A 288,358-nucleotide genomic window follows, 5' to 3' on the forward strand; every position below is an offset into this window, starting at 1 on the left:
AAGGGCGCTGTCAAGTTCACAAAAAGCAATTAGGTACCTTGTATTTGGAATTTGTGACAATCAGATGCTACAGCTGCCATTTGTACATAAATCTCTTCCTATCTACACCTGTATCTAGACTTGGGGAGAAAGAAAGAATTAATTTTAGTCCATATCAGCTTGAAATCAGAGAAAAGGAAGAAAAGCCCAGTTGAGTTAAAATTGATTTAGTAATATTTTTTAAAATGAACAAATCATGTTAGGAGCTACGTAAAGAAAAATAGATGTGCATATATCTAATCACTGTTTTAATTTGAATACTATGTTCAGTGTCTCTCTTCATACTGAGTATCTGTTGTAGACTGAAAATTGAATCCTTAACAGTTGTTCCTGCTTTCTAAGCTCCAGCTCCCAGAGTTACTTTTATTATTTTAAAAGCTGCTGTTTCCTGGTGATGTCACATCACTCAGATGTATGATCATAGAGTAAAGACAGAAAGATCTGTCAATTTTGGTTCTCTGTTTTTTCCAATCTGAAATTCAGTTCTCCACATTCTGCATTCACTTGCTTTTTTCTAAAAAAGAAAAATCCTCATGAAAATTCTATAGCATTTTAGTGCAAACTTCTCCTAATAAACACATTTTTGCATGCAGTTGTACACTAATGTACACAGTTTTGCAAGCAATTTCTCTTAATTTAATGCATTTTATATGTTATTTTCACCAATACATTTTATGCACACTTTTTGTATTATATGCATTTTTGTAGACATCATTCGGTTGGCGAATTCAGATAAGTGTTGAGTTTGAAGGACAGCTGTATTTTGCTACTCATATTTATTTATTTATTTATTTATTTTATATCCCACCATTCCTCCCAGTAGGAGCCCAGGGCAGCAAACAAAACACTAAAAGCACTCTTGAACATCTTAAAACAAAATACTTTAAAACATAATAAAACAAAACGTCTTTAAAAACATATTAAAACAAAACATCTTAAAAACATCATAAAAAGCAATTCCAGCACAGACACAGACTGGGATAAGATTTCTACTTAAAAGGCTTGTTGAAAGAGGAAGGTCTTCAACAGGCCCTGAAAAGATAACAGAGATAATTCCTGTCGAATATTTAAGGGGAGGGAACTCCAAAATGTAGGTGCCACTACACTAAAGGTCCATTTCCTATGTTGTACAGAATGGACCTTCTGATAAGATGGTATCTGCAGCAGGCCTTCACCTGCAGAATGCAGTGATCAACTGGGTTTATAAGGGATAAGGCAATCCTTCAGGTATCCTGGTCCCAAGCTGCACAGGGCTTTGTACACCAAAAGCAGAACCTTGAACTTCTCCTGGTAGCTAATGGGCAGCCAATGCCATTTTTTTTCCAGCAGTGGAGTACCATCTTGGCAATACCCTGCCCTAATGAGTAGCCACGTTGCCAGATTTTTCACCAGCTGCAGCTTCTGGACCAACCTCAGGGTCAGTCCACAGAGAGCGCATTACAGCAATCAAGCCTGGAGGTTACCAGTGCATGGACAATAGTGGTCAGGTTATCCCAGTTCAGAAATGGCCACAGCTGTCTTATCAGTTGAAGCTGGTAAAGGTATTCCTAGCCTCTGAGGACACCTGGGCCTCTAGCGACAAAGATGGATCCAGGAGACTATGAACTTGCTCTTTCAGAGGGTGTATCACCCCATCCAGAAGCAGGAAATAGACCAATTATCTGAACTCAGGAACCTCCAACCCACAGAGCCTCCATCTTGCTAGAATTCAGATTCAGTTTATTGGCACACATCCAGCCTATCACCGAGTCCAGGCACTAGACCAGGGCTGGCAAAGCCTCTCTGTCAGATGTTACACAGAAATAGAGCTGGGTATCATCAGCGTACAGCTGACACCTTGCCCCAAATCTCCTGATGACCACTCCCAAGGCCTTCCAAAGGCTTCATATAGATGTTAAACAGCCTTGGGGACAATATGGTACCCTGTGCCACCTCACAGAACAACTGCCGGGGGGCCAAAACACAATCACCCAATACTATTCTCTGAAAATGCTCCTGGAGATAGGATCGGAACCACTGTAAAACAGTGCCTCCAATACCCATCTCATCAAATCGGCTCAGAAGGATACCATTGTCAATGGTATCAAAAGCCACTGAGAGATCAAGTAAGAATAACAGGGTCATCCATCCAGACAACCAAGGCTGATTCAGTCCCATAACTGAACCCAGATTGGAAGGCGTCAAGATAATCTGTTTCATCCAAGAGTATTTGCAATTGCTGCCTCACAACCCTCTTAATCAGCTTCCCTAAAAAGAGGGAATTTGCAACTGGGTGGTAGTTGTCATAAACCAATGGGTCCAAGGTGGGGGTTTTCAGGAATGGCCGAATCACCACCTCTTTCAGGGTGGCTGGAACCACTCCCTCCCACAAAGATGTGTTGACCACACCCTGGATCCACTTGGTCATACCCCCTTGGCAAGCTTTAATAAGCCAAGAAGGGCAAGGGCCAAGACGACATGTTGCTGTCTGTATTGTTGCAAGCACCTTGTCCTCATCATCAGGCTGCATCAACTGAAACTGATCCCAAGAAGTTGCAGCAGATGTTGCACTGGACACCTCACTGGGGACTACAGTAGATGTGGCTTGAACATCAAGATTGCTACAGACGAGCAACCTTACCCTCAAAGTACCTTGCAAACAGTTCACAGTGGGCTTCCGAAAGGTCTAAAACTCCATTTCTTGGAGTCAATAACCCTGACAATATGAAAAAGCTCGACTGGACAGCTACTTGAGGATGCGATGGTGGCAGAGAAGTGGGCCTTTTTCACTGCCCTCACCATCACACAGTAGGTATGGCTATGATATTTTACTCATGCCCGATCAGCCTCACACATCTTTTATCTTTTGTACTTTAGCTGCCATCCAGCCTGTTTCATTGCCCTTAGTCTCTGATGTACCAAAGTACAAACCGAGCTCCACAATGCCAGTGAGGGCACTCAGGTGCAACCATCTTAAGAGCCCAACACGTCTTGCTTTCTACAGCATGACAAGGACTTCAACAGGGTTGCCTGCTCTGTCTACTTCCCCAGGGCATTCAGGAATCCAGAGGATTCTATTAATCTCCAGGGGCAGACCATCTTAATCTGTCCACCACCCCTGCAGGAAAGGATTGGAGCCGTATGTCTAAATTTCACCAGGAAGTGGTCTGAGCATGACAATGGGATGACACCACCTTTCATCTCCAAACCACCCCTTCTTCCATCTGGAGCAAAAACCAGGTTAAGGGTGTGCCCTGTCCTTTGAGTCAAACAGGTAACAACTTGAGATAGCCCCATGGTTATCATGGAGGCCATGAAGCCCTGAGCCGGAACACTAGAGGTAGCCTCAGCATGGACATTAAAACCATCGAGGACTATTGTTCTGGGCTCCTGCAGTACCATAGATGAGACAGCCTCTGCTACCTTAGTCAGAGAAGCTGCTGGGCAGCAGAGTGAACAGTACACCAGCAGCAACCCTAGTTTACTGTCTCCTTGGCCTGACATCAGGTGCAGGTCCTCACAGCCAGCTCCAAGACAGAGTGGTTTCCTGGTGACAGAGATGAAAATTTTGTGTGTCATGAACCAGCTCCGGTTCAGTCCCAGGACTCAGTTCCCAAACCCAGGGCAATTGACCCTGGCAAGGCACAAACCTGTAAACCAACAACAACCCTGTTAGATAGGTAGACTGCCACAAACCCTTAACCTGGTCACCCATTGTGGGTGACCTGCCAAGGATTCCAACAGACTAAAGCCAAAGGTACACATAGGCAAAATATCCAATTATATGGTGGTCTATGGTTAAGTAGCCAAGGTATTGGATTCAGAGCTACACTACTCCTGCAATGAACACACACTGGTAAATAAGAAGTAGCTTTATTAAACAGAATATGAAAATGGAAATGGACTGCCTTCAAGTCGATCCTGACTCATGGCGACCTATGAATAGGGTTTTCATGGTAAGCAGTATTCAGAGGGGGTTTACCGTTGCCTCCCTCTGAGGTTAGTCCTCCCCAGCTGACTAGGGCAGCTGCACAAGCCGGCCCCTTCCTTGTCCACAACTGCCAGCTGGGGAGCAACTGGGCTCCTGCACAGGTGGCAGGGCAAGTAACCCCTGAGCCACTCACTGTGGGGGTGATCTTTAGCTGGCCCTTGACACCCAAGAGGCATGAGCGGAGATTTGAACTCACAGACTCTGGACTCCCAGCCAGGCTCTCCTCCCCACTGTGCTATACCAGCTGTTAGTGTACAATTATAGCAGCAAATTGGTTCCTTAAAACCAATCCGAGGGCCAGGTAAAATACAGAGAATTGCTACAGACGAGCAACCTTACCCTCAAAGACAAAAATAACAAAACTGTGTAGCCCAGTGGTTCCCAACCTTTATGAGCATGGGACCCCCTTTATAAGCTGAAAATGTTTTGTGACCCCCTCCCCCCAGGGAGGCAGGCTGGCTGCCAGGAAGGAAGGGGGAAAGCAGCCTTTCTTTGCAGCCTTGCTTCCTTTTGCTTCACAAGAAGCCCTCTCCTCTCATTCTAAGTAAGGGCGTTGCCAGTACCGGCAGTGCAACGAGACAGGAATCAGTGCTAGTAATCCCCTCTTCTTCCTGGTAGCTCCACCCTCAGCCTCCTTTGGTATCTCAAAAAAAAAGAGGGGATGTCCCCAGAATGTCAAGGAGGGAAGTTCCAAACTGTGTAGATTTATTTATTTTCTTTAAAAGAGAAAAAAATTCCTCTTGTAATACCCAACGCGTTTCAGCCTTATAACTAGGCTTTCATCAGGGGCTACAAATCAAATAAAAAGAACATCATTTTAACAGACATATACAGGTATAAATGTTCGTTAAAATATCTTGAAAAAACATTCTTCATTTGATACACTTATAAATGTTATATATGTACAAATAATTTTTTTGTTATAAACAGCTCCTTAAAAATATCATTTTGTATACCTATAGACTTTATGTATATCTAGGTGCACAAATCCATATAAGATACCTTATCTTTCTATACAGTACCTGAAAGATTTTATATTGTCAGAAACACTTACATTTATGTTGTTGAAAAGCTTTATTCAATAGAGTACTTCTTCTCACTTTTACTATGGATGGTATCAATGTCTTTATGACTATTTCAAATCAATGAAAACCCTTGTTTAAATCTTTCTTTCATTGAACTACCATATGACCAGAAGGATAATTTTCTTAACCTTTTAGAAGTGTAATAGAAAACACCTGTAGAATACTTGTGAGTAAAAAAAAATTTTTGGACTTGAGAAAACCTTTACAACAGGGGAAGAAATGAACATGTTGTAAAGGTTTTCTCAAGTCCAAAAGGGACTTGAGGGGCATTGGGGAACAAAGACCTAAACTCTGAATCCTATTTTTATGGGAAAATCCCCAGCAACAGCCAGGAATTAATTAGCCAATCAGGGGGCTTTCAGATGATGAAATGCTTTTGGAGTTTTTGTGCCTAACGGTCATGTATTCCCCAAACCTTCCCAGGCCTGTGGCCTTGATGTACCAGTCTCCACTGATAAGCAGGTGTTCTTGTGTGGGCCTAATTAACTAGCTTCAGCTGTGAAAACTGCCAAGTCATAGCCATTTCAAGCAAGATGGTTTTCCCACAATTCTTTGCCTCTGAGCCATTTTAGAACTCAGGCATCCTTGACACCGTGGACCACAGCAAATTCTTTGAACCACTCTCCCCCATCCATCCCTACAGCCTGTGCTGGTGTTGCACCAAATATCCAGGTGGGCAAAGCTGGGTCAGGTCAACTCCTCCCAGCTCACCCACCCAGGTCTCGAGAATACACACCAAATCAGAAAGTCCGAATTTGATAGATACAGCTTTAAATGTGAACTGAATCAAATTTCTCCCCCATCTCTGTCACAGAATGAATAAAATTAAGCAGAATATATTCTGTGGAAAAGGGACTGTTCTGATAAAGCTTTTATAGTGTGGGGAACAGAGAATAACAATCAAACAATCATAAATCTAACTGTATGCTGGCAATGCCTCCCCTGCCCCTGGAACAGAAAAACTATCACCTTCTTGGAGTGCTTGAAACATCCAATCAAAATTTAAATTACACAGTGCCTTTCAACATACAGTTTAGACAAAGATAGCTTTCTGTTGACTGCATGAAATGGTGATACAAATGATACCAAAAATCCCTGCAATCTATAATAAATTCTTTCCAATTTTGTGGGCAAAAAGATTTTTATCTAGAGCAGCTATATAAAAAACCATATGAAGTCATAAAATAGGAATGAAAATAATCCTGGAACGAGAATGGAAAGCTGGAAAATATATTTCTTCCCTGCCGCCGCCACCCCAAGTGCTATGCAGATTAGTGATACCTATTGTTTCAAAGAAAGCTTCTGCTTGGGGCATTAAAAGGTTTTAAAGTCAATAGGGAACAGAATCACGGCTGATAATCTGTAGGGGTGTGCAGTGACTACATGATTTGCTTTGTTTCTGTATCTGTAGTGTTTGGAAGCAGCCTGATCTGTTTCAGGTCCCCTCTGTGTTGTTCTGATTCAATTAGTTATTCAGGTCCACATCTGATCAGTTAAATCAGAGACTTTGTTTCACCCTCACTGATTATAATGGGGAAACTAAACACAGTTGTATCTTTTTGCTTTTCCGCATAAGTGGATGAAATGTGTAGGCAAAGCATCAGTAGATGAAGCTTGCCAAATTTCAGAGTGGATTAAGCCTGCTTACACCCTGCTTTCACAACCAAAACTCTGAGAATGAAGAACAATTCTGTTTACTTCAAAATTCTTCTCCCAAATCACTGTGGCTGGAGTGCCCTGTTATTAAAAACTAGACCTGCTGTCAAAATGAATGATACTCCCCACCTCTCCACCCCCTCCTCACTCGAGCTCTAGGCCTTTCTCCCATCGGCTTAGTTTTGTTTCCCAGAAAATAAAAGGGCGGTGGGCAAGATCATCCATTTAACCTTTGGAGGGGGGGGAATGAGGCAACAGAGCTACTCAGAACAGAACTAGTCAGGGAGTCCCCAGCTGTCTTAAAGTGCCTTGTTCATGGCACTGTCCAGCTCGGGAATGTGAAGGTCTACCCCCAAATCATTCTGATTCACCTCATTACTTGGGGTACACACAGAGCTGATGCACAGCCCTAGTAAGCTGTAGCTGGAAGAGGCAGTGGACAATTCAAGCCCAGCTGGGATTAAGGAGCATAGAGAGAGGCCCAAAGACGATGGGACACTTGGCTCCAGCATCTTAAAGGCAGACTGTGCCTGTGACACATCTTGCCAAACTTCTGTTCACTAAGGCTCTATAGTTCTTTTGGAGCACTGAAGGTATGCACAACTGCCTCAGAGAACTTTCTAAAGGTACAGAATGGACCCTCCAGTGACAGACAAAGAAGCTGGTTGTAGTGCTAGACTATAGTGTCAGCCCAAACTATTTTGCTACTTTAAGCAGAGACCACAGGGCCTCTGTCCCGACAGGAGCAACACTAACATGTCTATTTATTTATTTATTATTTGATTTATATCCCACCCTTCCTCCCAGTAGGAACCCAGTGCGGCAAACAAAAGCACTAAAAACACTTTTGTTGTTGTTATGTGCCTTCAAGTCAATTACAACGTATGGATCAGCAACCTCCGATAGCATCTGTTATAAACCACCCTGTTCAGATCTTGTAAGTTCTTGTCTGTAGCTTCCTTTATGGAATCAATCCATCTCTTGTTTGGTCTTCCTCTTATTCTACTCCCTTTTGTTTTTCCCAGCATTAGTGTCTTTTCTAATGCTTTCTCATTATGTGTCCAAAGTATGATGTCAGTTTCATCATTTTAGCTTCTAATGATAGTTCTGGTTTAATTTTATAAAACATCATAAAAACAGACTTTGTTTTAATATATTTTAAACATCTTTAAAATATTTTTTAAAAATCTTTAAAAACAACTTTACAAAAGGTTTAAAAACATCTTCTTTTTTAAAAAAAAGGTTGAAAAACATATTAAAACGCAATTCCAACACAGATGCAGACTGGGATAAGATCTTTACTTAAAAGGCTTGTTGAAAGAGAAAGGTCTTCAGTAGGCACCAAAAAGATAACAGAGATGGCACCTGTCTAATATTTAAGGGGAGGGAATTCCAAAAGGTCGGTGCCACTACATTAAAGGTCCGTTTCCTATGTTGTGCAGAATGGACCTCCTGATAAGATGGTATCTGCAGGAGGCTCTCACCTCCAGAGAGCAGTGATCAACTGGGTATATAAGGAATAAGACAGTCTTTCAGGTATCCTGGTGCCAAGCTGTATAGGGCTTTGTACACCAAAACTAGAAGAACTTGTAGGGCAGTCCAATATCTCAGAGAGGAGGTCAGGTCTCCTGCTCCCCTGGTGCATTCACTATAGCTGCCCAATTTCCCTGCTTTTTAAAGTTTGATAGAAATATCTGTGGGCTATAGGTACGTTCTTAAACCGCAAGGATTTTGCCTATTAGTGAATACTAAGTATTGTAATGCTATGATTCCTGTCTCAGTGGGATCATGCGAATAATCCAGAAAGAAGAAAGAATTCAGGTGTGGGTAATTGCATGGTAAAACCAATAAAATTATTGTGCCAAACAGGATTTAAAAGTGAATATTCACACTATTTGAGTTTCAGGGAGGGTTTTTCCCCTACACAACTGAAATTTCTAGTCTATCTGAATCTAAAGTGGTGAATATTTGGTGCAGGCATATCTAATTTTGATCTATTTCTGGGTAGCAAAAACCTCTAGAATAAAATCACATGAACTAGAAAGACACAGAAGACTTCTTAAATACAGAGCACCTTTTGCTTTTATGAAATGTCCAATTAATTAACAGCAGTAGAGACAACAGTGGGTGTCCATCTCAGTCATATTAGTTTAAGCCAGCCTTTGCCAACCTGGTGCCCTCCAGATGTTTTGAACTACAATTCTCATCATCCCTGACAGATGCCCATGCTGGCTGTGGCTGATGAGACTTGTCCAAAACATGTGGGGGCACCAGGCTGGGGAAGGCAAGGCTGGTTTAAACCAACTAATGTCTAAATCAAATGTTGTTGGATTTCAACTCTCATTAGTCCTGGCTAGCATGGTCAACAGTCAGGGTTGATGGGAATTGTAATCCAGCAACATTGAGGGGATCACAGGTTCTCCATCCTCTATCTAAAGGACCCATATGAAGAACCTTCCCACTCCTTGAAGTTATCATTGGAAGCCCTGCACTACGTATAGTCTTTTCAGCAGTGGCACCATGGTTTTAGGATAAACTTCTTTGGGCACCATCTGAAATGAGGTTTTTTTTAAATTAAGAGATTTATATAATCCCCTTCAGTGGAGCGTCCAGAACAGTTGACAAAAACAAGTTGACACATTTTTTAAAAAAATTAAAATTTACCCAGCCTTTTAAAGAACAGTAAATTATAATAATAATAATAATAAAATTTTATTTCTAGGCCGCCTATCTGGCCGAATTAACGGCCACTCTAGGCGGCGTACATAGACTAAAATATAACATAGAGTAAAATATAACATATAATACAAAACAACAATAAGTATACTCAATCCAAACCTACCCCCATCATACAAAAATTTAAACTAAATTAGACAGAGGTCTCGAATGCCTGCCTAAAAAACCATGGGAGTTTTTAATTGCTTTCCGTTTTAGATCTTTGGGCTTTGTTGTGCTTCCGCTTTCTTGGTTGTATTTCACTGTTTTAATGAATCTTTTATTTTCTTTTAAGCTCCCTTGGACATTTTTAATTAAAAGGCAGATCTTAAGTGCTTAAAACAAATACCAATATGTTTTGTTTGATTATTTTATATGTAGCTACAGCTGCAAAAGAACTGATATTCATCTGGAGAACAAAGGTTCATCTAGCTGCTCTTTGTTCCTTCACCCACATATGATTTAAGTCATTGCATATTTCTTTTCTGTTGAATCCAAAGCAACAGAAGAGGTGATGTGAAATTTACATCCATAAGAATTCACAAGCTTTTGATTAGTTAAAAAAATGTTTTCCAAGGGTCTACAGCTGTTTTCAATATCTTATTATGCTGGGGCAAAGGGCTGGCTGGAACATAAACTGCATGTTGCAGATTATATCATGACTTTTATTTTGGCCTCTAGCAATGCAGCATAAAAGAAAAAGTTAGAATCACTGAAGTGGAAAGAAGGCAAGAAATGTAAGCCACCATAATGTCAAAGCATAGTACATTTAATTGATGAAAGTTCTTAGTCGTTAACCAAAGTTTAATGGAACTTCTATTGTTCTTTGAGCCCATAACTCACAAACTCAGATCTGTACCTATGAAGAAGTTATATAAATATCTTCCTTGCAGAGCTGAAGACAAAGATAAGGTGATAGCAAACACACACACACACACACACACCCATTTAAAGCAAAGAGCACCACAGTGGTTTATACTATCTGATGGCCTAGAGCTGGTATGTTACTATTCTAAAAACTCCCCAGAATTTTAATTTCATGATATAGCAGTGCCTTAAAGACAGGAGATATGTTGCAGGTTATGCTGATAATTTATGCTGAAGCATTCAAGTGTGCTGTCTCTCATGCCATTTGTAATAAACACAGCTCCAAAATTCTAAAGAAATTAATCAAACTTGCCTGTTGATACTAATTCCATAATGCATTAGTATTCCATAATACTAATAGGATAATGCAAATATGGCGTCAGTGGATCTATGTAGCATTCAACATGCACTGAAAAAGTCCCTGTCATTGTCTCAATGTGTAAGTAACTAATATGCAGCTCAATGCACATTTGCCACTCTATCATCTATTTCTAGCAGCTTTGAAATTGGTAGATATAGGTCAATCTGTGAATTGGGCATATTCTGAAGCAAGCTTAGGATCATGTCCATGGAAGCTGAACATGGTATGGCTCCACTCAACTCACAGCATTTTTGTTCAGGTATAGCAACTTTGACTTTCTTCCATGAAGAAATGCAACAGCAGGACACATTAAATGTTTTCCAGCTAGCTGCATCATTGTGAACATATTAAAGGAGTAGTGCATAAACCAGAATAACAGTGCAAGCCTATATGTGTCTACTCAGAACTAAGCCCTATTAAGTTCAATGTGATGTATTTCTAGGTACACTGGGAGAAGATAACAGCCTAACACAGGACGTGAAAATACTAGGCCTGCAATGCAATTAATATATTACATTAATCAGTGTTATATCAGTGTTTAATATATTAAACTTTTACATTGATCAAATGTTCGACTTAAAAAGTGCCCCTGATTAATCAAGGGTATGTTTAGATAGACAGAGAGGGAGACATTGCTGTTAAAAGGGGGCATTCTCCTTTTCCCCACGCACGGGGCAGGGGATTTGCATACATCATGAAAAAACAAAGAAAGTTCACTTCAAAGCTATTGTTTTTACCCATATGACAATTTAATTCATTGATTAACTGGTCACACATCAAGAATGGCTTCTTTCACCATCTGACAAGCATAGAAAATAACCAATTGCTACAGAGTCAAACCAAGCCAGAACCTAAAATGTGTGTTGAACCCTTTGGCTTTATCCCACTGGTTGTCCCTCTGCTAACCCAAGGCTCTGTGAATCCAACGGAGCCTTCCATTAATGGAACAGGGATAGAAGCCATCTTCAGGGATTGAGTCGATCACAACATTCTCTGGGTGGCTTATAACATCAATAAAATATTAAAATACAAAAATCAACCATTTTTACTGTGATTGTAGTGATGCTGCTGTTTTTAAACCACTACGAATGTTACTTATGCTTTTATTCTTTTAAATTGTAAGCTGCTCTGAAAATCTCTGGACTGAATGGTACAAATATTTGTAATAAATATAAGCAAGCATCTGGAAATATTTTAATAGCACTTTTTGATTTAATATTGTGCTGTCTTCAAAGGGTAGGGATGTACGCCTGCTGCTTTAACACTGCATTCTATTACTAACTACACTGTGAGGACTAGCTTCAGCATGGAGATATATACACAGATTTACACAAATAGGTTTAGGCCTGAGGCAGGGAACTGGATCCAGCCTGTGGGCCTGATCCAGACAGAAATCCCCCACCCCATAGGCTATTTTGCAATCACATGACCTCAGGTAAATCAACTTCAAAGGAAATATCAGTGAACACCTTGTTCTTCCTTTGCGGCTTGGCTTGAATTTAAGCTGTGGCTACAAAGGAAAACTCAAGTGTACTCCTGATTCTTTCATTGAACCTGAATCACTTGACATCATGTGATGTCAAGGGATTGACAGGTGGGCAACCCCATTTACCTTCAAAGTGGCCCGTGGGGGTGGTTTTTTTCGGATCTGGCCGGGTCCAGTTGCTCACCCTAGCCAAAATCTATTTCTCTCAGTGTGCATATATTGACAGAATCCATGCCAAACTTTAATGTCATGTTCAGGTCTGATACCAGAACCCACAGAGCAAAGCAGTTCAGAGGATGTAGGACCATGGATAGCTCCAGGTGAGCAACTTGGGCCAACAATTTTGAGAGCAGACTGAGCTTTTTTAAGCCTCTCCCCAGACTGCCTCTCCTAGGTTCCACTCACTGTGGCTAACTGTGGATTCTTAGAGGACCAACCCTTTGGCCCAAAGATAGGCACTCCTCCTCCATTCCATAGCCTCCAACAGGGTGTAATTCCTGTGCCACTGGACCAGTGAGATCCAGTGAAGTCATTTGATAGATATTTGGCTCCTCAGGCTTGGGGAAGGTGCGCATGAGGGTTGGGATCCAGCTCAGCAGGTACAGCAGACTCTTCTGGGGGCTTATGTTCATTAGCCTCAGGATCTTCTGATCTCCAGCAGCAGGTTTAGAGCCCTCCGCCTAGTCTAGCTCCTTAGCTGGTGACTCTGCAGCTTCTGACTGAGAGGCTTGATTGGTGCTGGATTCTAGGGTCATGACATTTAGGCCTATCTTCTTGGCTGTGTCCCTTCTGTGTCACAATTATCAGTCCTCAATCCAGAACTTCTCCAAGGAGCTCAAAATGGTATATATGATTATGCATTTTATCCTTACAACAACTCTGTGAAGTAGGTTAGGCTGAGAGAGGGAGACTGGCCCAAGGTCACCCAGTGAGCTTCATGGATGAGTAGGGAGTCAAACTCTGGTCTCCCAGCTCATAGTCTAACACTAACCATTACACCACACTGGCTCTCTTGTGGTGCTTATATTAAATTCCCAGAAAGACATCTCAATGAAGGATAGTTAATAAACAACTTCAAAGTTAAGTGCTATGCAGGGCTGGATCAAACATTACACTAAGTATTCTAGAGAACAGGACACTAGAAGCCACACCATGCTTAACTTTAATTCCCTGGAGTTTCCCAATGTGCAATGCACGAGTTATATCTTTGCATAAAAATACAATAATACCATTCATAACATAGAAATAATATGTTCCTCTTTTCTGTTTGATTTGATACTATTAATGCAATTAATGTAAAGTTTATGAGGTGGGAGGAGAGATTATAGGTATGCCAGTAGCTCCCTTGGGGCACAGCAGGGTGGGGTAGTGGTGCTCACTTGGCTTCCCAACATGGAAGTTGCTACTGCTGACTGAGAGGGGGAGGTGGCGGGGTAATTCTAACAACATTACCAAAGAAAAGAAGAGGTAATACTGTATAGCATATAATATTGTTATGGGATTGGGGGTTGAGATAGATGATTTCTTTGGGTCCCCTTCAAGCCTATGATCTTGTATCTTGAAGTTGGGATATGCAAAAAAGAAACCTGCTCCACTGGTCAGACTAGTTTCCTTTGTTAATCTAACAGAGTGGCCAAGTCAGCCAAGTGAGCTAATGGGTCTGTCAAGTGCCCATTAGTAGGTGAATAGAGTTTAGGCCAGAAAGATCCTGTTGTGATTGACACTCTTTTAAGCAGAGAGGCTCTTCCCCCCTCCTATCCTGGAACCAAGAAGGGGCTTGTATTTTTTAGTCTAGTCTGAGGAAAAGCTGAGAACTGGAGACACACAGGGAAGCCTGCTCTCTGCAACATGGCTTTGGGGTGCCTTCGTACGAGCCTGATGGAAAAGCAAGAACTTTTGGACTGTTAATGCTGAGAACCACTCCATCTCCAGCTCAGGTTGTGAATATCTGTAAATAAAAACCATATATCCTAAAAAACACCATTGTCTCTGCTGACCTTCTTTCAAGGAAACCAAACCCTGGGTAAGTGCAGGAACCCCAGGAAGTCTTGTACTGTTTGGAGGTAGGGGTGGTGTGCAACAATATTGTTTACAGTGTAATCCCATACATGACTACTCAGAAACAAGTTCCTTGTTGCGTTCAGTTGGGCTTCCTCCCAAGTAAGTCTGTATAGTATTGCACCTCTTATTTCTTTCTTTAACTCATTTGTAAGGCTTCTATGTATACAGATTTAGTTATATTGCCAGCAGATGTCTGAACACCAGCAATACTTCTTTTCCTGTCCAAACAACAACAACAACAACAACACACCTGTGGATATGAGAATTTGAAGAAGTTTTCCTTCTGGGTGGAATTTATGTATGTTAGATCTTTGAAACACATAACCATTCTCTGCTAGAATATGTTGGTAATTCCTTGAGTTAAATCTCACCCTCCCTTGCTTTAATATTTGTAATTGCATTGAGTGAGATTACTTTTTTAAGAAAATGCTAGACATATTTGGTAATGATACTTAGATCTCAGTTATATGCAAAAGAACATGCCCAAATAACAATAGCTGCTTTGCCCTGTTGTTTTTCCTACAGTCATGAATAGTCATTGTGGTCATGTAGCTTAAAGTGAGGTTGAAGTAATCATAATATCACATTGCTATTTACCTGGAATTTTGGAGTGGACTGGGAGATTATACAAAGGAATAGAAGCGTAGAATGTTATAGCTGGAAGGGACCTTAGAGGTCATCTAGTCAGTATGGAATCTGTCAACTACAACTTTCCTGGCAAATGTCCATCCTGCCTCTGCTTAAACACCTCCAGCAAAAAGTGTCTGTGACCTTCCAAGGCCGTCTGTTCCACTGCTGAAAAACGTGTACTGTTAGGATGTTTCTCCACCTGTTTAGCTGAAATCTGCTTCCCTGCAAAGTCCACCTGTTGATGCTAGTTCTGCCTTCTGGTGCAACAGAGAATAAGTCTGCTCCAAGTCTTCAACAGGACAGCCCTTTGGGTGTTTGAAGACAGCTATCATGTCTCCAGGCTAAACACAACCAGCTCTTTCAACCAATCTCTCAGAAGCAGCTCACTAGTTGAGGTAGGGCTTTTATGCTGGGTTCCCAGCAGGTGTCTCACTTTTGCTTCCTGGGAGGAACGAGGTAGTAGAGATATTGGCATTGTGCAAATGCAGCGGAAGCGCCATCCTGGCACTCCTGCAAGTGCATTTTCACCCCACTGATCTCCCCACCACCTTGCCCCTCTCCATCCTGGTAAGTAACAACGACACCCCTGCCAGAAACCTAGGGTAGAGGCTCTGCCCCACCTGGCAAGCCACTTCTGCTGTTGAATTTTGTTCATGAGAGACTTGTAGGAATATAGCTGGACACAAATTCTGGATTTAGGTCTGGCCATGGATTTCTATTCTGAATGAATGAATGAATTTATTTCGGTCATGGACCAGCCAAGATTTCTATTCTGCATAGAGATTTCTAAATATGAATTGGTTTAGAAATGGTTTTAAATAAATCAATTCAAAATATTGTCTCCATAAGAACCTTCAGTGAGGCTGATCATGTCACAAGTAAGTAGCTTGAATTTTAAAGTTTTATAGTTCTTCCTCTATAGATAGGAAGTTGCTAACAAAGATTTAATTTGACATGCTTTCTTCTTTTAACTACAGGATACCTTTTAATGATACAAATGCAGCCTGGCTCATTGTCTGAGCTGGCCAATAAATCCAGTTCTAGTGAATCAAGCTTGTTACAGTCCATGTCTGATAGCTGTCATTAATTAATGGGGCCAGTGTTCAAAATCAAGAGTCGTCATGCTTCACTTGAAATTTTTGATCTGCTCTATACATTATCTCTCTTTATATTAGAAATATGACTAAGAAAATCAGACGAGGCAGCATGACACAGAGAAATTGTATTTAAATAGAAAGGTTTTGACTTGGTCCTGCACCTTCTCTTTGTAAAAAATATAATGCCACCTACTTTTCAGCTTCAGATTTATATAGTTTTCTATACCCAGGGTTTAGGTTGTCAGATCAGAGTTCCCATTTATCATCAAAGCAATATGCTTTTAAATGCCTTTATAATTTATCACTCTTATTGCCCCCAGAAGATAAGTCACTAACAACTCAGAAGCTTCCATCAGTATTTAGGCATGTACTTTTACATCTAATCCTGGCTGCCGTTTCCAAAGGCTTCTAGAACAAAATTGTTGATATGCTCCTTGGTGCAGCATGTGATCATTGGTGCATGAGAGGATCCCACAATCCTACCCTGGTTGTTTTTCTTCAGTATTTCAGCAGATTTTCTCTACTTGATGCTATGAATCTTTTTGCCAACACACTGATCCCTAATATGGAATGATGACACTGTAATAATAATAATAATAAATAAATTTTATTTCTAGGCCGCCTATCTGGCCGCACAAGCGGCCACTCTAGGCAGCGTACAAGATAAAGTAAAATACAACATACAAACTACATAAAAACCCAAGAACTACAATATAAAACGAAACCGAACCCACCCATAGCTAAAACCAATGGCACCCAAAAAAAAAAAAAAGCAGCAAAACAAAAACAAAACAAAAGACAAAAACCCAGGCCACCTCAGCCAGCCAGCTTATGTATCCCTCCCAAGACAGATAGGTGATGGAAATTAGTCACAGCTGGCTGGGTACCTGGGACCTGGTCCTGCAGGAGGCACATCTGCCAGGCAGCAGTCCCACTGGGAAGGGTGGTGGAGGTGGTGTTCCAACAGCAGCAGCAACAGCAGGCTCTCCTTCCCTGGGTGGCAATGTTCTCCTTCTTCCTGCAGGCACTGGGTCTCCCAGGCCACCTCAGCCAGCCGGCTTATGTATCCCTCCCAAGAGGAACAGGTGATGGAAATTAGTCACAGCTGGCTGGGTACCTGGGACCTGGTCCTGCAGGAGGCACATCTGCCAGACAGCAGTCCCACTGGGAAGGGTTGTGGAGGTGGTGTTCCAACAGCAGTAGCAACAGCAGGCTCTCCTTCCCTGGGTGGCGATGTTCTCCTTCTTCCTGCAGGCACTGTGCCCTTGTCTCAGTAACCAGTAGGCCTTGTCTCTCAGACGTGAAGGCCTTTGTATATTGGACAGATCTTCATACAGAGGACTGTAAAGTAGGATACATAGTCACCCTAACAAGGACTTTTTTTTGCGACAGTACTCATCTATATAGAGTAGTGGCACCCCTTTTTTTGCTGCCCATGGCAGCCATTTTGTGCTGACACCCATGGCACTTTTGTCATTTTTTATGAAAAAGCATGGACCCTAACTACTGAGCTAAGAATATGTTCAACACAAAAATATTCATTCCAGAGTTTCAGCAGAGTAGAATGAATGAATTTTCAGTTCCATCATAACATTTCGCCCAATTTCTTTTCATAGTTTTTGTGGTCATGGCCACAGATGTCACTGTGCCAAACTATAAACAAAAAGCTTCTGCTGGGCCATGTCTTTCCCCCTTGCAGAGAAGCCCATGCCAGCCAGGTCCCTGAGTCCTGCAGAGACCTAGGCCTTCACTACTGTCTTTCTTCCTCACATACAAATGTTAAAGGAGGCACTGTAGAAGAGTGGAGATTGAGAGTAAATGTATTTTAGCCAATTTTGAAAAGAAATATAATAAATACATTCAGCATTACCAAAAAGAAGAAGAAGACTTTGGGTGTATTGTGAGGAATGGCTTGTGACAATTTTTGTAATGAGCAATTCTGGTTTTTATAGCTCTTGGCATGAAGCTTGGAGCCTCTTGTACAGTGGTGAATATTCTGAGTTATCATCACTCAGTGGCTGTTATATGTTCAGCAGAATCTATAATAAGAAAGTTGAGATTTAGCTTACTGGAGAAGGTCGTGTAAAAGAGGGCAGCATTGACAAAGGCCTTGCTACTAGAGATTTGTGCATATTTGCAGAATGGAAAAGGAGACAGGAAGTTTTCAGCTGTTTTGCAAATCTATTATTTATCAAACTGTAAAGTGTGTGTTCTTTGTTTGGTGCTTCTGCCTGCAGGAATTTTGATTTGATTTGACAATTGTTGTAGAACTATGAACACAGCTGGCTGAAACCCCTTTTGACTGGATTTCATCTGAGCTGCTGCTTCCATGTTATTCCTTTTATTTAAGAACTGCAGGGTTTCTGAGTCTCCAAGGAGTCTCTGTGTTCAGCTGAATACTTTAGGGATTTGGGGAGAGTGAATTGGCACTTGTTTATAATACTGCCAAGTCACGATGGTGGTGATCTTATTTCTATAGGTCAAGCCTGCACAATGCATGTCCCAACAAATCAAATGCAACCAACCATCCATGTACTTTTGCATATTACGTGCTTGACAACTGTGTTATTTTTGCAGCAATACCAGAATGTTTATTGAACCCCTGCTGGACTGATGAACTGGTTTAATACACTGGGTTAGTCATGCTACTATGCAGAATATGGTGTTATTCTGCTCTCAGTTTTATGGGAGGTTGCAAGAGAAGCTAAATGTATCATCTGCATCTACCTGTATCTAATGAGCCAATAAAGGGTCCACACAATTTTGCAGAATCAGTTGAAGCCAACCAAAGTCATACTGTGCTTCCTAGTGAAGCGTTAAACTGAGTAATTCACTATGGTTGCAGGGCTCTGTTGAAGAAATATTTGTAGTGACAAAGGTTCTACACCCCTGAATTAGCCTAAAAGGGTATGGTCACCAATATGGGATTTAGACCACTTGGTGTTTTTCTGTGTCTGGCTTCTGTGCCCTTCTCTTGCATAGCATTTCACTGCAGAACTGCTGGAAAATCATGACATGGATACCTTTAGAATTCTACTTGCTGGAGATTTGAGACTTTTTAGAAGAGACTCTTTTGTTGATTAATGCTCAGAATGTATTATATCACAGGGTTTGCGAAAGATGGCAGATTGTGGACCCAGGCCTGTAGTTAATATCTAAATTGCACTTAATATCTAAATTGGCAAGTAGCACTTACCACTACTGCGCTAAATAAAACCCACCATACCCTCTCCTTCAGAAGATTCTGGGATCTTGCAGATCCTAATGTTTTATAATAAGCCCTATTTTCAATATCCTCCAGCTTAAGTTGTAGGACCCTATTGGAAGCCACCAGCTTTTCATTTTTTCCCCACCATGCTGCAGATCCACTTCCAGAACTTGCTTAGCAGTACCTTCTATTATCTTTGTTTTATAAGTCAGCATAGTTATGCTTTCTAAAGGCTTGAGTTCTACAGACCATTCTACTGTAAGATATCTTTTTAGTTGTGAAAACTGTTGTTGCATCTCTTTAAGCAAGAGCAGAGTCACTCCAGAGTCATTTCCACACCAACTACTGTTGTTGCTGCATCCCCCATATTTGTTTCCCAAGGCCAAACCTCCACCCTAGACTCCTCTGTGGCTGTTTGGTCCTTGGAAGCCTGACAACATCCTCTGATCTACATGGTTCTTGACCTGTGGAGTGTCTGGTTCGTCCTCTGAGGACTTTGTGTCTGGCACCAGGAGAAGGCTAGGCTGCTGCTTACTGCCACTGGTGATCCCATTTGCTACTTGCCACTGTCACTCTCCATCCACCCCAGTAAGCTTGGGGGGTATTATTATTATTATTATTATTATTATTAATCTCCTTGCCCTTCCTCGTAGCAGGAGCCCAGGGCGGCAAACAAAAGCACTAAAAACACTTTAAAACATCATAAAAACAGACTTTAAAATACATTAAAATAAAACATCTTTAAAAACATTTTTTTAAAAGCTTTGAAGACATCTTAAAAAAAGGTTAAAAACATTGGTTTTTTTAAAAAAAGCTTTACAAACATATTAAAAGCAATTCCAACACACGGACTAGGATAACGTCTCAACTTAAAAGGCTCGTTGAAAGAGGAAGGTCTTCAATAGGAGCTGAAAAGATAACAGAGATGGCGCCTGTCTAATATTTAAGGGAATTCCACAGGGTAGGTGCCACCACACTAAAGGTCCGTTTCCTATGTTGTGCAGAACGGACCTCCTGATAAGATGGTATCTGCAGGAGACCCTCACCTGCAGAGGGCAGTGATCTACCGGGTATATAGGGGATAAGACAGTCTTTCAGGTATCCTGGTCCCAAGCTGTATAGGGCTTTGTACGCCAAAAGTAGAACCTTGAACTTGGTCCAGTAGCAAATGGGCAGCCAGTGCAGTTCTTTCAGCAGCGGGGTGACATGTAGGCAATACCCTGCCCCAGTGAGCAGTCTCACTGCTGCGTTTTGCATCAGGTGCAGCTTCCGGACCAACTTCAAGAGCAACCCCACATTACTGTATTTAATGTGAATTACAGCGCATAGGGAGGTGTTGGGGGGCAAACCCAGATAAGGCCCCATCAAATCTGGTGCCAGCCTTGGTGATAGTAATGCAAATCCCTCTCTATCAAGAGAGTATTGGACCAGAACACACATTTTTAAAATGCCTTAGAAATTAAGTTACCGTGCTGGTGTGTTAAAAGCAAGCAGCCATGCCTGACACATTGACAAAGAAAATGTGAGTGGACACCATCTTCAACAAAAATAATGAGTTGCTGAGGCTCATCTAACATCGACATGAAATTGAGTATTTATTTCATATCAACTGGATTATCAGCCCAGTTCTGTGGAATGCTCTGCCAACAGAGATTCAACAGGCACCTTCTGTTTTGACCTTTAAATGCTTAAATGCCTGCTGAAAACCTTTCCCTTCTGCCAAGTTTATGCAGGCAGTCAAGAAGATGTTCTCTTTGCAATAGCTGATCTTGTTTTTACTGTATTTTTACTGGTTTTTATTATACGGTTTTTATTTGTTCTAAACCACTTTGTTGTTTTTTGAAATGAAATAGTGTTATACAAATATGTTTATAAATAAATAAATTACCTTAAAGGTCATTTTCAAGGTTACATCTTTGCATGGCATGGATTAAGCTACTGTCGGGGAACTAATATGAACATACTAGGCAGCAAAATGAAGATAAGGATCCATGCTGCCTAACATATAATAGCGGTGGAATTCCATCTTTGTCATGTGGACTGCTTCCATTCGGCAACGAAAGCACCAGAAATTATAGCAAAAATATTATGGCTTTGGACTGCAGTACTGTTTTAATGATCCTACAAAACTATTTCAAGCATGATTGCTAGCCAGCAAATTTACTATAATTTGAGGCATGGTATGTTGAAATCAAATTGATCTTTACAATGTTCTGATTGTAAATTGGAGACAGCCATACCTCTTAAAGCAGCTATAATAAAAGAATCATAGGCTATAGATAGCATAAATAGCATTTAGATACAAATGGACGAATAGAAATATGACTTGTGTGCAAACAATTATGTTCAATTATGTGAAGGTTACAGAACACATCACCATCTGGTTACACTCGCTTGAAAGAGTGGAAAGAGATTGTTAACTTAAAAAAATGATATTGTAGCTGGCCTAGTCTTCCTGCTGTCTCTTCAAGTGTAGGTTTATGCATCAACTTCCTTCTGTGAAATGCATGCCTTCAGTTTATTCCAAGCTCCATGTGGAGGAGAATCAGTTTTGTGAGTGGGTCCCACATAGGCTTGGATTTTGCATTACCACCCACACTTGGCAAGCATCCATAATCAGTGGTGCTCTGAGGGTGAGGAACAGGAAGAGGATGGGTGCCTCATGGCAAAGATATTTCTGACTCTCCAAAGCTTGCAACTTACTGCACCAATGAAGTTGTTTAGCTAATTGCAAATGCAACCATGAGCCAAAGCTTCCGTCCTGAAATACACTGGTCTGCATTGCCTCAATAGGGAATGTCTATTAATTGGCCCTGGAACAGCATTTCTGTGTGTTTTGTAAAACAGCTATACAGGGCATTATCCACTATATTACTCAGTGTCTTCTATATAAAGTTCTTTATGAGAAATATCTGTCTGTGTTTAGCTACAGGAAGAATTTTGTTCCATGAAGTGAGCTTGTGTGCTTTTTTGTTACTAGACGAGGAAAATTATGTTTCATTGTGTGCTTCTTTATCTGTGCTGGCAGCCAAGAAATTAAGAGCTAAATTTGTGGCTCAATTCTGAATGTCTTTTTATATTTGCTATGGCTTATAGCTAAACAAATAAAATTACCCCAACTACTGTTAATTGGTCAGTGCCCAATGCTTGTCAAAATTCAACTTGTTCTGAAATCTGAACATGCATTTTCCACACAAGGAAATCAAACAGAATTCCCATTTATGATGCTATCTTTAAAAATAAATCAATAAAATAAATGGCAGGGTCCTTAAAATTATTATTATTGTTTATATATATTAGTCACTTTTCTTGCAAAGCAGCCCAAAGCAACTTACAATAAACATGAAAACCAATTATAAAAAAAAAATCCATTAAAAACAACAGCACAGCACAACATGAAAACAGAGGCCACCAATCCATGAAGCCCTTCAAATTAAGGGATAATCGGGGGGGGGGGACTTGATACCAGCATAAACAATGTTGCTAAGTCTCATGCAAATGTTAAGCCCATCATTTATCTGCACATTACAAATGGAAACTTTCAGGAGAAATCTTTCATTTTACAGCCAGCTTGTTGTTAAATTAACAAAAATGAGCTATCACTATTGTCCTGCTGTCATTTTTCTAGCAATAATGAAGCTTTTCCTTTTGTCCCTTTGTCCTGCATTCAGAAAATACAAAATCAATTATGTTCTCTCTTGAGCTAAACAATTCCTCCAAGCAAGGTGCTGACAAATACAAAGACTGTGTTTAAATTTTGTGCCACTGGGAGAATCATTGGATGAGATCCAACATAGCACAATCAGGCATCCACTTGCACAACAGGGCTTCTTCTTCCCCTCCTTCTCCCTGAAGCCCCCTTCCCACCCCCAAAATCTGTTTTTGAGGTTTGGAGAAGCCCCCAGAGCAGATTTTGGGGAAGTATTGAAGGCTGGAAGGGTGAGAAGAGAAACTGGAAGATCTGTAATGTAAGTGAGTTTCCACTGAGCAAGCAGGTGGACATCATGGAATGTCACCCAGTAGCAAGAATTGATGGAGTCCTAGAAAACATCGAGTCAATTTCCTTCACTTCAGCTGTCCCCAGTAAAGAGAAACCCCTCTGAACCTGAGACAAGATCTGTGATTTTATTTCTTGTGTGCCTCATGCCTGATAATAACCATGTTATCACTGTTAAAGTAGAATCAGGTCAATTTTAAGTGTTATTTCATGTAACCAGTTTTGGTCATCTTTCTTAATGGAAAGTCTGTCAAAAGGAAACCCTGCAGTGCAGTCTGCTTTGTCATAAATTTGCCTGCTTTGTGTACAAAAGTCCACACTAATTAATTTTACCAAATGGAGAACCAATGGTATGCTTCAGTGTTGATATCACAGACCTTTGGGAAACTTTTCTAAAAGCCTGAGAAAGAAAGAAAGAAAGAAAGAAAGAAAGAAAGAAAGAAAGAAAGAAAGAAAGAAAGAAAGAAAGAAAGAAAGAAAGAAAGAAAACTTGAGGGTACTGATTTCTGCATCAGGAAAAACAAGGGCACAAGAGCAAAAATATCCACTTAACAAAAGTAAACCATGCAAGGTATCAACAGTGCTGGCATTCCCGATAGTGCCTGTTCTTTCGTCTTATGGAGAAGACCTATTCTGAAAGCAATAAAGTAAATGTATCCAGTGCTGAACCTCTTTAGGCAGATTAATGCTGCTGGATTCTCATCGTTCAATGGAGAAACAAAAGTTGTTTCCTACAATAATCTGAACTGAACCAGATTTGGATTAATATATTTAATATGCAAAGGGACAAAGGCTGTAGAATTCCTGAGAGCATTAGATCATTCACTCACCCTACCTGGCATATACATTTCAAAAATTAAACTTCAACTGCACTCTGGCCTCATCTTTTGTGTTCTCGCTAAAAAGGGTCCCTTAAGAAGCTTGCCTTATTTCAACATGGAGCACTTTCAAAAGTAAGTTGGGTCGCTTGCATAGAGTATTCATCCTGATTTGCACAAACTTTGCATGGAGGTTACACAACTTCAGCTATTTAATGAGCAATTGTTCTGATTTGTTTGTGAGAGGATAGATGATGTTGTGCTGAGCAAGTGTTGTCCTACACTTTCCAGTGCATTTTCCCATCACTTTCCATACCACAAAAAAACCCTAATTTTTGGGGAAGTGGGTTTGTTGTGTAAAACCTCCTCAACTTCCATTGTGTTTACCTGAATGTGTCAGCATGTGACTGAATCCCCCCCCCAATAGCAACAGTCTGGAATTGCCCTTGATTATATTGCATCAATAAAATATTGTCCCACTTTGTACAGTGCATTGCTGCCACACCAAAGAAGACTCATGACACAAATGTGGAATAATGTTATATTTATTATAATATAACAAATATTAAACCTTAGCCAATTCCAACCAATTAACCGGATTGAACTGCTTCGGGCAGGTGAGGATCAACCTAACTGTGAGGGAGTATTCCCTCCATTCCTTTGGGCATGTCAGTCAGCGCGGACTATAACCCACCAATCAAGGATGTGGGAAAACTTGTCCCTCCTTGCTAGTAGAGCCAAGTATGTGTTTCCAACCTCTGCAGCCTAGCCCCACTGTACAGGCGTTCACCATGATGCGCAAGCTGGTCCCACAAGGACACTCCCCAGATCACCATCAGACATGCAGCACTGATGGTTCCCTGGCGAGTGCCCTTTACCAAAATGCCTCAGTCTTCTAATTTTACTGCCTGCTTCCTCACCTGCCCGAATTCCATGCCAGTCAAAGCTAGACAACCACAACCCTCCCAGAAGCTGATTGAATCAACCCATACAGTATGGAGTAGGCGAAACCAAAGGGATTCCTGAAATCAGGATTAGAGAAATGAAAGGGAAATTTAAACCAAGAGTAGAGATGTTGAATAATCAACAGAGGAATACACTGACTGACCGAGATGAAATAAAAGGAAGATGAAAGCAATACACTGAAGAACTAGATAAAAGAGATGCAAGGATGACAGATTCATTCACAGAGGAACTGTATGATGAAGAACCAGAAATGTTAGAATGTGAGGTGAAAGGTTCACTTAAAATACTTGGAAGAAACAAATCACCAGGAACAGATGGCATACCACTAGAGTTGCTACAAGCTACTGAGACTGAATCTGTCTAAATTTTGACAAAAATTTGTCAACAAATATGGAAAATAAAGCAATGGCCCACAGACTGGAAGCGTTCCATATACATCCCAATTCTAAAGAAAGGGGATCCCAGGGAATGCAGTAATTATCAAACTATTGCCTTCATATCTCATGAAACTAAAGTAATGCTCAAGATTCTACAACAAAGGTTCTTAACATATGGAGCTAGAAATGCCAAATGTCCCAGATGGATTTAGAAAGGGAAGAGGCACCAGAGATCATATTGCAAACATACATTGGATAATGAAACGGAGGGGCAAGAGAAGGGATAGGTGGGAGGAGAAGAGGAGGGCAGGTTTGATCATTTGCATGTTTTTTGAGTTCAGTGAGATTTACTCCTGTGCAATCAGGAGGCACATGTAGTCTCCCACCCAAATATAAACCAAGCTTTCACTGGCCGCATGCACACCAGACCTTTATTTCACTTTAGACAGCCATGGCTTCCCCCAAAGAATCCTGGGAAGTGTAGTTAGTGAAGGGTGCTGAGAGTTGCTAAGAGAGGCCCTGTTCCCCTCACAGAGCTTCAATCAGAGCAGCTGACTGTTAAACCGCTCTGGCCACTGGAGCTCTGTCAGTGGAATAGGAGTCTCCTCTCAGCACCCTTCACAAACTACACTTCCCAGGATTCTTTGGGGGAAGCCATGGTTGTCTAAAGTGAAATCAAAGTCTGGTATGGGTGTGACCCCCTGATTAGCTAAGCCCAGCAGCTGTGAGTCTGGCTGTTAGAACACTGACAGTTGGTTCTTACTGAGCATGCCCAGCCTTATGATTGAGTTCAATGCTAAATATATTAAATTAATTAAAAATCAGCTAGGCATTTTTTTAACTTTTAAACTGCAGAAGATGAAGATCAGAGTATGGGGCAAGGTCAGTAATAGATTTACAGGTACTCTGTGAACATGGTTGATTTTTAATTAATTTCAACAGATTATGAGAACTCTGACAGAAAAAAAGTCCAAAAGAGGTCAGGTTTTCTCTCTCTTTTTACACTTTGAAGTCTCGATTCTTTCTGATTGTTTCTATATCACCATGAAAATTTAGAGGGTTGTTAAACAAGTGTTTCTGAGTTGAGAACTATATGTATTGTAAGGTTTTGTTTTAAAATGAGCTTATGGGAAGCATCAGAATGGCATGAAAATGGTATTTTCAATTTAACATTGCATAATGTGAAAAATCGATTCCGGCAATAGTATACAGCCACTCTCGTGGCTATGTAATACAGCTCCCAGGATTATTTAAAATGTGTTTTCAATATATGTTGGGTACACAGACAATGAGGAACCAAGCACAGTTTATTGTTAAAGTTATACATTTGAGTCTAAGGACACAAACTACATGTTACAAAGTCCCCAACATGTTATTATTTCTCATCATATCTATTATGAAAAACTCATCAAATTTTTTTAAAGACCCTTTTTTCCTGTTGATGAGCCTGGTAGAATTTTTCTACAAACAGCCAGAATAAGGAGGTTTTTGTTTCAGTCTTGTCATAGACTAATGTGACATTTGAGAAGGTTGGAGATGAAAAGTACTTTTATTAAAGCATTTCACACCTGCTTATCTTGCATTTTAGTTCTCAATCAATTGCAACCTACTTAGTTAAAGTGAGGCATACCTAAGAGCAGTTATTAGAGAGCAACAGAGCTGTGCTCTGTAAACATAGTCCTGACAAAAAAAAACAATTTGCCTAGTAAGCTACTCATTAAGGTAACTTACTAGGAAAAAAGAACAGTCATATTGCAGAAGTTTATTTTCTTCTTGCATATAACAAAATGATTGGGAAGATCATTAAAATCTGCCTTTGCTGTGCCAAAATTTTGGATGGGGAAGATGCTGCAGAGAAATCCAGTGTGGAGTGCAATGTCTACATACGCTCTTTGTCTATCTTCAGGTCCGTCTCTAGACCATGTGGGTGCTCAAGCAGGGAGCATCCTTGGGGCTCCCTCCAATTATTGATCTAAGGAATAACTGGTCTTGTCTAGCATTTGTAAATCATTTAACAGCATTGATGCACAATTTGCATGCATGATTTATCCTTGTCATATAACAATACATGTGCACATTTCAATACGTAAATTTGCATCCATCCATATAGGGTGGGCATGTGTCCGGCTTTACAGAGGACAATCCTCTCTTTAAAGGATTGTCCAGTCCATGTCCAGTTTAAAGATAAAGAAAGGAAGGGACAGCAGGGGCCTTGAAATTCCCCATCAACAGCATTTAGATAGCATACTAAGCAGACACACAGGTAACCTGGTCACAGTCTTCCCCACTGTGGGAAGATATTGTTGGAAGTGGGGCAAGAGCAACTCCTGTTTTGTTCTTTTGTTTATGTTCCAGAAGGGAGATAGAGTTAGGGTCCTCCAGATGGATAGGCTTGATTACCTTTACCTGTGATGCTCTGACTGACTTCCTTCTGTCGCTAGACTGATACATCTTAAGGGAAGCTTATCTGCCCCTCCTCCTTCATCCCTTTCCACTCTTCTCTTCTCCAGCTGTCCAGGAGAGAGGAAACACCTTTGTCTCTGCTCTCTCTCTCCTAGCCATGAGGGTAACTCTCAAGCCTGGGCGTTGAGCCTCCAACTTAGGTAGTTAGTTGGAACTAGGTATGCCTTTCTATCTACAATGTACTTCTATAAATAAAGACGCTTTTCTTATTTTACTAAGTCTTAAGTCTCAGTGATCCTAATGCAGGGTAAAAACCTGCTTTATTAGGTAAACGCGCGCACACTGGCACACACGCATTTCAGACCACTGTTATTCTCTGCTTAACAAATATACAAATTTACACGACAACAGATATACTGTATTTCTATTTCAATTAAAGTAACCTTTTCTAAATCTGCATCTATACATATGCAAACCTGTGTCTCTCTTGTCTTCTTTTGATAATGCACTACCTCTTTTTTTGCAGTGCACAAGTGGCCACCCTGCATCCATGCCCTATGAACTATTTGTACTATTTGTTTCAGCTATTGAGTTGAGAAAGGTACATACAGGTGCAGGCAGTCCTTGAAATAACCTGGTCCCAAGCTGTTTAGAGCTTTAAAACTAATCACTAGCACTTTAATTTAGGCCTGGAAATCCACTAGTAGCCAAAGCAGCATGAATGTTATATGTTCTGATTGCCTGTTCACTGAGTGGCTGCATTCTACACTGAGTGAAGCTTCCAAATGATCTTTAAAGGCAGCCCCACATAAAACACATTACAGTAGCCTAGTCTGGATGAAGCCAGGGCGTTAATGGTGGTACCAAGGTCTACTTTCCTCAGATAGACATACCACTAGCAAATCAGTTGACGCTGATAAAAGGCACCCCTGGTAACCTTTATCTCCTCCCATATATTGCCTTCATTTATTTTTATTCTCTAAAGATGTTTCTGCAAATGATACTAAAAGCACTAAAGGCAAAAGATACTAAAGCCAGCCTGCTATTATAGGGATATGTGAGTGTTATTTTGATGGGATAAACCATGGTAGAGAGAGATGTGTGTGTGTATATATATATATGTATGTATGTATGTATGTATATGTATATATAGTTGTTAGGTCATTTTAGATTCAGTACTTAATGGCCTCCTTCTCCCCTCTTTAAATGGAAATATGTATTATGTAACTTACTTCAAAATGTGGTAAGCTGGCACTGCCGCGTTTGATGGCCCTCCTGCTCATTCTGTTGAGTGGGACCCTGGGCTTCTGCCCCAAAGTCCCGCCCTGATGGCACCACTGCTTTTAAATCAAATATATGCTTTGGCCAGCATAGATATTACATTTGAGCAGGCACCCACAAATCCATTTGCTAGCTTGCCAGGAGCGTGTGTCCTCTGTGAGGACACCAGCACAGAATACAGATTCCCATCCTGAAGGTCTCATTTCGACTGAATTTTGCAAGCAGGTAAGAAACGGGAAGCTTTGTTATCTTCTCCATATCCTGCACAAATACGAGAATGCCCTGCTTCTTTCCCAAACCTTCTGTGCATGCCAGAGGATGTGGGAGAGGGGGGTTGGGGGCTACCACAAGTAAGGGCTGGCCGAGCAAGGCAAAGCAACATGAGTTGATCCCTGCATTTCAGCTAAATGTGAGAAATGGGGAAATAATTTATTGTGGAAACTGCCCTCATATTTAGAGACTGCTTGCAGTTTATTTCGCTTCCTCACTACCTTCTTTCCTTCAATAAGCTCCTGCTCTCTTGTGTCATATTCTGCAAATGGGACTCCAAGAAACCTGAACAGACTTTCAAAAGGAGATTTTGTAGCATGAATGCTGGTGATTAGCACAAGTTGGATGAGCTTGACATAAATCTCAATTGAAACACATGGTCTGAAATATTCATTTAGGCAGGAAGCTGCCTAATGCTCCTAACTGGATTGCATGAAACCTGAATGAATCCAATATTAATCTCTTTTTATGCAGATGTTGATCCATGTTCAGCATCCAAAATCATGAACAACTGCAAGCAACTTCAGGGTTTTTTTTCCACCCAAGGTGGTATTTGAGAATGTAACCCTTTAGGTGAAAAGGAGTAGAAAGGTTGGTGCACACACTTTACTCAATTAGGTACTGAGTGAAAAGAGCAAACATTCATGTGTGTGTTTACTATTCTGTGATGTTCTGCATATAAAGCAGATAGTCTATCACTGAGCTGTGGGGGGAAAAGTGTTTCCTGGAAACAATTGCAAGTTAACTTTGATTCCCTGATGCTGGAGAAACAGGATGGAGAAGAAAAACATGTATGAATGCAGACCTTAAAACTATTGCTAGACATTACGCAGTAAGCAGTGACGGTACCTCTCTGTTTTCTAGAGCTTTTTTCACATTCATTTCTATGTAGTGTACTTAATAAAAATAATTTTAACAAAAACTTTGATTCTCCCTATAAATTAGTACTCATGCTGTGCTCCAGGGAACCCTGTATTTCCTTCAAAGCTTATCAAGCTTTTCAGAGATGTGTCAGTGGGAAGATCAGTAGTGGTAGGCAGGCTTCCCTGAGAGGACATCTTTGCTCCACCACTGACCTGCAGAGTGCAGTCACACAACAGTTATGTTTTCAGATGTATTCTCCTCTAGTGATGACAGTAAAAAGGCCCAGCAGACCTGGCCAGCACTCCATATGAACTAAAGGTGAGCCAAAACGTTTAAGGTTTTTCTTATTCTCACCCTTCCTTGAAAAAGAAGGCCATTTTGCAACATTTTCTCTGATTTTCTCCACTATTTTTATTTTGTGGCAGCTGCCATTCCACTCCACCACTGCATCAGAATAACCCTAGGTCTAAGGCATTAAGCAGCATGCAAAATGGTGGCCAGGCTGCCAACGCAGTTTCTGCTGCTGCCATTTGCAATACACACACACACACACATTGGGAAAAAAGAAAGAAGTGATGGTTATTCCTAATAGTGAGCTTCAGCCCAACAAAACTGTTGGAGTTTGTGCACAACCCTAACATGAACCAAATGTGTCCTATAAGATTCATCAGGATCTTCTGCAGTGCATAAGAACATAAGAAGGGCCTGCTAGATCAGGCCAGATGTCTGTGGGAAGCCCACAAGGAGGACCTGAGCACACGAGCGTTCTCCCCTCCTGCACTTTCCAGCAACTGGTATTCAGAAGCCTATGGCCTCCCACCATGGAGGCAGAGCATAGCCATCACGGTTAGTAGGCTTGATAGCACAGGGGTTCCATGCTAGACCAGTCAAGGTGGAGAGGACTTCTTGAAGGTGCAAAGCTGAAACCAACTGAATGTCCACATTCCACACCACGTTACCTGACCAAAACATCTGTCCTAGAACATAGGACAATATCTGTCCTAGAACATAGGAGTATGGACAGATGGTTGGTTTTCAAGAAAATGCTGTTGCACTTCTGAAAAAGCAGAGAAGAAGAGGCATCCATGGTTTACAAACGATTGTCTGTTTCATATGTGAGGTCATTCTAGAATCCATGGGAAGCTGTCTTTAGGCAAAGTCAAACTATGTATCCCTCTTTCTCAGTAGTATTTTGTTCTGACTGGCAACAGCTTTCCAGGCACACTGGCAAAGGTCTTTTTCATCACCTCCAACTTGATACTTTCCACTGCAGCTGCCACAGATTCAACCTGGGGAATTCTGCCTGCAAAGTTACGGGCTCTGCCACTGAGTTATGGTTTCCTCAAAAACGGCATATATTTTAACCTGTAAAAAAAATCATCTGAAGTCCCTTGCCCAGTATTTGTTTGATTAATTGTTAATGGGAATCGGTTTGGCTGCTAACTTCCAAGTGTCCAAACCGAGTCATTATCTCTCCCACATTGAGCATCCAATTAAAAGTGAAATGGAAATTGAAGGCTTTTGGCATTTTGCCCCCAGATTAACATCCAAATCAAAAACAGACCCTTCAAGCATGAGAGTCAAGCTGTAAATTAGCTCAGACGGTGTCTCGCACATTGGGGAGGAGGGGAAAATTTGATATAGTAAAAGAACTGTGTTCTCTTTTGATAACAGGTGGGGGGGGGAAGTATTTGAAATTTGAATCAATAAGCTCCTGACTGGGTCATGTTTCACTGCTCTGTTTCTTTCAACTAAGGTCCTAATGTGTAAGGAAGGAACAAAGCACTACTACAACACAATTTTACAAATACGGTAACAAAATTTTGGGACAGAGCTACAATTCTAGCCATCTCTGGGGACTAGCAATACTGATGTATATGAGGCCCAACTCCTTTGTGATAACCTCATGGCCACAGGTTCTTTGGAAGTGGGCCAGACCTCACTTCATCCTGAGGTGGCAGTGGTTAAACCATTCAGGCTTCAATCCTATACTCAGGAACTCAGCAGAATGGACTTCTGAATACACATGAATAGGATTGTACAGTCTCCTGATTGGTTCCCTATTTCTCATATCTATGAAGACTTCAGTGAATAGCATCTTCTTTTGCCCTTAGCAACTGAAGAGATATCTGAACTGCTGCACTTCTTGATCTCATGCCTTATTTCTATGCTTTCTAGTCGTACTCTTCAATCTTCTAATCGTATTACTTTTGGGTCTGGCCATCTGCCTCCTAGGCCCTTGCTTCCAGCTTCCAGAATAGACTTTGATTCTTAGACTCTATAACAGATTCAAGTATGGACAACAAGCAGAGTACCATAGGGCTCGGTCCTTGGCCCAGTGCTCTTCAACATTTTTATTAGTGAATTGGATGAGGAGGTGCAGGGAATGCTTATCAAATTTGCAGATGATACAACATTGGGAGGGATAGCTAATACCCTGGAAGACAGAAACAAAATTCAAAGGGATCTTGATAGGTTGGAGCATTGGGCTGAAAACAACAGAATAAAATTTAACAGGGATAAGTGCAAAATTCTACACACAGGAAAAAGAAACAAAATGCACAGATAAGATGGGGGATACTTGGTTCAGCAATACTATATGCGAGAAGTATCTTGGGATTGTTGTTGATCACAAGCTGAATATTAGCCAACAACGTGATGTGACTGCAAAAAAGGGAAATGATATTTTAGGCTGCATTAACAGAAGTATAAATTCCAAATCATGTGAAGAATTGGTTTCCTTCTATTCAGCACTGGTTAGGCCTCATCTTGAATACTGTGTCCAGTTCTGGGCACTGCACTTCAATAAGGATGCAGACAAACTGGAACGAATTTAGAGGAGGGCAACGAGGATGATCGGGGGACTAGAAACAAAGCCGTATGAGGATGAAATAAATGGGTATGTTTAGCCTTGAGAAGACAAGACTGAGCAAAGATATGATAGCACTTCTCAAATACTTGAAAGGGTGCCACACACCGGAGGGCCAGGATCTCTTTTGGATTGTCCCAGAGTGCAGGGCACGGAATAGTGGGCTCAAGTTGCAGGAAGCCAGATTTTGACTGAACATCAGGAAAAACTTCCTAATTGTTTCAGCGGTACAACAATGGAATCTATTACCTAGGCAAGTGGTGGGCTTTCCACACTAAAGGCATTTAAGAGGCAGCTGGACAGCCACCTTTCGGGTATGCTTTAATTTGGATTCCTGCATTGAGCAGGGGGTTGGACTCAATGGCTTTATAGGCCCCTTCCAACTTTATGATTCTAAGAGTGCCAGGCTTTGAGGTTGGCAAAAATCATTGCTTAGTCCTGGGTACCTCACATGTATGTATCAGGAAATCAAATTCTGGCTCAGCTGCCATACTAGCTCCTTCTGCCATGTTCCAGGTGGAGTGTTTACCTTTTTACTTTTCAAGGGCTGCATAACCATTTATGTATTTATTCATTCACTCACCCCCATATTAATTTCTTAAACTGTTTTTAAAGTGCAAAACTGCACTAGGGATCATGGGAAGGTGACCACTCAGCCAGCCAATTAATATGGTTTGTAACTTGCAGATCCAAGTGTTGGGGTTTTTTTAGAGATCAATACTGGAAAACAGGAAGGTTTGAACTAAAAGTGGTGAAGGTCTTCCTGCTCTAAATATGTTAGATGTACCTTCAGTGATTAAAAAACCTTGTGTATTTAAACATTTGCATTCCACTTGAAGGTCTTATTATTTATATTTTTGCGACCTTTGATGGAATATTTGATTTAACTATATCCATGAAATGATTTCATTCTTTTTGTGTGTCTTAGAAATGCTTTGCTCCTTGTCCACAAACAGTCAATTTGCCCTTTGCATATCAAGCCAGTAATACTCCTATAATTTTCACCAAGCTGGAATTCTTGTATTTGGATAATGGTTGCTTTTGAAATAAATAGAGCACATTCACTATGACTCAACCAAGGCATGTGCTGTTTTCTAGACGAATACCATGCCTTCATACCACAATGGCAAATGAAAAATAAATAGATAAATTTGGCTGGCTAAAAATGAATGATGTATGTTTACTTCTGTTCAGCAAAGTCAAGATTATATTCTACCACATTACAACCAAGAGGAATCATGTGACTTTACTTGGCCTGCTTCAGGCATATACTTCAACTGTGTTTGAAAACATATTGAGCAATCTGCTAGAGAAGAAGGAACCAAAAGCACACATGCTGTACCCTACTCTCTCAAATAGTTTATCTATGTGATAAAAATAAGTAAAATGAGCTGACTGCATAGAAAAGTATTGTTATTATATCATTAGTATTATTATTAAGCTTTGAAATTTGTCATGTTTTTAAATTATGTGTGTGTTAATTTAGCCATATTTCAGGTGTACATGGCTTGTTACAAGCAAGCAAATGATAAGAGTTGTTTTTTAGATTGCTTAGATCAAACTTTGCCAACCTAATGCCTTCAAGATGTTTTGGACTATAACTCCCATTAATGAACACTTGCTGGCTGGGGTTGATGGGAGTTATAGTCTAGATTCTAAAACATCTGAAGGGCACCAGGTTGGTAAAGGCTGGCTCAGATTCTACAGCTTTATCAGGCAGACACTCTCTATCCTACGTCTCCACAACAGATAGGCATAGCTACCCTATGCTAATTTGCCAGTAAAATAAGATGGGAATATCTAGTCCCCAGAATCCTCCATCTCTTGTGTTATATATATATAAAAAAATTAATCAATAATGGTTTTCGCTACATCTGTATGCATTATATCCTATATCATATATGCACTTGGGAGTTGGAGTCATCTTTTAGCATGAGCTACGCAGCTTAGTGTGAGCTTATCTAAAACAGTTTCAAGTAGTTAGTAAGAACAGGAAATATAGCTTATGGTTAGAGTTGAATGAGAATGGAAAAGAGGAACAAACAGAACAAAGGTTAGAGGCACTCTGTGCATACCTGTGTCCTAAAGAAATATGAACTAAACACCTAGAAACTTGTTGGGACATTTGTTTCATGGACAGAACATGTGCTTGACTTTGAAGTGTAGGTCAAAGTCACATGTGGAGAAAGAGGGATGGTCAGAGAGCCAATGGGGTACTGCATTTGAAGGACACCACCTTGTATGGAATCCAGGGTTTAAGAACTGGGTAAAAAGGGCTAAGTACATCAGCTTGGGGGTGCATGTGTGAATGCGATTCGTTTAGACTTGGACCACCAACCCTGTGGGCTATGAGCTGAGGACTATGGGATCCTTGGCTGACAGGTCACTACTGCTGCCTTTAATCTCTACTACACTGGGCATGTAAGAAATGTGTCCTTTGATTCTGCTTTATATGCTTGTGTGAAGCTGTGTGCATGTATCTTTAAAATAAAGCTGGGTAAACCATAACCTCATATATTCTGGTTGCACTGGTCAGTGAGTGACCAGTTCCAAGGACGAGGGTGAAAGGTAATAGAGACATTTTGTAGAAGCTTCCAGATCAAATTTCTGGTTAAAAATATTCTAAAATTACTTGTCCCAACCATTTGACCTACATTAAAATGACTCCTACTGGGAGGAAGGGTGGGATATAAATCTAATAAATTAATTAATTAATAAAAGGAAAACAAGGTTAGATATTGGAGTATGCCCATGCTTCCCTGAACATGAGATGTTCCAGGGTTTAGTTTGATGATGGGGATATGCTAGTGACTTTCAGCAGACTAGAAGCAACAAACAGATGCCAGATCCTGAAGAGCAAATTGTGCATCACCTTCCCAAGCAGGTCTACACAGCCAGGAGTCCATTTGCTTTCACCAGCAAAAAAAAGTGCTGTTCTAATAGCATTTATATAGTACTGTGTCTAAAATGGTTCACAAGTTTATGTCGCCCAGTTAACATCGGCAGCAAGTGGCAGAATTCTGACTTGACAAAACGGACTGTACCACTTCAGGCTGCAAGTGGGGAAATCACATTTTTTAATGTAATCTGAAGTGAAAAACGAAATGCAGGGAAGTATTCAAAAACTGCACCCCCAACCTAAGCCTGAAGCAGCACAATCCAGCCTTGCCTTTTCATTCTGTAGCACGTGTAGGCCAGGCCTTCAACAACTCTGTAATAAGGTAGGTATTCTTGTTATTCCGATATTGCAGGTAGGGAGCTGTGGATGACAAAGAACGGCTTGCCAAAGGGCACAAAGTGAGTACATGTCTTGAGGTGAATTTTGAATTGGGGAGGTACCAGCTCCTAGTCAAACATAGTGCCCTGGAGCAGAGAGCAGGAAGGGATTGCCACACCTTCCCTCTTCGCTCGAGCTAAGCTTATTTCAAGAAGTTTCAAAAACCTTCAGGATTCTCAAGAGGAATCTATTTCTCCCCAGAATTAAGTGTATGTCTTCCTCTCATGCAGTTCACTCCGGTAGCTGTTTATCTCACATGTAAATAAGTTGCATTCATTGATCCTAAATGAAAAGGCAGTGTTTTTCAATGAACTGTGATTAAGGATGCTTCACCTGCTGAATATATTTTATGCAGCTGTGAAAGGCAGCTAGAAGAAAAGGTGGTGCTGATCCCAAATCCTTTTTAGCATCCCTTATTGTCTGTTTCAATTTCTTTTGTCAGAGTTTGTGTTCCTTTTTGTTGTCCTCATTTGGACAAGACTTCCATTTTTTAAGGAAGCCTTCTTGCCTCTCATTGCATTTTTGTCTCTGCTTGTTGACCATGCTGGCATCCTCCTGGCCCTGGTGATACCTTTTCCTGATCTGTGGTATACACTCCGGTTAGGGTTGCCAGGTTCAAGGCCTGAGACTGATCCTGTATCTTTAGGAGAAGAGAAAGTCAGCCAAGTGCAGGTGTGATGCTAATAGGCATAGTTTGGGAATTATAGTATATAGTGTTAATTTGACACAGCATAGAATGGGTTAACCTGATCTAACATAGACCTAGAGAAAAACACAATTATTAAGGTGCCTGTGAAGGCCGAATGTTCTGCTAAGCTTGTTCACCACATGTAACAAGATACTGTTCAAGTAGATAGTGGCTCACTGGAATGCACAGCGTTGGGGGAGGTAGGAACAGCACGAATGAAGCGCTCAAGGCCAGGACGTTAGCTTAATGCAAGACAATGAAGAAGCCTGAGAAAAGTTACTAACAAGAGGGAGGGGCTGTTTTAGGAGGGCTCAAAAGCATATATCACTGGCACTGTGTAATAATGCTTAGACTGGTTTTCTGGCACAAGCCGAATATACCTTGTCTCTCTTTTGCAAAAGATAATCAATAAAGGTGTTGTTTTTTATTTTCTGGTTTCCCATCTGGTGTTATTGGAGCTTCCTCCAGATGTAAAGAGCCTTTTTGGTGTAACAATTCTGGCGCAGCCAGCCAGGAGGTCTGGCTAACCTGCTGGCCATCTGGGTCGCCCCTGCCGGACCAAGGAGAGCGCTCCAGGTTGTTTGAACCTGCCTTGGGGGCCAAGGGTGCGGAGAGCAGAGGGCACAGCAGTTTCAACCGGAACTCCAAAAAGTGAAACCAGAGAGGCAATACCTCAGGGGAGTAACGGAAAGCTGTCAGTGACTGAGCGGTGGAGTCAGAAGGCCTACTGAAGCCCGGTAAGATCTTCTGGCAGAATCGGGGGTAGGGGTGACTCCACGAGGGGCCCATGGGACGAGAGCCTGTTGAAAAGCCCAGGGAACTGACCTATAGCAGGCAGTTGAAAAACCCAGAATGGGAACAGGGGCGTCGCGGGAAGAAAAGCTGCAGAATCTGTTGGGATGTTTTTTGAGAAATTTTAAAGATTTTAAAAATGCATATGGTAAAGGTGTTATGACTAAATGGAGTTTGATTAAGTTTTGTGATGAATGGGTTAAGTGGGATCTGGGGTGGCCTCAGGGGGGTACTTGGGATAAACGAATCATAGGAGCTGTGCGTGCAAAAGTCACAAAAGAGGAGAGATGGGATCAATTTCCCTACATTGATGTGTGGCAGGATTTGGTAAATACAAATCCACATTGGATAAAAAAATGCAAGGGGCTTATTGTAAAGTTATGATTGCCTCAGCTGTGACGGTTAAAAAGCCCAAGCCCAACCCCCCCTTGCAGTTTTAAGTCAACCAGAAGAGGATCCAGACAGCCCTGATAACCTTCATCTCCTTAACATTATGTATATTGCGCAGTCAGCCCCAGATATTAGAAGGAAGCTACAGAAGCTTGAGGGAGCTCCGGCAATGCCCATAGCCCAACTGGTGGAAATCGCCTTTAAGGTGTATGTGAATAGAGACCAAGTAGAGAAAAAGGAGGGGGAGAAACGTTGGAAAAAAGAATGCGTTATTCTGGCAGCGGCGATGGCCACTGAACGGAGAGATGATACTCAAAGAGGGAATACCCAAAAAGGGAATACCCCAAGAGGGCCTAGACGCAGGTTGCAGAGAGATGAATGTGCAAGATGTCATGAAAAGGGCCACTGGGCAAAGGACTGTCCTCAAAATAGAGAAAGGCACCAAGAGCAAACACCAGGCCCCCGTCAGCCTAAAAAGCAGGAGCCTGGAGCTCACCAACTTGAAAGGGAAATTCACCAGCTTGAAAGGGAAATGATGGGGCGTGAGGAAGATTCAGAATGAAGGTGGTCAGGCCTATCCCCTAAGAGGCTAGAAGAGCCAATAGTGCCTCTTAGAGTTAGAGGACAAAAGTACAATGCCCTTATTGACACCGGGGCAACTTATTCTATTTTGCCAGGGGCACAGCCTGACCAAATAAGCCCCCACGTTAAGAAGGTGGAAGGCATTGATGGAATAAAGCAAAATCTTCACTTCACATGGCCTCAGTTGGTCAAAATTGGAGATGGACATATACAACATGATTTTCTGGTATCCCCAAATTGCCCTGTTGCCTTACTGGGCAGAGACATTTTAACAAAACAAAGCTTCCATTTCCTTTGAAGGGAACCAGATGAGAGTTACTATTCCTAAATGTTGTAGCTCTTCATACCAGATGGCCCTAAGGGGGGTGATGCAACATAAACCTGCCCCAGCCTTGGAATGGGAGGCAGAGGCAGAAGGCATTCCAGATATAGTATGGGCACACAAGAATAACCCAGCCAGGGCTTTAGAAGCAGAACATGTGAAAGTCACCTTAAAACCTGGAGCAAAGACCCAACCAGTGAAACAATACCCCCTCAGGCATGAGGTTTGAGAAGGTCTCCAACCTCTTATTCAACAGTTCCTAAAAGATTGGAAATGGACTAAATTAATGGAAAAAGCATTTAGGGAGTTGAAACAAGCCCTAAGTAAACTTCCTGTGCTAGCCCTCCCAGATGGACAGAAGCCATACCGATTGTATGTGAGAGAAAACAAGGGAGTAGCTTCAGGAGTCCTGACGCAGAAGTGGGGAGATAAGTGGCGACCCATAGGATACTATTCTAAAGTACTAGATCCTGTTGCCAAAGGGTGGCCCACCTGCTTGAGAGCAGTAGCGGCAGCAGCGTGCTTATTGCAAAAGGCTGAGAAAATTGTCATGGGGGCACAGCTAGAAATAACAGGCCCACATGACATAGCCAGAATATTGGGAACAAAGGCGGATAAAGTTCTCAATCCTTCAAGACAGTCTTCCTATGAGAATTTGCTAACTGGATGTAATAATCTGACCCTGTCAATTTGCAATACCTTGAACCCAGCTACCTTAATCCCTGAACCAGGGGAGTTGTTACATGATTGCCTGGAAGTTCTAGATCAAGACACCTCCATAAGGCCAGGACTGAAAGACATACTGATAGAGGGGGCAGATAATGTCTTCGTGGATGGATCTAGCCGAGTAGTGCAAGGCAAGCATTGTACAGGAGCTGCAGTTGTTAAAGGCAAAGAGATCTTATGGAAACAAGCTCTCTCTCCTAGCTGGTCAGCACAGCAGGCAGAACTGTGCGCTGCAACCAAGGCTTTGGATTTATATGTAGACAAAGAGATCAATTTATATACTGACTCTAAATATGTTTTTGGCACAACGCATGCTTTTGGGGCATTGTGGAAGGAAAGAGGATTCTTAGGAAGTAATGGACAACCCATCCAGAATGGCAGTGAAATTAAAGCATTCCTGTCTGCATTATTAAAGCCCAGGAAAGTGGCTGTCATACATGTCCTAGCACATGGCAGGTGCAAAGATCCCATCCTGCGCGCAGGCAACCGTTTGGCAGATCAAGCCTCAAAGGAAGCAGTGTTAGAGATAGGAGAGCAAGAGAGAGAAGGAGCGTTGGATTCCATCACTTCACTTATCCAGCTACCAGGCAATATATTAGCCAGAGGAAATTCAGAGAGCCCAAGAGGCAAATGCTAAATTTCTCCCAGGACGATGGTGGCAAGTACCAGGAGGGCAGATCATTATTCCTCGTCCTCTGTTAAGAAATGTAGTGCTCAATGTGCACAAAGCCACGCATTTGGGAGGAAGAGCCTTGGGAGATTTGATGATTCGTTATGTTATTGCACCAGGACTGTATGTGGAGACACAAAGGGCAGCCAGCCAATGTCCTACTTGCGCAGCCATTAATACAGCAGGGCCAAAGCCCCCAGCACCAATGGGAGGCCGCCCTTGGGCTTTCTATCCCTTCCAGCGTATTCAAATAGACTTTGCTGAACTTCCAAGGACCATGGGGTGGCGCTATTTGTTAATTATTGTGGATCAACTCACTGGATGGGTGGAAGCTTTTCCTTGTCGTCATGCTACAGCGCAAACTGTGGCAAAGACTTTATTAAAGGAGATCATACCATGCTTCTTGTTGCCAGAATGTATTGAATCAGATCAAGGGCCACATTTTGTTTCCAAGGTTGTTCAACAAGTAAGTGACTTTTTAGGAATCCAGTGGAAACTACACACTCCATGGAGGCCACAATCATTTGGACAGGTCGAACGCTCGGTTAGAACGACAAAACAGACTTTGACCAAGATCTGCAGAGAAACTAAATTGAAGTGGCCAGATGCACTACCAATTGCATTAACCAGAATTCGTTGTAGTCCCCGGGGAGAGACTAAATTGACACCATATGAGGTTTTATATGGCAGACCACCACGGCTGGGGCAGGGACAAGGTAGTTCTGTAAATACATTGTTAGGTGAAAACTCTGTTGTTGAATATGTAACTGCCCTGCAGTCTGTGTTACATGATCTCCACAGGTACACAAGAGAGTTCCAGAGGTTGCCGTTGGAGGGACCAATCCATTCCTATAAGCCTGGAGACTGAGTTCGAGTTGGGAAGTGGCAGCAGGAACCTCTTAAAGACAAGTGGAGTGAGCCAAAACAGGTCCTGTTGACAACCCATGCAGCGGTCAAGATCCAAGGAACATCCAAGTGGATCCACGTCAGCAGACTTAAGGCGGCGTCACCACCAGTGAAACCAGTGGAGGTAGCCAAGGACCTCCCGCCAGGTGAGGGACAGGAGAAGAGTCCTGAAGACAAGTGGCTGTCAGAGATTGTGCCAGGTCTCAGCCTGAAGATGAGATTCAAGAAGACAAAAGAGTAAAATGGATTTTCCTTCCTTAATTCCAGAGGCTTGGGAAATCAATTGGGAAGGAATAATAAGTGGACTTGTGGTAGCTGTGATTGTGTTCATATTCTTGTATTGCTTTTGTTGTAAACGATTGCCTTAAACAAAAAGGGGGAAGATGTGGCTGTTGTGGATATGTGGACTTCTTCTATTTACAGGAGCAGAAGAACCAGAAAATCCAGAAGAAGAACCAGCAAATTCAGTTTTCCATTTGATGCAGAAGGTGGTGAAGGAATTTAATTTTTCCAGTTGCTGGGGGTGTGTGCATGCAGAAGGGAATAGCATAGATCCCCTCCCCTTTAGGCCTCTTGCCCTGACTGCATATGGACATGTGTATAATGAATCTGTCCTACATGTGCAGTATGAAAATGTAAATGACACATGGAAAACATATAATTTTACCACCAGAAGAGATTGGTATTGGGTAGTCCCTACGTTGGAACTTGGTGTTTCCAAAGAACCTCACGTCAAGGTGAGACAAGTGTTTCTTTTGGGACTTCTAAATGTTCTATTACTCTCAAATGGCATCCAACTCCATATTGGGATAAAGGCCTCAATTGTACTCAGTACAAAGGATTATGGAATGAGACCCATATAAATGGTACCAGGATTTCTAAGAACTCCAAGGGGGACAACTGTTGGAGTTATGACACGTATGGAATGACTTGCATATGTGTGTGTAGACATTTCAAGTCCACTACCATGTATTTTGATAATTCCCAAACCCTTCATTGGGTATGGTCAAATGGTACAGGGGTGGATGGGTTCAAATAATACTTCTTGTGTTCTTTTTTCTTGTACACTGCTTAGAGATATTTTTATATATTAAGCAGTATAGAAATAGTCTAAATAAATAAATAAAAAATAAATAGTCATGGCTCGAGGTGGGAGCAGCATATCGATCCCAACCACGAGAAGGAGTGTCATGTCAGGGAGACAAAGATCACCCAGCACTTTGTGTGAAGAATAATAACATGGTAGGATATGGTAGCCCTTTTTATGGTGGATGGTATGATCCAAAAAGACACAGAGGATCTCCCATTTCACACCTTAATGGTTCTCGACCTTGGGATAAGGGACCTTTTCCCCATGGCATTATAGCCAGGTTGGGACATCATTTTGTCTGTGGCTCACGAGCATATAAAGCGCTCCCAGCCAATTGGACTGGAACATGTTATGTGGCCCTATTGCTGCCCCCAATTTCAATTCATAATGGGACCAATGTAAAAATATATGGTCCAGTACACCAAAGAATAGCCAGAGGAGCTGAGGACGTCATCTCTAAAGCAGCACGTGGGGGCCAACAAAAGTGGGGAAAAGAAATATGGACCGCTCAAAGGATAATAAGTTGGGTTGGCCCTGCAACTTGGGAGTCCAATGTTGCTGGCAGAACTGCCCACTATTTGACCAATCGTGTTATTCGCCTACAAGCCGTAGTGGAAATAGTTGCTAATGAAACTGTGGCAGCTTTCAGACTGCTAGCTGAGGACATTAAAGCCCTGAAACAAAGTATTCTCCAAATTAAACTTGGAATGGATTTTTTATTAGCATCGCAGGGTGGCCTTTGCGGATTTTTGAATGTCTCAGATTGTTGTGTATTTGTAGATGACAATGGGGAATTATTGGAGAAACATCTTAGGAGGATTGAGGAAGTGGCATATGTGGAACCCCAAAAGTGGGATGGTTGGAATTTGAACTGGCTAACGAATTGGCTTCCTAATTTCAGATGGCTAAGAAGTGGATTTATGATATTGTGTGTAATCTTGCTGATTTTATTAATTTTGCCTTGCTTTATTCCATGTATTCGCTTGATCATACAGCGCATGGTTGAGAGCATAACACATAAACAAATGCTTATGATCTATCATAGCCTCCCAAAAGAGGAAAATGATTACGTTTCAACCCCCAAAATGCTTTTGAGAGGGGACTGTGATGCTAACAGGCATAGTTTGGAAATTATAGTATATAGTGTTAATTTGACACAGCATAGAATGGGTTAACCTGATCTAACATAGACCTAGAGAAAAACACAATTCTTAAGGTGCCTGTGAAGGCTGAATGTTCTGCTAAGCTTGTTCACCACATGTAACAAGATACTGTTCAAGTACATAGCGGCTCACTGGAATGCACAGCATTGGGGGAGGTAGGAACAGCACGAATGAAGCGCTCAAGGCCAGGACGTTAGCTTAATGCAAGACAATGAAGAAGCCTGAGAAAAGTTACTAACAAGAGGGAGGGGCTGTTTTAGGAGGGCTCAAAAGCATATATCACTGGCACTGTGTAATAATGCTTAGACTGGTTTTCTGGCACAAGCCAAATATACCTTGTCTCTCTTTTGCAAAAGATAATCAATAAAGGTGTTGTTTTATATTTTCTGGTTTCCCATCTGGTGTTATTGGAGCTTCCTCCAGATGTAAAGAGCCTTTTTGGTGTAACACAGGTGTTCTTGCAACACTGTGAGAAAACCCACAAGGTGGAATTCTCCCTTCCCCCTGCACAACTTTTAAAGATACAGAAGACCTCTTGGTTGCCAGGCCCAGCCTCCAAGAGGTCTTCTGTATCTTTAAAAGTTGTGCAGGGGGAAAAGAGAATTCCATCTTGTAGTTCTTCCCATTACAGGGTTGCAAGAACACCTGCAGTTGGCTGACTTTCTCTTCTCCTAAAGATACAGGATCAGTCTCAGGCCTTGAACCTGGCAACCCTAACTTTGGTTGAGTTTCTAATATTGTGTTTTTAATGAAGTCCCAAGCATTTTGGAGTGATTTGACCCTCTAGAGACTTTACCTTCAATTTATTTGTTACCAGTTCCCTCATTTTGGGGACGTGTCCTCTTCTGAAGTCGAATATGACCTTGTTGGCTTTTCTTGGCAATTGGCCATTTACATGTATGTTTATTAGCATTATGGTTATTGCTTCTAGTTGGTTTGACAACCTCTTCGTCATGACTCAAACGCATATGTAGCCACTCTATGTGAGGGTAGCTGAAAGTCACCTGTTACTACAGCATTTCCTCATTTGCATGCTTCCTTGATTTCATTCTTCATTCCAAGATCTCCCTGAGCATTTTGATTGGGGGGATGATAGCATGCCCCAGTACTAAATTACTCTTGGGGCCTGGTATCACCACGCACAATGATTCTGTGAAGGAGTCTCCCCTTTTGCAATTTCTAGCTTGCTGGACTCAATTCCCTGTTTGACTTACAGAGTGACACCATCTGTGGCATTACGCTGAAGAATGCTGATGAAATAAGCTTAACATTCTGACAGACAGTATAACCTTAAGTAGAGAGGAAAGTGGCAGAACTACTATACATTGGAATATATTCCGAGATAGTATAGATCCTCTTGAATTTCAAAAACAAATTTGGCAGAAATGTAACATATCAAAGTGCAGATTACAGTGCATTCCTTGCATGATCAATAGGACTTACTCCTAGGAAAGTCTGCATAGGATTGCAGCCTTAATGTTTCTTTATATACAATGAGTTTGATTCTTGGTTTTGATTCACTAATAGGCAAAAAACCTTGCAGTTTAAGAATGTACCTATAGCCCACAGATATTTCTATCAAACTTTAAAAAGCAGGGAAATTGCGCAGCTATAGTGAATGCACCAGGGGAGCAGGAGACCTGACCTCCTCTCTAAGATATTGTACTGCCCTACAAATTTGTCAAAATGCAAACACAATTTGGGTTGGTCTTTCACAGTCCAATCCACTTGCTGTGTAGCTTGGGAGGGGAGGACTAGGATGGGAGCAGGCAGGAGGGGGAGGGGAGGAGAAGGACAGGTTTGATGATTTGCATGTTTATTGAATTCAGTGGGATTTACTCCTGTGCAATCATGCTTAGGATAGGTAAAACAGACTGGGGGGGAGGGGGGAGGGCTGGAGTGGGCAGGGGAGGAGGAAGAAGGAAGAAGGGGAGGAGGAAGGAGGAGGAGAGGGGAAGGAGGGGAAAACCAGGTATGATCATTTGCATGCTTATTGAGTACAATGGGATCTACTCCTATGCAATCATGATTAGGATAGGAAAAACTGACCATGGGGAAGGAGGAGGGGAGGGGAAAGGGGAAGGAGCATATTGCAGGGGGGCAAAGGAAGGGGGAGGGAAGGGGCAAGAGGGAGGGGATAGGAGGGAGAAGGGATGGTGGGTTTGATCTAGGGTTGCCAGGCTGAGGGCCTGAGAATGATTCTGTATCTTTAAGAGAAGAGAAAATTCAGCCAAGTACAGGTTTTCTTGCAACACTGTAATGGGAAAAACCACAAGGTGAAATTCTCCCTTCCCCCTGCACAACTTTTAAAGATACAGAAGACCTTTTAGAGGCTGGGCCTGGCAACCCTAGTTTAATCATTTGCATACTTTTTGAGTTCAATGGGATTTATTTCTGTGCAATCATGTTTGAAAATGGAAATGGACTGCCTTCAAGTCGACCGAACTTATGGTGACCCTTTGAATAGGGTTTTCATGGTAAGCGGTATTTAGAGGTGGTTTACCATTGCCTTCCTCTGAGGCTGAGAGGCAGTGACTGGCCCAAGGTCATCCAGTGAACTTCATGGCTGTGTGGGGATTCGAACCCTGGTCTCCCCGGTTGTAGTCCAACACTGACCTGGGGGGAGGGGAAGGGAGGGGAAAGGAGGGGGAGGGGGTGGGGAGGGGGAGGGGAGGAGATTGGGGGGGTGGGCACTGGGCAGAGGGGAATCCCTTTTCCTTTCCAAAAGGAAAACATTGTGAACAGTATCATTGCTTTTCAACATTTCCCTCACCTTTTTATTCTAGGCACATGTAGCCTCCCACCCAAATTTAAACCAAAGCTGTCCCTGGCCACATCCACACCAGGCCTTTATTTCACTTTGGACAGTCATGGCTTCTCTCAAAGAATCCTGGGAAGTGTAGTTAGCGAAGGGTGCTGAGAGTTGCTAGGAGACACCGTGTTTCCCCTCACAGACTTCAATCAGAGTGCCTGACTGTTAAACTAGTCTGGCCACTGGAGCTCTCTCAGTGGAATTGGAGTCTCCTCTCAGCACTCTTCACAAACCACACTTCCCAGAATTCTCTGAGGGAAGCCATGACTGTCTCAAGTGAAATCAAAGTCTGGTGTGGGTGTGCCCCCTGATTAGCCAAGCCCCACAGCTGTGAGGCTTTTAGAGCTCTGACAGTTGGTTCTTACTGAGCATGCCCTGCGTTATCATAGGCTTCCAGCCAAACTTTCTTAAATTAATTAAAAATCAGCCAACCATTTTTTAAACTTTTAAACTGCAGAAGATGAAGGTCAGCGTATGGAGCAAGGTCAGTATTAGGATTACAGGTCCTCTGTGAACATGGCTGATTTTTAATGAATTTCAACAGATTATGAGAACTCTGAGAGAAAAAGTCCAAAAGGGCTCTGAGGTTTTTTCCCTCTCTTTTTAGACTTTGAACTCTCTCTTCTCTCTGACTGTTTTGTGTATCACCATGAAAATTGAGAGGGTTGTTAAGCAAGCGTTTCTGAGTTCAGGACTATAAGTTTTGTAATGTTTCATTTTGAAATGAGCTTATGGGAAGCATCAGAATGGCACGTGGGGGTATTTTCAATTTAACATTGCGGAATGTGAAAAATCCATGCTGGCTATAGTATACAGCCACTTTTGTGGCTGTATAATAAGAACAAAGACATTCAAGCTAATCTTTATGTCATGGCAGCAGGACCATTACTAACTCAAATGTTTGGGCAAGTCAATATGGAAAAACTATACAAAGCTTCCCCTTTTCAATGACTTACATCAGGGGCAGCTAATGTGGTATCCTCCAGATGTTTTCAACTACATCTCCCATAATTCCTGGCCATGCTAGATGGGGCTGATAAAAATTGTAGGCCACGACATCTGGAGGGCACTACATTCACTCATTCCTAAACCTTCCAAATGTATTTATTTTAAAAGGCACTTTGCCATTGTTAACAAAATTGTATGATGGTGTCTCATGAAAATAAATAGAATGAGAAATACTTCCAGAACACAGACATATTTGATCAGAGTCAATATTCATTTCTACTGGTATGCGACATCTAAAGAACCACTAATTGAGCTACACATCAATAGTTCTCCAAACCAGCAAGGGTGATCCATATGCAGGATTTGGTTTCTGCAATTGGATAGCTTTTCTGAATCTCTTGCCTCAAGTGCAGACGATGCTAAAGTGAAAACCCTGCATCCAGAACTCAGGATTGTATTTTATTGTTTATTTGTTTATTTAGACAATTTATATACCGCTTATATTTCAATGAAACTCTAAACAGTGTACAACACAAGTTAACCATCTTAAACAGCAAATATGACGACAACAAAACCCTACAAAATACAACTGATAACTGAACATAACATCCTGTATGTAGATTGAATGTGTAGTGCTACTATATTGTGTTTACAATCGAACAGATTATCCACATTGTCACCTCTGACAGGTGTGATGAGGTGGGGTAGAGGCAGGGCCAGTTCTAAAGGGCAGCCAGGTTGGGCACTGGCCCAAGGGCCCTGGAGCTACAGGAGCCCCTGAGGGGCCCTCTGCTCCCCTTCCATGATCCGCGCCCCCCCACGACCACCACTTACCTCTCAGCCGGCTTTTTAGCATTGCCCTTAATGAAGATGGCAGCCGCAGCTTCCCTAAGGTACTGAGGCCACTGCCACCATCTTTGTTGATGACAGAGATGTGTGTGCATAGCATGCACGTGTGCCATCAACAAAGATGGCGGTGGAGGCTTCATTTCCCTTAGGGAAACTGCGGCCGCCATCTTCATTAAGGTCAATGGTAAAAACTAGACAGGTGGGGGGCCTTGGGGGGGCACATGCACGCGCGTACGTGCACGTGTGCACACCCACCCACCAGGGGGCCAGGGCAAGCTGATGCCCAAGGGCCCCCACATGCCTGGAGCTGGCCCTGGGCAGAGGGACTGGATCCAAGCACACACAAACACACTCACATACACACTCCTCCAATGTGTAATCAACATGCCAGGTTTTACATGTTGTTGATCAAATGTTCACCAGAAGTTCAGCTGAAGGACTGCTGCTGTGTATGAGGATCTGTGAATTAGGACCAATAAGATAACAAGCAAAACAAAGATGCAGGCTATTACGAACATATGAATTTGCCTTATACTGCATATAAGTATTGTTTGCACTGACTGGCAGGGGATCTCTTCCAGCCCTACCTAGAAATGCTGGGGATTGAACTTGGGACTTTCTGCATGCTAACCAGATGCTCTACCACTGAGCTATGGCCCTTCCCCATTAAAAAGAAACTTTGCATAATACATACCTCTTTTCAGACCTAGGATCAATCTTTAACCCAGTATTCAACATGAATATTATTAATGTATATTTAACTGAATATGCCTATTTTTCTCATTCTCTATTTCTCTGGTCACTCTCTCCTCCCTTTTTTATCATTCTAGCTTGCTCTATCTTTTCCATTTAAACGAGTTCCCAAAAAAAGAACAATGAGTGTGGTGCCACTGGTACAATCCATCTTAGGTTGAAGTCCCAACTCAGTTGTAGACCACTATGACTCATTGAAAACCATGGTGTAAACTCTCAGATTGTATGGAAACATCTGACAAGGTATTGCACGAAAATCTGGTGATGTATTTATCATACATTTAAAGCACATGACTTTCCCCGAAAGAATCCTGGGACCTCCAGTTTGTTAAAGGTGCTGTGAATTGTAGCTCTGTGCAGGGATAAACTACAGTTCCCAGGATTCTTTAGGAGAAGCAATATGCTTTAAATGTATAGTGTGTATGCAGCCTCTGTTGAAGTTAACATTTGTGGATCATCTATTAAGAACTACAATTTTAGCATTTATTCTATTTGACTGGTTTCAATAAATCTTGCAAGCATCATGTCAAACTGGCATTTTCCTCAGCACTTGGGGCTTTTTAGTGCATTTTAAGAACATATTTGACTAATTTTTCAGTTAATTTCACTCAGCTCATGGATAGATAATTGCACAATGTTATCAACAAAAATAATGTTCTGAAGTCAAGTATTTTTGCAGGCAAATCCTCTCCATATTTACTCAGAAGCAAGCCTACTGATTTCCATAGGACTTACTTCCATATAAGCATGTAGAGGATTACAGCCTTTGTTTTAAGAACATCCCCACCCCATTTTTAAATTCCTTCCATCAGTGTTGTTGATAAATAATGTATTTTGCACCTATTATTTTCTGGCTTGGGTTTCCTCAGTTTCTATGTACAGAGTTGTATCCAATGGTATCACTCAGCTGACAGTAAGAATGAGGGAGAAACCAGTTTGCATTTAAAAGAACCAAAGCATAGCCATCCTCCTTTATTTGCACATATCCAAATTTTGCAATGCAATTCTCCAGCCAAACAGTATTTACAAAAATGCATATATTAGGGGGGAAATTGCATTAAAATGAATATGTTAGTGAAAATAACATACAAAACTGCATTATATTAGGAGAAATTGCTTGCAAAAAGGTGTACATCAGTGAAACACACTGCAGCTCTCTTCTGGGATCCAAATTGGGCAAAAAATATGAAAGTTATAGCCTAAAATTTGTTATCAACTGAGTGCAGTATTTGGTTTTTGGGCTGTTCATTTAGATGCGTCCTAACAAAATCTGCAGGAAATTTTGCAGAGATCTTTTAAACCAAGGACTTAAGGTCCTTTTTTAAACTGCCTATAAAAAAAAAGGTAAAAAAATAAAAGAGTACGTATCTTATTCATGACACAATTTTTGTGGATTGCCACAAAAATGACATAATAATGGACATTGCCTCATGGCTTGGTATCTCCCCATTCACTTCACTGGCAAAGGAACGTCTGTAGATGATCACTTTCCTTGGGGAAGTCTGTGCAAGTAGATGAGCTCTGTGTATGGATACCAGAATCCCTTTACTAAGGCTGAGTACACACTATAGATTTAAATCACGTTATTTCCTTCCAATGAATCCTGGGAGCTGTAGTTTGTTAAGGGTGCTGAGCTCTGTGATGGGTAAACTACAGGTCCCAGGATTCTTTGAAGGAAATAATAGGTTGTACTCAACTAAGTCCTATTCAGAGTAGAGCCATTGAAATGAATGAACCTGTTATGTCTATTAACTTTAATCGGTTTACTCTGAGTAGGACTAACATTTCATTTCACCCAATGTGCCTTAAATGTATAGTATGTATACAGCCCTAGATGGGTTTGCTGTTATCAGGGCTTCACTATGGGCAGAAATACCAAAAACAAATAAAACCAGTTACAAAGTTCAGGAACACCCTGCAAACCACAAAGCAATCAATGAACATTGCAGGTCAGAAAAAAAAATACTGATGGATGTTGCTCTTGAAGCTGAGCTTGATGTTGAGATCAACAAACATGAATTCACCTTCTATGTTTACATGCACTCACATCTTTTATTATGAGGCATTTCATTTGTAAGGGAGCAATCAGGTTTCATTCACCCCATACAGACTACTGGTAATGTCTTTTGGAAATATCTTGTTTCTAGACTATTTACTGAAATAGTTTATGTGTATTTCCTTCCTGAATACTTTAATGTATTAGTTTACAGTACATCTGACAGTTCCCTTCCCTCAGTGCTGCAGTCACTAAGACTACAGTACAAGAAAGTTAATATTTTAGTATTATCTTGCAACAATGTGTTGATGATACAGTGGGAAGTAGGAAAATATGTCAAGTTATTTATTTGGCAAACTTAAGTTTATTTCTGATCACAGATCTGTCTAGGAGCAGGTTGTGTCCTCCTCCCTTTTAATTCATTAAGTTCAGTTGCATCAAGGCTGCAGACGAGAGGTGAAGAAGGGCAATGGGGCTCTTCCATCACCTCTGCTGAGGGCCTATGGCACCTAGCACCAGCCACTCCATCAGGCCACCATCAGCTGCTTCCATCCCAGTTGCTCAATCTGTGAACTGTATCTTTAAGAACTGGTGCCTGAGTTTACTGTTTTCCTCTTCACTCCCCATCCCTTTTTTTCTCCTTGAGTTGGGTCTTTTAGATTGAAAGCCTAGGGGCAGGGACTCTCTTTTTGTGACTGATCTTTCACTGATTTTTCAAATGTTTGCATTGCTCTGTGAGCCACTCTGAGAGTCTTGTGCTTTAAATAAATAACAATTGTTTTCTATGTTTTAGTTCTACACAGGGTGACGGTGTTTCAAATATTTCCTTTGGGTTCAGGCCGAGTCAATCTACTTTTGATTTTTGTTTAGATTTAGATTTTGTTTAGAGTGACAGTCACAGACATATCTGTGCCTCTGGTGCTGCAAAACGTAAATTTCTCTGGTGGCAGACCTATCTTCTTAATTAGATGTATACATTCCACAGACATGGGTGCTGCTCAAACCTGGGGAAAGAAATACAACATTCTCATTTCTTTAAATTACATATCCAATATGTCTTTGGATTAGTTTGCTGGTCATGCAGCTGTACATAGACAGCCAAGTGATCCTGTAGAAAAGCTGGGCAGGGCAGTTTCAAAACTGATTAATGACCAATAAATTACAGCAAGGCTGCAATCCTTCTAGGTCTGGAGAACCTAGTGCACTAGAAGAGAGCAGCCGGAGGGGGGCTTGCGTAAGTGAAAGGATTTGGTGAAGACATTGGCTCCTGCTTTAGCAATATAATACCTAATGAATAATGGGGGGGGGATAGTTGGAAAGACGCGCTGTGCACACTGAACACTTTCAGTTGGATGCTTCCAAAAGTTCCAAAGTGATGTAATGACCGTTCAGATGTTTCCGATCACCTCAAATGGGGATCATGTTTCTCATGGAGTTTCTCACTAAGTCAAGAAGTTGGAGATCCAGTAATGGATGACATCTTCCCTTTTATGCCTATGGCCAGTTCTCGTGCCCTGAATAAAGGCCAGGGGAAAGGTGTCTGGAACTCTGGTATGTCTTCACATTTAGCAGTGCTGTGCAGCAGTTAGGAGGAAGGGGGTTTCTTCTATTTATCTAAACAATTGGTACCCTTCAGGCACATTTTAGATCTTTAGTTGCATGTGATTTAGGTTCCCTCTACCCCTGTGGCAGCTTTGTCTGCCTTTTATCTTTGTTTTAAAGAAATCCTGACCTCACCTGGACCAACCCCTGCTTCTAATTTAGCAGGCAGCAGCTGTGCTTTCTGCCTGTTTGCGTGAAGAATCTGTGACACAGAAGACAGATGCTCTCTGGGGAGTGCAATTTTCACTTGTCACTGAAGAGAACGCTTTGGACCTGTTGTTGTTATGTGCCTTTGAGTCGATTACGACTTATGGCGACCCTATGAATCAGTGACCTCCAAGAGCACCTGTCATGAACCACCCTGTTCAGTTCTTGTAAGTTCAGGTCTGTAGTTTCTGTTATGGAATCAATACATCTCTTGTTTGGCCTTCCTTTTTTTCTACTCCCTTCTGTTTTTCCCAGCATTATTGTCTTTTCTAGTGAATCAGGTCTTCTCATGATGTGTCCAAAGTATGATAACCTCAGTTTCATCATTTTAGCTTCTAGTGATAGTTCTGGTTTATTTTGTTCTAACACCCAATTATTTGTCTTTTTTGCAGTCCATGGTATGCTCAAAGCTCTCCTCCAACATCACATTTCAGTTGAATTGATCCTTCTCTTATCTGCTTTTTTCACTGTCCAACTTTCACATCCATACATAGAGTTCGGGAATACCATGGTCTGAATGATCCTGTCTTTAGTGTTTAGTGATACATCTTTGCATTTGAGGACCTTTTCTAGTTCTCTCATAGCTGCCCTCCCCAGTCCTAGCCTTCTTCTGATTTCTTGACTATGTCTCCATTTTGGTTAACAACTGTACTGAGGTATTGATAACCCTTGATAAGTTCAATGTCCTCATTGTCAACTTTAAAGTTACATATATCTTCTGTTGTCATTACTTTAGTCTTTTTGACGTTCAACTGTAGTCCTGCTTTTGTGCTTTCCTCTTTAACTTTCATCAGCATTCATTTCAAATCATTACTGGTTTCTGCTATTAGTATGGTATCATCTGCATATCTTAAATTATTGATATTTCTCCCTCCAATCTTCACACCTCCTTCATCTTGGTCCAATCCTGCTTTCCGTATGATATGTTCTGCATATAGATTAAATAAATAGGGTGATAAAATACACCCATCTCACACCCTTTCCGATGGGGAACCAATCAGTTTCTCCATATTCTGTCCTTACAGTAGCCTCTTGTCCAGAGTATAGGTTGCGCATCAGGACAATCAGATGCTGTGGCACCCCCATTTCTTTTAAAGCATTCCATAGTTTTTCATGATCTACACAGTCAAAGGCTTTGCTGTAATCTCTAAAGCACAGGGTGATTTTCTTCTGAAATTCCTTGGTCCATTCCATTATCCAATGTATGTTTGTGATATGATCTCTGGTGCCTCTTCCCTTTCTACTGGCTGAGTTGGGAGTGGGATGCAGTGGTGTACCTAGCATATGTGACACCCGGAGTGGATCATTTTTTAACACCCCCCTCTTCTATACAACAAAATTATTTTGAGTAATAATCATGAAATGAAATGAATAATAATAATGGCCAGAAAAGAAACCTAGATAGTGAAAATTTTCTTTTATTGAACCTCATATATATAATCATGCCAGTAAAAAAAATAAAAAATATTATAGTACAAAAAAGGAAAAAAGTAATGGATTAATACTTTTTAATTACATTAATGTACTTTTTGAAAAAAGGGGGGAAAACTTATACCTACATATTGGTCTGTTGCAGTAATGAAGAATAACATTACAGTTTCTGTTTTTGAGCCTTAACTTCTGCAAATTTGTCAATGACTTCATCAAAATTGATCTTCTTCACATGTTCATGTTCAATAGACAGTATAGCCAGATTAGTCAATCTATCTTCGTTCATAGTTGATCGAAGAACACTTTTTATTAATTTTAATTTTGAAAAGTTTCTTTCACATGAAACAACAGATATACAAATAGTTAGGAAAAGTCTTAAACATAAGGATAAGTTTGGCAGAGATACGTAAAAATCCCATTTCACAATAAATTCCAGAAATTGCAATGCTGTCCATGTCTTTGTTTCTTCCGGATTGATTCGTCTTTATAATCACTGAGCTATCATTGTTCCGAATCTACTGTTTAAATGCAGCCTGTGAAAACGTCCAAAGTTTTTCTTCTTCTGCAAATACCCTAGGTATGCCACTGGTTGACCCACCTCGCTAATGAGCTGATGAAACGCAGCAGCCCTGCCATGCACCATAGTCACCATGGCCATTCCTCCGGGTGTGAGGGGGTGCATTTTGATCCTGAGGGCAGATCTGGAAGTGGCAAGTAACCCGGGCTGGCCAGGGGAAGTCTGCGCCTGTGGCAGTGGAGCATGCATGCACCCTCCTTTCAGCGGGGAGGGGCTGTTTTCTGGGCCTGGGCAGTGCCTCCAGGGAAGCCAGACCCCCCTCAGTGGCACCACTCGGGTTGGGCGGGGAGAGGGGGAGGGGAACCCCCCAGTGCACCTGCGACTGCCTTAAAGTGGGGAAGAAATGGGGTCTATCATATGTGTGTGTATTTTCATTTTCCCAAACTGTGCAGTTTCATAATGAGATGCTCAAAGTGGCAAAAGGTTGAATTACCTATGTAATACATTCATGCTCGTACTACAAGCAGCCTAGTAACAGAGTGCAACATGTTATACTTTTCAATCAGGATTGGATGAGAAGTGACCATGTGGTGAAAGATCCAAGTCAGGATCATCTGAGGAAGCCTTAATTTTCCGAATCCCCACTTTCTTTCTCAGATCTCAGGGAAATTGACCTGGGCTCCTGCTGTGTATGAGATCCTCTCCTCCATCCTTGCCGCTCTTTCTCCTCCTCCCCTCCCCTCCCCTTTCCTTCATTTTCCTTCATTCCTGAAACGCTAAACTTGTGAACCCAACGCCCATTTGTTGAAGGCAAGGGAGTGACCACTGAAATGATCGCATTTCTTCCACCATACGTGGCAAGGACCAGGAATGGCATATTACAGAATGCCAGCTGCCTGCCGCCGCCGCCCCACCTGCCATCTCCCACAGAGTTTGCTTGCAGTCCCCGTCTGGCCCTTGCAGCTGCCCTAAGTCCACCCTCCTCAGCGACACTGTCAGCATCCCTCTAGTGTCACAACACAGACTACTATGGGGTTTACACAAGTGCTCAGTCTTCTCTGCGACAGGGAACCCTCCGCCCTGCCAACCGCAGGTCTAAGCGCCTTAACTTGGAAGCAGGTTCCATTGATTTTGATAGAACATACTTCTGAGTAAGCGCTCTCTTTACGCCAGAGCCTCATGGTTAGTCAGATATCAAAGAAATCAGCACCCCTTTATTGCCTTCACCTGTGGCGGACCACTCCCACTGCCCCGCCCTTGGAACGCCACTGGTGGGAGGGACTGCATGGCAGTGGTTCCGCTCCTACTTGGCGGGTCGGCTCCAGAAGGTGGTGCTTGGGGAACATTGCTCGGCACCCTGGACTCTCCAGTATGGGGTTCCACAGGGGTCAGTTCTGTCCCCCATGCTGTTCAACATCTACATGAAACTGTTGGGTGCTGTCATCCGGAGCTTTGGAGTGCGTCACCATCAGTATGCTGATGACACACAGCTCTATTTCTCCTTTTCATCTTCTTCAGGTGAGGCTGTCAATGTGCTGAACTGGTGCCTGGCTGTGACAATGGACTGGATGAGGGCTAATAAACTGAGGCTCAATCTAGACAAGACTGAGATGCTGCTAGTGGGTGGTTCTTCTGACCAGATGGTGGATGTCCAACCTGTCCTGGATGGGGTTGCACTCCCCCTGAAGGAGCAGGTTCGTAGCTTGGGGGTTCTCCTAGAACCATCTCTGTCACTTGAGGCTCAGGCAGTCTCAGTGGCATGGAGTGCCTTCTATCAACTTTGGTTGGTGGCCCAGCTACGCCCCTATCTGGACAGGGATAACCTGGCTTCAGTTGTCCATGCTCTGGTAACTTCCAAGTTAGATTACTGCAATGCGCTGTATGTGGGGCTGCCTTTGAAGATGGTTCGGAAGCTGCAGCTTGTGCAAAATGCAGCGGCCAGATTGGTAACAGGGACCAGACAGTTCAAACATATAAAACCGATTCTGGCCCGCTTGCATTGGCTGCCTGTATGTTTCCAAGCTCGATTCAAGGTGCTGGTTTTAACCTATAAAGCCTTACATGACTTAGGACCACAATACCTGATGGAACGCCTCTCCCGACATGAATCCACCCATACACTACGCTCAACATCTCCTCCAGGTGCCTCCTCCGAGGGAAGCTGGGACTCTGGCAACAAGGGAGAGGGCCTTTTCAGTGGTGACCCCCAAATTATGGAATGATCTCCGTGATGAGGTGTGCCTGGTGCCAACACTGTTATCTTTCCTGTTCTCCCAGGCATTTTAGCATGTGTTTTTAAATTGTTTTTTAAAAAAATTAAAATTGTGTTTTAAATTGTTTTTTGTGTTTTAAAATTTGTATATTTGTTTTTATTGTTTTTAATTGCTGTAAACCACCCAGAGAGCTTCGGCTATGGGGTGTTATATAAATGTAATAAATAAATAAATAAAAGGCTACTCTGAGCTTCTTGATATAAAGTCATGGGGCAAATATAATAAACTTACTTCTGATTTAAGTTTTTCTATTCCATCCAATAAACTTACTTGATCTGTTTACCTTAGACTGAACATGAAGAGGTATAGAGTTGGATTTGCAAGATTTACTTTCAAAACTTGCCTTCACAAAACATTCAATGGGATAATCACCATATCTCATGGCTCTTTTTAATTTTTTTTTTAAAAAAAATATGGACAAATTTGAGAAGGCTTTGGAGGACCACAAAAATAAAACCTTTTGGTATCGCATCAGGAGACCTATGGGAACAGTCAAGTGGAAAATGGGGGAAAAAATAAATACATATATTTAAAAATTCAAATGGAAAAAGGTTTTGGGGGGCTTAGAGCCTATAGAAACCTTTTGGAATCATGGCATGAGACTGATAGAAGAAGTTGGTAAAAAATAGAATAAATAAAACTAATTAAATGGGAAAATTGGGGGGCAGCACAGAAAACCTTTTGGCATTATAGCAGGGGAGCTAAAAAAAAGTAGAGAAAAAATATTTTTTAAAAGTGGCAAATGGGAGGGGGCACAAAAAGCCTCTTGGGGTTCTGGATGGGTGCCATGAGCCATGGATCACCTCCCCCTGCTCTGGTATTTCCTTATTCATTCACCCACACTAAGATTTAGTCTGTCTTCTCACACCTTATGATGCCTACATCACTCTTGACTTTCTAAATTTCTTTAAAGCAGTATCATCTGCTAGTCTCCTTGCAGAAGAGATGTTTAAAATGAATATTTAAGCAGCTTTATTGATTTAATTATTTAATTCTGTATAATTTCTTCTTTGTTTTGCTCTTCTCTCATAAAAACAATACGTAATTGTGACTCCTTTCTTTTTACACACAAGACCTTAAGGCTTTAATATTCATATTCAACTCTAATTGTCTCATTTCATTCACGTCCAGTGCTGGAGCTCACTAATTCCTCTGCCATTCCCCCTTCCTTTTGGGAGCTTTCTGAAAGATAAGCCATGTGCTTTAAGTACATCTTGACCTAGTTTTTTTTGTGTAGCAGCCATTATTCCTCGACGAGTATTGCTCCTGAGACAGCAGAGTTCATATCTGTGTTTGGCAGTTGTGAAGTTAGGTGATTTTAGACTCTTGACTAACTGAGGGGGCTGGGCTCTTTATATATATTAATCTGGATTGTTTCACATAAGCCACCCTGCTGCTGCTGCGATCCCTCCTCCTCATTCTGCTGAGTTGGGACTCTTGACATCCACCCCAAAGTCCTGACTGAATGGCCCCACTGATGCTTGGCCAAGTATTCAATAGCTAATCCTGAGAAATCAGCTACCTTTTGGCTTTAGTTACTCACTGTCACAGGGCCAGGGGTGTCATGGGCCCCATGGAGACTCCTTGGCAGGATTGGGAGAATAAAGATATTGGGAAGGGGGCTGAAGTAACCCTGGGAAGGATGCTTCCAGAAACCTCTGGACATTTCTAGTAGTTCTATTGGTGTTTCTGCTAAGGAAACCCCTCAAACGCCACCATCACATATAATTGACAGGGAAGATACAGCACTGGCATCCAGCCCAGACCTTATTTCTGAACTAGTAAACTCTAATTAACTGTCTGGAATCTTCCAGAGAGCTGAAAGTCGAAGAAGTTTATCAGAATCTAAGATAACATTTTGTCTAAGGCTGGGCTAGCTGAAAGAGATGCTCAGAAGTAATAAGAATTCTTTCTACTCATAGAATAACCTCTCACATTAAAGCAGAGGTGAGAAGGTGCTCAAATTAACCCATAGAGTACAGTATCCACCCCTCTCTGTTACAAAAACTGTAGCAATGGTTGTGATTGTCTGTTGTGACAATAGTCTTTGCTGCCTCCACCATGCCTAGTGTGTATCCTGAGATAACCCCAGTGTGTTCCTGTATCCTGATGTACACCTAGAGCATGATGCTGTGTTTCCTGTACTGATTTCTTGAATAAAGCTTCATGCAGAAAAATCCAGTTTCCTGCTTCTTGGTTGGGAGCCAGGACAAGAGATGGCTTATGGTGGGCCACACCACAAATTGTCCAAACCACAAATGCTCAGAACTGCTGCGGGCTGCTTTGAACACCTGTGGATGAGAATAGATTAGCTTTTCTATTTGGACATCCATCTTGGACCTGCAGCTGCCAATCATCCTTTCTTTTTAACCAGCTGGGGAAAGGTCAGAAATGTGAAGCTTCCTAAATGTGGGGAACCTGTGGCCCTAGAGATGTTGTTGGATTACAAATCCATCAACGCTAGCTAGCATGGCCAATTGTTTTGGATGACAGGAATTGTCCAGCAACTTTTTTAAATTTTAGCAAACATTTTAGGTCCCCCCCCTCATTTTGTGGTTAATTTCAGTTGAGGTTATGCTGTATCCCTATTGTGTCTGCCTACACACCAGGCATTTAAAGCACATTTAAAACACCTCCAAAGAATCCTGGGAACTGTCATTTAACCTCTCACAGAGTTGCAGTTTGCAGCACCTTTATAGACTACAATTTCCAGCATTCTTTGAGGGGGACGGTGCTTTAAATGTATGGTGTGTATGCAGCCCTAATTACTATTGTACACTGTGGAAATGATGGTGTTCAGTGGTTTATAAATTATTAAAATAAATAAGAGCAATATTATTTTATGCTCAGTGCTCCCCTCCCCTCTGGGGGCTTCCCAACTCCTGAGCTACTGTTTTGCTCTCTCTTCTATTATATTGAGTAGCATGGTCCAAACAGCTGAAATACAGACCTTTGGATCTAGAGCATGGGTGATACAGTCACAACCCAGAGAATTTATTTATTTATTTACTTGATTTATATCCTGCCCTTTCTCCCAGGAGGAGCCAAGGGCGGCAAACAAAAGCACTAAAAACACTTGAAAACATCATAAAAACAGACTTCAAAATATATTAAAACACAACCATTAAAAACATATTAAAACAAACTATCTTTAAAAGCATTTTTAAAAAGTTTTAAAAACATTTTTAAAAAGAACATTTAAAAATATATTAAAAAGCAATTCAAACACAGATGCAGACTGGGATAAGGTCTCTACTTAAAAGGCTTGTTGAAAGAGGAAGGTCTCCAGTAGGCGCCAAAAAGATAACAGACATGGTGCCTGTCTAATATTTAAGGGGAGGGAATTCCAAAGGGTAGGTGCCACTACATTAAAAGTTCATTTCCTATGTTGTGCAGAATGGACCTCTTGATAAGATCTATCTGCAGGAGGCTCTCACCTACAGAGCACAGTGATCGACTGGGGATATAAGGGATGAGACGGTCTTTTAGACATCCTGGTCCCGAGCTGTATCGGGCTTTATACACCAAAACTAGAACCTTGAACTTAGCCCGGTAGCTGATATGTAGCCACTGCAATTCTTTCAGTCACAGAGTGTCATGTTGGCAATAACCTGCTCCAGTGAGCAGTCTCGCTGCTGCATTTTGCACCAGCTGCAGTTTCCGGACCAACCTCAAGGGTAGCCCCACATAGAGCACATTACAGTAATCCAGTCTGGAGGTGTCCAGTGCACAGACAACAGTGGTCAGGCTATCCCTGTCCAGAAACAGCCATAGCTGTCTTACCAGCTGAAGCTGGTAAAAGGCACTTGTAGCCATGGAGGTCACCTGGAGCTCTAGTGACAAAGATGGATCCAGGAGCACCCCCAGACTATGGACCTGCTCTTTCAGAGGGAGTACAACCCCATCCAAAGCAGGCAACTGACCAATTATCCAAACTCAGGAACCACCAACCCACAGTGCCTCCATCTTGCTAGGATTGAGAGTCAGTTTACTGGCCCTCAACCAGCCCACCACCAAGTCCAGGCAGCGGTCCAGGACTTGCATGGCCTCTCCTGATTCAGATGTTACAGAGAAACAGAGCTGGGTATCATCAGCTTACTGCCCCACCTTGACAAAGACACCTTGCCCTAAATCTCCTGATGACAGTTCCCAAGGGCTTCATGTAGGTGTTAAACAGCATGGGGAAAAAGATGGTACCCTGCGGCACCCCACAGCACAACTGGCAGGGGGTCTAAAGACAATCACCCAATGCTATTATCTGAAAATGACCTTGGAAATAGAATTGGAACCACTGTAAAACAGTGTCTCCAATACCCATCTCACCAACTCAACCCAGAAGGATACCATGGTCAATGGTATCAAAAGTCACTGAGAGATCAAGTAAGAATAACAGGGTTGCACTGGCCCGTCCTTCTCCCAATAAAGGTAATCCATCAGGGTGACCAAGGTTGATTCAGTCCCATAACCAGGCCTGAACCCAGACTGGAATGGGTCAAGATAATCTGTTTCATTCAAGAGTACTTGCAATTGCTGTGCCACAACCCTCTCAATCACCTTCCCTAAGAAGGAGGTATTTGCGACTGGGCAGTAGTTGTTGCAAACCAATGGGTCCAGGGTGGGCTTCTTCAGGAGCAGTCAAATCACTGCCTCTTTAGAGTGGCTGGAACCACTCCTTCCTGCAATGATGCATTGACCACACCCTGGATCCATTCAGTCAAACCCCCTCGGCAAGCTTTAATAAGTCAAGAAGGGCAACGGTCAAGAGGACATGTTTATTTGTTTATTTATTTATTTTATTCGATTTCTATACCGCCCACAGCCAAAAGGCTCTCAGGGCGGTGCACAACAGGGTTAAATTACAATAGAATCACAAGAAACAGTAAAAGCAAACATATTAAACAATTAAACAACCTGGTACACAATAAGAGCTAAAAATAGATTAAAATAATAGATTAAAATGCCTGGGAGAATAAAAAGGTTTTAACCTGGCGCCGAAAGGATAGAAGTGTAGGCGCCAGGCACACCTCATTGGGAAAACTGTTCCATAATTCGGGGGCAGCCACTGAAAAGGCCCTAGATCTTGTAACGACCCTCCGAGCTTCTCTGTGGGTCAGAACTCGGAGGAGGGCCTTTGATGTTGAACGTAGTGACTGGGTAGGTTCATAGCGGGAGAGGCGTTCCGCTAGGTATTGTGGTCCCGCGCCGTGTAAGGCTTTATAAGTCAAAACTAGCACTTTGAATTTAGCCCGGAAACAAATAGGTAGCCAGTGCAAACGAGCCAGAACAGGTGTTATATGTGCGGACCACCTGGTCCTTGTCAACAGTCTAGCTGCTGCGTTTTGCACTAGCTGTAGTTTCCGAACTGTCTTCAAAGGCAGCCCCACGTAGAGCGCATTGCAGTAATCCAATCTAGAGGTTACCAGAGCATGCACAACTGAAGCGAGGTCGTCGCTTTCCAGATAGGGACGTAGCTGGGCTACCAACCGAAGGTGATAGAACGCATTCCGTGCCACCGAGGCCACCTGAGCCTCGAGAGACAGGAATGGATTGAAAAGAACCCCCAAGCTACGAACCTGTTCCTTCAGGGGCAGTGTAACCCCATCTAGAACAGGTTGAACATCCACCATCTGGGCAGAGAAGGCACTCACCAACAGCGTCTCAGTCTTGTCAGGATTGAGCCTCAGTTTATTAGCTCTCACCAGTCCATTATCGCGGCCAGGCAATGGTTCAGCACATCAACAGCCTCACCTGAGGAAGATGAGAAGGAGAAATAGAGTTGCGTGTCATCAGCATACTGGTAACAACGCACTCCAAAGCTCCTGATGACCGCACCCAGTGGCTTCATGTAGATGTTAAAAAGCATAGGGGACAGAACCGATCCCTGCGGGACTCCACAATGGAGAGTCCAGGGTATCGAACAATGTTCCCCAAGCCCTACCTTCTGGAGACGGTCCACCAAGTAGGAGCGGAGCCACTGCCAAGCAGTACCACCAACTCCCAACTCCATGAGTCTCCCCAGAAGGATACCATGGTCGATAGTATCAAAAGCAGCTGAGAGATCAAGGAGAACCAACAGAGTAACACTCCCTCTGTCCCTCTTCCGACATAGGTCATCATACAGGGCGACCAAGGCTGTTTCTGTGCCAAAACCGGGCCTAATACTGGATTGAAACGGATCTAGATAATCAGTTTCATCCAAGAGCACCTGGAGCTGGCTGGCAACCACCCGTTCTAAGACCTTGCCCAGGAATGGGACATTCGCTACCGGTCTATAGTTGTTCAAATTATCTGGGTCCAGGGAAGGTTTCTTCAGGAGTGGTCTCACTACCGACTCTTTTAAGCGACTAGGGACCACTCCCTCTCTCAAGGAGGCATTTATCACTTCCCTGGCCCAGCCGACTGTTCCAACCCTGCCAGCTTTCACTAGCCAAGAGGGGCAAGGATGCAGTACAGAAGTGGTTGCACGCACCAGTCCAAGCACCTTGTCAACGTCCTTGAGCTGTACCAACTGAAACTCATCCAATAAATGAGGACAAGACCGTGCTCCGGATACCTCATTAGGTTCAGCTGCCATAATACTGGAGTCTAAGTCCCGGCGGATGCATGATATTTTATCTTGGAAGTGCCCAGCGAACTCGTTACAGCGGGTTTCTGACGGTTCTATAATGTCCTGAGGACTACAGTGTAAAAGCCCTCGGACAATTTTAAAGAGCTTCGCTGGACGGTTGAGAGATGTTTTAATAGTGGCAGCGAAGTATCGCTTTTTCGCTGCCCTCACCGCTTCTATATACAACTTAGTAGAGGCACTTACCAAGGCATAATTGCTGGCTGTATTGTTGCAAGCACCTTGTCCACATCATCAGGCTGCATCAACTGAAACCATTCCCAAGAAGTTGCAGCAGATGTTGCACTGGACACCTCATGGGGACTACAGCAGATGTGGATGGGGCATCAAAGTTGCTATGGAGGTTTACCCTCAAAGTGCCTTGCAAACAATTTAGAGTAGGCCTCTGAAGGGTCTAAAACTCTATTTCCTGGAGTTGATGTCAGCAGACCGCTGACAATCCGGAAAAGCTCCACTGGCTGGCTGGTTGAGGATGTGATGGTGGCAGAGAAGAGGGCCTTCTTTGCCGCCCTCACCACTGCACAGTAGGCACGGCTATGATGTTTTACTCATGCGCAATCAGTCTCACAGCATGTGTTTTGCCACTTGCTCTCTAGCCATCATCTAGCCTATTTCATTGCCCTTAGCTCACTGGTGTACCAGGGTGCAAACCAGGCTCCACAATGCTGAAGAGGGAGCTCGGGGGCAACTGTGTTAAGAGCCTGATGCGCTTCACTGTTCCACAGCATGACAAGGCCTCCAACTGGGTCACCTGCTCTATTTACTGGGAGCTTCCCCAGGACATTCAGGAATCCAGTGCATTCCATTTGTCTCCGGGATGGACATTTTAATCTGCCCATCATTCCTGCAGGGGAGGATCAGAGCCATAAGTCTAAACTTCACCAGAAAGTGGTCTGTCCATGACAATAGGGTGACATCCACCTCCCCTATCTCCAGACCACCCCTTCCTCTATCTGGAGCAAAAACCAAGTCGAGGGTGTGCCCTGTCCTATGTATTGGGCCGGTGACAGCTTGAGACAACCCCACAGTTGTCATGGAGGCCATGAAGTCCTGAGCCAGAACACTACAGGCAGCCTCAGCAAGGACATTGAAATCACCCAGGACTGTTGTTGGCTCCTCCAATACCACAGCCCAGACAGCATCTGCCAGCTCAGTCAGAGAAGCTGCCGGGAGAGCAGGGTGGATGGTAAACCAGCAGCAACCCTAGTTTACTGTGTCCTTGGCCCAACACCAGGTGCAGGCCCTCACAGCCAGCTCCAAGACTGAGTGGTTTCCTGGTGACAGAAATGGAGGTTCTGTAGACCACAGCAACTCCTCTCCCCCTGCCGTCCCTGCAGCCTGTGCTGGTGTTGCACTGAGTATCCAGGTGGGCAAAGCTGGGTCAGATCAACTCCTCAAGCTCACCCACCCAGGTCTCGGTAATGCACACCAAATCAGCACTTTCATCCATGATGAAATCATGGATGAGTGTGGTCTTATTGTATATCGATCTGGCGTTAAACAACAGCACACACAGGCCAGTGGGCACAGCAGCTAAGCAACGAGGAACCAGTCCATGAGAGGAATTGGAGCGAGGAGCAAGGCATAGGTAGCCTTGCCCTTGTCTTCTATGGTAATTCACCACCTCTCCATGGCTATACCTCCCTCTACCCATAATCACTGAAACTGGGGTGGCATCACCCATGTTCCTCCTTACTAAGACTCCTCCTAAATACCTGGTATGAACCCAACAAGAGCCCACCAACAAAACCTACTTGAACCAATTATCCCAGTAAACCCCTGAGAGAATTGGGAACAGTGATACCCACTCAATATTTTTCACACAGGGCACATTTACTCCCCCCCCACACACTCAGGGAGGGCCAGCCTTCTGCCAGTTACAGTTACTTTCTGTAACTCTCTCCGTTATAGTTACTCTCAGAAGTTACCTTCTGCCAGTTACTCTCACTCTGAAGACATCTGGTGACTTTCTCCTATCATTCAGTTCACTGCACAAGCTCTCACCCTGCATGGGAACTACACATGCACCATACACCCTGTCCACTACTAATCTCCTCCAGATTGATTTTTTTAAAAATAGAAGGAGGTAGCACCCTCGACCTCGGGACTCCCTAATGGGCTTCCCACAGGGCAACTCCCTTTGGTGTCACCCCTTCAGTGGCAACCCTGCCAGCAGCAGATCCGCTGCCCAAGGGCAGCCAGCCTCTTATGCCCCCTGACCCAGCCAGGAGCTGATGCAAGAGGCTGCAAGATTGACTGCAGCCTCCCTCTGGAGTCAGTGTCAGGCAGGGGGTCCCAGTCATTGCAGTACTTACTAGGGACTTCAGCTGTCTCGAGAGACAGCGACCCAGCGAAGCGAGCAAGCAAACACCCAGATGCTCAGGAGGTACTCACTCCCAGGGCAGGTCTTCTCCAGTCCCCGAGTGCTGAAGCTGGTCAATCTTCATTGTGCTTCCTCATGGCAATGCCTTCCAAAGACAAAACCAAAAGTGGAATCAAGGAGAGGATGAAGAAAACTCCAAGTGTCTTGCTGGATGCAGTGACACTGCAGTGATTATTAGGAGCCAACATGGATTTTTGAAGAACAAATCCTGCCAAACTAATCTTATCTCATTTTTTGACCTGGTAACCTCCCTTGTAGACTGTGGGAATACTGTGGACATAATATATCTCGACTTCAGCAAAGCTTTTGACAAAATGCCCCATGATATTCTGATTAGCAAGCTAGCTAAATGTGGGCTGGATGGAACAACTATCAGGTGGATCCACAGTTGGCTCCAGAATTGTACTCAAAGAGTGCTTATCCATGGTTCCTTCTCAAACTGGGCAGAAGTAACGAGTGGGGTACCACAGTGGTTGGTCCTGGGCCCAGTGCTCTTCAACATTTTTATTAACAACTTGGATGAGGAGGTACAGAACATGCTTATCAAATTTGCAGATGATACAAAATTGGGGGGCATAGCTAATACTGTGGAAGACAGAAACAAAATTCAAAGGGACCTTGATAGGCTGGAGCATTGTGCTGAAAACAACAGGGATAAATGCAAAGTTCTACACTTAGGAAAAAGAAACCAAATGCAGTTATAAGATGGGGGATACTTGGCTCAGCAATACGACATGTGAGAAGGATCTTGGAATTGTCATTGATCACAAGCTGAATATGAGCCAACAGTGTGATGTGGCTGCAAAAAAGGCAAATGCTATATTAGGCTGCATTAACAGACACATAGTTTCCAAATCATGTGAAGTATTATTTCCCCTCTATTCAGCACTGGTTAGGCCTCATCTTGAGTCTGGACACCACACTTTCATGATGACTGGCTCATAGAATGGTGGAGACATAGGGACCCTGCTGGGATCCTGCTCCCAAAAAAGTAAGGTGTCTAACCCACCCACCCCCAGTCTCTGGATGACTACACCCCTGGTTGTAATATAAGAACCACAGCTGGTCAAATTAATCTGCTCTGGAGAGCTGGATGCAGATGGTATGTGTGGGGACTGCAGTGGGAAAAAGAGAATGAGGAATCTCTAACATCCACTGGTACCACACTTCGGATCATCCATAAAACCTCTAAAGAGGCTTGCTAGAACGCTCTAGCTCAGCTATGCATCCCGGGCAACTGCAATCAGCATCAGTCTGAGGGGGGCTTAAGATTGTACATGTGAAGTTGATTGTGTATTGTCCAAATAGCATGGGTAATGCATATATCCTCATTCAGGAAACTAGCTGGCACATTCTAGTGAGCCGCTTCATGCCTTTGTTATCCATGAGCACTGAATGGATGAACAGGGCTATGTTCTCTGTGCAAAAGAGCTGATCTCAACTAGAGCTTGGAAATGTTACTTTTTTGAACTTCAACTCCCATCAGCCCAATCCAGTGGGCATGCTGGCTGGGGCTGATGGGACTTGTAGTTCAAAAAAGTAACATTTCCAAGCTCTGATCTCAACACATGGAGCTTGGGAACTGGAGCCTAGGAAGCTGCTGTTTCCTGACTCCTAACTGAGCAGAGTAGAAGGAGCTATCACAGCTGGTCCCGAGGATATAAAAGTGAGCCAGCTCTCAGAGTGAGCAAACAAGGAGTCCTAACGAGTTTGGCAGTAAAGGTGCAGGGAGGAAGAGACAAAAGGCAAAGAGAAGAGTGACCTGGAATAACCCCAGGAAACCATGTGCTCTTACTGTGTGCTCTGCCCATGTGCTTAGCTGGGTAAGTGCACAGTTATAAGATGGGGAATACTTGGCTCAGCAATACGACATGTGAGAAGGATCTTGGAATTGTTGTTGATCGCAAGTTCAATATGGACCAACAGCGTGATGTGGCTGCAAAAAAGGCAAATGCTATATTAGGCTGCATTAACAGAAGTATAGTTTCCAAATCGCATGTAGTATTAGTTCCCTTCTATGCAGCACTGGTTAGGCCTCATCTTGAGTACTGCATCCAGTTCTGGTCTCCACACTTCAAGAAGGATGCAGACAAACTGGAACAGGTTCAGAGGAGGGCAACAAGGATGCTCAGGGGACTAGAAACCAAGCCCTATGAAGAGAGACTGAAAGAACTGGACATGTTTAGCCTGAAGAAGAGAAGACTGAGGGGAGATATGATAGCATTCTTCAAGTACATGAAAGGTTGTCACACAGAGGAGGGCCAGGATCTCTTCTCAATTGTCCCAGAGTGTAGGACACGGAATAATGGGCTCAAGTTACAGGAAGCCAGATTTAAACTGGACATCAGGAAAAACCTCTTAACTGTTAGAGCCATAAGACAATGGAATCAATTACCTAGAGAGGTATTTGACTCTCAGACACTGGAGGCATTCAAGAGGCAGCTGAACAGCCATCTGTCGGGAATGCTTTGATTTGGATTCCTGCATTGAGCAGGGGGTTGGACTTGATGGCCTTATAAGCCCCTTCCAACTCTACTATTCTATGATTCTATGGATGAGAGAATTTACCCATTCTCTCTTCCTTTTTTCCAGTCCCTTCCCTCACACCTTGGTAACATTTATTTTTCATTACAGAATACTAACAATGTTCACTCATTTCATAATAGATTTGAAATGTAATTTATGGTTTAGGCTGCTATCCTATATCCACTCACTTGGGAGTAATTCAGTGGGACTTACTTTTGAGAAGATACAGTGGTTTTTTTGGTTAAGGTTCTAGTGCTCATATCTTGACAAAAGTGCTGTGGGTGCCAGCACCCAATGGTTGCCATAGGCAGCCAAAAAAAGGTGCCAGTACTCCATACCAGTGATTACCATCACCTAAAAGCCCTCAGCAGACATATATAGAAGGCATGTATAGTTGTATGTGCGTCTGTGTTACAGAATGTGGTAGTCATGGGTTGTGCTGAGGTATTAAAAATATTTTTCAAACACAGTTAGGAACTGTAGTTTACAAAGTCTACCACTACATATCAGTTGTGATAGACTTCATCTTTAATCAATACTCTTCATATAACAAATCAGAAGTGTCTCTTCATGTTATAGCCCTAACTTAAACTGAGTTCATTGAGGCCTATCCCAGCCTCCATAGAAGGCTGCACATAATTCTTACATGCGGCTGCTTTATTGAAAAGTTGTACTGTGTGTTATAAGTAGGGATATATGTGAATTATCTCCCTGTATTCCAGAGCTCTGGATATTTGGTCTTCTTTCGAAAGTGGAACCCATACATTAGGAATCCCCCACTATTCTATTTTTTCTTTCTTTTTAAATTAATTTTTATTGATTTTTCAACATATATCCAACAGCTGGGGAAGAAAAGGAACAATTACATTAGATAATGTCTAGAGCATTATTACATTTCCTCCCCCTGCCCCCATGACTGGATCCACTAAGCAAATAAAATTAAATTGTCCATATTGCTGCAACTCCATCTACAGATCGCTCTTTTAAAGGTAAGTATAACTTAATTTTAACTATGCTCTAAGTAAATAACATATTCATATTTGTACACCCATATGACCATATAACTTTTCATTCCACAGATTTCAGCAAAGTCAGTGTCTACAACAAGCACAATTAAAAAAAATATTTCTTAGTTTTGGATTGAACACTGTGCAGATGCAGTTTGATGCAGTTTTCTGTTTCTAATGTCTTTCACTGATGAGTGCACACACACTGCTTTGCCCTCACGCATTTGGTCAATCATAAATGATATTATACATAGGATTGCATCTAGATTCTATTTTTGTGGTGTTTTCCCAAGGTGCAACAAGGCATGCATATATATTAAAATACAGCACACAAAGAGTATTTATGGAACCATGTATACATCAAGACTGGTGTGTGTGTGTTTGCAGTGATTTATTAATTTGAACATGTTCAGTGATAACATGTTCAGTGATAACCTGAGAAGTTGTGGGGGGAGAGTGGCAAAGCTGCTGGAAGCTGTAGCAAAATTTGCAAGCTCAAATTTCAGATTTCAGAAATGTTCCTAATTTCAGAATCCAGGAGAGTTGAACTCTGGGCACAGTGAATCCATGTGTCAATAAAGAAATGGCAGTGGATAAATCTGCTCATACCTAATTTCACGGCATTGCTTATAATGAGTAACATCTTCTGATTTGTAATATCTGGCATTTGCCTTCTTAGCACGGCATTAGCAAAAGCTTTTACTTAGCTGTACAATACAGGAGATCTGCTTGTCAGCAGCTCTTTGGTATGTGTGCATAAATAAATTATGTTGCAGATGAGAGGTAATTGAGACAATCCATCACTAGATGTGTTTGGGAACTCAATCCATTTATTACATTTTATAACCACTCTGAAGTTACAACCACACAGTTCCCTATCTTTTCCCCTTCATGCATGGTTTCAAACTCACCACACCTATGGCAGCTGTTATAAACTACACTGAAGTTATGGGAAGAAGGTGGCCACTCAAATCATTTTCAAGTGTTTGTGTTGATGCACTCCTTCCACAGAGTTCAACAAAAATGCAGCAGGTCATCTCTTCTCCAATTTACTCGATCAATAAATTATTATTTTGGAAGGCATCCAGTGACAACTAGTTGATCAATATTTTTCAGTTATATAAAGAAACAGATTACCCTTTTGTGAATATGTAAGTTGTGAATATGTAAGTTGTGAGATTTGGCTTACCTCCAACTAGTGCAATTGTACTCCATGAAGATCTGTAATTCATTTTTTAAAAAATGTTCAGTCTTCAGTGGACAACAACAACACTTTAGGGGATACAGATGGATCTTCGCCCTGACCACAGATCAAGCTGACTGAAGCTGATGGGAGTTCAGTTCAGCAACATCTGGAAGGCAACAGGTTAGCCATTCCTTTGTTAAGAGCCTCTTCTGTTTTTAATGCCTCCTAGCCCTGTACGGAGTTCACCATGGCAAATGGAACAAAGAGCAACAGAAGCGTTCTCCTGCAAAAAGTGACTTCCTGAACAATTGACCAGTGACCACCTTGTCAAAGAGCAAGATCAGCTTGATAGCCAAAAATAAATAACAGAGCAATCCAACTCAGGGGAAGCCAACAGAAGGGGAGCTGGTGCAAGAGGAGCCAGTGGAAAGATCCTCAGCATCCAATTGCTGTTCAGAAGCCTCTGGGCCAGCTGAACATTGGCTCAGCCAGGAGCTGCATGCAGGGACCAGAAAGTAAAAGCCAGATCTCACAAATACCCCTACTGGGGAGTAAGCACTCTCCATTGACTTCCATTGCAATTATACAGACATGAGAGTGGCTGTATACTATAGCCAGCATGGATTTTTCACATTCTACAATGTTAAATTGAAAATACCTCCCATGCCATTCTGATGCTTCCCATAAGCTCATTTCAAAACAAAACCTTACAAAACTTATAGTCCTGAACTCAGAAACGCTTGCTTAACAACCCTCTAAATTTTCAAGGCGATACACAAAACAGTCAGAGAGAATCAAGAGTTCAAAGTCTAAAGAGAGAGAGAAAAAACCAGAGCCCTTTTGGACTTTTTTCTCTCAGAGTTCTCATAATCTGTTGAAATTAATTAAAAATCAGCCATGTTCACAGAATACCTGTAATCCTGTTGCTGACCTTGCCCCATACACTGACCTTCATCTTCTGCAGTTTAAAAGTTAAAAAATGCCTAGCTGATTTTTATTAATAAATTTTGCATCGAACTGAATGATAATGTTGGGCATGCTCAGTAAGAACCAACTGTCCATGTTCTAAAAGCCAGACTCACAGCTGCTTGGCTTGCCTAATCAAGGGGCCACACCCACACCAGACTTTGATTTCAGGTAAGACAGTCATGGCTTCCCCCAGAGAATGCTGGGAAGTGTAGTTTGTGAAGGGTGCTGAGAGGAGACTCCTATTCCCCCGACAGAGTAAATCCCATTGAACTCAATAAGCATGCAAATGATCAGACCTGGCTTTCCCCTCCTTCCCCTCTCCTCTCCTCTCCCTTCCTCCTCCCCTCCCCTCTTCCATCTTCCTCCTTCCCTGCCCACTCCAGCCGTCCCTCCATCCTCCCCGGTCAGTTTTACCTATCCTGATTGCATGGTAGTAAATCCCACTGAACTCAATAAACATGCAAATGAGCAAACCTGTCCTTCTCCTCCCCTCCCCCTCCTTTCCTCCACCCTCCCTCCCCTCCCTCCTCCTCTTCCCCTCCCCATCCCCTGTGGTCATTTTCACCTATTCTAAGCATGATTGCAGGGGAGTAAATTCCACTGAACTCAATAAGCATGCAAATGATCAATCCATTCTCAGCAAACTTGCACAGGATCCCATTTCTTACCTCCCGGATAGAAAAGCAGAGAAATTCACTAATACGCAAAAACCAAATTCTTCCAAGCTACACAGGAAATGGATTGGACTGTGAAAGACCAACCCAAATTGTGTCTGCATTTTGAGAAATTTGTAGGGCAGTACAATATCTCAGATAGGAGGTCAGGTCTCCTGTTCCCCTGGTGCATTCATTATAGCTGCACAATTTCCCTGCTTTTTAGATAGAAATATGTGTGGGCTATAGGTATGTTCTTAAACCACAAGGTTTTTTGCCCATTAGTGAATTATTTCCTTAGACCAACCTTTTTCCCGACATAATTTTTGCCTTGATCAGGACCTGCAGGAATGCTCCAAACACATGTTGGATGTTGGAGTCCCACCCACCCCTTGGTCTCTTCTCCAACATGCTCCTGGAACACCCCTTTTTGGAGCCTTCCATTGGCTTCCGCTGGCTTTTCTTCCACTGGCCTGGGTTTCCCCGGTGCACACCTGGCTGAGCTGGCTGAGTTCTGGGGGATCAGCCAGGGGTCTACCATATCCAACTCCCCTCATCCCAGCGTAGATAACAGTTGGATTGCGCCCTAAGTCACCAGCAACTCCTAGGAATTTTGCTCTGCACTATTTTCCCACAGAAATCACAATGTTCTGAAAATAACACCTTCTAGGGCAAATGACAGCTAAGGGAGGGCAATTTTAGGCAAGAAAATAGCACACAGAGAAAAAGATGAATTCCCCCCCCCGCATGGCTGTTTTTTGTTGGAAAAGGGATCAGCATTAAGCATATATTTTTAAAAGTACGTTTAACATAATCTGTAGTTTAGCTCCCAGAATAAATCAAGCTAGAAGCTGAGTTAAGAATGGATGGGAAAGGGTGAAGCTGAGAAAAGGGCAAACCAGAAAGGAGAGACCTGACCTGCAATTATATATATGTTTATTCAGAAATATGTCTCACTACACTCAATGGGGCTTATTCCCAAGTACTGTAAGTATACATACATCATTGCAGACTTAAAGTAATCAAGACATGAAAGAATGAGAGAATAAACCACTATCTTTTCAGTAGAATAGGTAATGGCCTTGGGAAAGGGTGGGCATTCCACGTGTGTGCAAGATTTCAAACATTAGACAGCAAAGAAGCTTCACAATAATACAATATGCATTAGGGTATCTTTGCCAACGATGGTAATGAAGAGGCCTGTCTGCATGAATCGATGCTAGTATGCCCCACACATTTAAAAAAATCACATTTAGTTAAATATTTTTCAGTTTTATCTGTCTGAATTTTTCTATCAGCAAAATATTTAAGTGTGGTAAATAATAAAACCTGTAAAATCTTTCTGTGTCATATATAAAATGGTAGGAAAGACAGAAGGGAATTTGGCAATGTTTAATTAAAAGGGCATTGCTCACTACTAAACATTTTTTTGATCTGCATAGATCCACCCACTTAACTCTCTCCTTATTATCTGGTTTCTTTTCTAACTGTTCTGTGAAATTAGGTGGCTGGTTCTGCACAAAAAAACAGATGCTACCTTCTAATATAAAAGTATGATTGTAGTGAAATTTCATTCAAATTGGACTATGCAGCGGCTCCCTCTTTTCATCAGCATTCTTACTCTGCTTTGCTAAGAATGGCTTTTAAGGGTGGAACCTGCTGTGATGGAGTGGCAGCCGTCTATCAAGTGACTGCTTTTTCCTGCTGCTCATCTGTCAGTAGATACAGATTTGTGATGATAAACTTGTTTTAGCCCTCCAAAGATTTGCTTGCCACTGCAGGTCATGGAAAAAAAATTGATGTGTGAAGTCTTTGTGACCTGCTGTTGGGCTATGATGAGCAGTCTCTGTCACACTCGCATGCCTCCATAAGTTACGCATTTAACTCACTAAGCCAGTGAAAGAAGGTAAAACAAGTGAATGTTTTTTGCACTGAAATAAAGAACTCTGTTAAATTGATGCAATTCCTTATTATAGTATTAGGACCCCTTTTGCATCTGTTGTGACATACACTATATTTAAATTAGTTTTGCTCACTAAAGAAATAGCACTTTTTCCCTGGAAAGTATCTTCCTCTCTATTGGGTGCCAGAGGTTTGAGGGGTGTTTAGAAAAGGAGGTTTGACAAGGGGCAAAAGAGCTCACTACTGACATATCAGTAGGGATGGACGAATCTGTCAATACCTATCAATTTCGGTTTCTGTCAGTATCTCATATTTCCAGTCTTAAACTCAGTTCTCCACATTTCCATATAAGTTTGAGAATCCTTTTTTAAAAAGCCCTCATGAAAATTTGTCTGCATTTCAGTGTTAATTTCTCCTAATATACATGTTTGTGTATGCAGTTTTGCCTGATATGCAGAGTTTTGTTTGTTACTTTCTCTAATACAGCCTTTCCCAACTAGTGGGCCACCAGGTGTTGTTGGACCACAACTCCCATCAGCCTCAGCCAGCATTGCCAATGGTCAGGAAAGATGGGAATTGTGGTCCAACAACATCTGGTGGCCCACTAGTTGGGAAAGGCTGCTCTAATACAATGCATTTTTGTTTGTTAGTTTCACTAATATATGCATTTTTATGTTCACATTTCCTATTATATGCATTTTTGTTCTCGTTACTTGATTGGAGAACTGCATTACAAAGTTTGGAGAAGGGTGAATTTTGAAGGAAGACTGTCTTTCGATTTGTGCATTGTTTCAAGAAATGTGAATAAATTAGATTTGCCTTTAAATGCAAATTGAACAGAATTTCTCCTCCATCCCTACATGTCGTTCTGTCTCCTGTGCACATGGGCAGAGGACCAGCACAAGGTGGGTATAGTTTTCAAGGAGTTAGATTAAATTCACTAATTAAATGTTTCTGATTCCCCCAGGTAGCCTATGTCTGCAAGCCCCCTCACTTCATTTTTAAGCAATCCGAACAGACTAAAAATGAATGTTGGAGAGGGAGAATGTGTGCCACAACCAGCCCTTCTAGGGGACAAACCAGATGTGAGGTTGTGTGAATGCAATTAACATGCATGTTTTTTGTAACGTAAATAGGAGTTGAGGGAGAGGGACAAGAAGCATTGGGGATTGGGCTGCACGTTATAGGGGGAGATTAATCCTTATCTCCTCCTGCTATGGTCTTAATGAATATTGCCTACCTGTTGAAGCCACTATTTTCATTGGGAGGGAAGCCTCCATTAGTGTCAGTTGAGGATATTATAGGTCCAGTCCCCAAGTGGATCTGTCATAAACTCCATGCCTTCAATTGCATTCATAATTCGGCACCATGAATTAATGTTTTTTGCATCCCATGGCCTGTGAGTGAAACAAAGACCAAGACCATTTTTTAATTTTTGCCAATCTGTATCAAGGAATATTTCTTCTTGTTGGACTGATATGTACATAAGGCAATGTTTTGCTGTTTTTCATCTAAGTCCCAGATGCAGAACAGTGCTCACCAGGAGCTATCCTGGAACTACCACCCCCATACAGCAAAAACCAGAGTTATAACAGATTTCAAACAACATTCCTGTTATTATATTATCAAAGAAAGTATTTTTTATTTATTCAATTTATATCCCACTGTTCTTCCCAAAGGAGGAATATTTTCTCCAATTTCTAACTACTACTGCCATTCCATCCTTTTTAGTGCCTTAATGATTTATTGCCTTTTAACAGGTTAGATGAATGCCATCATTTCACAGGGAGAGAACCATATGACATAGAAATATCTATCTATCTATCTATCTATCTATCTATCTATCTATCTATCTATCTATCTATCTATCTATCTATCTATCTATCTATCTATCTATCTATCTATCTATCTATCTATCTATCTATCTATCTATCTATCTATCTATCTCAGTCAAACCAGACTCTATTTTCTTTTGCTGTAAGCAGCTTTCTGAGATCAGCGAGTCTGGGCTTTCATTAGTGAGACACAGTTGCTGGTATCGTTCAGTGGCACTCTTACCTCAGTATCAACAAGACCCCTAGACAAGGTCTGTTTGCCTGCTTGCTCATGCTGCTGCTGCTGCTGCTGCTGTAGAAAGTCTGATCAGAGGGGAAAGGGGAGTGATTAGTGGCTGCCTTCATGCTGTTCCTTGTCATCACTAATGTCAAGTCACAGAATAAAACTGGCTATAAAATCCTCTTCATCGGAAAGGAAAAACAAAAATTCCTGTCTAAGAACAACCTTTTGCACCTCCAAAGAAGAAAGATGGTTTAAGCAATAAACAGGACGTATGATCCATTCTCATTGTTGGGTGCCCTGTTCTGACACTAGAACAAATTGGTAGACAGTTTACAAGAGCTGTAAACATTCTGCCTCTTCAGAGATTACATGGAGATAATGTGATGTAAGCTGTCAGTCAGATAGTGTTCATTATGAAGTGACACTGGATGCTAGATGGGTATTCCATGGACCGCGTTGTCTTATTAAATATTGGACATTATTTCTTTGGCAATTGAAATTGGAAGGCACACTGCAGCTCTGGGGAGCAAGGGACTTCCATGCACACAACAGACCATCCTTTTCCTCTCCAGTCCACTCCAACCTCTCTCCCCCGTCACACCCTCAAAATCAGGGTTGGGGAACCCTGTGGGTTGGAGGCATGGCGGAGGAGAGGAAACAGAAGTCCTGTTGGATACATACAACCCATTATGCTCAACATCAAGACTGTCACCAAGTCTAAGATAATCATTCATTTCCTCCCAAGCAGGGAAATCTAATCTGTAGGGCTTTAAGATTTTTAAAAACACATTGGATGGTGCCCAAGTTTCAGGATGTTTCAAATAAATTTATTAAATCTTCTCTTCTTTTTAATGCCAGCCAACTTTCCTGTCACTGTTCTAATTAGAAACTGACCTAACTAAAATGGGATTTATCATGGTAACTTCTTGGTTGTAACTGCAGTTCACAGACAGTCCCAGTTTTTCCAACTTATGCTTCTTGTGAGTCTTTTTATTACAATTCTTGCTTGGTTCAGATTCACAAACTATTAAGGAGATGTGTGGTTTTTTTCTCCAAAGGAGTTTCATTTTGAGCAAAACTGTCTGTTTGCAAAGACCCCTTTATGATAAGGCTTCTAGATGTGGACCTTCAAGCGTATCTTCCAGCAAGGCAAACATCCAGGACCCCCTCTTTGACGCAGACCCCAAAGAGATAAAATTACCTGCTGGAACTGAACTTCCTGGAATGGGCATAAGGTCACCATTTTTAGTGGTGTGCCATCAGTGCAAAGAAATCTAGGATATCAGTTCAATGAGATTGGACAATTTTGATGTAAAAGTAATTAACCAGGAAAGTATGGGCTATATATGTGTTTCCCCTATGCTATGTACACCAAAGGCATTCATTCATTCAATTTATATCATATAGGCTTTTCCCCAAGAGTTGGCATAAGCTATGCCAGCACATGGTTAGACACCTCTGCCTGCCCACCACACACCATGATGGGTCCACTCCAGTGCTCACCAACTAGCCTCCCTTTACACCAGTGCCCCATAACTCTTGGGTCTGCCCCATCCTCAGGCTGGGCAATCAGACCAATGGTGGAAAAAGGCAAGATTTGAATTTGCCTAGGATGTTTTTTTTTTTAAGTTCTTTTGTGTTCTTGTTTTTAAAATTGTAATGGCACTTTATACTGAACTAATATTTAGGTAGAGACCTTATACCAGACAGTGTCTGTGTTGGAATTAGTTTTTAAGATTTTTTAAAGCTTTTTTAAAAATATGTTTTTAAAGGTTTTGTTTTAATATGTTTTAAAGTCTTTTGTTTTAAAGATGTTTTAGAGTGTTTTTAGTGTTTTTGTTTGCTGCCCTGGGCTCCTGGGAGGAAGGGTGGGATATAAAATTAAATAATAACCAACAACCACTATTATTGTTGTTGTTGTTATACCTACTTACCTGGAATTAAGCCCTATTGAACTCAGTGGGACTTAATTCTAAGTATGCATGTATAGAGTTGTAAGAGCATCATCTAATTATAGTCAATTTTATCAATAAAGCCAGAAGAAAAACAGCACTCTTTATGCATCACTAAAAGTTTAAATGGAAATGGACTGCCTTCAAGTCGATTCTGACTTATGGCAACCCTATGAATAGGATTTTCATGGTAAGCAGTATTCAGAGGTGTTTTACCATTGCCCTCCTCTGAGGCTGAGAGGAAGTGACTGGCCCAAGGACACCCAGTGAGCTTCATGGCTGTGTGGGGATTCGAACCCTGGTCTCCCAGGTCACAGTCCAACACTCTAACCACTACGCCACACTTGCTCTAGAAGTTTAAATAGCAAGTTTGTAATGAGTTCCTTTCCTCTATTCCATTACACTGTTTGATTGAAACTAACTGCTCTTAAGAAGTTATAACTGTGAAAGAAGCAGGTTCCCTATGGATAACCGCCAGCCTCCTGATCAAAGCAGAGGCTGTCATCACAATTTATTATCTGACTTCAATCCATCACTGAGGATCTCATTAAGAGAAAAATAATTGTGGGAGGAAAAACCTATTTTGCTTGCTCTGCTTGTCAAAGCTTAGGATGCCAGATAAGGATTTAATAAGTTATGCTTAGATGCTGTGACTGTTGCTTATATTGCTGCTATGTCATTTTTGTTCTTTGTCATTTTTGTTCTTTTGTTAAATCCTCCACCTTATTAATGAAAGACGTATTTGCAGTGAGGTCTGTATGACTGAATGAGATCTCTTTTTAAGGTAGTAATGTCACTTGAACAATAAATGAGAACATAAGGTTTGTCATGTTGCATTAGTTTAGGGATGGGGTGGCTGTTGACCTCCAGATGTTGTTAAACTGCAGCTCCCATCAGGCCCAGCCTACATGCCCAATGGTGAGGGATGATGGGAGCTGTAGTCCAACTTCTGGAGAACCACAGGCTCTTCATACTTGCACCAAATCAATGGCACATGTAGCATCCTAGGTACTGTCATTCAATATGCCACATATTGCCAAACAGATTTAGTAATTTGTTAAAATTATATCCACCATTTTACCAATGAAGGGCACATAGAATGTGAAATGTCTCTGTGAAGTTTGCTGGAGGTAGGGGAGATATGACACAGTTGATATATTCTAATGTCAGTAAGAAAGACATTAAATAGGAGCATCAAATCCATACCTTCAGCATTCTTTCTTTTCCTAGTCTCCATGTTACTGGCTTGACAGATAGATTTAAGACAGCGTTGCTCAATCTAGTGCTCTCCAGATATTTAGAACTATAACTCAGTCATCCCTGACCAGTGGCAATGCTGGCTGGAGCTGATGACAGTTGTTGTACAAAACATCTGGAAGGCGTGAGGTTGGGGAAGGGTGATATAAAAGATGTGTTCTCAGTCTTAAGTCTTAGAATCATAGAATAGTAGAGTTGGAAGGGGCCTACAAGGCCATCAAGTCCAACCCCATGCTCAATGCAGGAATCCAAATCAAAGCATGCCCAACGGATGGCTGTCCAGCTGCCTCTTGAATGCCTCCAGTGTCGGAGAGCCCACTACCTCTCTAGGTAATTGGTTCCATCGTCGTATGGCTCTGATAGTTAGGAGGTTTTTCCTGATGTTCAGTCAAAATCTGGCTTCCTGCAACTTGAGCCCATTATTCCGTGTCCTGCACTCTGGGATGATCGAGAAGAGATCCCGGCCCTCCTCTGTGTGACAACCTTTCATATACTTGAAGAGTGCTATCATATCTCCCCTCAGACTTCTTCGGGCTAACCATGCCCAGTTCTTTCAGTCTCTCCTCATAGGTCTTTGTTTCCAGTCCCCTGATAATCTTTGTTGCCCTCTTCTGAACCTGTTCCAGTTTGTCTTCATCCTTCTTGAAGTGTGGAGACCAGAACTGGACGCAGTACTCAAGATGAGGCCTAACCAGTGCTGAATAGAGGAGAACTAATATTTCACGCAATTTGGAAACTACCCTTCTGTTAATGCAGCCTAATATAGCATTTGCCTTTTGCAGCCACATCGCACTGTTGACTCATATTCAGCTTGTGATCAATGACAATTCCAAGATCCTTTTTACATGTTGTACTGCTGAGCCAAGTATCGCCCATCTTATAACTGTGCATTTGGTTTCTTTTTCCTAAGTGTAGAACCTTGCATTTAACCCTGTTGAATTTCATTCTGTTGTTTTCAGCACAATGCTCCAGTCTATCAAGGTCCCTTTGAATTTTGTTTCTGTCTTCCACGGTATTAGCTATGCCCCCCAATTTTGTATCATCTGCAAATTTCATAAGCATGCTCAGTACCTCCTCATCCAAGTCATTAATAAAAATGTTGAAGAGCACTGGGCCCAGGACCGAGCCCTGTGGCACCCCACTCATTACTTCTGCCCAGTTTGAGAAGGAACCATGGATAAGCACTCTTTGAGTATGATTCTGAGCCAACTGTGGATCCGCCAGATAGTTGTTCCATCCAGCCCACATTTAGCTAGCTTGCTAATCAGAATATCATGGGGCACTTTGTCAAAAGCTTTGCTGAAGTCGAGATATATTATGTCCACAGCATTCCCACAGTCTACAAGGGAGGTTACCAGGTCAAAAAATGAGATAAGATTAGTTTGGCAGGATTTGTTCTTCAAAAATCCATGTTGGCTCCTAATAATCACTGCAGTGTCACTGCATCCAGCAAGACACTTGGAGTTTTCTTCATCCTCTCCTTGATTCCACTTTTGGTTTTGTCTTTGGAAGGCATTGCCATGAGGAAGCACAATGAGATTAGTTTGGCAGGATTTGTTCTTCATAAATCCATGTTGGCTCCTAGTAATCACTGCATTGTTTTCAAGGTGCTTACAGATCGACTGCTTTATAATCTGCTCCAGAGTTTTTCCAGAGATTGATGTTAGACTGACTGGTCTGTAGTCCTTACAGCTTGCAGTTCCACCGCAATTAACATATTAACATAGTTCCATTAGGTATACATCCTTCCCATTTTGGTGAAACTTGGTTGAACAAGTTCCTCTCCATTAGCCTGAGGCACACCTCAATACTATTCATTTCATGGATCCCTGTCATTTTTGTTTTTTGTATGGGCACAGTATTGAAACTGTGTTTGTGTCCTTGATTAGTGATCTCCAAATATTGTTGTTGTTATTTTATTCATTTATGTCCCAGATGGAACTCAAAATGGAGTTTAGACCCTGGACCATTAGTCTAAAATTATGTAGCTGCACCCCTGGCAGAGACACACTCTGCTGCTCCCACACCAGATCTTTAGGGAGAAACAGCCAGCACTCAAAGATGCTGTTAACTTGCAGAGCTCAGAACTTATCTGGGCCTTTCTTCTTCTCTGACTCAGGGCGTCTTCAGATGACCAGTTAATTGAGCATTCATCCTGATTGCACAAAGCTTGCATGAAGGTTACACAACTTCCGCTGTTTACTAAACATTCATTTTCGCAGGGGTTATACCATTTCCCGTCAGTCAATTGTTATCCCACACTTTCCAGCACATTTCCCCATCACTTTCCTTACCACAAAAAGCCCATTTAAAAAGTGGGCTTGTTGCACAAGAGTGCCTGATTGTGCAATCCAATTTAATTGTGCAAACCTAAATTTGCTGGTATGCAAATAGGGGCAGCCATCTTTTCCTCATAATAACTTCCCGCCCCTGAATGTCATGATGTAACATTGGTCCCATGGGGCATTCTGTTCAAAATTAAAAAGCGAACATTGTTGACCTGCTGAGGACAGCCAAGCTACTTCCTGAAGTAGCAGCAAAGCTCCCCACACCCTGCAGTGAAAAGAGAAAAGGAAAAAATCCTCAGGCACCTTGTTATTTAAAGGTAAGCCTCCCCTGAAAGTGGTCAATATCCCTCCTAAGCACTTTCATGGCAGATGAATGATGCCACAAAAGTGTGTGGGGATATTCAGTGCAGCATTACTTTTCGTATGTTCTTCAGGAACTTATGGGTGAACACAAAGTATGTACCAATATGTCAGTTTAGATTCTCTACATTTCTCCTTTTTTCCAATTCACATTTCTGCAGCAATTTGCAATTTTTTAAAAAAAAACACTCATAAATTTGTCATTATTTTAGTGTTAAATTAGTGTTAAAACAGTGCCTGTTGACATCTAGCAGGTGCCTTTGCTGTACTCTTTTTTGGCACCTGCTTAAAAATTTTTTATTTAGGCAAGCCTATCCAAACACATAGATGCTGATGTGTTTTAATCTCTTTTTGCTCTACTGTTGTTTTTAAAAGTGTTTTTAATTACTTGTTTTTGTTGTTGTTGTTATGTGCCTTCAAGTTGATTACAACTTATGGCAACCCTATGAATCAGCGACCTCCAAGAGCATCTGTCATGAACCACCCTGTTCAGATCTTGTAAGTTCAGGTCTGTGGCTAATTTTAAGGTTCTTTGTAAACCGCTTAGAATATTTTTATGATCAAGCGGCATATAAAGTTGGTTCAATAAAATAAACAAACAAATAAATATTGGGTTGGTTGGAGAACTCATCACAAAATTCAGAGAAGTGTGAATTTCAAAGGATAGCTCTGTTTGACTCATGTATTGTTTCAAGAAATGTGAGTTCTGTAGTTTCTCATTTAAATGTAAAGAAAATCAAATTTCTCCTCCATCCCTAGACCTTGAAAAGCGACATATAAAAGCTACCAGGTCAGACCCTGATGGAGGGACCTGGTGGCTCAGAAGAGCCCCTCACTGGTTTGGCCCAGCTGTGCTGCCACTTACCACACTCCTCATCAAACGCCCAAATGGCCATTTAGTGATGGACAATCAGCAGTGCCACTTTTGAAAGGGAACCAAGATTGGCTCCCAGGCAGGGTGGCCACTCGCCATTTTAATTTACTCCAAATGCAATGTCCAAGCCTGGAGATCTACAAAATTAAAACAGCAGCTGGGCACTGCAGATGAGGTCAGACTTGGCTCCCATTCAAAAGCAATGCTGCTGCCCACTCATCACTAAGACACTGCCTTAGGGCCTGGCAAGGAATGTGGTACTTGTGCTGCTGCTGAAGGGCAGTAGAAGAAAAACTGTGCAGTCACTTTGAAGTGTGTGTGTGTTGGGGAGTGGCGGCCCAATTGGCAGCCCTGTGCTGAGGGCCTCCTGAAGTCTGGCTGTTGCTCTGTTAGAGATTAGAAGTATCCACTCTGACACACACACCCTTGACAAACCAAACTGCTAGAGATGCTCAGGAGGAAATGAACCTTGAAGAATGACAAATCGAGCTCTCACACTAACAACAAAGCATCCCCCAAAGGCAAAAAGTTGGGGTCGTGAATTACCAGGAAGAAGTAGCAGGGCCTGTCCCTGGTTAAGATAAACAACTGGACAGAAGTGGGAAGCATCATGTTAAAACTTTCTTGGTTTGATCTCTTTTCTGAACTAATTTTCAGCAATCATAAAATGTGTGAACACAACATGCATCATTGTGGCATTCCACGAGTAAGGGCAAGTCTATGCAGTCATTTTTCCCCTGGCTATTTACACCTTCAATAGTTTCTTTTGAGGGGAAATAATTAGTTGTTAAGTTTGGGATAGCAAATGATAATTTGGACACAACATGAAACATTTTACAGATATAGACCATACCAGGTTAATGCTTTCATTTTTAGAACAATCTATGGGTATGAATGTTTATCCAGTATGTGTAGATAGGATGAGGCAGATCTGGACTCTATATGTCTGTTGAATGTAACTCTTGTAAAATTCTATAATAATGAAGGGTTGTAAATTAGTCATGTCCGTTCCTTTCAGTGGTTCTGCTCTGACTTTTTTTACTTTTTAAATAGGAAATATAAAAACAACAAAGGAAAATTCAGTTGAAGCTCTAAATAGATAGTATGTCCTTTTCTCATTATTACAAAATATTGCTATCTGGGTGAAATGACACCCTACGTTTATTCAAGTGAGGGCCTTCTCGGTGGCTGCACCCAGGATCCATTCCAAGAGAGGCCCATCTGCAAAGACTGAACACCAGCAAGCGAAGACATTCTTATTTAGATAGGCCTTTGGCCCATAAAGTGATTTGTAAATATGCTGTATTTGGTTTTAGGTGGTTGTTTTTGTTGATTTTATTTAAGTTTTACACACACACACACACACACACACACATTTGTAATTATCTCTGTGCCTTGAGCATCAGTTGATGGAAAGGTGAGATGCCAATTTAACAAATAAATTTAAAACATAATCCCAGAAGGTGTTTGTAATGCACTATATTGTTTATGTTGTGCAAAGTTGTTTCCACTTTAGAAGATTTGGTATGGCCGTGCCATTGATGAGGGGTAATGTGTTCCATTTCAAGTATCTGGAATTTGGATTTGGCCGGTCAAGACTTATGTTGCATTAAAACTAGCAGTGCCTATATATTTACTTCTGCTCCCCCACAATACCCTCCCAACTGCTGCATTTACAAACCAAAACATTATTGCAAAGACATCAAAGTAAACATGATCCTTCATGAGACAGATATGGGTAACAGCCAGGCTCCATGTTTTCAAAAATCGTATTTTGCCATTGCTTTCTTATCCGGGAATCCTAGGTGTAAACTGATACTTACAGCATCTAGCACAGACTAATTCAATCTACCATCTCCATCTTGAAACTGAGTTTAAATGCAGGCCTCATAGCTACAACATCCAGCCTAATTTTTGTACACACTCTGTGTGTGTGTGTGTGTGTTTCCCACATCCCCTCCACCCCATTTTGCTCTCTATCCGGCCTGATGAAGAATTCTGGAGGACTCAAAATCTTGCTCAGTATTCTGTGACATTTTGATTGATTCTAAAATCAGCATTACCCAAATGTGGATTTTAGAGGGTTTTGTTTCCTTATGGTTTAACACAGCAGCTTTGCATTTTTTAATTTTGATCTTGCAACTTTTCACCACTTGAAGAATGAGGAGTGTGTATTGTATGTGATATTTCTGTGTACCGTATGAGCTACAACTACAAGGAGCCTACTTGGACTCTGGGGAGGGAGTCAGCATTTTAATACAGGAAAGACAGTGTCTGAGGGGGAAGATACAAGGCAGTATGTAAGATTTGAGTGCTGGCAGCATTTCTCTCAATAGAATATACCATCTGTGGCCAGCTCTGAATTCCCAGTGTGGATCCGTTAGAACTGTGCTTATGTACATGCACAGTTCATGTGCCTCAAGGGAATACTAAGTCAGTTCTGCAATACCTGTACCTCCCCATTTTCTTGAAATATGTGTCCTATTATCTTTCACTTTGCCTGGAGCAACCAGCCTACAAATTTGCTGAAACAGGAGGCACAGTTAGGTGTTTATGATAAGGAATCTAGGAACTGTGGGTTCTAAATCAGCTCTGCCATGGATTCACCAATTAGCATTAGATGCTACCCATTTTGCTACCTGTCTTTAGCTGTTTATTATATCCACTTCATCACGGTAATACAAAGATTGACAAGAATTTATTCAGTGCTTTGAAAATGTGGATTGCTTCAGCTCTTGAAGTAGGGCTTCTCCAGATGTTTATCCAGTGTTCATCCTGATTTGTTTGCACAAAGCTTCCATTGTGTGGTTAGACTATATTTGGTCTTATCGAGCATTTGTAATGATTTGTTTACAGAGTAGTTACATGGCAATGAGCATTAATAATTTATTCGTCCCATACTTTTCAGTGCATTTCCGTATCACTTTCCTAACCACAAAAAAAGTCTGGGTTTTTTAAAGTGCATTTGTTGCTCTTGGGCAACAGAGTGCTTTAATCCACTTCAGTTGTGCAAAGCTATATTTCTTGTATGTGGTTGAATCAGAAGCAGCTTGCTGGGTGGACTGGAGCCACTATGCTAGTTTCCTGGCAGGTGGGTTGCCATTGCTTACTGGGAATGGAAAGGTGAGGTGGTGGGGAGCTTTGATGTCAGTGGGGCAGTGAATCTATTCCAGCGTTTAATCTGAACTTTCAAGGAGCTGTCCAAGGTGCTAAAAGCTCCACTGCACTTAAACTATCGCAGTATTTCTTCTGCTTCCCAAGGCACAGTTTTCGTTTCCACACTAAATCTTCTCTGAGCTTTCACTTGGTTGGCCCTCTTTTAATTCGCTTCATAGAAAATAGGCATGCTCAATGCAACACCTCCCCTCCTGCTTTCCAATGTATTTCTAGCCCTGCACAGAAGACTAAACCCATACATCAAGGGGATAGCACAATTGGACCTGCCAGGCCAACAGGAAAAGGCAGTAGCTCAGTAATGGGAGGGCATGCTTTGAATGCAGAAGATCCATGGTTCAATCCCTGGCACCAAGTAGCAAAAACCTTGTCAGAAACCCTGAAGAACTATGACAGTGTAAACACATGCAGCTTGATGGGCTACTGGTCTGACTTGGTATAAGGCACAGAATCACAGAATAGTAGAGTTGGAAGGGGCCTATAAGGCCATCGAGTCCAACCCCCTGCTCCATGCAGGAATCCAAATTAAAGCATACCCGACATGTGGCTGTCCAGCTGCCTCTTGAAGGCCTCCAGTGTTGGAGAGCCCACCACCTCCCTAGGTAACTGGTTCCACTGTCATACTCCTCTAACAGCAAGTTTTATCTGGCTTCCTGTAACATGAGCCCATTATTCCATGTCCTGAACTCTGGGACAATTGAGAAGAGATCCTGCTCCCCCTCTGTGTGAAAACTTTTCAAGTACTTGAAGAGTGGTATCATATCTCCCCTCAGCCTTCTCTTCCTAAAACTAAACATGCCCAGTTCTTTCAGTCTCTCCTAATAGGGCTTTGGTTCCAGTCCCCTGATCATCCTTGTTGCCCTGCTTTGAACCTGTTCCAGTTTATCTGCATCCTTCTTAAAGTGTGGTGTCCAGAACTTGATGCAGTACTCAAGATGAGGCCTAACCAGTGCTGAATAGAAGGGAACTAATACTACATGCAATCTGGAAACTATACTTCTGTTAATGCAGCCTAATGTAGCATTTGCCTTTTTTGCAGCCACATCACACTGTTGGTCCATATTGAGCTTGTGATCAACAACAATTCCAAGATCCTTCTCACATGTCGTATTGCTGAGCCAAGTATTCCCCATCTTATAACTGTGCACTTACCCAGCTAAGCACATGGGCAGAGCACACAGTCAGAGCACATGATTTCCTGGGGTTATTCCAGGTCACTCTTCTCTTTGCCTTTTGTCTCTTCCTCCCTGCACCTTTACTGCCAAACTCCTGTTAGGACTCCTTGTTTGCTCACTCTGAGAGCTGGCTCACTTGTATATCCTCGGGACCAGCTGTGACAGCTCCTTCTACTCTGCTCAGCATGCCCACTGGATTGGGCTGATGGGAGTTGTAGTTCAAAAAAGTAACATTTCCAAGCTCTGGTTGAGATCAGCTCTTTTGCACAGAGAACATAGCCCTGTTCATCCATTCAGTGCTCATGGATAACAAAGGCATGAAGCGGCTCACTAGAATGTGCCAGCTAGTTTCCTGAATGAGGATATATGCATTACCCATGCTGTTTGGACAATACACAATCAACTTCACATGTACAATCTTAAGCCCCCTTCAGACTGATGCTGATTGCAGTTGCCTGGGATGCATAGCTGACCTAGAGCATTCTAGCAAGCCCCTTTAGAGGTTTTATGGATGATCTGAAGCATTGTACCAGTGGATGTTAGAGATTCCTCATTCTCTTTTTCCCACTGCAGTCCCCACACATACCATCTGCATCCAGCTCTCCAGAGCAGATTAATTTGACCAGTTGTGGTTCTTAGATTACAACCAGAGGTGTAGTCATCCAGAGACTGGGGGTGGGTGGATTAGACACCTTACGTTTTTGGGAACAGGTTCCCAACATGGTCCCTATGTCTCCACCATTCTATGAGCCAGTCATCATGAAAGTTAGCCACTGGGAAGTAGCTTCTAACTTGCGTCCTTGTCCTTTCCTGCTGATTGGAGCCAATCAGAGTGAAAGGAAGTGTGCCAGCCACCGAGAAGACTCTTCTTAGTAGCTAACACCCCTCCCTTTCATGCTGAATGACTCCTAGGGATGTGTGTTTTTGTGGGAAAAGAATTAACAAGGATCTAATTCTCAACCCAGCAGCAAAAAAAGGGGTGGTGAAGGGAGGGGGTGTGGCTGAAACTATCATGAAGGAACCCTGCACTTCTGAATTTGCCACTACACTGCTGATTACAACCTGGCATTTCAATTTCCCTGTTCAACTAGAGGAGTTCCATTCCCCCTGCCAGCAGCCCTTCTCAGCTGTCCTTCCATTGATGTGAGGAGTCAGCCCATGGAGTCAGCAATGGGCTAAATAGATGAATGAGAGTCCCCCAGCTATCAGTGACATTCTGCTGTAGAAGCTCAATCTGAAAGGGCTATCTATCTATCTATCTATCTATCTATCTATCTATCTATCTATCTATCTATCTATCTATCTATCTATCTATCTATCTATCATCTATCTATCTGTCTGTCTGTCTGTCTATAAATAACTCTTTTAAAAACTATTCTAAAACTAAAAAAAACTATGTATACATTATTTGCAACTCCTTAAAGTGATCTCAAATTAGGTGAATATTATTTTTAAAAATGGGAGAGGTGGGAATGAGCAATTAGTGTAAAAAAGAAACCTGGTCTTTGTGATGTTGCATGTTCTGGGCAATTCCTAGCACACTGCTACACAGAACATGCAGAGTGACAAAGGCCCAGGCTATCTGCTTTCCATCAATGTGTAATAGTGATGAAACACTATTAATAACATTAATAATAACAGATGTAGTAATAGTAGTGTAACTTTCAGTAATGGCAGTAAACAACAGTGAATACACGAGATCCTCATAGCCTTGTTTTTGAGATGCTTTAAAATGTTTTTAGTGTTTTGTCCCTTGTTTTCCAACCTGATCTCCTTCTGGGATGAAGGGTGGGATAGAAATATCATCATCATCTGCAGAAATGTAGTCCGAGTCCACGAATTCAGTGATGCTTTCATATCACTGCTTAAGCAGGGGCCCAATGCCCAAATTAAATATGTAGCATGCATTCATTCACTGATTTTGCCATACTATAGCTGAGCAACTCTTGAGAGCTTCTGCAGTGGTGTAATAAAATGTCCACATGCTGTGAAATAAATAGTCTTGGGTGCATGGCAAAACAATTGGAACCTTTGATAGGCCACAGCTCTTCCCAGTTCGGCCTAGAGATCTTTCTCCAGTGCTAGAGATCATCCATAGAACATGTGAAATAATCATGAAGATGCCATCTCTGAACATGTGCTTGGCGCACCCCATATTTATTATTCAAGGAAATGGCATATAAGGCAAGGGTGGGCAGAAGGCAGATGGGATCTACAGACAGATTGCTGGGTGATTGGCAATAGATCAGCAATTGTTTCTGCCTTCCAACTGTTTAAAGCCTGTTATAGGCTTTGGTTTACATATTGTCACTCCCACGTTTCAGCAGTGGAATTGCAAAGCTGCTCCTATGCTGATTTACATTTCAGAGTGCTTCCAGGATTATATGAATGGATCTCTCAAGGGCCAAACTCTAGGTGTGAGTTGACCTCTCATTACATATAGGTCTGCCTTGATCATATATGGGGTGGGGGGGAGGGCTGGAGAACCTTCACCATGCCCCACTTTGTATCTACCTTCATTTCAGGCACTTTTTCTGTTCATTTGGCAAATGTTAGGCTGTGTACTACTTAGAAAAATGTAAGATTTGTTACATTTAATGCCTAAGGTTTGATTTTAGTACCTGGCAAATGTTTCCTCCCCCCCAGTTCTTATTTTGAAATGTAAAAGCCTGATATGTTTAAATGTTCAGGATGGCTAGATTTTAGCTGTAAAAGATTTTTGGAACATGTAAACTTCCTATAGTATGTATGTAACTTGTATTTTTAAGAATCATAGAATCATAGAGTTGGAAGGGGCCTTGTAGGCCATCGAGTCCAACCCCCTGCTCACAGCAGGAAATCCACAGCTAGAGCATCTCCCGCAGATAGCTGTCCAGCCTCTGCTTGAAGACATCCAGCGAAGGGGATCCCACCACCTCCCTAGGCAGTCGGTTCCATTGCCGAACTGCCCTTACTGTCAAGAAGTTCCTTCTAATGTCCAATCTGAATCTACTCTCCTGCAACTTAAGCTCCTGCAACTTAAAACCATTAGACCTAGTCCTACCCTCTGGGGCAGCAGAGAACAAATCTGTACCCTCCTCTATGTGACAGCCCTTCAGGTACTTAAAGAGTGCAGTCATGTCACCCCTCAGCCTTCTCTTCACCAGATTGAACATGCCAAGTTCCTTCAACCTTTCCTCATAAGACTTGTTCTCCATACCGGCTATCATCCTCATCACCCTCTTCTGAACACGCTCTAACTTGTCTATATCTTTCCTTAAATGAGGCGCCCAGAACTGAATGCAGTATTCCAGATGAGGCCTGACCAATGCAGAATATAGTGGGACTATTACTTCCCTCGACCTGGAAACTATAGCTGTTTATGCAGCCCAAAACCACGTTTGCCTTTTTTGCCGCAGCATCACACTGCTGGGTCATGTTCAACTTACGATCCGCTACAATTCCAAGGTCCTTCTCACACGCACTACTGCTAAGCCGGGTATTTCCCATCCTGTACCCGTGCATTTTGTTTTTGTGGCCTAAATGCAGAATCCTGCATTTGTCTTTATTGAATGTCATTTTATTAATTTCAGCCCAATTTTCTAGTCTATCCAGGTCCCTTTGGATTTTATTCCTGTCTTCCATTGTGTTAGCTATCCCTCCCAGTTTCGTATCATCTGCAAACTTCATAAGGTTCCCTCCACCCCATCATCTAAGTCATTGATAAAAATGTTGAAGAGTATCGGCCCCAGGACAGAACCCTGTGGCACTCCACTCGAGACCTCCTTCCAGTCCGAAGCAGAGCCACCGACGACCACTCTTTGAGTACGGTTTTCCAACCAGTTGTGAATCCACCTGACAGTATTTCCATGTAGTCCGCATTTGACGAGTTTGCTAATCAAAAGGTCGTGGGGGACTTTGTCAAACGCCTTGCTGAAATCTAGATAGATGACATCTACAGCATTTCCACCATCTACTAAGCTAGTGACCCGATCAAAAAAAGAGATGAGATTAGTTTGACAGGATTTTTTCTTGACAAACCCATGCTGGCTCCTTCTAATCACAGCATTGTCATCTAGATAGTTGCCAATGGACTCTTTTATTATCCGTTCTAATATCTTTCCCGGTATTGAAGTCAGACTGACTGGCCTGTAATTCCCCGGATCTTCTTTTTTACCCTTTTTAAAGAGCGGGACAACGTTTGCTCGTCTCTAATCCTCCGGCACCTCTCCCGTTCTCCAGGATTTCTCAAAGATGATGGCAAGAGGTTCCGAGAGTACATCCGCAAGTTCCTTCAATACTCTGGGATGCAGTTCATCAAGCCCTGGAGATTTGAACTCATTTAGGTTAACTAGGTATTTCCTGACTATCTCCTTATCAATCTCGAACTGCAATCCCGACCCCTTACTGATATTGCTACGGATGCAAGGTTGCACACTGTTCCCTTTTTGGGAGAAAACGGAGGCAAAATAGGTGTTGAGCAGTTCTGCTTTTTCCTCGTTATCTGTCAACATTTTGCCAACTTCATTGAACAGCAGTCCCACCGTTTCCTTGGTCTTTCTCTTGCTTCGAACATATCTGAAAAACCCCTTTTTGTTGTTCCTCGCTTCCCTCGCCAGCCTCAGCTCATTCTGGGTTTTAGCTTTCCTTACGCTATTCCTGCAAGCCTGAGCCGCTCATCGGTACTCTTCCTTGGTGATGCGTCCTTCCTTCCATTCTTTATACATGCTCTTTTTTACTTTTACCTCCTCCACCAGTCTTCCGTGTAGCCACATTGGCTTTTTCCGATGTCTTCCATTTTTCTTCCTCTTTGGAATTGTTTGCAATTGCGCTTTTTGTAATACGTTCTTCATGAACTCCCACGCTTCTTGGGCTCCTTTTTTCTTTAGTCTATCTAGCCACGGGATCCTACCTATCATTTCCCTGAGCTTGCTAAAATCGGCTTTCCTGAAATCCAAGGTCCATGTTTGACTATATTCTTCTTTGGCTTTCCCCAGAATCCCGAATTCCAGCATTACGTGGTCACTTTCCCCCAAGGTACTGACCGCTTTAATTCCCATGACCAATTCGTCTGTGTTAGTTAAGATCAGGTCCAGGATTGCTGATTCCCTTGTTCCTTCTTCTACTTTTTGAAAGAGGAAATTATCAGCAAGGCCCATCAGGAATTTGTTGGAGGCTTTGTGCTTCGCAGAGTTTGTCTCCCAGCAGATATCCGGGTAGTTGAAGTCCCCCATCACTACTACTTCTTGCCTCCTTGAGATTTCAGAGATTTGTTTGAGAAAGGCCTCGTCTACCACCTCTTCTTGGCTGGGGGTCTGTAGTAGACACCTACTACCATGTCGGTTTTATTTGTTTCTCCATGTATTTTTACCCAAATGGTCTCTACCGGACCACTTTGTTCGCTGTCTTGGATTTCCATAGAGGTGTATTTGTCTTTGACGTATAACGCTACTCCCCCTCCTTTTCTGTTGCTTCTATTCTTTCTGTAGAGTTTATATCCTTGAATGGCTATATTCCAATCATGGGAGTCATCCCACCAAGTCTCTGTTATCCCTATGAATGAAGCATTTTGCTTCATTGAGGACCAGAACTTGCCCCCTCTTTTTTGTGTGTGTGTCCTGATTTTTTTTCCTGAGTTGGACTCATTTGTGGTAACAGAAGCCAGATGGTCAAACACTAGATCAGGGACCGGCCACAGGGTGGTAAGCTGTGAGCAGGGGGGGAAATACCGTAGCTCAGTGGTAAGAGCATCTGCTTTACATTCAGAAGACTCCAGGTTGAATCCCCAGCATCTCCAGATAGGGCTGGAAATGTCCCAACTAAAACCATAGAGAGCTCTTGCCAGTCAGTGTAGACAGAACTGAGCTAGATGGACCCACAACCTAAGAACATACAAAGAGCCCTGCTGGTTCAGGCCAAAGACCCATCTAGTCCAGAATTCTGTTCTCACAGGGGCCAACTAGGTGCCCATGGGAAGGCTTCAAGCAGCACCTGAGGGCAACAGCACTCTCCGCACCTGTGATCCCCAGCTATTGGTATTCAGAAACCTACTCCTTTCAACAGTGAAGGCAAAATAAAGCTATTGTGGCGAGCAGCCATCGACTCTGTATATGGCAGCTTCCTATGTATCTAGTCCCTGTGACTCATGTAACATTTGCTGCTTAAATTTCCCCCTGCTCTCCACTTTGTGTGTGATTTGTGGCATACCCACATTTAAAGATGAGGCCACATCATAGCTGGCATTCTAAGGGTGGGTGGGAAAAAAGTCCAACAATGATCCTTTGTCTTGATAACTTTAATGATTCCAGGGGTGGGGGAAGCAAACAAAATACACCGAAGACGTGTGCATTGCCATCTATAGCTGTGCATTTACAGGAGAGTCAAATCTTATACCTGAGCAGACAGAACTGAACTCTTAACAACCACACATGCAAACTTCATTTGTTGGTGTACAATGACAGAACAGCACACTGATGTCTACTTTACATTCCATTTGGATGTTTGTAATTGTGGGAAGTGCAATGATGGGCAAAGATCCCAGGCAAGATGTGCAACATAAAAGCACAGATTGTCAAAAGAAAAAAAGACATTACCATTGAGCTAGATGGAGCAGCATCAAGCAGCATTTCTAAAGGATCAAATCCTGCCCTGTTTTATCATCTAGCAATAAAGCAGGGTTTCAAACCTCAAGAGAGAATGATGCCAACAGCTCGAACTGCAACCCATTAAAAATGAATACTAGGATCTGAGTCAATTTAACACCACTTAGAATAAATTGGATTACCTTCAATCACTTAAGTATGGATTGGGCTGTAAAATAGCTGAAAGTACAAGCCTCTGTAATTTCCTCACAACAAGGCATGCATGCACCCAAAATGCCCCAGACTTGCCTTGAGAATAAACAGGTATCCTCCCCAGGACACTTGCTTTTCTTATCAGTTCAGTTTTGTTCCTCATCCAATACTAAGCTTTCCATAAGCAGGCTCAGATTTTTATCGGAAAATTTTAAAAGATCATGAATTGGTGCCATTGCACCCACGTATATCCTGTTATATTTTAGGCAAAACTGTTCTGAACAATGGGGTGAGCCACAAGACAGAATGGTGGAACAGCTGGCCTCTAGGATCATTGGGACTGGATGGGGGGGTGCAGGTTTGATCTCAGCTAAAAGAAATGAGCAGAAAAAATAAGCTCATTTTGGTGAATGAATGAATGGCACAAAAATGGTAAAGTTAGTGAGAGAGAAAGAAAACTACATTCACTTCTGTCAGAACCAGTTGCAAAAAAATATGGATCTCTTTAATGAGGCGTAACCTTTCATGTAAAACTCACCCCCTTCCCATCTCCTTCTAGAAAATGACTGCAAAACATATTCAATAGATGTCATGTATGTGCTCAACTCTTGGTAATAAACTGCACAACAAATATCAACCTGGGTGCCACCGTCTTCATCATTTAAACTTCAAGTGTGATATAAAGAGACACCTAGGTTTGAAACTGGTGGTTGGTCCTTCAGAATTTCATTGCAAATGACTAAAAAATATATGTTTACATCTTGCTGACTTTGGGTCTAACTTTAGCAGGAAAACATGTATTTCAGGTACATCAAAGGAAAATGAAAAACCACAGAGTGCCCTGACATTTAGGAAACCCACTTCTTTCAACAACAAAATGCAAGTTTGAGCTTCAACTGCAATTTTCAGCTTTGCCACTAGAGGTTAGTTTGAGCCTTTGACCTAAAGACTGTACTATGTGCTCAGCATCCAAACGTTTTGCTGTCATCTGCATCCAACTACCATCTTGTCTCCTCACTTTTAAAAATGTGCATTGACAATGGTAAACCCTTTTTTCTGTATGACTACTGTCTGGACTTCTTAACTCACTGTACGCAACAATAAACCAGGTTACTCTTTTATAGTTCTTTGGAACTGACTTTATACCCGAGGACAAATGGTGTGGCCCTTGAAAATGTACAGAGAGATTCTTTAACCTTCTCAGATTTCATCCAGTTCATAAGATGTATATGCCTCAACAGTATGTCCAAGGACATCCAACAGCATATCAGCCTCAAGCTATTATCTCTCGCACTCACATTTTGTCCAGCTTTGCTTCTTTCTTAGCATCAAACAAGACATGCAACAGAGATGCACGAATGCACTTTCATCTCTTTCAAATTAGTGCAAAGGCAACTTGAGTGGAGAATGGGATGAGAACCCCAAGGGAAAGAGGCTTAACCCCTTTCCCTCTATGCTATTTCCCATTCACAACTTTTCCTCCCCCCAAGTCCTAATCCATATCCCTCCCCCGTATCCATTTGCAAAAAAATATTAAGAGATGGGTATGTGCTCATGTATTCCCATTGTCATGTATAGTTTGACCCCTTAGACACTTGTAGGCTGCGAGAACGGGGATCCATTGCAATGATCTTCTTTTACCTCCAGGTTTTTCTTGGCTTTGAGTGCAGGTGATACCTCTGGATGGATGGAATCCAGTCGCTGTTCACACCGGAAGGCTGTCAGGAAAGCTGTTCTGTAGTTGTTATTCATCCAGCCGTAGAGGAGGGGATTGGCAAAAGTTGAGCACATCGCAATGACATGAAAGAGCGTGTAGATCAGTTTGTATTCCTGCAGAACCATCACTTTGCTGTCTATATCACTGACAAGCTGGAAGATGTGAAAAGGCAGCCAGCAGACCGCAAACACCACCACGACACATACCAGCATCTTGGTAGTTTTCCGGCGCCTCTGGTGGTAGTGATCATTCCCTGCCCCAGGACTGGCATGGCTCTTTAGTTTACTCCAGATACGGATATAAGCATAGGAGATGATCACCAGAGGCAAGACATATTGGATCAAGAGCATTAAGATGCTGTAGATGGTCCCAAAATTGACCAGCCCTTCCCTGGGCCAGGCCTCAGCACAGACTACCATCTTTAAGTCCTGATTGAGCTCAATGGAGAAATACTCCCGGAAGATGGCCAGAGGACTGGCCAAGACAGCACTGCCACCCCAGGCCACCCCAATGATTAAGAAGCTGATTCTCTTGGAGATTTTGCTCTCCAGGTGATACACAATGCAGCGGTGCCGATCCAAGGCTATCACAGTCAAAGTAACTATAGATACCTGAACTGCAAGGCCTTGGGCATAAGGCACAAGGTGACACAGTGCAGGGCCAAGCTTCCATTCTCCCAGCAATGTGTAAACTAAGGTGAAAGGCAGACAGAGTGTGTTCACCAGCAGATCGGCCACTGCCAAGTTGGCAATGAAGAAGTTAGTCACAGTGCGCATGCTCTTGAACTTGATCACCACGTGAATTACCAAGGAGTTGCCCACTAACCCTAGCAAAATAATAACACAGTAGGCACAGATAAGGACAATCTGCACCTCAACCAAATTGGTGCTGTCCTTCAGATCTTGTTTGGGGTCAGCAGGCAGGTCACTGTAAGGTTTTGCAAGGCCTGGCAAGTTCAGCCTAGAGTAGAGTTCCATTTTCGTTAGGCTTGTCCAGTTCTCCATAATTTTTGATCCTCCCGTTAGCCCCATATTCTCTGCAGGCAGGTTAAATTTCAAAATAAAGTCAAGGCTTCTCCTACAAAGAATACCAAGAAAAGGCACATATTTTAAAAAAGGCAAAATTAGGAGGTTTACGCATGAACCACGGTAGTGGTTAAATAAGTTAGACTGGAAAGTCCCTGGTTCAAATTTCATCTCAGCCATAAATTCTGAGTGTCCCTAGGCCAGCAAGTATGTCTCAGCCTCAGTCTCTTCATCTATAACATAGGCATAATAATACATATGTACATACCACACATAGCCACACATGCAGGAACATTTAGACACCACCACTCCCAGCTGTTTTGCGGATCAGCAGATGAGCAGCAGGGTGTTCCTCCTCATTACAGTGCTGTGCCAGGAGAAGAGATTCTTCTCTCCCTAACTCAGTGCTGTGATGGTGAGGCTGCTCTCTGCTTCATTTTTCCTAGTCTCCTAGATTGGTCTTTTAAGCAACGACCAAGCATCACAAGCGACTGAAAGCCAATCAGTACCTTCAATTGGCAATGATAAGCTTTTGTCCTGGGGTGTTAATTAACATGTAAACAAAAATTACAATTCTTTGCTTCCCAAAATCGTGTATCTGCTTTGGCAGAAATTGTCCTGTACATGCAATGTGAATGTTAGGACAGGCAGAAATATCCACAACAATAATTGGGAAGGTTTTGTACATTTTGAACTGTCAAACATTGGCTGCCACTGTTATGTCAGCTCTCAGATCCAGTGAAATGCCGAGTGCTACATGTTAGGTATTTACATGGCCTAATCTTCTACTGAAAATTGAATTATCAAATCCTATTTCTAAACGTCAAATATTTGCCCATTCAAGGAATTCTGATGAATTATCCACCATCAACATTCACAAAGAAGAACTTTGAAGATGGGGATAGAATCATTTCAGGATTAGCAGGAATCACATAGCAATTTTTTTAGACACTTCTAGGTATCTTCTCTGCCACAGCGACTGTGTCTCTGCCCCTTGTTTCTTTGCTCTGTAAAGAACCATGTCTGGTAATGCTGCATATGAAATTATGTAGCATCAAGTAATATAACATGGAAATCTTGATCTCAAAGTGTTTACTGAACCATAGAATGTCTGGCATCTGTCTAGTTCTTTCCCTTATACAATTAATATTTTCCCTGGTTTTTCACCCATTTCTTTGTATTTAGTCGACCACAACTATCTCCGATAAAACAGGATGCATCACTATTGGAAAAAAGGAGAAACACATCCAAGCTCAAGCTGATTTTTACAAAATATCTCCACAAAAGTTGACCAGGAAGTCTGTGTTTAGAATAACGACACAACCCCTAGATTTTAGTACAACTGCCTTCTAGTCAAGGGCAAATAGCAAGGCAGGACGTGACATTCTGTGCACTACCAGCCAAATGTATTTGTGATATCAGAGGGCTGAAAGGGAATTGCTTTTCCCGTTTCTCATGCTTGCTTGCTTACTAGCCATATCCTTCAGTCTTATCTCATTGTGAGGAAACGTTGTTTCCACCTGGTAAAATGACCAGTCTTTAGGAACATAGGAAGCTGCTCTCCAGGATTACAGACAGGGTTTTCTCTTAGCCCTACGTGGAGATGCTGGGAATTGAACCTGGAACCTTCTGCATGCAAAGCAAATGATTTGCCACTGAGCCATGGATCTTCCCCTTTCATCACTAGCTTTTCAAATGTCTGTATCTGTTCTTCCTTCCCCACTCTCGCCCTCTCCCAATCCTGTCATTATGAAGAGATCAAGTATTAATGATAACCCATACATCTGTAAACATGGAAACACAGCAAATCAGCTCCATATTTAATTGACACAGAGTTTGCATGTTTTTCCCTAAACAGAAGTACTATTCATGCTGGGAAGGAGGAATAGGGGGGAGTGGCATACACACTTGAAGCATGCTCCAGCCAGCATTGGAAATTAAGTTGGCCGTTGTGTCCAGCAGCACACTGTTCTTGATACTGAAGGTCTGAAAGTGATATCCTCAGTAAAAGGGAATTTTGGAACTTATGTTTCACGGACACCTCACATTTTCTTTTGTTATAAGTTGCTTTGGGTTGCTTTCCAAAGAAAGCAACTAATAAATCATCATCATCTTAAACAACGAGTGGGGAACCTTTTTGGCTCTGCAGGACAGATCCTTATCACGATCCGCCTCATGGGTCAAATATCACAGGTGGCTGTCCACCTGTCAATCACATTGGATCACTATGCCACATGACTGGCAGGCAGGTGGGGGTGCCCACCTGCCAAAATCTCTAGAGCTTCCCTTAGGTCTCCGTGACATAAAGGGGGAGGGAGAGAGCTTGCAAAAGTTTTCCACGTCTTCCCCCTTCAAGTCCCCAATTACAGAGAATTAAAAGGGAAACATGCTTTTGCAAGTCTCCCCCTTTCCCCTTTAACTCTCCAATCACAAAGACTTCAGGGTAGCATGGGGAGACTTGGAAAACACTTTAAGACAGCCCCACTCTTCCTGTTGCAGAAAATGGGAGTGCAGGAGCTGTCTTAAAGCCTTTGCAAAAGCCTCTTTGAAGTAGCTCACGAGCTGCTTTGAAGGGCACTTTTGCACAGGGCTTTAATCCCCACTCAGCTGGTAATGAGGATTAAATCCTGCTGCCTTGGTTGCAGTTTTGTTCCCTGCCATGAACAGGATCACACAGCCAAGGCAGGATTAAAACCTGCCCTCCTACCCATCAGCTGATTTCCCTAGTGACATCAGGTGGTAGATGGGTATGGTTTGGGGGAAATGGCCTCATGGGCCAAACTGAACCTCTTAGGGTGCCATGATTGGCCCAGAAGCCAAAGGTTCCCCACTCCTATTTTAAGCTCTATGAAACAGTGAGAGCATGGCTGAGAAATAGTTGCATCTATGAGCATCTAAACATCATGAGTATGTAGAGTTCCCCCCAGTCCCTTTAAAAGGTCAGTGTAACAAAGCAACTCACTTCCAAGAGTACAAGCTGTTGGAATGTATGAGGTTCAACTCCAACTTGGTGGGTTGAGGCTGCATGGGGTTAATAAGGGTAGTTAGAGAGCTAGACCTCTTGCTGGTTGAGGCTATACCTATCCCTTTGATCCTCTGCCGTCTCTCCCCTTCCTGCTAGGCTGATAAGGAAAGGAATGTTGATCCCAGTTCCTTCCCGCCTTTCTCAGTGTCCTCTTTCTCTCAAGAGGGGAGCAGACATCCTCTTTGTCTCTCCTCTCAACCAGGATGAGGGCCAGCACTGGGACCAGTGCAGGCTGCTCCAGCATAGCCAGTTAGCTAGATATAGAACTCTTTCCTATCAAGCATGTACTTCCAGAATAAACTAGTTGTTTCTTATTTTAAAGCTTAAAGTCTCTGTCTGACTAATTTGCAGGGAAGGTAGAATCTTAGCAAAGATTCAAACACACACACATAAGCTCGCTCAATACTCTCCGTTCTGCAGCACTATGCAACTCTGCTACGCATCTCAATAGAGAAATTCCGACACAAGCTGTACCCTACAATAAACAATAAAAGAACAGACACCATGCCTCATGCTAGGTAGTGTTTCTGTAAAACATTGACTTTGAAATTAATTTTTTAAAAACACATTTAAAAATAACCTGAGGTATTATTTCTTTGGCAGTGGAATGCACTTGAAGTGGTATTTGAATAAGAAGGGGGAAAACACTCTCCTTTTCTGTTTGGATGTTTGGAGTCTGCAGAACCTTTCATGGTATGATAAAAAAAGAGGATCTTTTTCTCCCTTTAATTCCTATAAAAAGAGAAAGGAGTAAAGAGTAAACAGGCATCTCTAAGGCACGTTGAAGTTATCAGAACCCTTCAGATTATTAATAGAGCATTCAGAGTAGCAACAACTGAGAAAATGGCCTGAGAGGAGAGACAAAAATGTGCAAGTGTGGAAGGCTGCAATCCTACTCACTTATCTGGGGGTAAGTCCCATTGAATTCAATCTACACAGAGTAGATATGTCCTGATCATCACCCCCATTTATATGGGCAATATGTTTCACTTCTTCCTCATTATACGTCTGGGAAGACATCCAAATGTATTAATAAAAAGGTAAAGGTGTCCCCGCACTTACAGTGCGAGTCGTTTCCGACTCTTAGGGTGACGTCTTGCGACGTTTACTAAGCAGACCGTATATATGGGGTGGGATTGCCAGTTCCTTCCCCGGCCTTTCTTTACCTCCCAGCATATGCCGGGTATTCATTTTACCAACCACGGATGGATGGAAGGCTGAGTGGACCTCGACCCCTTTTACCAGAGATTCGACTTCATCCTTCTGTTGGAATCGAACTCCAGCCGTGAGCAGAGCTTCGGCTGCGTTACAGCCGCTTACCACTCTGCGCCACGGAGGATCTTAAATTTATTAATAGGGTAACCAAATCTAGGTTGTAGCCACATAAAACACAAATAAAAGTTAATTGTGCATAAGCATACAACAATAATATATACACAAAAAGCAACATCTTAAATATCGAGACTTGTCTACATACTTGTCTATGGTGAGCAGCCTTATATATCTGAGAAGACCTCCTGAATTGTGGAGACAGGAATCATAATCCAGGTTATCACTGAAGCAACAAAACCAGGGGCATTTTTAATTTAGTCCAGAACAGAAAAGGCCATTTTTGCTAACAATTTATCATATAGGTTCATGTTAAGCAACTTAAAATGAAATTCAACAGGGATAAATGCAAAGTTCTACACTTAGGAAAAAGAAACCAAATGCACAGTTATAAGATGGGGGATACTTGGCTCAGCAGTACAACACGTGAGAAGGATCTTGGAATTGTCGTTGATCACAAGCTGATTATGAGCCAACGGTGTGATGTGGCTGCAAAAAAGGCAAATGCTATATTAGGCTGCATTAACAGAAGTATAGTTTCCAAATCATGTGAAGTATTAGTTCCCCTCTATTCAGCACTGGTTAGGCCTCATATTGAATACTGCGTCCAGTTCTGGTATCCGCACTTCAAGAAGGATGCAGACAAACTGGAACGGGTTCAGAGGAGGGCAACAAAGATGATCAGGGGACTGGAAACAAAGCCCTATGAGGAGAGACTGAAAGAACTGGGCATGTTTAGCCTGGAGAAGAAGACTGAGGGGAGATATGATAGCACTCTTCAAGTACATGAAAGGTTGTCACATAGAAGAGGGCCGGGATCTCTTCTCAATCATCCCAGAGTGCAGGACACGGAATAATGGGCTCAAGTTGCAGGAAGCCAGATTTCGACTGAACATCAGGAAAAACTTCCTAACTGTTAGAGCCATATGACAATGGAACCAATTACCTAGAGAGGTAGTCAGCTCTCTGACACTGGAAACATTAAAGAGGCAGCTGGACAGCCATCTGTCGGGAATGCTTTGATTTGGATTCCTGGATTGAGCAGGGGGTTGGACTCCATGGCCTTGTAGGCCCCTTCAAACTCTACTGTTCTATGAAAATGCTTCCACCCATGCTCTTTTCAGTGAAATTATTATCCTTTGCTCATTATCTGACCAAGTATCAGGTCATTGTTAGCCTGTCGCTTTCTAGTGTTTTCTGACAAATTCTTTAGTTTTTTTCTGTTTATATAATTTGTGGCAATGTTTGTGTATGACAACACATAAACACAGCACCAGCCTCTCTGGGATAAACAAGTTAACATGATTAAGGTTTTCAGAGTACCTATGCCTTAAAATTAAATGCTTCCTCTTTGAAAGCTCAGCCCGTTATATTATTTCTTGTAGATCTGGGCTGGAGGACTTGGGATTTGCTCCTTGAATAACATCTCTATAATTGCTCCAATGTCAGTTTCTCTTCTTGTTCTCTCTCTGTGATTTCCTATCATTATTTTCATAAATGGCAAAACAATAACTTTTTAAAAGTGAAATAGTGCTATTTCACTGTTTCAGAAAAAACAGTAAGAAGAAATCAGTAATTAATCCCCACTTGTAGAAACAGAAAAAGACATTTGGACAATTTGAAGATTATGAATTTGAAGCTGAAGATTATGAACTAATTCAGCATGATTAACAGCTGTGAGACATGTCATTTGTTCTAACAGGAAAAGACCTATAAAACCCTCAGTTAATGAATGGATCATAAAATTATGGGATATCACAAACATGGCAAAGCTCACCAACACTGCAAGTGTTAGAGAGGGCCAACAAATGGAGAACCATTTTATTGAAAAATGGAGCCTAATTATAATATATAGAGCAAACAAGGTACAGGATAATGCAGATCCATACACATTACTGGGAATTTTCTGGGGATGAGTAAACATGTGTAAAGAAATGAGATGAAACCATTTTTTCCTTTGTTATCTGATATTTTTAACATTTTATTGCTTTCATATATATAACATGTTCATTATTTTCAGATTATATTGTTGTATTTTCATTAATCCTAAATAAAAATCAAAAAGTCAATTGGGCAATTTTGGATAAAGAGGCTATTCAAGGGGCACATCAGAGGCTATTTCATCACTGATTCCCCAGCCTGAACCAACAAAACAAAACAAACTTGCAAAGAGGAGTCTTTCCATTATCATCAGAAATGATCTTTGCTGAATGGAATTTACTTGTATATAGACATTATTGAAGGATCTTAGCATGGGTAAGGGGATCACTGGATAGTATAATGCCCTGGCTGTGATACGGGGTGTCTTGTGTGGAATCACCCTTAGGGTGGAAACAGGTGAATGCTAACCACATGGAATCTTGCAAATGCTGGGAAGTGCAGAAGCCTAGTATCTCCATGTGGTAAAGTCAGTTTACCATGCAGCTGTTGAACAGAATTATGGTGGACCCCTCCATGTAGTTAGAAGAACCCCACAGAAAGGCTTTAATCAGCAGAGGGGAGAACCAGAATCAAAAGCAGCAGAGTTGGACTCAAAAGTGTATGAGGAGCCACTTTTCTTTCTTTTCAACCACCCCTTTCTGCCATCATTTCCCCCCTCCTGTTTTTCCCTTCATTGCCACCCACATGAAACTAGGCCACAAGCTACATGAAATTGGGCTGAGGGCCACAATGTGCCCACCTGTGCTCTACCACGTAGTTGGCAATCACTGGTTTCTAGCCCTAGTTGTCCACCAGCACCGCTGCTGCTATCAGTACCTGAAAACTGCATGTGGAAGAAAGATCTGAGATGAACAGCACAGTGACGGCCACATAATCACCCTACCCACTGAGCTAATAGTCTCTCCACCATCATATTTCTACAAGTTTCCTGTCACTACAGCCAGCTGCCTGATCAGGTGGATACAGCCCCGTGCAGTAAGAATGGAGGCAATCACCACAGTGGCACAGTTATCTGGACCTGCTCTTTGTGTCAGATGAACATGCCCCAAGCATTATTTCTCCAGCTGCTATTCTGTATGAAGACAAGCCCTTGCCTGAGTCAATGAGAACTTAATGAACCATTCTAGCCTTATTGAAATTCTACCTGCCTTTCTCAACAGTAAGATATTTGTACAGTGCATTCTGTTAACTTATGTGTCCTGCTCTTTTTGTTTACCATGTGTGGCAAGTACAGATGTTTTAGCTTTGAAAAATCTGGTGCAATTCCGATTGCTGAATTGCAAAGCACCTCTGCAACTGTTTCTGGAGGAGACTCTCAGCAGCACAAGGACTTGGTGACCATTCATACCCTATATATATTCATTCATTCATTCTATGCTTTGAGCAGAAAATGGCCTACAAAGCAGTTTTATCTGCCACCAAGGTTGTACCAAATGTTAATGAAGGTGTTGTGAAGAGGTTGCCTTCAGGTTCCCTCATTTAAACAAGTATGGTTTTGTATAACTTGTGTGTAGGAGATATTCCTTTATTTAATGTTTGCTTTATAGGTAAGGCCCTGACCATATCTTAAGTGCCAATCTTTCATAATTGTGAGCCATACTACATGTTGCACGCAGCCATGTGCATTGTTTCCGTTTTCTTTCTTTAAGTGAAAAGCAAACTCCACAGCAGAAATAGGGAAACTGCAGCCCTCCAAACATTGTTAGACTACTTCCCATTGTCCCCCAGTTGGGTTTAGGAGTCCATCATCAGCTGGAGGGCCACAGGTTCCCAAGCCCTGCTCCAGTGGATGCAAGTTTCAGGAAAGGAATGGAAGTGGTCAGTGGCAGCCCATGAGGTGGCACAGGTGGGACACCATTGCTCACCCAACTACTGAACATGGGGGGGTCGCTGCTGCTGACTTAGAGAGGAAGGAGTGAGGGCTCCCTGCCGCCTTCAGAAGCCAGGAGAACAATGGCTAGTACCAGCAGTGGGGTGGATTTCTTTTACTTACTCATTCACTGAAGAAACAAAAACAAAAAAAGTAATTTACATTTCATCAGAAGTGGTTTGCTGGGTGGGGTGTAGCCACTGTGCTACCTTCCCAGCAGATGGGTTGCCGCTGCTTATTAGGAGGGAGTGGCAATACAGTGGAGCGGTCGGCACTGTACAGACACATTGGCAGGAGTGCCAGATTGGCTCTGTCAGTGCATTTGCACTGTGCCAGCCTCCCTGCCACCTCTCCCTCCTAGAAAGCAACAGTAATCCACCTACCAAGAAGCATGCAGTGCAGCTCCAGCCCACTCGGTGACCCACTTCTGCATTTCGTCTTACTACGGTGAAAACCTACAGCTGGTATAGCACAGTGGGGAGGAGAGCCTGGCTGGGAGCAGAGCTTGGAAGTAACTAGTTACAAGTAACGAATTACTTGTAATTTATTACTTTTTGAGTAATGAGTGGGTAACTTCATTACATTTTGCTGGTAATAGAACGAGTAGTAACTTCATTACTTTTGAGGAGTAATTGTAATGTTTCCAGCATTACTTTTGCACATTAATGTGCACATTAATGGGGGGGAGCAGGGGAGGTCTTCTGCTCCTCTGATTTGTGAATAAAAATCATGTGCTTCAAATTGGGCTTCTGTGCAGCGTTGTTCTTCCTTCATGCTCTGTGGGTGCTTAGGAGGCGACGAGGGAGGAGGTGGAGAGTGAGACGGGGTGGAGAAAACAATTGTTTGAAAATTGACAGGAGTGGAAGGAGAAAAGAGCTGGAGGCAATATATATATATACAAAAAATATGTGTATTGGGGTATCATTGCTGGGGGTGGGGTGAGGGGATGTGAGATTCTGTTAATCTTATGGATAAAAAGAATATATACTACTACCCTCTGTGTGTATGTGCTTATTTTTAATGTTGTTTTAGGCTACTTAGATGTGCAGCAGCCAAGGCCAGCACCTTGTGGGCAACTTTATTTAAAAAGTAACTAAAATGTAATTGTAGCAATTACTTTTGAGTAAAAGTAAAGTAATCAGTTACTTTCAGAGCAATTGTAATTGTAACGGTAATTACTACTTTTGGGGGGGCATGTAACTGTAACTGTAATTTATTACTTTTTAAAAGTAATCTTCCAAGCTCTGGCTGGGAGTCCAGAGTCTGTGAGTTCAAATCCCCACTCATGCCTCCTGGGTGTCAAGGGCCAGCTAAAGATCACCCCCACAGTGAGTGGCTCAGGGATTATGTGCTCTGCTACCTGTGCAGCCATGGACAAGCTTATAGTCCCAAGGAGCCCAGTTGCCCCCCAGCTGGCAGTTGTGGACAAGGAAGGGGCCGGCTTGTGCAGCTGTGGCAAGCTGAGCAGGCCCTAGCCAGATGGGGAGGACTAGCCTCAGAGGGAGGCAACGGTAAACCCCCTCTGAATACCGCTTACCATGAAATCCCTATTCATAGGGTCGCCATAAGTCAGGATCGACTTCAAGGCAGCCCATTTCCATGGTCAAAACATGATACAATTAGTTACTGGAAATCATATCTAAAGGACTTCACCACCTTTTCCCTTCTTGCTGTTTTTCCACTCAAAATCAGCACCCAGCTGCTTTCACGACTGCCTGGGAAATGGTAATGGTCTCTGAATAAGTTTAGCTTGTTGCGGAGGTGTTGAGCAAGCAAACTGCAAGAAAGGAAATCATTAAGCAGCCCCTCCCCCCAACTTTTTTCTGCTCCCAATTGCAGCTCCAACATGGGTTATCATTTCAAAAACAAACATTGGGAGGCTTGATTTGCGTGTGATGTTTACTTTGACCCTGTAAAGCTATTGTTGCTGGATGGCGCTGAATCTGTTATAGAACCTGATCACTTGCAAAGGGGGCAGGTTGTAGGAATAGCACTTGTCTCCCTTCACCCAGAAACTGTATGGGGAATTGAACAGACCCTAAGAATCCAGAAGCTAGCCACTTCTGTCTTAGAGGACATCTACTGTAATGTGCTGAAATCATTGACATATGCTTAGGTTTGCTTAGAAGATGCTTAAGAATTTTTAAATATAGAATTACTGAATATATTGAAATAGTTTATAAAGTCTGCTGTATGCATAACAACCAAACAGTAAAACAGGAGTAGTTTGAAACTGCTCCCTTTTTTTCTCTGTCTCTCAAAGCTGTAATTTCCCTGAGAAACAACTGGAATAAATAAAGCATTATTTTCTCATGAAGTTGAGTATGATACATGATAACAGGTCTGGGCAGACAGCCAGTGTGCCATGTAAACAGTCAAAATGAAGTAAGAAGAAATCCTTATATGGTGAGGATAACCTGACTAGTTGAGAAAGAAAGACTCTTCAAGAGCATCTGATGAGAGCTGATTAGAAGTAGCAAAAAGGAGATAAGACCATGGGAACACACCTTCCCATAGAAAAGAAAGTGTATAAAAAGCCAGGTTTTATAGCACTCAGGGCCCCTCAGCTCTGCTAGAGTGGGGGGCTGAAGAAAGCAGGAGAACCATCCATCTATTCCATCCATGACATCTAATGGGTGATGTATCATGACATGTATTTCCATGTACTTTGTACTTCAGCTCTGTGATATGACTTAAAAGTTTAACTCAGTCCTTCAACTATTGTAACTTATGTTAACTAAGATGTGCCTTCAGAGTCTTATACTTTGACGTTAAATGGACATCCAGAAATTTGTTTTATGCTGATATATATATTTCTATTTTTCTGTTTTCTGCAATGATGGTTAAGGTAACATAGAATGCATTTTATTAGTTGTAATGTGCAAGATATGAATAAATGGCATATATTATAAAGACTGTTCTGCTGTCTGAAGTCTAACTCCCAAACAGAAGATTTCTGGTACCTCCCAAGTCTCAAGAATTCTTGAGTGGAGTCTCCTCTATTCTCCCCCTAGACAACTGCTGCTGATAACCTGTGAGCTTACCTGACCTAACATTTGACATACAAGGGCTCTATGTAGACACGGAGAAGGGAGAAAGCAAGAACCCTCGACCCTATGCATTCACTGGCAACGGAGTAATCTTGCCAGTAACATCCCATTGAGGACTATTAAAATAGGAGCCGGTGTGGTGCACTAGATAAGTGGGCAGACTTCAGGCTTGAATACCATTTGTTTTCCTTCAGCTCCAAGATCTACCGACCAGCTCCAGATGTAAAAGATATACATTGGCCCAGATTACACATAACTCTAAGCCAAACCATGGCTAAGCATGAACAAGTGAGTGTGCAGGTAGCTACAGCAAAAAATTGCAACCACTTCGGTCCTCCCCCCGTCCTACTGTTGCTGTGCTACCCAGAGCTAAATCACGATTTGGCATCAGTGATGGCTGTTGATTCCATGTCAGTGGGGCAGTGGAATCTGCACCCTGGACAGCTCCTTGAAAGTTCAGACTAAACTCTGGAGCAGATTCCACTGCCCCACTGACATGGAGCCACCAATCGCCACTGCTTAGCATTACATTCAAACATGGGTTTGTGGATTAGCTGACTCCAAAGCCCCCAAGCTGTACTCAAAGTTTGTTCTTGACTTGCTGCTCATGTGGGCTGCTGTGAGTATGCACAAACTTGCTCATTTGTGCTTAGCCATGGTTTGGCTTAATGTTCTGTGTGAACTGGGCCAGTGCACCTCTAAGCAAATTCTGAGCCTTGGAATTAGTTTTCAATACTAGAACTTAACTGAGATCATTGTCCTTTTGCACAAAAGATGAGAACGGTTTAGCTTTCTGCATTCCAGCAGCCTAATTTAGGTGGGGAAAGTCACTTTGTTGTTGCAATGGTTGAACAACCAGGAGTCAGAAATCCTTGCAGATCTATTGCAAATCACTCAGAGATTTACCTTCTGCCCACTTGTGGTGTAATCGCACTTACCTGGCTGAGAGTAAGTTCCACTAAACTCAATGGGGCTTACTTCTCAATAGAGATAGATTAGATATTGAATTGCACTGCAAATAAACATAGACCAACAAAGTCGGCTAATAAGGCACATACCACACAACTGGGATGTGTACAATACAACTCAAAGGCACCCCACACTCTCCCCCAACTGAGAGAAAAGGACATTAACATTTATTTTGATTAAAAAAAGAAAAAACTGCATTGAAAGGCTCCTTTGTTTCTCTACAGATTTTCATCTTCTTTTCCACATCCCTCTTTTCCTCAAGCTTTTCATCCTCCTTTTGGCAAAAAAAATTAGATGAGGGTTTTTTTCTTCTCTTGCCACCATATTTTTTATATCCTTGTTAAGGCGCTCTGCTGAGTTTGCTTCATCCGAGGAAGCTTTTTTTTTCTTTTTTGGCAGCACCCGAGAGGGGAAAGGAATAAACATCCTTTAGAATCAAACACAAGCAGAGGAGAAATTGCATTTGGTTAACAAATGCTGAAAATTGGAAAGATTGAGGACGTTTGATGGGGCCATTACTTAGAATCCTACTGTAGTGCATCTAAAATCTCATATTTTTCTCTCTCATCTATTCTGAAGCACATCAGTTTTTACTAATGCTGTTTTTGGATACTCACAGTCCTTGAACTTCATACTTCAGCATAGCTCTGCAGATTTCAGTGAAACTGCTGCTGGACACATTTTGGAATGACCTGCTTCATACATCACATTAAACCAGGATGTGATGTCCTCTGTATCTTCCTATACTATAGCTCCCATTTTCCCAACCAATGGCCAAGCTGGCTTGGGCTGATGGGAGTTGGGGTTTAACAACATCTGGAGAACACCATGTTGGCTTCCCCTGCATTAAACCACAGTTAAAATAACCTATGGTTTAATGTGAATGAGCAGCGTATTGGTGCATGATGATGAAATCATGGGTGCTTCAGGACTCCCCCACTCCTGCAGGTACCACACATTCTCTCCAAAAAAGCCAAAGTTTGGTATTGGCTTGCTGTTCATGGCTTATTTGAGGTAAACAAACCACAAGCCTGGTTTGGACAAAACTACAAGCCAGACCATAGCTTATTTTCTGGAAGAAGCAGGAATGGGGGAAGATATGCTCATAGCAGCATGCCCCAGCATTCAGATTAAACCATAGTTCAGTTTAGTTATGTTTTAATGTGACACACAAACCAGCATCTCAGATATGTTATAAATAAACCATATTAACACATTGACCATAAAGACATTCACTTGGAAGAGACTTCTGTTGATATCCATGGGAGGTGCTTTCACCCAACAGAAACTTACAGGTGACCTCCTAGTGTAAAAGTTTGCAATGTGTTCTTAACTTTCTTCAAAGAGAAGTGCCAGTTTGGAAGAAATACAGAGCTGTTGAGAAAGGCTAGGGTTAAATAAGGAAAGGTGATAATTTTAATCCTCAAAACAATCTGACCCATTATTAATACCACAGGGCCCATTTAGAAAAAAACATTACTGTTAGCTGAAATGACCCTGGGTTGAAATATTTTAATGTATAAAACACGTTCTCCCCAGCCTTCAATGATAAAATTTTAAAAATCCAGCCAGCTTCCGTGCAAAGCTCACCCATTATTAATTGATAATCTTCTTACATGGGATGTAGGTGGGATGGAGCGGGGAAGGGAAGAGGTTGAACACAACAAAACATAAAAAGAAAAGCAGAGATATGTAGTAATATACTTTCTGAACGCTAAACAAAGAATACTCCTAAAAGCTAAATTGCTGTAATTTGTAATCCAATGATTCCAACCAGAGTTCAACAAATTTCCATAAAATGACTCCAGAGTCTGTAGGTTGCAGACTACAACCTGTTCTTAGTGTCTAATCGCCATCATTATCCTCCATCAATATTATTATTATATTCAAAAGCTGTTAAAATGGGCCTAATGCACACGCACGTACGCGCACACACCCTTTCCCGTACCAGTTTATGCCCTGCCGTTCTGAATCCCATGCGCAGCAACGCTTAAGGGCTTGTTTATTAATTCAAAAGAGAGAAGACTCGCCCGTTACCATAAGACCTGGTCCTCCCGGTGGCCTTAGAGTGGCTCTAGTCACCAAAGAGAATCGCTTCTCCTTTGCTTCTTTCCCATGCACGGAACAACAGGACAGATGAGGGTTGCACCACGGTCTGCCGTGACTGAACCTAAACGGTGTTTTTTAAATAGAGCAATAGTAAGGATCTGGGTAGACGCGTCCAAGTTTTAAACGCTGAGGGACAGACAAGAGCATGCATACGAGCCAGGGCGTGTGCGGGGAGGTCGAGAGGGTCCCTCGCGTGGATATAGGAGGGGGGACAGTAGTGGCCCTTAAAGTACCCAAGCGGGACTTTTCCTTTTGTCGTTGTTGCAACCGCCTTCCTCCCCAGCTTGGGGAGATCGGCTGGAGCCCCCTTATGCTTACCGATTCCCTCTCCCGTTTTCTTTCCTTCTTCTCCAACCTTGCTCACGGTTTTGCTTTGATTCTGTTTTGTTTTTATTTCATTTCATTCAGCCAAAAAGGCGCGTGGCTCTTCCAGCCTTAGCCCGGTCTCTCTCGCTCGAAGTTTGAAGCGGCTCTCCCATCTCCGGGCCGAGGGAGGCGCGGGCGTGCTCACCTGCCCGAGTTCGTTCTACTACTGAGCGCGCAGAGGGATACAACAGCGGAGGCGCTTCGAAGCACTAAAAGCACCCCCCCTATTGTCCCCCGAGGGGCGGAGTTTAAATCGGATTGCCGCGCGTCTCTCCTCCAGGGCTCCGCCCCGCGACCGACTCGCAATACAGTACCGGAGCGCTGCCGCGCCGTGGAAAGATCCTCGTCAGGAAGCGAGTCCCTCTGGAGACCCACAGCTGTGCCATGCAATCTGAAAATATAAATGGTGTCGCTTCTGGCCAAGCTTGACCCTCGGCGCCTCCCTCTTAACAATTTAACCGACTGAGCAAGGACTTGCATACCACAGCGCTGTATACGCATCTACTCAGAAGTAAGACCACTGAGTTCAGTGGTGTTTACTCTGAAGTAAGACCACAGAATTCAGTGGAATTTACTGATAGGTGCGTAAAGGATTGCAGACCTAGGAGTCAGTTGGTCCTCACGGCAAAAAATCCACGGCAGCGAAGGTGGATGAGACATGGGACAGAATTTTGTGATGGGGGGAACGGTGCTCTGGATTCAGGGGGTGTATATTATGGTACAGCAGACTGTGGATTTTCTATTAATCAAAGTGGATCTCTCACGGTAAATTTTTAAAAACACTCTCTCCAAGTACTATGGCGACCTCTCCTTCCCCTTTTAAATTAGGATTTATAAGTGTTTGTGTGGTTGATTTTTAAAGAAAGAGGCATGCATTTAACCAGTGACCACTTAATCCCGATATAGCACTAGCAGCGCCCTAATCCGGAGACTGTTGGCAGACCTCCACCACGTCATGCTCCCTACGCGAAAGCTGTGTTTGAAAGGAGACAGGATCCAGGGGAAGTGTATACATAAAGTAGGTTCAAGTGCTAAAATTTGTTGTGTGTTGTTGTCTGTCCGGGATTGTACCACTTCAAACTAAAATAGGGGCGGGGCGGGGCGGGGCAGAGTGGTGTTGCATTTTTAATGCTTTCCCGTTTACTCCCCCCCCCCAAAAAAAGTCGGATGCACGTAGAAAATTAACATGTCAGGAAGATGTTTGTTGAACCCTATTGCTTTTCTAAATGCAGGGGAGGGGTTGTTCGTTTGTTTTAAGGGGGGTGCAGTCATTTAGATATGCAACTGCGATAACAGCAGAATTCATTCAGCTGCAGCCTGAAGTCGCAGCGTCGAGGAATAGGATTATCACTTGGTTCTGCTCACTGTATGGGATCTAATCGAGCCCTTGTAAGGATGGTCAGCAAAGGCTGCAATGAATCCACGATGTGTTGGTATTCCAGAGTAGTCGCCACTGATTTATAGGAAGTAGGTTCTGGGCAGTAGCCAAAATGGTGTAGAGTTTACTAGTTGCTGCTGCTGCTGCTCTTGCTCTTGGAGAAAACAGAACAGGCAGCCTTATTTCTGTCTTTCAGATTCTTCTATATTCTTATATTGATGCTTGGATTAATATCCCTTGAGACTTCTGCTCCAGAGCTCTGCTGTAGTTGTATTAGCCCATCAGCTGACTAATCAGTGGAGCTACTTGAACTTTACATCTTTCCTTCAATATCCCCAAGAGGAGATAGAGGGGGGGAAATCAGAGGCACTTACAGATATAAAAATGTATGATCATACAGTATTGCAAAATAATATTTGAAGATCATTCCAGAGCATGAAGACAGACTAATTGCCCCCCTTCCCCCCCAAAAAAGCTACATGGGGGACAGATAATTGCTCACACCTTAGAGTGACTTTTCTTTTTTTCAGAAAAATCAATCTGCAGCATCTCTTGGTAGGCCTGAGAAAGACCCCATTTGAATTCCTGGAGAGCTGTTGACAAACAGTGGAAACAATACTAAATATAATTCACTTGGAGACCTTTTCGGTAACAATCGACTAATATGGCTAATTAATAATAATAATTTATTTTTATTACTTGTTTCATTTATATTCCACCTTTTATCCACGGAGCTGAAGGTGGCATAGCATAAATGGTTCAGCTCCTTGAAAGTTCAGACTAAAACCCAGAGCAGATTCACTGCCACACTGATATCGGAGCCATCACCCTCCATTGCCGGTGGGGCAAAGATGCAACGATAGCCTCCGGGCAGTGGCATCATTGCTGCTTACAAGGAGGAGTGAAGCAGAAGTGATGAGGCCAGGGTGGGTACACAGGCAGGAACACCAGATTGGCTCCATTGGTGCATCTGCCCAGTCCCAACTTCCCTGCCCCCTCGCCCCTCCCTGCCCCCTCCTGGTAAGAGGCAGTAATGCTGCTGCAGAGAAGCTTATGGCAGCAGGTCTGCCCCACCAGGCGATCTGCTCCTGCCCAATCATCCTAGTTCAGTGCTCCAACTGCTGCACCACAGTGGTTCATAGTATGTAAAGAAAGAGTAGATCCCACAGGCCTGAAATACGCCCAGTGCAGCACTAGGGGATAAAAATCAAAGAATGGCCTTGTGCCAAAGAGCCCAAAAAGTAAGTTTCCAAAGTTCCTCTTTCCAGATGCAGTTTTCATGCACCTCCTGACAAAGTCCTGGAAATTTACGGGAACTTAGGAAACTGCCTGGTGCAGTACAAGGAACTGCAACCAAGGAGAGAAGCAGATGCCCTTGTGCAAGTATGCAAGTCCTTAAGTATTCCAAAAATACATTTACATTGTAAATGTATCATAGCCAAAGTGATTAAGAGAAAATAGTCCTTCTTGTTAAATGACATTACCTTTTGACATTTCAAAAGGACTACACTGACAGACTTCTTTGCCCTTGAACATGGCCAAAAGTTTTAACTAGTAGAGTAGTCAGCTGTCAGAAATTCAGGTGGAGCCACGTTACATTGGTCCTAAAAGAACTACATTCACTCCCTGTTTGCCGCTGAACTCAATTCAAGGTGCCAGTGCTTCTCTTTAAAACCCTAAATGATTTGGGGCTCAAATATCTGAAGGATGATGTCTTTGTATGTCATACATTCTTTTCAGTGCTAAGTTAAAAACTTCATATTTGCCCAAGCATTCTAGATTTTGGTATATTTTTCTGGTTGAACGGTCGTGTTCCTCTTCAATTTATTGTACTGTTGGTTTGCTTTATAATGCATTTGTAATCTTAAATATATTTGTTTGCTGGCCTGAAGTCCTTTTGGAAGAAAGGTGTTTTTTTGTTTTAAAAATAAAACAAACACATTTAAATAAATGCACATGCTGTAGTAGTTTTATTAATGATTTTTCTCTTCGGACAAATGGTTCATTGCCCATCTTCAAATTGGGTTGTGTGGACATTTTGCCCCGATCACATTATTAATTTCAATAAATAATTTCAGTATTAGAAGGAAGTCTGAATACAACTTATTCCTAAGGTTTCAACCAAGGGGGAAGGGGGGGAGGAGTATTTTTAATTAGAACGTCAGGATCCCTCCATGGCAGTGTTATCTTCAAGCAATTATATGGAACATATTATTTCAGAGACAGAGCCATCCCTCCCATTAGGCAGAGGGAGGCAGCTGCTTCAGGTGTCAGAGGCATCCTCTAAGTTAGGTTGCTGTTCTCAGGTGCAGTGAAGGCAGCCAGTGTTGGTGTATGATTCACCTGTCAGTGTCTCTCCATCTCCACTCAACTTCTGTACAGAGAATTGGATGAGAGGGAGCATCTTGCCTTAGACTTCAGGCAGCAAAATGTCTTGGGCTTTTTTCCAGGGATGCCCTTCAGTATGATGCTACAAATTCACAGGTTGTCAGCATGGTACCCATGGGGATGCATGCACCCTCCGAGGCTTTCACTTCCTCCATTCCCTCCCCCCACTGAAATTAGGCTTCAAAGAAGCATTCTGTTGTAGCCAGTAGAATAGATTGTGGTGTGTGTGGTGCCCATGACAGTGTCTTTGGTTTGCAAATGTGCCCACGGGCTCAAAAAGGTTGGCAACTTCTGTGCTGCATCATGACCTAGTTCTTGGCTGTAAGACCGTCTCCCTGCTTGCTGGCCTCTTTCCACCTGGACTGGAAGGGTGGGGCCTTGACCGACTGCAGCTGTAAAAGGTATCACTACCTAAAGATGCCAAAGACCACCTTGACTGTGGGGTGTTCTTTAGGGGCTTCTGTTTGGGTAAAAGTTTAATTTCTGATGGTTGGTTTTTTGTTTTGCTGTTATTGGGATTATGCTTCTGTATTTTATTGTTGGATTTTATTAGGAATTATAAGGATGTATCAATTTATTGTATGTTTTTAATGATGTTTTTGTTAACTTACTGACCATTTGAATTTATTTCTTACATTGAGTTGTGTAACTTTTTTTCTGTTCATGTTGTGAGCCGCCTTGCGCATAAATTGTTATGGAAAGGCGGCATACAAATAAACAGTGATGATGATGATGATGATCTGGGGCAATGGTGATGGTGGGGAATAACAGGCCACTGTGAGCATGCCCACTGCCACAGTTGCAAGAGGTGACACAGGCCGTAAAAGAAACGTAAGGAGTTGCCAGAAAATGGTAAGTACTTCCTGAAACTTTCAGCAGCTTTCATGCTCCCTGCTCTTTGGAATTGCCTGCCTTGTCCTCTTTGCACCTGCATTTCAAGCTATTTTGTTCATGTTCTGCTAGGCTCTAAAGACTAGTTCATCAAGTCCCTATACAAGTTGAGACATGTAAACACCCTCTCTCTCTCTCTCTCTCTCTCTCTCTCTCTCTCTCTCTCCTCTATGGTTTTTTTTTTTTTTTGCTCCTTTCTCCAGTTTTCTCAGTTCTTAATTCATTTTCTGTGAGATGAGTGATTATGTGCTGTTGCCAAAGGCCACACAGAAGTAATATTCCCGGCTAACTGTGCTGATGGCTTGTTATTAAGTGTGATTAAACTGTGGCGACTGGCTTCTGTTGCCACTATGTTCAAGTGCCTGGTAAAAAAAAATGTATCTTTAGGAACAGCACCAAGCTCATGCCAAAAATAAATACGTCCCTTGATACCGAAGTCTCATTCAGGTGTTATGCAAGAAGAGGGACTGCCAAAATGAGTAGGAGGGGCAGGGTTGCACACAAGGACCTGCCCTCAACCTCTTCTCATGTGCTGCACCTGACTTCTCCACTCCACTCTTCCCATGTTGAATGGTAGGGTTCAGCATTTGGCTGAACATGCTTAGAACTTTTGCTCTGGAGCCTTGATGACACTGTGTTCTTGATAATAGAGAGATTCTAAGCATGTTCAGTCAAACACAGTTAAGAGCCCCCTTCACATTTTCCTGCACAATGTAGTGCAGTTGGATATGGAGGTGGGCAGGGACAGGGGTGTCAGGAGCAGGGGATGCATGTGTGACCCCCCCTTACTTGTCTTGTTAAACGCCTGAACAGAGCTAGAGTCGTGAGGTGATCAGTTTCCCAGATTATTGTAAATTTTGGGATCCTAAACACTTAAAGTGTTAGTGTCTTCTAGAAGACAAAATTAACCAGGGGCACATCCAAACTGTCACTATTTTGTGGGCAGGATTCCATAGTATGCCACACCGGGAAATTCAGGTTGTCTAATGAAAGTGGATTGCCCACAAAGAACTTGGACCTAGATGGGCACTGTAAACAAGAAGGGGGGGGGAAATAACCAAACATCCCTTTTTGAAGAACTTCCAATTCTGTACAAATTCATTCTATTGCCTGTTTGTTTGAAGACTGGAATTAAATTGTATATGAATTCCACACACACAACAGCTGCAGTACAGAGGACACACTGCCCTCAGACTGTAGCTCTTTATTTGCTTCTGTAAAACTGATTTAATCAAACATATTTTGCCGTTCAGTTCTGAGCTAAGGCTCCTCTCAGGCTACAGCATCGTTTTCTACATTGACGTTGCTGGATTCTTCTCTGTATGCTCATTCAACTTTTAATCACCTCACGTTCATTTTATTTCAGGTGCTTCTACACATGGATGATTTAGCAGCACCCAATCATTGCTGTTCTCATTTTAGCTGCAAGCGGAATAGCAACTCTGTTGCTAAAATGCTGGAATCCAAATTACATTCTGTAGCCAGGTGGGCACTCTCCTTTTCCCCCATTCCAAATGTTTACAATGACAGTTTACAATGGGACTATCATAAATAAATAGATTAAATCCTCCCTCTTCCTTCACTACACTCCCCGTTATGATTCTTCTCCTCCCCCTTCCCCCAATTTTGAGGGAAGGAGTGAAAAGAAAATGATATAAAGGCAATACTATTCGGGAAGTGAAGGGTTAAGGTGATAGGCAAGATAAACCATAGAGAAGAAAATGGCTAGCGCAATCAATATAGGCCATCCAGCTGAACAACCAACTGAACAGGTGTGCAATCGGTCATCTACACCTGAAAAAATTGCACAGCTGTTCCACTGATGTTTTTAAAATGTCAGATTTTATGAGGATGGGGGGGAGGCTTCTCAACAGGAAAACATGGGACAAGGATGTTTTATTCATGACATTATGCAGATGTTTCTTAAAAAGTGAATGAACAAAATGTGGCTTTCCCACAGTGAATGCCCAGTGTGAAAGTAACCTTCATCATACTCTCCGCTGGGTGAACAGCTACAATACATGTTTCCTAAATTTAGGTTATAAGGATCAAATCCCCATTTTGTAAACCATGAAAAACGTGTTGCTTTAATGTTTCTATTCTTGTTTTTGCTTTGGAAATTTGTTAAGCCTGCCTGCATCCATTTTCACTCTGGCACTGGTTACTGCCACATGACAACACACAATCTAACAATGGGGTTGTATTCAATGCTAGTCCTACTCGGAGCAGACCCACTGAAATGAATGAACCTAAGTTAGTCAGGTGTATTAACTTCAGTGGGTCTACTCTGAGCATTGAATACCACCAATGGGTCTTATTTTTCCTCCACATCTGAACTCAGCTCAACATCAGGTGATGGAAAATATAACCTTGAAACAGGAAAAAAAATGGATCTATCATGAGACTGAGAGGTAATAGTGTACCCAAACCAAGAAATGAATCTATTGCTGTGTTAAGGTCTGTTTAGGGCAGGAGTTGCTAACATAGCACTCTGTGTGCCTGCCAGAATCCCTACAGTGCCTACAATATGTCTCTATAAATATTCACTCAAAATCTGCAATACACAAGAGATTGTTCTTTCTGCTCAGTTCCTATTTGCGCTGACTCAGCCTGTCATACATTGAACATGCCCATATTTCATTGGATTCCAGACTGGATGTCCACCCTCCCATTGGTTCTGATGGAAGAGATGCAAAAAGCTTTTCTCTATGAGCAAGTGCAACAGTGGCATGATGCCTCATGGATGGGGCAACTGATGGGGGTATGCCTACGCCATTTTGTGGTTCTCTTTCTGCTCTTCTAGATGTGGCAGCCATTTTGCCACACCCCCATGGCAACCATTTTGTGTTGTGCCATGCCCTTTTGTGGCTGGCACCAACAGCACTGTCAACATTTCATATGTGCCCATTGACCCCAAGAGGTTAGCAATCTGGTTTAGGGGGGTGAGGGGAGAAATGTTAAGGGCACATCCATAGTACAGATTTGTTTCAGTTTTATGCCAATTTAAAACGTCACAGCTTCTAAAGAAGTCTAGAAACTGTAGTTTGGAAAAGGTGTTGACAATTCTGTCAGAAATCTTTAGCCCTTACAGAACTACATTTCCCAGGGTTCCCTGGTGGAAAAAGAATGGCCAGTTTAAATCTATAGTATGGATATCCACGAAGATGATGATTTATTCAATTTATATCCCGCCCTTTCTCCCAGAAGGAAGAATAATTAATTGAATGTGAGATTCCAGTAGTGTTTTGTCCATTTAATAGCCTTTGTACTCAAATTCCTTCAATTATGTTTAGAGAGTAACAGAATGGCTGCTGTATATAGAAATTGCACATAAATGATTGTTGTGCATCTTTGTTTAGAGATCAATATTGTTCCAGCTCATTTGTACCAATTTGGTTTCCACACACTCTTTTTATTGTGCAAGGAATAAATGTACAGCAGCAGACTTCTTTATTATTCTTGCTCATTTGCTAGCAAATCAGGCCTGCAGAATAAAATTGTTCTTTATGTGAAAATCAATTGCTTAATTGAATCTACTTGCCAAAAGAAATAAAAAGGAAAGGTAAAAGTGCCCTTGTATGCAGCTTTAATTTCTTTGCCTAAAATCCTGCCCATGGTTGCATTGCATTCCTAAAGCACACATTAAAAAAAGTATTTATCTTTTATGTCTTGTACATAAGCTCACACAGTTGATCTTAAGAATGCAGAGGGGATTGGGCACCAATTTAATGAGGGGTAAGCATCTTATTCAATTAGTCTCTTTAATAATCAAATCCATTCTTTTATAGGTATATGCAACTTTTGCATAATGTGTAATCAGGTAAGCATTATTTTGGACTATTCAGCAAAAATATCTGTGCCTTTCAAGAAAAGGCCTGTATTTTTTCTCAAAGATATGTTCCTTCAGGGATTTCTTTTCATCAGTTTCTTACCTGCAAATCAACTTAAGATGTATTTGGAACACCTAGTACAAAAAGCGGGGGAAGCATACCATCAGAGAAATTCAATCAGTATATTGAATGGTTTGGGTATATATACAGTGCTGCAGCATTCTTGTAGATAAGTGGAGGTGGCCTGGATGGGAGACTACTAGTAAATGCTTATTAGCTGCTCTGGGCTTTTTTAAAGGAAAAGTGGGGTATAAGCATAGTAGATACATTTTTAAATGGCTTTAAATAATGAGCCCCATCAAGACTTAGCCAGGTCTCAATTTATGAAAGAAAAGGTAGGAAGACCCTTAATGAAATTCACAAGTCCCTGTGATGCCCCTGTATTTATAATACTGTAAATATGATAAGTGTGGGTTTATTAGAGTATATATGGTAAGTAGATTGAGTGAGAGGGGGGAGTACATGGGCTGGAATGCTGGAGAATGTTGTATTATGATTGGCTGAGCATTTGAGTGTCTGAAGGTATAAATGAGAGGATGACAGTTGAGAGAGAGTTCTGTTGGTGGGAGTTCTGAGGGAGGCTGTTGGTTGGTTTTGTGGGTTGGATTGGACTAGGCTGGTAGTGAGGCAGGTTATTGACAACTGGTAACATAAAGAGTAATGCATCTGATGAAACCATACACTTGTTAAACTATACCTTTAAGTAATCTTGTTATTCCTGTTTATATAAATAAATATTTCTTGGTTTACCTAACGCCTGATCCTTGGCTGGGTTTGCACAGACCAGAAGGGTGGGCAGGGCATATACCAAGGTTGGGAAACAGTATCAATGGTGGCAGCGGTGAAGAGATAGTGTAACATCATCAGGTATCCAGAGCAACCCAGGGCTGTAATCTTTATAGGCACAAAGATACAGGGGGATTGTGGCCTGCAAGTGCACCCAGACACAAAGTATCAATAGGCCTGGAGGAGAGTAAGGCACAGTCTCAAGGCAATATTGAATTACTGGGAGTGACTGGTGGTGCTGCCTAGCAGTGGGATCTTGAGAGATCTTTGCTAAAGCCTGTGAGAGAACCATTTAAAAACCAGGACCCTGAGGTGGGACCATGACAAGGCGGTAGCCACAGGCAGGATCCTAGCAGGTGGTGGCCTGAGGTGGGAACCTGACAGGAAGGGTCCTGACAGGCTTTTTTAAAGGAAAAGTGGGGTATAAGCATAGTAGATAAATTTTTAAATGGTTTTAAATAATGAGCCCCATTAAGACTTAGCTAGGTCTCAATTTATGAAAGAAAAGGTAGGAAGACCCTTAATGAAATCCTCAAGTCCCCACCAATCCCCACCCTCATTTTAGCCCAATCATGGGCCGTTGAAAACAGTAGCTAAGGGAGCTGTCACAAAAAATAAAGAGGCTGGTCTACCTGCAATTTGAGCATGTTGGCTCTATGGGAAGAATTAGGTTACACTCTACACGGCATTGACACCAAAAACAATAATATTGTGTGACATCATGTTATGTGTTCATCCACCACACACTCCACAAAATTGGCTGTTGTTGGCAGGGGCATACAATATGATCCCATCAGGTGAGAAGATAAATGAAACTACATCTTATGGGGGAGCAGGCCCAAAGTGAGTGTATCACATCATTCTGGCCTTTGTATTTCTTCTGTCGTCAACCAGTAAGGAATCTCTTTTGCTGCATTGCAAATTTTGAGCATTTTCCTATGCCACCTGCTTAAAGACGTGAAAGACAGTACCAGGAAACACTGCCTTAAAACATGGGGATGCTTTATACTCCAAGAACTATTACAGATGGTCAACTGCCCAAGACACTGATCACTTAAGATGCTACTACAAAAGATGCTACAGGATCATGTATACAATGTGACTGTTGATGACTGAAATATGAGACAAGGGTACTTTCTGCATTGTACTCAATAGAAGTACACTTTTGCATTTCCCTCCATTCCATTACACAGCTCACCTCTCCAGAGTCCAGCAGGGTGAAGAGAAAAGGCAACCTCTAGATGAGAAAATGATTATACCACAAGCAATCAGTTGTGACTTTTTATTCGGTGCACACACCACATTGAATCACCACCTCAAGAGCAAAGCACACCAAAAAGCACAAGTTTTATTTAAAAAACAAAAAGTAGTACCTAATAGATGCTCTGAAGTTCTTTGCTGGCATAGGTGCCCAAACAGAATTTGCAGGTTTCTTCTTGGCCTGCTCCGCCCCCCAGGCAATGCTGGAACATCCCATGCTCCCTCTCTGTTGTTCAAGCAGGAGAGATATGGAAAGTGACTGGCTGGCTCATTAGCTCAATAGTTTTGCAGCTGTCAGTGATGTGGATGTTCCAGAAAATGTTAAATCAGAAAACTGGGCTGCAGTTGCTCATTTACACATTGCTTCAGCTGAGTCTTGCCTTTGGCAGAGAGGTGGGCTGGTTGTCTTGCCTGGATCTGTGGCCATGACTGCACGGCTGTCCATGGACATAGATCCCTGTCTTCCCACCCACTTAGTGGCCACTTGCAACCTTGTGTAGCAGATGCCACAAAGACTGAACATAAGAAGAGCCTGCTGGATCAGGCCAATGGCCTATTTAGTCTAACACGCTGTTCTCATAGTGGCCAACCAGATGCAGGAGACCTAGCTGCCTTGACCGAGTGAAAAAGTATTGGTCTTTCTTTGGGGAGGGTGTAGTCAGGATTTGGAAGGAAATTAAAGTCTGGATGGAAACATGTAGGGAAAGAAATGGGAGAGGATCTCTGGGAAATAAATGTGTAAAAAGAGAAAATATGTGTGGTATATGTGGGACACAGGGGTGCTGATTCAGGATTTAGTTGTTGCATTTAGATAAGGAACCCATGGCCCAAGATTAGAGAGGACTGGCATTATAGTCCAACCTATGGAGGGCCACAGCTTTCCCATCCCTAAATGAGAACATGAGAACCCTGCTGGGATAGATCAAATGCCATCTACTCCAACATCTCTAGCAGTGGCCAGCCAAATACCTCTAGAACTCAAGACCACAAGTGTGACCATGATGGTCTAATTGTGTTGTTTATTTAACTTAGGGCTGAGCCATAATTTCTCAGAAAATAATTTTCTAACAATTTTTTGAAAATGTTCTTTTTCAGACTCCTCCTGAACTGTTCTTCTCTTTTAATCCTCCCCTGGATAATATTTGGTGAATGGGCACCCCCAGTTTTACTATCTGTGAATTTTGGGCACAGCTGTAGATCCAGCTTTACTATTGTTTAAAATTATTTTAATATTGTTGAAGGAACCAATGGGCTTGGCCCCTCCTCCTGCCAGACCTCCTCTCTCAGCCCATGACTTCCTTCCTCCACCCATCATTTCAGTCAACATTACTTGAGCCAAAATTAAATTTATTTATTATTTGTAGTTATAGCTTCAAGTTATAACTTGGTAACGGACTGTTTCTGAAGTGAGTTACAAAAACACCACCATTAAAACAGATACAAATTATAATTAAAACCATAAAATAAAACCGTGAAGTCAACTAATAACAAAATTGACAAAGCAGCAGTAGAGAACAGCCATGCAGAAGGAAGGAAGACAACTGTTCAACCATAGCCTGGGTAAAGAGGTGTTGAGAAAAACTTGGAGAATTTCACTTCTGCCCTCAAGAATATCCAGAGAAATGCCACCCACAAATAGTTTGGAGAATTTCGGGAGACTGTTTTCACTCAACCCTAGTCAACTTCAGGAATGCCTAATCTTTTTTAAAGCCACTTAATAGCTGAAGTAGAAGTGACTTTTTTTTCCTTTGGCCAAAAGCAGCAGTGGACCCAAAATTGAATCTAGGTGATAGTGTCCTACCTGGTATACTTCAGATAAAACATGCCTGTCCACTGGTAACGTACTGTAATGCAGAGAAGTAGCTATGGGATTGTAAATCAGAATCCTATCAGTCAGTTAAAAACCTGGTGCAAGTCTACTTAAAACAGCACTTGTGTTTCACACCTCCACACTAACATTGGCAGAGAGCCTCAAAAGTACTTTAAGTGCCGCATGTGAAATTGTAGTTAAACTGATTGTAATCTGTTCTACGTCTGAACTAGGTATAGCTGGTAGGCAACCCTGTAGCCAAAGTGGAGATGCAAATGCCCCTCCCAAGCTGTGTCCCCCCATCCCAATTTTTTGGGAAATTGTCTTTTCACTTTGTGGCATGACAGACGACATCCTCCATTTAAAGAATGAGAGCTTGTTTTAAGAACAGAAGCAACTGAAGAATAGGACCCTCTGAAAAATTCAGTGAATGTGGCAGGGCGAGTGCACAACAAAAGCCTCATTTGGAAGAGCCCCCAACAGTCTGCTCACTCAAACCTTTCCCTGACTAAGCGTGGATTTTTAAAGATCACAATCACCCTATAATGACTTATGTGATCCCGAAAAAAACAGCCTTGTACATAAAGAGCGATCCAACTCATGGGAAGCCAGCAGAAGGAGTGCCAGCAGAGGAGGAGCCTGTGGGAAGCTCCATGGCATCTATTTGCTGTTCGGGAGCTGCCAGGCCAGCTAAACATCAGTTCAGCCGGGAGCTGCATGCATGAATGGGGAAATAAAGCCAGCTCTCCAAATACCCCTACCAGCAAGTAAGCGCTCCCCATTGACTTCCATTATAACTATTTTCTTAGACCAACCTTTTTCTTGGGGTAACTTTGGCCCAGATTGGGATCTGCAGGAACTCTCTGAATGGGAGTTGGATGTTGCGTAAGTCCCCCCTAGGCTCCTCCTTTGACATATCCCCAGAGCACCCCTTTTTCAGGCCTTACACTGGCTTCCACCAGCAGACCCTCAGTGGAGGCTTCCCCAGCGGAGGGTCCCAGCTCTGCCATGGCTGAGGAGCTTCTGTCAATGGAGCCCAGCAGGGCAAGGACCCTGCCAGCTCAACCAGGGGTCTGCCATATCCAACTCCCATCAGCCCAGCGTAAATATTAGTTGGATTGCACCCTTAGGCTGTAATTCAGGCCTAATTTCTGATTTTCCCAATGTGTGTAGCTCAACATGAAGCCTTTTCAAGGTTCAGTGACACATATGCATTTAGCAACTTTGATTTTTCTTGCATTTGAAAAATGAAGGACAGCTAACCTTAATTATAATTTTAAGAAGTACATTGCTTTAATTTTAGGAAAAACCTAAAGCTGCAATTGTTTGAAAGTATGATTTTTAGGTGCTGCGCATTTTCTCTCTCTCTGAAAAGGTGTATTGGGAACCTACCATTGAGAAAGCATTCTTGCATGTTTATCAAGCATTTTTATAAGTTTACGAAAGGAAGTCTATTATGCAGTAAATATTTTACAAAGTTAACAATTCGATCTCATTAACTTCTACAAGAAAGCTATGCATATTGTTCTCAGCACCACTCTTCCTAAATGCTTGACTTTGGTTGCATTGTAACGTGCTCTTACTCTGTTTCTGGGTTTGTTTTTGGTGTTGGTTTTGTCATGATACAAGGTTAAAACTTAGTTTTTGAGAAGACAAGTTCCACACTCATTCTTAGTTATAGCATGAACAATTCTGCTTGTTTTGCGTCTTTTGGTATCCCCTTGTTCAATGTAACCTTAATATCCTTTTTTCTTATGAAACAAAAAATATGCCAGTCATTTAATTCCTTGTGCTCATACTGAATTTTCTGTAAACTTGGCCTTCACATAGCCCATTATGTAAGTTAACACACTCTGCATGGAGCAGCTGCGGGGAAACGTCACTGCCTTTCCCTCCCGCTGGCTTTCACATCCTCTCCGTCAGCAAATGGGGAGGGGATTGACTGGTGCTATGTACCTCTTCCCCCTGCCCAAAAAATGCCCCACCTAGAAATGTACCTGCCCCACCTAACAAGGAAGGCTGGCTCAGGGATGTCTGGATTTTGTATTTCTGCCCGGAATTGTAAACCCTCATTGCCATCCATTGATCACTTCCTGCAGAGAAGAGGAAAAGAAGGCACTATCCTAATGGAAGTGATTGTGAATTCCAACACGGAAAATGCAAGTTCTAGATGGAATGGTGTTTTTCTCTCTCCAGAGGCCATGAAAGCATAATGATGTTCTGACGCAACCTAATAAGACTATGGTCACCTCCATACAGTCAGTATTTTGTGGGAGGGATTCAAGCACATACTAGAACTTTAGGTTTGTGCAATTAAAGTGGATTAAAGTGCTCTGTCATCCTGTGAGAGAGTGCAACAAGCCCACCTGACAGTGTGAAATAAGCCCACTTTTTTTTGTAATGGTCTTTTGGCGCTTAGGAAAGTGATAGGGAAATGCACTGAAACATGTGGGGTGAATGAGTATTAACAGGCCAACGTGTAAACTCTGTACACGCAAATCAGGATGAATATCCATTGCTATATAACTAGGGATGGGGGAGAAATTCAATCTAGTTCATATTTATAAGTGAACCTTCCAAATTTGCACTTTCCAAAACAATATGCATATTGAAACAGCCACCTTTTGAAATTTGCACTTTTCTGAATTTTACAATGCAGTTCTCGAGCCAAGTAATGTATACAAAAATGCATATATTGGGGTATAGTATGCGTAAAATGCATATCTTAGGGAAAATAACATGCAAAAATGTATTATATTAGGAGAAATTGCTTTGCAAAAATGTCTATTAGGCAAATTTGCACACAAAAAAGCATATATTAACACTGAAAAGCTGATGAATTTTCATGGGGACTTTTTTTTAAAGCAAACTAATGTGAAAATATTAAGAACTGAACAAGACTAGAAAAATGAGCAACAGAAAAAAACCAAAATGGACAGATTTGTTCATCCCACAGTTAGTTGCATAGTTAGACTTTGGAATTCACTCCCACAGAGGCAGTGATTGAAAAGAGGTTGGATTGAAAAGAGGATTAGACAAATTCATGGAAGAAAAGGCTATCAATGGCTACTAGCCATGATGGCTATGCTCTGCCTCCATAGGTGGAGGCAGTATGCTTCCAAATACCAGTTTCTGGAAACTGCAAGAGGGGGCAGTGCTTTTTGCACTTCCGTTGGGCAGCTGGTTGGCCACTGTGAGAACAAGATACTGGACTAGGTGAGCCATTGGCCTGATCCAGCAGGCTCTTCTTGTGTTCTTCTCCCTATGTATATAGCCTCCCTACACAAATGGGAACAAATGCTCAATAAAATCAGATATCATCTGTCGCATAAACTTTGAGCAAGTAAATCAGGATGAATACTCAGTAAATAGGTCATCTGAAGAAGCTCTGTGTCAAAACAGCAGCTTCCTACACTGCTAACTTTGCTTTTTGGGAACTGAGTGAGACATATAGAATGCAGTACCTTGAAAGGAAAAGTACAAAGAAGTTATGCAGGATTTTTGTGCAATATTCCCTAGACATCCATTGGTCTTTACCATTGGTGCTGACTCTGCCAGTAATCTTCTGGTCTGTCATTTGAATCTATAATACCATCCTTGTAGGTCCTGAACCCTGACTCAGCAGTATCAAACACTCCAAGAAATTCTTTGTCTGGAAGTGATTTTGTAATCTGGTTTCATAGCTCCTCTCTTCGGAGCATCACAGTGCTTTCTGATCCCCAAACATGCACAGTGACATGTGGTTAAATGCAGATTCCATGGCTTCAAAATCAAACAATTCTTCCTGCCCCCTACCCTCCACCAGCAGCTTTGTTTACTCTCTAGCCTGATTAAGATGAGTTATGGAGAACTTCAGAACTTGCAGAGTATTTTGTGACATTTTGGTTGGCCTAATGAAGATATTTCATTAATGTGGATTTTGCAATGAATGTCTTTTAGCTGTATTTCCTAGACAAAAGACACAGAATGAAATGAAATGAGCCTTTTTAAAGGGAAAGCTTTCTGAAAGTATTGCCTGTGCTTTATATGTGTTTGAGCATATTGCAGCTTTAGCGGGCTGGTAGCTGTTCTCAGCTACTGAAAACAGCATCCACATTCTGACATTGGTATCAAAATGCCAGTCCCCTGACCCACTCACAAAAGAGGACACAGATTTGCATAAAATTTGCATTTATTTTGTGGCTCATGCAAATTTGTGTCCTCTTTTGCAGGTGAAGTGGAGGCTCCAAAAATAAATCAATGGAAGCCTTTGTCATAAAATGTCTGACAGAATGAGAATATGTAAAGCTTTCCCCATAATTGTACCAGAGCTTGGAAGATTACTTTTAAAAAATAATAAATTACAGTTACAATTACATGGCCCAAAAACGTAGTAATTGCCGTTGCAATTACAATTGCTCTGAAAGTAACTGATTACTTTACTTTTTCTCAAAAGTAATCACTACAATTACATTTCAGTTGTTCATTTTAAAATGGCCTACAAAGTGCTGGCTTTGGCAGCTGCACATCTAAGTAGCCTAAAACAACATTAAAAATAAACACATACATACAGAGGTAGTGGATTCTTTTTATCCATAAGATAGCAATGGTGGTCTCTCCGCTGGTAAGGGAGGTGGGAAAGGTGGCAGAGGCCACTACTCAGATCTTTGCACATCAAACCAAGTGCAACACCCCCACCCCCCACTCAGCCAGCAAGCATAATCTCTCTCACTTAACCACCTCCCAGACCCTGCCCTGCCACCAACTAAGGGACACTCACCCAAGCAAACATTTTCCTGAGATGCAAAAAAGTTAAAATACTGCAAATGCAGCACAGTAGCCAGAGAGGGTGGTGGAGGCCACTTTACGTGTCAAGTGCAAACACAGTACTCTCTCTCTCTCTCTCTCTCTCTCTCTCTCTCTCTCTCACTCACTCACTCACTCACTCACTCACTCACTCACTCACTCACACACACACACACACACACACACACACACACGTCATCTTTCACCTCCACAGTTCTTTATCCCCATTCTACTGCTGCCTCCTTCTCCTCCTTTATCCATGTTCTTGCTCTCTGGAGCCTTTTCCCCTCCACTCCATTCTTCACCACCACCATCCATTTTTTTAAACAATTGTTTTCTCAACTCCATCCCATCTCACTCTCCACCTCCTCCCTTGTCGCCTCCTACCCACCCACAGAGCATGAGGGAAGAGCAACACTGCACAGAAGCCCAGTTTGTGGCACATGATTTTCATTCACAAATCAGAGGAACAGAAGACTTCCCCTGCTTCTCCCCCAAGTAATGCCCAAAAGTAATGCTAGAAACATTACAATTACTCCACCAAAGTAATCAAGTTACTCCTAGTTCTATTACAATCAAAATGTAAATGAATTGCCCACTTGTTCCTTAAAAAAGTAATGAATTACAAGTAATTTGTTACTTGTAACAAATTACTTCCAAGATCTGAATTGTACATACTACAAAAGGCTTAACCTGCTGCATTTCTGCCTTCCCCACAGCTGGTAAAGGCACAAGAATCCTGCTTTCCCCCAATGCCAACCTTAAACCAAAGCCTAGGCTGCAATCCTGTAGCCACTTACTTGGAAGTAAGCCCCATGAAACCATTATGCTGTAAATTAATTAGATAGTGAATTCTTCATTAGTGCCTAGTCTTTAGTTCCTGCACACCAGGAGACATACCTAAGCCTATTTGCAAACTTTTCACATTTTGCATTTGTCTTTTTTGGGGGGGGGAGTATTTAACATCTTATTGTATTATTTGCAGCAAATGACTGATCTCAGATGAACCTACCACAGGAAAGATTGTTGGACAAAAAGGAAGGACAAATTCTGGTGATGTCATGGATTAGAAAACGAGACACAAGCACAAAAAGTGCCCTAAAGGGAAGGAAAAAAAGAGTTTTTAGGACGCTGGAGATTCCTATAACCTGATGTCCAAAAAACTCACTCATCACTCACAGCTCTGACTTCAGTCATTGGGTATGAACACTGAAAGGTGGGAGCAGGCTGGCTCATTTTGCAGAAATGGCTTTGAAGAGTACCTGCACATTGTGCTTAAAATGTCCTTTCTAGAGTAGACATACTTTTTAATGGAAGCTCAGAGTCTAGGCGCCTCAGAGTCAGTACCCCCTCTACCTGCTTCTCACTGGTCCTGTGCCAGCCTGTATCCCCCTCCCCAATTAATCCAGATTTACAATTGTTAGGGAAAATCCAATACATTAAGAAAAATTGTTGTCACTTATCTGTTTGCAGTTTTAAACCTGCATTTGGGACTCCTCCAGATGACCTCTTTATTGAGCACCCATCCTGATTTGCTTGCATAAATTTACACAGAGGTCAGATTATATCCTGTCTTTACTGAGCATTCATTCTGATTTGTTTGCAGGGAGGTTATACAAGGTTATCATCTGACCTCTACATAAACTTTGTGCAAGCAAATCAGCATATTCATCCTTCATTCATCTTGATTTGATTTCAGGGTGTTTATAAATCTTCCCATTAATAATTAGTTGATTCCACATTTTTCAGTGCATTTCCTTATTACTTCCTTAACCACAAAAACTTTTTCCTTTTTTAAAATGGGTTTTGTTGCATTAGGGCAGGTGTGGGTAACTTTGGGCTGTCCAGATGTTGTTGAACTACAATTCTCATCAGTCCCAGCAAGAATAGCCAATGGCCAGGGACTATGGGAATTGTAGTTCAGCAACATCTGGAGCGCCAAAGGTTCCTCACACCTGCACTAGGATGTCAGAACACTTTAATCCATTTTAATGTATTATTTATTATTATTTATTAAATTTATATCCCACCTTTCCTCCCAGAAGGAGCCCAGGGTGGCAAACAAAAACACTAAAAGCACGCTAAAACATCTTAAAACCAAACATCTTAAAAATCTTGTTAATTGCACTATCCTGCATTTCCTGATATGCACTTGAATCCATTTCACAAGATACATTAAGTCTAGAGGTGCCCCTGGAGGCACTCTTGGTAGCCAACAATGATCTGTTCAGGTCAAGGTCCTTGGTATTTGCATAGATGCAGCTACACCACGATGTCTGAATTCTTTTTAAAAACCTATTTGAACCTGGTTAATATAGTCTCTGATAAAGCTGAAACCAAACACTTCAAAGTAATTTCATCTCATTTAATTTTGATTGCCTCTCCGCAGGCAGTAAATGACAAAGTTTATACCTTTGCTAAAAGGTTTCAGCTGTAATTATCAATGATAGTTTTTGTGTTTGCTTGTTTTGCTTGTGTAATTTCTAGTGGTTAGAAGAAAATTAAGGGATTCTGTCAAGAAATGTTTTGGACACAACACGGTAAATGCAGATCAATTTTCTTTTAATGAGATTGAGCCAGAGAAAGAACAATCATGTCTATTTGAAGTGGGTGGGGTGCACCATATTAGATGCAAAGGTCTACACAGTTTTATACCTTACAGGTTATTCTCACATTAAATTTGGTGTTCAGGTATGGCTATCCAAATGCAGGCCTCACATTGAGTATGAATGGGCAGAGCAAACACATGTGAAGTTCAGCCTTGTGCTGCTGGCATGAAAATGTATAACATGATCAATGTGGCCTAGGTGTTTATTAGTCCTAGCTATTACCACATTACTGTGGAAGTGGGGTATGGAAGCAGCAACAAGACCACAAGATAGTTATGCATTGGACAGGGAGAATGGGATGGGGTGGGGCAAACAGAAGGAGCCAGTGGGATGGAAGAAGAAGACAGTGTGTTTTGTAATTTGCCAAATGGGGTGCACACAATACATCTCAACAGCTGGGTTCCCATTCATTTGTGTTACAGCCAGCAAGTACATTACGATTTTCTTCTCAATTGTCCTTGTCACTACTAGCGAGCATATTACAATTACCTTTCACAATCCCTGCCATGCCCCCTCCAGGAACATGATATTCCCCATTCACCCACACTTAATTACACACACACGCACACACACACGCACGCACACAAACACACCATATGTGAGGGGGGAAAGTTCCAGATGCAAAGGCTTGTTCTCACACTGTCACCACTGCTAAGAGCATCATAGTAGCCCACACAAAGAGCTGCTGAGATGAAACCATTTTAATTTTCTGCAGGGCAAGGATTTGAATTTGAATAGAATCTCCTTTCTCCTAAAGGGATAAATAAATGAAAAACAAAAACGGAAGGACAGTTTATAATGTCATATCTGTTTGCAGGATGAGAGGAGGCTGTAATTTGGGGGTAAGGAAGTGTCTCTCACACTACTGAAGCACTGACTTTATCATACCTTATTGCAGGGGTAGTCAACGCAGAGCCCTCCAGAAGCTCTGAACTATAGCTCCCATCATCCCTGACCCTGACCAACTCTGACCAACTCCCATCATTGGGAGCAAAGACTATAGTGCTATAAAATGAAACATACATGTAAATGGCCAATTGGCAAGAAAATCCAACCCAGTCACATTTGACTTCAAAAGAGAATTGCTAAAAAGAAAGTTGAAAGCCAAAACCAAGAGAGTCTAATCACTCCAAAATGCTTAGGGGTTGTTTAAAAGCACAATATTAGAATCTCAACTGGAGAGTATACCACAGATCAGGAAAAGTACCACCCGGGCCAAGAAGATGCCAGTGTGGTTATGAGCAGAGTCAAAGAAGCTATTAGAGGCAAGAAGGCTTCCTTCAAAAAATGGAAGCCTTGTCTGAATGAGGAAAATAAAAAGAAACAAAAACTCTGGCAAAAAAAAATGGCAAGAAAACAATAAGGAATACTTTAAAGAAAGAATTTGAGGAGCACATTGCTAAAATTATAAAAACCTTTAAATACATTCCAAGCAGGAGATCATCTATGGAGGCTGTTGAACCATTGGATGACAAGGGAGTCAAAGATGTGCTAAAGCAGGATAAAGAGAATGCAGAGAAGCTAAATGAATTATTTGCATCTGTCTTCATAGCGGAGGATATGGGACACATCCCTGTGCCTGAACTAACTTTTGCAGGAAGAGAGTCTGAGGAACTGAGGCAAATAGTGGTGATGAGGGATGAAGTTCTAGGCTTAATAGACAAAATAAAAACTGACAAATTAGCGGGTCTGGATGACATCCACCTGAGAGTTCTCAAAGACCTCAAATGTGAGATTGCTGAACTTCTAACAAGAAAAGGTAACTTGTCCCTTAGATCCACCTCCATACCTGAGGACCAGAAAGTGGTCAATGTAACACCAATCTTTAAAAAGAGATCTGGGGGATTGCAGAAATTACAAGCCAGTTAGCATAACATCTGGCCCAATAAAAGTGGTAGAAAGTACTGTTAAAGCATACAGAAGAATAAGCCTTGCTGAAGCAGAACCAGCATGGCTTCTGCCAGGTTAAGTTCTGTCTCACTAACCTATTAGATTTCTTTGAGAGTGTCATAGCACATAGATGGAGGTGATCCAGTGAACATAGTGTACTTGGACTTTCAAAAAGCTTTTGACTAGGTACCCCACCAAAGACTCCTGAGTAACTTTAGCAGTCATGGAATAAGAGGAGAAATCCTCTTGTGGATCAGGAACTGGCTAGGAAATAGAAAACAGAGAGGAAGAATAATGGGCAATTCTCCAAATGTAGAGATATAGAAAGTGGAGTCCCCCAAGGATAAGTGTTGGGACCTGTGCTTTTGAACTTGTTCATAAATGATCTAGAGTTGGGATGAGCAGTGAGGTGCCCAAGTTTGCTGATGATACTAAATTGTTCAGGGTTGTTAAAAGAAAAAGGAATTGTGAAGAGCTCCAAAAGGACTTCTCCAAACTTAGTGAACAGGCAGTAAACTGGCAAATGCAATTCAATGCAAAGAAGTGTAAAGTTCTGCATATTAAAGCAAAAAATCTTAATGTCACATACATTCCTGGGGTTTGAACTTGCAGTGAATAACCAAGAACGAGACCTTGGGATCGTAGTGGAAAGCTCGATGAAGATGTCGGCCCAGTGTGCAGCAGCTGTGAAAAAGGCAAATTCCATGCTAGGGATCATTAGGAAAGGTACTGAAAATAAAACTGCTGCTATTATAATGCCCCCCCTCTAGGATGCACACCTTAATATGGTGAGGGGGTTTGAGAGTGTTGAAGAAGCTGACAGCAATGCCATCAGGAGTCTAGACCAAGAGGCTAGACTCCTAGCAGGGTCACCCAAGATGGAATGGTCAAAGCTGAGACACCAGACTAAGAGGCATCCAAACTCAAAGGAAGGCAAAGGTAAACCACCCCTGAATACCTCTTACCACGAAAACCCTATGAACAGTGTATCCAAAATGCAACACAAGATGGTACTGGAAGATGAGACACCCAGGTCAGTAGGCACTCACCAAGCTACTGGGGAAGAACAAAGGACAAGTACGAGTAGCACTGAGACTAATGATGCAGCTGGGTCAAAATGGAAAGGAAGCCCAGAGGCTGATGCGCACAGATGCAAAAGGAGAGTCCTGAGTTGTACGATGCACATAATAGGAATATGGAATGTGAGAAGCATGAACCAGGGAAAGTTAGAAATTGTCAAGCAAGAAATGGAACATATCAACATTACAATACTTGGCATGAGTGGATTAAAATGGATGGGAATGGGACATTTTCAATCAGGCAACTGCAAAATATTTTATGCAGGAAATGAGAAATTAAGAAGAAATGGGGTTGCTTTAACAGTGAGAAGTGATATAGGAAAACCAATTAAGAGCTATAACGCAAGGTCTGAGCAAGTTATATCAATGAGATTTAATGGGAAACCTATTAACATAACCATCATCCAAGTCTATGTTCCAACAGCAAATGCAGAAGAAGATGAATTGGAGAGATTTTACACAGAAGTACAGGAAGAAATTGATCGCACATCAAACCAAGATGTGCTGATAATCATGGGGGACTGGAATGCAAAAGTAGGGAACAGAGAAGAACTAGTAATTGTGGGGAAATAGGGCTTAGGAGATAGAAATGAAGCAGGAGAAAGACTAATGAATTCTGTGAATCCAATAATTTGTTTCTTGCAAACACATTTTTTGAGCAATCGAAAAGATGACTGTACACATGGAAATCTCCAAATGGTCAATATAGGAATCAAACTGGTAGCAGAAAACAAGACCAGGAGCAGATTGCGGTACAGATCATGAACTGGTAATATCGAAAATCAGAGTAAAGCTAAAGAACAACAACATCAAGCAATCATAACGCTAAAATACAATTTAAATACCATCCCAGAAGAATATACAGATCAAATAAGGAACAGATTTAAGGCTTTAAACTTATTTGACAGAGAACCAGAAGAACTATGGAGTGAAGTCAGAGACATTATCAGTGAAGAATGCAAAAAGACAATACCTGTAGTTAAAAAGAGAAAAAAAGACCTCAATGGATGACTGAAGAAACTCTTAAATGGTTAAAGAGAAAAGGAAAGCAAAAGCAAAAGGAGATAGAAACAAGGTTAGAACCCTAAATGCAACTATACAGCGACTAGTATGTAGGGACAAAGAGAACTATTACAAAAGTTATTGTATAAAAATAAAAGAGGACAACAAAAAGGGAAGAACAAGAGCCGTATTCCAAAAGATTAGAGAAATGAAAGGGAAATTTAATCAACAGGGCAACATACTGACTGACCAAAATGAAATAAAAGGAAGATGGAAGCAATACACTGAAGAACTCTATAAAAGAGATGCAAGGATGACAGATTCATTCAAGGAGGAACAATATAATGAAGAACCAGAAATTTTAGAATGTGAGGTGAAAGGTGCTCTTAAAATACTTGGAAGAAACAAATCACCAGGAACAGATGGAAAACTAATAGATTGCTACAAGCTGCTGGGACTGAACCTGTCCAAATTTTGACAAAAACTTGTCAACAAATATGGAAAACTAAACAATGGTTCACAGGCTGGACACGTTCAATATACATCCCAATTCCAAAGAAAGGGGATCCCAGGGAATGCAGTAATTATTGAACTATTGCCTTAATATCCCATGCTAGTAAAGTAATGCTCAAGATTCTACAACAAAAGCTGTTACCATATATGGAGCAAGAAATGCCAGACGTCCAGGCTGGATTTAGAAAGGAAAGAGGCACCAGAGATCATATCGCAAACATATGTTGGATAATGAAATGGACCAAGGAATTTCAGAAGGAAATCACTCTGTGCTGTAAAGATTACAGCAAAGCCTTTGACTGTGTAGATCATGGAAAACTATGGAATGCTTTAAAAGAAATGGGGGTGCCACATCATCTGATTGTCCTGATGTGCAGCCTATACTCTGGACAAGAGGCTACTGTAAGGACAGAATGTGGAGAAAGGGTGTGAGACAGGGGTGTATTCTATCACCCTATTTGTTTAATCTATACGCAGAATATATCATACGGAAAGCTGGAGTGGACCAAGGTGGAGGTGTGAGGGAGAAATATCAATAATTTAAGATATGCAAATGATACCATATTACTAGCAGAAACCAGTAATGATTTGAAATGAATGCTGATGAAAGTTAAAGAGGAAAGCACAAAGCAGGACTACAGCTGAACGTCAAGAAGACTAAAGTAATGACAACAGAAGATTTATGTAGCTTTAAAGTTGACAATGAGGACATTGAATTTGTCAAGGATTATCAGTACCTCGGCACAGTCATTAACTAAAATGGAGACAATAGTCAAGAAATCAGTAGAAGGCTAGGACTGGGGAGGGCAGCTATGACAGAACTAGAAAAGGTCCTCAGATGCAAAGATGTATCCCTGAACACCAAAGTCAGGATCGTTCAGACCATGGTATTCCCGATCTCTATGTATGGATGTGAAAGTTGGACAGTGAAAAAGGCGGATAAGAGAAAAATCAACTCATTAGAAGTGTGGTGCTGGAGAAGAGCTTTGCGGATACCATGGACTGTGAAAAAGACAAATAATTTGGTGTTAGAACAAATTAAACCAGAATTAACACTAGGAGCTAAAATGGTGAAACTGAGGTTATCATACTTTGGACACATCATGAGAAGACATGATTCATTAGAAAAGATAATAATGCTGGGGAAAACAGAAGGGAGTAGAAAAAGAGGAAGGCCAAACAAGAGATGGATTGATTCCATAAAGGAAGCCACAGACCTGAACTTACAAGATCTGAACAGGGTGGTTCACAATGGATGCTGTTGGAGGTTACTGATTCATAGGGTTGCCATAAGTCGTGATCGACTTGAAGGCACATAACAACAACAGATGAACCTCTATTCCTATGCTGTGCTGGCTTTCTTCAGCTGTCCTTTGTGGAATGTACACACCACATCTGCATAACCAATTGACTGGAACACTGAGTGGCCCAGATGTATCCTGTTCTCCTGCTAAACAGTACCAGCCTAGAACTGATTTTTAATGTCATGAGAAAGGTCTGAAGAGAAATAGTTGAAATACTGAATGGAAACACCAGTTTTGACAACAATCAGCAACGCCATCACATAGTAATTAATATAGTAATTAATCTTTTAAAATAAATTTGTATTGATTTTTTCTGACTGCATTACATTTACAGGCAATTGGTTTATCTATCCATATGAGAAAGACAACTTATTACTAAGAATTTATTTGAAGACTGTTATAACAGTCTTAAAATGAGAAAGGGTTTAAATTTAAACACTTCCAGTTCCATTTTATGATTTTATCACAGTATTTGACCATTTTTATTGAGGTTTTTATTGAATTAATTTCAGACAATTCACCCTAATAATTGTAAAGAGGGCCAGCAATTTTTCAATTGTGGGTGTATGTGTGTAATTGTATAGCTCATTTATCTCTGCCATCTCTTTCCTGACTCTCTTCCCCCAGCCAAGCCTAAAATCCCCGTGGATATTTTATCTTGGGATCCTGCAGGCTGTGTGCCCTTATCTCTTCTTGCTACAGACCTGCTTTGGCCAGCATTTAAGTATCTGAAAGAGGATGGAGAAAGAAAAAAAAAGCAAATAAACACACACCAGAGGCTTCCCTTACAAAGTACAGTAGTGAGCTGTACTCACCAGTATCTGGGCAGCTGATGTACAGATGATTGGCTTGCAAGCTATAGATGTTTTGTTGATTGTCACAAATGAACTGCTTCTGCAAAGGGGAACTGACTAAAACACCCGAAGAATTGCTTCCTACTGACACTTAAATTCTTCACAAATGCAATTTTTTTCAAAATATAAAATGCAAAGATTTGAATGTCAAAACAGTTTTAAGATTTCACAATGTGACTTAAAGATACTTCTAAAGAACTAATGCAAACCAAGGGGGTAGAGGAAGGAGAACCAAAAGAGGATAAACCACCATATCCAGGACTCTGCCACGTGTGCAGCGGCAGTGCAGAAAGGAGGGTGGAGTGGCACTTTTCCTTTCCTGGGCACCTCAGGTGTTTTTTTTAATTAAAATTTTGACATGATTGATGATGATAATATGATTATGATAATAATAATAATAAAAAGAAAAAGATGTTTCCAATGGGTGAGAAAATGCACATACCAGCTCCAGAGCTGGCATATGTGCTCCCTGCCTCCTGCCCCCATCACACATCTTTTACCCTCTGCTGATGTTGGAAATACAGTGTTCAGTTTATCAGTACAAAAGTCTGTCTCTTTCTCTCTCATATATTGGTTCTCCTGAATTTAGTTCCCGTTTCTTGTACCTGGCTGATAATCTTGGTAAACCTAAAGAGTTATAGATATATCAAACTAATTAAACATAGCAGCATTCATGTAACCGGCTTCCCAATGTTTGTCTTCTATTCATTACCAACATGGAAACACCACTCTGAACACTAGTGAAAGTGTTTTATAGTGACATCTTTTTCCCATTGGGTTTAAATTAATGGAGCACAACACAACCCTATTGTAAACGTATGTTTATTACATGCAGCAAGTAATATTTCTTTCTACCAAACTCTTACACTATGCAAAATTCTGCTCTCTGTTCTTACTTTTTCCCCTTCCTGTAGTTAGATTTTACTACAGTTTCAAAATTAGATTTGTATGAATAAACCTTTCAAGACCAGCTCTGTCCATCTTTTCCCCATGCCTTAATTATATTATAAAACATTTTGGCAGGCTTTTGTTTGGACATAAGGGTGAGTTTGCATTGCGTTTGGGAACAGTCATTATCTGTTATCCTCACCTCCCTAGCAGGGCTGTTGTGATGATAAACGAAAGGGAAAGAACCATACATGCCATCTTGGAGGAAGGGAAGGATACAAAGCTAATAACTAAAATAATTTAGGGAGTCCTTGACGGGAAAAACAAGCAGGTCTGTTTCTAAAGTACTGAAACTCCCTCTGTTATTCCTGTGATCGTACATTTGTAGACATCTTAGGGAAGATGGAAATCTTTAGAATCTGGCAGTGCCCAATGATGATGCCAATATGGGAAACAAGGAAGAATACTTATGGGGATAGGTGGATCTGTCAATCCTGGTTTCTTCCGGGAAGGGTTGCTTTGCCTGTGCTGCCTCTGAGTCGAGCTCTCGTCTCAGAAGAAGCTTTTTTAGCTTTAAAATCAGTCAGAACGCTCTTTTTGACTGATAAAGATTTTCTCCCGGGCAGGGAGAAACGTAGAGATTAACCACAAAGCCTGTTTTTGTGGGGAGGACTGGATTTCATTTATTTATGAGAGAAGGTTCAAACTGCAATGCCGGTTCTCCACATTTCCACAACTTTTTGTGATTTTGTTTTAAAGTCCTCATGAAAAAGCAAAATAATTTTAGGACAAATTTCACCAAATATATACACTTTTGTATGCAATTTTGTCTAATACGCACATTTTTGCAAAGCAATTTCCCCAAATATAATGCTTTTTGTCTATTTCTTCCTATATAATATTTTTGTAAGCTTTCATATGTAGCATGACGTCGCGAGGTGAGGCAGTGGTGGTGCACGAAGCACCCAGCAACATCAGTGCATGAGGCACACAAGTCACCTGGTAGCAACGGGCGAGTCACCTGGCACTGGTGCCCATGGCAAGCAGGTGAGCAAGTGAAGCACCCAGCAGTGGCAGGCCCTTGGTCAGTTGGTCGGTCACTTGGGGAGAGGGAGGGGGACCTGTGGGAGAGAAGGTAACCCATGAAGAGGAAGGGCTGGTGGCCTATGAGGGGAGGGAATGAGCAATGGTGATCCATGGGGAGAGGGAGGGAGAAGCGCTGGTGACCCATGGGAGAAGGGAGGGGAGCACTGGTGACCCATGGTGGAGGGAGGGAGGGGGAGGGAGAGAGGTGGGAGTGCTGGTGACCTGTGGGGGATGGGGGAGCTCTGGTGACCAGAGGGGGGAGGAGCACTGGTGATCTGTGTGCAGGGGGAGGGAGGGGGAGCACTGATGATCCACAGGGAGGAGGGAGGGGAGTGCTGATGCCTCGTGGGAGGTGCCCTGGTAACAGTAGGTGGGGTTGGCAAGTGAAGCAAGCAGGGGAGGAGCTCCTAGTTCACTAATTTATTTATATGCACACTTTACCCTAGTATATGTCCTGCCCAGAGACAAAGGTACCAGACTGAGGCGAGGTTTGTTCTGTTTCTCGTTTTGTTAATGTGTCACATCCAAAGCGGTGTGCTTCATAAACCTGTCTATCCTGACTCACTACTTTCCCTAACTAATCTATCTAAACAGTCTCTGCAGTGTGTGGGGTGAGCAGATCTAGAGTCTGGGAGGGCACCTGCTTAAGTAGGGAAGGTCTTCTCGGGTAAACAATGGTTCCACTGGAGTTCCACTCTCTGAAAATCTCTCTTCTTGCGCCTCCTCATGCGGGGCGAGGGGGGGCACGCGCTAGTTGATAGCGCGACCTCAGGAAGCGGGAAGCTGATTGGTGGGGAAATGTTTGAAGTGCCAGGTGGGGATTCCTGTGTGGGGTTGGCGCGCATGAAGGGTCACTTCCCAATGGTTCAGACGGTGAACTCGCAGGTGGGGCTGGACCTGCCTCAATGCGGGTGCTGGCTGAGGAATTCTGCAGGCTGGCAGAGTCCCCCCCTCCTCCAATGCCCCCAGGGACCTTGTCCTCATCTGATTCCTCTCCCTGATCTAACTCCCCCTGTGCCTGGGGCACAACATCATCCCCCCTCCATGCTCCATCTCCTCCACCCCCTGGGCTTGTGCTTGTCTGGGTAGGCATCATGGAACTCTCACCAAATCCAGCCCATGGACATCATCAGCTGACTCCCACAACGCTCTGTCTGATCATACCCCTTCCAGTGGATCAAGTATTGAAGTTGCCCTTGTCGCTTCCGCGAGTCCAAAATCTACTCCACTTCATATTCCTCTTGTCCATTTACAGCTATGGGGGGTGGAGGCACCTCTGGTATCCTGTGGGGATAAGGAGGATGCTCTAGGGTAAGCAGGGAGAAATGAAACACAGGATGTATCTTGAGAGAAGGAGGCAATCTCAGACAAAAAGCCACTGAATTGATCTGGGACTGAACTTCAAAGGGACCCACCTTTCTGTCTTCCAGTTTATGACATCGTGCCCGTGTAGGCAAATAACAAGTGGACAGCCACACCTTGTCTCCCACGCAGATTTCTGGCCCCTCCTGTCGATGTTGATCTGTAACTCTCTTACAGTCGATCTTCACCCTCTAACTGTTTCTTCAACAACTGCTGCATCGCCTGAAGCTCTTGCACAAAGTCCTCAGCTGCTGGAACAACGGGACTGACGTTTGGGGCAGCAAAAGCTTGAGGGTGATATCCCAGGTTGGCAAAGAACAGGATCTGTTGCATGGTAGTGTGGACTGCATTGTTGTAAGCAAATTCCGCTAGGGGCAAAAATGGCATCCAGTTGTTTTGCTGGTAGTTGACATAACAACAGAGATATTGCTCTCTCAGTCTGACCGTCCATTTGCGGGTGATGGGACAATGACAGTCTCAGTTCACTCTGCAGGAGTTGCCACAAAGCGCACCAAAACAGAGCCATAAATTGTGGACCCCGATCCGAAACTAAGCTGTCTGGAAGACCATGCAAATGGTAAATGTGCTGCACATACAGTTGAGCTGTCTCTCGTGCATTTGGAAGTCCCAAGCATGGAATGAAATGAGCCATTTTAGTGAAAGCATCCATCAACACCAACACCATTATCTTCCCCTGAGAAGAGGGGAGGTCAGTGATGAAGTCCATAGTCACCATCTGCCAAGGACCCTCGAAAATAGGGAGTGGTTCTAAGAGTCCTGCTGGCCATCCCGTGATGTGTTTGGCTCTGGCACAGGTGGGGCAGGACTGGACATAGTGCTCCACCTCCTGCTTCATCTGGGGCCACCAAAACTCTCGGTGATTGCATGCAAGGTTTTAAAAACTCTAAAGTGCCCAGTTGTGGGAGAATCATGACACTGACGCAGGACCTTGGCCCTCACATCCCTGGGGGGCACATACATAGTGTCATAATGATACAGCACCCCCTTCAAAGTGAAGCCCTCTACACTTCCAGGAGGCTGCCCCTCTAGTTCTGAACACTTCTCCTTGACAAACAGATCTTGTTCTTGCGCCGAACGCAGTTCCTCCACCCAGGAATCCTGGCACACCCCTGCCACTATCTTCTCGAGGGGTATAATAAGTTGCAGCAGTGTCAGGGTCAGGTTCTCCAGATATTCCAGTTTGCGGGACAAAGCGTCCACCCACTAATTCTGTACCTGGGGCATGTAATGGATTTTGAAATGGAAGCAAGCGAAGAATTGAGCCCAGCACACCTGTCTCTGGTTTAACCTACGGGTGGTGTGGAGACTCTTCAGGTTCCAATGATCAGTGTGCACCTCTATGTCATGCTGCACCCCTTCCAAAAGATGTTGCCAAGTTTCAAAAGCATCCCAGATGGCCAACAACTCTTTTCCCCACATGGTATAGTTTTGCTCAGAACTCGTCAACTTCTGTGAAAAGTATGCACAGGGTCTCAGACCTGCCCCCTCTCTGAGCACCACTCCAATGGCCATGTCCGATGCATCTGTCTCCACCACAAAAGGGGGGTGTAGGGTTCATGTGTTGCAGTATGGGTTCCGAGGCGAACCAAACCTCCAGCTCCTTGAAGGCTCCTTGCATGGCATTGGTCCAGTGAAAGGGAACGGAACCTTTCAGGCATTCCGTGAGGGGTGCGGTCTTGTCGGAGTAATTAGCGATGAACCAATGGTAGTAGTGGGTGAACCCCAGGAACCGCTGAAGATCCTTCTTCGTTTTGGGAGGCTGCCATGTGACAACGCTGTGGACCTTGCCTGGGTCCATCGCCACTCCGGTGGGAGAAATGCGGTACCCCAAAAAGTCCAATGTGGTTAAATCAAAGCTGTACTTCTCCAGCTTGGCGTAGATGTGATGTTCCCTGAGACATTGTAATACCGCCTGTACATGCTCATCATGCTCAGCTGGGGAGTCCAAATAGATGAGGATATCATCCAAATACGCAATCATGACCTAGTCCAAATAGTCCCTAAATATGTCATTCATAAAGCTCTGGAACACCCCAGGTAATTGGATAGACCAAATGGCATGACCAAGTACTAAAACTGTCCATATCGGGTCTTTAAGGCAGTCTTCCACTCATTCCCCTCCTTTATTCGTACCAGATTGTAAACCCCCCACAAATCCAACTTGTTATAAATCTTGGCCAACTGCAGTTGCTCCAGCATCTTGGTGATGAGCGGCAAGGGTTAGCTGTTGGGAATGGTGATCTTGTTCAACTCTTGGTAGTCATTACATGGGCGTAGCTCCCTGCTCTTCTTAACGAACAGCAAAGAGGCCCCAGCCAGAGACTGGGATGGTTGAATGAAGCCCCTCTTGAGATTAGTTTCCAGGAATTCCCTTAGTATTGCCAACCCTGGTTCTGACAAGGAGTAAATCCACCCTGAAGGGATGCACGCCCCCGGCATCAAATTTATGGCACAGTCATAGGGTCAAGGGGGGGGACTGATTGGCTTCCTTTTTGTAAAACACATCCTTGTACTCCTTATATTTGTCAGGCAAGATGACTCCCTCCTGCAGTGGAACTCCCACCATGATGTCAGGAGAAGTCTTCCGCAGTTGGCAGTGCTGATGGCAATACCCAGAGGTAAACACCACCACCACTTCTTCCCAGAAGATTGTGGGGTTGTGCTGAACAAACCAGGGCATTCCCAACACCACTGGAAAATGGGGAAGGGACGCTCTCCACATGTCCTGGAATTTCCATTCTCAGCATCTCCATCGTCCTGGTAACTGTTCCTGACTTTAAGGACCGTCCATCAATGGTCTCGACAGACAAGGGCTTTTCGAGTGGGCATGTCATGCTCCTGAGCAAAACTCCAGTCCATAAAACTTGAGGAAGCCCCACTGTTGATCATGGTGGTGACCTGGAGACTTTGCCCTGAAGGTAGAATCAACCAGACTGGCAGGTGGAGGGCAGGCTGCGACGGGAGGGGCTGCTGGTGAGGTCACGGTGTCTGCTTTGCTCCCAAATCTTTGGCCTCTATGAGAGTTGGGATTTGGAATTTTCCTGCACCAGAGCTCTTTCTCCTTTGGAGGGGCATCCTTGGGCTAGGTGCCCCCCTTACCACAGTACAGACACCCCCTCCCTCCTGTACTTCTCCTCCTCTTCCTCCAACAGGCATGGTCTTGCCCCTCCAATTTGCATGGGGTCCACCCCTGACAAAGTTGAGGTTCCCACACTAGGTGCAAAATGGGTGCAGGGGAGAGGTGTGGGAGCCTGGAACCATGGGATTTCTGCCCTGCGCTCCAAGTGGCGACCTTCAATCTGGCTGTCTATCTGCGAGCCTCCGACAGCTCATCTCACAGTGAGGCTTCGCTAGGTGACAGCATGACCTTAGGAAGTGGGAAGCTGGTTGGCAGGGAAATGTTTGAAGTGCCAGGTGGGGATTCCTGTGTGGGCGGGGTTGGCACGTGAGAAGGGTCACTTTCCAATGGTTCAGATGGGGAACTCACAGGCAGGGCTGGACCTGCATCGATGGGGGTGCCGGCCGAGGAAGTCTGCTGGCCAGCAGAGTCCCCCCTCCTCCAATGCCCCCAAGGACCTCATCATCATCTGACTCCTCTCCCTGATCTAACACCCCCTGCGCCTGGGGCACAACGGTATATGTATTTTTGACTTATTACTTGGCTGGCAAACTGTATTGCAAGCTTCAAAAATGTGTGAATTTTGAAAGATGGCTATATTTTGGTTCACATATTATTTCAGAAAGTGAATTTCTCTGTCATCCCTAAATATCTATCAGGTTCTCTCCTATTATTCTGTTAGTCCACTCCATTTCCAGTACAAATCCTCTTTGGCTTGGAGTGGCTTGACACACTTCAGTGGAGTAGTTGGAGTAGCAAGCTCCAGCTTGTGCAGGATGCAACTGCTGAACTGCTGATGATGGGGCAGATGGCTGGCAGCATTTGATACCCCTGCTAAAACAGCTGCACTGGCTGCCCATATGGTACCAGGCCAGGTTAAAGGCTTTTGCGTTTATATACAAAGCCTGAAACAACTTGGGGCCAGGATACCTTCAAGACTACCTAAGTCCTTATATCCCATCTCAATCACTGTGATCATCCAGAGGAGCACTGTTAGTTGTCCTGTGTTATAGAGACGTGACTGGCCCCTACCAGAAGTTGGGCATTTAGTGTCACCGGTCCCATGTTGTGGAACACTCTCCCAGCAGAAATTCAGTAGACATCCTTGCTTTTGACTTTCAGGCATCTGTTGAAGACTTTTTTTGTGTGGACAGGCCTTTGCAGCGATTTACATTGTGTGTTTTTATTAGCAAGATACTTTAATGATTATTTGTATTTTTATAATTTATTATTATTATTATTATTATTTAAAATATTTCTATCCCGCCCTTCTACCCTATAATAGGGCACTCAGGGCGGCTTACAAAAATAAAATCAAACATGTACATAATAAAATTGTAAACGGTAAAATCACAAAAACATTAAAATATATTAAAATACATAAAATACAATTAAAATACATAAAATACAATATATATATAGTCAGACAAATCAACCTCACAGGGTTTTGGTAAATGGAAAGTGAACCACGTATGCCACCCTGAGTTCCTTGGAGGAAAAGATGGGATATAAGTCAATAACAAATTTTGCATTTGCTACCAGTTACCAAGCTAAGGGATTTGATGAATTGAGAAGGAACAAGTGTGTGAGAGAACTCGGGAGTTGAAAATGCAGCAAGGCTGAATCAATTCAATGGTTAGATGAATTAACTGAAGCGTTAATTGATTAATGACCCTTAACCAGTTCCATAGAGAGATGAATTAACTGAGGCTTTAGTTAATTAATTGGTGAGGACAATGTTTCATTTGGTGGGGCTGTAGATAAAAAAGCAAACTTGGTGGTTTTTGAGGCAACATACATTTGTTTCTGGTGTGCTTTGATTAATGGAGTGCGTGTGAAAAATGCAGTTATCTTTTGGTTTTTGTACTTTTTGCAATTCAATTCTTGGTTCAAAAACATATAAAATGCATATTTTGGGGTAAAGTATACAGTACAAAATGTGTATTTTGTGAAAGTTAGGCTTAAAAATAATGCAAATTTTTGTGTTTTTTTTAAAGAATTGATTGATGAAGTAACAGAAGACGGTGGAGTTATGAATGATCATATGTGAAACTGACATAAACTGTAAATAATTACAATTACAATTAATCCCTACAGTTACAGTTAATCCCTACAATTAACTGACCTTTCTCCCCTCAAATGCAAAACACTGATGAAGAAAAGCAGATTATCAGATGTCTTCAGCCACTGAATTGCAACTGAGTTAACTACCCTCTTTAATAGCAAATAAACTGTTCAAAATAAAAAAAAACCTTTGTAATGCACTCTACTAGTAAGATTAACACAATGAGCATGTCCGTATCTGGCAAGCACACTCAATTTTTCATTTTTTCCCCTTCATAGTCAAGTGTAGCAATGTCTGCTCTCTCTGTGCGTGTGTGTATGTGTGTGATTTTTTTGATATAAAAAGCTTAATTCAGGATTCTCAACAACAGCAAAAAGACAAAATAAACATAAACAGGCTTAGCTGAAATTGATGTTAAAGGTTCAAAATGGTCGAGGAAATGAAAAGCAGAAGAATTTTGAAAATGGACCCACTGTGTGTGTCTTTAATCTCTCTGGGGGGGAAAGTATCTTGTCTGTACTTAAACATAATCCACACCCAACACTTGGGGCAATACCGTCAGCTCTTTGTTGAAGTACAAGAAATTGAGACCTCATAAAGAACCAACATTTCTGCTGATGGTGCTGCTGCAGGTGTCCAAGTTAGAATAATGTGAGAGATGCCTGAAAGTCTTGATGATCAAGGGCTTATTATAGAACCCGACCTAATTGGCTGTTCCAAGCTGTTGAGTTCTTAAGTTCTTTTCTGCATCTGGGCTTGCCACATTTAACCTTCACACGCTTAAAAACAAATAGTTTAGAGATCATCTCCATTATTTTTCATGGGACATATCCAGGATCCTTCATGCTTAAGTGAGAAAAATAGTTAACAAAATATTTCTAGAAGTTCAGGATTGGTGATTTGTTTCCAAAATGAGAGTTGCTAAAGTATGCATTTGCCTTTAAGTCTTGCCCTTTGCTCTGATGATCACTGATCTTGATTTGATCTTGATCTTGATCCTGATTTGGAGGGTAAATGTGGGGACGGGGTGCTCTGCTCTTCATGCATTTAGAAGCAGACTCTTCTGCATTATTGTTTCTCATGGTTTAGGGTTCAACTAAGCATTAAAAACAGGTTCTTGAGCTAAGGATGGGTGGGGAAGAGATTCAATTCTGTTTGCATTTTTATGATAAACTATCTAATTCATACTTCTTGAACCAACAGGTAGACAGAAACACATTTATCCTTCAAAATTCACACTTCTTTGAATTTTGCAATACAGATTTCCAACCAAATAATGTGTACAGAAATACAAATATTAGGGGAAAGTGTCCATAAAATGCATAAGTGAAAATAGCACACCAAATATATTATATTATGGAAAATTGCTTTGCAAAAATAGATATGTTAGGCAAAATTCCATACAAAAATGTGTATAATTCAAGAACTGCTGTGAAATGTAGAGGACTGAATTCAAGACTGAAAAAATAAGAAACTGAAACCAAGATTGACACATTTGTCCGATCCCACATGGAGCTAATCCCTGGCAGATCCTGATTCAAATTAAGCACTGGCTGGAAAGATTCTTTTAGACTTTAGTTTAGAAGGGATTCTTTCTAATTCTCTAACTGAAGCAGATCCATCTTAAGACATGTCAGCACTGTGGATCAACTTGACTGCAACTATCCCTCTCTCTCAGCATAGCACCAGCAATCTCTACGTGCAAATATACTAGTCATGCTCACATGACTAAGAAATGCAGGACGCGCTGGAGGATGGACTCAGGCAGAAAAAAAAGGCCACACGCCGCTGGGGAGTCGTTTGGCCAGCCTGAGAAGAACTTACGGTGGCACCCACCGCCCCGGAAGAGCTGCAAGACTACGAGGCCTGGGAGCTACCGCTGCAGCGTCAGAAGGCCCACGGGCCAGACCAGTTGGTTGGCCTGCTGGTTGCCACCGCCCTGTTTTCACTTTACCAGCGGCGTCGGTGTCCTAGGCCAGGGCATGCAGAAGGAGACCCCCAGCATTAAGCTGCACTACTCCTGGCCTGAGCCACAGGCCGTCACCATTTCGGACTAGTGTACCACCCCTTGAAATAGCTGTATGTTCAGGCGAGATGGAATGCCTTTTCTGGATATTTTTTCTTAATTAATGTTATTTGCTATTCAATTTATTTTTTTGTACAATGTATTGATTTATTGATGTATTGCTTTATTGATGTATTGCCTTGTTGATGTATTTTTATATTTGTGTTTCAGAGCTGGGAAAAGTTATTTTTTGGAACTATAACTCCCATCAGCCCAATCCAGTGGCCATGTTGGCTGGGGCTGATGGGAGCTGTAGTTTAAAAAAGTAACTTTTCCAAGCTCTGTTGTGTTTACTTTTTTTGTAAGCTGCCTTGAGGCCCGTTTGGCTGAAAGGCGGGGTATAAATAAACATTAACATAACATAACATAACCCACCTAACACTCACAAACCACACACTCTACCACACTGGTTTACAGTGGAGAAGGGCTGTAGCTCAGTAGCAGAACATCTGCTTTGCATACAGAAGCTCCAAGGTACAAGCTCTAGCATCTCCAGGCAGGGTTGGGAGAGATCCTCAAATCCTATAGTCAGCATAGACAATACTGAGCTAGATGGATCAGTGCTTAGTATGAGGCAGCCTCCTATGTTCCTCTCTTACCACTTTACTTTTTACTCTTTTTATTTTTTTTATTGATTAAATACAATTATATCACTCTTTTCCTTCAAGGAGCTCAATGAGGCATACATAGTTTTCTTCCCCTTCTTCTATTTTATCCTCACAACCCTGTTGTGACTGAGAAAGCCTGGACCAAGGTCACCCCTGCAGCTTCATGGCTGAGTGGAGATCTGAACCTGAATCTCTCCAGTACTGCTCTGTCACTTTAACCACTATGCTGCACTGGTTTTTCACCCCAAGGCTACCACATCCACATTCTCTAACTATTTTAGCTTTGACCTTTGTGATGAGTCAAGATCATCACTCTACCCCTAAGGAGATGGCCAGGTGGACACCTGGATGCTATAAAGGGCAGTAGAAGAAATAAGGGCACTGAACAGCTCACTCTTATATGCCAGTAAACTGTTTGTGGAGCAGAGGCACTTAGCAACAAGAGGTAATCGGCAACTGGAGACTTCTCTACAGCTAGTTCTCAAGACAGTTGCGCCATATGTGGCAAGCTCTGCTCAAACATCACGCATGGGCTCTAATGGGATACTCATCTTTAGCAATAAGTTTATTACCGGATTGTATGAATCAAACAACACATTTTGCTTTTTCATGCTTTTAAAAAGCACACATAAACTGCATGCTTTACTCTGAAGAAAAAGCAGCCAATCTGGAATGTATGTTAACTTGGATGGAGCACCAGTTTCCTGATGAAAATGGTTCCCTCTCCTATTTGCCCTTGCTTTCTGCACCTTCAGGAGCAAATAGCAAACAAAGAGGGAAGCAGGGAGGTTTTCCCAGCAGGAAAGTGAGATTGGTTCCCCATCTGGATTGGGAGCACACACATTCCAGATCAGGACTGCATCACTGCTTTTTCTTCCAAATTAAAAAGTGGTGGATTACAGAATGCATAGTTTGGCCCTAAGAATAGCTCTGCACTGGTTCTGTGGGAAGGTAGTGATGGGCACTTTCCTGAGATTAACCCCCCACTGAACACTGTGAGTAAACATGGATAAACAAACAAATGGGGCACCCACAAGAGTTAGCCAGGCACCATTCCGAAAACAGCAGAGTAGTTAAAATAAAACATGGGAAACTAAAAAAAAGTGAGGAATGCAGGTGCAACAGAAGAGGAAAACTCAATTACTAATAACAAGCCAGTAAAAACAAAAATGTTTCATTATACACTCTAGCATCAAAGGTATGCCATTTGGAAAGAATATTAATAAATGCCAGCTAAAAAGACTGTTATGTGAAACAGATAAAAATATCGTTCAAAACGGCTGAGGATGAAAGGTGGTGAAAATAACAGTTATCAATTTCAATGAAAATAACAGAGACACTCTGAAAACATCAAGATGGTTTAGTTATAGAAGGAAAAAAAGGACATTCAACTACAGGCTTACTAAAAATAAGTGCTTTTTTTAAAGGTGACTTTTAAAAAAATTATAAACCAATATGTGAAATGCAAATATTGGCATTAATGTATATCCCTTCTTTCCAACAGCAAAGAGCCCCTCCTGTCCCAAAGGATAATAGAAATCTGGGCCATGCCTTTCAACACCTCTTTTTAGAAAACTGAAAGGGAAGGGGAGCTCTATTTGTGTTAGTCAATCTATACATTATTCATGAGATAAACTAGCCCACTCTCCTTGCATTCCTTGCTTGGAAATGTTTGCTGAGCCGAATCAGGGCACTCTTTTGTCAGCTATTCACATATTGAGAGCCGTATCATGAGGGTGATTGGCTTCTGTTTAATACAAGTTTAATATATTTGTCAAGTTCATTGCAGATACAGCTGTGACAGGAAGAAGACAAAGTGCCAAAATGTGTTTTTGTTTGGTTAAATGTCTGCAGATGAGGGAGACTAGCAGCGACATTCACACCTAGGCTAGCTGAAATTTGCAGAGGGTTTACCTATCCTAGCAAAAATATGGCAAGAATTAATTAAGGCCATTCTCTCTCTCTCCCCCCACAATAACAAATGCTGAGAGAGTGACGGCAAATGCTCCTTTTCTTTCTCGTAAATGGAAACAATGTGGTGTCATGCATGGCCTGTGAGGGCATTTACAGTTTCACTGCTGCTGCTGTTGCCAGGGTGATGGCAGTGCAAGGTGTGAGAAGGAGAAGGAGCCCGGTCCACACTGTGTAGGTGCCACCAATCTGTGCAGTGAAGAAAGGAGACTTACTATTTTCTGTGTGAGTGCCAAGACTTTCTCTCATCAGGTGCCCATGCTGAAAACACAAAGTACACAAATCAACCTTCGTTCAAAAGTTAGGAATTGAGTAATATTAATTTGTATACCAGCTGAATAGTATTGATGACTGATGTTGGTGATGGTTTTGTTAGTTTTTATTTAATTGTTTGCATTTCTAATGAACTTGATTGCTGTTGGATGTTGTTAGGAGTATTATTACTGTTAGTGTATTTTTTCTTGCATGAACCACTCTAAGAAAAGGAATATACGGAAGCCACCAGACATAATTAACGTTCTCTGTTCCTGTGTAGAAAACACTTTAGTGTACATAGAACATGACTGGAGATGGGGGAGAAATTTGATTTATTTAACACTCAAAGGCAAACTTACCTAATTCGTACTTTCTGAGACAATATGCAAAATGAAACACAGCCATCCTTCACAATTCACACTTCTCTCCCACAGGAGGCCACTAACTTGGATAGCTTTATAAGAGGATTAGACAAATACCCAGAGGATACTGAAGTTGGTGGCTACTAGGCTTGATGGCTAGGCTCTGCCTCCATGGTTGGAGGTAGTATGCTTCTGAAAATCAGTTGCTGGAAACCAGAGCTTGGAAGTAACTAGCTACAAGTAATGAATTACTTGTAATTCATTACTTTTTGGAGTAACGAGTGAGTAATTCCTTTACATTTTGATTGTAATAGAAGTAGGAGTAATTTTACTACTTTTGTGGAGTAATTGTAACATTTCCAGAATTACTTTTGGGCATTACTTGGGGGGGGAGCAGGGGAAGTCTTCTGCTCCTCTGATTTGTGGATGAAAATCATGTGCCTCAAACTGGGCTTCTGTGCAGTGTCTGTCTTTCCACATGTTCTGCGGATGGGTAGGAGGCAATGAGGGAGGAGGCGGAGACTGAGACGGGGTGGAGAGTAGTGGTGAAGAATGGAGTGGAGGGGGAAAGGATTCGGAGGTCAAGAACATGGATAAAGGAGGAAAAGGAGACAGCAGCAGAATGGAGATAAAGAACTGTGGAGGTGAAAGATGACAACTTGTGTGTGTGTGTGTGTGTGTGTGTGTGTGTGTGTGTGTGTGTGTGTGTGTGTGTGTGTGTGTGTGTGTGTGTGTGAGAGAGAGAGAGAGAGAGAGAGAGAGAGAGAGAGAGAGAGAATACTGTGTTTGCACTTGGCACACAAAGTGGCCTCCACCACCCTGTCTGGCTACTGTGCTGCATTTGCAATATTTTAACTTTTTTGCATCTCAGGGAAAAATGTTTGCTTGAGTGAGTGTCCTTTAGTTGGTGGCAGGGTAGGGTCCGGGAGGTGGTTAAGTGGGAGAGATTATGCTAGCTGGCTGAGTGGGGGGGGGGTTGCACTTGGTTTGACGTGCAAAGATCTGGGTAGTGGCCTCAGCCTCCTTCCCCACCACCCTTACCAGCGGAGAGACCACCATTGCTATCTTATGGATAAAATAATTATTCTACTATCTCTGTATGTGTTTGTTTATTTTTACTGTTGTTTTAGTCTACTTAGATGTGCAGCAGCCAAGGCCAGCACCTTGTAGGCATTTTTTTAAAAAATTAACTGAAATGTAATTGTAGTGATTACTTTTGAGAAAAAGTAAAGTAATCAGTTACTTTCAGAGCAATTGTAATTGTAACGGTAGTTACTACTTTTTTGGGCCATGTAACTGTAACTGTAATTTATTACTTTTAAAAAGTAATCTTCCAAGCTCTGCTGGAAACCACTGGAAGGAAGACTGCTCTTGCACTCAGGTGCTGCTTGTGGGTTTCCCATAGGCATCTGGTTTGCCTCTGTGAGACCAGAATGCTGGATGAGATGGGCCATTGGCCTGATCTGGCAGGCTCTTATGTTCTGAATTTTGAAATGCAGTCTTCCGGCCAAATAGTGTGTATAAAAATGCAGATGCTAAAATGTGCATATAAATGTGTGAAAATAACATATACAATTGCTTCCCAAAAACGTGTATATTAAGAGAAATTTGCACTTAAATTAGGACTGATGTGCAAATATGAAGAACTGAACTAAGACTGGAAAAATGAGAAATTGAGAAAAGCTGAAACTGGCAGATTTGCCCATTCCTAATTATGACAGGCCATTTCTCAATTATTCACAGACCACACACATGTTATGAACCAGGCCCTCCTCTGTCTGTCTGTCTCTCCCCTGCACACATACCACACACACACACCACATGGCAGCAGAGGAGTCCTGAAGCAATATTATCCTCAAGGACTATGCCTAACAGTCATCGTGCCCCATTTTCTTGCCAGTAGAACAGGTCATATGAATCAGGACATAAATCAAGGAACATTTTTCAGACAACTAAGTGTAGATCAGTGCAACCAAGCAGCTGTGGTTGTTTCTAGACTTTATTGAAACTGTGGGAATAATTTTAAGCTATAGCACAGGAGTGGGGAACCAAGGGCTTGTGCTCTGGAACTGGCCTTCTACGCATTATAGAGTGGCTTGCCAGCTTCTTACCAAATTTCTTGGTGGTAGCAGCATTGCCACTAAAAAAAGGAAAAGAAAAAAACAACCTGTACAAAGGTCACTTCCACACATACATTTAAAGCACATGGCTTTTCCCAAAGAATCCTGGGAACTGTCATTTATAAAGGGTGCTGGGAACTGTAGCGCTGTGAGGAGTAAACTGCAATTCCCAAGTTTCTTTGGGGAAAGCCATGTGCTTTAAATGTGCATTAAATGTGCTTTAAATGGATGGTGTGGGTGTGACCACAGTCAAGCAAGGCTGTGATAGTGATATAGCAGCGGCAGCACTGCTGTTTTTCTTTAAAAGGCTTTTAAAAAACCAAGACACCACGGAGAATCCAGTATCAGCAGTCAAATGCTCTGCTGCTTCCCTCTCTCCTCTGGGGAAGAAGATGGATTGCTCCAATATTTCCTAAGCACTTGATGAGGAGAGACAGCCACTGTTGTTGCCCAAAATGGTTGCTTTCCAAAATGGCTTCCCTCACCCTTTTTCTTCTTGCGTGCATCTTCTCTTTCTGCAGCTGGAAACACTGTCAGATTCCCATAGGCTATTATTGGGGCCAGGAGAGGGGAGGCAGGATAATTATGTAGGTCTCAATTGTTGCCTTTTTCTTTTCTTTTAACCTTCTGTGCTGCTGCTAGTTCTAATTTGATACTTATATCTTAACAAAGAAAGAGGGGATTGGAAGAGGAATATGAAGGCAAGACCACCTCAGAAATAATACTGTAGAAATGATGAAGAGGTTAGAGCAACTTCCATTTGAGGAAACCGTACAACATGTGGGGCTTTTTAGTTTAGAAAAAAAAGGCAAATAAGGGGGGGAAGCATGACTGTCGTGTCCAGGTTGTGGCTCAGGAACCAGACCAGTTGATGTAAGCAGATCAGTTTTTATTAAAGTAATATCCAGACAAAGACTACGCCGTCTCATGAACTTTAACTACTAAACATAACCTGCGACATAGAAGAAAGTTGACAGAACAAGGAACCACTACTCCCCCTGTCCCTTAAGAAGGGAGCAAACGGGCGCAAATTCTCTTACTCCACCTCAAAGTGCCCTCATCCACACCCCGCCTCTCCCCGTTCTTTTGCCGCCTATCTGAAGGGGGGTCCCCTCCCGTCGATGTTGATCAGCAACTCGTTTATACTCCACTTTGGCCTCGTCTAATTGTTGTTTCAGTATCTGCTGCACCGCCTGAAGCTCCTGCAGAAATTCCCCTGCGGCCGGTACAGGCGTACTCCCTGTACTGCTGGGGAAGGCCTTGGGATGGAATCCATAGTTAGCGAAGAAAGGTGTTTGTCCAGTACTGGTATGCAAGGAGTTATTATAAGCAAATTCTGCAAAATGCAAATAGGAAACCCAATCAGTCTGTTGGTAAGACACATAACAGCGCAAATACCTTTCTAAAACAGCATTAAGTCTCTCCGTCTGCCCGTCCGTCTGGGGGTGATGAGCTGAAGAAAGTTTTAGCTCTGTTTGCAGCTGCTTCCAAACAGCTCTCCAAAATTTAGCTGTGAACTGAGTTCCCTGATCCGAGACGAGGCTATTGGGCAATCCATGCAATCAGTAGATTTCCTTTATAAACAATTTTGCTGTTTCTCTAGCTTCTAAGGCTCCTGAGCAAGGAAGGAAATGAGCCATCTTGGTCAATGAATCCACTATGACCAATATAGCTGTCATTCCTTGTGACTTCGGTAGATCAGTTATAAAATCCATGGAAAGGTCCTTCCAAGGTTCACTCGGCGTTGGTAAAGGTTCCAGCAACCCTACAGGTTTTCCCGTGTCTGTTTTCGCCCGCATACAGACAGAGCATGATTTTACTTAGTTTTCAATGCCTCGACGCATTTGGGGCCACCAAAAATCCTTAGCTACATTTTGAATGGTCTTAAAAATGCCAGAGTGTCCAGCCGTGATAGAGTCATGACACTGATGCAAAATTCTGAGTCTTAGGTCCCCCTTTGGCACATATCTGGTGGCTTTAAACCAAAACAGTCCATCCTTCCAATGGAAACTTACTTCTGAATCCGGATCCTGTTCCATTTCCTGAATGTATCATTGCATGCATGGATCCCTCTGCTGTGCCTTCTTAAGCTCCTCTTCCCATGAAGGCTGGCATAATCCCATCAGTTTTTCCGGCGGGACAATGTACTGGGGAGGGCTGCAAACTTAATTTCCTTTATATTGCGGTTGTCTGGATAGAGCATCTGCTCTCTGATTTTTTGCATGGGGATGGTAAGTAATCCTGAAGTTAAACCTGGCGAAAAACTGCGATCAATGTATCTGTCTCTGGTTCAGCTTCTGAGCTGTCTGCAGACTTTCCAAGTTCTTATGATCAGAACGCACTTCTATCTAATGCTGGGCTCCCTCTAAATACTGTCTCCAATTCTCAAATGAGTATTTGATGGCTAACAGCTCTTTTTCCCACACTGTATAATTTCTTTCGGCATCCTTTAGTTTTCTGGAGAAATATGCACAAGGATACAATTCCTTCTCATCCATGTCTGGTTGCAAAAGGACCCCCCCCCCATGGCTATGTCTGAAGCATCCGCTTCCACGCCGAAAGAGCGGGTAGGGTCAGCAAAACGCAAAATAGGCTCAGATGCGAATTTCCTTTTCAGTTCCCCGAAAGCTCTCGCTGCGTTCTCTGTCCATTGAAACTTTCCTTTTCCCCTTAAACAGTCCGTAAGGGGAGCTGTTAGCTTGGAAAAGCCTGGGATAAATTTTCTATAGTAATTGGCAAATCCAAGAAAACGTTGTACGTCCTTCTTGGTGGTTGGCTGGCCCCAATCCAATACACAACTCACTTTTCCTGGGTCCATCTCTACTCCTCCTGCCGAGATTTGGTATCCAAGGAAGTCCAAAGATGGCAAGTCAAACCCACATTTCTCTAACTTGGCATACAAGTGGTTCTCTCTCAGTCTTTTCAACACAGTTTTCACGTGTTGATCATGTTCTTTCTGGCTCTTTGAAAACACCAGAATATCATCCAGATAACAAATCACGTACTGATCCAAGAGGTCTCTAAACTGTTCATAAACTTCTGAAACACGCCAGGGCTTCCACATAGCCCAAAAGGCATCACCAGGTATTCAAATTGACCATAGGAGGTGTTGAACCCGGTCTTCCATTCATCCCCTCTTTCATTCAAATCAGATTATATGCCCCTCTTAAATCCAATTTTGTGAAGATTGTTGCAGAACGCAGTCGGTCTAACAACTCCAGAGTCAGGGGCAATGGATAACTGTTAGGGATGGTAATTTGATTTAAGGCGCGGTAATCATTACAGGGTCTGAGTTCTCCTCCTTTCTTCTTCATGAACAGCAAGGGGGCCCCTGCGGGGGATTGTGAGGGACGGATAAATCGTCGCTTCAGGTTTTTGTCCAAAAACTCTCTCAGAGCTGCTCTCTCTGGCTCTGTAAGGGAGTAAATTCTTCCAGCTGGAATGCTTGCTCCTGGCACTAAATCAATAGCATAAGGGCGATGAGGGGGCAAGGACTCTGCTTCCTTTTCATTAGACACATCCTCAAAATCCACATATTTCAAGGGAAGTACCACTTCCTTGATCTCTTGCACAGCTCCTGCCAGGGCTTTTACGGTTATCTCTGGCTGACAGTTCTCGTGACAGTACTGAGAAGTGAACCATACAACCGCATCCTTCCAGGCTATTTTTGGTCATGCTTTGCTAGCCAGGGCATTCCCAGAATCACATCAAAGTTTGAGAGATCTGACACATACAAGGAAATGAGCTCTTCGTACCCAGGAATTTCTAGCTTTAATTCCTCTGTGGCTCGAGTCACTCCACCCGACTTCAATGGTCTGCCATCAATAGTTTCAACTGACAAGGGGGTTTCCAATTTCCATTGGGAGATTCGGTGACATTTTGCCAACTTTGCATCAATGAAATTGGTAGAGGCTCCACTGTCCACCAGTGCTGTAGAGTTGAACATTACTCCTGTGGAAGTTGTAATCCAAATAGGTAGCACCAGTACCCCTTTTGAAGGGGGCTGTGCTACCGGAGGCCCTTTGTACACAGCGGCCCCCAGCCCTCCGGCCTGCACAAGAGCTGGGTACTTTAGTTTCCCGACGGCCCTGTTTTATCTCCTTTAAGTCCGCATTCCCTAGCGACATGGCCCGGCTTTGAACAGTAAAAACAGAGACGTTCTCGATGACGCCTTTCTTTTTCCTCCTCCGATAGCTTCGGCCGAGCCCCTCCCGATCCTTCTCCTGTGTTACCTGACACCCCGGGAGTCAGAGAGATTTTACTGCGAGAGGCTGAAGCTGAGTATCTCTGTACATCCTGTTTCCTCTCCAGGCGCCTTCCTTCCAACCGGTGATCGATTTGCAGGCACAGCCGAATCAGCCCAGGCAGATCAGTTGGGGGTGTAGTTCTGGCCAGATCATCCAAGATCTCGGCATTCAGTCCACTTCGGTACATAAACATCAGGGCTAAGTCATTATAACCAGTTTCCTGGGCCAGAATTTTAAAGGCATTGGTATACTCTGAAACAGTTCCTTTCCCTTGTTTCAAAGCGTTCAATTGCCTCGCCACAGTCTCCGCTCTTTGGGGGTCCTGAAACATCTCGGTCATGGCTTGCATAAATCCTCTATATCTTCCTAGGATGGCATCCTTTCTGACCAGATAAGGAGTGACCCACTTGGCAGCTTCCCCTTCCAATAGACTGATCACGAAGGTCACTTTGGCCGCATCACTAGGAAATTCTGCATTCCTAATGTCCAGGTACATTTCACATTGAGCCACGAAGGTGGAGAGTTGGTTGGTCACTCTGTCCCGCATACTTAGGTGGCAATCCAATCGGAATCTTAACCACACCGGCTGAAGGGGTTGTCCGCATTTGGGCTATCGTGGATTTCAAAGTTTGGTTGTCAGTTTTCAATGCCCTCACTGACGCCAACAGGGTTTGGACATCTACCTGTAGATCTGCAACATTAGTTTTCAGCTGTCGCACTTCCTCCGCCTCAGAAGTGGGCTTTGTCCCCCCTGCTGCTCCCTGTTCCATCTTGTCCCATTCAAGTGGCAGGAGTGTCAAGGGTTGGGTAGGTGGTTCTGTCAAACTGTCGTGTCCAGGTTGTGGCTCAGGAACCAGACCAGTTGATGTAAGCAGATCAGTTTTTATTAAAGTAATATCCAGACAAAGACCGCTGTCTCATGAACTTTAACTACTAAACATAACCTGCGACATAGAAGAGAGTTGACAGAACAAGGAACCACTACTCCCCCTGTCCCTTAAGAAGGGGGCAAACGGGCGCAAATTCTCTCACTCCGCCTCAAAGTGCCCTCATCCACACCCCGCCTCTCCCCCTTCTTTTGCCGCCTCTTTTGCTGTCTCCTTGTACGTGGTGAAGGGGGTGCCACCGCCCCCTCCCCTTCTGAGAAATCTGACTCAGGTATGGGGGAAAGCAGGGGGGGCAATGCTTAAACCGTCTGGCTGTTTCTCCTTGCTTTTTCCTGGATCAGAAGGGGGTTGGATTCCTCCTTGCCCTCCCTCCTTCTCTAACTCCTCCAAACTCGGAGGGGGAGGAGGCATGGGAAGCTCACGGTAAGAATCTGTGTCTGTTGGACATTCAAGGTCCTCACTCCCAGACAGTTCTATCTCTGAGATTCCCTCCCCCTCTTCTGCTTCTCCTTCACACGACTCTGTCCAAATGACCCCCTCCCTCTCCTCATCATCTGAAACTTCAGGGCCCCAATCCTGCATCCTGACAATGACAGAGGTGTGTAAGATTATGCATGGTGTGGAAAAAGTAGAGACCTTTCTTATAATACTAGAATTTGGGGACATCCAATGACACTGAATGTTGGAAGATTCAATAGCTCAACCAGCTTTCTGTATTAAAACCACTGGAGGTAACAAAGGTAACTCAGGACCAGAAGGAGCAGGGAAAGGGGAATGAGGGACACATCACAGTCTTTCATCTTCCAGTGTCCCTCCATGCTGAGAAGTGTTAACTTAGCATTTGCAATTTCTGAGAATGAGTCTGTGGGAAACATATAATAACCCTTCTGCCAGCATGAAATATGAAGGCAGGATTTTCTCTCCTACGTAAAAATGCCAAAGATATTTATGGGACATGAAACCTCAGCAATGTGCTTCAAGACACATACCATGTTCCAAGTGCTAATGTTTACACTGGGAGCTTTACATTAATAGATACACGGGGGAACATAATTATAACTATCCATCTGTTTTGAAAAACTGTAGCAATACAAATTGTGGCCTGTCAGTTGCGATTCCACATAAGGGACAGAACAATGTTTTATTCATATCTGCCTTGAGATCTGCCTTTTCCATGACAGGCAAAATAGAAAACAGCAAAAGAATGGCATACAAACTTCATTTGTTTGTGGGAAAGCAATCCATGCTGCTTTTGAGAATCCTATTTTATTCTCTATGGGCTATCCATAGGACAGTGCTGAAGCATGAAATCCCACAGATCTCCATTTCAAATAAGCAAGGACATTTGAACATTCCATCTCAAAACTGATGAAATAAGTTGGGTTGATTGACCACAGTTAGCATTTAGGCATAATCTTTTTTTTTTTTAGTTTCTCTGCAACTTTAGTCCAGGGATTCAGGACAGGTAGAATATAAGAACAGTCTAACCCCAACTGGAGTGGTAAGACCCTATGGCACTTCAGGAAAGAGCTCACTCAGCCTTTAACAGGGGGACAGAGTTCATCATGAAGATAGTGGCAGAACATCAGAGAGGAGATAATTGCTGCAGTGTGCAAGGGCTTTCTTGATCAAAACAACCCATGCCTTGAATATGGCCTAATAGTTTGTAAGAAGCCAGTGTAGAGGCTGGAGTACTGGCTGTGATGTAGTCATGGCTCCTAACCATTTCTTAGTAAGGTGACAGAAAACAGACCTGTCTTTGAAGGAGTCCTCTGTTTAAAGGGCTGCCCAGTCCAAGTCTGATGTAAAGAGAAAAAGCCATAAGAAAGGAGATCAGGGACTTTGAAGTTGTCCACCAATTGTTAGTAGTTGGACAGCTGACTGAGCAGGCACACAGCTGACATGGTCAGTTTTCCCCAATATGGCTAGATTTATTTGTCTTTAAATTATATTTCTATTTCCATTTAAAATACAGTAATTAATTTCCAAATTTGCATCTTAACATATATATTAATCTATGTATATTTTATGCAAATCTGTATCCTCTGTTGCCCTCATGTTTTGGTGATGCATTTCCTTTGGGGGGGGCAATGTGTAGGTGGCCATCCTGGTTTTTGTTTTTTTAAAGAAGGAAACCCAGCTCTAACCACATTTTCTAGGGTTTCAGAGTTTATTCCTGGCTCCTGACAATCCTGTCACCTTTAATTCAGGCAAGGTTCATTTCTCCAGTGCTTGTGAGGGTGTGTGACTAACAGCCACACTGACACAAATGTGGCGTAACTCAGAAATGGGTCATTTGGACATTGGGGAATAGCACCTTTAACACTAACATGGATCTGTGTGGCCTAAAGACAAAGTATGGAAAAGAAATCACACACACAGTACTGTAAACACCAAGTTTAATCAAGCAAGTGGTGCATAATACAGGAAAGGAATTGGCTTTATCTAACAAGAGTTTTACTTGCAGGAACTAGCCAACAATGTATATTGGGAAATTATTGATTTTAAAAGAGAGCAAAGAAAGGTCACACTTCCCCCTTGAATATAATGATGTTGTTTTTTATTACTTAGATTGGTGTCTTGGACTCTATTAATGTAGCAGCAAAAGCAACAGGGATGTTACCACAATAGCAACAGAAGAAATTTTTGCAGTAAATATGCATTCATCTTTGACATTTTATTGGGGGCAGGAACACTTTATGGTGTATACATTTTTAAACCTCATTAAATAATAAAACATACTAAATAATAAATAAAACTTCACTAATGAAATGAAATAAATAATAAATAAAAACTTCACTAATTGAGCATTATTTTATTTCTAATAATAGGACCGTAAAACAGGAAATAAATTTAAAAACTAAAATACAGATAAATAAATAATTGGGGAACACATCTCAGGTGCATTAATAAGGCAATGATGTGTTATATATTGTTAGGTCTCTGAGACACTCAAGGAATATGCTGCTTTAAGGAGATTTGATAGATTAAGTAACTGGAGTCTACAATTTTTACCTGCACAGATTACACTTCTATATTTCTCTTTATTCTATATATTTTCCCTGTTGATTGGTACATTTTGCTCAATCATGGCCGACAGTGAAGGGAATACATGAAACGGAATTATTTTTCAACTATTTCTGTTTTCATCGGTGAGCCGGAGTGCAAATGGAAGCACACCAAGAAATCTTAAAGCTGGATAGTATCAGGAGTCAAAAACAGAAGTTGGAAGACCTGACTCCTGGTAGGTTAGTCAACTGGACTATTTTCCTACAGTGGGGATTCCCTAGGGCTGCCTTTGCCAACTTGGTGCCCTCCAGAAGTTTTGGACTACTACTCCCATCAGCCCCAGCCACCATGGCCAGGACAAGAGTTGTAGTCCAAAACATTTAGAAGGCACTAAATTAGCAAAGGCTGCCCATAGGGTAGCTAATTTTAAAAGGAAAGGTGAGTTAATTTAAAAACAGGAAGGAAGTGAATGCTTGGCACTATGTGTCAGAAGTTTCACTTCAATCAATGCATTGTCTCGCTGTGTGCTTTGAATCTATTGACCATTAGGGACAGTAGATATAGTTAGTCAGTTGAAAGGGCCTCTGCTTGAATTAGCTCCTTGTTACTTTCCTCAAGTTTAAGCACGCCTCTGATTGCTTACACTGATATTCTCAGGGCTATCATCACTTGAGTACCTCCTTCTTCTTCCCATAATTCTCTCTCTCCCTACTTTTTGAATTCAGCTAGTGTAGATGATTAGGCTTTTCTCCCATGTGTATTTTCTTAATAAAATGTGTTTATTTTGTTTAAGATAAACACCACTCTATTTCATATTCTTTTATATCTCTAATGAACTCTGCTGCATAAAGCAACTCTCTTCACTGTGTTTACACGTAACAACATGTAATTTAACAAAATGTGTTTAGTTCTTGTGTTTTTATAACGTTATTGCAAGCATGAAGTGCATCCAGAGTAACTGAAGTGTAATATATTTTCTTTGGAGGAATGCAAGCCCGAATTGTGTTATCAAACTCTGGAGCTGCTAATTTACCAGTTTTGACATCCATGCCACTGAAAAAGGCTATAAGGCTGACATTTGACAATTAGAATTATGACTTATCATTGTCATTGGTGATACAAACTATTATGACTATACCCAAACATAATCAGCTGGATATCTGAAGGGCTGTCACATAGCTGATGGAGCAAATTTGTTTCTGTGGCTCCAGAGGTTAGGACCCAAACCAATGAGTTCAAATTGAAAGAAAAAAGACTAAACCGGTGGTTCCCAAACTTTCTTCCCCACAGACACCCTGAAAATTGCTGGGAGTCTTAGCAAACTGCTTAATGATTTTTCTGCCTTTGTAGCAATTGAAATATGAGGTGCTAGATCCTGTATGATTTTAAATTGTGTTTTTATTGTTTCTTTTATTTCTTATATATTGTGCATTGTTGCATGCCACCCCAGTCTCCAAGTTGTGTGAGACTTCCAGGGGTTCCTACGCTTAGCCAGGGTTTGGTTTCCTGGGAAAGAAGGTCAGCGGATACTATGGTATCTTATAGGATATAGTTTTTATTTACACATATTCGCAACCTGCACTTAAGATGGAGGGGTTCCCAGCTTTAGGACAGGTGAAACTGACCATGGGGACAGAGGATAAGCAGGAGGGAGGAGGGTTGGAGTGTGGTGGGGAGGATAGGGAAGAGGGGAGTAGGAAGGGAGTAGGAGGGAGGGGAAATGAGGAGGAGGAGAGGAAGGGGAAGGAAGGGAAAGGGGGAGGGAGTGGGGGAAGGAGGGGAAGGGGGAGCAATGAGATTTACTCCTGTGCAATCATGCTTGGAATATATTAAACTGATGTGGGGGAGGGACAGGTAGGAGGAGGGGAGGAAGGGAATGGGTAGGGAGGTAGGGGGAGGGGGAGGAGATTGGGTAGGTGGGCGCTAGGCAGAGAGAAAGCTCCTTTCTTTTCCAAAAGGAAAACGTTAACAGTATATTCTTTTTGGGGTTTCCCCCCACCTTTTTATTCTACAACAGACACATGTACTCTCCGACCCAAATTTAAACCAAAGCTGTCCCTGGCCACATCCACATCAGATATTTATTCCACTTTCAACAGTCATGGCTTCCCTCAAAGAATCCTGAGAAGCGTAGTTTGTGAAGGGTGCTGAGAGTTGCTAGGAGACGCCCTATTCCCCTCACAGAGTTGCAATCCCCAGAATTCTGTGGGAAGAGGGGCTGCCTATTAAACCACTCTGGCCCCTGAAGCTCTGTCAGGAGAATAGGAATCTCCTGATTAGCCAAGCCAAACAGCTGTTAGGTTTTTAGAAACTGACAGTTGATTCTTACTGTGCATGCCTGTGTTTGTCATAGACTCCAGTGTTAATTTTCTTAAATTAATTGGAAATCAGTCAGGGGTCTGGAATTTTTACTTTTGTTTCGGACTTTAAACTGAAGATTCTCTCTGAGTGTTTTGTGTATCGCCATGAAAACTTATAGGGTTGTTAAACAAGCATTTCTGAGTTCAGGAGTATATGTTTTAATAAGAATTTATTTTGAAATGAGCTTATGGGAAGCAGTAGAATGACATGGGGGTATTTTCAATTTAACATGGCAGAATGTGAAATATTTATGCTGGCTATAGTATACAATGGCCACTCTTGTGGCTGTATGATCCAGTGTTAGTCATACTCCATCTAGACCAATGGTTCTTAACCTTTGTTGGGTCATTGACCCCTTTGAGATTCTGATGAAAGCTATGGATTCCCATAGATAGATAGAAGGATAGCTAGATAGCTAGAAAAGACAGACAGACAGACAGACAGACAGACAGACAGACAGATAGATAGACAGATAGATAGACAGATAGATAGATAGATAGATAGATAGATAGATAGATAGATAGATAGATAGATAGATAGATAGATAGATAGATAGATAGATAGATAGATAGATAGATAGATAGATAGATAGATAGATAGATAGATAGATAGATAGATAGATTTTATTGTACTGGTTACTGGGGAGGTTTGCACCAAGTCCATGGACTTCCTGGAGGTCTGTGGACCCCTGGTCAAAACCCCCTGAACTAAACTCATTGAAAATTATGGGCTTAAGTCCATCAATTTCAGTGGGTCTATTTTGAATATGACTTACTTGCTATATCCTTTGGCTTTCCCAGCATGAACATATACTTTCCCCACATCTGTTGAACTTGCTGCATGTGGAGGAGCTATTAAAGACACAAGGGGGGAGGGGAACCTTGGCTGGCAAACCTTCTTAGAAAGAGTTTCTCAACTCTTTTATATAGCCTTTTGATCAAGAGGATAGGTCAGAAGAATAGATGGAAGAACCTCTGAGTAAGGACATGAAAAGAATTTCACACATCTTCACCAAGAGATGGTTTAGTATTGTGGTGAGAGCTTTGGACTAGGACTGTGGAGACCAACGTTCAGTTGTGAAGCTCACTGAATGATTTTAGGCCAGACATTTTCACTTAGCCTAACAAACTTCACAGGGTTCAAAGCTGCACTGGCCTACATGACCAACTCTCATTCCATGCCTGTTTTTACAGTCTAGGGCAGCTGCTTATACATTGCCAAAGAAGAACACGGATTTGCATAACATTTGCATGTGCTAATTTAGATATAGAGATGCAAATTTAAAAACAATAATATAACTGAAATAGAAACACAATATATCTCACCACAATGGAGGAGACTGTGATCAGGTGACTTATACAGGCAGCTTCAAGGCCCCTGCTCTCCCTTCTTGCGGTTTGTCACCTTTCCACTGCATTTGGACCAGACAACTCTTCAGATAGAAGACACCTTCATATAGAGGACTGACACCTTTTCAAATAGAGGACTGCCCTCTGTAAAGTAGGATCCATAGCCACCCAACTCCAGTCCCTCCCAAAACAGAAAATTTTGAAGTAACACACTGGTTGTAAGGACGGGGAACTTGTCGCCCTCCAGATATTCTTCAACTCCAACTCCCATCAGCCTCAGCCAGCATGGCCAACAGCCAGGGATGATGGGAGCTATAGTCCAGCAACATCTGGAAGGCCACCAGTTCTCCATCCTTGCACTAGGGGAAAAATCCTAAGAAAGTCAGTAGCCCCTGAGGAAGACTTTAAAACTAAAATGCCTTAGGCTGCTTCTGACTTTCATTTATTGGAATAAACAGTTTTTCTCAGTGTAACTTGAGGTCTCCCCACCCCATCTGCCACCTCTAGGGGTCTATGGATTTCAGCCCCAGGCATACAGACAGACTTAAATTGAGTACAAAGATCTATGATAATTTCGTACTGCTGAAACCCTTGTGATTCAACATTCAATACATTTTTGACTTTGTCATCAGGCACTTTTTCTCCATGTACAGAGCAGACAAGACTAAAACACACTGTTTGAAGTAAAAGGCATGCAGAATGAATATTCAGGGGGAAAATTTGTTACATTCATCAAGGTTATTTGCAGAGCAAACAAGCAAAAGGACTGAAATTTGTATAAGCAAGAGTCAGTAAATTATAAGAGTCCTGATCTGTAATTGTAGGCTACAGCTTGCTCTTGAGTGTAACAGTTGCTATATTATCTTTATAGCTTTGCCCTTCTGTTATGGAGCTATGAACCTCAGACATACAATTTTTCACTTGCCTCATATGCTTGTCAAATGTAGGATATACAGGATGCATTAATATACAAAGGTCAGATTCTTATCAGCCACCACTTATTTTAATGTCTTGAAGTAAGATATGAGTTTTAGGAAACTGAGGAAGAATGCATGCTTCTAACAACAATGGAATCGTGAAGATTTTAAAAACTAGACACTTCATTTTCTAGAATTTCCTGAGAGGTAGTGTTGTGTAATGGTTAGAGCAGGGCTTAATAACCTGTGGCTCTAGGGTCAGATGCAGCCATTGGCCCAATTTCAAAAGCCCTCTGCAAATGATCATTTCAGACTTCTGGCTGAAGTGATACGTTGGATTCGAGGTAGCCCACTGGGTGGAGAGGAGAAGGTGAAGAGGGGGAATGCAAGGGACAGAAAGAAGGGGGTTTGAGGGGGGAAAGAGAGAGAGAGAGAAAATTAGTGGCAGAAAGAAAGAGAGAGTATAAGGGACAGTCTTCACCTACTTTTACCTTTCACTTCGCCCACAACTGGCTATCACAGAATATTAGAGTTGGAAGGGGCCTATAACGCCATAGAGTCCAACCCCCTGCTCAATGCAGAAATCCAACTTAAAGCATACCCAACAGGTGGCTGTCCAGCTGCCTCTTGAATGCCTCCAGTGTTGGAGAGCCCACTACCTCCCTAGGTAACTGGTTGCATTGTCATACCACTTTAACAGTAGTTTTTCCTGATGTTCAGCCAAAATCTGGCTTCCTGTAACCTGAGCACATTCTTCTGTTTCCTGCACTCTGGAATGATCGACAAGAGAGCCTGGCCCTCTTCTGTGTGACACCCTTTCAAGTAGTGCTATCATATCTCCACTCAGTCTACTGTTCTCAAGGCTAAATATCTATTGACATGTCCAGGCCTATTTAAGCCCCTGGAGGTGGTGGCACTGCTGCTGAGGGCCCCTGTAGGGTGGTGCCCAAGGGCCCACTGCAATCTGATGCCAGCCCTGTACAGGTGTTTTCAATCATCTCAGCAACTATCCCCAATCTGCTATGGTAAAATAGGGTTACCAGATGTCTAGTTTTCATTCTGGTTTTTGGGAGTACTCTCTGGACTCTTAGCTCTCATTTAAAAGAAATTAAGTTCCTAGGTAGTCTGGTTCAAGTGAAATACACCAAAATGTCAGCCACCCCCACTGCAACTTCTATGAAATGAACTAGCAGCTGGCTCCTCTGATCCCTTTCAGGTTTTTAGTCAATAAGTGAAGTCACGGTAGTGATTGCCAAGGGATTTTTTTACCTCCAGGCAACGGCTCGAACCCATTGCAAGTTCTTCCTTTTCCTGCTTATCTATACATCACTAGTTGAATAAGTTAATAGCTTTCAGCAGCAGTGAGAGTGCCTTTTTCTCTGGGAGATCTAGAACAGAAGATCACAGCAGGATCTTCATAGGTATGCACAGTAAACAATTTGAGTTATGATTATAATAAAACTGTACATGCAGTGTTTTTTTAATTACCTGGGAAAATTGCATATTATACATTTTATCTTTCAAATAATTTTTGAATAGAAATAAAAAATGTACATGCATCTTATTATGCCATTACAATCTGTTAAACATTTCTAATTATGAGGAGTCAAACAAGTTTAAATTTTCCTGGGCTGTTGAAGAGGGCAGTTTATGTGTTTAATTCATAGCCTGTTTTGAAAACCTTCCCACTATGAAACTTTAATCCTATACTCACTTTTCTGGGGATAAAACTTCAATGCTGATCCCACATATCTGGGAGTAAACCCCATTGCATCCAATAGGACTTACTTTTGAGTAGACATGGTTAGGATTGTGCTGTAAATCTATGGAACTTTTCAGTGAATATAGCACAGGATTGTGTTGCAAATCTTTCCCTCCCGCTCTGATACTATTTTTAAGCAATTAGGCAGGGCCTGCTTTGGTGTCACTGCTTTTATTTGGTAGGAAACTAATACTATATGTATATATACATATGGAGTCTTTCCAACAATCCTGTGGAATAGGATTGCCGATTGGAAACAAAGACAGTTCATAACTGAACAGCTGCAGCGCGAGGGGACTGAAGACGACCTGCCCTAGGAGTCAGTATCTGAGCATCTGAGTGCTTGCTGCTCACTCCTTTGGGTTGCTGTCCCTTGATATAACTGAAGTCCCTGGTAAGCGCTGCAAGGACTGGGACCCCCTGCCTGACCCTGGCTTCAGAGAGAGGCTGCAGTTGGACTTACATCAGCTGTTGGCTAGGTCAGGAAGCATAAAAGCCCAGCTGCCCTTGGGCAGCGGGGTTGCCACTGAATGGTCCCAAGGGCGAGGGCGGTCCCCCTTTCTATTACTTTTTTTTAATTTGTTTTATTATTTTTCTGTTCAACCAATCCAGAGGAGATTGGCGGTGGGGAGGGCTGTGGTGCATGTGTAGTTCCTGCACAGGGTGAGAGCCTGTGCAGTGAACTGAATGATAGGAGAAAGTTGCAAGATCCCTTCAGAGTGAGAGTCTGTAACTGGCAGAAGGCTGGCCCTCCCTGGGTGTGAGACAGGAGGGGGAGTAGATGTGCCCTGTGTGAAAAAGTTTGAATGGGTATGACTGTTCCCAATTCTCACAGAGGCTTACTGGGATAATTGGATCTGGCAGGTTTTGTTGGTGGGCTCATGTTGGGTCCATATCAGGTGTTTAGGAGTCTTAGTATGGAGGAACATGGGTGATGCCACCCCAATTTCAGTGATCATGGATAGAGGGAAATATAGCCATGGGTAGGTGATGAATTACCATAGAAGACAAGGGCAAGGCTATCTGCGCCTTGTTCCTTGCTGCCACTCCTCTCATGGATGGGTTCCTCATTGCTCATCTGCTGTGCCCACTGGCCTGTGTGTGTTGTTGTTTAACGCCAGATCGGTACACAATAAAACCACTCTCACCCATGATTCGATCGTGGATGAAGGTGTTGATTTGGTGTGCATTACAGAGACCTGGGAGGAGTTGATCTGACCCAGCTTTGCCCACCTGGATACTCACTGCAACACCAGCACAGGCTGCAGGGATGGGGGGGGGAGGAGTTGCTGTGGTCTACAGAATGTCCATCTCTGTCACCAGGAAACCACTCAGTCTTGGAGCTGACTGTGAGGGCTTGCACCTGGTGTCAGGCCGAGGAGACAGTAAACTAGGGTTGCTTCCGGTGTACTGTCCACCCTGCTGCTCAGGAGCTTCTCTGACTGAGCTGGCGGAGGCCGTCTCGGCTGTGGTTTTGGAGGAGCCCAGAACGATAGTGCTGGGTAATTTCAATGTCCATGCTGAGACTGGCTCTAGTGTTCAGGCTCGGGACTTCATGGCCTCCATGATGACCATGGGGCTGTCTCAAGTTGTCACCAGCCTGACACATAGGGCAGGGCACACCCTCAACTTGGTTTTTGCTCCAGATGGAGGAAGGGTGGTCTGGAGCTGGGGGTGGTGGATGTCACCCCATTGTCATGGTCAGACCACTTCCTGGTGAAGTTTAGACTTCTGGCTCCGATCCTTCCCTGCAGGGGTGGTGGACAGATTAAGATGGTCTGCCCCCAGAGACTAATGGAACCCACAGGCTTCCTGAATGCCCTGGGGGAGTTCCCAGTAGATAGAACAGGTGACTCTGTTGAAACCCTTGTCACACTGTGGGCCCCGAGCGCCCTCTCCATCATTGTGCAGCCTGGTCTGCACCTTGGTACACCAGTGAGCTATGGGCAATGAAACAGGCTGGATGACAGTTAGAGCGCAAGTGATGAAAGACATGATATGCGGCTGATTGGACACGAGTAAAACATCATAACTGTGCCTACTGTGTGGCAGTGAGGGTGGCGAAGAAGGCCCACTTCTCTGCCTCCATTGCATCCTCAAGTAGCCGTCCAGTGGAGCTTTTCCATATTGTCAGAGGTCTGTTGACATCAACTCCAGGAAATGGAGTTTTAGACTCTTTGGAGGCCCAATGTGATTTTTTTGCAAGGCACTTTGAGGGTAAAATTGCTTGCCTCCGTAGCAGCCTTGATGCCCCATCCACATCTACTGTAGTTCCCAATGAGGCCAGGCCGCTTGGAAGCCGTCTCCTAGCAACTACTGACCAGTCGCAAATGCCCCCGTTTTAGGGGAGGTGATTGAGAGAGTTGTGGCACAGCAATTGCAATTACTCTTGGATGAAGCAGATTCTCTTGACCCATCCCAGTCTGGGTTCAGGGCTGGTTATGGAAATGAATCGGCCTTGGTAGCCCTGATGGATTACCTTTATTGGGAGAAGGATGGGGGAGTGTGACCCTCTTGTTCTTACTTGATCTCTCAGTGGCTTTGGATACCATTGACCATGGCATCCTTCTGGGCCGACTTGGTGAGATGAGTGTTGGAGGCACTGTTTAACAATGGTTCCAATCCAATCTTCAAGGTCTTTCTCAGAGAATAGCATTGGGTGACTGTCTTTCGGCCCCCTGGCAGTTGTGCTGTGGGGTGCCACAGTGTACCATCTTGTCCCCCATGCTGTTTAACATCTATATGAAGCCCTTGGGAACGGTCATCAGGAGACGTAGGGCAAGGTGTCAGCAGTATGCTGATGATACCCAGCTCTATTTCTCCATAACATCTTAATCAAGAGAGTCTGTGCAAGCCCTGGACCACTGCCTGGACTCAGTGGTGGGCAAGATGAGGGCCAATAAACTGAGTCTGAATCCTAGCAAGATGGAGGCACTGTGGGTTGGTGGTTCCCAAGTTTGGATAATTGGTCAGTTGCCTGCTTTGGATGGGGTCATACTCCCTCTGAAAGAGCAGGTTAGTAGTCTGGGGGTGCTCCTGGATCCATCTTTGTTGCTAGAGGTGCAGGTGACCTCAGTGGCTAGGAGTGCCTTTTACCAGCTTTGGCTGATAAGACAGCTGCGACCATTTCTGGTCTGGGATAGCCTGACCACTGTTGTCCATGCTCTGGTAACCTCCAGGATGGATTACTGTAATGCACTCTATGTGGGGCTGCCCTTGAGGTTGGTCCGGAAGCTGCAGCTGGTGCAAAATGCGATGGGGAGATTGCTTACTGGGGCATGGTATCGTCAACATGTCACTCTGCTGCTGAAAGAATCGCACCGGCTGCCCATTTGCTACCGGGCCAAGTTCAAGGTTCTAGTTTTGGTGTACAAAGCCCTATACAGCTCAGTACCAGGATACCTGAAAGACCATCTTATTCCTTATATACCCAGTCGATCACCGTGCTCTGCAGGTGAGGGCATCCTGCTGATACCATCTTATCAGGAGATCCGTTCTGCACAACATAGGAAACGGACCTTTCGTGTGGTGGCACCTACCCTGTGGAATTCCCTCCCCTTAAATATTAGACAGGTGCCATCTCTGTTATCTTTTCGGCGCCTATTGAAGACCTTCCTTTTTCAACAAGCCTTTTAAGTTGAGACCTATCCCAGTCTGCCTCTGTGTTGAAATTGCTTTTTAATATGTTCTTAAACCTTTTTTAAAATGTTTTTAATCTTAGAAGATGGTTTGAAAGGTTTTTTTAAGAAATATTTTTGAAGATGTTTTGTTTTAATGTGTTTTAAAGTTTGTTTTTATGATGTTGTAAAGTTTTTAGTGCTTTTGTTTGCCACCCTGGGCTCCTGCTGGGAGGAAGGGTGGGATATAAATAAATAAATAAATAAATAAATAAATAAATAAATAAATAAATAAATAAATAAATAAATAAGAAATGGAAAATGGACTACCTTCAAGTCGATGCCAACTTATGGCGACCCTATGAATAATGTTTTCATGGTAAGCAGTATTCAGAGGGGGTTTACCATTGCCTTCCTCTGAGGCTGAGAGGCAGTGACTGGCCCAAGGTCACCCAGTGAGCTTCATGTCTGCAGTGGCGTCACTAGGGTTCGTGTCACCCGGTGCGGTAACTCATGGTGTCACCCCCATGGACCTCCTCCCGTACCAGACCATACAGAATCCTTAGTAATGTTTTTTGTACTAACGTTACTCGTAAATCGTAATTCCCATATATCACTGAATGCAATGGCAATAGCAATACCTTCTGCATGCAAAAGAAATGCTACCACTGAACTACAGCTCTTCCCCTATCATGCTTTTGTACTGTCTGTGATTATTCCATGTGGATTAAAGGAATCTGTAAAAACAAGATTGTAAATTTACTGCCATCCTTGGTAAGGATGATGACATGTGTGATCATGTCTATCAGTTTCATGGGCATGTATCCATCTGTTTTTTTCCATATGTATATTTCTCTTATACGTATTCCATCACATACTCAGGAAGCCTCTGGTTTGAATCTTACCTTTGACATACATCTGGATGAAATAGAAATGGACTGCCTTTAATTCAATCCCGACTTATGGTGACCCTATGAATAGGGTGTTCATGGTAAGTGGTATTCAGAGGGGGTTTACCATTGCCTCCCTCTGAGGCTAGTCCTCCCCAGCTAGCAGGGCCTGCTCAGCTTGCCACAGCTGCACAAGCCAGCCCCTTCCTTTTCCGCAACTGCCAGCTGGGGGGCAACTGGGCTCCTTGGGACTATGCAGCTTACGCACGGCTGCACAGGTGGCAGGACACATAACCCCGGAGCCATTCACTGTGGGGGTGATCTTTAGCTGGCTCTTGATACCCAGGAGACACGAGCGGGGATTTGAAGTCACAGGCTCTGGATTCCCAGCCAGGCTCTCCTCCCCACTGTGCTATACCAGCACTACATCTGGATAATGTGTGTTAAATTTGAAAGTGCTATAAAAATGTTAACTACTACTACTCTTTGGTGCTGGTTTTCACTCTCAGTTCTTTCACATGCATGCACATCATCAGCATAAATTATGCATTAACAAGACCACTAAACATAGATTAATCACCTGTCAGATTTAATGTATGGGTACAAAGATAGCTATTTTCTCCTCTTGGACCACATAGTTCTGGATGAAGTGGGGATTGTAACACATGCAACAAATTGCAGAGCAAACACATACTATACAGATTGTGACGCAAGTTTCCATAAATTAGAGCCCACTCACCTTACCCACAAAACCTCATGCCACAAGCAGTTCTATAAACAATTATTGTATAACATTATTATTATTGCATTGATAGTTTGTATAGGACAAGAGAAGTTTCTAAATAAAAATAGGATTGTACACACATCTGCTTTTTAAAGGACCACAAGCCTCTTGTACATTTGTTGAGCCAGAACAGGGGTTATGACAGCAGAAACAGGGTCAGGTAATTCCTCACATTACGTAATATGATGTATGAGTTTAGGATTTTATACACCACAGCAGTTACCCATTTTCCCAGTCCCAGATCAGTCACACCCATACACTATTATTTTTAGCATCAACAGCATGTACGCCTTTTTTTAAAAAGCAGTGTGTGTGTGTGTGTGTGTGTGTGTGTGTGTGTGTGAGACAGAGAGAGAGAGAGAGAGAGAGAGAGAGAGAGAGAGAGAGAGAGAGAGAGAGAGAGAGATTTGCTCCCTTTTCCAAATACACACACTCATTTACATGCTCCTGGGGCCTTCACTTTTCCTACCCGTCCCTGACAGTGTCCTCCTACGTACACACACACCAAACATACAGATGCTCCTTCACACTCACCCGGCCTCCCGCATGATGTTGCCATCACCGCAGTCACAGGCACCCCCCGCCTGGCTGTGGAACATGTTGTATTCGTGCCCGGCGTGCTCACCTTGGTGAAAGCACTCGGCGCAGAGGCTCATGCATGGCGAGATGCCGCAGGTTCAGCAGTGGTAGGCCACAAAGTTGGCTGTCCACACCAGGCCGCAGAGAGTGGCCGGGTCGTAGGCCCTCACTGCCTGCATGAAGCTGTCCCAGGGCTCGCCGCCCACCAGCAGGCAACGGCACCAAGTCAGCACCTCAGACACCGCCTCACTACCGCTGCCCGCAGAAGGGCTCAGCACCTGCTCCAGAAGCACCTGCAGTTCCCCAGCAGCCTCGCTGTCCTTGGCAGCACTGAAGCTGAGGGCCACTTTCAGGCGTGCTGCCATGTCCCACTTCTCCTGGGCACTCGCTCCGGCTCCAACCCCTGTTTCCAGGCTTAGGGGTGCCTGTGGTGTCCCTCAAGCATTGCGCCCTCCTGCCATGCTTATTTTGCTTACTGTGTTACGCTGGCCCTGGCCAGGCCACTTGGAAGCCGTCTCCTAGCAACCGCACCTGGCCCCGCCCGCTCCTGGCCCTGCCAGCTCCTAAGACAGTGCCCAAGCAGCCTAGCAGCCTCAGCAGGAGCTGTGAAGAGGTGGTGGCGGTGTGGAGGCCAGGGCAGGCCAGGCCGGGCTGGCTTCTCCTTAACCCCGGACTTCCCCCAGGCCCCTGGAGCTGGAGCGCTGCCGAGCTAAGCGGCTGGGTTGGGGAGGAATTGGCTGCTCGGCTGACCCACTTCCTGGTGCCTAGGGGAGGGGCGGCTCTGGGTGTCACCCCTCTCATGGTGTCGCCCGGGTGCGGCCTGCACCCCCTGCACCCCCTTAGTGACACCCCTGCATGTCTGTGTGGGGATTCGAACCCTGGTTTCCCAGGTTGTAGTCCAACACTCTAACCAATACCCCACACTGGCTCTCATCATAACAAGAAATAAATCCATTTGAAATCCAATAACCATAAAACAAGTATAAACCAGTTGCAAAACAGCTTAAAGTGCCATGATTCTGAATTTTGAGTTGGGTAGTTCCTTATCACTTGATGTTGCAGTCCTGTTTGAGTAAGTCCCACTGAATACATTGGGACTTGCTTCTGAGCAACCTGCATAAATTGCACTATAAATACTAGTGAGTTGCACTATAAATATGGGTTGTGTAAATAATAAACATCTTTAATAGTCATGTTTATATAAATATTCCTTCATACTATGTCTCAATAAGTATCTGCTTTCACACTATGGTTGTACATTATTATTTCCTCTACATTTCAAATGTCCCCTTCTTCCTTTCGGTGGTCATGATCCCCCTTTGTTGTTTTCACCCTTAGGGGAAGATTAGGCTGAGAGATGGGGTCTCCCAGTAAACCTTGTAGCTGATTTCCATTAAAAAAAATTAATTAATTAATACAATTTATATGCAGGCAAAACATATGAAGCATTGCAGATCCACACAATACATTTAAAGCACATCCAACTTGCGTTTAAAATGCATGAGATCCCCCAAAGAATCCTGGGAAGTGTAGTTTCCCCCTCACAGTTATAGGTCCCACCATCCTTAACAAACTACAGTTCCCATGATTCTGTGGTGGGATTCATGTGCTTCAAATGTGTGCTGAATGTGCTTTAAATGCATGCTGTTGATCTGCCCTAGGTATGCTGTGCATTCATTAGTGAACTGGAAAGAAAAATAAATACAATTTTTAAACAGGGGAAGGGCTGTAGCTCAGTGGTAGGGCACATATTTTGCATGCAAAGGTCCAAAATCCAATCTCTGGAAAAGACTATTGCCTAGAAGCCTGGAGAGCCAATACTAGTCCATATGGCCTGAGCTGGTAAAAGGCAGTTTTCTTTGTTCCTAATAGAGGAACAGTGACTTTGAAATTTATTTATGTATTTTATTTACAACATTTATATATTGCTTTATTGTAAAAAAAAAAAACCCTCAAAGCAGTTCACAGAAGGAATTGAAATAATAACATTATTGACAAAAAAATTAAAGGCAGGTATTTAAAAACATTCAAAATAATAAAATCAACAATGAGTTAAAAACAGATAAAAAACATGATAGCTTCCACATGCCTGGGTAGGCTTGCCTCAACAAAAATGTTTTTAGCAGGTGCTGAAAAGAGTACAATAAAGGTACCTGCCTAATGCCAATATGCAGGGAGTTCCAAAGATGCCACACTACAGGATCGATTTCATACAAAATCAGAACAGGTACTACAGGGCACCTATAACATAGAAAGCACACCTTGAACTTGGTCTGGTAGCAAGTCGGCAACCAGTGCAGATTTTAGAGCATGTGTATTCTGTACTAACTGAGTCTCATTCATGTCAGCAATCATGCCACAGCATTCTGCACTAACTGGAGCCCCTTGGTCAGGTTGTGCTGCATGGGGATTTCTGTGACCTTGGCTGACTGGCTGCCAGGATTCTTTTAGTTTTGGTTTTCGGTTTGGAACCCTGAGTGGTTGTGGGATGCTGAGTTTTCTGTTTTACTCATAGGAATCTTGTTGTGGTTGGTATGGTATTGCGTTTAGGAAATCATCACAGTCTTTTGTTTTTATATTTATTTATTTATTTTATTAGATTTATATCCTGCTGTTCCTCCCAGTAGAAGCCCAGGGAAGCAAACAAAAGCATTAAAAACACTCTAAAACAACATTAAAACATATTAAAGCAAAACATCTTTAAAAGCATTTTTTAAAGGTTTAAAAACATCTTTTTTAAAAAGTTTAAAATATTAACAAGCAATTTCAACAGAGACACAAACTGGGATGTCTCTACTTAAAAGGCTTGTTGAAAGAGGAAGGTCTTCAGTAGGTACCGAAAATGTAACAGAGATGGCAGCTATCTAATATTTAAGGGGAGGGAATTCCAAAAGGTAGGTGCCACTACACTAAAGGTCCATTTCCTATGTTGTGTCGAATGGACCTTCTGATAAGATGGTATCTTCAGGGGGGGGCATCTGCTGAGTGCAGTGATAGACTGGGGCTATAAAGGGTAAGACAGTCTTTCAGGTATCCTGGTCCCTAGGGTTTTGTACATCAAAACCAGCATCTTGAACTTGGCCCAGTAGCTAATAGGTAGTCAGTGCAATTCTTTCAGCAGCAGAGTGACATGCTGGCAATCCCCTGCTCCAGTGAGCAGTCACGCTGCCACAATTTGGACCAGCTGCAGCTTCCAGAGCGCATTACAATATTTTTGCTTTAGCTTTATTTTTGAGCTTTATGTTCATTTACACTTTGATGTATATTACATTTTTTTAGAGGTGTAGTGTATATGCTTTTTATTATGCATTGTTGTGCTACAGCATTTGGACTGTAACAACAACAACAACAACAACAACAAGAATCCATCCTGGAGGTTACCAGTGCATGGACAACAATGGTCAGGCTATCCAGTCCAGAAACGGCTGCAGCTGTCTTACTAGCCACATTGTTGCGCTGCAACCCTCTCAGTCACCTTCCCTAAAAAGGAGGTATTTGCAACCAGGCAGTAGTTGTCACAAACCAATGGGTACAGGTTGGGTTTTTTCTGGAGCAGTCAGAGCACCACCTCACCACCTCTTTCAGGGCGGCTGGAACCACTCCCTCCTCCAATGACGCGTTGACCACACCCTGGATCCAGTTGATCATACCCCCTCAGCAAGCTTTAATAAGCTAAGAAGGACAAGGGTCGAGAGGACATGTTCCTGACTGCGTTGTCGCAAGCACCTTGTCTATGTTATCAGACCGCATCAACACATTTACATTTCATTTACCTCTGATCTCATTCCTTTACATCCATAGAAGCAACAAGAGTGGTTCCATGTGCTCAGCTCAATCCCCTTTAACCTACTGATGATGCACCTTGTTGGTTGCATGACAGTTTGTTTCTTGCCCAATAGTGGTAAAAGAGAATTCACATACTGGGAAGTGTGGCTTCAACTGCTGTTGTTCCCAAGTGATTGCCTGTGAAGGTAGACCAAACCAGATGTTGCTCCAAATAACTGCAGCTGATGCTTGATGTATCATTCTTAATGACTAGGGCCCACCCCTGTGACATCACTAGGGCCCACCCCTGAAATCTCCGGGTTTGGGATGCTTCTGTCCTAGCAACCCTACCATGTACTGAAGACATGGCTTATTGACCCTGCACTTTCCCAGGAAGGTTTCGAAAGCTTCTCATCCCAAAGCAGAGCGTTACAAGTCCTGCATCACACTGGGCTTGTATACTCTGTCTAATAAGACATGGTATGACATTTTCCTGCCTGCTGTGCTCATCCTTGCATTTCTGGTCATACTAATGTCAATGAGCCACTGAACGATGGAAGCTTCTCACTCTGTTTTGCTGATTGTCTCAGTGTAGCAGTCATGGGCTAGATGAGGTCTGACAAACTAAAGCTGAATTCTGATAAGACTGAGGTACTTTGGATAGATGGTTCCCAGACCTGGGAATTAGGAAGACTGTCTGTTCTGTACGGGGCAACAACTCTCACCTCCCCCAAAAGGCAGGTGCATAGCTTGGCAGTACTTCTGAATTCTAAGCTGTCACTTAAGGCCTAGCTTAGGACTGGGCTATAAAATGGCCCCCCACCATCGAGCATCCTTATGTGAGGTTGTTTCAGAGAAGACACTAGAGCAAACTGGATACCAAACAGAACAAAACCTTTATTGCTAAGAATAGTCTAGAACAGAAGCAAAATTGACGGCCTCAGTTTGGACACAGAATCACCTATGGCTTGAATAGGAACATAACAGTGAAAGAGTTCCATTACCCCTTTAAGGGAAATCACACAAGAGCCCTGATCTTATATGAGATGTTGAAATAAATGTGGAAACTTTCAAGATGTCAAAAGAAAGAGAAGCAAAATCAAAAATACCACTAAAATACCTAACATAGTTCTCCCTCTCTCTCGAATCTTCTCTTGCAGGATAACTTATTTGTTTACTGGCAGACAATGTGAGCTGTGCACCTGGCACCATGAATTTTTGTCAGTTCATGGCTGGGTCACGGCTTACAGCTTAGAGAAATCAGCACACAAGATGTAGGATTGAGTATTCTGCACTGAGAAGCCTGAAGGTATATTTAAGAGTTAGGATATTTACAAGCTGCTGTTGCCAACCTCTCCCACTCCCTCAAGGACATGAGGATTCATCCAGATGCTGCAATTTCAAACCAGGAATGTGTATTATAAAAGTCTTCAAACCAGTATTCCCCCCTCCCCCGCAGAACTCCTTAGGTCCCAGTCAGTGCCTGGTAGGGATGCTTGACGAATTCAGTTTCTATGAATTCCGATGCAAATTGACCTAATTTGCACCTTCTGGACTAATGTGAGGATCAGAATGTAATGATTCTTCATTTTTCACACTTTTTTTGCAACAGTTCTTGGCTCAAATATGTATCAAAATGCATTAAAATACATATTCTAAGGTAAAATATGTTTATAAATGCATACAGTCAGAAAAAATACATATTTAATGAAATGATAAAACAGTACACATTTTTTTAAAAATCTGCACAAAAAATAAACAGATTTGAAGAAACAGAATGGAATTGTTGGAACTGACTCATTTATTTATTTATTATTGCATTTATATCCCACTTCTCCTCCCGCAAACTCAAAGTGGCGCACATAGTTCTCCCTGGCCCAAGGTCACCCAGTGAGCTTCATGGCCGAGTGGGGATTTGAACCCTGTTCCTCCAGGTCATAGTCCAACACTTTAACACTCATTGGTAAGCGTAAGAGAATAATAGACATAAGTCAGCCTTGTCTTGGACTGGGCTGGTAACAGATATAGCAGCTTGACTTGCTCTTTGTGCTGAATCCAAAGGTATAGCTTCGCAGAGGGGCTAGAAACCTGATGGGGAGGAAAATCTCTTCAGGATTAATGCTGAGAGTCATTCCATCTGACACTCAGCCTGTATATATGAGCAAATAAAACCATACATCACAAAGATGCCGCAGTCTCCTGTGACCTTCATTCTAAAGTAGCAGTTCTTATGTATTTATTTATTATTTGATTTATATCCCGCCCTTCCTCCCAGCAGGAGCCCAGGGCGGCAAACAAAAGCACTAAAAACACTTTAACACATAAAAACAGACTTTAAAATACATTAAAACAAAACATCTTTAAAAACATTTTTAAAAGCTTTGAAGACATTTTAAAAAAGAAAAAAGGTTAAAAATTTAAAAAAAGGTTTTAAAAAACATTAAAAAGCAATTCCAACACAGACGCAGACTGGGATAAGGTCTCAACTTAAAAGGCTTGTTGAAAGAAGGAGGTCTTCAGTAGGAGCTGAAATGATAACAGAGATGGTGCCTGTCTAATATTTAAGGGTAGGGAATTCCACAGGGTAGGTGCCACCACACTAAAGGTCCATTTCCTATGTTGTGCAGAACAGACCTCCTGATAAGATGGTATCTGCAGGAGGCCCTCACCTGCAGGGCACAGTGATCAACTGGGTATATAAGGGGTAAGACGGTCTTTCAGGTATCCTGGTACTGAGCTGTATAGGGCTTTGTACACCAAAACTAGAACCTTGAACTTGGCCCGGTAGCTAATGGGCAGCCTTGTTAACTTTTTTAAAAAAAATCACAGACCCCTTTGAGAATCTGATGAGACCTATAGACCCCCTCCCCAGAAAAATGCATATAAAAATATACACACAAACTTTTCAAAGTAACAGGAAGGAAACTGAAGAAAAAATTGCTCCCAATTCATGGACCATGTCAACCCCATCCATGGATTCTCCAGGGGTCCGAGGACCACAGCAAGAACCCTCACTCTAAGGAAACCCCTGAAATCTCTTACCACGCAGAGGTTGGAGTGCGTGTAACTAGTGGTATAATGGCAAATTTAGAAGTACAGGGTCCCTTTATGCCATGCCCCTCAGGTATCCATGCGCCTTGCAGCCTCCCTCTCTCTCACACTCTTACGGATTAATGGATGCTGCTGATCTGCCTCCCCACTATCACAGAGAAGAAGGAGGCAGGAGAGGAGGGCTCCCCCGGTCTGAACAACAGAGCAAAGGCCGTGGCAACAGCCTCTCCAGCAGTGCCAGACCATGGAAGAGAAAAAGAAAGAGGGGGCACCACACCACAGAGCAAGAGACAGGCTATAGACAGGGGCAATCCCTCGCAGTCTATGTGGCATCTCCTCTTTCTGTTCCTCTGCCACAATCTGGCCCAATCTGCTCAAAGAGGCTCTTGCAGAGGTCTCTGCTGCATTTTTTGGCTGGGGGGGCTCCTCTCCTGCCTCCTTCTCCTCCGTGGTAGGGGGGTGGCAGATTGTAGGAGCCAGGAGAGGGGTGCCTGTAGAAAAGTAATGGGATGGTGTCCCACTGCATCCCACCAGAAAAACATACCTGCATATAACAATATGAACAAAAGAGCACAGAATTATGGAACGATCTCCCTGTGGAGGTACGCCTGGCGCCAACATTATTATCTTTTCGACGCCAGGTTAAAACATTCCTTTTCTCCCAGGCATTTTAATTTAATAAATTTAATAATTTAATAATTTTAATTTTTAACATTTTAACATCTCAACTTATTTTTGGCATCTTGGTATGCTAGTATATTTGTATTTTGGTATGTTTGAATTGTTCTATGGATGGTTTTAGTTGTATTTTTGATGTCTTGCTTGTTGTGAACAGCCCGGAGAGCTTTGGCTATGGGGCGGTATAGAAATTTAATAAATAAATACAAATAAATAAATTAGTCTCAGCTGCATGGGGCTTAGTTGGCAACCTGTGATTAAATGTCCTGATATGTATTTCCCCCCTCTAAAACAGCCACAAAGCACCTGGTTTGAATAAGGCTATGAAACTAGGGCAGGGGTCCCAATGTTTCTGGGCTCAGGGGCACATTTGGCCATCTAAGAATCTATCATGGGCACCACAGAAGAAAAGCTGCTGGTGCTTGGAACCCCAAACAGGCAGAACATCTAATCCTCCCAAAACAAGTAACACAGAGGCAAAAAAGCAGGCAACACCCTCTCAGAAAGGAAACCCCCTTTCAAGCAAGGTGTTTTGGTGTCCCGGGGTGCCACATTGGGCACAGCACTAGGGAAATTAAATATAACTCTTCCCATCATAGGCTGATCCGAATCCCACCCCCCAACTGGCCACAGAAGGGGAAATATACAGGTACAATATGGGGGGCATGTGATTTAGACTGGGCCCATGGGATGGGAGGAAAAGCTTAGATCCTCTTTGCAATGTGACTCTGAACAATGGTATCCCTATAACTACTTTTAGAATTAAAAAAATAGGAAAAATTAAGATATAATTCGGCCCTTACTGAGAAGCCTTTTTAGATGCTGAAGGTAATTGGGTCGAACAAAAATACTGGCAAAGAGAAAGGATAAAATTAAAAGATTGTTGTAATATCTGTGTGAGCATATAAATGGAAATGGAAATGGACTGCCTTCAAGTTGATCCCGGCTTATGACGACCCTATGAATAGGGTGTCCATGGTAAGCGGTACTCAGAGGGGGTTTACCATTGCCTCCCTCTGAGGCTAGTTCTCCCCAGTTGGCTAGGGCCTGCTCATCTTGCCACAGGTGCACAAGCCAGCCCTTTCTTGTCCACAACTGCCAGCTGGAGGGCAACTGGGCTCCTTGGGACTATGCAGCTTGCCCACGGCTGCACGGGTGGCAGGGCACGTAACCCCTGAGCCACTCAATGTGGGGGTGATCTTTAGCTGGCCCTTGACACCCAGGAGACACAAGCAGGGATTTGAACCCACAGACTCTGGACTCCCCGCTAGGCTCTCCTCCCCACTGTGCTATACCAGCTGTATGATATTCCCCCAAATAGGCAAAACCCTTACACACACACATACACACACCACAAAAAAACAAAAGCAGGCAACACTCCATCCAAAAGACACCCCTCAACCAACCAACCCAACCCCCAATTTTATACTAAAAAAACCTTTTAAAATAGGGAGCAGCAGAGGGCCTTTACAGGCAATAAAGGAAATGGTGCCCACACTTGGGATCTCAGCACTAGTAACTGGCATCTAGCCCTTTCCCCCTCATACCACAACCCTGATCCAAATCCCCTCCCAATAAGCCAAGGGGACTCTCATATCTGCTTTTAGAAGAATAAAATTATGGTGTGAGATTCAACTATGTTACATGTAATTTGGCCCTTACTGAAAGGCTTTTTAGCTACTGAAGCTATTTGAATCTTTGGTCTAACAAAAATGCTGGTAAAGGAAAAAGACTATTGTAATATCTGTTTGCGCATAAAACACAGCCCAACAACAACAAAAAAATTTTTAGTTGCCAAGGATGTTTGAATGACTTTAGGGTATTTGGGAGGTACTAAATCCAAAAATGACATTAGTTTTGCCGAATTGGCTCTAGTTCTTGAGATAATGGATACCCCTCAAATGACGATTGTACCCCAATACAACCTGTAGCTGCTGACATATGCAGCAGGGTTTGGTCTGTCTTTTTACTCTTGAACATTGTTTTGCAAGTTTATCCATTGCATATAATATCATATTGATACTTTTTTTTTTGAAGAGGAAAATGAGTTCGTCACGAAGTGGCTGCTTAAACAATCCTAATGCATTCTGCTACATTTGTGGCGAACAGGGCTGGTTCCAAAGGGTGGCCAGGTTGGGCACTGGCCCAAGGGTCCCGCAGCTCTAGGAGCCCCTGGAGGGCCCCTGGGGGGCCCTCCGCTCCCCTTCCATGATCCCGCGGATCGCAAGATGAGCTTCCAAACCGCCTGCCATCCCCCACGCTTCACCTACCTTTCTCTGCTGTTCGCGCAGGGTTGCCATCAATAAAGATGGCGGCCGAGGTTTCCGTAAGGGACTGAAGCCTCTGCCGCCATCTTGGTTGATGGCTGCAAAGGCTTCAGTCCCTTACGGAAACCTCGACCGCCATCTTTATTGATGGCAACCCTGCGCGAACAGCAGAGAAAGGTAGGTGAAGCATTGGGGATGGCAGGAGATGGCGGGCAGTTCGGAAGCTCGTCTTGCGATCCACGGGATTGCGGAAGTGAAGCAGAGGGGCCCGGGGCAGGCTAATGCCCAAGGGCCCCCACATTCCTGGAGCCAGCCCTGGTGGTGAATACACTCAGCAAAAACAAAGAAAAAACATCACTGACTTTGTAAAACAAGCATATCTTGCTTATTTTGGAGTGAAGCTTGGAGATCAAGATAAGTCTTGGGCTCCCCATAAGGTTTGCAAAACCTGTGTAGAGTGCCTACGACAGTGGAAAAATGGAGAAAGGAAACGTTTAAACTTTGGTGTGCCTATGGTGTGGAGAGAGCCGCAAAACCATCACGATTATTGTTATTTTTGTGTTGTGAATGTGAAAGGCTTCAGTCGCTACAAGAAACATAAGTGGGAGTATCCTGATTTGGACTCAGCAAGGCGACCTGTGCCACACAGCGAAGACGTTTCCATACCAGTGTTTACCTCACTGCCTGACCTTCCATTGTCAGATGTTGAAGAAATGTTGGACGTGGAGTGTAGCACAGGTGGTAGCCCTGGAAGTGGATATGAAGAAAGCTTTTCAACACCTGAGCAGTTCTCCCAAAAAGAACTCAATGATCTGATATGAGACCTCAGTCTGTCAAAGCAAGCATCTGAACTTTTAGCATCCAGGCTAATGGAAAAGAACTGTCTACAGCCGGAAGCTAACATAACAGCTTATCGGACAAGAGAGGAGGGACTTCTTCCATACTTCAGCCAAGATGAAGAACTTGTATACTGCAATAACATTCCTGGACTTCTTCTCCAAATGGGACTACCGGAATATCAACCAGAAGATTGGCGGCTTTTTATAGACAGCTCCACCAGAAGCATGAAATGTGTTTTATTGCACAATGGTAACCGCTATGCATCTCTTCCAATTGCTCACTCAACAAAACTTAAAGAAGAATATGAAAATATCAAAATGGTCTTGCAGAAGCTCTGCTATCATGAGCACCAGTGGTGTATTTGTGTTGATCTAAAGATGGTGAACTTCTTGCTTGGGCAGCAAAGTGGATACACGAAGTACCCTTGTTTCATCTGCTTGTGGGATAGTAGGGCAAAGCGAGATCATTGGGAAAAAGTGACATGGCCTTCAAGGGAACACATGACTGTAGGTGCAGCGAACATCATTAACAAGCCACTGGTTGACAGAGAAAAAATCATTCTCCCACGACTCCATATCAAGCTTGGACTGATGAAGCAATTTGTTAAGGCCTTGGACAAAGATGGTGATTGCTTCAAATACATTTGTAGATCGTTCCTTGGACTGACTATGGAAAAACTAAAAGCAGGAATCTTTGATGGTCCTAAAATTCGTAAACTCATCAATGATTTGAATTTCACTAAATTTATGAATGATGTTGAAGCTTCTGCCTGGTGCAGTTATGTCTCAGTTGTCAAGAACTTCTTGGGTAACCACAAAGCAGACAATTATGAAGAATTGGTGCAAAACATGCTCGCTAACTTTAAACATTTGGGTACTAATATGAGCATAAAGGTACACTGTCTCCATTGCCACTTAGACAGATTTCCGGATAATCTTGGTGATTTTAGTGAGGAACAACGGGAGAGGTTCCATCAGGATATAAGGGTGATAGAGGAAAGGTATCAAGGCACATGGGACAGACACATGATGACAGACTACTGCTGGAGCCTCCAACGTGATTGTCCTGATGCCCCACATAAAAGAAAATCGGACACACAGCGTTTTTCTATGCATTAATTGTGATTATCTGAATCAGCTTACTTTGCTTTAATGTTATTGTACTGAATACAACACCATTAGGTATTTCATGTGTTTACTTTTGTATGATTTGAGACAGTTTCCATGTCATTTGTGGGTAGGCTATGCCTGACCATTAAATTTTTTGAATTTGTTATGTTTTTCAATGGGGGCATTCATTATCTCAAAAATTAGAGCCAATCTAGCAAAAACGATGCCATATTTGGAATCAGCGACACAAAGTTACCCTAAAATCGATCAAACATCATTGGCAATAAAATTAGTGTTGACCAAGCAGTGCAGAAGTATAGGAAACTTGCTAAGATTAGGGCCATAACCTGAAGTGGGGATGGCATGGATATCTATGGTATGACAAAGTAAAAGTAAATGTAGACTTTAATAATCATTTTATAAGACGTCCTCTGTTGAAAATATGGAATAGATATAAACCAAGGTTCTATTCAAAAATACCATTATGTGTCTCAAGTCAAGAAGCGTTTTACAGAAGAGAAATGGCTGGAAAAGAGAAATGGTTAACTTATCAAGAACTATTAGAAAATGTACATGGAGAATATATAATGAAAGAGAGAGAACAACTGATAAAGGAAGGTTATAGTTCTCAATGGTTTGCCTATTTACAATTGTTAGAAAGATATAAAATGGACAAGAAAATGTATGGGTTTGAAATAAGTAAATCTGATTTTGAAATAGGTTTGTGTACAAATGATGAAAATACAATTGCGAAAATGTATAAACTCTTGCTGAAAATGGATATGGAAGAAGAACAAGTAAAAGAGTGTATGGTAAAGTGGGCAAAAAATTTTGGTTATAACATACAAATGGATCAATGGGAAAATATGTGGAAAAAAGGCTTGAGATTTACATTATGCTATAATCTTAAAGAAAATTTCTATAAAATGATGTATCGTTGGTACATGACTCCAGAAAAGTTGTCAAAAATGTATAGTAATGTTTCTAATGTTTGTTGGAAATGTAAACAACAAGAAGGATCATTTTATCATATGTGGTGGCTGTGTAAAAAGGCAAAATCATTTTGGGCACAGATAGGTAGGATGATGCAAAAAATTCTAAAGATAAATATTCAGTCAAAACCAGAATTTTTTTTATTGGGTTTTATGGATAAACAAATAGAAAAGAAATATGGAAGAATAATATTATATATGATTACGGCAGCAAGATTATTATATGCACAAAAGTGGAAAATGGAATCAACACCAACAACGGAAGAATGGCTATTGAAATTAATGGACTTAGTAGAGATGGATAAATTGACATGTTTACTTAGAGAAAAATCGACAGACACATTTCTTAAGGAATGGAAGCCTCTCTTAGACTTTTTGTTGAAAGATCAAAATAAAATGATGATATTGGGATTTGACGATTAACTAAGATAGCCTATGGAGAAAAGTGATCCTGTATGTATATATTAAGGGACAGGTTTGATATATATTATATACTTATAGCTGATCTGCGACAAATCGGAAGTCAACTATTTTATTTTTTTTCTTTTGTTGTATTGTTATGTTTTTGTTGTTTGACTTTGTTTTGTTTGTCTTTTGAAAAAAATTGAATAAAAATTATCTGCCTCGAAACTTGCTAAGATTAGAATCAGTGACCACAAAGTCTCCCTAGAAAATTGGAAGCGCTTTTTTGCTGCAGTCTTCTGAATATAATGAGAGATGACGATGCCTCAGATTGTTTGACATGGCACACGACAGCTGCAATCTTGAGCCACTATTATAGATGTGAACATCTCACAGAGGTCAATGGGATGAATGCATGACTAAAGGTGCCTGACATACAATGAGCAAATGTCTCTAGTGTGGATAAAAATGCACACCACAGCTTCTACTGTCGACTGTGAATGTTTATTTTGCCACAAGACCACAGATAGGAAGACAATTTATGCAGCATTCAATTGTTTGTATCCGTTTTTTTCAATTCTACACAACTTGAACACTATTTTAAGCCATGTATCATAGCCATCACTGAGATATGAAAAAGGTATAAACATAAAGTTGAATGTATGCAGGTTAACTTTGCAAAAAGATTTTTAAAAATCTAATATAAAAGAAAAAGAAAAACATCTAGTATCATGAGCCTGGGGAAAAGATAGGATAAACAGTTTGGATGTTACCTGCCAGCCTGTAAATACTCCCTTGACTGTTATGGTATTCACCAATAGGCAAAAAAAACCCTTGTAATAGCCAACAGATATTTCTATCAAACTTGAAAAAGCAGAGAAATTGGCCATCTATAGTGAATGCACTAGGGGAGCAGGAGACCTGACCTCCTCTCTGAGATACTGTACTGCCCTACAAATTTGTAAAAATGCGAACACAATTTGGGTTGGTCTTTCACAGTCAAATCCACTCCATATGTAGCTTGGAAGAATTTGGTAGCATGTGCCTCTGAGCATATGGTGAGTGGTGGTTTAATAGTCAGCAGCTCCTCTTTCCAGAGAATTCTGGGGATTGTAGCTCTGTGAGGGGACAGGGTGTTGTCTAACAACTCTTAGCACCCTTCACAAACTACACTTCCCAGGATTCTTTGGGGAAAGCCATGACTGTTTAAAGTGGTATAAATGTCTAGTGTGGATGTGGCCCCTGATTAGCCAAGCCAAACAGCTGTTAGTCAGGCTTTTAGAACATTGACGGTTCTTACTGAACATGCCTGTGCTATCATAGAGTCCAATGTTAATTTTCTTAAATTAATTAAAAATCAGCCGTGCATTTTTTAAACTTTTAAACTGCAGAAGATGAAGGTCAGAGTATGGGGCAAGGTCAGTAATAGGATTACATATATTCTGTGAACATGGCTGATTTTTAATTAATTTCAACAAATTATGAGACCACTGACAGAAAAAAGTCCAACAGGGGTCTGGATTATTTTACTCTTGTTTTAGACTTTGAACTCTAGATTATCTCTGAGTGTTTTGTGTATCACCATGAAAACTTATAGGGTTGATCATGCATTTCTGAGTTCAGGAGTATAACTTTTATAAGATTTTGTTGATGAAATGAACTTATGGGAAGCAGCAGAATGGCATGGGGGTATTTTCAATTTAATATGGTGAAATGTGAAACATTCATGCTGGCTATTGTATACAACCTGTGATGTATCATCATGATAGTCTAGCTCTCAAAGTGTAAGGGAAGTTGTTTCAGTTTATTATGATGATAGCTTTCAGCTGAGTTGCTGTGATATTGTGGAATGTTTATAAACATTCTGACTGCTGAAAAGTAAACTGTTAGCACAGAGGTCTAAAGATGTGCACAGTTTGTTGTGGTAAGGTATGCTGAGAACTGAGGAAGACTATGTCTCCTGCTTCCTTGTAGCATTTTATTTATTTAGAAATGTTAAAAAACTTTTCCCTGAATTTGTCTGATCCTCTTTTTAAAGCCATCCAAGTTGGTGGCCATCGCTATATCTTGTGGGAGCAAATTCCATACTTTAACTATGCGCTGTGTAAAGAAATACTTTCATTGGTCTCTCCTGAATCTTCCAACATTCAGCTTTTCTCTAAACTAAGAAGTATTTAACTGTTCCTCATGGGGGGGTCCAACCCCTTCCTCATTTTGGTTGCCTTTTTCTGAATCTTTTCCTGTCTACAATATTCTTTTTCAGGAGAGGAAACTGTACACAGTATTTCAAGTGTGGCTGCACCACAGATTTGTATAACAGAATTATGATATTAGCAGTTTTAGTTCAGTCCCTTTCCTAATGATCTCTAGCATAGCATTTGCCTTTTTTGTTTTACAGCTGCTGCATACTAGGTCAACATTTTCATCAAGCTATCCACTATGACCACAAGGTCTATTTCTGGTCATTTGCCACCAGTTCAGACACAATAAGCATATAAATATTTTTTTTGTCAAATGTGCATCAATTCACATTTACTTATATTGAACTGTATTTGTCACATTACTGCCTAATTAGCCCTGTAGTCAGGGTGGGTCAAATGGGTTCATTGCCCCCCCTGAGCTGCGCTCCCCCTCCCCCTGGATTTTTTTGGGGGGAAATTGTCTTTTTAATTTGTGACATGACAAACAATGACAGCCTCCATTTAAAGAATGACAGCTTGTTTTAAGAACAGGAGCAATTGAAAAATAGGACCCTCTGAAAATTCAGTGAATAAGGCAGGGCGAATGCACAACAAAAGCCTCAAAAGCTTCATCTGGAACAGCCCCCAAAATCACACTGTGTTCATTACAAGTACTATATAAATAATATACATTAGATAATTTCTGTCATCAAAAACAATCTAGAGCCCTGATGTGCTCCCTGCTCTGTGTTTGCCTAGTGCGACACTCTCAACCCCCCCTTGTGCATGTGGAAGGATGTAAGAGACAGTCTCAGATTCTTAAGAATAGAACCGAGCAGCTCCTGACTGTTCAGATTCAGAACACTTCTGAATAAGCACAGCCCATTGACTGGAATACTTTTGTTATAGTGAGAACCATAGAGCGCTGATTGTGCAATTGCTTCATTCTTTTAAATGTATTTCCTTTTCTTAGGAAGCCACATGTAGCCAGCCCTGTAACTGGGGGGGAGGGGCAAATGGTCGTCCCCCTAGAGCTGTGCTTTGCCCCCACTGCCAGAATATTTTTGGGAAATTGTCTTCTTTTTAATTTGTGACATGACAGACAATGACATCCTCTATTTAAAGAATGATAGGTTGCTTTAAGAACAGGAACAATTGAATAGGACCCTCTGAAAAATTCCACAAATAAGGCAGGGTGAGTGCACAACAAAAGCCTCATCTGGAAGAAGCCTAAAAGTCTGCCACTCATGACTCTCCTTGATTGAGGATGGGTTTTTCATGATCACAATCACCCTATAATTACTTAAGTGATCCTAAAAAACAGCCTGTATAGTAACACAACCCTTGAAGAGTTAAATATTAGAACTTTGTATTATGGGCTACAGTTAGACTCCAACCCTTGGGCTTCCCTTTGCTCTGCTTTTCAGTTTCAGTATTGTTCTATACCTAGCCAGCAATAAAGAATGTTTGCCTATAGTAAGAAGATTAGGTTTATTCTGCAGTTATTATGATGAGTAGAGCAGAATTGGGTGCTTATTGCTAAAAAATGAAATCAAGAGATAACTTAAAGTGATCCAGAAAAATCTACCCTAAGTTATCCTTTACTTTTTTAAATCACTCACTATACTCACAAACATAGTAGCTATTTTTTTTCTTAAGTACTTGATGGCAAATGATGAAAACAGTCCTAGAGGAATAGAAACACTGCTAAGCACACTATGATTAGCAAGCTGGCTGACCACCTAAGCTGTAACTCAAGCCTAATTTTTGATTTTTCCCAATGTCTGCAGCTCTGCATGAGGCCTTTTGGGGGTTTCTAGGCAGAAAAATAAACCTAGCAACCCATTAAGAAATCCAATTGGTTTCTATAATTAGTTTCAAATAGTTTCTGGGGGACCAGGGTTCGAATCCCCACACAGCCACGAAGCTCACTGGGTGACCTTGGGCCAGTCACTGCCTCTCAGCCTCAGAGGGAGGCAATGGTAAACCCCCTCTGAATACCACTTACCATGAAAACCCTGTTCACAGGGTCACCATAAATCAGAATTGACTTGAAGGCAGTCCATTTCTTTTTATATATATAGCTACCAGATAAAAGGTTTTCCCTTGATTGTCCAACAGGAAGGAAAATCTAAACGTCTGGAACAAGACTAGAAGGAGAGACCCTCAAGGAGGAGTTAACAAACACATGATAAAATATTTTCTCTCTGAAAATATGTATTGTGAACCTACCATTCAGAAGGTTTTCTTGCACGTTTTTCAAGGATTTTTATAAGTTTACTAAAGGAAGCCTATTAGGCAGTAAATAGTTTTTAAAGTTAAGAATTCAGTCTCATTGACTTCAACAAGAAAATTATGCATATTGTTCTCAGCACCATTCTTCGCTATGGTTGCATTGTAATGTGTTTTTATTCTGGTTTTGAGTGGTTGTTGCTGTATTGGTATTGCTGTGCTAAAGATTAAAACTGGATTTTTGATCAAACAAGCTCCACACTAGTTTTTAACTTATTAGTTAAACTATTTTGTTTTACACCTTTTAGTATTCCCTTGTTCACTGTATTCTTAATATTATTTTTTCTTATGAAACAAAAAATATGCCAGTCATTTAATTCCTGGTGTTCATAGTAAATTTTCTGTTAGCTTGATCTTCACATAGCCCATTATGTAAGTTAATACACTCTCTGCATGGAGGAGCTGTGTGGGGAAAGGTCACTGCCTTTCCCTTCCCCTGGCCTGGCCCTCACATCCTCTCCACTAGTGAGTGTGTATGCAGGGGGTCCCCCCTAAATGCCCCACCTAGAAATGTGGCTGCCCCACCTAACAAGGAAGGCTGGCTACAAGGCTGCTGCCAAGTCACCCAGTTTGGAGACATCCTTTTGGAGCTCTTCATACTTCCTTTTTGTTTCAACCACCCTGAACAATTCTGTATCACCAGCAAACTTGGCTACTTCACTACTAACACACAATTATATTTTTAGGATATGCTCTATTTTTGTGATTGTTAATTCCTTTACAATTGTTTTTAAGGATGCATAGTAAGTTGTAATGCACACTGGAACCTCGGGATGAAGGGCAGGTAAATACCACTTAGAGCTTCTTCATTTTTTACAATCAAGTGGTATATAAATTTTGTTAAATAAGTTTATGTGCAAGTTAAAAACCACATGTCTCGATACCAATCCTTGGGGGACTCCAATTTCTACACCCCTCCACTGGGGGAACTGTCCACTTATTCCTGTTCTGTGCTTCCTGTTACTTAACCAGTTCCTGATCCACAAGAAGACCTCTCTTCTTAGCATGACTGCTAAGATTACTGAGGAGTCTTTAGTAGGATACTTTATTAAAAAAAATAAAGCCTAAGTACATAATGTCAAGTAGATCACTGCATTGGAGGAGGGGCAAGAGGGGAGGAGGAAGTGCACTCAAGGGTAAGCTACAAAGTAAGCATCAAGTGTTGTTTGGCCCTAAGACTTATTTTTTTCAGTGGATTTTTAGGCATTGTTTTAAAACTTCTTGCTGCTGTGGTTTTGTATTGATTGCAGTATACTGACTGTGAATACTACTGTGCTTTGAGTATGATTGTATAATGCTATTTGTGGATTAATTAATTAATTAAACAAAATGTATATACTGCTTGACTATGAAAAACCACTGAGCAGTTTACCAGAAACATTAAAATTATCAATAAAAACAGTTGAAAACAAGTAATTGCAATATTGTGATGAGTAATATTGGTTTGTGTGTGTTTAAAGTATGAGTTGTATTCAAGTCCTACCCAGAGTAAGCCCATTAAAATGAATGAACCTAAGTTAGTCATGCATGTTAACTTCAATGGGTTTACTTTAAGTAGGACTAGCAGTGAATACCACCCTTTGTGTTTCTTCTAACTTGAGTATGATTTTGTTAAGACAGGTGGAATGGACATGTTGAAACTACATACATAACATACATAGTCATACAACATTCCATCTAGCTTCCAACGTTCAACCAGTATTATAATAATAATCATTGTTGTTATTATTTTCCATATTTTCCATTCTACTCTGGTTTTTAAATGACTGAAAGATGGTTCAGCAGCCTGGTGCTTTGATTCTTACAAAATTCAAGGTCTGTCCCAGGCAACTGAATGCTTCTTGAAAAGAATACAATACTAAACAAACACTGTCTGAGCCATAATATAACCAAAGTGAGCATCAGCAAAGATCACAGCTGGATAATTTATTCACAACATTTGCTCTGGGGCTCCCCTCCCTGTTGGTATTCATTGTTAATGGCATTCAATGAAAATGATTAGGAGTATGGATGAGGTTCAGAGGGCTTTGTCAGAAAACCATTTGACCCACACTGTATCACCAGGGCAACCGTAATGAATTGGATGAGAGTAGAGAAGTCTGCAATTACATATAAAAACATGAGCAGGCTGCTGACACATTTCAGCTTGGAGGTAAAATGTTCCCTTTGCGGAGAAAGTCTATAACAAGTGTTATTCCTCTTTTTAATGATTTACACTGAACACTAAAGTCAGGATCATTCAGACCATGGTATTCCCAATCTCTATGTATGGATGTGAAATTTGGACAGTGAAAAAAGCGAATAAGAGAAAAATTAACTCATTTGCAATATGGTATTGGAGGAGAGCTTTGCGCATACCATGGACTGTGAAAAAGACAAATAATTGGATGTTAGAACAAATTAAACAAGAACTATCACTGGAAGCTAAAATGATGAAACTGAGGTTATCATACTTTGGACACATCATGAGAAGACATGATTCACTAGAAAAGGCAATGATGCTGGGAAAAACAGAAAGGAGTAGAAAAAAAGGCCAAACAAGAGATGGATTGATCCCATAAAGGAAGCCACAGACCTGAACTTACAAGATCTTAACAGGGTGTTTCATGTCAGATGCTCTTGGAGGTCACTGATTCATAGGGTCGCCATAAGTCGTAATCGACTTGAAGGCTCATAACAACAATTAAAGCAGGAGCATAGGTGCTTTTACAAATATCCCATTCATTTCAATGTGGCAATGTAAGCTGGAGAATGTTTAGGAATTAATTTATTAAGCATTCAGGTTATCTCCCCAGAACTCTAAAGTAGTCTGCAACAGCCACTGTGGAAATAATTAATTGAAAAGCTGGATTCAGTGGATTCAGTTACTTCTAGGTCTCTGTATTAGCTGTCCCAAAAGCTCAATTCTGGCAGTGAAAGACCTCTGTAAGGCAGAGCTGGTTCTAAAGGGCGGTCAGGTGGGGCACTGGCCCAAGTGCCCCTGGAGCTATAGGGGCCCCTCCATGTAGCACGCATGCGTGCCATCAACCAAGATGGCGGCAGAGACTTCAGCCCCTTAGGAAACCTCGGCCGCCATCTTGATTGATGGTAACCCTTTACGCACAGTGCGCACAGCTGCAAAAAACAACAGAGAGAAAGGTAGGTGAAGCAGGGGGATGGCGGGCAGCTCGGAAGCTCCTGTCCTGAGCCACGGATCACAGAAGGGAAGAGGAGGGGCCCAGGGCAGGCTGGTGCCCAAGGGCCCCGGCATGCCTGGGGCCGGCCCTGCTGTAAGGTGCCATTACAACACTATATACATGTATCTATATGTGAAGAACTCATATGTCAATATACTACCCAAAATTGATAGAAAAGTAGACATTTCCAGAAGAATTGCCCTCCCGCCTCCCAAAACTTGCCCCAGGTTAAATACATAAGTATAAATGGTATAAGGTGGTATCTCACTTCACCTGGTCCTGAGCTGTATAGGGCCTTATATGTTAGTACAAAATCCTTAATCTTTGTCCGGTTAGCAGATTGGCAGCCAGTACAGATCCCACAAACAAGATGTTATATGCTGGCAGTAGTTTGCCCCCACAACTAGCTGAGCCACTATGTTCTGAACTAGTTAGCTCCAGAACAACCTCAAGGGTAGCCCCACATTGAGCACATTACAGTAATCCAATCTTGAAGTTATCAAATGCACCTCAGATGTTAGCAGGAGAGAGAAAAGGGCCAGTCCAGAAGATCACGATATGCGGGCAGGTTTGTACAGGAGAAAGAGTTCTTTTAATATTTTGATCCCAAGCCATTCAGGTCTTTGATAATCCCTCTTACCGGGTCTAGAATATTAAATATGAAACACTGACTGAATGTATTATAAAAGTATATTAATGGAACACTCAGTCCCAATTTCTGGGCAACAGGAAGTAGAGGTATAATAAGTAATAGGTTTAGCACCACTCTCTCTTTGGACAAGACAACAGCCAATAATTAGACTGGTTGAAAACTAGTTCAGCTGAACAGACAGAGTAAAGAGTAGCCCAGGACAGTTTGACTATTGTGGGGAGACTCAAATGAACTAACACTCGAGGCTCCCAGTATGTTTTTGCTTAGCATGCTTTGCTTATTGGGTTTGGTCAACAAAATGCTGCACAAAGATTTTCATGACAATGGTATTGTGTGTTTATGATTATGGTAATGTGTGCATTCTTCACACACACAAATAAAACAATAAAATAACCAAATAAACTTCTACAAAGCACCTTTTCTCTGCTGATTCATTATGCATGACATTTGATATCTACAGGCAAATAATTAAATTGAGCATACTGGAGGAACTCTCATTTGGATCATTGATAAAGCTGCCTAATCACATTAGTACCCAAGGCTGCACATTAAAGCATATTTCAGGTTCTGGTACTAAGCTGCACGAAGATTAGCCAGATAATTAGAAAAGTAAAAGGCATAGACTTGACATCCTGTTTTTAGTATTGTATAATTTTCTAGAGCAAAAAGTATATGAAGTAAAAGCTATGAAGATCCATTTCTCAATTTTAAATTTATTTATATTTTTGCATTTGTGACATTATGAGTAGGAATTTAGCTCATTTTCAGCACTTTTTTCTTAATCTATAATATACCATGTGCTTGAAGAGTCAGCTATTAGCAGAGAGTTAACTCTTTTAAATTTTATGCTTTCTGTCAAATGCAGACTAAATAAGGGTTGGGTAAATGCCACAAACAGCTTGATATGACTGCTTTGGCACGTTCTAGTTCCAGCCATTGTTAATTATTCTGGCTTCTTTTCCTCAGAGTTATAGTTAAGCACAGTTTGTCTAGACTCAGACATAAAGATAAACCATGGCTAATTGAACACCAAAGCAAAAAATCTTCCAATCTCCTCCTTGCGGCCTGCCAGAGGAGAAGATGGGAGCACATGAACCCTAGGAGTTATGCATCTAAACCAGTTTACTGTGACATATTCACGTAACCATTCTGACTACAAACATTGTGTTAAGATATTTACACAGTGGTCGCAGAATATCATGGGAGGAAAAAGCTAAGAACTTGTTTGCCATATCCTAATGGTTCCATCAGGGCAGACATTGAGAGGCCCACCCAGGAGAACGAACAGGAGGACCAGCTTACATTTTGAAGTAATACCCATTACTCCCTAAAGATAGGGGAGGCCTCTAAGTAGGATGGAAGTATCTATCAGTTTTAGTTCTCTCCATTTCTCATTTTCTCAATCTTAAATTCAGTTCTCCACATTTCCTCAGAAATTTGCTATTTTTTTAAAAAAAACTCATGAAAATTCTCCAGCATTTTAGTGTGAATTTCTGCTAATAAACATATTTTTGTATGTAGTTTTGACTAATGTACAGATTTTTGCAAACAATTTTGACTAATATAATGCATTTTTGTATGTTATTTTCACTAATATATTCATTTTTATGCATAGTTTTCACTGGTTGGCAAACTGCATCACAAAATTCAGATAAGTGGGAATTTTGAAGGATGGCTCTGTTTCAAGTCCCACATTGTTTCAGAAAGTGTGAATTTCATAAATTTAAATGTGAACTGATTGAATTTTTCTCCCATCCCTACCTATAAGACCCCCTCTAGGATGCACACCTTAACATGGTGAAGGGGTTTGAGATTGTTGAAGAGGCTGACAGCAATGCCATCAGGAGTCTAGACCAAGAGGCTAGACTCCTAGCAGGGGGCACCCAAGGTGGAATGGTCAAAGCTGAGACACCAGCCTAAGATGAATCCAAACTCAGAGGAAGGCAATGGTAAACCACCTCTGAATACCTCTTACCATGAAAACTCTATGAACAGAGTATCCAAAATGCAACACGAGATAGTGCTGGAAGATGAGACTCCCAGGTCAGAAGGCACTCACCGTGCTCCTGGGGAAGAACAAAGGACAAGTACGAGTAGCGCTGTAACTATTGACGCAGCTGGGTCAAAGCCAAAAGGAAGCCCAGAGGCTGATGCGCACAGATGAGAAAGGAGAGTCCAGAGTTGTGCAAGCACATAATAGGAACATGGAATGTGAGAAGCATGAACGAGGGAAAGTTAGAAATTGTCAAGCTTGGCGTGAGTGAATTAAAATGGACAGGAATGGGACATTTTGAATCAGGCAACTACAAAATATTTTATGCAGGAAATGAGAAATTAAGAAGAAATGGGGATGCTTTAACAGTGAGATGTAGCAAAAGCAATTAGGAGTTACAACGCAAGGTCTGAGCAAGTGATATCAATGAGATTAAACAGGAAACCTATTAACATAACCATCATCCAAGTCTATGCTCCAACAGCAAATGCAGAAGAAGAGGAACTGGAGAAATTTTATGCAGAAGTACAGGGAGAAATATCAATAATTTAAGATATGCAGATGATACCATACTACTAGCAGAAACCAGTAATGATTGGAAATGAATGCTGATGAAAATGAAAGAGGAAAGCATAAAAGCAGGACTACAGCTGAACGTCAAGAAGACTAAAATAATGACAACAGAAGAGTTATGTAACTTTAAAGTTGACAATGAGGACGTTGAACTTGTCAAGGATTATCAATACTTTGGCACAGTCATTAACCAAACTGGAGACAATAGTCAAGAAATCAGAAGAAGGCTAGGACTGGGGAGGGTTGCTATGACAGAACTAGAAAAGGTCCTCAAATGCAAAGATGGGAGTAGAAAAAGAGGAAGGCCAAACAAGAGATTGATTGATTCCATAAAGGAAACCACAGACCTGAACTTACAAGATCTGAACAGGGTGGTTCACGACAGATGCTGTTGGAGGTCGCTGATTCATAGGGTCGCCATAAGTTGTAGTTGACTTGAAGGCACATAACAACAACAACACCTATAAGGCACTAGGTCCAGAGTTAAGTGCCCTCCCGCTGACCTTTAAGACCAGAGCCTAAAATTATCTAACTTTACCACTAGCTACTGCCTTAGCACAGGAAATCATAGCTGGACCATAGGGCCACACCTTCTGCATGCCAGTTTGCAAATTGGCATTACATCAAATTTGCTAATGGTTCAGATTACATACGGCTGTGAATGGGTGGTGCAATTATAATGTCAAAAGCCACACTGTGTCACCAGCTGGCTCTCAACACAGTGCACGAGCTTAGAGACCCAATTCAAATAATACAGTATGTACTGTGACCTCCCAAGGTAGTACATGCTGGAATTTCCAGCACCAGCACATCTTTTAACAAAAATTGAAGCTCCTACATTAGAAGAGAAAGGATTGCCCAGAGAAAAGGAAACTCTCTCTCCCCTTTGATAGCCTGCCTTCTTACTTGGGAATAGTCTTAAGAGAAACATGTCTGGGAATATGTGCAGACAGCAATGTAGCACATTTTAAAAGAAACAATACATCATTTCTGATTGGATGTGTTTCCCCACCACCACCAGAAATGTCATGAATAAAAAGAAAAATATTGAGATGATATATCAAAAAGATTAATGTATCAGGACATTGCATAAAAGCAGTTTCACCTCCTATTTAAACCAAGGATCTGCTGGTTCAGAAGGTGAAAATGAAATGGACTGCCTTCAAGTCGATCCCGACTTATGATGACGCTATGAATAGGGTTTTCATGGTAAGCAGTATTCAGAGGGGGTTTACCATTGCCTTCCTCTGAGACTGAGAGGCAGTGACTGGCCCAAGGTCACCCAGTGAGCTTCGTGGCTGTGTGGGGATTCAAACCCTGGTCTCCCGGGTCGTAGTCCAACACCTTAACCACTACATAAAAGATGGTTTTTATCACCGTTTTACCAGTGCCATTTCTTATTACTTTTGCATTAGTTCAATTTTACAAATAGTTATTCTCTTAGAGCCATTTCAATTTAATTAAGATAAATTATGGCAGGCAATAATGAGTGTAATTTTATGCCTGACTATTCTGGTGCAGTATTTGAAAAACGTGACAAGCAGTTTAAGTGTGTATTATTTTCAGTGAACATAGCTAGAGATTGACAAAAAGATATAACATTCATTTACAGTATATTCAGTTATTTGCTTAACTACTTCACACACAGAGAGAGATTTGTTACTCTTGTGTAGGAAAACTGCATTAAATAATGCATCTATTTAATGGCTGACCACAGGTTTCTAATTTATATTAATGTGGTAAAATAGACATAAATGCACTCATGAATTAGGATGGTCTACACAATATTTTTTTATTCAAAAGCAATATCCACATAGAAAATCAGTGTGGATACAGAGGACTTCAGTTAATAACTTATCTTAACAAAAACAGGCCAAATATAACTGTAATAATAGGTCTTCTTTCATGAACACTATTCCTTTTCAAACTGGGCGGAGGTAATGAGCGGGGTACCACAGGGATCAGTCCTGGGCTCAGTGCTCTTCAACGTTTTTATTAATGTCTTAGATAAGGAAGTGCAGGGAATGCTTATGAAATTTGCAGATGATACAAAATTGGTGAGATACCTAATACCCTGGAAGACAGAAACAATGTTCAAAGCGATCTTATTTATTTATTTATTACATTTATATACCACCCCATAGCCGAAGCTCTCTGGGTGGTTTACAGCAATTAAAAACAATAAAAACAAATATACAATTTTTATTAAAAAAAAAAAAACAATTTAAAAACACAATTTAAAAAAAATTAAAAACAATTTAAAAACACATGCTAAAATGCCTGAGAGAAGAGGGAAGTGTTGATCTGGTGCTGAAAAGATAACAGTGTTGGCACCAGGTGCACCTCATCAGGAAGATAATTCCATAATTGGGGGCCACCAATGAGAAGGCCCTCTCCTTTGTTACCATACTCCCAGCTTCCCTTGGAGTAGGCACCCAGAGGAGGGCCTTAGATGTTGAGCGTAGTGTACACATGGGTTCATGCCGGGAGAGGCCTTCCATCAGGTATTGTGGTCCTCAGCCGTGTAAGGCTTTATAGGTTAAAACCAGCACCTTGGATCGAGCTCGGAAACATACAGGCAGCCAATGCAAGTGGGCCAGAATCGGTTTTATATGTTCGAACCGTCTGGTCCCTGTTACCAATCTGGCCACTGCATTTTGCACAAGCTGCAGCTTCCGAACCGTGTTCAAAGGCAGCCCCACATAGAGTGCATTGCAGTAATCTAGCTTGGAGGTTACCAGAGCATGGACAGCTGAAGCCAGGTTATGCCTGTCCAGATAGGGGCGTACCTGGGTCACCAACCGAAGTTGGTAGAAGGCACTCCGTGCCACCGAGGCTACCTGAGCCTCAAGTGACAGAGATGGTTCTAGGAGAACCCCCAAGCTACGAACCTGCTCCTTCAGGGGGAGTGCAACCCCATTCAGGACAGGTTGGACATCCACCATACAGTCAGAAGAACCACCCACTAGCAGCATCTCAGTCTTCTCTGGATTGAGCCTCAGTTTATTAGCCCTCATCCAGTCCATTGTCGCAGCCAGTTCAGCACATTGACAGCCTCACCTGAAGAAGATGAAAAGGAGAAATAGAGCTGCATGTCATCAGCAAACTGATGGCAACGCACTCCAAAGCTCCGGATGACGACACCCAACAGTTTCATGTAGATGTTGAACATCATGGGGGACAGAACTGACCCCATACTGGAGAGTCCAGGGTGCCGAGCAATGTTCCCCAAGCACCACCTTCTGGAGCTGACCCGCCAAGTAGGAGCGGAACCACTGCCATGCAGTCCCTCCCACTCCCAACTCAGCCAGTCTTCCCAGAAGGATACCATGGTCGATGGTATTGAAAGCCACTGAGAGATCAAGAAGAATCAACAGAGTCACACTCCCCCTGTCTCTCTCCCGACAAAGGTCATTGTACAGGGCAACCAAGGCTGTTTCCATGCGAAAACCAGGCCTGAAACCCGACTGAAATGGATCCAGATAATCGGTCTCATCCAAGAGTGTCTGGAGCTGGCAGGCCACCACTCATTCAAGGACCTTGCCCAGGAATGGAACATTTGCTACTGGCCTATAGTTATTAAGATTTTTCTGGGTCCAGGGAGGGTCTCTTCAGGAGTGGTCTCACTACTACATCTTTCAAGCAGCTAGGGACCACCCCCTCTTGCAGAGAGGCATTAATCGCTTCCCTGGCCCAGCTGGCTGTTCCCTCCTTGCTAGCTTTTATTAGCCAAGAAGGGCAAGGATCCAGCACAGAAGTGGTTGCACGAACCTGTCCAAGCACCTTGTCAACGTCCTCAGGCTTGATAGGCTGGAGCATTGGGCTGAAAACAAGAGAATGAAATTTAACAGGGATAAGGACAAAGTTCTACATCGGGGAAAAAGAAACCAAATGCACAGTTACAAGATGGTGGATAATTTCAGATTTTGGCTGAACATCAGGAAAAACTTCCTGACAATGGAATCAATTACCGACTCCCAGGGAAATGGCAGCGGTGCTAGCTGGGTTTGTAACAGCCTCCGGATACAGTCTTGTGCCTTTTCTTGTCTGGTAAGTTTTGATCTTGATAAAGCTGGCTAAAACAACAGCAAATTAACTCCTGGAGTGTCCAGCTTCTTGGGAGTTGTATGAGAGGGTGATTAATGATTGCTTGGACGCGAGAATGGGAAAAACACTGGAGAGATAAGGACGAAGACCCCCCCCATCATCTCTCTTCTTACTCTGAACTTGGGATCTGGGACGAATGATGGTTAATTAGTACGAGAGGGGGAGGTAAACTGACTATTCTACAACTACATTATTATTATTATTATTATTATTATACTGCAGAAAATTACAACTTATCTCTAATCTAAGTGGAGGCATCACTCAGCAGCTTCAGCCCGGAACTCAGGGGCTATGGTTCTTACCAGGCAGGCAACCAGGTTGCTGGGAGCAACTATCTTAACCGGCTCAACCTCCCCGAAGAAGAAAAGAACGAGACAAGCTGACATAAATTCTTACTTTCCAAAGAAAGAAGATAGTAGGATTAATGGAGCTAGAAGTTCCTCTCCTCAACATGGGGTTGATTTTGAGCGTACGGACCCAGTCCAACCGCAATCTATCCATGATTGGACTGTAGTCCACAATAAATGCGATTTATATTTATATGATAAGTCCCCCCTGGGAACAGACCTTGCAGCAGAAATTGCCTTAATGGATACTTTCCCAGGAAAATCACTTGAAAAAAATCTAGGATTAGGTTGCAACTCAAATTCTTTACTACAAGTTTCAGAAATGGATGGCGAGTTGAAGGAACCCCCTCGTGTGGAGGATAAGGAAGTTACAGCCTATGATTGGAATCTGAGCATTGATGAACGTTTAACACCTGCTGCTTTAACAATGACTGGCAAAGTTTTTAGCCCTCTGAAAATTTCTTCCTTATCGAGCCAAACAGAAAGCAAGGAGGTAGAGAGTACCCATCCATCTGAATTGAAATTCCATCTGCTACTGCTGAATGATGAACTTGAACGAATCAAAAATTTCCTGACTGAAAGCTCTGCTCTGCTAGTGGTGATAGCTGAATTTCACAAGTTCCACACCTGTGCCCGTTGCCCTGATTCCCAAGGAAATGACAACGCTGTAAAAATTGGCCTTGACTCTAATACCAGAGTTGCCACCTCTAGCTATAAAAAGAAAGGAAACAAGCGCAAGACTAGCAAAACATTTAGTACTAAATGTACCAAGTGGGGCAAGACAAAAAACTTAACACCTAACCCCAAGAGGAAAACAAATCTATCCTTAAAGCGGCAGAAAGGATTAAACTTTAAGAAACTTTTTAAGATTATGGAAGAAACTCAACAGCCCTCTGTAAAGCTGGCAAAGACTCAAAAATCAAGTTTGTAGACTGGCAAGATACAATCTACAGAAACTGACTTAAGCCCCTGCTCTGACCCGCTCTGACCTCCTTCCATTCCAGAAGACGTGGCTCCACTTCAAGTAGCATGCTTGACTACGGAAATGGACAGTGGGGTTTTTAGTAAGGAAATACAAGACCCGTGGCAACATGCATTGAACGAACTGAACACCAATAAGCCACCGTATGGTAGGATGCTTCATAAACCTCTTCCATTAACTCAGCAAAAATGGGAACTGGAACTAAGTCGCTGCAAGTTAGTTTTCTCTAACTACCCCAAACCGAGGGGTATGCTGACTCCTTGGCAGCGCAAAGTGCATATACAACATTTGATAAGCAAGATTGCTCCAGATTGCGGTTTGATCGATGATATCACAGAGATCGAATATCTTTTTTATGATTATAAGAACGCTAGAGCAGTAGTGACCATTGGGAGTTGGCCATCTTTGATGCGTCTTTACAAGGTTAAAGATCAGTTTTGGCATATAGGCATATGTATTAGTAGGCTATTTGTGAACCAGAAGCCGTTGCATTTATTCAGCAAACTCCAGGACTGCGAGCCAGAGAACAACATAAGAAAATTTCCTCAGCTTCTGGAAGGGCCTTTGTTTAAAGCACATCCTTTGCCTGAGGAACATTATATTCAACAGCAAAACTCCTTTCTTCCTACTTTTGATCCAACCTTGGAAGAAAAAGATCTTATAAAATCGTTCCATGCCTTGCCTACAGGATCTCAGAAAGAGATTATTGACAGACTAACACTTTTAAGAAATACGATTGTCCACGTTTTAGATCTAGATAAGACGCTTGACCCCCTCGGAATTACAGAATCTGCTCAAACCAAACCGGGATCTATGACGGAAACTTATCAACAAAATTCACTGGACCACTTGGTCCAGATGTCCCAACCTTCTAAGGATTCTACCCCCTCATCTTCAAGGGACCATATTCATTACTTGCCCAACAATTCTGAAGAGCTGGTGACTCATCCTAAGATACCCCCGTCAAAGCCCAAGCATGTGATACCAAAGGAAGATGAGTGGTTACGCTTTAGGTATCTTGATCCAGAGGAGCTAGGCCATGCCCCGGTTGGGCCTTTAAAAATTCACTCTAATACAAAGTCATTGCCTCAGCCCCCTGCTAAATCTGGAGCCATATTTCTGGATAAGGATGACGTGCTTGATCGGATCATAGAGCGACAGTCTCCCTTGGTTCAAGATAATCCCACCAGATCTTTACAGCATCCAACTCGACAACCTCGTAAATGGGGAGGATCAGGACCGAAATCAGACCAGATTAGAATCTTATCATGGAATGTTGCGGGCTGGTTTTCCAAATTACAATGCCTTGGGTTTAAGGAATTTTTAAGATCACATGATGTAATTTGTATGCAGGAAACCTGGTCTACAAAAAGTATTTTCTTGGATGGCTTTTCGGCCTTGGAGCTACCTGTGAAGCCCGCAAATAGAAGAGGTAGACCCAAGGCCGGTCTAGCAATTATGACTTCTACCTCTTTAAGTACAAGCATTAGGAAACTTTCCCCCTGTGGCAACCTAGCTGTTGCGAGTCTAATAGAACTTAGAGCAACCATTCTTTTATTAATAAATGTATACATCCCGCCTTACCCCCACAAATGGGAAATAGCACTATCCTGGGATCAGCTGGAAAATTATATAGTTGACTTAGAAATGCAATATCCTAAGGCGCAATTAATAGTAATGGGAGACCTGAATGCTAGGATTGGTCCAAATAACGATGCCCTGGCTGAATCTCCATTATGGGGGTCGATGGAGGTTGAAAATGTTATCCCAGAGTATGGTCGATGCTCAAAAGACCAGAAGGTAAACTATGCGGGAATACGCTTGATCCAACTGGCGGCCCGCTTGAATTTGACAATTATAAACAAACACATGAAGGCAGATGCCTTAGCACAGTATACTTACATTTCGGGACGTGGAAGTAGTGTAGTGGATTATGTGTTGATATCCCCCCCTTTGCTCAATCAGATCTCCAACTTTCTAGTAGGTGACAGGCTGGAAAGTGACCATCTCCCCTTGATCTGTACTTTGACAACAATAGGAGGGGGACATCCGGCCGCTATTCCTTTTTGCGAAGATACTACACCCGATCTTCGCTATAAAAGACTCCATTGGAACGAAAGGATCTCTTTAAAGATGACCAGTTTCTTAGACTCTTCCCAGGGTTTAAACTTAAGATCCCATATAGCAAATGCTAATGAAATATCTGTTGCTTTACTTGATTACTCTACTTTGACTTTAGCTTTGGAAAATGTTGTCAAAACTACTATGTCATGTCATTCCCACTGCCCAACTAAACAGTCCCCTTCCAGTTGGTTTGACAAGGAATGCTGGGAGGTCAGGCAAAAGTTGAGAAGTCTCTATATTAATTATAGGAATGCTAAAGCAAGCCTTCTTCCACCTGAATATTATTTAGTCAAAAAGAAATACAAACAGCTAATTGTCTATAAAAAGAGACAAGCTATACAAGAAGGATGGAAGACTTTAATTAATGCCTCCTTAAATAATAACTCAAAGCTATTCTGGTCGCTAGTTACAGACGCCTTGGGTTCTTTCTCCACCTCGCGGTGTGCCATCTCTCCTGCCATGTGGGACCACCACTTTACAGTATTGTTTGCGAATCTTGGGGATAATCCTTTCAGGGCTTCTACTTTGGTAGAGCTCAATTCATTACCAGCCTGGCCCCCTATAGAGCAGAAGGAAGTAGCTACCCTGATCTCCAATTTAAAACCTGGTAAGGCACCAGGGATAGATACTATACTACCTGAATTGCTAAAGTCAAACACTGAATGGTGGGCCCCATTGCTTGCTAATCTATTTACCAAGATTAATCTTACTGGCAAGCTCCCTTCAGCTTGGCTCGAGGCGGTAGTTATTCCGGTATTTAAGAAAGGAGATAGAGGTGATTCCACCAACTACAGGCCTATTAGCCTCCTCTCAGTTGTGAGTAAGATCTATGCTAGTGTCTTAAATATCAAATTACAAGCCTGGATTGAGGAGGAGGACATCCTGGGGTGGGAGCAGGTAGGTTTTTGAAAGAGTAGATCTACCATTGACCATTGCCTAGTTTTACGACATCTGGTGGAGAAATACATGAGTGGCTCTAACAAGGGCCTTTCTGCCGCTTTTATGGACCTTAAGACTGCTTTCGACTCGGTCCCTAGAGATCTATTATGGGCCAAACTGTCACAGACCTTGATAGATAAGTGACTTTTATATCTGATAAATTGCCTCTATCAGTGCACCTCAATCCGTGTCCAATGTGGGGCACATGATGGTCTTACTAAATCTATTCCTGTTAATGTAGGAATGCACCAAGGTTGCGTCCTGGCCCCCACCCTTTTTAATCTTTTTCTTAACGACCTGAGCAGTTACTGCCTTGCAGATAATCTCCATTCCCCGAAATTGGCAGAGGAGAGATGCCCTATACTGCTGTATGCAGATGATGCAGTCCTATTATCTTATTCGAAAGTTGGCCTTAAATGTCTCTTACGTGTTTTCACATTATACTGTAAAAAAAACCTACTCGCCATCAATTTTGCAAAATCAAAAATCATGATATTCTCACGTAGGTTTTCAAAAGAGCCATGGAGTATAGAAGGTCAGAAGATTGAGCAGGTCAGGCAATATAGATATCTTGGAATTATATTCTCTTCTTCACTTTCCTGGTCTGCTCATATACAGGCTGCACTCTCATCTGCCAATAATATTTCTAAAGCTACCACCCGCTTCTATTACACCAGAGGTGGCCAATATATTCCGGCTGCCCTTCAAATATTTAAAGTAAAAATCCTCCCGCAGCTTTTATATGGCATCCCTATATGGGTATCGAGTTTCAGCGCTAAAGTTGAGGTGGTGCTTTCACACTTTTTGCACTCCATATTTGGGCTGCCACACTGTGCATCTGCTGCGGGACTTCGACTTGAAGCAGGTTTTACATCAATTGAGTGTTCAGCCTGGCTCCTGGCCTTTAGATTAAAGTGGCCTATGCAGGACCCCCTCTAGGGTATTTACATCTAATATGGAGAGATTCCTTCATAAGTTCCTGGTCCAAAATTTTCAATGAGAAGATAAAGCGTCTTGGCCTCTCATTGGATCTTTTGGCTACTTGGGACTGGAAGGTAGCAAATCACATAATTGGCCAGCAGATTAGGGACATAGACCTGCAGTACTCAATGTCCGGTGCACGAACATCATGTTCACCACTTTATTTTGGTCTGAGCTTTCTCTTCCCAAATCCTGTGGCCTACCTTGAAAAATTGACTCTATCGCAATATAGATTCTTGTTCACTAGAGCCAGATTTAACTGCCTCCAATCTGCAATTCTTGTAGGCCATTTCCAGGGAATCCCCCAGGAAAGGCGTTTCTGCTTCTGTAAGCCGGGGGTGATTGAAACCATCAATCATGTTCTATTTGACTGTGAATTATACAAGGATGCTCGTACCAAACTGATTCTCCCAATTACTAAAACTTTCCCGGGTAGATCTATTGAGTGGCTATTGCATTACCTGCTATCCGACAAGGATAAGGCCATTACTAAATCAATCGCTAAGTTTCTTTGTATAGCTCAGATTTTACAAAAAAGGAAACTCGGTGCTAGTTTGAATTTTTAAACAAAGCATTATTGTTGATACTGTATTGAGTTTTAATTTGTTGGGGAAATTGTTTAAATCGCTTGTATTGTGGGTCATTGACTGCATAATAAAATTTGATTTGATTGGATTGGAATCAATTACCTAGGGAGGTGGTGGGCTCTCCAACACTGGAGTCATTCAAGAGGCAGCTAGACAGCCGTCTGTCAAGTGTGCTTTAATTTGGGGCCTCATCTACATGGGGCTTTGCTGTGTGCCTGGTGCTACTTACATCCCCTTTTAATTTGCATGGTTCACATGATGTTACTGGCAAACAGAAGCTATCATGCAATTTCCCCCCATAAATCCGTACTAACCCAATCCTTTGATGATCCAAAAAGGGAAGGAAAAATCATCTCCACTTTGTATTTCTAGTGCTTGCAGATGCTGTGCCCCAATGCTTTTAGGTGGATGTGTCAGGCTTTCCCCTCTTCATGCCTCCCTTCTTTCATTTCATTTCCTGAGGACTGAAGAGTAACTCCTAGCTTCTCTCTCCTGTTCTGCTGGCATTTTTAAAGTTGCCGCAAATGGTGCCCTAACGTGTGCAAAAGCATAACACTGCTCAAACAAATATCTGTATTTCAGCTGTATTGTACCAGTGAAAATACAAACAATTGCACTTCCGGGTTGCTCAGTTGCTAAGTAACCAGAGCAAGTGGAAATGTTAAATTAGAGGGTGTGGTCATTAGGAAACTGCGTGATTGATCCTTCCCCTCCAGTGTGAATAGAAAACATCGTGTTTGCAGCTGGCATTGAGCCCTTACTGTGGATGGTGCAGATAGAAAACAGAGGTAAAAACAGTGTCTTTAGTTTGAAGTAATGCTCCCATGTGGATAAGACCTTGGATTCCTGCATTGAGCAGGGGATTGGACTTGATAGCCTTACAGGCCCCTTCCAACTCTACTATCCTATGTTCTATCTCAGCCTACAGATCTTCCCACCCTAACAAAAATCTCTTACAGCCACTTCAAAAGTACATATATTCCATAGTTAGTCCAAACAGAACCTTGATTAAAAATAAAAACAAAACCATATCTTTCTAAATCTGCTCAAATAAAGTAGACATGACTAACCACTGTGGCCCAGTTTGGACATAATGCTAAGCAATGGTTATTGTTATGTACGCAAACCTTGGACACTCCCCCTCCTCACTTTTCCAATGCAGTTTTCACTTCCAGTTTCAATTAACCAAAGTTTAATATTTGTGTCCAAACACTAAATTGTTGTTAAACTTAACTGACAACAGTTGAAACAAGTAAGCTTCCATAAATTATGGTTTAAGATTAGCTTGTTTGAACTAATCATAGTTTAAGACTAATCATAGCTGTGAGAAGGAGATTGGAAGCATCCACTTATAACTGCAGTTTGCCATTTTATTCAGACTGGAAACTAAGGTTAGTTTTAACTATGGTTTATCCAAACGACTTCCGGCAAGGCTCTTCTTCCGGTAAGAAGCTTATCTATAAGCTCTTGCAGACAGTAGATTCTTATAACAAATACGTGTTTTAATCTTTTATGATTTGGAACTCTGACCTTAGCATATTCAAGCTGCTTTTGCTTAGCATCTGCTGGTATTAGAAAGACTACAGTAAAAAGCAATAAAACAGCGGCAGCAGGGTAAACAGAAACCCTACAGTTGGATTAATTGCCTCCATTAATCTGGGCGACCGCTACATTCCTTGCAACTCTGCAAGAGTAATTATCTGGAATCCTTTAATACGTCTCTGATCTGCGGACAACTATATGCCTAAGCAGATAAGCACTGCAGCTATTACGAGAGCGGAAGGTGCTAGTGTTTCAATGTAACATACCAAGTAACGGCTACAATAAGAAGAGTTAACGCTTGGGAGAGGCAAAGAGCTTGCTATGGAGAATGGAAATGGATCAAACAAATGGCAGCCCAAGATAACTAACTATTTCCCTCGAACGCAGGATGTATTGCATCTCCTGAATACACAAAACCCTCAGACCAAGGTCCCTTTACAAGCAGTGGCACATGAATGGTCACTAGGGAAATCTCTCCTAGTCAACAATCAAACAGAAAATATTGCCAAAGACACAGCTATAAGTCTAGCGGAGGAGCTGCGAGATGCGGGATGTAACTGCTCTCTAAACTCTCTCAACTCATCGCATGACTCACCCCCCTCAGAGACCCTTACCATTGACTCATATTACGAACAACCCTGCGAAAACTCCCCTACCATAAAATCCTTTGGAGATTCTGGACCATGCTTCCCGGTAGCTGAGGCTAATGATGCTTTTAAAGGATTAGACTCAGATGGACAACTTATTATCTTACAGGAACTGAGACTAATCAAATCTTTCATTAATGAAACTAATAGCCTACTAACCACCTTGGTGAAGTCCTGGGGGTCACAGTTTGTATGTGGCCATCTGGAGCAGCCAGCTCCTGTGGTGGTGGGTCCTAGCGCGCCTGGCTCTGCTCAGCAGCTGGTGCCTGCAAAAGGAACAGCTAATAATAAAAAAAGAAAGAAGAACAAACAGCAGCAGCCGAAGGTCGCTTCCTGTGGGAGGGAAAAGGAAACGCAAACAAAGAATTGTAAGAAACCCAAGGGAATGGACTTTAAACCATCATTCAAATTACTCGAACCACAAAAGCCGACCTCCATTATGAGAGAGCATATTTCGTCATTATCATCTAAACCAAGCAACCTCCAGGAAGTATCCTCTTCACACCCTAGAGGGAGCTCTCTCAGCGAACCTATTCCTGACGAAGAGAGCTTTACTTCACTGTCTGTACAACAGAGCCAAAAGACATTTTATACTAAAATGCAGCCTCATCCTTGGAATCTGGTTCTGCAGCCTGGGAAACTGGTACTATCGTATAACTCTAGGACGACAAGGAGCTGGCCCTCTTTTCCAAATATAACCTATCTGGATAACAGTTTTGCCCAAATTTGACACCCTGGACAACCAACCAATTATATTAAATCCATGATTAATGTACCCACTAGACCTGGAACATGGCGCTTAATTGTGACATTACATTCCACGGTAATAACTAATCGGATATTTGGGAAAAGAGAAGAATTATATCGTAGAGGCTTTTTGATACAACGTTATTATACCAATTCTGCAGCTCCAGAACCACTTTGGCCTCACCTTGGAAGCTCAATGAGTCCACAATATTCAGAGACAGAAACAGAGGCAACTCCTCCCCCTGTATATCCACAACATAAAGAACGAACTTTGCCGGATACACCACCTGTCCTGGCACAATCCCTCTCGACCTTACTGGGGGAGCTGGAACCAGAAGAGATTCAACTGACGGATCTATACCCTCGATTAACAGAACTGGAGAGAGGTATGGTTATTAATAAACTATACTGTCTAATACAACGCCTTTTAGATACGGAACAACTAAAGAGCTCCACTGAGGAAGTGCCTGCCTCCTCCACTCCGGATACATCCTACTCTTCAACTGAACTATCCTTGTCCCAGCCCACAACCTCGAAATCGTGCCTACCCTCCGGGGCAACACACAAGGGAGGAATGAACCCACTGAACCATACTGAAACGCTGCACTGACCCTCCCAGCATAACCTACCCACACTAGAGGCAACTTACCTTACATGTAAATCTAACACCTCACCGTTGACCGTTTGTATATTACGGATGCTGTCCTGGAACATAGCTGGCTGGCCTGCTAAACAAAATGTCCCAGACTTTATCAACTTCTTAAAACACCAGGATGTAATCTGCTTACAGGAGACTTGGCATACCAACGACCTAAATATTGATGGCTTTAACTCTATATCCTTACCTGCAGTCCCACAACCAATTCTATCTAAGGGATGCCCTAAAGGAGGGTTAGCAATCCTGATCTCCACAGCATTAAATGCCCATTGTAACAGGATCCCATCTTGCCACAATTCGGCCATGGCTGTCCATTTGACCTTTGACACGCTATCTTTCTTACTAATTAATGTTTATATTCGCCCGGCCACCTCTAAGGCATCTACAGAGCAAATATGGGAGGACCTAGATCATTTCCTTACAGAGCTGGAGGCACGATTTCCCAAAGCCCCGGTAATTATCCTGGGGGATTTTAATGCTAGGATTGGCCAGAACAATGAGAGCCTCCTGGCTTCTAACCTATGGAGGGGTGAAGTTAACGCACATCTAGTTCCTGAGCCAGAGAGAACCTCCAAAGATCACAGCATTAACTATCCGGGTATATGTCTGACTCACATTACCGGCAGTCATAATCTCACCATCCTTAATGGCCTAAGCCCCCTTGATGCCTGTGTGGAATATACATACATTTCAAATAGAGGAAGTAGTGTGATCGATTATGCGATCATTTCGCACCATCTTCTGAATTCAATAATGAACTTTTCAGTTGGCAATAGACTAGACAGTGATCACCTTCCTCTATCTCTCTCATTGCGATTAAAGACAAATGGCCGGCTAGTGGCAAAATGTAATCAGGCTGTCAACCACTTGCTCCAATATAAACGCCCTATATGGACTCAGACAGTTGCCTCCAAAATAGCGGAATTTATAACATCTCCCCTGGCGAAGACCTTACAGGAGTCTCTTGAGAACTCCCCCAATCTTCCCCAAACACTAAATATATTCGATTCCTTGGTTGAGATATTTCAACCATTATTAGTACCTAATAACACTCCTAGAAGAGTAAATGCCCACTCAGGCCCACACAGATGGTATGACCAAGAATGTTTAGACCTAAAGAGACAACTAAAAAATATATATATTCGTTATCGCCACCAAAAGGCCAAAGCCTTGCCTGAGGCTTATTACACGACCAAGCGGGACTATAAGGCTCTTATAGTTACTAAAAACGGCTAGCGCTACACAAAGAGTGGGAATCCCTGAGACAAGCAGCCCAAGATAAAAATCCCAAAAGATTTTGGTCATTAGTCAATGGCGCTACCAGACCCTTCAATTCAGCCCCTTGTAATATCCTCCCCAGTGTTTGGGAGCAACATTTTGCGGACTACCAAAAGGATCTGCAGCATCCCCTCCCAGTGCTCCCTCCAGCAGATAATTATGAACCTCTTTCTACATGGCCACCGGTCTCACAGACAGAAATAATTCACTTGATCAAAAATCTAAGACCGGCTAAAGCACCTGGTGGTGACAATCTTCCCCCAGAGATTTTAAAATCATATCCAGACTGGTGGGCACCCATTTTGGCCAACCTTTTCACCTTGATTAATAACAAAGGACACTTCCCACAGTCTTGGAAGGAAGCCATTGTTGTTCCTATCTATAAGAAAGGACCTAGGAATGAGCCCGCCAGCTATAGACCTATTAGCCTACTTTCGGTGATTGGCAAGCTTTATGCCACTTACCTTAAGAGGAAACAGTCCAACTGGATGGAGGAGGAAAACGTGATGGGATGGGAACAGACAGGCTTCAGGAGCAGCAGATCGGTAATGGATCACTGCCTTCTATTAAATCACCTAGCCGAAAAATACAGAAACCAGGTAGGGAGTGGCCTATACGTTGCCTTCATTGATTTGAAGTCGGCGTTCGATTCTATTCCGAGGGATATTCTGTGGGCCAAATTGGCTAAAACATCTATTGACAGGAGGCTGCTGTTTTTGATACGCAATTTGCATTTGAATACTTCCCTCCGGGTCCGTTGCGGCCCTAAGGGAGACCTCTCCAATTCAATTACTACGTCAAGAGGGGTCAGATAGGGATGTGTGCTGGCCCCTCTCCTCTTCAATTTTTTTCTGAATGATTTGGCTCCCAAATGCCTCTCGCCGGACCTACACCCACCCAAAATTGGAGGAAAGAGCTGTCCCATCCTGCTCTATGCGGATGATGCGGCTCTGCTCTCTTTTACTAAAGTTGGCCTTAAACGCCTGATTAGGATTTTCATAACCTACTGCTCAGAGAATTCCCTCACAATTAATTTCTCCAAAACCAAAATCCTAGCATTTGCAAAATCCTCTTTAACCCCTGTATGGAAAATCAACGGACATATTATTGAGCAAGTTAGATCCTATAAATATCTAGGCATTGTATTTCATTCCTACCTTTCCTGGGTGCCACACATACGTGCGTCAGTTGCGACGGCATGGACAGCGATGAAGAGTATTATACGCTACTTCTATAAAAACGGGGGACAATACATACCTGCAGCCATCCAGGTGTTTAGAGCTAAAATACTACCCCAATTACTGTATGGTGTCCAACTTTGGGTACATGCTTTCAATCTTTCGGTTGAATCAGTATTGTCTTACTTTCTCCGACGGATCTTTGGAGTCCCTAATTGTGTGCCAAATGCTGTTTTGAGAGTAGAGGCGGGATCCAGCTCGGTCGAATGCCGAGCTTGGTCCCTTGCCTTCAATCTCTGGATCCAAATTACTTTTGTACGTCCGTCAGGCTTCCTGTCGCTCCTTGGGGAAGATCGGTACCTCTCCACCTGGATGAAATGCTTTCTAGAAAAGCTTCCTTATCTAGGCCTATCCATAGAATTTCTCGCCTCCCAAGATCCCAGTAAGGCTAGGCAGATTATCAGGTCCCGGCTTAAGGACATCGACAGACAATCCACAATGCAAGCTGCAGCTAAAGTCTGCTCCCCCCTCCAACACAATCTGAATGTTAACTTTCCAAAACATGCTCCCTATTTAGACATCTTAACGAATCCTAAATACAGAGCAGCCTTCTCTAAGGCCCATTTCAACTGCCTAGAGTCAGTCCTACTAGAGGGCAGATTTAAGGGGATTCCACTAGCACAACGCCTTTGTCTGTGTAAAGAAGGACATGTAGAAACACTTGCTCATGTTCTCTTTGATTGCCCGTTATACGCTGAGGAAAGGGACCGATATATTACTCCCCTCATACAAAAGCACCCTCACAGATCCCTAGAGCAGTGGATGACACGGTTGCTAGCCGGCAATGATAGTCCCCATTTGATTGCTGTGGCTAAATATTTTAATGCAGCTCAGAGCAAATGACCGTCATTTACTCTTAACCTCTCTTGTAGTTGATTTAGTGCCACTCTAGTATTTGAGTGTAAATTTTATTTTAATTTATTAAAATTTGTAAATTTTATCCATTTGTTGGGTCATTGACCGCAATAAAGAATGATGATGATGATGATGATGTTTATCCAAACAAGCCAGGATCAAAAAACACAGGTTGTTCTTGGCTTGTTGAGACAAACTAATTACAGCTTTTCCAGATGAAACATCAAATTGCGGTTAGTTGAAAACAGAATCAGATTCTCCCTGTCTTGTCTTCACAGCCATAGCAGAAGAGGAGAGGGGATGGAGGAGCACACTGAGCCAAGGCTTGTTCACATAGAACTCTTGCATATGGGGACATTGGGATAGGCCAGGCAAATGCCTGAAAAGGGCTTATGTATTTCCTTAATAGGCATAAAATGTTGGCAAGAACATCTTAATGGATTATCCTTACCCATGGAAATGGTGCTAAATCTAAAATGTATTGCTTTCAACATAGAGAAAACCAATAATCCTTATATGATTATTTGTTACTTGAAATGTAAGCCTCAGAAGTAAAACCATTTCTGTGTATGCCTTTAAGTAACTCTCTTGATGTTTGTACTATGTGTGGAGATTATTAATATGGGAATGAATGTGGAAAAGAGTAATTGGTATTGGTATTATTGATTGAATGTTCATGTTATTTTTAAAATACTGTTTTGATTTATTTATTGTATGCATTGTGTTTTTACTGTATATTTCTTTCGTAATTTTTTTTTGTAATATGTTTTATAATATGTTGTTCACCACTTTGGGGGCCTTTTGGCCAAAAAGTGGTATATAGATAAACTATACTACTACTACTATTACCACATAGCACTCAACCAGGGTGGTCAACATGGTCCCTCCAAATCTTGCTGGACTGCAGCTCCCTTCAGGCTGCCAGCAGTATCAATGGTCAGGGATGATGGGAGATGTAGGTCCCATCCATGCCATGCATTTAAAGCACTTTAACATACACTTTAACAGTTATATGTTTCCCCAAAGAATCCTGGGAAATATAATTTACTGCTCCTGGAACTACAATTCCCAACACCTTTAACTAACATTTTTAATATATGGTGTGGATGTGACCAGAATACAGCAAGATCTGGAGAGCACAACATTGCCTACCCTCCATTAAACTGTGGGTTAGTGTTATCTCTGAATGCCAGCGTTTGATACATCCAAAGTTAATCACTTTTAAGTCTTGGGCTGTGTTCACAATACTAGCTTAAAACACAGCTATGCAATTCTTTTCCTCAATTTGGATCAAGGTTGGTTTGGTGGTGGGGAAAACAACAACAGGATAAACACAGGATAAATATGGATTGTAGCTAATGCCATGTGTACACCACTTCCAAAACCAGCTGTGGGAGTGCACTCGATGCACAGTAAATAGGAGTGTGTATACAATTTAACTTATTTCAACAGGAAAATTAAGTTTAAATCTCTTATGTGAAAGCAATGGAACATAACACGCCAAAGTTGCATTCAGCAGTCTCTAGCATTTTAACAGGCTTTTATAGTACTTGATGAACTGCTTCTTGTACAGTTATATCTATGTCAGCTTTCAGAAGGAGAATCTAATTTTACTTTGGAGCACTTCATCCAACTCATTACCTATATGTTTCCTGTACTTTAAGCCCATCAAGATGTTTCATTAAAACAGGAAGATGAGCATCATAAATGGCGGTCCAATGAGCAATGAAATAATTATTGGATAATTTCATTAAGGGCACACACAGGAACATTAGCTCTGACAGCTAATAAGAAATGCCCATTTTCAGTTCACTGAGAAAAAAATGTAAAGGAGGAAATGATATTTACAATTAAAAATCAATGCAGGCTGCCACTGAAGTTAAGAAACACAGCTGAACACATTAAGTTAAAGGTCAATTTTTCAACCAGTGCACATCAGCGCTGTTTTATTAACTTTAGTAGAGTTCCTCCAGTTCACCTGATAAGGAGAGTTCCAAAATATCTCACATTATCCATAGTCACTTTTTTGTAGTTTCACAATTTTTATTTATGGTTTAATTTTTTCCTTTCTTTTTTAGAACAGGAATTTGGCAAAGAAAGATCTAGATGTGGATTTCCAGTCTATGTTTAATGGAACACTTGGAAAGCTCCCACAGGTATGCAAGAAGGCAAGGTTGAGGACCGTCACTCTGCTGCTGCTATGACCTTTTGTACTTTCACTAAATTTAGGGTGTTATTGTTTATTCATTAGTTAGTTAAGTTCTGCCTTTCCCCTTCAACAATTAAAATTAGACCCATTTATACTGGATGCAAGTAAGCCGCGTAGAAAACACTTCTCTGTGCACACATTCCATATGCAGCTAGTAACATTCAAATTTATTTTTTTATTTATTAGGTTTATATCCTGCCCTTTCTCCCAGTAGGAGCCCATGTAAGTGATAAATGCTTGCATCAGACATTGACCCAATTACAAATGAACTGAGTGTGCCTGGGGGCAGCTGTTTTTCTCTCCAACAATGGCCCTGGAAAGATGCTACTTTTATGCAGTAGCCTCTGAACATTCTAAGAAGACCAACACCACTTGATGCTGCTTCAAACAGCAGTTGAGAAAGGACTGGCTTATTCAGTCCATGAACTCTTTTTCTTCATAATGCCAGGAAAGGTATAGACTATGAAAGTGGGTTTTATAGCTGTCCCAGTATGATTACAACAATTCTCTTAATCCCTTCTAAAAACCTGTAGCTTTCCCATTTGGTACATTTGCTACCTTGAGCACATTGCGTCTTCTATTGTCAATGTTGTTTGTTTTTCTATAGGAACCCAAGATCAACTACAGAAAAGAATCTCTACCAGCCCCACCGGTTGTTCACCCATTGAGCAGAAGATAATAAATTGGTTTATGCTTTTATATACTGCCCCAAGTACTTGTGCTAAATTTACCAGTTCTAGTTAAAGTAGAGTTGCCCCCTTGAAGATAATTTAGCCTTAGGGTGAAGAAGATGGACAGACATTCTAAGGTGTGATAAAATTGTTTTGAACAAATATTTGCTACATTCTGAGCCATCTGTTTTCAGGGGGGATAATATGTGAGCATAGCGGGACTGCCTTATACTGAGTTAGATGACACGTCTTTCTAGGTCTGTACTGTCTATACCAGCCTTTTCCAACCTGATGCCCTTCAGTTGCCTTACACTGCACTCCCATCATTCACAACCAACATGGACAATGGTCAGGGGTGATTGCAGTTGTAATCTAAGTGTGGTTCTCTTGAGTTTCAGGCGAGGGTCTTTATCAACTTCAAGCCTACCCAAAGATTCTGGGAACTGAACTTAGGACCTTTGACATGCTAAGCATGTGCTGTCCCACTGAGTTATGGTTTGTGTTCAAACCGCTTCCATCACAACTTAGAGTGCCTGTCTTCACCCTTTGTATTACAGTCAGGCAAGGAGTAAGGCCTTCTGTGTTGGAGCACCTGCCTTGTAGAACTCAATCCCTAAAGAAACTTGCCTGGCAATCTTCCCGACCAATTTATAATTAATATAAATTCACTGGAATTCACTGCCAGAAGATACAATTATAGCCATTAGCTTAGAAGACTTTCAAAGGGGATTGGACAAATTCCTGGACAATAGGTATATCGATGATCTCCAGCACGTGATGTAGCATGGAAGTATTGCTCTGTACTAACACATGGCATGCCAGCGGTTTCTGTCCCAAATGGCCTTGCTGTCTCATGCTTCCCCATTGCCTTTATCTCAGACCCTCAATCAAATCCTGGTTCCTTTTCCAGTCTTTCTGCTACCTCCCCATGGTCTCAGTTTGTGCAAAATATATGACGCTTTAGTAGTGACCAGTGATAACACCTGTAGCAGCCTGTTGAGACTTATAGGCTCGGAAGGATGGCAAAGTTGGCACGTCTAGATGCAATCCAAATATCCCAGTGCACAGTTTGGGTCTTATACAGGAATTAGGGGTACAGGAACTTGGGCACTTGACTCCTTATGAGATAATTTTAGCAACAGACTCAGAGTCAATGAGAATATTCTGTGGAAGGGTTGTAGTTCAGTGGGAGAACATCTGCTTTGCATGCAGAAAGGTCCAGTTCAGTCCCCAGCATCTCCAGATAGGGCTGGGAATGCCCCTGTCTGAAACCCTGGAGGACCTCAGTGTAGACAATGCTAGACCAATGGTCTGGCTCAGTAAAAGGCAGCTTCTGATAAAAGGCAGCTTCTGATGTTCCTAACTCTGAGAAGCAAGACCAAGTTTAATGGCTAATAGACTAGAAAGTTTTTTCCCCACACCCACTTTGTTTAACATAATGATGCTCTCTCAGCTTTCTGGAGGGTTAGCAAAGGTTTGCTTTGTAAGCTTTCCATAGTGTTTCATTAGGCAGGTATGTTTTTGTTGAGATCCATGCTTGATACTGTCATTCCTTTGTTGTTCAGTAAGTGAGTTTGGAAAATTGCTTAGGATCATGCTGGTGACATTTAATGAGCAGAACTCATGAGGCCAATTCCTACCTCCACACAAAAGTCCCCAACAACCAGAAAGCAATGCTGAAAAATAAAAGCAAGACCAGCAATCTTTACCAACAGTCTCACTTCCTGTTCAGTAGCTCAAACTATAGAAGATCTGCCAATTTAAAGGCAGACACTAATTCACTTGCGAAAACACCATTGAAAGCCATTATTCAGAATGTTCTCCAAAACACCTACATCTTTCACGAGTTTCCAGATAAGGGAGTATTTTTCTCTTTAAATGTCTTATTTTAAATTGCACTATTAAATGATGACTACTGCTACACAGAAAGTAAGGGGAATAAAAGAAAGTGTTTGTTCATTATGTTATATAAAACACTGAAGAATGTTCTATTTGGGGGGAAAAATACGTTCAAGGACACGTCCATCAGTTGGTTAAATGGAATGGTTATATGCTAACCAGTCCTATGCATGTTTACTCACAAGTAAGTCCCATTGTGTTCAGTGGATTTACTCCAAGTACGCATAGGATTTCAGATTAAGTAATGCATAGGTGATAAACAAGAGGCAAACTAGATTAAAGCATTGGATCTCACCTCTCTCACAGAGGGAGTTGAAGGTCCTGTAGGAAGGAGTCTGGTGCTGTGGCCCCTGATGTCTTTTTTCTCCTAACTGACCTGACAGAGAGAAGAAGAACAAGAAAATTTACCGATTCTCTCAGTCATGCTAAGGTGATGATAGGATGAGTGGTGGGGAATCCAAGCAAAAGGGCAAGGTGTTCTTGACCGGTCTTCAATGGTGGCTGGTGCTCATTAGGACAGGAGGGACAGAGGCAGAGAGATCGGAAGTAGGTGGAGCTAGAGCCACTGACAGGCAGAGCCACCCTTTGATTGGTTGTAAGAAGGCAGGCAGGTTGGGGCCGACTGAGGGCAGGCTGAAGGTGCTGGGACAGTGCCCCATTTGCCCCAAGGGACCAGCCTCCACTGTCTATGTTGGAGAGGCCCTTGCTGCTGCTAAGCATCTGCAGTGCTGTTTCAATATTTCAGTTCTCATGTTGTTTTGGAAAGTGCAAATTTGATAGATTTGGCTTGAAATGCCAACCAAAGCAAAATTCTTGCCCATCCCTAGTCTACTCAGAAGCATGTCCTAATGAATTCAATGGGGCTTAACTTACTTCCAGATAAATGGGTTAGGATTCTACCTGGGTAAGAGAGAAACATGGAGAAGATAGGAATGTTTTTGATGCTTTCCTATCTATACCACAATTGATTTTCTTGCAAAAAATATATATTCTGAATTAGGAAAGTAACATTGTAATGAAAGGCAAACATGATGATGTTACTCATTACACAATGTCCTATTATGGGGGGGAGGGGAGAGAACAAATCATGGTGTGTGATGCAGGAAGTGAACAGCAACAGAACAGAAACAGCCCTTACTTTACAGTAGGGCCCTGCTTTACAGCGTTCCGTTTTCCGGCATTCTGCTGATGCGGCGGCTTTCAATTTAAAGCTGATTTTGCGCTTTTGCGGCATTTTGCAGCATTTTCGCACGACGTGACCCATTATTGTCAATGGGTTCCGCTTTATGGCGATTTCCACTTTACGGCGGCGGCCTGGTCCCTAACCCGCCATATAAATGGGGCCCTACTGTATTGAATACATGCCCAGACAGAAATTGGCAACATGTTACATCCCTAGAGCCAAAAGCAAAAGTGGGCAGAGTAACTGACATGAATCTTACCTTTCTGTAGTAGTGTGCACACCAATGCACACGCACCTACCTCTCTTCATCCTTCGAGTGCTTGAGGAGGGTATGGGTTTGGGATAGAGAGGCTCCCCACCCCTGCCATTGTCCAAGCATCACATCTGTGATGGTTGGGGCAGCTAACCCTATGCCTATTTGGAATCCATTGTCACACTTCCTAACTAGCTATTATGAAGCAGTGACTGAGGGAGCAGGAAGCAGAACAGGCCACTCGACAGAGATATCATGTGACTCCTACCTCCAATGGAGTGAAATTTAGATTAGGAGCCTCTGGGTAGGGATAGATAGAGCCATTAAAGTCCGGTCCAGACCAGTTCTACTTGTGAGGTGGTGCAAGGGCTCCAGCGCTACCTGTTCTTGGTTTTTTTAAAATGCTCCAGAGATGTCTTCCATTGTTTACATGGGGGCAGCCATGTTTTTACTGTATCATTCCCTCTGAGAGCAACAGAATGTTATCAAGTCCAGTCACTCCTAGGGAGACTTGGTCCTCTCCTCTGTCTGAAGTGTGCAGCAGCAAGAAGACTGCTCTGGAGGTTTTGAAACGGATTTTTAAAAACTGGGGACACAGACAGCACTGCAGCTATCAGACCATCCCATAAAGGAATCCACCAGGCTGCAGAGTCTACTCATGATACAATCTGGGCATGATCTGCCATATCAGATCAGGTGAGTAAAAAAAATTTTTTTAAAAAGATCAGGTAAGTCCACTTTGGAATCCAAGATCTGCTGATTTTTACCCTATCCCTGCAGGTGGAACACTGGCTGATTGACAAATGTGGTTAACAACTACTGCTCTATTCAGACTGATCCTCATCTCTCATTCCCTTGCAACGCTGGCTCTACTACTACTCTTGATAGGCTGGAGCACTGGCCTGAAAACAACAGAATGAAATTTAACAGGCATAAGTGCAAACTTCTATACCTAGGAAAAGAAACCAAATGCACAGTGATAAGACAGGGGATACTTGGCTCCAGTAGTGTAGTGGCAAATTCAGAAGTGCAGGGTCCTTTCATGATAGTCACAGCCACGCCATCTCACATACACCCCTTCTAAAATCATACAGTCTTCTAAGATTATAATCTGGCCAGGTTTGAATGCTGCTTTCTGCTTCTCTATCCTTGTTAATGCCCTCTGCTACAACAACAGACATCCCTTGCCTCAGCAGTCCCTCCAAAGCAAGCCTCTGCTCAGAATAATGAAGTGTTATAGGAGATGTAGTAGATGGTTTTCCTTAGGGGTTTGGGAGGAGGTTAATGGTTACCTTTTCTTTGTTTGTTTTTAAATATTGTTTTATTATGTTCATAATATTGAAAAGTACTTTTTGCTTGCTGTTATATTTGTTGTTATGTTACTGTTTTATTATTATTTGTTATTAGGAAATTGTTTTTGCAATTGTTTTTGAGATGCATTTCTGTTCACCTTGTTGTAAGCCATCTTGAGCACAATTTGACCACAAAAGCCAGTATACAAATAAAATGATGGATGGATGGATGAACAGATCCCTAGGAGCTAATCAGCATGAAAGGGGAGTGTGTTAGCTACTGAAAAGAGTCTTCTCAGTGGCTGACTCATCTCATTTAACTCTGATTGGCTCCATGCAGCAGGAAATGACAAGGAAGCATATTAGAAGACTCTTTTCAGTGGCAAACATGCTGATTGGCTCCCAGGACGCTTGAGACATAGGGACCTTGCTGGGACCTGGCTCCCAAAAAAGTAAAGGGTCTAAGACTCCCTGCATGACTAAACTCCTGCTTGGCTCAGCAATACTACATGCCAGAAGGATCTTGGAATTGTTGTTGATCATAAGGTGAATATGAGCAAACAGTGCAATGTGGCTGCAAAAAAAGGCAAATGCTATATTAGGCTACACTACTAGAAGTATAGTTTCCAAATCATGTGACGTACTAGTTTCCCTCTATTCAGCAGTGGTTAGGCCTCATCTTGAGTATTTAGTCCAATTCTGGACACCACACATTAAGAAGGATACAGACAAACGGGAACAGGTTCAAAGGAGGGCAACAAGAATGATCAGAGGACTGGAACCAAAGCCCTATGAAGAGAGACTGAAAGAAGTGGGCATGTTTAGCCTTGAGAAAACTGAGAAGAGATATGGTAACAAGTGTTTGAAAGGTTTTTACACAGAGGAAGGCTAGGATCTCTTCTCGATCATCCCAGAGTGCAGGGCATGGACTAATGGGCTCAAGTTACAGGAAGCCAGATTTCAGCTGAACATCAGGAAAAGCTTCCTATTAGAGTAGTATAACAACAGAACCAATTACCTAGGGAGACGGTGGTCTTTCCAACACTGGAGGCATTCAAGAGGCAGCTGGACAGCCACCTGTCAGGTATGGTTTAAATTGGATTCCAGTGTTGAGCAGGGGATTGGACTCGATGGCCTTGTAGGCCCCTTCCAACTCTTACTAGTCTATGATTCTACTCCTTAGTATCTGCTCATAGTCCTGAGCTTGGAAAAGTTACTTTTTTGAACTACAACTCCCATCAGCCCAATCCAGTGGCCATGCTGGCTGGGGCTGATGGGAGTTGTAGTTCAAAAAAAGTAACTTTTCCAAGCTCTGGATACCATATGGTCAATACTTTACATGTACAAAAAAAATCATTTCTGTTGTAGCTATAAAATGAAGAATAAGTCTTTGGAAGTTTACTATTTCTTCCTGAGGCCGCCCTTCCTTGGAAGGCCCCAGGAGGCGACATACTTCATGCCTCACTTGAATCCCTCAGAAACTTGAGGGGGAAAAACATCTGAGGGATTCAAGTGAGGCATGAAAATCCCAGAGCTGAGCAAGGCATCCTCCCAACAGATGAACAGGTGGCCCTAAAGGTAAACTTCTAAACACATGAGGAATACACAGCAGGATTTGTTACTTGTCTCAGAAAAAGAATGCAATCGTTTAGAAACTTTAGCATTATATTTGTATCTCCAAACAGCAAGTTATGTCACTCTTGGCAAATCATGTAGGCATGGAAAGGAAAAGACAGTTTGGTTTATTGTGTTTTTTCAGTTTGCTGCTATCAATCCCCAGGAGTTTAGCATACTTCTCCTCCAGCCATGCCATTCAAATATTTGTTCCCAAAAAGTGGGGTTGAAGGAAGATTCAGTTAAATTTTCCAAAATAGAGAATTTCCCAAATTCACCCAGAGCCAGCCCTAAAATTAGGCAGAGTGGGATGGACACCTCAGGTGGCAGATGCTGTTTATTTAATATTAAGATTCATGTCCCCATTTTTTGGGGGGGGGTTTAAGTATTCTGTCCCAGATTTGTATTCAGTGAGGAACAACAGTTAAAGGTTTGGGAGGAAACCACTGAAGAACAACTCTCCTCCAACATGAGCCCGGGGGAGTTCTCTGCCTCACTACTTCTGAATTAAATATTCTGGAGTTTCAGATTTTCCCAATACTGACAAACCATAGCTAGAGTTTAGGTGTATCACATTATGCAGAATGGCCACAGCTCAGTGGCAGAGCATCTGCTTTGCATGCAGAAGGTCTCAAGTTCCATCATCACCAGGTAAGGCTGGGAGAGACCCCTGCCTGAAACCCTGGAGGGCCGCTGCCGGACAGTGTAGGCAATATTGAGAAATATGGACCAATGGTCTGACTTGGTGTAAGGTACCTTCCTGTGTTCCTATCTACATATAAATGCAAAGAGACTGTTCCTCTATAATACTACTAGGTACGGTGGCCAGCTGAAAAACAGGACAGGCCTCTTGCAGCTTTAATAGTTGTGTAAAAGAAGCAATGTCAAAAGGTATAGCTCGCATGACAAGCTGCACTTGCTGACATTCCCTCTGCAGCACAACTATTGTTGTTGTTATGTGCCTTCAAGTCGACTGCAACTTACAGCGACCCTATGAATCGGGGATCTCCAAGAGCATCTGTCATGAGCCACCCTGTTCAGGTCTTGCAAGTTCAGGTCTGTGGCTTCCTTTATGGAATCAATCCATCTCTTGTTTGGCCTTCCTCTTTTTCTACTCCCCTCTGTTTTTCCCAGCATTATTGCCTTTTCTAGTGAATCACATCTTCTCGTGATGTGTCCAAAGTATGAAAACCTCAGTTTCATCATTTGAGCTTCTAGTGATAGTTCTGCTTTAATTTGTTCTGTTGTTGTTATGTGCCTTCAAGTCGATTACGACTTATGGCGACCCTATGAATCAGTGACCTCCAAAAGCATCTGTCATGAACCACCCTGTTCAGATCTTGTAGGTTATTGTGTGCGTCGTACAACTCCAGACTCTCCTTTTGCATCTGTGCACATCAGCCTCTGGGCTTCCTTTCGGCTTTGCATCATTAGTCACAGCACTACTCGTACTTGTCCTTTGTTCTTCCCCAGTAGCTCGGTGAGTGCCTTCTGACCTTCTGTGCCTTCTCGTGTCGCATTTTGGATACTCTGTTCATAGGGGTTTTGTGGTAAGAGATATTCAGAGGGGGTTTACCATTGCCTTTCTCTGAGTTTGGATGCCTCTTAGTCTGGTGTCTCAACTTTGACCATTCCACCATGGGTGCCCCTGCTAGGAGTCTAGCCTCTTGGTCTAGACTCCTGACGGCATTGCTCTCAGCTTCTTCAACACTCTCAAACTCCCTCACCACGTAAGGTGTGCACCCTAGAGGGGGTAATTTGTTCTAACACCCAATTATTTGTCTTTTTCACAGCAGCACAACTGTACATGGTGTATAATATTGAGATGGACAAATGGTCTGAATCTGCATAAGGAAGCTTTCCATATCCAATATCCACAGCAGCTTGATCAGCAAACCTTATTTGGTGATAATACTTACTTTCACACCATGAAAGCATCACATGTTATTTCTGCAGATCAAGTCACTGTTCACAGCAAAACAACCACATGTCAGTTTGTTGTATTTCTACAACAGTGGCAAGCCTTAATGCCACTTAAGCACTGGGGAACTGGAGTCAGGCTTTCCCCTCGCCTTGGCACAGTATTTGGATTAGGGATGTGCTCCAGCTAAATCCTGGATCCTGAACTGGACTGATTCGGGTCGATTAGACATTCATCCAGAGCAGGTTGAGGGAGCCCCAGATCGCAGGTCCAAAGTTGGGTCGGCCTGGATCAACCCGGGTTGGATCAGGGCTGCTGTGAAGCACTGGATCAGGCCCTGAATCAACTCTGGGGGTGGGGCTGTGCACAGCCCTAGTTTGAAGGATCCCAGTAAAATTGACAAGCTGCTGAGCCGGGACAAAAAACTTTGCTGGTTTCACCACTGCTTTCATGATAATGATGGTCGTGGGTGATGGACTGAAGAGGCACAGATGCACAAAGTCACCCTTTTATAAGGAGATAGTAGCACTAAGTTTATTCACACCTAAAAGGATTGTGCTGCAATCATGGGGTGAGTTTTAAAAACTGATAAACCAGCACTTACTTATTTTTTCTTTTAAGGGAGGCCAATAGGAAAGAAGTTACAGAATGGAACTGTTTGGGATGAAGGTCATCGGGATTCTCAGAAATAAGTGAGCAAGCAAATGATAGGAATGCCAGAGAACTCTGCTGTTGTAGAAGCACCCCATCCAGGCCCATCTAATGCAACTTGCATTAATATTTCTACATTGCAGCCTTTATGTGGCCTCTCCATTATCTGTTGATATCAGAAGCCTGTCTTTTCTACTTTTGGAAATGGAAATGGACTGCCTTCAAGTCGATCCCGACTTATGGCTGCCCTATGAATAGGGTTTTCATGGTAAGCGGTATTCCCTCTGAGGCTAGTCCTCCCCCCCTGGCTAGGGCCTGCTCAGCTTGCCACAGCTGCACAAACCAGCCCCTTCCTTGTCTGCAACTGCCAGCTGGGGGGCAACTGGGCTCCTTGGGACTATGCAGCTTGCCCACGGCTGCACAGGTGGCAGGGCATGTAACCCCTGAGCCACTCACTGTGGGGTGATCTTTAGCTGGCCCTTGACACCCAGGAGACACGAGCAGGGATTTGAACTCACAGACTCTGGACTCCCAGTTACTGCCATATTAACGGCTGAAATCCCTGTTGCTTTCTTTTGCTAATATCAGTAGCTTTGATTCCGTTAGAACTGCAAGTGAATGGGGGGGGGGGATAAACAGAAATTTCATTTCCAAGCAACAGGTTTGACACCTGTCTTATGACCATTGTGACAGAATGGAAACGGGCCACCTGCAGGGATATCAGAGAACTATTTCTACTAGCTAACATAATTTCCGCTTCCAGTTTTATAGACAATTGGAACTGTACTAAGGTAGACTATACAGGGCTGTAGTTGTCCAGGATCTCGTGGAGTCTTAGACCCCTTACTTTTTTGGGAGCAGGGTCCAAATGTCTCTAGTGTCCTACAAGCCAATCAGCATGAAAGGGGGGGTGTTAGTCACTTGGAAGAATCTTCTAACATGTTTCTTCGTCCTTTCCTGCTGATTGGACCCAATGAGAGTGAAAGGAGACAAGTCAGCCACTGAGAAGACTCTTCTCAGCAGCTAACACTCTCCCCTTTCATGCTTATTGGCTCCTGTTGTTATGGGAGAAGGCATTAACAAGGATCTCATTCTCAGCCCATCAGCAGAAAAGTTCGGAGGGGTGTGGCTGTGACATGAATGGACCTGCACTTCTGAATTTGCCACTACGCTACTGAGAGTATCTTAAAGCATTAGTTCTTGATTCCAGAACTGAGTGCGATGAGGAATGGGTTTTTTTAAATACACTTCACACCTACAGTGTTATATTTTGAGATGCTATTTTTGCCATTAGAGCAAGAAGTGACAGAGAACATGGAAAAATTGTTCATGGAGATATTGTCCCATGGCATGTTTTAAGCATAAAACAGAAGACTAACTGAACAAATGGGAATGTAAATGTATGCTTTGCACATCATAATACTTTAAGAAAAAATATACCTTTCCTTTTCACACTGTAAAACATCTTAACTGGATTCAGTTAATTCAGCTATGATTCTACAATTTTAACAAACTTTTCCTGAAAATTATAGTCACTGTGTTCAGTAACCATATTTTATTAGCCACCATAAGCTAAAAACAATCCTTTCATGCCAATTTTATTAAAGCCAAGCATAATACAACAGACCTAATAAGCAGCTCATTAGCGGCAGCCTAGTTGAATCCCTGGCATTATAAATCCATGGTTACAGTCATTGTAACACTCAGCTACTCCACAATAGTTCATTGCATCCCAGGAATTCCAACCTCACCTCAAAGGCATGAAAGAACCAAAATTACATTGATCATTCCATACTCAGTCCACACAAATCTTTGGTACGAATTTGCATTCTAACAAATAAACACTGTTGGCTCAGAGATATATGACTCTGCTTGGATTGTGGAGCATATACAAGAGTTGGGCTTCAAAATCTAAAACACATTATTCTCAATCCAGCAAATAAGATCTGCATCAGAAAGACTTCCACACACAAGCCACTGCTCATGCAAATTAGATGTGCACTGCAATGCTCATCTGGGAGCTGATTCACATGGTAGTTTAGTGTGTGTCTGGTGCTATTCAAGCCTCTTTTAATCCTCATGGTTAACATGACATTACTGGCAGACAGAAGCTAGCATGTAGTTTCCCCCCTGTAAATCCATACTAAGCCAATCCTTTTATAACCCGAAAAGGGAAAAAACATCTTCACCTCATATCTCTAGTGCTTGCAGATGCTTTGCAATGCATTTAGGCGGGTATGTCAATCTTTCCCCTCTCCACTCCCACTCCCTCTTCTTCCCTTCTTTGGCTGCTGGCTCCCATTCTGCAAGCCTGCTGCAATCAGTGCTTTATTTTTCTTTCCCCCCTAACTTGTGAAAAAAAGCATAACATTGTTCAAACAAATATTAATGTTTCAGCTGGATCATGAAAATACAAATAATCACACTTCACTTTTTTTGTTTTTTATGAAACTTACTCTGGAACAAACTGAGCATGCTCAGTTGCCAAGGTAATCAGAGGAAGTGGAATTTTGACCTTAAGAGGGCATGGTCATTAGGAAGCTGCTTGATTGATCCTTTCCCTTCAGTGTGAATAGAAACAGCAGAATGAAAGGTAGGAAGTGTGAATCTATCGTGATGGCAAAAGCTTCCTCTTTAATACAAAGTTCTGCTCCCGTGTGAATGAGCCCTGGGTCTCACTGAACAAGCTGGATGCATAGTATGGATGGTCAGTTATTATGCACTTAGTAAACCATTCAACTTCACACACACACATACATACTAGAGGGCTCTGCCCCCCTACTCACTCTGCTGGCCCACTCCCCACTCCCCTACCAACCCCCACCCCACAGGCATCCCCACTCCCCTTGCCAACCTGCTTGCCTCACCTGTTCCTGCACCACCACTGCCAACACCACCCCAAGCAAACACTGTCGCTGCGCACACCTAGGCTGCACACCAGCCTCCTGCCCACCTGCCCAGGCTGCTATTGCTACCGCCACTGCCCCATACCACCACCTCCCCTGGACAAACATCACCACAGTGCTCCTAGGCTATCCGCCCAGACTGCCACTGCATAGCCACCATTGCACCTAGGTTGCCCACTTGCTTACCAAGGTTGCCACCACCGCCTTGCCAGCTTGCTGAGGCAGGTTGTGCAAGCAGTGCACAGCTCAGGGGGTAGAAGGACTCACACTACAGTACTGTGGCACTGTGAACTGCGGTGAGATGCTTACATTTTCATGTAGATACACACACACAATCATATTTATATGTATATGCACATATGGGTGCCAACAGGACTTTCTGGGTCCAGCACACTACATGTGAATTGAGCCCTCTGCTGCCTAGCAGAAGATTAAAATGTGTATATTGTTTTATACTGTTTTTATATTGTACTATTGTATTTTATTATGCTGTGTTTTAACTGTTGTACGTCGCCTAGAGTGGCCATAGGCCAGATAGGCGACACAGAAATTAAAATTTATTATTTTATTATTATTATTATATACTTTGTCATACACAAATCTATACCCTCTTTTGCAGGCAGGGGTGAAGGGCTGAAACATAAATCAGGGACCACAGACAAGTAATAAGATGTCCACCAGACAGAATGTCAACATGTAAAACTTTCTTCATACTTGTATTTCCATACTAGTAAAGGCTTGCCGTTTAATTTCTGCCTGCCACACAGCTATTAAAAGTACAAAAGTCCTGTTCTCCCTCAATGCGAACCCTGAACCATGCAAAGAACTCAAGTTAAGAACAAAAATAACGACATGCCAGAGTAACAAGAACAAAATATTTGGACAACTTGATAATATTTTTTCAAAAACTTTAAGTGGATATCTGGAACTGTATAAATATAATGTAGCATTCACAGGGAAAAAGTGTTGATGAGACACTAGAAATAAACATACACACAAAGCCAGGAAAACAAACACCACCACCACTCTCCATGCTTAGAGCATGTGCAGTTTCACATTTTGAACTACTTCCTGCCTTGAACCAGTCACCAACTCTCAGCCTAACCTACTTCACGTGGGTGTTGTGAAGATATAGGTATAAAATGGCTGTAAAAAGGGACTGAGCGCCTGAATTATAGTCATCAAATTTTGCTTCCTTTAACCAGAGTGATGCATCTTAGTACTGCAAAGGGCGTGTTTTCCTGTCCCCCTTAAAAAAATAGTACATCTCCAACGCTTCAGCCAATCTTAATCTGGCCTGATTACTGTGTGTTTCTTAGATGCAAACATCTCAGTTGATGTCAAGTGAGCTTGCTCTCACATTGGTGTGCACAGTGGATTCATCCTGATGCAATAAACCCTTTCACTCGTCTTTCCTCACAAGAAAGCCAAGCGTACAATCCAATCTACCTTGCAAGGTTTTGTAAGATTAAAATGGAGCGGGAGCCATGGATGCCATCATAATGGGATATAAATACAAAATCACATCATATATTTTAAAGACTTATACCTCAAGTATATGGAATACAATAAAATATAATACAAGAAATAAAAGAAGCAATAAATGCCATACAGTATCTAGCACAGCACATTACAGTTGTGACAACAGGCAGAGAAAACCATTAAGACCACCAGCAACTTTCAGCTGGTCTGTGGGGGCAAACCACTGTGGGAACCACTACCTTAGATGTTTTCCTGCACATTTGGCTTTGTATCTTCCCTTCCAGAAAGCCTAGCAACTTTCTTTCCCCCCCCCACCTTTTTTTAAAGTAAATTCAGAGTCCAGGCCCACTGCTGGCTATGGGCCCAAAGTATCTGTAAAAGCTGTATGATCCAAGTGGATACACAGCCAAACACTAGGAATCTCACACTAGCGATAGTCTAGAGCGCTTAAGTAATCTTTAAAAAAAGATGCCCATCTTTAAGCTCCACTGCTCGGAAGAAAACTACTTGCATTAAAAGGAAAGTATTCCACACAGACATCGGCTTCAATGGAGGTGGTACTCTCCTGCTGCCTGCAGACATAGTGTGGTAGCACATAGATGTCCTTGCCAATGTTTCTGGGGAAGGTGCCTCAGGAGAGGTGAGCAGGGCTAGCTCCTCATGCAGAGAGGATGGAGACATCACTGCCCCCCTGAGTTCCCCTTCCATGGCAGGGCAGATGCTTCAGAGGCTCTTTCCTGGTGTGCCTCCTGAGGTAGCCTTCCCATCATCATCAGATTCCTGACCTGATGAGGAGGTCCTGAATCCAGTCAGTGGCCCCAGGAGAAAGTGTTATCTACACTGTAAGCTACCACTCTATTAATTAATTTCTGAATTAAAGACAATATTGGGGTAAAGGGGTCACATCCTGCAGGTGTACAATGGCTCAGTATTCTTGAGAAACCTTCTCGACTTTAGTTAATGCAGGGATGCCTTTCCAGCATCCAGTGTGACGAGTTCAGCTACTGATGTGATTCTGAGCATCTTCATTACTCCCAAGCCCCAGATACTTGTAATAACCTCACGTAGAGAAAAAATACTTGGAAGCACTCATGAAAAAACAAACCACCAAAAAGAGAGGTCATGTCTCAAGAGGCTTATTAATATTTATTAGCAGACCAACACAGTTCATCCAAAAGACCTTCTTCAGGGATCTGTCTCTTCCAGAATATAAAGGTACTGTACCTTTGTATTATACAGCCACAAGAGTAGCTGTATACTATAGCCAGCGTGGATTTTTCACATTCCACAATGTTAAATTGAAAATACCCACCATGCCATTCTGATGCTTCCCATAAGCTCATTTCAAAACAAAACCTTACAAAACTTATAGTCCTGAACTCAGAAATGCTTGCTTAACAACCCTGTAAATTTTCATGGCGATACACAAAACAGCCAGAGAGAATCGAGAGTTCAAAGTCTAAAAGGAGGGAGGGGGAAAACCAGAGCCCTTTTGGACTTTTTTCTGTCAGAGTTCTCATAATCTGTTGAAATTCATTACAAATCAGCCATGTTCACAGAGAACCTGTAATCCTATTACTGACCTTGCCCCATACTCTGATCTTCATCTTCTGCAGTTTAAAAGTTAAAAAAAATGCCTGGCTGATTTTTAATTAATTTAAGAACTTTTGGGTGGAACCCTATGATAATGCGGGGCATGCTCAGTAAGAATCAATTGTCAGTGTTCTAAAAGCCTCACAGTTGCTGAGCTTGGCTAATCAGGAAGTACACACCCACACCAGACCTTGATTTCACCTGAGACAGTAATGGCTTCCCCCAAAGAATCCTGGGAAGTGTAGTTTGTGAAGGGTGCTGAGAGGAGACTCATATTCCACTGACAGCACTCCAGTGGCCAGAGTGGTTTAACAGTCAGCCACTCTGATTGAAGGTCTGTGAGGGGTACAGGGCATCTCCTAGCAACTCTCAGCACCCTTCACTAACAACACTTCCCAGGATTCTTGGAGAGAAGCCATGACTGTCCAAAGTTACATAAAGGCTTGGTGTGGATGTGGCCAGGGACAGCTTTGGTTTAAATTTAGGTGGGAGGCTACATGTCCCTGCTGTAGAATAAAAAGTTTGGGGAAATGCTGAAAAGCAATGATACTGTTCACAATGTTTTCCTTTTGGAAAGGAAAGGGGCTTCCCTTCTGCCCAGTGCCCACCCACCCAATCTCCTCCTCTCCTCCTCCTCCTCCCCTCCCTGCCCCTCCCCCAGGTAAGTGTTGGACTACGACCTGGGAGATCAGGGTTTGAACCCCACACAGCCATGAAGCTGACTGGGTGACCTTGGGCCAGTCACTGCCTCTCAGCCTCAAATACCATTTACCATGAAACCCTATTCATAGGGTCGCCATAAGATGGGATCGACTTGAAGGCAATCCATTTCCATTTTCAAACATGATTGCACAGAAATAAATCCCATTGAACTCAAAAAGTGTGCAAATGATCAAACCCACCCTCCCTCTTCCTCCCTCTTCCTCCCTCCTATTCCCTCCCTCTTGCCCATTACCTCTCCCTTCCTTTGCCCCTCCCTCCCCATCCCCTTCCCCTTCCAATCCCCCCTTTCCCTTCTCCTTCCCCTCCCCCTTCCCTTCGTCCTTCCCATGGTTAGTTTTACCTATCTTAAGCATGATTGCACAGGAGTAAATATTATTGAACTCTATAAGCATGCAAATGACCAAACCTGCTCTCTCCTTCCTTTCTCCCCTCCAATCTGCTCCCTTGCTGTGTAGCTTGGAAGAATTTGGTAACATGTGCTTCTGAGCATATGGTGAGTGATGGCAACACCTGCAATGAGCCCAAATAATAGAAAGAAGACATGTGCTGTGCTGATCTTGTTTTAGCAGGGAGGAAGCAACATTATTAAGACAGTTGATATAGTTCAGATGGTCACTTTAAATATGTCTGTTTTACTTTGCAATTTTAGGGAAGTTTCCAATAGGACATCATTTTCCTTTGTTTCCATTTCTATGAATGTGTGAAGTACAGCAACACTTTGCAAAATTTATAGTAAAAAACCTCCAAAAATAATTGTGGGATAATGGCACTGACTATTCTGCAGAACAGTCTCCAGTGGACATCAGGAGTGTCTCAGTTTGCACAAGATAAAACAGTGGGAGGTGAAATACATGCTAGCAAAATTCTAGGTGTGCTCTATGTTTTTAATTGACCGTGCTCACCTTGCCTTAAATGAAGTAGTTTAAACATAGCCGCCTGAAAACATGCATCCTCTTTTTTCCAACAGCTAGAGTCATTACTGAAGTAGCAACATATTGTAATCAGTCTGATTTTACATCAAACTGCAGTTTCAGATTCAACTTTTAATGCACCCAAAATAGAAATAGAACATAACCTCCAATTTGAAACACAAAAGGCTGTCTTCACCATCATATAACATTAACCAATAAAAAGGCTTTGAAATTAATAAAAATAAATTTGACACAGATTTCTAGGATGAATAATGAGGCAAATACAATTTTCTAGATTAGGTTCTCTGTAGAAACATTAGTAACACAGGAAAGAAGCAAAGTAAGAAGAACATCAACAATCATACAAAAATATAATTCTCTACTTTTGCAGATGGCAGGTGTTGCCTCCACCCACCATATACTCGGAGGCACATAGTTACCAAATTCTTCCAAGCTACACAGGAAATGGATTGGACTGTGAAAGACCAACCCAAATTGTGTTTGCATTTTGACAAATTTGTAGGGTAGTCCAATATCTCAGAGAGGAGGTTAGGTCTCCTGCTTCCCTGGTACATTCACTATAGCTGTCCTATTTCCCTGCTTTTTCAAGTTTGATAGAAATATCTGTGGGCTATAGGTACATTCTTAAACCGCAAGGTTTTTTGTCTATTGGTGAATAATACTTATGTTTAAATATAACAGCAGCAGCAGCAATATACTCCCTGTATGGTGAGCAAGGTGATTAAGGCTGCAATCCAATACACACTTACCTGGGAGTAATTCTCATTGAACCCAATGGAGCTTACTTATGAGTAGACATGTATTAGATTGCGGCCTGAAAGTCAGAAGATTTTTGGTGGGCAGGGAGATCTGAGGAAAAAGGGCCAGAGGAGGGATTGAAGGAAAAAGAGTTTTTAAAAAACTGAAATGAATGTAATAGGAGGAATGAGAGAAAACAACAGTTTTGCAGCGCAGATAAGACACAACTTAAGTGTGAAAAGAGAAGGTGAAATTAAAGGGGATAAGTAAAACTGGTTTAAGAGGTATGGGGCAAGGGAAAACAAAAGTCCCCTCTACTTAAGGTCCTGGATCAGCAAATTCTTCCTAAAACAGGAAGCTGAATCAGATGCGCTGTCTCTTTTTTGTGGTATTTTGAAGACACAAAAAATGATTTAGTCTACATAAAACATTCACTTGCCAAGTTGTTGGAAGAAGGAACAGAAGGCTTCGCACAATAACTTAGCTAATTTTCTAAGAATGAAAAGTGTATGTGAAGGAGTGCTTTGGACTTGAAAGCTGTACTATATAGTGATAATATGTGGCAGATGTGGTCCTGATTTACATGGTGTTTGGGATGAAAACATTTTTCCTCTGAATCTTTTAGGGGGTAAATACTTTTCTTACAATAACATAATCAATTTGACACTAATGGTAATTTTATGCATTTGCGTATGGTAAGGGGGACTCTTTAGAGAGCCGTACTTTGAATGTTTACAGAAAGGCTATTAATTAATTTACCAGACATTTTACATTACGGTGTGCTCTGCCTACAAATCATGTGGTGCCAAAGAGAATCCAAATAAGCTTAATTAGATGAATGATCAATAAACCTAACTTGGATGAGCAATTAGGTGTCACAAAGCATGCATGCTCTTTCTGAAAGATCTGCTTCTAGAAAATGAGACCACCATATCAACGCGTCTCATGAGAATAAGTCAGCCACTACAAAACACAGTTACTATATTATACATCTCTCTTCATTTTCCATCCATAGTCATGTTAGTCTGTTGCTGTAAAACCACTGTTTTACCATTGCAGAGTGTGTTGCAGAGTCCTGTGTGGCACATTTAAAAACTAACTAGTTTCTTATAGCATACTTTAATGGATCAGAGTCCTCTTCATTCAATGCATCTGTTGAAATAGACTCTAAACCAAGGATGGGGAACCTGTGGCCCTCCAAAAGTTGTGGATTCTCAACTGTCATCAGCTCCAGTCAACATGGCCAATGATCAGGGATGATCATGAACGCTTATGGCATAAGACATGTGCAATTCTTTAAGGTTCTACAAAATTCTTTGTTGATTTGTTCATTATATTTGAATCACTTCTGTGTGAATCACAGAACATGGCAACCTCTTCCAGAATTACTATAGTTCAAGAAGCAAGCAGCGATTTTTTTAAAAAAACTGTATAGAATGATTTTCTATTTATGTCACTGTTGGAGCATGACACAGAATGAAGGAAGAAGCCATATTAAGCTAGGGATGGAGAAGTTCAGCTCACATTTTCATGTGAACCTACCTAATCTGGACTTACTGAAACAATATGCAAACTAAAATGCAGCCATCCTTCTAATTTGCACTTCTCCAATTGTGTGGTGTGCAATTATTCAACACAAAATGTGTATATTAGGGGGAAAGGTGCATAAAATGCATGTGTTGGTGAGAATCATGTAGAAATGCATTAAAATGTGTGTATTAGGCCAAACTGAATAACAAAAAGAGGTATATTAGAAGAAATGCATACTAAAATGCTGAATTTTTGTGAGAACTAACAAAAAATAACAAACTGATGCAGAATGTGATGAATTGATTTTAAGACTGGAAAAATAAGATGCTGAAACTGACAGATTTGCCCATCCCTATCAAGCACTATATTTGTGTTTATGTTTGATAGGGGTGGCATGTAATCTTTTTGTACTCTGTGTGGAACAGATGGTTATTTGCGTTGTAAAAGCTCAAGAAGGGAAAAATCATGATTGATCTGTACTTTATAAATGAAAGAAGTGACATAGGCTTTACAATATAGTTATGAGACATCTGAAAGTTTTATCACTGATCACAATTACAGGGAAAGATGAAAAAACTGCCCCAATAATTTAAAGACAATAACTTCCAACACTTCATCAGATGGCTTGAACCACTTCAGAACCACTTCAAACAGTGTGTGTTTGCTGCATATACATGCTACATGTATAGGAATGCACTAATAGGCAAAAAAAACCCTTGCAGTTTAAGAACGTACCTACAGCAAACAGATATTTCTATCAAACTTTAAAAAGCAGGGAAATTGGGCAGCTATAGTGAATGCATCAGGGAAGCAGACCTGACCTCCTCTCTGAGATATTACCAATGTTTCCAAATTCTTCCAAGCTACACAGGAAGTGGTTTAGACTGTGAAAGACCAAATCAAATTGTTTTTGCATTTTGACAAATATGTAGGGCAGTACAACACAGCCATCCTTCAAAATGTGGACTTGTCCAAATTTTGCAATGCAGTTCTCCAGCCAAGTCATGTGCACAAACATGCAGATTACTAGTGTGATAGAAAATCCACCAGAGAAATTTAGAGACCAGGTCAAGCAAGAATTTCTTTATTGAAGATCAAGTAAATTAGAAAACATCCATGCATAGAGAAGCCTCCAAACAACCGCAGCGTATAGCTGCTACATAAAGGGTTCTGACATTATAGGATCTCTCTACCAGTGTTTTATACATTCTAGCAATGAGCTCCTAAGCACAACTTGCAGTTCCTCTTTAAGCAGAACAGTGGAAAATTCCAACTTCAAGGAGAAAGAGATATTTTCCAGCTAAAGGAGGAAGTTCTTGCAAGAAGCTGTTGCAAGCCTCAGAGCATCTTGTGGTTTCTACCCTCCCCCTCTTTCCCCCTCTGTCACGTACACAGCACATCATATAACTTCTGAGCAATGATCCAGGGCCCTATGAACATTGACCCAAGGGTCTCTGTCCCTCCATACTAGGGGCAAAAGTGGGGAAATAGTGAAACATGAATACAGTAGTGATAAAAGGAAGGAACTAAAATCAGCCTCTTTGGTCTTGCATGTCAGGACTGCGCAGCAGGGTACATATCCTAGAAGAATAAATGCAGGGACTGTGCAATAACTGGTTATCAACAGAAATGCTGATCAGCACATGTTAAAGCCTAATTTCTCAATATTGTTGCTTCCATTTCCCCTGTTAATTCTTGTTAGGATTGAATTTAAACCCCCAGTGCCTGAAAAACTATAAGTTCACTTGTCTTACCTAAACCAGCTTGAGCATCATGGGAAATAGAACCAAAGTGGCCTTTATTTGACTTTTGATATAAAATGTCGGTTTATTTCCTGGTGACCTGACCCTTACCTACATTCCAGTGGCTCACATAATAAAAGCCGGTTTAAGCTGGAAACTTCCCTACTATGCATTTCTTGTATCACATCTATGCCTATAACCTTGCTTATTGTTACAAATGTGCCTTGCATAGAAATGTCAAATGCTATTCCGCTGTCCCACAAACCTTGACTTGTAAAACCCTTTGATATGTAAGCAGAGTAATATCATGTCTGTCTCCAGTTTAGGGGGTGCCCGGTTGCAGCTGGGCCTCCCCTCAATAGTTGCCTTTGTCTGCTCCTGCATAATGCTTATCTCAAGGACATGCGAAGTATGCAGACATAGAGTCTGAGAGATAGTCTTAATGTTTCCACTTTTGTCCTTCCCCCTGTACCCCTTCACCTCCTTACATATGCCCCAAAGCTATAACATTTAGCAATTGCTTCTTTTGTATTTTATGACGTGAGCCCGATATTGTAAACTTCGGGGTAAGCCTATATAAACTCTATGACACCAATAAACGAGGTTCCCATGCTGGCCTGCTTCGGCTTGTAAGTATTGGGTCCCCTTTGCAAAGGAATTGTCTCGTGATACTTGATCTCTGATAGTGGGTTCATTTGCACTCAACTCCACACTCCCGGGTGTAAGCGAGTTGGGGTTGACAGGACGACTTGTGTGTTGGGTTTGGACCTAACAATTGGGGGCTTGTCCGGGATCCCTTGTGCGGACCCCCTTTTTGCCATCGCACCCATTAATTTGATAACAGGCACCACGAGAGAATTTTCTCGGTTATCAATAAAAGCGGGCGGCTTTGACACTTTGGGGATAAAGCACAGTTGAGGAAAACCCGTTATCAGATGTCATGGGAAATAAAGGGAGTGTGCCGGTAAAGGACAGCCCTTTAGGAATCATGTGTATGCTGTGGCAAGAGGAGAAATTGCCTGTGCATAGGAGAGGCCTGAAAAAGAGAAAGATGATAGAGCTCTGTGAGGAGGAGTGGCCGCGGATGACTGCAGTGTCGGTGCCGGGTGAACGGTGGCCGAAGGGTGGGTCCTTTGAAACTGCTCCGCTACTGGGAGTGCGGAGACGGATTGGGGATACCCACCCGGATCAATTGGAATTCTGGCTCCTATGGAAAATAGGGTCCATTTTTTAAAAAACAACCCAGAAGTGTGATTATTTGTATTTTCACTGGTACAATACAACTAAAATACAAATCACTGAAATACAGATCTTTCTTTGAGCAGTGTTATGCTTTTGCGCACAAGTTAGGGGAAAAGAAAAATAACAGCACCGTTTGCAGCAACATTAAAAAGGCTAGCAGAACAGAGAAAAGCAACCAGAAGTTGCTTGTCAGCCCACAGGAAACAAAATGAAAGAAAGGAGGAGGAGATAGTGGACGTGGAGAGGGGAACAATTGACACACCCACCTAAAAGCACTGGAGTAAAGTGTCTGCAGGGAGGAGCAGAGCGCAGTGGAGATGGTTTTTCCTCCATTTTTCATATTGGGTTAGTACGGATTTACAGGGGGGAAACTGCATGATAGCTTCTGTTTGCCGGTAACATCATGTGAACCATGTGAATTAAAAGGAGATGTGAGTAGTACCAAACACACAGTAAACCACCATGTAGATGAGCTCTTAGATGAGACACATACATGGAGGATCAAGCTCTCAATGGATACTGGTCATGATGGCTATGCTCTCCCTCACAGTTAGAGGCAGTGTGCTTCTGAATACCAGCTGCTAGAAACTGCAGGAGGGGAGAGTGCTCATGTGCTCAGATCCTGCTTATGGGCTTCCCATAGGTATCGGGTTGGCCACTGTGAGAACAGGATGTTGAACAAGATGGGCCACTGGCCTCATCCAGCAGGATCTTCTGTGTTCTTATGTCCTTATGACTATTGACCAAGCTGTTATGTTATGTTAATCGCCATCATCATCATCATTGTTGAACTGGTATTTTAACTTTATTATGTCCAGCCTAGTATTATTGTACAGTGTATTACTGTGACATTGCATGTATTTTAGCTGACTTTATCAGATATTGTAAGCCACTTTAGGGAAATATTGTATTTTGAAAGGTAACTAACACATATATTAAACAGAAATCAAAATGTATGTAGTCAGAAAAGGATAATGTCTATGGTATCTAGTCTGCAAGCATTTAACTTGCCATATTCTGCCTCCTTGCTTGCTAAACATTCAGAAACATGCTGGCTATGTCTGGATGAGAAATGAAATGCATTGCCAACCATTGAGGTGTGAACTTTCTGCCTTCATAGCCATTATCAGATTCAAAAAATAAAATAAGATTATCAGGGTCAGGACCCAGCAGATAATCCATTCACAAGGAGGAGCGCAGGAACATACATAGAGTCATCCTTGTTCAGATCACGTAGCTCTGTTCTCAACTGCTTGCTCTCAAGCCCTTCCAAGACAAGAAATCAAATGAAGCAGTTGCATTGCAATTAAAGTGACAAATTCCACTCAGGGGCCAGGTAAAAGTTCAAAGAGAATGAGAACCTGTCATATTCAGTTAGACTTATATTGCAGACATATTATACCACTCACAGTAGAGCCTATGTATGTACAGTGCCTTGCAAAAATAATGAGACCCCTAGCCAGTGCTGTCATATTATTGAATTACAAATGGTACATTGTAGTTTCGTTCTATATTTTATATTTTGAAACAATGACAATCAAAATCAATTATTGTAAGGTGACATTGGTTTTATGTTGGGAAATGTTTGTAAGAAACAAAAAAAACTGAAACATGTTGTTTGCATAAGTATTCAACCCCTGTGCTGTGGAAGCGCCCAGAGTACACAGCTGAAAGAAACTGCCCTATCGAGGACACAATTACCTTACCATAGGCCTCCACCTGTGGACCATTAAAGTTGCTGTCACGTTATCAGGATAAAAACCCCACTGTTGAAGGACCACTGGTCAGGCTGTGGATCTGAAGGAAAATGAAGACCAAAGAGCATTCTCCAGAAGTGAGAGATAATGTAATACAAATAGGGTTGCCAGGTTCATGGCCTGAGACTGATTCTGTATCTTTAGGAGAAGAGAAAGTCAGCCAAGTGCAGGTGTCTTGCAACACTGTAATGAGAAAAAACACAAGATGGAATTCTCCCTGTCCCCTGCACAACTTTTAACGATACAGAAGACCTCTTGGTTGCCAGGCCTGCTTCAGTCCACCAAAAAACTAAAGCCTGAGGAGAAATTAACTTTTCAGTAAGACAATGATCCCAAGCACAAGGCCAAAGCAACATTGGAGTGGCTCAAGAACAAAAAGGTGAATGTCCTACAGTGGCCCAGTTAAAGTCCTGATCTCAATCCCATTGAGAATCTGTGGCGCTCTTTGAAAATTGTGATCCACAAGCGACATCCAACCAACCTGAGGGCCCTGGACCAAAGAATGGGCCAAAATCCCTGCAACACTGTGTGCAAAGCTGGTACATACCTACCCCAAAAGACTTAAAGCTGTTATTGCAGCTAAAGGTGGCTCTACCAAATATTGTGGGGGTTGAATACTTATGCAACCAACATGTTTCAGTTTTTTATGTTTCTTACAAACATTTCCCAACATAAAACCAATGTCACCTTACAATAATTGATTTTGAGTTTCAGTGTTTCAAAATAAAATATCATACAGAACAAAATCACAATGTACCATTTGTAGTTCAGTAATATGAGAGCACTGGTCAGGGATCTGATTACTTTTGCAAGGCACTGTGTGTGTGTGTGTTGTGTGTGTGTTGTGTGTGTGCATGATTTATTTATTTATTTACTGGGAGGAAGGGCGGGATTTAAATAAATGAAAATGAAATGAACTGCCTTCAAGTCGATCCCAACTTATGGAGATCCTAGAAATAGGGTTTTCATGGTAAGCAGTATTCAGAGGTGGTTTACCATTGCCTTCCTCCGAGGCTGAGAGGCAGTGACTGGCCCAAGGTCACTGTAAATAAGTAAATAAATACTGTATATAAATTATACTGTAAATAAGTAAATAAATACTGTATACACATACATACACACAGTGAACTCTATCAGAGCTTGATGGGGATATCATTCAGTTGTCTAGCTGCCAGCTGTTCACAACTAATATCTTACTTGCTGTTGTGGAACTGGCTTGTCATTGTTCCCTTGTTAGCTGAAGTTGATGGAAGTGCCAAATGTGCTTCCTTGTTTGTACTCCTCCTGGCCAAGAATGGTAGCCCTATTTGAGAGAAGCACATAAGTGTGAGCACAGCGACAGAAACCATAGCATACTGCTGTATTTTCCTAGCTGGAAAAATGTGGCAGCATGCTTTGACAGCTATGTTTGCACTCAGGACAGAAGGAGAGAAGGTGAGCACCAGTGTCCACTCCAGATTTTGGGGGGCCCCAAGATACTCTCAGGAGGATCCCCCTCCCTGAGAAGATGCGCCCCTTTTTATCATTGATCAGAAAGGGCAGGCAGCATTCTGATGCAAGCACTGTCCTCAACAGAGACAGAGCTATCCAGAGACACCTCACCCTACCAGCTAAGTTCTGTATGAGAACGAAGCTCAGATATTGCTTCCACAGCAGTTACTCTCAGACTGTCTTATATAGGAGCTGCAGCTCTGTCTCAGTTGCTAGCTCCACTTTCACTGAGAAGAGCGTCTTCATTTAAAGGATCCAAGCATTCTCCAGCAGATGTTTACTCCCAACAGAGCAAAGGAGCCTAGATGAACTGAGATGGAGTCCTCTGAGTCAGGAACAGGGCAGTATGATGTCCTCTGGCCAGAGGGTACTGACTCCATGGACACGTCTTGCAGAAGTGCTTCCAGTTGGCTAGCTGCTTCTGGGGATGGCCTTGAAAGCATTTCTTCTCCATTCTGAATCTCCATCCTCATCTCCAAAAAAAGAAGTCTGACCTCTGGGACATTATGAGAGACAGCAGCAGCGGTAGCAAGAAGGAGTAATAATACCAGGACACCCTGAAGATCAGCTTTGGGACCTCTACTGGAGTGTTGGCCTTAGCAGGTGCAATGTTGATACCTGGCACCAGCTCTGGAAAGCTGGTAGTGGCAGGCAGAGAGATGACAAGAGAAGACAGTAGCAACTGCATCCTCAATAGTTATTTACAAGATTGCCATAAAAGGCATTTAAGGTATAATTGTCAATGTTTTTCATTCTAAAGCAGCATTGAAGGCACTAGATTTACGTCAAATGGCACTTGAATACTGCAGATAAACAGCATTTTAGAACCGTAGTGCCAGATTTCAATGAGTGCTCATCAGGTGGTCATGACCTCCTGTGTTGTGGAGCTCCCAGAAAATCAATGGGGCAATCATTGCCTGTATACTGAATGTTGTGAATGCTTAAGAGCTTATCAAACCAAAGCACCTGCTCACTAAGGTACAAAATCTTCATGACAGCTGGTGTCATACAGATTTTGCTAAGTGTATTTTTTAATCCAACCATTTAGGGTCCATTCAGGAAGAAAACTGCATCCAAATAAAATTCACTGTGAGAACTCAGATGGTCTCTAAAGAAACTATGTTTTACTTTGCTGAACTAGTCAACTGTGTATACTCATTCAGAGAGATGCTTTAAGATCAGTGCAGTTAATTTAATAAAATATGTGTCTTCAGCGTGTTGACCCTAGTTCTTCTAAGTTGTTATAGAACCATCAAAACACTCATCATAGCAGAAGATAAATACAATCCTAAGTAAGGGTGCTGGAAAACTGATAAAGCACAACATTCTAGAGAACCCAAAACTATAATAATCATTTAGGAAATCAGATGCTGATATGACTTGTGCCAGCGCATCGTGTTTAGGGACAGGGTATATCAACAGTTACACTTGTTACACAGTCACAGATGTAGCCGTTCTGCTGGTGCAAATATTTAAGAAAGAAGTATTCACCGGGGTTGCCTGAACATAGTCTCAAGCAGAGGTCTTTCTGTAACTAGGGATGTACTGGTCAGTCTATTTTCAGCCCAAGTCAATTTTGCATATTCATAGTAAGTCTGTTCCAACCTGTTAATACATTCATCTGCAATTTTTTAAAAAATCTACCAAAAATTGTACTTAACTACATTTTAAAATACATGTTTTTCTTCACATACTCATTTCTAAATATATTTATCCTAAAATACACATTTTGGTACTTTTTTTTTTGAGCCAAGAACTGTATTGCAAAATTTGGAGTAGTATGAAATATGGATAATTACAATCCAATCTGTACATTAGCCTGAGAGGTGCAGATCATTTCACATTGGTATTCACAAAAATTAAATTCCTGAAGCATCCCTGCCTGTTAACAATCTCCCAACTTGAGATGTTAGAGGTTGAATGTGAGGCAAACTATATGCTCTTTTGCCAAGCAATGTCTTTTCTTAACTTTCTGAGGTATACGGACATCAGACCCTGATTGCCTTTCCTTCCTCTGTCCAGAGTTCAAGAACACAGATGCTCCTTGCACAGATATGCTAAGAGAACAAGGCCTGTCACCTTTTCCTCTCCTCATTCTTATTCTTATTTATTACATTTATATCCCGGCTTGCCTCCCAGTTGCATTTATCCACAAAAACAGTCCCAACTATCCTCAGATACATGTGTGAATCTTGGGAAACAATGGATCAACTGCTCAATTACAGATGCTACTTCACACATTCCCAAGACCTATACTATGTTTATTTCACCTTATAAACATGTGATAACAAACACTTGTACCCATTCAGAAAATCTGATCAGGGCTCCATAATGGTTACAGCTCCTTGTTCCATGACAAACCTATATAAAAGGCTGCTATATATTCTGTGAAATGGTCCTATTATTTCATTTATTTTCATTTATTAATTCATTTATTATTTCAACAGCAATTCCTATTATTTCAGTGGCTGGAAAATATGTCACAACATCATGAGAATAATAATTATATCTGTGAGCATCTTGTACATACATTACCTTTGCTCATATGAGTGTGGACCCAGAGATTATTGGGAATGAACATGTAGGCAAAAATTATATTGTCCAGTTCACAGCTACCATTTTTAAAAGTTTCCTGTCATGACAATTCAGTGTTGTGTTATGAATCAGAATGCCAGGTTTTATATAAAATAGCTAAGTATTTTTTAAGAGTGTGGAACAATGAGCTGTTGTGATAGCATAAAGAATCACCACTGTCTATGTATGAGCAAATTAGTCCATTTGCGGTCTGTTTTACTTTTGTATGCATTCATCCATAAATCAATTCCATCCTATTTTTTGAATGTTAGTGCACAAACTGAGTTCTAATCTGTACATTTGCCTAGGAGATGCAGAGTAGGTCAGTTCATATCAGAATTTACAAAGACTGACTTTCTCAAGCACTGATATTTCATTATAGGCAAAAAAAAAAAGATGGCCCATAATTGCATATTCACTAATAGGCAAATAAATCCTTGTGGTTTAAGAATGTACCTACAGCCAACCGATATTTCTATCAAACTTGAAAAAGCAAGGAAATTGGGCAGCTATAGTGAATGTACCAGGGGAGCAGGAGACCTGACCTGCTCTCTGAGATATTGTACTGCCCTGCAAATTTGTAAAAACTAGCTAATGAGTTAGCTCATTAGCTAGAATACCTAAGCAAAGGAAATCTAGGGTACAATTTACAGAGAGAATGAAAGAGTGGAAAGTAAAATACTGAAGCATCTAATTCTCAGCTTAAAGCATTGCAGTATGGAATATCTAATTTTTGTTTGGGGAGATTTCTAGCATTTGATATAATGGACTTTCAATGGGACTATTCTGCATAATACTCAATTGGATACTACCCTTTGTGTTATCATCTAGATCTGGGGTCCCCAGTGCGGTGCCCAGGGTTCTTCTCCAATTTTTATTTTTTATTCTTTAACATTGGCTGGGAGGCAAAGCCACAACTTCCAACTACCATGCCTCCCCTCCACCCCGTCTTCTTCCTTTCCTTTTGTCACAAAGAAGACAGGAGTTTCTACATATGTGGGAGTCTCCCAGTGCATGCAAAGTATAAATGTTTGTAATTTAATTTTTTAAAGAAAAACTAAAATGGTTGTGAGCTTCCAGGACCTGTGGAATGTTGAAGGCATAGAGACATGTAAATATTATAAACACATCTCATTGTCGGGGTTGATAGATTACAGGTTTAAATTGAATGCCAAAGGCCTGGACTCCTGTTTGCTGCAGCCTCATGTTGGGGCACTTCAACATGCTACTGCCCACTCACGGCTATGCTAAAATCCTGGATTTTGCCATTGTTTTCTATGTGCAGCTGAAATGGCCAGATTATACTAGTGCAGTGGGAGCAATTGCACCATGACCCATACTGTACCTGCAAGGGCAGAGACAGATTCTGAGTAAGTAAGTAAGGGCTCATCCAGACGACTGCAAAATGTGTGACACGCCCGCTATGTGTGTTCATTATTTTTCGGACATCCAAATGACGTCTTGCGCTGTTATGCATTTTCACGGGTTAAATCCGCTCCTTGCAATACCGGCAAAAATGCAATTTGCTGTTTAAAATCGGGAATCATCCACTGTGCCTTCAGGAGTTAGGATGCAATACCGCGGACTTTACAGCTGATGGGAGGTTCTTGGGCATTTCCCTTTATCCCTTCTCCTCATTCCAGCCAATCACGTATCTGCACTTTTGTGCATGTGCAAGAATAAGCCCGGGAAAATTGAACCAATCATCGCAATGGTGGGGTGTTGGGGGGGGTCTGCAACTACTGTACAGATGCATTTTATTTTTTGCCAGACTGCAAACTGGGCGGCCGCTCTGGGTGAGATCTGCAATGCACAGCAAGCGAGAAAGGGGTGGTGATCGGTTTCAGCCTGTCTCCAAAAAACTTTGTCAATTTCATTCTACTTGCTGGGGGTTTTGCTTCAAATCAGAAAAGCTTACATTCGTTTAAGTGTAGTATCGCAAATGCAAACAAGAAAAGGGCTTCTGGCCTGTTTCAAGTCTGCTCCGGAAAGCATTGTCAATTTCATTCTCCATGGGAAGGAAAGGGAGCTCAAGGCTGCCTGGGAACTTTCCCCAAATCCCCAACTTGCAAGAATCTGCTTGGTTCCGCAGTAGTAACTGCAAGGCACATTGCAGGCTCTGGTCTTGGTGGCCTTGAATGTAGGGGTGGTTAGCAGGGAAGGGGAAGGAAGGGCACCCTGCCTGCTTCACACTTGCGCTCGGCTCAGAGCACTCGTAAACTTCCAGGGCAAAGGAGATCGGCACAGACCTGGCCCTGGACTCCACGCTCTACCTGGCTTGTAAGAGCAGTTCGGGTTTTTCCCCCTTTTCTCTCTCTCCCCCTTCTTCCCTTTTATTTTGCCCCTCTTAAGGATGAAAGGAGTGTTTTTTGCTCTCTGCAGAGCTGCAGAGCTGCTGCTAATGCCTGCTGCCAGCGCTTGTTAATTTCACACTTAAGTGGAAATTGTTTCAAGGGAGCAGATACATTGTATCCAAAACAAAATAGTTGCAAAGCATAATAATCCGATCCCTTTATGTCCATTTTGCAGAGCTGCTGCTGCTGCTGCTATCTGTACTTGTTAATTTCACATTTAGGGGGAAATTGTTTCGGAGTGAGCAGATACATTGCTCACTCACCCTCCGCTAGCTCCCTTGCTCGTCCTCCATTACAGCAACTTAAATTCAAATTTCCTGCTCTTGCATCCAAGCACCTGCGTGTGCTTCGGTGCAGGGAGCACACGTCATATTCTGTGGACCAATTGGCTCATAGGGGCGGAGTTAGAGGTTGGACTTTGGGGAAATCCGGAAAGAATGTTTGATGTGTGGCCGAAAAAACAGCGGTTTTCTGGACATTTTAAAAAGTAAAAAAACCAGGCGAAAAAGCGGGGGGGAAATAGAAGTGAGGACTATCCAAGCACAACGCGAATAGGCAAAATGTGGATTATCCAGGTGAGTTTGGATGAGCCCTAAGTCTCTCACCTTTCTGAAAGGAAAGTTATGAAGCAAAATAAGCAGGAAACTTTCTAAGAGATTTCTCTGAGATGAGCCAGCTGGATTGCTCCCACCTTTCATTGTTTTTAGCGAATGTGAAGTCAGAGGTGTGATTTATTTATTTACGCAACACACTATAGGAATCTCTGGGGTCCTAAAGAGTTTGCCTTGCCTTTCTTTCCATCAGCTAGGATTCATCTTTTCTGCAGTGGGTTCATGTAAGATCAGGAACTCCCTGTAAGTTACTGTCTTAAAGTACTACTATACAACAAAAGGCAAATACAAAATGTGAAATGTTTGCAAAGAGGCTTAAGTGCACCAGGAGCCCCAACCTCCAGCCTGGGCAGCTCCCACCCCTGAGGAGGCAGGAAGAGGTCTAAAGGAATCAGAAGCTTGGCAGGTTGTGCAGCTCTAGAAATTAAGTATGTGGTTGAGGGCAGTTGAACTCAGAAATGTTGAAAATATTAGGTAAGAGGAGGGAGGAAAATGGAGGAGGAGAGAGGGGGGAATTGGCCTGTTGAGTACCAGAAATTAGGCAGATCGTGCAATCTAGCAATTAAGCCTATAGTTAACGTCTGTTGTACCATGGAATGTCAAAGGTGAGAAGGAAAAAAGGAAAATGAAAGAAGAGAATTTGCTTGTTGAGAACCAAACAGCTTGTACTAGTATAGTGATGGTCGTGGTTAAGGTAGTGCAAGTAGTAGGAGTAATAATAATATATTACATAACATTTGTATAGAACTTTCAAATGTTCAAAAGTGCTTCTCATATATTATCTAGTTGCAGTCCTTCCAACAACCCTGCAAGAAAAGTCGGTATTGTCACCCCACTATTGCAGACTGGAAGACTGAGGCTAAGAGAAAGTGTCTTGTCTAAGGCCACCTAGTATGTTAAACTGAGGTTTGAACCCGGAACTTCCTGACTACAAGATCAGCCTTTTGGGGCACAATCCAGCTCTCATTTATGCCACACTGAGGACAGTTGTATGTGGCGGAACTTTTTGCCGGATTCCCCTGAGGTGGATTGCTCTGCCCATCACACTAGCTCCTGGAGATGAACTTTAGATTGAGAGGAAGTGCACACTGTGTGATTAAAAAACTTTCCTCTCCAGCTATGTAGCAATGAAGTGCACAGATTCAGGGATAGTAGCTAATCTCAAACCTGAGATCTCTAGCTCCACATAGCATCACAGAAAAAGGGGGGGAAAGGGTGTCCTATAGGGTTGCCATGTCAGAAATATCCTAAACTCTAAGATTTCAGGGGTGGGCCCTAGTGATGTCATGGGGACAGACCTTAGTCTGTGGTGGCCCCCGCTCTCTGGAACTCCCTCCCATGTGACCTTTGACATGCCCCTTCCCTAGAGGTATTCCGCAAGGCCCTGAAGACATGGCTATTCCAACAGGCCTTTGAGGTCCTTGGGAAGGGTAAATCTCCTTGATCTTGTCATCTATCGTATGCTGGTAATATAATTGTTTTTATATGTATTGATGACTGTCCAGTATTTTTATTTATTGTTATTAATATGACTGCACTGTTATTGTTGTATTTTATCTCATTTTAATGTACGTCGCCTAGAGTGGCTATTTGCCAGATAGGTGACAAACAAATTAAATATTATTATTATTATTATTAGTGATGTCATTAAGAATGATACATTAAGCATCAACCACAGTTACTTGGAGCATACCATTCAAACAAAAACATTTATCTGATTGGAAATTAAGATAGAAATCTTAGCTAAAAGGTGGTGTTCCCATGTCCAGCTGAAGTGATGGAATCATTCCTTCTCACCTGCTTTGGGAGCCTGGGTAGGAAACATTTAATCTAGTCTACTGGCTTCTGGCAAGAAAGGTTTATGTGCCCTCAGGCCAGGCCAGTCACCAGAAGGTCATTGTAGGAAGAAGGGAGCCTAGTGTTGTGGAGATATCAGATAGGAGTAAAGATGGATGACCCTGAAAGCTGCAATTCTAAACACACTTACTAAGGGACTAAGCCAGATAAAACTAAAAAGGACGTACTTCTGAATAGACAGGGTTAGGATTGTGCTGTTGATAAGGCTTGACTAAGGATACTCTGCAAAGATGACAATATAAAAGCAGAGTTGGCAACCCCCTGCCTGAAATGCCCTGCCCCTGCCTTTTAACATTGCTGCTCCAAACGTCTTACAGATTTGACCCTTCACTTCAGAAAGAGGTCTCAGAAATTAGTAAGAATAAGAAGATTCTCTACTCTGTTCTGCCTACCTCATGGGCTGTTATAAACTCACTTTGACAGCCAACCCAATTTCAGTGAGTAATAGTTGACAGAGAGAAAACACAAATGGTCTATCTTCACAGGCAGCAGCTTGTGAACAACAATTGCAGCCACACTTCCCAGTATGTGAATTCTCTTCTACCACTATTGGGCAAGAAACAAACCATCATGCAACCAACAAGGTCATCATCAGTGGGTTAAGGGGGCTGAGCTGAGTGCATGGAACCACTGTTGTTGCTTCTATGGATGTAAGGGATTGAGGTTAAAGATAAATGAAATGCAAATAGAAAAGAAAAACAAAAGACAGTGACGATTTCCTAAATGCAGTACCACAACAACCACAACAAGATTCCTACGAGTAACACAAAATACTCAGCATCCCACAAAAAGTCAGGATTCCTAACCAAAACCCAAAACTAAAAAAATCCTGGCAGCCAGTCAGCCAAGGTCACACAAATCCCCATGCACCTGACCTAGGTGCTGCTGTTAGTGCAGAATGCTGTGGCATGATTGTTGACATAAGTGAGACCCTATCAACACATAATACCTCTGCTCTGAAATCTGCACTGATTACTGATTTGCTACCAGGCCAAGTTCAAGGTGTGCTTTCCATGTTACAGGTTCCACAAAGTACTTGTTCTGCTCTTGTAAGAAATCACCCCTTTAGTGTGGCAGCACCTATGCTTGGAACTCCCTGCCTATTGACTTAGGCATACACCTTCATTGTACTCTTTTCAGCACCTACTAAAACCATTTTTATTTAGGCAAGCCTATCCAGACATGTGGAAGCTGTTATGTTTTTTATCTGTTTTTAACTCATTGTTGGTTTTATTATTTTAAATGTTTTAAATACCTGTCTATAACTGTTTTGCCAATAATTTTATTGTTTTAATTCCTTCAGTAAACCGCTTTCTGATTTTTTTACAATAAAGCGGTATATAAATGTTGCAAATAAAATACATAAATAAATTTTGGAGTCACTGTGGCCTTTGGGTCTCTCTCCTCTTTTAGGAACAAAGGCATGTGCCTTATACCGACTCAACACACATTTGAAGCACATTAAACCAGAGCTTGGAAAAGTTACTTTTTTGAACTACAGCTCCCATCAGCCTCAGCCAGCATGGCCACTGGATTGGGCTGATGGGAGTTGTAGTTCAAAAAAGTAACTTTTCCAAGCTCTGCATTAAACCCACCACAGAATCATGGGAACTGTAGTTTGATAAGGGTGGTTGGAACTATAACTGTGAGGGTAAACTAGTCTTCCCAGGATTCTTTGGGGGAAGTCATGCACTTTAAATGCGAGTTGGATATGCTTTAAATGTATTGTGTGGCTCTACTTCATAAACTTTGCCTGCATGTAAATAATTATAATTAAGTTTTTAAACTGGAAATCAGCTACAAGGTTTACTGGGTGACCATGGGCTACTCACTATTTCTCAGCCTAATCTGCCCCTCAGGGTGAAAACAACAGAGAGCGACCATGACCATCCAAAGGAAGAAGGGCACAGTTAAAATATAAAAGAAATAGTAATGTACAACCGTAGTGTGAAATCAGATACTTATCGGGACGTAGTATGAAGAAATATTTATATAAGCATGAGTGTCAAAGATGTTCATTATTTATGCAACCTGTGAAGATATTTATAGTGCATATTTATATGTTTACTCAGAAGTCCCAACGTATTCAGTAGGGCTCACTCAAACAGGGAAACATGCACAAGAGTGCAATCTCAAGTTATAAGGAACTTCACTCACCCAACCCAAGATTCAGAATCATGCCACTTCAAGCTGTTTTGCAACTGTTCATACTTGTTTTTATGGTTATTCGGATTTAAAAAAGATTTATTTCTTACTGTGAGCTTCCTTGGTTTCCCATCACCAACCCTACCTCACAGTGTTGTTGGAAAGACTCCTTACACACACACACTGAAGTTGTAAAAATACATGCACCCCATATAATACTTTATTGTCAAATCCAGTTGGTCATGGCAGAACTATTTTTTTTTAAAAAACCTGCATGTACACTTTTATTATAATCATAACTGAAACTGTTTACAGTAGACAATTGCCTGCCAATATCCTGCTATGATATTTTGTTCTACATCTCCTGCACACACAGAGAAAGGGACTTTCACTCCTGCTGAAAGCTATAAACTTACTCAGTTTATGAGATTTTCAGACAAGCAGGAAAAGACAACAGTTTTCTGGCCTTGCAATGGGTTCTAGCTATTGCCTGAAGGTCAACAAATCCCTTGTCAATCACAACCCTGACTTCACTTATTGGCTATAAACTTGAAAGTGTAGTGTTAGAGCAGCTAGCTATGAGCTCATTTTATAGACGGTTGGGGGGTGACGTTTTGATGTATATCTCTTGAACCAGACTACCTAGAAAGTTAATTAAAAACAAAAAACAAACAAACCTGGGAATCCGGAGGTTGGGGTGACTCACCTGGACAGACCACAAAAATCCAGAGTCTCCAGGCAAAATCTGGAGACCTGGCAACCCTAAACAGGGGCAGACCATGAAGAAAGAGGTATAGGCAAAGTCAAGCTTTTGAGTTTGGTATTCTTGGGTATCTCTCAAAAAAGCATGAGACAATTCATAACATTAAACTTCATTCATGTAGGTTTACACACACTCTGAATGGAGGAGTGAGGGGGAAGGTCACTGCCTTTCCCTTCCCCTGACCTGGCCCTCACATCCTCTCTACCAGTGTGTGTGGAGAGGGTGAGATTGGCTGACACGATGTACCTCTCCCCTGCCAATGTCCCACCTAGAAATGTGGCTGCCCCACCTAACAAGGAAGGCTGGCTAGAGGGCTGAATGTCGCTCACTTTGTTGGACATGTGATTTGTGACTCTGGTAGATCACCCAAACATATAAAAGCTAGTCATGATGGCTATATATTCCCTCCAGTATCAGAGGCAATATGCCAGTTGCTGCTGTCCACAAGCAAGAGAGTGCTATTGCATGATGTCCTGCTTTGGGACTCTCTCAGGCATCTGGTTGGCTGTTGTGGGAGCAGAAAGCTGGACTAGGTAGGCCTCCTAATTGAAGTGTATAAGAAACATGACCATGACAACAATATCTTCTGGACCAACTCATGTGGCAGGACACACGTTCGATCTTATGTTTTGTTCAGGACAGGAAGCTGGTGATCTAAGGGTGGAGGGGTTCTCGGTGACTCCATTGTTATGGTCAGATCACCACCTGATTAGGTTTAGACTTTGTGCCCCTGATAACCTCTGCAGGGGTGATGGGCCGATTAAGATGGTCCACCCCCAGAGACTTATGGATCCTGATGGTTTCCTGAATGCTCTGGGGAATGTTCCCAACATGGCTGGCACTACTGCCGAAGCCCTGGTCAACCTCTGGAATATGGATGTGACCTGGGCAGTGGACACCATCGCTCCGAAGCGCCCTCTCCCACCAGGGAAGGCCTGTAATACACCTTGGTTTACTCAAACCTTGGGCCTGATGAAATGGCAGGGATGATGGCTAGAGCGACGATGGAGAAAAACTCAGTCTGTCTTTGACCGAACACTGGTTAGAGCTCATTTTTGAGCCTTCCATGTGGCGGTGATGGCAGTGAAAAAAGTTTACTTCTCTGCCACCATTGTATCTGCCCAATGCTGTCTGGCAATGCTTTTTCGGGTGGTCCAGGGTCTTTTGGGCTCTGGCCCAACAGCAGACTCTGAACCATCATTGCTCACCGTGAAATGTTGGCGAGGCACTTTGCAGATAAAATTGCTCGCATTCAGATTGATTTGAACTCCTCGTTAATTACAGTTGTGCCATATGTCCCCATTGCTCCCTCTGGTCATTTTTTCATGGATACTTTTCAGCTTGTAAAGCCTGAGGATGTGGACAGGATTCTGGGAGAAATGAGGGCCACTACCTGCTCACTTGATTCTTGCCCATCCTGGCTAATTAAATCTGCCAGATTGGGAGTGGCTGGTTGTTTGACATATTTGATTTACACCTCCCTAACGGAAGGCTCTATGCCAACATTGTTGAAGGAGGCTGTGATTAGACCTTTGTTAAAAAAGCCTTCATTAGATCCAGCAGATCTTAATAACTTCCGGCCAGTCTCTGATCTCCCCTTTCTTGGCAAGGTGATTGAGAGGGTGGTGGCAGCTCAACTCCAAGTTTTCCTGGATGAATCAGATTATCTAGACCCTTTTCAATCATGCTTCAGGCCTAGTCATTGGACAGAGTCTGCCCTGGTCACCCTGCTTGATCACCTACGCCGGGCATCAGACAGACAGGGGGAGTGCATCCCTGTTGGTGCTGCTGGACCTCTCGGCAGCCTTTGATACCACTGATCATGGTATCCTTCTGAGCCATCTTGCTGGGATTGGTCTAGGAGGCACTGTTCTACAGTGGCTCTGTTCCTACCTAATGGACAGGACCCAGAAAGTGGTGCTGGGAGACTACTGCTCAATCCCCTGGCCATTGGCCTACAGGGTACCCAGGGCCGGATTATCCATTGGGCTTAGTAGGCTGAAGCCTAGGGGCCTGGAGCTTTTGGGGGCCCGTGCATAAGCTAAAAAAAATTATAATATAGATTTTCCATTATGTTCAAAAACAAAATGTTTGCATTTTGCAATCGCATTCATAACGTTCTGAAAGGATGGCTTAAAAGACATAATGCACACCAGCCAAATAAAAACGGTCCATTAAACATTTTATTTTCCATGATGTTACTGTGCCTGCACGCTGCGCTGATATTTAATATTGATCACTGTTTTTAACTTCGCGGTTTGTGGCGTGCATACTGTATGTATAGGCAGGGCCGGTTCTAAAGGGCGGCCAGGTGGGGCACTGGCCCAAGGGCCCCTGGAGCTACAGGGGTCCCTCCGCTCTCCTTCCACGATCTGTGGAAGCAGGACAGGAGCCACGGATCACAGGACAAGAGCTTCCGAACCGCCCTCCATCCTCCCGTTTCACTTACCTTTTTCTCTGCTGTTTTTTGCGGTTTGCCATCAATCAAGATGGCAGCTGAGGTTTCCCTAAGGGGCTGAAGCCTCTGCCGCCATCTTTGTTGATGGCACGCATGCGTGCTACATGCGCGCATTGCTGCCATCAACAAAGATGGCAGCAGAGGCTTCAGCCCCTTAGGAAAACCTCAGCCACCATCTTGATTGATGGCAAACCTGAGCGCGCAGTGCGCGCAGCCGCAAAAAAAGTGGAAAGGTAGGTGAAGTGGGGGGATGGAACGGAATGGTGGGCGGCTCAGAAGCTCCTGTCCTGCAATCCCTCCTTTGGCTGTTTCCATGGATCGCGGAAGGGGAGCAGAGGGGCCCAGGGCACGCTGGTGCCCAAGGGCCCCGTCATGCCTGGAGCTGGCCCTGTGTATAGGCCTACAAATAGATCCATATAATAATAATTTACAAGCACAAATCTGGGTTCCAAAAATGTAAGAAAAAGCAACAACGTGTTCAAAGTGACAGCAGAGGACGCCAGACACTTTTGTTCATGTTACAGCAAGAAGGGGCCCCCAACACCAATCAGCCTAGGGGCCCTCCTCAGCTTAATCCAGCCCTGAGGGTTCCTCAGGGTTCCATTCTGTCTCCCATGCCCTTTAACATTTATATGAAACCACTGGGAGAAGTCATCCGGAGATTTGGAGTGCAATGTCATCAGTATGCTGATGACACTCAACTCTATCTCTCCCTTCCATCTGATGGCAAGGTGGGACTGCTCGTCCTAAACTGGTGCCTGGAGGCTGTGAAGGGCTGGATGTGGGAGAACAAACTGAAACTTAATCCATACAAGATGGAACTGTTGCTGGCCAAGGGGAAAACTGCCCCAGGGATAGGGTTGCAGAAAACAAAATACATAGGGTATATAAATGCAATACTAATGAAGCTGAAGTTAAGCATAAGTCACCTTGTGAAAGAAAGTGCTTCAAGATGCTTAACTGTGGCTAGACTGTTCCCATAACCTTAATATTTAAAATGTCTAAAGCGCTTCCAAATATAATCAGGACATTTGCTTTGATGTAAATATTTGTCTTGTTTTTAAATAAGTGATAAAATAACATTCCCTCCTCCCTATATATTAAATCTACCTTGGAAATAGATGACCTTTTCAATCTGAAGCATGTTCTCTCTAAAACAATAAAAAATCCAGAGTCTCTGGGCAGAAACTGGAGACGAGTGCCAAATAGCATTACAAAGCTCCTGCACCAGGCTGGATAGAGCACTGAACAGGAATATTTCTATTGGTCCTATTTGCAAATATAAATAAACACCTCTCATATTCACCATTAGAGTAGATAAAATGTGGATTCCTTCCACTTGACTTTACCATCACATTTGCCCCTTATTTTACACTTTAATACCATATAATAAAGATCAACATTTGGCATGTTATACTTCCCCCTTGTAATTTTGCTCATAAACGAGATGTGCCTTCATGAAATATTACTGTTTTCTATTGCGTGGCTCTAACAATCTCGACAGTCTCCATGTATTAGGTTTCTGCAAGCTTGGCCATGTTAGCATTAATGATCAGGAACTGCTTGTAATGGAAACAAATAAAAATTATATCCATCCGTGCCTCCCTAAAGAAATTAAATTTTATCTTTTGTGAAACTGGCATTTCGCAAGAATACAACCATCAGTATTTTGTCACCTCTAAAAGCTACACCTTATTTTTTATCGGTCCAGTGATGCCTCACATTTCATGGTAATAATGTCAGAAACTGAGTATTTCACATAACAGCCAAGAAGAATATTGCTTGCTCCTCAAGCTCGTTACATGACACAGCAAGAGCATGAATTTTAAACCCATAAATTCTTATGGTCAGCAAGTATTTTACTTGCCCTTTCAAAATTATCTGGGGGGAAAACGAATTCTAGCCTCTGAAACATTTCTGCAGAGCTAAGTTATACAGCCACGAGAGTGGCTATATACTATAGCCAGCGTGGGTTTTTCACATTCCGCAATGTTAAATTGAAAATACCCCCCATGCCATTCTGATGCTTCCCATAAGCTCATTTCAAAACAAAACCTTACAAAACTTATAGTTCTGAACTCAGAAACGCTTGCTTAACAACCCTCTCAATTTTCATGGCAATACACAAAACAATCAGAGAGAATTGAGAGTTCAAAGTTTAAAAAGAGAGAAAAAAAACCTCAGAGCCCTTTTGGACTTTTTTCTCTCAGAGTTCTCATAATCTGTTGAAAATCAGCCATGTTCACAGAGTACCTGTAATCCTAATACTGACCTTGCCCCATACTCTGACCTTCATCTTCTGCAGTTTAAAAGTAAAAAAAATGCCTGGCTGATTTTTAAATAAGAAATTTTGGCTGGAAGCCTATGATAATGCGGAGCATGCTCAGTAAGAACCAACTGTCAGAGTTCTAAAAGCCTCACAGCTGCTGGGCTTGGCTAATCATTTTATATTGTTTTACATTTTTAAATTGTGTTTTAAATTGTTTTTTAAAAGATGTATTTTAAATTGTATTTGTTTTTAGTTACTGTAAACCACCAAGAGAGCTTCAACTATGGGGCGGTATACAAGTATAATAAATAAATAAATAAATAAATAATCAGGAAGCCACACCCACACCAGACCTTGATTTCACTTGAGACAGTCATGGCTTCCCCCAAAGAATCCTGGGAAGTGTAGTTTGTAAAGTGTGCTGAGAGGAGACTCCTATTCCACTGACAGCACTCCAGTGGCCAGAGCGGTTTAACAGTCAGCCACTCTGATTAAAGGTCTGTGAGGAAAACAGGGCATCTCCTAGCAACTCTCAGCACCCTTCACTAACTACACTTCCCAGGATTCTTGGAGAGAAGCCATATCTGTCCAAAGTCACATAAAGGTCTGGTGTGGATGTGGCCAGGGACAGCTTTGGTTTAAATTTGGATGGGAGGCTACATGTCCCTGCTGTAGAATAAAAAGTTTGGGGAAATGCTGAAAACCATTGATACTGTTCACAATGTTTTCCTTTTGGAAAGGAAAGGGGCTTCCCTTCTGCCCAGTGCCCACCCACCTAATCTCCTCCCCTCCTCCTCCTCCTCCTCCTCCCCTCCCTGCCTTGCAAGAATTTGGTAACATGTGCCTCTGAGCATATGGTGAGTGGTGGCAACACCTGCAATCAGCCCAAATAATAGAAAGAAGACAAGTGCTGTGCTGATCTTGTTTTAGCAGGGAGGAAGCAACATTATTAAGACAGTTGATATAGTTTAGACGGTAACTTTAAATATGTCTGATTTACTTTGCAATTTTAGGGAAGTTTCCTATAGGAAATCATTTTCTTTTGTTTCTATTTCTGTGAATATGTGAAGTAGAGCAAAATTTGCACTAAAAAAACTCCAAACATAATTGTGGAATAATGGCACTAACTTCTGCAGAACAGTCTCCAGTAGACCTCAGGAGTGTCTCCAGTTGCACAAGATAAAACAGTGGGAGGTGAAATATATTCTAGCAAAATTCTAGGTGTGCTCTATGTTTTTAATTGACCATGCCCACCTTGCCTTAAATGAAGTGGTTTAAACACAGCAGGCTGAAAACATGCATCCTCTTTTTTTCCCATAGCTAAGAGTCATTGCTGAAGTAGCAACATATTGTAATCAGTCTGATTTTACATCAAACTGCAGTTTCAGATTCAACTATTAATGCTCCCAAAATAGAAATAGAACATAACCTCCAATTTGAAACACAAAAGGCTGTCTGCACCATCATATGATATTGACCAATAAAAAGGCTTTGAAATTAATAAAAATAAATTTGACACAGATTTCTGGATGAATAATGAGGGAAATAAAATTTTCTAGTTTAGATTCTCGGTAGAAACATTAGTAACCCAGGAAAGAAGCAAAGTAAGAAGAACACCACCAAACATACACAAATATAATTCTCTATCTTTGGAGATGACTGCAGGTGTTGCCACCACTCACCATATTCCCAGAGACACATGTTACCAAATTCTTCCAAGCTACACAGCAAGTGGATTGGACTGTGAAACACCAACCCAAATTGTGTTTGCATTCTGACAAATTTGTAGGGCAGTCCAATATCTCAGAGAGGAGGTCAGGTCTCCTGCTCCCCTGGTGCATTCACGATAGCTGCCCAGTTTCCCTGCTTTTTCAAGTTTGATAGAAATATCTGTGTGCTATAGGTGCGTTCTTAAACCACAAGGTTTTTTGCCTATTAGTGAATATAATGTGTACTCCTTGCTAGTGAAATGCCTATGTACTTGGCTGTTTGCTGTAACAATAACATTTATATCCCACTTTTCCTTCAGTCAGTTCAAGATTGTGGATATGATTCATACCATCCCCATTTTTCCGTCGTAACAACCCTGTGACATAGGTTAGGCTGAGAGGCAGTGACTGGCCCAAGGTCACCCAGTGAGAATTTGAACCGGCATCTCCCAGGTCCTAGTCCAACATTCTAACCACTGCACCATAACAGCCCTGTAGCTTAGGATATTAAATGGTGATGGTGATGATATACATATCCCACCTTTCCTCCAAGGAGCTCACTGTGGTGTACAGACATGGTTCTCCCCCTCCTAGTTTTACCCTCACAACAACCCTGTGAGGTAGGTTAGGCTGAGAGACAGTGCCTGGCCCAAGGTCACTTCATGGCCAAGCAAGGATTTAAACCCTGCTCTCCCAGGTCCCAGTCTGACACTCTGACCATTACACTGTCTCTGATCATTAGATATATAAGCACCTTGTAATTTTTCCTTCTAAGCCTTGGGTCTCATTAGCTGTCATGTCTGTGGGTTAATTTATTAAATCACTAAAAACCATTTCAACTGAGCAACAATCTGACTGTAGCTGCAGTCCTATAACATATACCCTGGAGTAAGCCTCATTGAAAAAAGACATATACCTGGGAGTAACTCTCATTGAAAAGAGGCATATACCCAGGAGTAACTCTTCAAAAAGGGCAAAAGGAGGTACTTGGGAATGACAGACCAGTCAGTTTGACATCAATCCCTGAGAAAGTCCTGGAGCAGATTACAAAGTGGTCAGTCTGCAAGCACCTTGGAAACAATGTAGTGATTACTAGAAGCCAAAATGGATTTGTCAAGAACAAATCCAGCCAGACTAATCTTATCTCATTTTTTGATCAGATAACCTCCCTGGTAGACTGTGGGAATGCTGTGGACATAATATATCTTGACTTCAGCAAAGCTTTTGATGAAGTGCCCGATGATATTCTGGTTAGCAAGCTAGCTAAATGTGGGCTGGATGGAACAACTATCAGGTGGATCCACAGTTGGCTACAGAATCGTGCTCAAAGAGTGATTATCAATGGTTCCTTCTCAGACTGCGGGGACATAACGAGCAGGGTACCAGATGGCTCAGTCCTTGGCCCAGTGCTCTTCAACATTTTTATTAATGACTTGGATGAGGAGATGCAGGGAATGCTTATCAAATGTGCAGAAGATACAAAATTGGGAGGGATAGCTAATACCCTAGAAGACAGACAAAATTCAAAGTGATCTTGATAGGCTGGAACATTACATTGAAAACAACAGAATGAAATTTAACAGGGATAAGTGCAACGTTCTACACGTAGGAGGGCAACAACGATGATCAGGGACTGATTCAAAGCCCTATGAAGAGAGACTGGAAGAACTGGGCATGTTTAGCCTTGAAAAGAGGAGGAGTGATATGATAGCACTCTTCAAGTACTTGAAAGGTTGTCACACAGAGGAGTCAGGATTTTTTCTCAATCATCCCAGAGTGCACTATGACAATGGAATTACTTAGGGTGGTGGAGGGCTGTCCAACACTGGAGACATTCAAGAGGCAGCTGGACAGCATCCTGACGGGTATGCTTTAAGCTGGATTCCTGCATTGCACAGGGGTTTGGACTCGATGGCCTTATAGGCCCCTTCCAACTCTACTATTCTGTGATTCTATGATCTCAATGGGCCTTATTTCTAACTAGACATGTACAGGATTGCAATGCTGGCTGAGGCTGATGGGAGTTGTGGTCCAATAACATCTGGAGGCACACTGCTTGGGAAAGGCTGCCTTAGAGAAACCGTATCCACCATCTTGGTTACTGGCAATGCTAAAAGACAGGCGACAGGTAGGTGGGGGGCTGCGCGCATGTGTGTGCATGCACACCAACTCACCAGGGCCTGGGGAAAGCTGATGCCCAAGGGCCCCAGCATGCCTGGGGCCAGCCCTGAATGCCTGCAACCCCCTCACCAACTTCAGCGTCCCAGCCACCGCAGCAGGTATGCCGTGGCTTGCCTTCTTCCAGCGTGGCAGTGGCTGCACCTTCTCTGAGAAGATCAACATGGCCACCAAGCAGGGGGCCGCCGCCGCCATTTACAACTACGGTGGCGGGATGGGGAATGACATCCAGGCTTCTGCGTGACAGGCTGGTGCTGGGGAAAGCTTACTCGTATTTTGCCATCAGAGAAGCTGATTAGAAGTTCAATTGAAAGTGTCGGACTTGCAAGTATAGAAGGAAAGAGAGAGAAGCAACCCACAGCTTTGTTGGGGATAGCCTGAGATGTTTCTGCCGCTCGAGTTGCCTGCACCACACTTTATTTTCATTGGAAGTTTTGTAATCACTGTTTTTTAATAATGTGATTTAATTTTGTAAATTGTATTGTTTTATGGATGTATTCCTGTATTTGTGTTTTTCTTGTAAGCCGCCTTGAGGGCCTTTTGGCCATAAGGCGGAGTATAAATAAATAAATAAATAATAATCCAAAATGATATAACTGACACTAGGGATGGGATCGACCAGTTGGCTGGTGGCAGTTCAAATGCTTTCCATTGACCTAACAAGCCAGTATCAATTTGAGTGCATTCTTTGTCCACTAGCTACTGCTCCTACCAATACGTTTTTTTCCCTTGCAAAAAAAATTGATATTAATATCAATATTTTTAAAGAAATTTCAATTTTTTAAAGGAAATGTTGATAAATGAAAGGAAACATTGCCAGAATGATCATTTTTAATATCTATATTTCAAAGGTGGAAAATTTCTACACAAAAATCTGATCTCCAACAACAGAGAATAAGCAAATTACTGGAAAATTTGGTACCAAATCCAAATTGGGCAGAATTCTAGCACATCTCTGACACCCAAACATACCCATGTATATGCAGTCCTCATTTCCTCCATTGGGGGGGGGGGATTTGACCCCTTTGGCAAGTAATTTTTAAATGGCCTGTACAGCAACAAACCTCAGAGTTCCTTGGGTTGTTTTGCTTATTGGTGGTCTCATTTTGCTTTGAAATTGAACTCCACAAAACATTTTGCTTTGAAATTGAAAATGTCTATTATAGTGTAATAGTTTGCCTTTAAAAGCTTTTGCTTCGAAGTCTCTGGTCTCATTGGCTTTCATACCTGGCTTTCCTGTTAGTTTACTGATCATATCACTAAAAAGTCTTGCAACTGAACTGGAAGGGACAACACTTGATTTACTATTCAAGTGTATTTAAATATGAATATGAGCCTTGTTTGTATGCAATCTAATGCTGTACAGGTTTACTCAGAAGAACATCCCACTGAGTTCAATGAGATTTTCTGTAATGGGTAAGGTGTTGGACTATGACCTGGGAGACCAGGGTTCAAATCCCCACATAGCCATGGGTGACCTTGGGCCAGTCACTGCCTCTCAGCCTCATGAAAACCCTATTCTTAGGGTCGCCATAAGTCGGAATCGACTTGAAGGCAGTACTTTCATTCAAGTGTGCATAAGATCTCAATCTAAAGAGACCCTTTTTACCCAGCTCCTTTTGGATGAAAATATTCTTCTTTATCAATACACTGTGGTTTTTCCAGTCTGAACTATTGTTTAATAATTTTCTAGGAAAATATGCCATTAACATCTGCAACAATTATTTAGCATATTAATCCAATGTTTAGCAGCTGATATAGCACAGTGGGGAGGAGAGCCTGGCTGGAAGTCCAGAATCTGTGAGTTCAAATCCCCGCTCGTGTCTGCTAAAGATCACCCCACAGTTAGTGGCTCCGGGGTTATGTGTCCGGCCACCTGTGTAGCCGTGGGCAAACTGCATAGTCCCAAGGAGCCCAGTTGCCCCCCAGCTGGCAGTTGCGGACAAGGAAGGGGCTGGTTTGTGCAGCTGTGGCAAGCTGAGCAGGCCCTAGCCAGCTGGGGAGGACTAGCCTCAGAGGGAGGCAATGGTAAACCCCCTCTGACTACTGCTGACCATGAAAACCCTATTCACAGGGTAGTCATAAGTTGAGATCGACTTGAAGGCAGTCCATTTCCTTTTCCAATCCAATGTTTAATTATTTTTAAACATTATATGAAAAGGTCTACTTTTTTCTTAATCTACTTTTTTCTCCTTACATATATACAGCCGATCTATTTATTTTACTTTTAAAGACACCTCAAATAAGTGTATAGATACACACCATCAGTATAAAACATAATTGCATTTGTGTGGCATTTGTTGAGAAATGTTTTTCCCCTTTACATTGAATAATTTTATTTTGGCTTATACTGATCTTTTGCTTTCTTCTAGCTACTTATAAGGATGCCCCTTAACATTATTTCACCTCTTCTAAAAGGACCATCTATTTCATAGGTACCCAATTTATTTATTTATTTATTATACTTGTATACCGCCCCATAGCCGAAGCTCTCTGGGCAGTTTACAGTCTCAATGGGCAAGAGCTCCTTCATGCAAGGTCCATCCACAGAATTTCTTTTCCTAACTACAGAGACAATAATGGGAATGGTCTTTTAGTTGGAAGACAACAGAAGAGAAGCCATGGGCAGCTAAGCAACAAGGAGGCAAGAAAGGGATGCTTAATTAAGGGGTAGCAATATTAAGGGGTAGCAGGAGGAGGCCAACAGGAAAATGGCTACACCTTCTTTGGGAAACTGCTCACAGAAGATTTATATAACTGTTCCAATTTTCTGAGTGGTGCAGACGCCAAGTTCTGTTTCCTTTGGAATGAGCTCACTGGAGATTTATTAGCATTTTGCGATATATAGTCTCTTTACGAATATACAGGCTGAGCATAATTCCAACTGATGTCCCAAAGTTCACTGCTTCCACATCAGAGTTCTAGGGGAGCATGGCCCCATGTGGCTCCACACCTGTCAGTTTCAACTAAAACACATTTCGATCAATATGGCAACCACTAGTACTTCACTAATTGCCTTTTTAATTTTTTGTCAACAGTATAACTTCTAGTTTAATCATTTTAGCAGTCTCCAGACGCCAATCTGACAATTATAGAATCACAGGATGGGAAGGGATCCTGAGAGCAAAACCAAGTCCAACCTCAGTCCTATAACAATATTCTCTAGATGGCCCAATTGCATCTGGCAGTCTACTTTCCAGGTCCCTGTAGGGGGTAAATAGTGCACTTCAGAAATATTGTAAGTAATGTTGTGCTCTCTGGCTATAATATGGAAACAGTTATACTCACGTCACCAGCTGTGCTGCACACACAGGACTAGTAACTTAAAACAGCAGATAGAGCTGTGCATTTGCATATGTAACAAGGATAAGAACACATATACCAATCTACAATTTCCAGTGCAAACAGGAATAAAAATGTTTTGCATCTGGATGTATGCGACAATGTATGCCAATAAAGAGTTCCAAACATGGAATTCTACTTCTAATTATAGATATCCCTTGCTGGATTGGGATGCATTGCTTTTAAAAACCTTATAATCGTAACATGTCATGTCAGTCTCTTTAAAAACCTTTTTAAAACATCAATCCATCTCCCTGCCACCACCACCCTTAATGAAATTTATCTTTTCCCCTCTTTTCTGCTTGCATTTCACTCTGAATGCTTCTACATTTTAGATTTTATCCTTCAAAAGTCTATCTCCAGGGCAGTACAATTATTTCATTAATTTTAGCTGTATATTTTTAATTTACATAAAATAATGTGAAACGAAATAGATAAAGGCAACTCAGTTATGGCAATTGTCTATGTCAATCAACATAATATAGCAAAAACATTTTCTTAATGCAGATGAGAATCATGTTGGTTGTCCTTAAGCAGATCTGTCAAATCTGCACGTCATATATTCCTCTCTGTTATAAACCCAAAAAATGCCCATCATTTTAGCAGTGCTGCTGAGACTTTGATAAAGTAATTATCTGAGCTAGAGCAGGATGAAGCAGATCCAAACCTTTCCAAAAGCCTTAATGAAGGTTTTTTGGTATAAACTGTTGATGGGAATCAAACTAGAGTACAATAGTGAAAAGGAAATTGATACCCTGTGAGTTCCATAACTGTTTTTCCTATTTATTATGGCCTGAATTTCTAATTTTAAATATTTGGACTTACCTTTATATTTGTAATATACTGACTTTGAATACTTGTACACTTATCTTGCATGGTAAGATAGCAGTTAAATCTCTTTAACAGAGCAATTCTGTGCATGTCTACTCAGAAGTAGGAATGGGGGAGAAATTTGATTCAGTTCACATTTAAAGCTGAATTTATTCAATTTGCACTTTTTGAAACAACATGAGACACCGAAATGCAGCCATCCTTTGACATTTGACCTTATCCAAACTTTACAGTGCAGTTCTCCAACTAAACAATGTTTGCAAAAATGCATATATTAGGAGAAAGTATGCATAAAAATGAATAAGTGAAAACAGCATACAAAAAGGTATTATATAAAGGAAAATTGCTTGAACATTAATCAAAACTGCATAGAAAATGTGTTAATTAAGAAAAATTCACACTAAAATGCTGGAGAATTTCCATGAGGCTTTTAAAAAACAAATCTGCAAATGACTACAGAAATGTAGAGAACCGAATTTAAGACTGAAAAAATGAGAAACTGAAACCAAAAATGACAGATCCTTCCATCCCTACTCAGAAGTAAGTCCCATTTAGTTTTTTGAGGCAGGTGTCCTTATTGTTTTTGATGCCTGCTGAAAACTTATTTCTTACTCAGAGGTTTGATTTTAACACGCATATTTTTTTAAAAAAATGCTGGCCCTATTTATATTTTGATAAATTTTGTATGCGCTTAATTTTAAAATTTGATTTCATTGGTATATATTTATGTATAAATATATATATATATATATATATATATAGTAAAACCGCTTAGAAGTTATTGTTTACGAAGCATATAAACCTTGTTAAATAAATAAAGCACTCGGAAGTACTGTTCCCTGGTAAGTGTGCAATAGGACCGCAATCTAAGTTACAAACATAAAATTGTTGAAGACCCCATCACATTATATCCTTCCTTTGCATAGCAAGCGCAGCTAGAGCCACACCTAAAACAATGTTGTAATAGGAAAAGGGATGGGGAGAAATTTGATTCAGTTCACTTTTAAAAGTTGAATTTATCAAATTCGGACTTTCCAAAAACAACATGAGAACCAAACATAGTTATCCATCGAAACTCGCATTTATCCAAATTTTGTGATGCAGTTCTCCAAACAACGTTCACAAAAATGCATATATAAGGGGAAATGTGTATAAAATGAATATATTACTGAAAATAATATTCAAAAATGCATTATAGTATGAGAAGTTGCCCGCAAAAATGTGTACTGCAGACAAAAGAAAAAAATGAGAAAACTGAGAGAACCACAACTGACAGATCTCTCCATCCCTAACTGGCAGGAAGGAAATTCTCCTAAGGCCAACCACACCCCTGTCTCAATATCAACCACCAGGCAGCAGAACATGCCAGCATCTCCTTCAAACAAAATTCATATATCAATGGAGTTTGGAAGGGATAGTGGAGGACTGCAGGCTGCATGGACCATTACTCTGAGCTGCTCCTCATGTTTCATCAAGACAGAAGCAAAGGTAAAAAGGATTGATGGGAAAGAATTATATATGCATTTATGTGACATATTATGGTGCAACCAAGTTTCAGAGACATTTGCCATCAAAGGAAGACACAGATTTCTGGTTAGGAGCAATAGCTACAAAGAACTCTTTCTTCACAAGACTGTATTTCCCTGAGGACTTTTCATGCATTTCATTTCTTTGTAATAAAGTGTCTTGCCAGAATAAAGTGCAGTGTTTATGCTCATACTCCTGTAAAATGGAAATGCTGCTGAGAGCCTGGGGGAAATTATATGTGATATACTTTGGACATGAAAGGGAAAAGACTCTTTAATAATAATAAGAACATCCTTGCATCAGGTCAAAGGATGTATCTCGAATGAATACCATTTGTCTCAAAACATACATCAGTTGTGTAGCTCTTTGGATTCCTATCTTATATTCTAACTAAATATGTTTATGGACAATCAAACATTCTTGGAGATTGGGCTGAGTGTATAGCCATATTCCAACCTTACTCCCTTATTATTATTTATTTACTATAGCTGCCTTCCTTATTCCTTAGTTCCTATAGGTTCCTTCACAAGTTATATATGTAAAGGGGCATCACACAATTAAAGGGGCCAAGGAGAGGTTCTACTGGCCTCACCCCTGCAAGTCACACTGCCTTCTCTGCTGTCTCTATGTTACACATAGATATCTCCAGTGGGAAGGTCTATGTGTCGAGATCTCTACAAGCCAAGGGAAAGCTTTCCAGAAGCTGATGGCCCAGCCAGCATGGCCAGTGGTCAGGGATGATGGGAGTTATATTCCACCAACATTGGCTACTCTGGATTAGCCCATTGTTTGTTTGTTTGTTTGAGGTTATTCATTTAATAAACATTGTTGAAGCGTTTCACATAGGATGTGATCAGGGCCAGCGCCAAAGGGTGGCCAGGTTGGGCCCTGTCCAAGAGCCCCTGGGGCCACTCGATAGGGTGGAGGAGGAGTAGCGCTCCCCTTCAGCGATCCATGGCAGAGTAGCTGCCGTGGATCGCAGGAAGAGAGCTTCAAAGCTGCCCGCCCATTCCCTGCCTCCACCTACCTGTCTCTCCTGTTCTTTGCAGTTGTGTGCACTGTGTGCGCAGCACTACCATTAACCAAGATGGCAGCTGAGGTTTCCGTATGGTGCTGATGCCCTTGCTGCCATCTTGGTTGATGGCAGGGATGCACGCATGTAGCATGTGTGCATGTCATCAACCAAGATGTCGGAAGAGGCTTCAGCACCTTAGGGAAACCTCAGCCGCCATCTTGGTTAATGGCAGCACTGTGCACGCAGCGCACACAGCCACAAAAGACAGGAGCGAAAGGTAGGGGGGGCGCACGCATGGCCGCACATGTGCATGCACACACCGGGGCCCGCGGCAAGCTAATACCCAAGGGTGCCAGCATGCCTGGCACTGGCCCTGGATGTGATATCAAAATAACGTCCAGAGAAAAAGATAGTTTCACTAAGAATTACTGGCAGATTGTGTCACATTGACCTGCCTGGTTCTGCACCTTTAGAAACCAGAAACAGAACTTCATTGTTTAGACTTTCTTTAGATAAACTATGAGCTTCAGTAACTCCACCTTTGTTGCCCTTAGCATCTAAGGCAAGGCCTAGTTACAGTGCCTTGCAAAAGTAATCAGACCCTTGACCAATGCTCTCATATTAAGGAATTACAAATGGTACATTGTAATCTTACAAACATTTCCCAACATAAAATCAATGTCACCTTACAATAATTGTTTTTGAGTTTCAGTGTTTCAAAATAAAATATCATACAGAACAAAATTACAATGTACCATTTGTAATTCAGTAATATGAGAGCATTGGTCGGGGGTCTGATTACTTTTGCAATGCACTGTATATGTTTGATTGTATGTTCTGTTTTCCCAAATATATCTTACTTTTTTTTTACAGTCTCCGGTATTGAATACTGCACAGATGGTTCTCTCCTTCCACCTTGATTAGATTCTACCTCTCCTTGATTAGCAAATGAGTAAAAATATTATGTCATATTGTGACCTCAGAATGGTTACATGATCTGTTTCAGAACAGTACATATCTTAGGCAAGACTTGGGCTTCATGGGCTAAACGTGTTTCTCATCCTAATCATTCCGAAGTTACGTTATCATGTACTTTATCTAGTGATCAGTAGATAAGTGATCAAGTGTTAAAAGATCCTATAAAAACAATGATGGCAGAGAATTCCAGAATATTTTTTTAATGTACTGACATTTGATGCACTTGAGATCATTAAAATGAGTTACTAAAATCTTTTCCAGACAGTGTGGAAACGTTATATAGAACTACTAAAAAAAATTGAATACATTGTTATACATCTCATTGTATTTTAACATCTTTGACATATGAACACTTCATGACTTCTGAAAGATTTCCCTTCTTTATCTCATTCTTCCTTCCAGAACTAGAACTATGTCCGCAGGATTTGCTTTGTCTTTAGGAAGGCAATGCATGGAAACCGAGGGCAAACAATCAGGATGCAGGAAAGAATCTATTGCTGAAACAACAACCTCATTTCCCAAGGAAAATGGTTGTAGAACTACTCTGTGCTAAATTATTGTCACTTGCCTTCACTTCTACAACACACACTGAGACACACACACACAAAATGAACATCTTTCAATGAAGATGCTAGAAAAGTATTTTAAAGTTTGCAAAAGTTAATTAGAAAAAGTGCTTGTTTTAGAGAGAACTTGCTTCAGATGGAAAAGGTCATCTATTTCCGACATAGATTTAATATATTGGGAGGAGGGAATGTTATTTTATCACTTATTTAAAAACAAGGCAAATATTTGCATCAAAGCAAATGTCCTGATTAAATTTGGAAGCATTTTAGAGATTAAGGTATGGGTACAGTGTAGCCACAGCTAAGCATCTTGAAGCACTTTCTTTCACAAGGTGACTTATGCTTAACTTGAGCTTCATTAGTATTGCATTTATATGCCCTATGTATTTTGTTTTCTGTGAACACATTTCCATGTGTGAATTCCATGACAGCACTATTTTGTCCCTTTGTCTTTAAACATCTTTAATAACTTGGTGGGACACATTCTTTGCAATCACATGGCCCAGGGCAGTCGCAGGCATCTCCATTTCAAAGAATCTCTGTTGGCAGCAAGTCTGGAAAAGACCTCAACTTGAGGCCTTCAACAGCCCCTCCTAGTCACAGTGCACAACATAAGCCTGCATGGGTCAACAGTCTTAACTCATTAGGAGTATGTGCACATTCCCATCTCCCCCCCCCCCAATGCTTATACTGAATGAGTATAATTTGAATACCCCAGGCTTCCTGATCACATGGAAGAACTGAAGGCATTTAGCCCCCAGCATTCTAATGCTGAAGTAGGAGTGGCCATTTATGCATCGCCAAAAGAGAGCAAACACATTTGCATGTGCTAATTTTCACTGTATTTAAATTTAGACATAACTACTAAAACTTGAAACAGAAAGGCAAAACATTTCACTATAGTGGGGAAGACTGTGACCAGGTGCCCAAAGTGTGTCTGGGGTCCGGCTGCTAACTCTTAATGGGCACCTTCAAGCAGGGCCGGTGCTAAAGGGTGGCCAGGTGGGGCACTGGCCCGATGGCGCCTGGAACTACAGGGGGCCCCTCAGGCGCCCCTCCACTCCCTTCCACGATCCACGCCCCACACGCCCCACACGCCCCACACCTACCTGTCTGCTGTCTTTTACCATTGCCCTTAACGAAGATGGTGGCCGTGGTTTCCTTAAGGTACTGAAGCCCCTGCCGCCATCTTAGTTGATGGCAGAGATGCACGCACGTAGCACGCACGTGTGCCATCAACAAAGATGGCGGCGGAGGCGTCATCCCCTTAGGGAAACTGCAGCAGCCATCTTCGTTAAGGGCAATGGTAAAAGACAGCAGACAGGTAGGTGGGGGGCCGCATGCGTGTGTGCGTGCACACACACGCCAGGGGCCAGGGCAAGCTGATGCCCAAGGGCCCCGGCATTCCTGGAGCCGGCCCTGCCTTCAAGGCCCTGCTCTCTCTTCTTATGGTTCTCTAAACCAGACTTAGAAGCAGAGAGGTCTTTAACAGAGGAATCCTTCAACAAATGACTGTCTTCTGGCAACTCTTCATATAGACGACTGGCTTCTGTAAGGTGAGGCACATGGCCGCTCTTCCCTAAATGGACAGATGTTGGGGGCAGAGCCGCAGGCCTGGTACTCCTCTTCACATGAATGTGTTGGGAAGAGAGTGTGTGTACATAGTCCTAGTATAAGGCAACTAACACCAAAAAAGAGTCCTGCTGGATGGATCAGGCCAAGGTTCTCACAGTGGTCAACCAAATGCCCATAGAAAGCAGAACCTGAGCACAACAGCATTCTCCCCACCTGCGATTCCCAGCAGCTGGTATTCAAAGATATACTGCCTCGGACAGTGGAGTGTTAGCAGCCACCGATAGCCTTTTCCTCCAGGGATATGCCTAACCGTCTTTTAAAGCAATCCAAGACTTAAAAGCCTGCTACCCTGGGAAGAGGGATTTATTGTGAAACCACTCTGAGAACTGCAGCTCTGCAAGGGGAATATGGGTCTCCTAACAACTCTCAGCTCCGTTAACAAACTACAGTTCCCAGGATTCTTTGGGGGAAGCCATGACTCCTGAAAGTGGTATAGTACTGCTTTAAATGAATAGTGCAGATGGGTCTATGTGCTGCGTGAAGAAGTTCTTTCTTTTGTCTGTTCTGAATCCTCCACATTCAGCTTCTTTGGATGTCCCCGATTTCTAGTATGAGAGGTAAAAACATCTCTCTGTCTTCTTTCTCCACACCATGCATACTTTTCTTATACACTTCAGTTGGGAGGCCTGCCTAGTCCAGTTTTCTGCTCCCACAACGGCCAACCTGATACCTGAGAGAGTCCCAAAGCAGGACATCATGCAATAGCACTCTCTTGCTTGTGGACACCAGCAACTGGTATATTGCCTCTGATACTGGAGAGAATATATAGCCTTCTATATATATCGACCTGCTTACTTCCACTCTGACTGGGGGGATTTTGCAGGATAGGGAAGAGATGGGGTTACACTTCATGTGGCATCACAGCTGAAGTTCACCCATTATGTATTACAGACAAGCCTGTTGCAGTTTTTGCTGCTGAGAGCAACAGTCAGTTGGTGCAGCCACTTGAGTTTCAGCTTGTTGATCCTGAGGAGGTGAAACTGGAAAGTGAGGTTCAGAAAGGAGGCCCTGTGCATGAGGAGGAGGACAGCATGAAGCAGTGCCAGTTGCCAACAGCCACATCTGCAGAACAGCAAGTACCACGGTTTGGCTTTGAGAAAGCTTGTACATTTGTGAGCCAGAGTGGGAGAAATGTCATTGTACAATGCAATTACTGCCTTCCAAGGATCAAAACTCGAGATCAGCTATTTCCTCCTCATCCAATGTGAAGAAGCGTTTCGAGCCGAGCCTTTGTCATGCTGGTCCTCAAAGAGTGTCCATTGTCTATTTATGTTTAAATTGTGAAGTGCCTCTTTTTTTCTTGGATTCATGCTTTGTTCTTCTTCCTCAGAGGATACACCCTGAGAAGCTGACAGCAACTGAAGAAGCAATAAAGGCAAGGAGATGTGGCCAACCTGAACCAATGCATGACACCCCTCGTTCCAAAATGCTAAAGCAGCAGCAGACAACCCTTGAGAGGTGGGGATCCGGCAGGGAGGCTGTCACCCAGAGCAATCTCGACAGGAAAATCATTGATTTCATTGAAGAGGAGACATTACCACTTCAGACTGTGGACAAACCATCATTCGTTAGTCTGGTTCGCATTGGACTCCCAAAAGATGTCACCATCATATGTGCCAAGACTCTGAGAGACAGAATTGAGAAGAGAGTATGCCACATGAGAGAAACTCCTGCAAACCGAATGGGTGCTGTGGCATATATAGCAACCACTGTAGACTGTTGGACCAAAGGCAAGTAGAGTTAGTTTGGGGTAACAGCCCACTGGATCAACCCAACTACCCTGAAACGTAAGGTTGGGGCCTTGGCTTGCAAGCGTCTGAAGGGAGCCATACATATGATGTCCTTGAAAAAGCACTGAATGGTGTGCATGTGCAGTAAGGATTCACAACAAAGTTATGTACACTACTATAGACAATAGCTCCAACTTTGTGGAAGAGTTCAAAATTTTCATGGCCAAAGAACCAGCAGAAGCTGCAGACGCCAGTGCAAATGATGATGGTGATAACCAGGAGGAGGAGGCTGAGGTGGAGTTTGTGCCCATCTGTGAGATCCTGGATACAGGACCTGAGGCAGAGGAAGAAGCTGCAAACTCAGGAGAAAATTTTGTTTTACCATCACACCAGAGATGTGCTAGCCACACCCTCAACCTGGTGGCAACACAAGACATAGAGGGCATGCTTTTTGACTCCTCCAAAAGTAGTCTGCTTGGTTCTTTCAAGAAACACTTTCATTCCTTGAACGGAAAATGCAGCAAGTTGTGGTCCAAGCAGAACCAGTCAGCACAGATTGCTGAGTACATCCATGCGCTATGTGGTGTGTATCTGAAGGTACCAAATAAAACCAGGTAGAATTCCACCTTTGATCAATTGAAGCAACTACATGAGCTCCTGTCAACTGTGCCACTAAAAATGCACACCATAATGGACCAGTGCTCCTTGTCCAGGATCACAGCTGCTGAGACTGTAGTGGTGCAAGAATACACAGAGATTATGGGGCCACTAGCCCAGTCCCTAGACATCCTGCAATGGGAGAATGGCATAATAAAGGGGTATTTGCTACCACCACTCTACAATCCGGACCGTAAGTTAGAAGGGCTGGAAAACAAACCTGAGAGGTACACAAACTGTTTTCAGCTGCTGAGAGATGTGCGCAAAGCCCTAAGAAAGTGGTTTGCAGCTATCTGGGAGGACAAGAGCCTTCTTCTGGAGCCTGCCTACACCCTCGCTTCAAACTAGAGTGGCTGGAATTGTGCCATGCAATCACCCATACCAACAAGTAAGAACATTAGGGAAGCCCTTTGGATGGATTACTCCAAGGGAAATGTTGTCTCAAGGGAGGCATCAGAGAGCTTAAGGTGGCAGGCAGCGGCTGGGCCTTTTCTTCCTGGGGCTCCTCATCACAACCTTGGGTGCTGCAGGTCATCCTTAAGGGCCTGCTCTGCTGCCCCATGAGTGTGGTGACTTGGTCACCTTCCTGCCTTCCATGTCATCATCCACAGGCTCAGGCTGACAGTCAGACCCTGAACCAGGGGACATGACAAGCATCAGGAAATCAAGAGTGGATGGTGGTTTCCTAACATATATGTGTTAACATATCCTCTCTCTTTCTTAGGTACACAATGGAAGCCTTCTTGACAGCTGAAATAAAGACAGGTGCACTTAATGAGGACAGTGATCAGTCTTCAGACAAAGACCAGGAAGGAGATGATTTGGAACATGACTTCTTTAACATTCAGCCCCAGAGCAAGAAGTCAGCAGTGGACACTGCTGATGAGGAATTGTTGAGGTACCTGAGGTCTCCCAGCAGGGAAGTGTCATCACTGCATGGCTTTCCACGTGTGCTGTGGTGTTTTTTGCAGCACAACACAGGCATGCCTTCAAGCGCCGCATTAGAACGCCTGTTCAGTACTGGGGGCAACGTAATGACTGTAAAAAGACATTCCTTGTCTGACGTGCTCTTTGAGCATCTTGTTCTTTTGAGACACAACAGAAATGTATTATAAAAACAGCCTTTCAAGTGTAAAATTTGATTTCAAGTGTTGGGGTATCATCATTGCTGGGGGTGGGTGGGGGGATGTGAGATTCTGTTATGCCGTTCTGTTAATCTTGGACAAAAAAATTTATTCTACTACCCTCTCTGTGTGTGTGTTTATTTTTAATGTTGTTTTAGACTACTTAGATGTGCAGCAGTCTAGGCCAGCACTTTGTAGGCATTTTTTAAAAAAGTAACTGAAATGTAATTGTAGTGATTACTTTTGAGAAAAAGTAAAGCAATCAGTTACTTTCAGAGCAATTGTAATTGTAACGGTAATTACTACTTTTTGGGCCACGTAATTGTAACTGTACTTTATTACTTTTTAAAAGTAATCTTCCAAGCTCTGCCAATCACATACCCAACAAAGTGAGCGACATGCAGCCCTGTAGCCAGCCTTCCTTGTTAGGTGGGGCAGCCACATTTCTAGGTGTGACATTTGCAGGAGAGAGGTGCATTATGCCAGTCAGTCTCCCCCTCCCACTGGTGGAGAAGGATGTGAGGGCCAGGCCAGGTGAAGGGAAAGGCAGTGACCTTCCCCCTCATTCCTCCTCCATTCAGAGTGTGTTGACTTACATGAATGCAGTTTAATGTGTTGAATCCGTACCCTTTTTTGAGAGATCCCCAAGAATAAGCAACTCAAAAGCTTGACTTTGCCTATACCTACAGCCCTCTTTCTCCTGTGGTCTGTCCCTGTGTTCTGATTCTTCATGAACTGAACTACTTTGGTAATGACAGTGAGCTTGGCTTTGATGCTGCATTGTCCATACTACAAATTTAGGGAAAGGCAGAGAGAAAATAAATACTTGAGGGTATGTTCGTTAACTCCTACTTGAGGGTCCCTCTTTCTAGTCATGTTCCTGACCTTTAGATTTTCCTTCCTGCTGTGACAATGAAGGGGAAATCTTTTAACTGGCTGCTATATAAAGGACTAAGCAATTGGAAACTAATTGTCGAAAGCAATTGAGAGGGTTTTTTTACTGGTTTCTGGGTTGATTTTTCTGTCCAGAAACACTGAAAAGGCCTTGTGCTGAGCTGCTCATATTGAGAAAATCAGAAAGTAGGCTGAGTTACAGCCTTTGATGGCCAGCAGCCAGCTAGCTAACTGTAGTGTACACAGCAATATTTCTAGTCCTCTAGGGGTGTTTTCATCCTTTGCCATCAAGTACTCAAGAAAAAGAAGAAAAAATAGCCACTATGATTGTGAGTACAGTAAGTCCTTAAAAAGAGGAAAGGGTCACTTAGGGTAGCCATTTTTTCAGATCACTTTAAGTGATCTCTTTATTTCACCCTTTAGCAATAAGCATGTGATCTTGCTCTACTCATCATAATAACTGCAAAATAAACTCTTCCCTTCTTACTGTAGGCAAACAAACATGCTTCGAGAACACAACTGAAACCAAAAAAACAGAACAAAAGAAAAGTCCAAGGGTGGGGTCTAGTTCTAGCCCATAATAAAAAGTTTTAATATTTAACTATTCAAGGGTCATGTTATGAGACAGGGTTTTTTTTTTCAGGATCATTTAAGTAATTGTAGGATTATTGTGATCATGAAAAATCCATCTTCACTCAAGGAAATTCTTGAGCAAGCAGACTTTTGGGGCTCTTCCAGGTGAGGCTTTTGTTGTGCATTCACCCTGCCTTATTCACAGAATTTTTCAGAGGGTCCTATTTTTCAATTGCTTCTGTTCTTAAAATAATCATTTTTTTAAATAGGGGTTGTCATTGTATGTCATGTCACAAATTAAAAAGACAATTTTTTTAAAAAAAATCCTGGCAGTGGGGGCAAATCACAGCTCTAGGGGGATGGGGGAGCCATTTGCCCCCACCGCTAGGTTACAGGGCTGGCTACATGTGGCTTCCTAAGAAAAGGAAATAAATTTTAAAAAATGACGCAATTGCACAATCAGTGCTCTATGGTTCTCACTATAACAAAAGTACTCCAATCAATGGGCTTTGGTTATTCAGAAGTAGGGTTGCCAGGGTCAGGGCCTGAGACTGATCCTGTATCTTTAGGAGAAGAGAAAGTCAGCCAAATGCAGGTGTTCTTGCAACACTGTAATGAGAAAAACCACAAGGTGGAATTCTCCCTTCCCCCTGCACAACTTTTAAAGATACAGAAGACCTCTTGGTTGCCAGGCCCAGCCTCCAAGAGGTCTTCTGTATCTTTAAAAGTTGTGCAGGGGGAAGGGAAAATTCCACCTGGTGGTTTTTCTCATTACAGTGTTGCAAGAACAGCTGCACTTGGCTGACTTTCTCTTCTCCTAAAGTTACAGGATCAGTCTCAGGCCCTGAACCTGGCAACCCTAAGAGTTCTGAATCTGAATGATCCAGAGCAGCTTAGTTCTATTCTTAAGAATCTGAGACTGTCCCTTACCTATTTCCACATGCAAAAAGTGGGGGAGGGTGCTCTAGATTGCTTTTGATGACAGAAATTCTCTAACATATATATACAGTACTTGTAATGAACATAGTGTGATGCAATCAATGAAATTGATTGCTTGACTAAAATTAATGTCTTACTCCTAACAACCTTGTAGTTATATGAATGTGAAACCGAGAGAGATAAAGATTTTACTCACAGCCACCTTGTCAGGCCAAGGCTGAATTAAAATCGACTGCTGCTCCAAGTTCAACAATCTCCATTTTGTATTGGCAACAAGCTCCAAAAAAGTTAATGAACTCTGAGTTGTGTCCAATAATTTTTCCTTAATAGAAAGTGCTTGTATTCACACAAGCCATGATACATTATCATTGCTGATCATCCCCCAACTCTCTTCAGCCCCCTGCCTCCTGAAAAGCTGTATCTGAGGGTTGGAGACCCTCTGTAAGAGAGTGGGATATGGCGTAGACAGAGGACTGTGAGAATTAGCGGGTGTCAGAGAATAGGGGGGTCAGATCAAACTGGGTGCTCCAAATCACACAGATAGATGCACTTCCACCATTGGATGTAACTCTCCATTGGATTCAACCCTCTGTGTTCTGACATCACATATCAGGTAAGGAAGCCAAGCAACATACCAAAAAACCCTTTAAAAGTATGCCATTATTCATAAGTGGCAACACATAATTCCTCACTATTTTCACTTATTTTATTTACCAAGATGCTGAATTTTTGGCCAAACATGCTAGTCTCCAACACCCTAGGTTCAAGCTGTTTTCATAGTTTCTGCATATAGATATATCATGAAGGAAAGATGAAAAGAGCCCCCTCCAAATAAATATTGAACACATAACAGGTTTGTAAGGGAGGCTTGACAAATAAGTGAGAGATATTTCATATGATATGAAAAATGTCTGTTTCAAAGAATCTCTGAACGGTACACTGAGCTGCAAGATTAGTAAAATATTTGCATGACTAATCGAATTTCTGTGAAAATCATTTCAAATAAGGCAAAGTCATTAGTTATGTACAAAATGCACAGGAGGACATTTGTTTCCAGGCCCATTTTCTCTACAGGAAATCATTGGCCAATTAGAATTTTGTCTGTTCTCCAGAGCTTGGAAAAGTTACTTTTTTGAACTACAACTCCCATCAGCCTCAGCCAGCATGGCCACTGGATTGGGCTGATGGGAGTTGTAGTTCAAAACAGTAACTTTTCCAAGCTCTGCTGTTCTCCAAATATCAACTATCTTGGATCCTACAAATGGCAGGTGAGGCCTTGTTGGTGGTGCTGCCAATGCAGGATGCCCAGTTGGCACTGACCCATAACAGAACCTTTTCAGTGGTAATTCCCCATGTGTGGAATGCCCTCCCTAGTGAGGTTCATCTGTCTCCAGTATTACTGACTTTCAGGAGGAATTTGAAAACATTCCTGTTTACCCAGGCATTTGGTTGCTGAAGAATACTGTTCCTGGCATGTCCGAGATCACTGGATGAAATAATGTTTTTAACTGTAATTATTTTTAGATGTTTTTAGAATGTTTTGACTATTTTTATAATGCTTTTTAAAACATTTTTTTTTGTAAACATGTCTGCTACCGTGGGCTTTTTGGGGAGCAAGGGCAGGATATATATAAATAAATTGCTTTAATAATTTTAACAGTTGTTTGTTTTAATTAAAGGTCCTGGATTTTTTCTTACACATATACTGTTTTCACTTTAATGTAGTCAAGGATGAATAAATATCCTCTCTTTATTCTAGGCCACATTATATTGTGGTGGGATTTGGGGTTTTTTTGGCTGAACGGTCGCATTCACTCTTGGCCAACCCACTGGGGGCTGCATGCCAATGGAGGACATTGGCACACACACAGTTACACAGCCCCCCACTTCAGCTGATCTATGAAGATCAACTGAAGAGGGAGCTATCACCTCATCCCCATGTTGGTGTGTGCGGATATTTTGCGTGTCCAGGACTTTACAATAGAAGAGCAAGACGTGCAGAGATCCACAGACAAAGAACTTGGTTTAAGAGTCCTTTACTTCGGACATTAAGGCATGCAAGCTTACAAGCGGTTTCACTTTCCCTCCACAGAGCTGCTTTCTCCACAGAACACAAAACACTCACAGAAGTCCAAACCCTCACAGAAGCAGCTTCCCCCACACAAGGCTGGCAAGGCTGCCCAGCCTATATCTCTAACGGTTGCCTTGACAGCACCAGGTGTTGGCCTTGACGGCCGTGCCAAGGCTCTCCAAGACTCTGCAAAGCAGCTTAACCCCTGCTTTGCTCTTCCTTGCTTTCAGGCTTGATGGAAACTCTAGTGACAGTCATGTCTATGGGTCAACAGTCCCCACCTTTCCATCAAGACTTAATACATTTCATTACATTGCATTACATTTCAGTTACATTTCACTTTGTTCAATTTCAGTACATTTTCAGTTCAATACATTACTTACTTTTCAGTTACATGTTTTTATTTACATTGAATCTTAGACCACTGATTCCTTTTAAACTTTATTCAAACTTTGGTTGTACACAAGTCAGGTATAACGTTTCTGCATCCATTTCAAGTTCCTTGCATACACCCGGGCTGCTGACTAAACCCACTGTAAATCTGTCAGGCGGCTTCCCAATGTTAGTCCTCTCAGAACGCCTCAAGGGAACTGGAGCTTCGGCTCCCACTGTATCACCACCAGCCGCACTTGTACCTGGCATGGCTTCAGGTGATGTCAGATCATCAGCCTTTCTTTTCTTTGTTTTACGTTTGCCCCAGATCAATTCATTTAAAGCATCTTTTAGTGGAATTTGTGTTTCTTCTGTTTTCACCCCTTGTGTTGGTGCATTATTTGACCCATTGAGTATAACTGTCTGGTCTTGGTCCCAAGGCTTGTCTGAGACTTTTATGCTCCTGCTCAGCACAACCTGCTGTGTCTTAGGAACCCACACCCTGTAATAGGCATTCTGGAAACCCAGCACAAACCCTTCCTGTGCTCTGGGAGTCAGTTTGCCACATCTTTTTCCCTGTGGAATGTGAACCCAGCATCGAGCACCGAACCGCTCAATGTGTTGCACCCTAGGCTTTCTTCCCGTGAGTTTTTCATATGGAGACATTCCAAGTGCACTGTGCAACACCCTGTTGGGTATGTAAGCCGTGTACAAAATGCACTCTCCCCAGAAAGAACCTGCTAAGCTGGAATCCCCCAGCATGGCTCTCAATGCTTCCTGAAGGGACCTGTTTTTTCTCTCCACAATTCCGTTACTGAACGGGAAAAATGGGGCTGTGAAATGCTGTTCTATTCCTTTACTTTCCAGGAACTCATGCAGTGTTTTGCCCGTGAATTCCCCCCCCCCTTGGTCTGAGCATATGGCTTTCACTGTAACGTTATGCTGCGTTTCAATTCTCTTGATGAACAGACACAGCTTCTGTTCTGCCTCATCCTTTCTCTTGAGCAAATAAACATGACAGAACCTTGTAAAATCATCCACCACGACCATAAAGTACTTCGCACCTCCTCGTGAACTCTGTATTGGCCCTGACAGATCTACATGAATGAGCTGGTAGGGTGCGGTTGTGGTGCTTTCCGCTTCTTTCTTAATGGGTGCAATTGTCGCCTTCGCTTGACAACAGGCATCACAATCTATCAACTGCCCACAATCTGACAGTTTCAAGTTTTCGCTATGTGTAGGGGTTTTCTTAATGGTTTCATAGTTTGCATGCCCCAGCCTCCTGTGCCAATCATGCACGCAACCTTTGTGTGCCTGTCTCTCAGCACTCAACACAGCACACCCTGCATGATCGCTCTGAATGACGAACTGTGAATCTATAAGGCTCCCTTGCATGCAGACCTCACCCCCTTTCTGCACAATACATTTGTCTTTTTCAAACACCACAGTAAATCCAATACTTACTAATTTCTTGACAGACAGAATATTACTGGCTAAGTCAGGTACATACAGAACATCAGTGAGAATCCCAATCTCACGTAATTTCACCGTCCCTCGTGCCAGCACGTCTCTCCTGGATCCATCCGCTAACAGAACAGAGTCCTGCACTGCTTTTGACGTGTGAAATAAACTGGGGTCTGTTAGGAGACAATGGGATGCTCCACTGTCACACACCCAATCCGTTGCTATAGTTGGAGGCTTCCCTGCACTGACAAAGTTCACGCTTGCCTGCCTCCAGCCTCCGACTCTGTTTCTTTGCCTGGCTACACAGTTCCTTTGAATATGCCCACGTGCTCCACAAAAATAACAGGTTTTATGACCCGGCTGCTCCTTAAAGCTCGCCTGCTTGCTCTTGACAGCTTCTCTCAGCTCAGCTCTTTTCGACTCCTGTCTTCTCTGCCACTCTTGGTTCAGTTTTTCCTCAACAAAGTCCAAGTTTAAGCCTCCGTCGGGCATTGCCTCCATGGACATCACAAGATTATTCCATGTCTCATCAAGTGAAGCCAACACTAAGTAGACTTTCTGAAGATTACTATGCTCCATCTCTCTGTCTTCCAATTCAGCAAATAAATGCCTGAACTCCGTGAGATGCTCAGCCATGGTGCTTTCCTCCGTTAAACGCATCTGGTACAGCTTTATTGCCAGACACAGTTTGCTCCCCACTGTCGTTTGAACATGAGCATTCTGTAATACGTCCCACATACCTCTCGCTGTGGTTTCGTCTCTGACATAGAGCAATTGAGAGTCAGAAAGTGCCAAAGTAATAAGCGCCTGTGCCTTCTCATCCTTGCGCGTCCAAGCCGCCTGAGGAGCCGCCGGTGGGATGGTGTCGATTACTTCAAACAGATCTTCTTTGATTAGGAAAGCTCTCATCCTCAGCTTCCAGCTGGCGTAATTAGTCCCTGTAAGCTGCTCCATCGGCATGCCTGCAGACATGTTAACTGCCATCTCCGCTCACCTCTTCCAGGCACGATCAAGCAGCCTTCCGGAGCTCTGACTCGGTCTTTACTCTGTTGTAAAGTGTGCTGGATCTGGGCCCATAACCCTGTTGGTGTGTGTTGCCAACACAAGGCTGGCAAGGCTGCCCAGCCTATATCTCTAACGGTTGCCTTGACAGCACCAGGTGTTGGGGAAGCTGCTTCTGTGAGGGTTTGGACTTCTGTGAGTGTTTTGTGTTCTGTGGAGAAAGCAGCTCTGTGGAGGGAAAGTCAAACCGCTTGTAAGCTTGCATGCCTTAATGTCCAAAGTAAAGGACTCTTAAACCAAGTTCTTTGTCTGTGGAACTCTGCACGTCTTGCTCTTCTATTGTAAAGTCCTGGACACGCAAAATATCCACACACACCAACACCCCACTCATCAAATGACTGGGAAGGGGTGATTTGCATCCCCATTAGGATGGAGAGGTAAACCTATCTGCTCACTTCAGCACTGGAACTGTGTATATAACATATATTTAAAGTATATTTAAAGTATACTTAAAAGCACATGACTTCCCCCAAATAACCTTGGTAGTTGTAATTTACTCATCATAGAGCTGCAATTCCTACCACTCATAACAAACAACAGTCTCCAGGATTCTTTGTAAGCAGTCGTGTGCTTTCAATGTATGGTGTGTACACAGTCTACAAGAAACAGACCAAAAAGCTAGGGTGTGTAGATGTAGAATCATAGAATAGTAGAGTTGGAAGGGGCCTATAAGACCATCGAGCCCAACCCCCTACTCAATGCAGGAATCTAAGTTAAAGCACACCTGACAGGTGGCTGTCCAGCCGCCTCTTGAATGACACCAGTGTTGGAGACCCCACCACCTCCCTAGGTAATTGGTTCCATTGTTGTAACATTGCTGTAACAGTAAGGAAGTTTTTCCTGATGTTCTGGCTTCTTGTAACCTGAGCCCATTATTCCGTGTCCTGCTCTCTGGGATGACTGAGAAGAGATCCTGGCCCTCCTCTGTGTGGCAACCTTTCCAGTACTTGAAGAGTGCTATCATGTCTCCCTTCAGTCTCTCTTCTCAAGGCTAAACATGCCCATCCTTTCAGTCTCTTCTCATAAGGTTTTGTTTCCAGTCCCCTGATCATCCTTGTTGCCCTCCTCTGAACCCATTCCAGTTTGTCAACATTGCTACAGCACGTTTCTATGAGGCCTGAGTGCCTGTGAATCTACCACCCACGTATCCCATTAAATACACCTCCTTGAGAGAAGGGGGGATCTTTTGCTAGGGATAAAACAAGCTCTTTGTCCTGAAATGTGCTTAAATAGTGTGTGTATTATCCCCAAAAAATGCAGGTCCAAACCAGACTAAAGCAAAGCTTTCATTTATTGAGAGAAAAGAGATGAATAGCATTACAAAATTACTGGGTGCATGCCAGCATTAATCCTTAATACACTAACCCATTCATAACTTTAAACTAAAGAAATAAAAGGTCCCTATTGCTATAAGGAATGTTAGGTAGCAGAGATTACCTATCCTAGACCCAGGAGTGGGCAGCTGAATACAGCTGAAGTGGTGTGAAGGAGCTCTGGCCAAAATGCAGGAAGGAATCTCTTTGTCTCAAGGTTTACGCCAAGACACAGACTCCCTTCCCATTCTGTGGCCTTGTTACGAGGCAGGGCCATGGAGCCTGCTAAACTACAATTCCCACCCCACACCCCACACCTAATGGTATGGCTGGTTATGCTTTCCCACGAGGTTTTGTGCAAAGAGTAACAAGGGCAGAAATTAAGATACAAACTAAAGCTACAGCATAAATGTTCTGCATAATTGTTATCTTGTCCTTTGGCAAATTTCCCTCACCCACAGTGAATCCCATTGTTTATTAGGAGCTTAGTTTTCAGGGTCAGTTAGAGATACACACACACATACACAACATCACCAGACTTTCATACTCTCCTTGGCAGGAGGGGGAGAGAGGAAAAAAGTATTTTAAAAACCGAGGCTTGAAGGTAGAAATAAGGAGGGAGGAGAGGAAGAAAGAAAAAAGGGGATATGAGGAACACCAGAGCTCCGACACACGTGTACGACGCTCTCAAGGAACGCATCAAGGACTGCAGGGACAGAACTGGGAAGACTCTGGGTCTCGGTGCAAAACCTTGAGACCAAGAGATTCCTTCCTGGTTTTGGATCAGAGCTCTTCCACATAACTTCAGCTGTATTCAGCCGCCCACTCAGGGCATAGGATAGGTAATCTCTCTCTTACCTTTCACCTCTTATAGTAATAGGGTCCTTTGATTTCTTTAGTTTAAAGTTATGAATGGGTTAGGATATTAATGATAAATGCTGCCACGCACCCAAGTAATTCTGTAATGCTTTCCTACTCTTTCTCTCAATAAAATCAAGCTTTGCTTTATTTTGGTTTGGACCTGCATTTCTTGGGTTAAATATATACACCATTTAAGCACATTTCAGGGCAAAGCGCTTGTTTTTACCCCTAGCAAAAGATCCCCTCCTCTCAAGGAGGTGTGTTCCATGGGACATGAGGGTGGCAAATGCACACACTCAGGTTCCCAAGAGCACATGTCGTAACAGACTGGTGGAGAATCAAGCGGGCAGCAAGGGTTGCAGGAACAAATTAACATGTGAACGGTCCTGCAATCCAGGGAAACAGGTAGCCAAGTTTTGAATGTGTCTGGAATGAGTGTAATTTCCTTTTCTTTGCTGTCTCTTGTTTTAAAGTGAGTGGGGAAATGTCCTTTTAATGCTGTGGTACAACAGCTTTACTCATGAGTGACTTGATTTGGGGAATGTGGCATTTGAAGGTGGCTCATGCCTGAACTTATTCTTTCTTATTCTTTGCATTTGGCTTTTGGTGTTGGAGATTTCTAAAGTGGTAGCCATGGAGGGAATAAAACGCTTTATGAGTCCAGTAGAGTGCCTATCGAAAATAGAGAAATGGTTGATTAAGAAAGGAAGGTGTGTGTGGGATGATGATTGTTTTAAGACAGATGACCCTATGAAAACCATGGCTGAGGCCTATGTGGAATATTGCAAAGAATGCAGGCCTTCCAAATCAAATAAAAGTGCTGCAGCCGCTTGGGGACTGTATAATGCATGTCAGGATTTGTCAGATTTGTTAGAGGAAGAATGCAAGAAAAGTCAGGAGGCAAGGAGTAAGTTGAAGCAGGCAGAGGAGGCCTTTGAAAAAAGAGTGTTTGGAGTTAAAAGAAAAGGGGGAAATGATTGTGAGGGTTTGAATGAGAAATTTGAAATAGAGCGCCTCCATTTGACTGAGGCACTGGAAAAGGAACGAGAGATTTTTGCCAGAGAGAAAAGTAATTTGAGTGAGGCACTGGAAAAAGGAAGAGAGGCTTTTGAAAGGGAAAGGGTAGATTTGAATGAAGGATGGAGAAATGATTGTGACAATTTTGGCCGTGAACGAATGAATATGGTAGCAGAAAAAATCAGGTGGGCTTCTTCTTTAAGACAAATGGAGAAGGAGAGAGATGATGCATTAATTCATATTGTGCCACGGAGCAGGATGCAGCGTCCATTGAGGCAACATTCAGAATGGGGAATGCAAGACAGGTGTATGATTGGATGAGAATTGTGATTAAGGCTCTGTTGCCAGGGATGAATGTGTTAAAGGCATATGTTATGGAGAGTCAAGGTGTAGGGGAAAGCCCAGAGGTTTATGTGAATCGGAAGAAATTCCTTGCACGTTTATCAGAGCATGTCAGGCTTTGGGAAGATGGCCAGTATGAGTATAATGACAGAGAATTTCTGGAAGCTGTACACATGGGGTTAAATGCTCAAACGAAGTTAGCAATAGGGAGAATGGATCTTGAAGGTGCTACTTGGCGAGAATTGAGTGTGGCTATTTCACAAGTCTCTGAGCTCCTTTGAGAGGTTGGAGGGGGGCAAAAAGCTGTCACTACACCGAAGAAGGTTCAGCTCGAGCCAATTCAAACTGTCACATATACCAATCAGGGGCCTCATTCATCTGTTGTACCCAATGCAAATCGGGGGGCCCAGGGAAGAGGAAACTATCACCCTTTCTTGGCCCCTGGTTCCAATCGGGGTAATTTCACATCAACGGGGGGAGAGAGAAGATCTGGGTTCAATAACTCCAGCAACAATCACAGCAACTTTTCTCCCTCCCATCAAGGCCCTACTCAAACCTGACAGGGGAATGAACTGGTGGATTTTGGGGATCCCATCCATAATCATCTTTGGTCCATGCTTAGAAATGTGGGAGAAAATATGGATCAGTTCCATAAGCAACCCACTGAAGTCTTGGCAGAGGCCTTACACAGGAGATTGAAGGCACAGGCTCCTGATATGGCCCCTTCCACCTCTGCTTCTGTTTCCCCCCCCCACTGCCCCCCTTGCTCCTACTGCTCCTATCCAGCTTCGCTCCAAAGAGCAGAGGCAGGCCATACAAGATGTTCATGATCGAACCTAGGGCTGCCCAGTTCCTGCTGCTCCAGTCACAACTGTGTCAATGTTAGCGCCAGCTTTGTGGGGCAGAATAAATGTGGAGGCCACCACTTGGGAACTGGGAACAGTGGCCAGAAAACCAGGCTTGGGTTTTTCGAATGAATCTAGCCTGCAAAAACCAGAGGTCTTTGGTACAAATTTTGTAGCTACGGGAGGAGGCGATTCTCTCCTAAAACAGGGTGTCATGGATCACAGTGCAAGACCCTCTTTGGCACAAAAGGAAAAAGAAACAGTTGAAACCAGGAGGGCTCCTGTCTTTGAGCAAAGTCCTATTAATGTTCTTAAAGGGGAACATACAAAAGCATCTTCTGAAAGTGCAGGCCCTTGCTTAAATGCTTCAGAGTTGCTTGAAAACACACAAAATGTACCCACTTCCATGGAAAAAAATACTGATTTGAATGCTTCCCTTGGGTCTACTACACCACAGTCTCTTGCTAATGAACATTCTTTTCCTGAGGAACAATCTCTTGCTGGCAAACAGCCTTTGGATCAAAACAAGACTCCAAGTATAGAGCTTCTAGCTTCAGGAAGAGTATATCCAGACATTTACTTTGAAAATTAATACAATTTGGCTTCCAAAACAGCAGCTGGTTTCTGATGCCATCTGCATGCAAATGGACAAGTTGCAAAGCCCTGATCCCAACAGGGAGTTGCTTTCTTCATTGTCACACTTTGTGTGTGCAAATTCAGGCACTGATGCAAATGTGTTATTGCATGCAGTCCTTGATAAGTTGAGTAACAAGGAACCCAGAGCAATTGATCTGCAAACAGGGTGTTCACTGGTGAAACCCCCTGACATGGTACAAATGGAAGCACAATTGTATTTGGAATGTTATATGCTGGTGCTACTGACTGTGCTTTGTTTTGCATCTGCAGCAAGAGAAATCCAAAAGAGGAAGATCCCACATGTATCAGAATTAAGCACAAAATTAGGGAAAGGAATCTCAGATTCAAATGCATTACACAGAAAAGATTTGGACACAAAAGCAGCAAAGGATCCTGTAAGCAAATCCAAGTCTAAGAAATGGGAAGATGCGGGTAAGCCAATAAAGTCCAATGGTTACAGACATTGGATGAACCAT

At 42.4% G+C, this 288,358-nt stretch overlaps 1 protein-coding gene across 22 annotated transcripts; it reads right to left on the reverse strand.

Annotated features, from left to right (window-relative positions):
* Positions 1 to 93,671: 93,671 nt before the first annotated feature.
* On the reverse strand, positions 93,672 to 210,825 carry NPY2R (neuropeptide Y receptor Y2). Of its 22 annotated transcripts, none has more exons than XM_061584542.1 (5): positions 210,728 to 210,825; positions 151,416 to 151,461; positions 122,284 to 122,396; positions 100,524 to 100,675; positions 93,672 to 96,970 (listed from the first exon to the last, which is right to left on the reverse strand). In XM_061584542.1, the coding sequence occupies exon 5, from the start codon at positions 96,922 to 96,924 to the stop codon at positions 95,764 to 95,766; it is 1,161 nt and encodes a 386-aa protein (XP_061440526.1). In that variant the 5' UTR covers positions 96,925 to 96,970; positions 100,524 to 100,675; positions 122,284 to 122,396; positions 151,416 to 151,461; positions 210,728 to 210,825; the 3' UTR covers positions 93,672 to 95,763. The 22 variants fall into 22 exon arrangements, 20 of the variants coding, with proteins under 20 accessions (XP_061440526.1, XP_061440518.1, XP_061440514.1 ...); XM_061584534.1 differs by lacking the exons at positions 122,284 to 122,396; positions 151,416 to 151,461 and adding exons at positions 101,421 to 101,498; positions 202,081 to 202,132; XM_061584530.1 differs by lacking the exons at positions 122,284 to 122,396; positions 151,416 to 151,461; positions 210,728 to 210,825 and adding exons at positions 101,421 to 101,498; positions 111,140 to 111,272; positions 111,530 to 112,001.
* Between the last annotated feature and the right edge of the window lie 77,533 nt (positions 210,826 to 288,358).

This window comes from Rhineura floridana, chromosome 9, assembly GCF_030035675.1.
Source record: "Rhineura floridana isolate rRhiFlo1 chromosome 9, rRhiFlo1.hap2, whole genome shotgun sequence".
NCBI classification, from domain to species: domain Eukaryota; kingdom Metazoa; phylum Chordata; class Lepidosauria; order Squamata; family Rhineuridae; genus Rhineura; species Rhineura floridana.

What these genes read in the sequence shown, in the direction of transcription:
- NPY2R (XM_061584540.1), bottom strand. Translation starts at nt 96,924, where the DNA reads ATGGGGCTAACGGGAGGATCAAAAATTATGGAGAACTGGACAAGCCTA.